Source organism: Globicephala melas, chromosome 7 (assembly GCF_963455315.2).
Source record: "Globicephala melas chromosome 7, mGloMel1.2, whole genome shotgun sequence".
Taxonomy (NCBI): domain Eukaryota; kingdom Metazoa; phylum Chordata; class Mammalia; order Artiodactyla; family Delphinidae; genus Globicephala; species Globicephala melas.
The window spans coordinates 22,058,381-22,346,738 of record NC_083320.1 but is presented as its reverse complement, the minus strand read 5'-3'; the positions used below and the strand labels follow the sequence as shown (position 1 = coordinate 22,346,738).

The following is a 288,358-nucleotide window of genomic DNA, read 5'->3' as shown; positions in this document are numbered from 1 at the left end:
TGAGGTCTGGGAATTATGAATAAGGAATCTCTAGACTTGCTTTGAATGCCAATGAATGTCAAATTCATAACTTACTAATAATAGCACTAACATTTGTGTAATACTTTATAGTTTATGGACACTTTCAAATACATTATCTCATTTGGTTTTCAAAATAACCCTTGGGAAAATCAGAATATGTTTGGTGATATTTAACTGATAGGGAGAGTTTAGGGCAGGCCCAAAGTCACTTAATACCCGTACTGAAATAAGCAAAATCCTCCCTCTGGCTTAACTTCATTTTAGTGGGGAACAAAGCCTCTCATTCCACAAAAGTCCTTAGGTTTAAACTGCAGCTGCCCTGGGAGACTTAACACAGCAATTTACATTGCCATTAAGATGCAAATGACTGATTACAGATCCTTTTCTGTGGGAAGATTTTAGGAAAAGGTGAAAGAGTCTCGGTGTGCTCAGCTCCAGAAAATGTGGACGCCCTTCAGTGAGGAGGTTGCTGGAAGGAAGTAGGAGCCCTTGAAGAGAAACCTGGCCTTTTTTCACAGGTCATCTCAGGCCACCCTGTCCTCACTTTAAGCTCTGCTCGTGAACATCGTGTGTGAAAGTGTATTACTGTTCTTGAAAATGTTCAGCTGTGCTGATTTTTTAAAATAATGAATCGAGACATAGTTTAAACTTGCTAAGTGATGTTTAGACTAAGATGGGAAGAGTGAGTAGGAGTTAGTCAGGTAAGGAGGAAGGAAAAGCAGCAATATTCCAGGCAGAGGAAGTGACACGTGTGAAAGTCAGAGGCAAGAGGTGGCATAGCCCTCTTTACTACTATGTGTCAGAATCATTCATTGAGGAATGAATTTGTTTTGTTTGCACAGCTATAGATGGATCAGAAGCACAAGAATTTTTTCTTCTCCACAAACCTGTCTGTCCCAGTTAGGCTTTTGGTTGAAGGGAGAAGTGGACCTTACCTTGCAGAGTTAAGAAAATTTTGTTTGGTGAAAGAAAATAGTCCAAGAAAGGGGATGGGCTTTGAGGCCTTAGGATCAGGAACTGGACATGACAAAACTGAAAGAGGGTCCTAGGAGGGTGGTGATTAGGGGTCCTGGGAGTAGCAGACCTGCACTAGTCTACCTCTTCAGTGCATCCCAAGGAGGTGTTAGGAGCTTGAAGAATGGCTGGACCCAATCACCAAAGCTCCCAGCCTCTGCAAGGGTCTCAGTGCTCATGTTATCAACGATACCTCTTTACAAAGAAAAGTCCAGGCCTGGACAATAAATTGTGACCTATTTGGGCCAAAGACAAGACCTACTGAATCTGAGGTGGTGGGGGAGTGGGCTGGCAGAGGGAGAGGTGTGTTAGTTTTCTTAGAAGTATGTAATTGCTGTAAATACTCATTTAGGATATGTCGATTGCTTATCTCAGACTCAGAGACCTTCAGACTCAGGTCTGATCCAGGCCTTTGGAATAGGAGTGGCTCATATTTACTCTTGTCTCCAGAGTTTGTGGGGTTTCTGAAGGTCTCGGGATCATCATTTCCAGCACATTCATACATTTAGAATTAGAGATATTCATTTTCACCATGATTTAATAAACTATATTTTACATTTGTCACGGTCACAAAGAACAGAAACCAATATGAATATAGGCCATGCAAAGGTTGAACATTTACCACAGAAAGGTAAAAACAAGAGGAGACACTCATACACACAGCACAAGCTCTTTTCCAAGTACTGTTTTAAGTGAATGAGCTAGATTAAGCTGCATGATACTCTTAACAACCCTATAGACAGGTATTATTTTTATCCCAAGTGTGACTACTGCCATGAGAAGGATGGTGGATGAAGAAATGCAAACACTGACTAGGTAGGACTTTCCATCAGGAGAGAAGATGATATTGAGCACCAATGAAGTAAAGCTAAAGGTAATTCCTGGATCAAAATCAAATACAATCAAAAGAGAAAAATAATCTATTATTTTTACCAACGTTAAAACCAGACACAGAACGACTTTTGCCACATAGAGGATGGATGACGTGACCATGTGAACTTATTTTGCCCCCTCCTTTCTGGGAGTCAGTTGCTTTTTGTATATAAGGCTTTTTGGCATTATCCCTCTTGAGTTTTCATTGAACAATGAAGGCTTACTGTTGGCTGATTTCCAGCATCATCATTAGGAGGGTGCACCACCCTGAATCCAGCCATCATTTCCAGGCATCTAGGGGCTTCCCATTGATTGTAACAAGCCAAAATGCTCTGAAATTGAAAATTTTAGATACTATTGCTCAATAGAATCTACTATGCCATTTATTTTACAGCAAAATCTATCACAAAGCATTGAGTAAATTAATCTGGCTTGACTGCCAGGAGATTCTAATGTTCCAATATTTTTCCCCCAGAGCACCAAGGGGAGTTTGTTCATCTGCCCTTCATATCATTCCCAGTGTTTTATCGTCAGTGACACGGCTGACCCTAGGCAAAATGGCAAAGCAGCCAAAGCACATTTTAAGAGTCCTTCCTGCTTCTCGTGCTTACCCTCTTCATCTTCTTGCGAAAGCATGGATTGTATCTAGTCGCAGGAAGGCTCAGATATCCATCGAAGCTCACTGGATTTATGAAGTGTTTAGACAACCAAAATTTGTCATCAGGATTGAATTGACCTTCCCATTGCTAAATCCACTCATAAATGCTTAGTCCTTATTTGACCTAACTTAGCAGCAGCATTTGATACCTCTTCCTTGCTGTATCATTTTTCTTCGCCCCGTTGGCCTCTCATTTGGACATCCCATTTCCTCGGTTTTCTTCCTATTCCACTGCTAGCTTCTTTTTGATCTCCGTTGTTCCTTCTCTTCCCTCTAGCCTTTTAACATTGGAGGGATGCAGTGCTCAGGCTTTGGTTGTCTTCTCTTTCCCTCTGTATTCACTCTTTTTTAATTTTAATTTTTATTTTATTTATTTATTTATTTAACATCTTTATTGGAGTACAATTGCTTTACACTGGTGTGTTAGTTTCTGCTTTACAACAAAATGAATCAGTTATATATAGACATATGTTCCCATCTCTCTTCCCTCTTGCATCTCCCTCCCTCCCACCCTCCCTATCCCACCCCTCCAGGTGGTCACAAAGCACTGAGCTGATCTCTCTGTGCTATGCGGCTGCTTCCCACTAGCTATCTACCTTACGTTTGGTAGTGTATATATGTCCATGCCTCTCTCTCGCTTTGTCACAGCTTACCCTTCCCCCTCCCCATATCCTCAAGTCCATTCTCTAGGTCTGTGTCTTTATTCCTGTCTTACCCCTAGGTTCTTCATGGCATCTTTTTTTTTTTCTTAAATTCCATATATATGTGTTAGCATACAGTATTTGTCTCTCTCTTTCTGACTTACTTCACTCTGTATGACAGTCTCTAGGTCCATCCACCTCACTACAAATAACTCAGTTTCATTTCTTTCCCTTTTAGAAGGGAACCTGGCCTCCTCTTCTTAATTAATGAGTCATGGGTCTGATAACTGACTCAGATGTGAACACAAGTGATCATGATCTGCTATTGCAATGTCTGACATCAACCATTTGCTTTCCAGCTTTGTTTTTGCTTATACAAATCAAGCAACAATTGTTATTGGTTGCCTACTTATCTAGTTCCAAGGCACACCCTGGTCAATTAACCATCGTCACAGATCCTTGTGGATCAAGTTTCCTTGGTTACCACTACAGTCTTTGCCTGTTATAGAAATAGTTAAGTGATGCCACCTAACCTCTGTTATTCCAGAATCTTTTCATCTCCCTCATCACCGGGAAGCTCAGTTTCATAGCAGTCTCCCCTATTGTCAACCCTGACCTAGAGATGACATCCATCACTTAGTTTTTCAATGATGCCGGCACCCCCTCACTAGTGTATCCTTCGAGTTTTCTTGAAGAGTGCCTGCCCAGGCCCTTCTAGGTAACAGAGTCAGCTAGTGGGTTCCCTGGACTTAAGTAATAAACCCATCCCTTTGAGTATCAGGACCCCTTTCTCAAAATTTTGCTGAGGCAGTGCTGGCATCTCCATCTCCACTGTAGACGTCCTTATCTCCAAGTTCAAGGCGTCATTCTAGCTGTGTACTAAGACCGACTCCAGGCATCCCTGTCAAGGTGTTGCACTCTAAGTCACAGGAGAGCACCCCATATTGATAAACTCTTCCCTAGTGTTAATATTCTGTCCCCACCTTACACCCAGCCCCCATCCAACCCCCTCAAAATTCACATCATACAAACCTCCTGGTTCTTGCTGATATATACTAGCCAGGTTCTGAAGAACTCTGGGGACATTAGCTGTTTCCTACAAAACAGGGACAGTATTTCCCCCATCTGATCCATGCTGAGACCTGACCCCAGTCACTGGTCTAGAAGCCAAGAGGGGAGGTGAAGGCAGATCTTGAGGAGAAGAAACATCATTTTGTGAGGCATCTGCCTCTGGAGAGGTCTTTGCATGAGCCCCAGGCAATGGGAAGCTAGAGGGAAGGAGGTGCTCATGCCATCCAGAGATGCTGGAGGGTTAGTGCCAGTAGTAGCGACCCAACTCTCAACAAATAGCGGAAGGGGCTTGCCTGGGACTCACAACTCAGTGGCACAATTCTGAAGTGTATTCCACAAATTCTCTGAAAAAGTCTGCAGCAAGATTGAGCTCTGGTCACTGACCGTGGTAACCTGCTCATCATAATGTTAAATAACAGATACACAGATGCATAACAGGCCAGGCATCTGTGCTAATCATTTAACAAGAAGTACTCCTATTGTTCTTGTAAGAAAGGGAGGAAAGCCCATACAAAGTGCATTACTATCAGATGTTTGCTCCTAAAAACAGAAAATTAAGATGACTAAAACATGGCTTTTGGATTTATTTGAATTTATTTTTGAAAAAAAAAAATCTCATAATCTTGTTTTTGGTTTTAACTGGAAAGTTTGAGTTAGTCTAGAGCTCCTAAAGGACTGTGTTCTATCAATCCTTGTCCTTGAAGCAGCTAGCCTTACACCTGGTTCATGGTGACATCACCACTGGCCAGAGAAATTAATCATTCTCCAAGATTTGGGAAGGTAACTATTAGGACAAAACCATTTGTTTCAAGTTATATGTGAAATTTTAAAATATTTTAATTGATCACGTTAAAATCCTGTCAAATGAAATAAATTTTATACATGTATGTGGTAGTATTTGAAAAATTATCAATTCAAAAGTATTTATTGAGAACCTACTATTTGTCCCAAAGTGTGCTAGAGACAAGATATTAATTCTCATAATCGCTGTCAGTGGAAGTTTCCAAGGTAGTTAATCCCATTCCTGGTTTTTCTTCTCAGCATCATTCTCATAGGGAAACTGCCCATTCAGTGGATTAAAGAAGGATCCTTCTAGAGAACTGTCACTGGGCTGTGATAGAAGTTCCAGGATGTAGAAAAGAGAATAGTCTGCTGTAAATCTTAGTTTTTCTTGCTGCATGTTTCAGAGCTGTGTTTCATCAGATGGTTGTCCCCTGTGGCACAACACTGAGTTATACAGGAGAGCATTGATATTTCCCACCTCTGTACTCCATGAACAGCATAGAGACTGGCCCTACTCAGCCTCTGTAAAGAGAAAGATATTTTTGTAAACGACTCTATACACTAGCTCCCTTTATTGGTTTGGACTCTGAAAGTTGTACTTTAGCAAGGTAAACATGTCAGTGGCATGATTAAAATCAGTGAATCTGTCCAAAGAAAAGCAAAAAATGTACAAGATTCCTCATCAAATGCTTTAAAAGAAGATCTAGCAATAATTTGTTTCTTGTCCTTGGATGTCCCTGGGGTTGTCCGTTGTGTCCTTACTGTAAAACACCCTGTGGTGTGCTGGAGCTGGTTCTTCCCTGCTCTTGCTGATCATACCCATGTCTTCCCAGCTCTGCACTTGGTGACATCACCACTGGTAGTTTGAAACTAATCGTAAGTAAAATGTATTTACATCATGGAAATCTAGCAAATGCTACAAATCCTGGCCTTTTTTCCCCACGGAGACATTTACCAGCATACCACTGACACCCTTTATTTAACAAGTATATGGTTCCTTGCACCCAAACTCATTGACAAGAATAAAAGTTCAAAGTCATGAAAAGACACGGAGGAACCAAAAATGCTTACTCCTAAGTAAAAGAAGCCAATCTAAAAAGGCTACATACTGTATGATTTCAATTATGTGACATTCTGGAAAAGGTAAAACTATGGAAACAGTGAAAAGATCAGCAGTTATTTGGGGAGGGGGATGTATAGGAGGGCACAGAGGATTTATAGGGCAGTGAAAATGCTCTGTACGATATTGCTGACCTGAAGCAAATACACTGCCAGATACTTCTCCAGCAAAAATGGGATTTATTCAGGACCAGCAGAGAATCGAAATTTGGGGTACACCACTATGATGAGCCATGTGCAAGTTTCCCCATGGCAAGGGAAGGAGAGCACTTTTATAGAGAGAGAAGGATGGTGGGAGGGCTATAGTAAACAAAAAGTCCACAGCTTTTCACTGGCCAAGTCCTCGCCAAGAAAGAAGAGGCAAGTTCATGGGTCCAAGGCACGATGAGGCCATACAAACTGAAACGTCGGAGCTTGGAGCAGAGAAAGGTTTATTGCGGAGCCAAGCAAGGAGAACAGGTGGCTTGTGCTCAAAATTCCCTGAACTCCCTGATGATTTTCAGGGAGAAGTTTTTATAGGCAAAATTTGTGGTGAGGTCTGCAGGGTGATTGACTTTCTTCTGATTGGTTGGTGGTGAGGTAACAGGGTGGTACTCCAGGAATCTCAATCATCAGCCTTCAGATTTTAACCAGTCTGGGGTCTGAGCATGTAGTTACCTTCTTCCACGTGGGTGGGGGTCTTAGTTCTTGCAGAAGAACTCAGAGATACTGTTATGTATGTTCCTTGAGGAGGAACCAGGACCCTGCCCCATCACTGCAGTATTGTCTCTTGACTGCTCTTCCTTTGTTTCTGCATTCCCTCCCTTCCCTGATTAGCAACTGTTTGAATCTGCCCTTTGGTATTCCAGAAGGTCTAGGAGGCTGAAGTCTTTTTCCTGCAAATAAGAAATGGGAGATGGGGGCAATGTGTTTAGGGGGGCAGAATTTGCCACCCCAAAATGTGTCTCTTTGGAATATTATGTTAAGCTGGTTATTTTTTAAGAAACAGCAGACGTGGGAAAAACTCTGAAAACCAAGTAGAAGTTACCTTTTCCTAAGAAACATTTACACTTATAAGGGAAATCTCCCTTTGTAATGGTGTCTCTCTCGCTGTACCAGGAAAAGGAGGATGACCAATTCCCTAGAAACTTATCAAAGGATGGTATTTAAGGTGAGGGCTTCAGCCCTTTTGGTGGATTACTCAGTTTTCCTGGGTCTCTCCCACGTATACGTGTTACTAAACTTTTGTTTGATTTTTTTCCTGTTAATCTGTCTCATGTCAATTTAATTCTTAGACCAGCCGAAAGAACCTAGAAGTGTAGAGGAAAATTTCTTCCTCTCCGACAGGGGTATATGGGAAATCTCCACCTTGCTCTCAGTTTTGCTGTGAACCTAAAACTGCTCTAAAAAATAAAGTCCTTAAAACATATATCAATGGATACCTTAAACAAGAAAAAAAAAAGGAAATCAAATTTCAAGTTACTTTTCACTTGGACAAGTTACTTATTCTCTTTGAAGCCCAGTTTCTCATTCACAAAAATGGAAACTATGATACTGCCTTATTTACAGAAAATAATGATTTTATAAGAACATATTAAAACTACAAGTCATCCTATAAAAACTTGATGAAACAGGGATCAATGGCTGTATTTCAAAGCATTTTATTTCTCCTGGGGTAACTCAAGTGTCTAGCAGACAATTTGTTGCTCTGAGCTACTCCCACAAAAAAACAAAAAAAAAAATAACGCTTCCCATGAAGGTATTAGTAAGAAACATAGGATTTACAAGCAATTTCAGAGGAGAAGCAGAGGAACTTTACTCCATATGTCACTTAGCCAATGATTTAGTAATATCTTCTTAAAATTTTCTCTTTTCCTCTGAAACCTGTTAGGTTGGGCAACATTGTCCTCCTCTTTTTTCCAGAAACTTGCCGCTCCCAGCCCTTATGTCCTCCCCTCCCCCCTCTCCCTTCATATTATTCAAATTACCTTCCTTTTTCAAGAAACATAGGGGCCAACTGGAAGTTTCCTTAAACCCCACTACTGGCATCTCTTCAACAAATCTGTGTCTTTTCCCACAAAGGAATTCTCCTACCAGCTGCAAAGAAAAAGGCGTTTTTCCCCAGGTACTACGTATTCCCCTGAGAAAATATTTCCTCCCTGACAAATCATTTATACAGACTCTGTCCCTTTAGGCTGAATGAACAGAAGAGAAACACAACATTTATATGTGATTCTCAAGCCTTAGGGTTCAGTCACTCGTGCTAGGATGCGCAAGGGTACAGGATACAGGAAATGTTTTCATCTCTTCCGGTAGGGCATCTTCCCCACGCTAGCCCACCTCCCACTCTGGAGAATTCTCCTGTTCTTCACGCAGAAGTGGATTTCATTGGTTCATTACAGGAGCTTGGGGATATAAATTTGCCTGGGAAAGTAGCTGGGAAGCCCACGCTGCGTCCTCAATTACCCCAGAGCCCAGGGCTCATCTCTGGCCTTTCATCCCTGACCCCCACTCCCATTGTCTCTGAGGGCTATACCTGGCTTGTGTCAGCCTCACCTTCAGGCTCCCTGCCTCTGGTGGGAGGAAAGGGGGCTGAGAAGGTAGTAAGTCTAACAAGCTAGAATACCTTCACAAATAACCTAACAAGCTGGACTACATCCCTGCCTTATTTTCTTGTCTCAGTTTCTGGAGGACCAGGGTAAAATTTGCCTCATAGATGTACTCCTTCAAGATGCCTATTCTTCTCAAAATAGAAAAAAAAAAGAAAAAGAAAGCTGATTGTTTCTCTCAACAGAGTTCCCAGCACCCCTCTGTCTTCCTCAGAATGAAACAGGAGGGAAGGGGTCAGAGCACTAACTTTAGAAGAATGACATAGCCATTGATGATATGACATAAACTGGTTAGAACCAGTCAGGCCCAAGATGGCGGAAGATTCCACTTCCAGTGGGCCTTGAGCCTCATTATGTGCTATTATAATACATTAGGATATGCTAAATGACACACCCACAGGTGCCATGACAGTTCGAGGCTGACCATAAAAGTCCAAAAAGTGGGCAGTGGCCCAATTCCTGGAAATCCCCACCCCCTTCCCCAAAAGGGTTGGAATAATCCTCCCATTCACTAGCCTATAAAATTACCCAGCCCATAAAAACTAACCACCCCATATTTTAGGGCCTGCTCTTGCCTTCTGAGATGGACAACATTCTGCCTATGGAATGCATCTCTCTCTAAATAAACTCACTTTCACTTTACTATGGCTCGCTCTTGAATTCTTTCCTGCGCAAAGCCAAGGACCCTCACTTGGCGGCCCGTCCCAGGGACTCACCTGAAACCTGGGACATGACCGTCCTCTCAGGCCCCATTTTTCCTGCAACAGGAATACCAGAGGACTGGTGCTCAGGTGGTCGTGCCTATCCTGTCAGGGAATAGGTAGCCTAAACCACCTGTACATTAGTGGGTGGAGCTTAACCAGGAGCTGAGCTTTCCTGTGCATGCTTCTGTGGAGGACTGGGTTTTCCTCTTTTTGAGAAGTCTTCCTGTGGGGAACTGGACTGGAGCTGGGAGACTGAATCATAACAAGTAACTCTAGTTCCCCAAGTTTGAACTGGGACTTACCTGGGCAAACTCCCTTTTTGGTTTACCTGCAACCTGACAGCAGCCAGATCTCCCCTTTTCTTTCTTCTTCTAAATTATCTCCACCAATTTTGGCAAATTTCTTTCTGACCTTGCCTCTGTCTCTTAGCTGTCTGAGCTCCTTCAGAAAAATCTGACTGTAAATTGTTCCTGTACCTACCCACAGAAATCTTTCTGACTTTGTCCCAGAGCATCTGGTTTAAATTCATATCGACACAGTCTCTCCAGTCCTGGTACAGGGGCTGAGGCCTTGTCTTCTTGTAATTGTATGGTCGGAATCGACCTATTGACGCCGGCCCTGGTAAATCCCTATACTCCTGAATATCTATTGATATATTCCCGGACACCTGTTTTAAGGTCACGAGAGACATTCGAGGCCTTAAACTCCTGAATAATTCTGAATGCCAGGCCCAGAAATTCTAATTTTCATCCCCAAATCCTCCCCTCCAGTTCCTGGCACTGAGTACCTTGAAAATGCTTATATTTTCTAGAAACATGTAGCTCTCACTTGATAGGCACTTGCTACATAGTCCGATGTCAGCTGCTGAAGGATGGAAAAGGACCTGAATTAGTCCATTTCTCATAACTTCAGATTCTGATCTTTCTCCAGGAACACTCCCACTTTCTAAAAAACTTCCATGGAGACCGGGTTAACTATGAATTTCTAGCCTGCTACTTCATGAGCTTGTTTCTTGCACTTAACCAGGACCCATCCACCTGATCCTGCATTTATCTGATTCCCAGTAGGATCCATATAATCTTGAACCTTGTCATCTCCCCAAAGACCAGATTGCCTATGTCATTAGAGTTTCCACATTCTCTTGCAGAATTTCGAAGGGTGTTCCAAGAACTGACAATCTCCTTGAACTCTGTTTTGAAGAGGTCAGGGTTCCACTGGTGAGGGTACACTCCTGGCTCAGTTCCATGAAAATATCAAGACTCTTGGAATAATAGTGGAAAAGAACTCTGTAGCAGACACAGGAACACTCGGTGCCAGCCTTAGCTCCACCACTAATTAAATGGTGTAACTAAAAACAAGTCACTTAACCTTTCGGTGCCTCGTTTCCCTCATATATCAAAAGGGAAATAATAACTAGATTTGTTGTGAGACAAAATTCAATAATGAGAAAGTGCTTTGAAAAATATGAAACTGTACCAGTGTGAGGCAATTTTGTTATTATATAGCCTAAGTTGCTTTGGTCTTCTAATTTTAGTTGAAATGAAACATTTGAACACGAAATATCAATTCTGTAAAGAAAATACAGCAGAATAAACAGTAGTAAAAAGATCAATTTAATCTAGACTTCATGTTTTTATTATGTGAAGTCATTTAAAAAGAAATGGTATTTTTACTTATAACTTTGGTTTAAGAAAGGAAATATATATTGGAGCAATTGCAAAGAATTGGGCTGTAAATTTTATTAGATTTTGACATCCTTTAAACACACTTCAGGTAAAGGTTATATGTTTGTTTCATGCTACCAAAATGGTAAACTCAAATGATAACACCGTATAGGGAAAATTAAAAGGGCTTTTATCTTTTGTGTTAAAAAAAAGAAGGGCTCTTTCTTTAAAAATATTAGTATTGTAAATAGATTTTAATAATTTTTGCCTGTGAATTATTACAAGCCATAAGAACAGCAAGTAATAATTCTTTCACTTATAACTCATTATGATTAAAGATTTTAAGTATAATTTTGCATTTTTATCATTAAAAATTTCAGCAGTTTTTAAACTCTTGTCCCTTCTGGTTTGTTGCTGCTGGTTTACAAGCCTACAGTCAAGGTGATTCAGCAACTCCTCTGCTTGCTTAAAATGATTTGAATTCTATTCACAATCACCAGGGTGGACAATCACAGTGCAAAGAAATCCCTAAACAATCTTGTTTTCAGGCAGCCTCCCCATCTTAATGCCTTGTGTTTCTGGGATCAGAACACCTCCTTGGAGCAGACAGAGCGCACTGTCTGGGCTTTTCCATCAGGCAGGTCTATTTTTCCAAATGGAAATTAAAGTTGTTTCCAGATCTGGTGTCGAGAGCACTGGTCTACACCTACATGAAGGGTGCATGCTGATACATTTTTTACAGATAGGACTGTTGCTCACATATTTGGAGTACACTTGTTTAGAGCACCAGAAAACATTTATTTGATGAATGGTGAAATACCTAGAGATCTACAGTTGAGTTTCGTCTTTTAACAACTTCTAATTTATCTCTTTTTCCCCTTGTCCTCCTGGTTCTTAAAATTCTGAACAATTCAGCTCTGAGTATAACATTCAGCAAAACAGAAGTCCTAGACTTAGATTATTCTACCCAAGTGAAGAATTAGTTCAGGGGCTATATTCCTGCATCTTCGGAATCTCATATACACCTCCAAGTGGCAAAGCAAACTATTTAGTCTCCTCTTTAGGAGTTAGAAGGTAGATATTTGGCATCCTGTTGCTAGTAAAATTTTTTCTATATGTTTACATTTGTAGTTATCCTTGATTTGTAAATACAAGTGTTTGAATTTATACTTTTCTATTGTCAGGAAGGAAAAACTTCCCCTCTACACTCTTAGATACAGTGCTGGGGGTATGCAAATGTAACTGACAAAAGACAGAATAATAGGAGAAAAAGAACAAAATTTATTAATATTTTTATATTCACGGGAGTTCACAGAAAAGAAGTGAAATTCAAAGAAGCAGTTAGACACAGGAGCTTATGTACCCTTTTTAACAAAGGAAAGATGGTTTGACTTCAAGGTATGATAAACTGTGGGGAAGTGATTAAGAAATATATGGGAAAACGAATGGACAATACGGGTCACTTTAGTAAGCTTTTTTTTTTTTTTTTTTTGCGGTACGTGGGCCTCTCACTGTTGTGGCCTCTCCCTTTGTGGAGCACATGCTCCGGACGCGCAGGCTCAGCGGCCATGGCTCACGGGCCCAGCCACTCTGTGGCATGTGGGATCTTCCCAGACTGGGGCACGAACCCGTGTCCCTTGCAACGGCAGGCGGACTCTCAACTACTGTACCACCAGGGAAGCCCTTTAGTAAGCTTTTAAAATGCAGATTCATCTGGTGATAGGGGTCACTCATCCTGGTATAGGATGGGGGGAAACTTATGTCTTGTTTTTAGGCAGATAAAGAGAGGGCAAAGAACTCTTCCTTTATTTGTTGATTCTTAATTGCCTTCAGCTCAAAATAATCTTTATGCCAATGTGGCATATATTGGGGTGTCATATCCAATCCCCTTCACTATCAACATCTCTAGTGAGTCAGCATCTTCAGCCTCTGAGGCAAACACTCGGTCAGATGAGTCATTGTTATTCCCAAACCCTTTCTCCTTTGCCTTCTTCCACATTGGGGTGGTAAAAGCTAAATATTCTTTTCCCAGGTTCCCCTCCAGCTGGGGGTGGTCAATAAGACATACGAGAGATCTCTAGCTTTCTTAATAAGAGGACAGCTATGACTTGCCATCTACTCTACTCATTGTTACTCTCAACATGGCTGTACCATTAGAAGCCGCAGCCAGCATCTTTGCCACCATGAGATGCTAATCTGAAGGAAAGGCTGAGAGAATTGTAGAGGCTTTAAGCCTGACAATCAAGCCACTGGACCGAGAGTCAGCAGTTTCTTTCCCCCAGAATTGTTCTGAGAAAAATATATCCCTCCGTGAGTTGGATTTCTCTATTACTTGAAGCTGAATGCGTTTCTTAACTGTAATAACCTTCCCCTGAACAAGACAACAATAGTTTGCTTTCGGTTACATCCTGCATTCCTTTCTCAGCAGTTCCCATTGTCACATTAGCTTTTCTTAAATGTTGTACGTTGACAAGTCAGATATCTCTGCTTCCTTCTGCTAATTGGATTCTTTTTCTCCTTTTACTGGAGTTTATCCCTAGGAATTCTTTCAGAAAGAACTCATAGATGGTAACTTCTTGAGCCTTGCATGTCTGAAAAATGTCTTTATTTTGCTCTCACACTGAATTGACTGGATATAGAATTCTAGATTTGAGCCAATATTCCCTCAGAACTTTGAAGTGCTTGCCTCACCGCTTTCTAGCTTTTCTTGCTAGCAGTGACAAGCCTGGCCAGGGTGCTGTATTACCAACTGCAGGCAGCGGTCTTATGTGATTGGTCCCTCGGGGGCACAGTGAGAGCTGTTCCCACGGGGGATGTAAATTCCTGGGGGCCCTGACCCTGACACTTATTCAATTTTCATTCCTTCATAGGAATATGTTTTCTTGTTTTCTTTCTGAAAGTCTTGAGATTTTCTCTTTATTCTTAGGGCTCTGAAATACTTGCAGCATGTGTCTGTATGTGGGTCTTTTTACATCAGAGCTTCAGCACATGCGCCTTTCAGCTCTGGTGAATTTCCTCCTTCACCTTCCTTTCTGTTTCCTTCCTTTCCTCTCCCTTCTCCTCTGTTTATAACTTCCTCCCTTTCATTTCCTTTGCTCTCTCTTTTGTACTGCCTGTGGGAACATCTAAATGAATTATCCAGACTTATCTTTTCTGTTGTGCTTTCTGCCTCTTCTCCTGAGCCGCATTCTCAGAAATCTACTTAGCTCCGCTGGCCCCTCACTAAGTCAGCCTTGGTTTGTTCCCAGTCCGTCAATCTACTGACTGTTTTTGGGTAGGGGTCATATTTTTCATTTCTATAATTTCTCCTTGTTCTTTGCATAGTCACTTATTCTTGTTTTTCTATTAAATGGTCTCCTTTGATGTGAATTTTCTGTTGAGTTTGGTGCCTCTATCTCACAGCTTTTTCTTCAGTGTTTGGTAATTTTGTTTTTTTTTTTGTCATGTAACTATTTGAAAATTCTTCTTTCTCTCTTGGTGACTGTAGGTTCTGTTTAGAGCCGCTTGTCCCTGGCAATTACAGGAGGGGGGAGTGCGTGAAGCCAGGGTACATAGGGATGGTTTGGCATCAGGGCATTTGCGTCCTCATGCCTCCCAGAGAACGTATGTCACCAGGGCGCTGGCCGGCCTCCTCTAGCTCAAGCGCCCACTCTGTGTGCCTCCCATATGAGAATTTCGACTTTAGAAAATAATACTCATGGTTCAGGTCAGTCTAGGGATGAGTCAGATTCTCTCTTGCCTTTTCTTCAGTCCTGCTGTTCTTAAGGGGATCTATAGAGAACTCAGAGCCTGCTCTGCATCTCTCCCCAGCCCTAGCACTCATGTCAGGAGAACTTCTAGGCAGACAGCTTCCTAGGTTTAGAAAGCAGTTATCAGGGACTTCCCTGGTGGCGCAGTCGTTAAGAATCTGCCTGCCAATGTAGGGGACATGGGTTCGAGCCCTGGTCGGGGAAGATCCCATGTGCCACAGAGCAACTAAGCCCATGTGCCACAACTACTGAAGCCCACGCGCCTAGAGCCCGTGCTCTGCAACAAGAGAAGCCACCGCAGTGAGAAGTCCATGCACTGCAGCGAAGAGTATCCCCTGCTCACCGCACTGGAGAAAGCCCGCGTGCAGCAACAGACCCAACGCAGCCAAAAATAAATAAGTAAAATAAATAAATTTTTTTTAAAAAGCAGTTATCAAAGTGTTAGCTGGAGAGCAATATCCATGCACCAATATTCATGTTCCAAACACAATTAATTAATACCCTGATGATATTTTGATACCTCTCACTCTCTCTTGTTTCTTTGAGTTTGGGATACAGCTGGACTTTCTCTTATCTCTCCAGTCATTTCCTCTGTGCATCTCCTTCTTTCAGTCTGTTTCTCTGTTGATGTCCTCCTATCTGTTTTCTATCACTTGGGACTTTCTGTTCCACTGATGGCACCCTCGTTTTTTAGCACCATGATGGAAATACCTTCTTAAAGATATGTTTTCTGTTATGTAAAAGAACCCTAGACAGGAAGGTGGGTAGATGTTGTGATTGGTCTTAATTTTTATAGTGTTTTCTGGTTACTACTCATTAATTTGGAAATGCAACTTAAGCCAAAAATAAAAATCACATAACCCCAGTATCTTGAGATAATCAGTATTCATATCTTGATATTTATCTTTTGGGGTATTCTACTGATATTTGTTGAAACAAAAATGGGATCATTGCGAATCTGTTTACCTTTGTGTTTAATGAGTGTCTAATAAGTAGCAGGCACAGGGATGAATGAAAAGATTTAGAGGTGTGATGAGGCCACAAAGGAAAAAAAAATTCTCTGCCTTTAGGTAGCTCCCAATCTAAAGGATACAAAAATATATAAATATTACTACTTTCTCCCAGTTACTCAATCAAACATGAATCTAAGTATTGCTATGAAGGGATTTTTCAGATATAATTAAGATGCTACAGCAGTTGACCTTAAAGTAGTGAGGTTATCTATATATGTCTGGCCTATTCAAATGGATCTTTTAAAAGAAAATTTTCTCCAACATGGTTTGGGAAGAGGAAGCCAGAGATTTGAAGAAGGACAAAGATCAGACACGGAAGGATTGCGGGCTTGCTAGATGTAGGTGTCGACATGTGTAGGAATGCAGTAGGCCTCTAATTGCTGAGGGAAAATCCTGCTGGACAGCCAGTAAGAAAAGCAGGACCTCAATCCTACCACTGCAAGGAACTAAACCCTGCCAACAGTAAGAATGATCTCGGAGGCCTTGGGCTTCCTCAGAGCCTCCAGATGAGAACCTAGCCTGGCTGACACCCTGATTTCAGACTTGTGCTACTCGGAGCAGAAAACCCGGCCACACCACGCTGGACTTCTGAGCAGCAGATCTTTGAGTTAAGAAATGGGTATTGCTGGGCTTCCCTGGTGGCGCAGTGGTTGAGAGTCCGCCTGCCGATGCAGGGGACATGGGTTCGTGCCCTGGTCTGGGAGGATCCCACATGCTGCAGAGCGGCTGGACCCGTGAGCCAGGGCCGCTGAGCCTGTGCGTCTGGAGCCTGTGCTCCGCAACGGGAGAGGCCACAGCAGTGAGAGGCCCGCGTACCGCAAAAAAAAAAAAAAAAAAAAAAAAGAAGTGGGTATTGTTTTAAGCCACTAAGTTGGTAATAATTTGTTTTGCAGCAAATAAAAACTAATACGACCCACACATTGCTATAGGACTTAGCCAAAGTATACTGGCGAATTTGGGGAGCACCCACAGGCCTGGATTCTGAGAGTGCCGGATCAAAGGGAGCAAAACACAGCTGTTTATTGATTTGAGAGCTCTCTTTATCACATTTAATACTTGAAAAAGACCACAGGTTATGGTGTTTTCCCTAGAAGCATGGACAGGGTGGTAACCCACAATAAATGAGGTATTAAATGTCAGAATTGCCACAGCAGACAGTGGAAGAAAGGATTAAAACGACTCAGAGGATTGAACATGCTCTGAAACAGCTCCCCTCTCCAGGCAGTACAGAAACTTAAAACCAACACTGCATCCCAAACAAACAGCAGAGATTAGTGTGACCCTCTAAGAGCTAAAGGATGCAGGGGTGATGCTCCCTTTCGTAGCTCCACTTAGTTCACCAGTTTGGCTCCGGCAGAAACTAGGCAGATTCTGGAGGTTATGATGGTCTACCACAAACTCAACCAAATAGTATTCCCAGTCGCAGCTTCTGCATCAAAGATCTGTGGGATCTTTACTAGAGTGTATGAACATGGCCACAGGTAAATGGTAGATAGCCAATGAGCTGCCACTTGCATTATTTTTCCATCCCTTTCAAAAGCAGGATCAGCAAACTTTTCAGTCACTTAGAACAGACAAATGTATACATTTACAGCTTTGCCCTAGGACTATGGCAACTCTTCTGTCTTCTGTTGTAATATGGTCAGAACAGACCAGGACCGGCTGGATTTTCCACAGAACATCACACTGATTCACTCTCTGGATACCGGCTTGTCAGGTAGGGGGTCTTTGTAAGACACAAGCCATCCAGATGTGGGAAATAAATCTACAATACAAAGATTCTTGGACCAAACACATCAGTACATTTGGTAGAGGTTCAGACATCTGGGGCATCAAAGACACATGATCATATTTTGAACTTCCTATGATGAAGAAGGCAACACAATGCCTGGTGTTTTATTTTTGAGGCAGAAGATTCCACACTTAGGAATACTATTCTACTACTCTAAGCTATAGATCAGGTGACAGAAAGCGGCCCTGCTTCTTTGGCCATACAGCCTTGGGTTTCCTATTGTATTAGAGGTATCGGTGGTAGGAAGAGATGCTCTTTGGCATTTATGTCAAGTCCCGATGGAAGAATCACAACATAGATCCCTAAGGTCCTAGAGCAAAACTACAGCATCTTCAGTGGAGAATTATACACCTTTCAAAAAGGCTCTTGGGCTCTTCTGGATACTAAATGCCTGACCATGTTATATCAGTTAATCATGTAGCCAGAACTGCTCGTCATGAGCTGAGAGCCTCTACACGTGATAAAAATCGGGTAGTGTATCAGATGGAGGTGGCACATTCGGTGTTAAACATGAAAAGACTGGAAGCACATGTATGATGCACAAGCCTAGATATGTTTAACATCCATCACAGTTTCATCAGCACCTCTCCCTCAGTTCACACCTATGACTGCATACTGGTTCCCTGATGACCAGGTAACGGAAGAGAAGAACATTCAATCTTGGTTCATGGATGGGCTGGGTTGTTATATAGATGCAAGCTGATACGGATGGCAGCTATACCAAGGTCCCACTCAGAGGGGGCCTTGAAAGCAAATAGTGAGGCAAATGCTTCTAACGAATGGAACTTTGGATGGCGCACTGAGTCATTACTTTATGTAAAAGGAGACCTATTCTGAAGCTAGAACATACATAAACTCATGCCTTGGCTAACTGGATAGGGACCTGGAAGATCGGCAGTAGAGACGTATGAGTGGATATATGCATGTAGGCACAGTGTGAAAATACTTGTATCACGTGTAATGTACTCAGCAAACATTCAGCAAGGAAGAGGCATTAAACAATCAGGCAGACCAAAAACATCCAGTTGATATCAGCCAGCCTCTTCTTCATCTACAGCAGTGCTGTCTCAATGGGCATATGAATGAACAGCTATGATGGCAAGGTTGGAGGCTACGCATGGACCCAACTGCATAGACTGTCACTTATTAAGACTGATGTAGTTACTGATGTTACCAAATGTCCAATTTTCCTGCAGCAGAAACTAAGGAGTTCCTCAATATGACGCCATCCCTCAAGGAGAACAATCAGTTATTTGATAGCAAGTTGATTACATTAGATCATCTTTACCATGAAAGAAGCAGCTGGTTTTTTGACAGAAAGAGAGAGAGATTTCAGGTATTGATTTACATTTCTTGCCCACAAGGCCTCAGGTTTATATAGTATTTCCTCCATTCATGGCATCCTACATACATTGTGTTAGACTAAGGAACCCATTTGATGACAAAGTGTGGGAGTGAGTACATGACCAATGGATCCACTGGGCATGTCACACTCTACACCACCCAGAAAGCTGACAACACAGCTGAATGGCAGCCCAGAGGCAATACTTTGCAATGATGGCTACCATCCTCCAGTGTATGCCTCCAGTATGTATTTTAATCAGTGCTTCTCAACCAGGGGCAAATTTTCCCCCTGAGAGACCTTTGGCAAAGTCTAGAGACATTTTTGGTTGTCACAATTGGGGGTTGCTACTGGCATCTAGTGGATGGAGGCCAAAGATACTGCTAAACATCTTATATTACACAGGATAGCTCCACAAAAAATTATCCAGCCCCAAACGACAATAGTACCAAGGTTGAGAAATCTTACTTTAAACTGATGACTTTTATAGGGTGCAGTTTCCCTGGAGTTGAATACATTGGTCTGAGACCCATGAGTAGGAAACAGAGTGGCCCATTTACCATCACCTCCACCTCTTCTCTCCAGCCCTTGCAATCTCAAGAACACTCCCCAATAAACCTCTTGCACATAACCTCTATCTCAGTCTTTTTCCTCGGGAACCCCATCTATGCCAGATTATAAACTGAGCCAAGGCAGTTGCAATAGCAATAGAGCCTGCATAGCAATTTGAGAATATTTTAAGGAAAAATAGAGTTCATTGTCAATTGGATGTAAAAGGAAGGGAAGATGGAAGACTTAATTATAATTTCTAGGTTTACTTAGACAACTGGGTAGTCAGTGGTACATTCACCAACATAAGGAATATAGAAATAGGAGAGAATTTGAGGGGGAAAATGACCAATTTTTTCTGGTACATTTTCATCATGTATATAAAGGAAAATGCATCAATATGATATGTATAAAGTTATTAGGTTGAATCATATGAAATTGCCATTTTTATAGGTCACAAACTGTCAAATACTGGCAATTTCAAATAGATCAACCTAATAATTACATATTAGCTTCTACATGGGAAAATTTACTATTTTTATTAAAACTGATATAGGTCATATAAGATTTTAGAAAGGTAATATCTGTCAGATTCAAAAGACAATCTTTTGGGTAATGATATATCATTTACATTTAAGCTTCCAAAGCAAGAATATAAGTCACATATTATTGCTTTAAGGCACATTAGGGGATCTTGATGAAACTGGAAACTGTATTTTATATCAATTTTCTTGTGAGAGTTGAGACATAATTGCTGTAAGCAGAGCCAGGAAAGGTCACAGATAACTTAATTTCCATGCCAAAGCGTTCAAAAACATGCTATCATCTGTCATAAAACAGAATCTAAGACAAATGTAGTATGCTATGGCATTTGATTTCCCTATCAACAGGCTCATTTGCAGAACCCAAAATGCCTACATGCAGTTTTAGGTGAGATCAAATCTGTAAACTTATAGACAAGCTCACATCACTTTTATAGGCTGAAATACACACTCATTATACCAAGTTATACCAAGGTTGTAGCATGTAATGTTGATTGAGTATGGACATCCAAATATTGCTGATATAACTGATTCAAAAAGGTAGGTGAGGGGGTGGAGTCAGAAGAAGGCTGTGTTGCTTCTTATTGTGCTAAGCCTGAGAATTTGGTTTTCATTCCTTCAGTAGAGAAGTAACCCACTGAATCTATACTAAACTGATCAAAGAAAGATAAATATTCATGACTAATATTTTGTTAAACCACTGACCTGGAGACATAGAAAATTAGTACATGCAGAAAGAAAAATAACAACCCTTTTTTAAAATATAAGCATCGGTTCGAGGACAGAGGAGCGACATCGTTCACAGAGGATATAAGCGAGAGATGTGGTGAAAACTATCAATACACACATCAGTTAGAACAGACTAGGTTGTTCTGAAGTTAAAACAAACAAACAAACAATCTGGAAATCTCAATGACTTAAAACCACTAAGTTTATTTCTGGCTCACATTATCTGTCCGCTGCAAGTTGGCTGTGGTCTCTACTCCCCATTGTCCTGACTCCAGGACCCCAGCTGAATAAGAAACCATTGCCTGAAACACTGCCAATCACCCAAAGTGAGCAGAAAGCGTGATGAACTGCACACTGTTTTTTAAAGCTACGTCCAGGGTAATACACATCCTTTTTGCTCACACTTTATTGCCAAAGCAAGTCCAAGGCCACTAATAACTGCAGGGGGATGAGAACGTACAATATTACAGAATACCTGGGAGGAAAAAATAAAAATATTTGGTGAGCAGCACTAATGACAAACGAAGACTGCCACTTTCTTAGTCTGTAGCTGAGACCAAAAAAATGGCAGTGTTGGGAGATGCAGTAGCAGAAGAGATAGGACCTGGCAGACCAAGGAGAGTAATGGTAAAGGCATGAGGCCAGAACATGACTCACTACAGACAGCTTTGAAGTTTCAGGGGGCACATCAGCCTTTCCTGGAGGTGTGAGAGCAACTATTTCTCCCATACACGTGCATAAACCCTAGATTTTGTTATCATCAGTGAGTAGAAGAGACGCTAATATAGGGAAATTAGAGGTTGAAAAGGAAAGTTGTGATGTGAAAGAGTGACTTATGGAATCCTTTCTCCTCTTGGTGACATTCAGTAGCATAAAGTGTGCCACTTTTTGTTCATCTCCCAATACCCTGTATTCAACTTCAAGTCATTGCTTGAGGGCAACATTATTAAGGCAGAATTTTAAAATAGAATAAAAAGTACATGTTTTAATTACTCCCTAAAGTGCTATTTCTGTATTAATTCCACATTTCTACTGGTTTTTCTAGAGTTTATATATTTGATATGATTTATTAAAATAATTATTCATTTACCCAATTATCAGCTGCTGTATTACTTTGTATGGTTTTAATTTATAGGGATAGGAATTGTAACTAAGAAAATTGCATTTGCATGAGTTTAGACAGGCTGTATGTATTGTAAATAATTCTGAGCAAACGGCATCATTCTGCAGACTACCTGCTGCTGCTCAGAAATGTTCACAAAAGAGAGGAAGAGTCCTTTCTATTTTCTTCAGTCTTATGTGTGACTTCATGAATAAGATTTATGCAAAAGCAAAATGATGTGGTTATTAAATCTTACAGTTAGGTTTAAGTATACCTGTAAGACAGATTGTTAAAAATTTGGTTACTGGCAAAAAAAATAAATAAGTAAATTGGTTACTGGCTACGATGACCAACATCTTGTCACAAAACTATACTAAAGAAGCTGCACCAGGTGGTTCTTAAATTGTTTTAATTACTATGGGCCACTTTAATGTTTCCTTCAATATTCAAACAGTAACAACTCCTCCATTTGATCTCGCAGTTACAAAGTCAAATAGTGTCCATGAAGCAGAACAGTAAAGCCACATTTTAAAGTCAGTGGTCATTTTCATCTTCATAGCTAGTATGGAGAACATTTGTTAATGAAAACAAGATGGGAGGGAGAGAGAGAGAAAGAAAGGAAGAGAAAGAGAGAGAGAGGGAGAAGCTTTTTTAGAGGCTCTGAATGTTTCCAGTATCTAGCACAATGTTTTGTACATATGATAAGCTCAATGATTGTCAAAATGAACTGAGTTTAGAGTTAATTATTATATACTGAAAGTTCTTTAACTCCTTTTTGATTGAAGAAGCTGAATTAGGAGGTTTATGTTATTTTATCTTATATTTTCGGTATCAGTGTAATACTGGCTGTATAAAATGAGTTGTTTATGGATATATATATGTCCAATCATATAGGATTAGAAGTACTCCTATCGCCTCTATTTTCTGAAAGAGCTAATCTGAGATTAGGATTATTTCTCCCTTAAATGTTAGGAGGAATTCACTAGTGAGGCCATCAGGGCCTGGAGTTTTCTTTGTGGAAAGATTTTAACTATGGATTCAATTTCTTTAATGGATTTTGGGTCAGTTCTGCTAATATGTATCTTTCCAGGATTTGTTGTTGTTGTTGTTGTTGCTGTTGTTAGTTGGCTGAAACATGGATGAAAAGATGCCCCAGAATGAATGTATTAGAAATGCTTGACCTGCTTCAGTTTATTTTATTATTTTTAAGACTATTTTTTTATACAACAGGTTCTTGTTGGTTATCTATTTTATACATATTAGTGTACATATGTCAATCCCCATCTCCCAATTCATCCCACCCCCTGCCCTCCCCACCGCTTTCCCTCCTTGGTGTCCATAGGTTTGTTCTCTACATCTGTGTCTCTATTTCTGCCTTGCAAGCTGGTTCATCTGCACCATTTTTCTAGATTCCACATATATGTGTTAATATACAATATTTGTTTTTCTCATTCTGACTTACTTCATTCTGTATGACAGTCTCTAGGTCCATCCACGTCTCAAAAAAAGACCAAATTTCCTCCTTTTTATGGCTGAGTAATATTCCACTGTTTATATGTACCACACATTCTTTATCTATTCGTCTGTCGATGGGAATTTAGGTTACTTCCATGAACTGGCTATTGTAAATAGTGCTTCAATGAACATTGGGGTGCATGTGTCTTTCTGAATTATAGTTTTCTCTGGGTATATGCCCAGTAGTGGGATTGCTGAGTTATATGGTAATTCTATATTTAGTGTTTTAAGGAACCTCCATATTGTTCTCCATAGTGGCTGTATTTACGTTCCCATCAACAGTGCAAGAGGGTTCCCTTTTCTCCACACCCCTTCCAGCATTTGTTGTTTGTAGATTTTCTGATGATGGCCATTCTGACCGGTGTGAGGTGATACCTCATTGTAGTTTTGATTTGCATTTCTCTAATAATTAGTGATGATGAGCAGCTTTTCATGTGCCTCTAGGCCATCTGTATGTCTTCTCTGGAGAAATATCTATTTAAGTTTTCTGCCCATTTTTGATTAGGTTTTTTTTTTTTTTTTTTGCGGTACACAGGACTCTCGCTGCTGTGGCCTCTCCCATTGCGGAGCACAGGCTCCGGACGTGCAGGCTCAGCGGACATGGCTCACAGGCCCAGCCGCTCCGCAGCACGTAGGATCTTCCCGGAGTGGGGCACGAACCCGTGTCCCCTGCATCGGCAGGCGGACTCTCAACCACTGCACCACCAGGGAAGCCTAGGTTGTCTTTTTAATATAGAGTTGCATGAACTGTTTATATATTTTGGAGATTAATCCTTTGTCAGTTGCTTCACTTGCAAATATTTTCTCCCATTCTGAGGGTTGTCTTTTCGTCTTGTTTATAGTTTCCTTTGCTGTGCAAAAGCTTTGACGTTTCATTAGGTCCCATTTGTTTATTTTTGTTTTTATTTCCATTACTCTAGGGGGTGGGTCAAAACAAGATCTTGCTGTGATTTATGTCAAAGAATATTCCTCCTATGATTTCCTCTAAGAGTTTTATAGTGTCCGGTCTTACATTTAGGTCTCGAATCCATTTTGAGTTTATTTTTGTGTATGGTGTTAGGGAGTGTTCTAGTTTCATTCTTTTACACGTAGCTGTCCTGTTTTCCCAGCACCACTTATTGAAGAGACTGCTTTTTCTCCATTGTATATCCTTGCCTCCTTTGTCATAGATTAGTTGACCACAGGTGCGTGGGTTTATCTCTGGGCTTTCTATCCTGTTCCATTGATCTGTAGTTCTGTTTTTGTGCCAGTACCATATTGTCTTGATTACTGTAGCTTTGTAGTTTAGTCTGAAGTCAGGGAGCCTGATTCCTCTAGCTCCTTTTTTTTTAAAATTTATTTAATTTATTTATTTTTGAATGCATTGGGTCTTCACTGCTGCACACAGGCTTTCTCTAGTTGCGGTGAGCGGGGTCTACTCTTCCTTGTTGTGAGCAGGCTTCTCATTGAGGTGGCTTCTCTTGTTGCAGAGCACAGGCTCTAGGCACATGGGCTCAGTAGTTGTGGCACGCAGGCTCAGTAGCTGTGGCTCGCGGGCTCTACAGCACAGGCTCAATTGTTGTAGCACATGGGTTTAGTTGCTCTGTGGCATGTGGGATCTTCCCAGGCCAGGGATCGAACCCATGTCCCCTACATTGGTAGGTGGGTTCTTAACCACTGTGCCACCAGGGAAGCCCTCCAGCTCCATTTTTTCCCTCAAGATTGCTTTGTCTATTTGGGGTCTTTTGTGTCTCCATACACATTTAAAGATTTTTTGTTCTAGTTCTGTAAAAAATGCCATTGGCAATTTGATAGGGATTGCATTGAATCTGTAGATTGCTTTGGGTAGTACAGTCTTTTTCACAATATTGATTCTTCAATCCAAGACCATGGTATATCTCTCCATCTGTTTGTGTCATCTTTGATTGCTTTCATCAGTGTCTTACAGTTTTCTGAGTACAGGTATTTTACCTCCTTAGGTAGGTTTATTCCTAGGTATTTTATTCTTTTTGTTACAGTGGCAAATGGGATTGTTTCCTTAATTTCTCTTTCTGATCTTTCATTGTTAGTGTACAGGAATGCAAGAGATTTCTGTGCATTAATTTTGTATCCCACAACTTTACCAGATTCATTGATTAGCTCTAGTAGTTTTCTGGTGGCATATTTAGGTTTATCTATGTATAGTATCATGTCATCTGCAAACAGTGACAGTTTTACTTCCTCTTTTCCAATTTGTATTCCTTTTCTTTTTCTTCTCTGATTGCTGTGGCTAGGACTTCCAAAACTATGTTGAAAAATAGTGGCAAGGGTGGACATCCTTGTCCTGTTCCTGATCTTAGAGGAAATGCTTTCAGCTTTTCACCATTGAGAATGATGTTTGCTGTGGGTTTGTCATATATGGCATTTATTATGTTGAGGTAGGCTCCCTCTATGCCCACTTTCTGGAGAGTTTTTATCGTAAATGGGTGTTGAATTTTGTCAAAACCTTTTTCTGCATCTATTGAGATCATCATAAGTTTTTTACTCTTCAATTTGTTAATATGGTGTATCACATTGATTGATTTGCATATATTGAAGAAGCCTTGCATTCCCTAGGATAAATCTCACTTGATCATGGTGTATGATCCTTTTAATGTGTTGTTGGAGTCTGTTTGCTAGTATTTTGTTGAGGATTCTTATTTCTATATTCATCAGTGATATTGGCCTGTAATTTTCTTTTTTTGTAGTTTCTCTGTCTGGTTTTGGTATCAGGGTGATGGTGGCCTCATAGAATGAGTTTGGGAGTGTTCTTTCCTCTGCAGTTTTTTGGAAGAGTTTGAAAAGGATGGGTGTTAGCTCTTCTTTAAATGTTTGATAGAATTCAGCTGTGAAGCCATCTGGTCCTGGACTTTTGTTTGCTGGAAGATTTTTAATCATAGTTTCAATTTCATTACTTGTGATTGGTCTGTTCATACTTTCTATTTCTTCCTGATTTAGTCTTGGAAGGTTATACCTTTCTAAGAATTTGTCCATTTGTTCCAGGTTGTCCATTTTATTGGCATAGAGTTGCTTGTAGTAATGTCTCATGATCCTCTGTATTTATCTGGTGTCCGTTGTGATTTCTCCTTTTTTATTTCTAGTTGTATTGATTTGAATCCTCTCCCTCTTTTTCTTGATGAGTCTGGCTAAGGGGTTATCAATTTTGTTTATCTTCTCAGAGAACCAGCTTTTAGTTTTATTGATCTTTGCTATCGTTTTCTTTGTTTCTATTTCATTTATTTCTGGTCTGATCTTTCTGATTTCTTTCCTTCTACTAACTTTGGGTTTTGTTTGTTCTTCTTTCTCTAGTTCCTTTAGGTGTAAGGTTAGATTGTTTGAGATATTTCTTGTTTCTGAGGTAGGATTGTACTGCTATAAACTTCCCTCTTACAATGGCTTTTGCTGCATGCCATAGGTTTTGGATCGTCGTTTTTTCACTGTCATTTGTCTCTAGGTATTTTTTGATTTCTTCAGTGATCTCTTGGTTATTTAGTAACGTATTTTTTGGCCTCCATATGTTTGTGTTTTTTACGTTTTTTTCCCTGTAATTCATTTCTAATCTCATAGTGTTGTGGTCAGAAAAGATGCTTGATATGACTCAAATTTTCTTAAATTTAACGAGGCTTGATTTGGGACCCAAGATGTGATCTATCCTGGAGAATATTCCGTGTGCACTTGATAAGAAAGTGTAATCCACTGTTTTTGGATGGAATATCCTATAAATATCAATTAAAACTACCTGGTCTATCGTGTCATTTAAAGCTTGTATATTCTTATTAATTTTCTGTCTGGATGATCTGTCTATTGGTGTAAGTGAGGTGTTAAATCCCCCACTTATATTGTGTTACTGTTGATTTCCTCTTTTATAGCTGTTAGCATTTGCCTTATGTACTGAGGTGCTCCTATGTTGGGTACACATATATTTATAATTGTTATATCTTCCTCTTGGATTGATCCCCTGATCATTATATAGTGTCCTTCTTTGTCTCTTGTAACATTCTTTATTTAAAAGTCTACATTATCTGATACGAACATTGCTACTCCATCTTTCTTTTGATTTCCATTTGCATGGAATATCTTTTTCCACCTCTCACTTTCAGTCTGTATGTGTCCCTAGGTCTGAAGTGGGTCTCTTGTAGACAGCACATAGATGGGTCTTGTTTTTGTATCCATTCAGCGAGCCTGTGTCCTTTGGTTGGGGCATTTAATCCATTCACATTTAAGGTAATTAACAATATGTATGTTCCTATTACCATTTTCTTAATTGTTTTGGGTTTGTTTTTGTAGGTTCTTTTCTTCTCTTGTGTTTCCCACTTAGAGAAGTTCCTTTAGCCATTTTTTGTAGAGCTGGTTTGGTGGTGCTGAATTCTCTTATCTTTTGCTTGTCTGTAAAGTTTTTGATTTCTCTGTTGAATCTGAATGAGATCCTTGCTGGGTAGAGTCATCTTGGTTGTAGGTTCTTCCCTTTCATCACTTTAAATATATCATGACACTCCCTTCTGGCTTGTAGAGTTTCTGCTGAGAAATCAGCTGTTAACCTTATGGGAGTTTCTATGTATGTTATTTGTCGTTTTTCCTTGCTGCCTTTTTTTTTTTTCTGCGGTACGCGGGCCTCTCACTGTTGTGGCCTCTCCCATTGTGGAGCACAGGCTCTGGATGCGCAGGCTTAGTGGCCATGGCTCATGGGCCCAGCCGCTCCGTGGCATGTGGGATCTTCCCGGACCGGGGCACAAACCCGTGTCCCCTGCATCGGCAGGCAGACTCTCAACCACTGCACCACCAGGGAAGCCCCCTTGCTGCTTTTAATAATTTTTCTTTGTCTTTAATTTGTGTCAATTTGATTACTGTGTGTCTCGGTGTGTGTATCCTTGGGTTTATGCTGCCTGGGACTCTCTGCACTTCCTGGACTTGGGTGGCTATTTCCCTTCCCATGTTAGGGAATTTTTCTACTATAATGTCTTCAAATATTTTCTCGGGTCCTTTCTCTCTCTCTTCTCCTTCTGTGACCCCTATAATGGGGATGTTGGTGCGTTTAATGTCATCCCAGAGGTCTCTTAGGCTGTCTTCATTTCTTTTCATTCTTTTTTCTTTATTCTGTTCCACAGCAGTGAATTCCACCATTCTGTCTTCCAGGTCATTTATCCGTTCTTCTGCCTCAGTTATTCTGCTACTGATTCCTTCTAGTGTATTTTTCATTTCAGTTACTGTATTGTTCATCTCTGTTTGTTTGTTCTTTAATTCTTCTAGGTCTTTGTTCTTTAATTCTTCTATGTCTTTGTTAAACATTTCTTGCATCTTTTCCATCTTTGCCTCCATTCTTTTTCCAAGGTCCTGGATCATCTTCACTATCATTATTCTGAATTTTTTCTGGAAGGTTGCCTATCTCCACTTCATTTAATTGTTTTTTCTGGGTTTTTATCTGTTCCTTCATCTGGTACATAGCCTTCTGCCTTTTCATTTTGTCTGCCTTTCTGTGAACGTGGTTTTGGCTCCACAGGCTGCAGGAGTGTAGTTCTTCTTGCTTCTGCTGTCTGCCCTCTGGTGGATGAGGCTATCTAAGAGGCTTGTGCAAGCTTCCTGAGGGGAGGGACTGGTGGTGGGTAGAGTTGGGTGTTGCTCTGGTGGGCAGGGCTCAGTAAAACTTTAATCCACTTCTGTGCTGATGGGTGGGGCTGAGTTCCCTCCCTGTTGGTTGTTTGGCCTGAGGTGACCCAGCACTGGAGCCTACAGGCTCTTTGGTGGGGCTAATGTTCGACTCTGGGAGGGCTCATGCCAAGGAGTACTTCCCAGAACTTCTGCTGCCAGTGTCCTTGTCCCCGCAGTGAACCATAGCCACCCCCTGCCTCTGCAGGAGACCCTCCAACACTAGCAGGTAGGTCTGGTTCAGACTTCTATGGGGTCACTGCTCCTTCCCCGAGTCCTGATGCGCACACTACTTTGTGTGTGCCCTCCAAGAGTGGAGTCTCTGTCTCCCCCAGTCCTGTTGAAGTCCTGCAATCAAATCCCACTAGTCTTCAAAGTCTGATTCTCTGGGAATTCCTCATCCCGTTGCCGGACCCCCAGGTGGGAAGCCTGATGTGGGGCTGAGAACCTTCACTCCAGTGAGTGGACCTCTGTGATATAATTGTTCTCCAGTTTGTGTGTCACCCACCCAGCGGTTATGGGTTTTGATTTTATTGTGATTGCACCCCTCCTAACATCTCATTGCAGCTTCTTCTTTGTCTTTGGAGGTGGGGTATTTCTTTTGGTGAGTTCCAGTGTCTTCTTGTCAATGATTGTTCAGCAGTTAGCTGTGATTCTGGTGATCTCGCAAGAGGGAGTGAGTGCACTTCCTTCTACTCTGCCATCTTGAACCAATCTAGCCTACTTTGGTTTACTGTAGAGGAAGAAATTCAAAGGCTTAGGGAGATTAGAATGTTAGAGTGGATTTGTCATTTAAGACCTATTCACCTACACTGGGAGGGTCCAGAATACACGCTTTCACAGTTACTGTGAGAAAAAAATTTTTGAGCTGAGCCTCGGCATCCTTGAAGGGTTCCGTGATCACTCTTCTCTGTAGACCAGACTTTGCAGTGGGAACTACAGTTGTTGAGTTGAGAAATCTAAATGAACTGGGAGCAAATTGGATCCCAGAGGTGGCAGGGGCCAAATGGCAGCACTCAGCTGCCAAAGGCAAGATAGGCATGGTTGCTGTAACGGAAAGCAGAGTCAAAGCAGCAATCAGAATACTCTAACTCCCACAGACCTACGGTGTTGGCTGCTTGATCTTGGTGTTCCTAGAAGCAGATGGGAAGCCCAGTGAATTCTCACTTGACCTGTATAAGCAGAAATGTTCTAGGTCAAGTGCTATGGACTGAATTTTTATGTCCCCTCAAAATTTATACATTGAAGCCCTAACTCTTAATGTGGTCATATTTGGAGGTGGGGCCTTTGCGAAGTAATTAGATTTAGATGAGGTCATGAAGGTGGTGCCCTCATGATGGGATTAATGTCTTTATAAGAAAAGGAAGAGATGTGAGGCCTCTCCTCCCCTCCCTCTCTCTCTCTCTCTCTATATATATATCTATATCTATATCTATATCTAATACACACACACACACACAAGCACATATCAAGAACAGGGCATGTGGGCACATAGTAAGAAGGTAGCCAGGAAGTGGGCTCTCACCAGGAACCAAATCTGCCAGTATCTTGATCTTGGAATTCCTAGCCTCCAGAATTATGAGAAATAAGTGTCTGTTGTGTAAGCCACCTAGTATATTTTGTGATAGCAGCTCAAGTTGACTACAACAAGTACTGCAGTTGAAGTGGTAGCCATAGCTATAGGAGAGTGCTGCCTGCTACGAGCTGGGTTGTCAGTAGAGAGATGCAGGCTTGGCAAGGCAGGAGGTGAGAATTAATACTCCGAAGTTACCTTCTTCCTGCCTTCCAATCCCTTGCTGGTGGCTCCTATGTGCCAAATCTAACTGGAAGCCAGAAAAGTTTGGTTTATGTAGTTCAGGGGTCAGCAAACTGTGGCCCACAGGCCAAATCCAGCCCATGGTCTTTTTTTGTAAATAAACGTTTATTGCAGTTTTATTCATTTGTTTATGTATTGTTGGTGGAGGCTTTCTTGCAGTAACAGCAAAGTTTATTTGTTGCAACAGGGGCCACATGCCCCTTGAAGCCTAAAATATATATCCTCTGGCCCTTTACAGAAAATGTTTGCTGACCACTGATACAGTTCACATGATTCAATCTCTCAAGGCACAGAGCAGTGTGGAGAAAGATGGAGAATGACTCTGAAGGGGCAAACAAAGACTATTCAGCATAAAAAGTAATTTCATATTCTGTCAGTGCATATTTGCAATAGGTTCCTAGGAGTGGGATTGCTGAGTCAAAGGCTAAATGCCTGTGTAATTTTTCTAGATATCACCAAGTTCTCCTTCATCGGAGTTATATAACATTTTGCATTGTCACTGGCAACATATGACAGGGCCTGTTTCCCCACAGCCTAGTCAGCAGAATATATCAAACTTTTGGATTTTTGCCTATCTGATAGGTAAGAAGTGGCATCACAATGTATTACTTCAGTTTGCAGCTCTGTTATTAAAATTGAACACCTTTTTGAATGTGCGAGGGACACTTTTATTTCTTCTTCTCTAAACTACTATTTGTTTATAGGAGGAATAAGATTTTTTTTTCCATTGAAGAATAGCATACTGTAAAGTGCACTGAATGTATAAGTATATAGCTCAGTGAATCTTTTAAACAAAGTAAATATTCTCACGTAACAACCAACTAGATTAAGTTATAAACATTCTCAGCATCTCTAAAGCTTTCTTCTTGTCCTCTCTCAGTCATTATCCCCACAAAGATAATCACTATTCTGTCCATCATAAATTACTTTGATCTTTAACTTTCTATAAACAAAATTGTATAGCATACGCTCTTTGGTTTCTTTCATTCATCACTGTATCTGAGCTTTATCCATATTGTTGGTGAAGCAGTTCTTTTTTTATTGCAATATGATAATCTATTGTAGAAATATATAATTCATTTATTCATTATATTGTTGATAAGTATTTAAGCATTTCCATTTCTCTGCAATTAAGAACAGTACTGTGGGCTTCCCTGGTGGCGCAGTGGTTGAGAGTCCGCCTGCCGATGCAGGGGACATGGGTTCGTGCCCCGGTCCGGGAAGATCCCACATGCCACGGAGCGGCTAGGCCCGTGAGCCATGGCCACTGAGCCTGTGCGTCCGGAGCCTGTGCTCTGCAACGGGAGAGGCCACAACAGTGAGAGGCCCGCATACTGCAAAAAAAAAAAAAAAAAAAAAAAAGAATACTACTGCCACAAACATTCATGTCCATGTATTTTGGTGCACATATGTATATATTTATGTATGATATATACACAGAAGTGAACTAGAGGGTCATAAGGTATGACTCTGTTCAACTTCAGTAGATAACTGATGAAAGCTTTTCCATAGTGGTTTCATTAATTTTTATTCCCATCAGTAGTATCTTAGAGCTCTAGTTGCTGCATTTTTTTTTTTTGCCAGAACTTGGTATTGTCAGAATTTTAAATTTAGGCCTGTAAATCAGATATCCATGTATAAAAAATATAACTGTAACCTCTAGCTTGCACAATTCACCAAAATTTACTACAGATGGATTTTAAGCCTAAGCATGCTTCAACAACCTTCAGTGAGAAGGGATTTATGGTCCATGCCAGATTAAGTTTTGTCTTTCCTTGTAATTCAGTAAATTATCTACCTATCTATCTACATTTACATCCATATCTATATAATCACTATTTACTTCTACCTATGCCTGAACATGAATTAGTGTCATTTTTATGCTTTTTATTTGCTCCAATTTCTTGTGGTTGCAAGACTGAGGCTCTCAGCTCTTAAAGGTCACCTTCAGTTCCCCACCATGTGGCCTTCTCCATGGGCAGTTCACATCATAACAGCTTACTTCTTCAAGACCAACAGAAGAGTCTCTTTTTTCAGTCTACTAAGACAGGATCAGATAAGGTAACATAATCATGGGAGTAACATCTCATTACCTTTACCAAAAGACATAACTGAATCAAGAGAGTGGCATTCATTACATTTTCCCTATTCTATGAGTCAGAAGCAAGTCACAGGTTCCACTTGCTCTCAAGGGGAGGGGATTATACAAGGTAATGATTCACTGGAGTATGTTCACCACAGTGCAGTTATCACAATGTGTACACAACATGCTTGGAAGTAAGGGAGATGAGAAGCCAAGAAGGGTATTGCTCGAACTGTAAAATTAATATAAATCAAAGATGGGGACTTCCCTGGTAGTGCAGTTGTTAAGAATCCACCTGCCAATGCAGGGGATACGGGTTCGAGCCCTGGTCCAGGAAGATCCCACGTGCTGTGGAACAGCTAAGCCCTTGCACCACAACTACTGAGACTGCGTGCCACAACTACTGAAGCCTGCACACCTAGAGCCCGTACTCCACAACAAGAGAAGCCACTGCAATGAGAAGTCCGCGCACTGCAATGAAGAGTAGACACTGCTCGCCGCAACTAGAGAAAGCCCACGCACAGCAAAGAAGACACACGCAGCCAAAAATAACTAAATAAAATAAATTTTAAAAATATATAAATCAAGGATGAATGATCAGGAAACTGAAGACCACCAACTTAGTAACAAGTTATAAACTCACTTGCAGTTTCTGTACCTGAGTCACTGTCTGACTCTAAACTTATCGATTGAAGAAGGGGGACTCTGTAACAATGGCAATTCATTTCTCAACAGGAATGACAGGCATTTACTTGTATAACAAAATTCTGAAGGAAGAGGAATACACAAATATTTTGAGGAATGTTAGATGTCAGGTCTGAGTCGACATCAATAATAGAGACATAGAGCATCGTCACTGTCCCTATGTTAAAGTGAAGGCATACGGAGGCTAGATAGGTAATAGAATTCTGGCATAAGTCCAATTCACAGTAGTTGGTTCACTGGGTTCACTGACTCCCAAAGTGATTGTTTCCTTGGTCCCAGGATATGTAGTTGGAATGGAGATCCTTGGTAATTAGTGTTCATTAGATTTCAGAATATTCCAGTGTGAAGGCTGGGTGGAAATTTCTAAAACTCCCCCCACCACGCCCCCCCATCCCCACACTTGTGAAATATATTGAGTAAAAAAACCCAATATTGGGCTTCCCTGGTGGCACAGTGGTTGAGAGTCCGCCTGCCGATGCAGGGGACATGGGTTCGTGCCCCGGTCTGGGAGGATCCCATGTGCCGCGGAGTGGCTGGGCCCGTGAGCCATGGCCGCTAAGCCTGCACGTCCGGAGCCTGTGCTCTGCAGCAGGAGAGGCCACAGCAGTGAGAGGCCCGCGTACCGCAAAAAACCCCCCAAAGAAACCCAATATTGCATCTCATGGGGAATAACAGAAGACCTAAAAGATGCAGAGGCCTTGGGTCCATCATATGATGATTTAATTCACTATTTTGGCCCCCTAAAATGTCCAGATGGATCCTGACAATGAAAATAGACTACTGCAAACTCAGCCAAGTAGCAGCACTAATTGCAGTTGCTATTCCAAAAGAGGTATCTTTGTTAGAGCATATCAGCTTCAGGTACGTGGTATTCAGTCACTAATTTGTCTAATTCATTTTTATTTCCTCCTCTGTAAGAAAGAAGGATCAGAAGCAGTTCTGTATTCATGTGGGATAAACGTTTATAAATTTACCCCATTAATAGGTTAATTTTCACACCCTCTGCCATGATATTGTCTAGAGGGACCTGAGTTCAGACATCTGTAGAACATCATTTTGGTCCATGATATTGATGACATATTAATTGGACCACATGAGCAAAAAGTGGCAAGATAAGTGCATTGGAAGCCTCGTTAAGACACATGCTCCAGAGAGTAAGAGATAAACATTGTGAATGTCAAGTACCTGCCACATCAGTTAAATTTTAGAGACTCATTGGTTTGAGGTATCCTGAGACATCCCCTCCAAAATGGTTAAATTATCGTGTCCTCACATTTTCTATCACTAGAAGAAACACAATGCTTCGTGGCTTTGGGGGATTTTAAGGCACTTTTTTTGCACACTTGGAAATAATGCTCAGCTAGCTCTGAGTGGGACTCAGAGAGGGTAAGGTCTGTGCAGTAGGTCCAGATGGAGCAGAATCCAGAGGCACCTGTGATAGGGTAGCTGTGAAGTTAATGACAATAGGATAATCACAATTCCAGTACTTGTGCTTTCACGAGTCCACAGACATAAAGGAATTGGACTCCTGGGGCTGTACTGAAGGAATTACACTCAAGGAGAGACTCATCCACATTTGAACGTGATTTAAATGAGGTGATAGCGGACTTTGATCTGATGCTGTAATGGATTGAGTTTTACAGGGACCTGGAGGTGGCGAGTATATTTTTCATGTGAAAGGGATGAGAATCACCAGGGGCTGGGGGAATATGTGCTTATTAAATGGCTCCCTGTAATTCTCACCTTCTGGTACTCTCCTGTGTAATCCCTTCTCCTTGACTATGGACTGGACCTAATTACTCACTTTTAGAGAACAGGATATAGCAGAAGTAATGGGATGTCACTTCTCAGATCAGGTTATAAGGACTATAACTTCTGTCCTGGACTCTCTCTTTCCCTGGCTCTTATTGCCTGCTTGTTTTGATAAAGCAACTTGCCGTATCATGAGATGCCTAATAAGGAAGCCCGTGTGGAAAGGAACGGATGGCAGCCTTCAACCATTGGCCAGCAAGGACTGAGGTCCATGAAGAGCTGAATAGTGCTAGTAACCATGAGTGAGCTTGGAGACAAATCCAAGTTGATCCTTGGAATGACAGAAACCCAGATGACATCATGATTGTAGCCTGTGAGAAATCCTGAAGCAGAAGACAAACAGTGCTCAGATTCCTGATGCACAGGAACCCGTGAAAGAATGTGTTGTTTCAAGCCACTAAATTTTTGAGTAATTTGTTATAAAACAATAGATAATTAATATAATAGCATGCCATTGCACAGCTTGAAGGTCATCTATTCAAGACCCTCCCTCATTTTATAGCAGAGGAAAATGAACCCCAGTGTAGTTAAACAGGTTCTTTTAACATATTTTTTAAGATAAATAGTTTTTAATCACATCGAGATGTTTTATTTTTCTTTTAAAAAACACCAAATCTTTCAAGATGTTTAAATAGATGAATTACTGAATCATGGAATCATAAAGCTGGAAAGGAATTTAGAGTCAGCTAGTTGTATGCACTCATTTTACAAAGAAAGAGACTAACAATCTACTTTAAAAAATTCCCTTTTATAATTGCCTTCTAAAGTGGTTTACGAGCTACATGAGAAAACCTGGCTCATTACTTTAGCTCACCATATTTCTGAAACCCCAAACAGTAGACCCCAATTTAACCAACTACTTTATTCACTAGTCCTGACTTTTGGCAAACTTTAAAAACTCAAATCCCCTGTCAAAGGATGAAGATTTGCCACTACTGAGGACAGTCAAAGAAATTAGCTTCAGGCTCTGAAAGCAATTTCAGGAGGAGTTCTAAAACTGATTTAAGCAATGGCAGTCCCGCTGCAATAAATGTATATCCTGTCAGGGCAGCTATTTGAACGAGATATAGTAATTTGGATCTGTAATTTCCGCTTTGTTTCTTGAGGAGTAGAAACATTATATACCAAGTGTGCAGAAAACAATAGCCATCCATCTCATAACAACTACAACAAAAAGATTTAAATAAAAGATTTCAAACAGTGCTTCACTCTTCGCTCAACAATCTACACCTATGATCCTGAGTATGACCTCTTCGCATTGTGTAGTTAACAGCTATTTGGGTTTACTATACTCTTTCTAGGAGGTCTGTCATTAACTATTGATTTCTCTAACATTTTCCTTCAATATAGTGTCTAATAGAAGGACTAGATTTATAATTACGTGAACCATCACCCCTCAGTTCCTATCCTTTCATCCTACCATACAGCTCATACTTTCTCTATAGTTACACATCTTGATTGATGCTTAAAATGTAACCATTATGGTTTTATGACATAGATACTGAATTATAAATAGGTTTTTATGTTGCTTGTTCACTTTGTTGAGCTACCAGAATGCCAATATTGAGAAAGCTTCTGTGGCTTCATCTGTTCTCAGTGGGCGAGAATTCCAGGTTTCGTTAAGTCTGCCACGATCAAAGAGGAAAAGCAGCCACATGTATACTGATGACTTTCTTTGGATTACTGCTTTGATTCTTATTGCAATGAAGATATCTCTAGGGTGGATAATGCTTTAATAATTGTCAGCCAGTTAAACCTCAAAAGGAATAAATGTTTCCATTGTGTAGAAGCAGAGAGCACACACAGCTAGTATGTATTGGGAATATGGGATGTCACCATGAGGAAGAATGAAACAGAACTGTTGCAAAGATGATCTATACTTCCATACTTCACAGTGCTTTCAAGTGTATCTTCAATTTAGTATAGTTTCCTCTTTTCACCATTAAGGAAACTGGCAGAAACCCGGAAAAATTCATACTTTCACTTATGCTTTCAGGACATCGAGTTAATCTCAGCTCCATTGTGCTAAGATAGGTTGGAAAAATTCATACTTTCACTTATGCTTTCAGGACATCAAGTTAATCTCAGCTCCATTGTGCTAAGATAGGTTGATTTCCCAAGCTATCATTTGCCTGAAGAAAGGGCAGAATTTATCATGGTTGTACCTGGAAGAACACCTGATGGCAGTATTTTATGATATTCCTGGATATTGAATCAGGAAGCAGTCTTACAGTCCTCTATCCCAGTCACATCTATGGTCAATGCCCAGTGTTTGGATGTGACTCTCCTTTCACCTGTGCTTGGGGCTCAGAGACTGTGAATTTGATGTCAAAACTCCTTTTCTTGCTTGCAGTAATAGCTAGACACAAGAAGGTAAGCAATCAGAAGAGTTTGGGAACAACTCATATAGGCACACTTTGACCCTAAAAACCTGAATCACTTCACGATACTCTAGATTTACCTGGTATTACTCTTATAGCTTCCCTCCTCGTCCCCCACCATGTTCGTCTTTCCTCTCTCCTCTTATTGGTCTATATCTCTCTTCAAATCTCCTATTGATGTTCTTTTCTTTTTCTTACTTTTCTACCTCACTTTGCTGTAGCCATTCAGAACTAAATGGAGTGCCAACCTCTGAACCAATCTATAGTATATTACTGTGACTTGAATCCCATTTTCTCAGTTACCGATAAATTGCAGTTCATTTCTCACAGCTTCCTGACATAACCTCTGACTGGTTCACACTAAACCTTTACTGTATCCCAGAAATCTAACCTGGTCTAGACTCTAGTTCACTTTTACGGTAACTCAACGTCTTTCTAGGAGAATTATCCTAGTTAGCATTATCAAACTTTTTCTTAAAGTTTGAGACAATATTTAAAATCCAGGGAGAAATTATATTAATTATGAACAAATTCTTACAAATCTTTTAAAAATTTTACTGTCATTCCAGCTGGAAGAAATATGACACTTTGTTATAGAATGGCTGAAATTTACTTTTTCTTTTATTTTATTAAGAAAAATGTTGGAAAACACCAAAGTATTCATGTTTTCTCAAGTCAAGGCTTTGCTTTGGTGGCTTGGGAACTTTTCTGAACCCTTTCTATGAGAAATAATTGGAGGTGTGCATAAGATGAATTACAATTCAAACCAGTCACTGCAAGCATAGTGACCGGCTCCCTTGAAAACATAGCAAATTCATTACTGGTGAATTCTCAAAAATCAGTTTGGCAAAGTGAGGAAGAAAAAAATAATTACAGCTTCTCATACCACTGATTATCTAATATATAAATTAGTTTGTATAATTGGGTATTTATCAGTGACACAACTCAATTATGCTTTCTTTAATAGATTGGAGATCTCATACTACTAAATGCTACTTCTCCGCACGGCGACCACTGCCCTGCCACTGCCAATGAGAAACAGCACAGACCGCAACCACATTCCTTAAAAATTCTTTCCAGATAGAGAGCTTACTCTTCATTTTATATAACAATCTTGGATCCCAGATGGAAGATATGCTATGAATTATCTGGGTAGGGAATGGAAAAGAAAAAGATATTGTGAACAGTTTATTCCTATAACATTGAAAGAGAATCTTCATCCCCTTATTAGAAGGAATGATACTGGTTATAGAGAAAAAAGTTTGTACCCATGCATATCTGCTCTCCTAGCAGGACAGTCTTAGTGAATTTACCTGAGGGCTACACAGCACCACTGGAAACTTCCTTGTTAACCAGCTATTTGTTTCTGGCTAGTCTCAATTAACGTGCATTTAAAAATAATTGCATGGTCAGAAAAAGCTTTCCAAAGCCTCCAAAATGGCACTTCTGTCTCTCAAAATATATAGAACATCACTGACCAAAAGGTTGCTTTAGAGTGAAAGGCAAATAACATTCTGCAAGGGCAGGCAGGGTAAGGCAGATAGAAAGCAGGGTCAGTCTTTAAGTGCCTAAGTGATCACATTTCCTAAAGGGCATTTTTGGAGGAGGTCATCAAGAGGACATGACCACCAGTTGACCCAAGAACTGGACCTGAACAATTGGAGACTCCTCCCTGCCTCCCCATGTGCTTGAAATGTACTCTCTCCCCACTGTTCCCACAGCGGGAGTCATTTTCAAGGACGCAGCCTTGATAGAGCAATGTGTTGTTGAGACCATCCAGATGGTACAGGTGACAGAACCCAGTTAAGGCCTTTATATAAAATTTTAAGATTTGGTGGGTGGGTCGGGAAATCTACTCATCTTGCAACTGCCCAAGACAAGCTTGGTAAGTAAGTTCCCTTGTTTATCAATCCTGCCACCTACCAACCTGGAGTGGTCTGCCTCTTTCTTCCGTCTCTCCCTGCCCTCTAAGTATGGAGGTGATTTTAGGTTATACCTGGGCAGCTCCAAGGAAGTTTGTGAACCAACAGGCATATCTCCTTCCATTATATCAACCAAAGAAGAAAGCATAAAAGGCATAGCCTGAGGGCAAATGTCAGGAACAAGAGAGAAATCCTGCAGGGAGAATCAGAAACCGCATGGAGGGTACAGATTATAGGAAAAAATACAATAAAAACAAACTTGAGGGCTTCCCTGGTGGTGCAGTGGTTGAGAGTCCGCCTGCCGATGCAGGGGACATGGGTTCGTGCCCTGGTCCGGGAGGATCCCATATGCCGCAGAGCAGCTGGGCCCGTGAGCCATGGCCGCTGAGCCTGCGCGTCCGGAGCCTGTGCTCCGCAATGCGAGAGGCCACAACAGTGAGAGGCCCACGTACCGCAAAAAAACAAAACAAAACAAAAAACTTGAGAAGTCAAAGCATTGGGCGGTTAGTCCCATAAAAAGTTTTTTAAAAAGGAAGAAAAACTGAAAAGTAAAACAAACTTTTAAGGATTTGCACTAAAAGTAACAGAAGTCTAGTAAAAACGGTTTTATATCTAGACATTCAGCTAGTTGCAGAGGCATATTTCTATGTTACACACAACCGGAAAACAAATATAGATAGAAGCTCTCCTGTAGATGATGGATACCTCAAGTGGTAGAATGAGTTAGGACACTGTGAGAGAAGTAAGGAGAAAAGTTGATTTAGAAGGCAGAAGAAAAGGACCTAACAGAGATCCTTGTGAAAGTCTCTGATTGAACTCTGAAAATGTCAGTAACATACAGCAAGATTTTTCCTTCTTAAGAGAGCTGATGAAATTAACAGATATTCAACTATTCTCACACAAGGAATCTCCTTTCTGAAATACGTGCTGAATATTTACCCCAAGGGAGCATGAGTAACATCTATAACTTTCACTTTAAAGGCCTTTGTTAGAAATTCTCTTTTTTTACCCTTTATTTGCATGCCTCACAGATGAGGAAGAAATGTGTACCTTTTTATTCCCAAACAAGACAAAAGGAAATTGTAATTGGATTTTATGAAACCCACATATTCTTCATGGAGGAAGGCCGTAAAAAAGGGCCAGAATCCCCTCTGTGCTGGAATGAACTCAGGGAATCTTGTGTGGGAGCTTGGATGGAGCATCTCAGTAGAGGCAGATTTACTGTGAGGTCCATGATGACCGAGCTTTAGGGACCCTCACCTGTATGGGCCTCAAACAGAAGTTAATGCTTTGGGTATGATCTGATTTTTTTTGCTCTTGTTTTAATTTTCTTTTTGATGTCAGGATAATTCCTATTAATTTTATTATTTTTCATTCCATTTTTTTTCATACTTTATTACTTATTATCTGAATTTTCTCAGGTCTTTAATATATAAATTTATGTATGACAAAGACAGTGCTATTTATATATTCCATGTTAGTGTTGATAATGTCTCATTTGTTTCATCGAACATCTTTAAAATGATGACAGAATGGGCCTCTGAACAACCACAGTTAGGCCATTACTTGCTGTCTCTCACAACTATTTCTATGTGTGGATTTTATGAAGTCCTAATGCCACCAGTTAGTACCTCTGAGGGTCCAGCCACTAGCAACTCCCTGACTCAATTTCCCGGTTTTACCCCTTGAGACAGATTTAGGGATTGCCTCTCTTACATTAGTTCTAATTAAAAAAAAAAAAAATCTCAGGTGAGTGTAATGTCCATTTTTTAGAGCATTTTGGACATATTTGTTCTGGTAATTTTGTATTCTTTTTCTTAAGGAGGGCCCTCAAATTGTACAAGCTTCAGGACCACAAAGCCTACATTAGCTTCCAGCTGGGTCATACCTCTTGAAGTATAAAGCAGCCCTAGATTAGAGAATCAGAGCAGTTCAGTGATCCATAAGTCTGATGGCTGATCATTGAGGCATCATCTGGACATGTAATGACATCACAATTGATAGGAAATATAGTTATGCTTTGTTGTTGACCCACCCTTTCACATTGTTATAATCCAAAGACTCAGAGTACTGCCTAGACTTAAACAGGGAATTTTCTCAAATATTGGCAGATCTTAAAACATTATGTTATTGCCAGAAGAGTTTGGGCGTGTGGGTCGGGGAGAGGCGTTAGAAGTTCAATGCAGGCTTTATTAACTTGTTATAGAATAAATAATTACATTTATGCTTATTTTAATTCTCAAATCAAATATTTCCCATGAGATGCTCATCAGGTTATTTTCTGTTTAAAATCCCAATTTTAAGAGGCTTAATTGAGCATTGCATATAGTGGAAATACCTAGTATAGGGACCAACGACTACCTGGTTAATGCAACAGTGCTTAACAAAGAATGAAAGGAGGGGGCTTCCCTGGTGGCGCAGTGGTTGAGAGTCTGCCTGCCGATGCAGGGGATGCGGGTTTGTGCCCTGGTCCGGGAGGATCCCACATGCCGCAGAGCGGCTGGGCCCGTGAGCCATGGCCGCTGGGCCTGCGCGTCCAGAGCCTGTGCTCCACGGCGGGAGAGGCCACAGTGGTGAGAGGCCCGCGTGCCGCAAAAAAAAAAAAAAAGAATGAAAGGAGATAGAGTTTCAGAATTAACATACAGTAGTGAAGGTCTCATCTCTAAGTCTTTAAATTTTTTGTAAAGAGAATAATTGGCAAACACTCCAGTCTCCACACTAGAGGGAGATGGCTAAAGTTTAGGAATTAATCATATCTCAGAGTCTCTCTTCAAGAAAAAATTTGGAGTCAATATTAAAGGCTAATGTAATTAATTACTCAGGAAGACCCCCCCCCCCCGGCACACTAATGCTCTAAATGCTACTCAATACAATTATAGGATCCAGGGAAAGATGAAGGGAGCCATGCCTTGATAAAGGCATAGAGAGAAACTACCTCAACATAATAAAAGCCATATATGACAAACCCACAGCAAACATCACTCTCAATGGTGAAAAACTGAAAGCAATTCCTCTAAGATCAGGAATAAGACAAGGATGTCCACTCTCACCACTATTATTCAACATAAGTATTGGAAGTGCTAGCCACAGCAATCAGAGAAGAAAAAGAAATAAAATGAATACAAACTGGAAAAGAAGAAGTAAAGCTGTCACTGTTTGCAGACAACATTATACTATATACATAGATAATCCTAAAGATGCCACCAAAAAACTACTAGAACTAATCAATGAATTTGGTAAGGTTGCAGAATACAAAATTAATGCACAGAAATCTCTTGCATTCCTATACACTAACAACGAGAGATCAGAAAGAGTAATTAAGGAAACAATCCCATTTACCATCGCAACAAAAAGAATACAATACTCAGGAGTAAATGTACCTAAGGAGGCAAAACACCTGTGTTCAGAAAACTATAAAACACTGATGACGGACTTCCATGGTGGGGCAGTGATTAAGAATCTGCCTGCCAATGCAGAGGACACAGGTTCAAGCCCTGGTCTGGGAAGATCCCACATGCCGCGGAGCAGTGAAGCTTATGCACCACAACTACTGAGCCTGTGCCCTAGAGCCCGCAAGCCACAACTATCGAGCCCATGTGCCACAGCTACTGAAGCCCACACATCTAGAGCCAGTGCTCCGCAACAAGAGAAGCCACCTCAATGAGAAGACCATGCACCACAACCAAGAGTAGCCCCCACTCACTGCAACTAGAGAAAGCCCACGCACAGTAACGAAGACCCAACACAGCCAAAAACAAATAAATAAAATAAATAAATTTATTAAAAAAAGAAAAACACTGATGAAAGAAATCAAAGATAACATAAACAGATGGAAGGATATATCATGCTCCTGCATTGGAAGAATCAATATTGTGAAATTGACTGTACTACCCAAAGCAATCTACAGGTTCAATGCAATGCCTATCAAATTACCAATGGCATTTTTCACAGAACAAGAACAAGAAATTTCACAATTTGTATGGAAACAAAAAAGACTCTGAATAGCCAAAGCAATCTTAAGAAAGAAAAATGGAGCTGGAGGAATCAGGCTCAGGTCCCTGACTTCATTCTATACTACAAAGCTACAGTAATCAAGACAGTATGGTACTGGCACAAAAACAGAAAGATAGATCAGTGGAACAGGACAGAAAGCCCAGAGATAAACGCATGCACATATGGTCACCTTATTTTTGATAAAGGAGGCAAGAATATACAATGGAGAAAAGATAGCCTCTTCAATAAGTGGTGCTGGGAAAACTGGACAGCTACATGCAAAAGAATGAAATTAGAACACTCCCTAACACTGCATACAAAAATAAACTCAAATTGGATTAAAGAACTAAGTGTAAGGCCAGACACTATAACACTCTTAGAGGAAAACATAGGAAGAACACTCTATGACATAAATCACAGTGAGATTCTTTTCAACCCTCCTCCTAGAGAAATGGAAGTAAAAACAAAAATAAACAAATGGGACCTAATGAAACTTAAAAGCTTTTGCGCAACAAAGAAAACCATAAACAAGACGAAAACATAACCCTCAGAATGGGAGAAAATATTTGCAAGCGAAGCAACTGACAAAGGAATAATCTACAAAATATACAAGCAGCTCATGCAGCTCAAAATCGCAAAAACAAACAACCCAATCCAAAAATGGGCAGAAGACCTAAATAGACATTTCTCTAAAGAAGACATAGAGATGGCCAACAAATACATGAAAAGATGCTCAACATCACTAATCATAAGAGAAATGCAAATCAAAACTGCAGTGAGGTATCACCTCACACTGGTCAGAATGGTCATCATCAAAAAATCTAGAAACAATAAATGCTGGAGAGGGTGTGGAGAAAAGGGAACCCTCCTGCACTGTTGGTGGGAATGTAAATTGATACAGCCACTATGGAGAACAGTATGGAGGTTCCTTAAAAAACTAAAATTAGAACTACCATATGACCCAGTAATCCCACTACTGGGCATATACCCTCAGAAAACCAAAACTCAAAAATATACATGTACCACAATATTCATTGCAGCTCTATTTACAACAGCCAGAACATGGAAGCAACCTAAATGTCCATCAACAGACGAATGGATAAAGGAAATGTGGCACATATATACAATGGAATATTAGCCATAAAAAGGAATGAAATTGAGTTATCTGTAGTGAGGTGGATGGACCTAGAATCTGTCATACAGAGTGAAGTAAGTCTGAAAGAGAAAAGCATGCATGCTAACGCATATATGTGGAATTTAAAAAAGTGGTACTGATGAACCTAGTGGCAGGGCAGGAATAAAGACACAGACGTAGAGAACGGACATGAGGACACGGGGCGGGGAGGGGAAGCTGGGATGAAGTGAGAAAGTAGCATTGACATATATACACTACCAAATGTGAAATGGATGGTTAGTGGGAAGCTGCTGCATAGCACAAAGAGAGCAACTTGATGCTTTGTGATGACCTAGAGGGATGGGATAGGGAGGGTGGGAGGGAGGCTCAAGAGGGAGAGGATATGGGGATATATGTATATGTATAGCTGATTCACTTTGTTGTACAGCAGAAACTAACACAACATTGTAAAGTATTTATACTCCAATAAAGATGTGGGAATAAAAAGAAAATTATATTTTCAAAATATTTTCATCTGGTGTCCCAAATTCAGTGGATAGATATGTGTTTTGTTTGGCCTCTTCAGTGTTTAAAAATTGGACATTTCACATGTAAATCCACTTCTTTGAATAAAGAGGAGAGAGAGGTGACAGGTCTGTTTAATTCCTGCAAAACAGCCATTTTTAGGAGGTGCATCACAGCCGTGCCCTTTGCAAAGGCATGCAAGCTCATTCTACTTTGTCATAATTCCAATCTTTGCCCATTAATAACACCGAGTCCATTTCACTCATTTATATTACCTGCTTAAAGTCCAAATGCCTCAATTTGTGATTCTTGGATTAAAATGCCCCATTGTCCCTAAATTAATGACTTTTCTTGGATTTGTGCTTCACTTAAATGTTCCTTAATTATGAGGATCTCTCAATTACAGCATACACTGATACAGTATTGAAAAAAAAAAAAATCCAACGAAGAGGCTCCTGCTTCACTATTACCAATGGCTCAGAACCATTCCTCCCTCACCTGTTCTGTGAGGCTGGGTTATCCACCTGCTTCACTGACCATCTCGCTAAACCCTGGGGCTGCTACTCCATTTCAAGCATTTCACCATGTGGGGTGTTTATTTTAGGAGAGGAAAGGTGGTACTGAGCAGAACTCTGTGAGGCCCTGCTGGGTACAAAAGCCCCTCCATGTTCCCCATTTCTTGTTTGTAGAAAAAGGCTTTAGTTTCCTAGGCCTTTCCTGAGTTCCAAAGTGCCGCCTCAAGCACTTGCTAACTAGGGAGGTGAGAAAATACAGAAACAAAGGAAAAGCGGTCAATCAAGAAAAGTAATGGCAGCTTAAACAATAGTTTAATGATAAAACAGAGACCTAGTTCCTCCTCAGGGGATATACATAACAATCCGTGCATATCTCTGAGTTTATCTGCCGGGTCTAAGAACCCTCCACCCCTGCCACCCAGGTAAAGGATGGGGACTACATGCCAAACACAAATACCCCAGACAGGTTGGAACCAAAAGGCTGATGATTAAAATTCCTGAAACATCACCCTGTTACCACACCACCAACCAATTATAAGGAAGTCCATGAGCTGCAACTCTCACCCCAAATGTTGCCTTTAAAAACTCTTTCCTGAAAGCCATTGTGGAGTTGGATCCCTGCAATAAACACTGTACTTTCCTTAATCATAATCTGGTGTCAGTAGACTGGCTTTGCCAATTGGCTTTGCCAAGTTTAGCTCAGGATCAAGGGGATGGATTCAGGAAGAGTTGGAGTGTTCTGTCATGGTGGGTAGAAATTCAGGCCAATAACTAGCCGATAAAGATGTTTGAAGGAAACTTAATCAGTCAAGGAGGGGATGTTACCTGAGGACATGGGAGCTAAAAGAGTTGGGAAAAACCCATGAGGGGAACTCCTTTTCAGGATCCAGTTCTTAGGTGTCTTCACTCTCAGTTCTCAAGTATAACCTTTGTTGTCTATTTTACACTTCTCTTCTGAAATTGCTCTAATCTTTTAGTAAAGAAATTTGCATTTGGCTAAACATCATGTATAGTAGTCTTTAAGAGACTAAGTGATGGGTTAGAAAAAGGAAAGAAGGCTTTCTCATTCCATGAATTTCTGGCACCTGGGAAGAGTGGCAGTTCTGGTTACCTATTGCTGTGTAACAAGCACGTCCAAAACTTAAGCCACAAAGTAGCAACCATATTATTACGCTCACAAATCTGCACACTGGGCAGGTCTTCACATGGCTGAGGGCTGAAGTGGCAGCCATGTGTGCCCTTCTCTTCATGCAGTCTCGGGGATGCTCCACATGGCCTGTTCCTGTAGTTTCTACAGGAAGGTGGCCTCAGGGAGGTCAGAGTTTATACAAACCAGCTGAGAACTTTAAAGAGTAAGTGCAACACTTCCTATATCCTCAACATAGAAATTTTAAAATGTCACTTCTGCAACATCCCATTGCTCAAGTCAATCTCTAAGACCAGCAAAGATTTAAGAGGATAGGAATTAAACTATGCCTCTCAATGGGAGAAGCAGTGAAGAATTTGTGGATATATTTAATCTACCTCGGTGGCCTTATAAGGTTACTGGGTACAGCGTGACACAGATTTCAGGCAGTCACTAGCATTACAGAAGGGAGACTCCATGGTCGGGTTGGGAACTAAGGGGCATGATCCATAACACTACAGGAGAACTCTGCAGGGGAAACCTCTCAGCTGAGATAGCAAGATCAAACCTTTGGATTGCTCCTAAAAAGGGAAACAACACTGACATTGGAAAGGGGAATGGAGGGAGGCAGAATCGTTTTTGTGAGATTGTTGAACAGAAAGCAGTGAATCAGTTGAAATAATGTCAATGTCTCATCACTTATTTTGGTTATCTCAAACATACAATGCAACACTGAAGAAAACTAAAAAGGCTTCAGAGCAGCCAGAATGGTGGTAGAACGTCTAGATGTTAACGTGTATTTACTTATTCGTAAGGGGGTCACTCCAGGCTTGACTCAAGAGCTCCTTTGCTCTTACATGCAACTAGGATAAATGCAGTTTGTGGTATTTTAGCTGGTAATAGATTTTAAGTGGATTGGTGAGGACAGAGATGGGAGGTGCTGCTAGAGGTAAGTTCATTGACAGTAATAAGAAATAACTCAGTGTCTAAGCCTAAATAGCCGCCAGACCCTAGCATCGTCCTTCCCTTTCCCATGCTCTAGTCTGCACCACATTAAAACTCTGGGGCCGTCTGTACAGACTCATCTTCATTCGCAGTTCCCGAGGTCAACAAAAAGTCAAACATTGGAAAAACCTCTTTCTGACGCTTAGTATCGAGTTACCTTTGGTGTGGGTCTGACCCTGAAGTTTTGTGTCTGTTCTAATAACCGGTAATCCTCTCATTCCTGAGCCCCACAATTCTCCTAATTCTTCTAACTGGGCTTCAGTCTAGGTCTTTGTTTTCAGGGTGTTATGCTGATACCTGATGTCCAAATCTCTTTTGGATTAGGGTTCTGCCCTCCTGGGGGTACCATAGCCCATGAATCCCTATTTAGTTAGTAGGGCTCGACCTTTGCAAAGCCAATCCCTACCAGCTGAACTACTAAGTGTCCCTAATCCGAGTCCCCAGAGTCAGATTCTCCTCATGTTAGGATGTCCTAATCTTTCATTGAAAAACTCTATTGCTGACTGTACAGGCCACAGCTGAAGAATTGAGGGGGTGACCAAATCTGACCCTAAGTTTGCCACTCTGGCTGATCCTCCATTGTCAGCATTGTCCCCTGTCTGAGTGGACTTATCTCCCCCTAGTGGCAGGTCCAGTGCTAGATGACGTAGATGTTACTTCTCTCCCGGCCTGCCCCACCATGCTCTAAATGGTTGGCCAAAGACCATGCCCTCTTCATGCCCTAGATATGATCTCAACATCCCCAAATTAAAGGAGGAGAAAGAAAATAGATATCTATAAAGCAAATACAAAATCAAAAGAAAGAGTGTGGGATTATTTTGTGAACAAATAAACACCTCAAGAATAATGAGAACAGTAGACTCACATGTACTGGGCACTTCCTGTGTCAGGCACTCTCCTAAGCCCTTTACATGTATAAACTCACTTCATCCTCACAACAACTTGGTGACGTGTTCTCATTTTGTAGATGAGAACACTAAGGCACTAGTGTGTAAGTAACCAGCCCAGGTTATATGGCTGAGTAAGTGGGGGGTGGGGGGTGAGCGTGGGCAGGGGCTAAGTTTCCAACTCAGTGATCTTGCCCCAGAATTCTCTTACTCATTTTTCTAAATCCTCAAAAGATGTCAGTGTGTCCTAGCCCAGTGTGATAACTCAAGCCCATAATGATGGTCCCGAGTCCTCAAAAATATTCAGTTCTATTTTACAGGGCAGAAAATTGTGTAAAAGATACTTCAAATAATTATCTCAAAATTGATTAAAAGTGATGTCACTTCAAGGGGGCAGCGTCTGTTACCTGGAAAATGAACTCACGAGTTGTTACTGTCTTACAGCCATTCACTTTTTCATCAGGTCTATTTACTACTTGAGACATATCACATCATGAATTTAGACCTAAATCTTCACAGGGCATAGGTACATGCAGTAATGTATTTCTAGAGTTACACCAGAAACAACTTTATTTATGGTGTAACATATTTCAATGCTACCTAATTTTTGGATTACTCAGCTCTTTTCAGAGCTAAGATCAACAATAATCAAAAGTGGTACATTAGAATCACATGTAAAAGACAATCGCCCCAAATGGAAAATAATTGGTCATTCCCCCGTCCCTCCTCCTATCACATTTGTAGAACTTAGATAAGAGCTTTTAATTTCATCTTCCTAAAAGTTTGGCCAAGTGACTAAAAAAAATGCTGTTCCCAACATTATATTTCTTAAAAAATGAATTCCAATTACCTCACAGCCGAGGCACAGTTACAGGTCATGATTTAATTGCATCAATCTAGAGTTTATTGCCAAATTATCTTGTTAGCATCCAGGGCCTCTAGCCCACTGAAAGTCTAACTAAATATTTATGTTGTCATAAATCTTTTCTCAGGAAGGACAGATAGGGGTATTAAAAACACATAAAAATAAAAAAGAAACTGTCCAGGACATTGAATGTTTCTTCTTAAGAAGTGGCCAACATTGGCATTGGTTAAAAGGAAAAGCATCACCCAAGAAGTACAGCAAGGCCTTTTAACAAATACTTGGGTTTAACCCCAGAATGATTAGATCAGGAACTCAGGGAGCAGGCCTTGAATACTGGTGTATTTAAAATTTCCCCAGTTAATTCTAACATGCAGCAAGCTTGAGAACAATGATCTAGGCCAGGGGTTGGCAAACTGTGGCTGTTGGCCTGGCCACTTTGTAAATAAAGTTTTATTGGAACCACAGCAACACCCATTCATGCACATGTTTTCTATGGCTGCTTTGTGGCTGCAAGGGCAGAGCTGAGTAGTTGAGATGGAGACTCCGTGGTTCTAAAAGCCTAAAATATTTACTATGTGGCTCTTTAAGGAATAAGTTTGCCGACCCCTGCTGCATGCTAATGCAATATCACTGTTTTTGAGTGGTGTTATTTAAATGTGTTAAATTTGCTCAAAAGAAGGGAGAATAGGTTTAGAAGTACAGTATGTGTCCTCCTCCCTTAATTATCCCTCCAGAAAGTTACACACACCATTTCTGCTTGCATCCTATTGGTTAGAACTTAGTCACATGGCACTGCCTAGCAGCAAGAGGAGCTGGGAAATGTAGTCCTTATTATCATGGCCTTGCCCAGCTAAAATTCAAGTGTTCTATGACTATAAAGGAAAAAGGGAACAAAGATATTGGGTGACTAAAAGAACTCTCTTCCACATCAGTCAGTTTTCATATTTAAATACTATACCCAAGTCCTGAAACAGAACAGAAAGAAATACTCTTTGGATCAGGAAACAACCAAAGACAGATTAAGAATCCATTTGCCATTATCTGTTATGTTAAAACATTTGAACCTTCAGCTTTTGCATATGATATGCTCACTGGAGAAAAGAATGGAGAACAGAAAATATTTTTCAGTTAGAAATCTCTCTATAATCATAAGGTTTGTGATTGACTCAGATATCCCAAACTAACAGAACAGAGTACCTAACATTTGCTGCCATACCTGATGGCTGGGGTGAATATATAATTTATGTTCCAGCTGGATAGTTGAGAGTGAAAGGGATGTTATTAACAGCTGTTCTTGGACAACAGGTATAATCTGGAAAATTGAGACAATAGTCACCTTAATTTTGATCTGCAATTTGGGTGAGCATTTTCTAATTTAGGATAAATAAAGAGGAGCAAAAGAAAACAATCTCATTGTTGAGCCTGATCTAATCACGACCAATCACTGAGCCAGATGGTTATCATTACTGTAGGGAAAAGTAGTAAATAATATTATTCCTGGCACTGAGGTAAATTCAATGTTATTTTAAATTTCAAGAGATTATATTTTATTACTTAAAATTGTGGTAAGTCTTTTAGTTCACCTAAAATCTGTGGTCTTTGTGGGGGCTAAACATACATTAGACAGTCCACAGATGACAAAAACTTGAGAAACACTCACTGAAAGAATTATTTTGAGAGCATACAGACTTTTAATCACAACGTAAGACAAGTAACAAAAGGCACGGGGACAAGTCTTGGCAATTCTAACTTAATATTTTAAAATCCACTACCTTCTATCAATCCTTTTCATTCCATCTCTAGTGCCATTATTCTAATTGGGTTCCTTGTCTCCGATGTATTTGTCCCCCACATCCATGCACCACGCTGTTCCTAGGGCAATTTTCTAATGCACAAATCTGGTCATGTCATCAACTTCCTTTTAAAATCTTTCCACTATTCCCCATGCTCCTCATCACCCTTCAGGGTCAAGTCTAGACAGGGCTACATAATTTGTAAGGCCCATTACAGAATGAAAATGTAGGGTTCCCTAGTTCAAACAGCAGGGAAAATAATGCCATTAAAAGTCATGGAATATAAAGATTTTTCCTTTATTCTGTGCTGTGCCTTTCAACTTGTCACAGTGTTTTTATTTGCTATATAATGTTGTTCTAAATAAAGATAAAGTCTTAAATTATTAGAACAAATTTTACTGTTCATGTTTATATAGTGCCAGTTTTAAATGTAAAAATAAATGTTTAGGGCTTCCCTGGTGGCGCAGTGGTTGAGAGTCTGCCTGCCGATGCAGGGGACATGGGTTCGTGCCCCGGTCCGGGAAGATCCCACGTGCTGTGGAGCAGCTAGGCCCGTGAGCCATGGCCGCTGAGCCTGCCCGTCCGGAGCCTGTGCTCCGCAACGGGAGACGCCACAACAGTGAGAGGCCCGCGTACCGCAAAAAAATAAATAAATAAATAAATAAATGTTTAACTCAAATATAGAATCACCAAACTGACACAATTTCTTCTTTTTTTTTTTTTGCTCTACGCGGGCCTCTCACTGTTGTGGCCTCTCCCGTTGTGCAGCACAGGCTCCGGACGCTCAGGCTCAGCGGCCATGGCTCACAGGCCCAGCCGCACCGCGGCATGTGGGATCCTCCTGGACCGGGGCATGAACCCGCGTCCCCTGCGTCGGCAGGCGGACTCTCAACCACTGCGCCACCAGGGAAGCCCCACAATTTCCATTTTATAGCTTGTACTTGCACATGTAGAAATGCTACACAAAACCAACTCAACTGTTTGTATTTTACTTCTTGACTCCTTTACTCTCTCACCTTCAGTCTTGGCAAAACATTCCTCCAACCTGCCTCATCACACCTCCACCATAGCACTTGTTACACAAGGCTCTGCATAATAATATGGTTCATTTCTCCTCGCAACTAAACTGGGAGTCCTAGGAAGTCAAAAGAATAGGTTGTTCACCTTTGTTTCTCTAGTGTCTGGCAAATCGTTGATATTCAATACCTGTTTTTTGGTTTAATATGTAAATGACTAATAAATTAATGAATGATGAACCCCATTTCTCAGTTTCCAATTCCCAAATTCCACAGACAGAATTGTCAGTTATGTTTTTCAAAGATTCCCAAGGATAGAAACGCTATAGGTGTTTTCTGTAGATATAGAAATACTTTCTGTAGATACAGATGTACTTTCTAATACTTTACCAACTTGATCATTTTCTCTCACTGTCAAATGGTTAAGTTTTTCTACTTGCTCACTACTCTTTCGTAGACACTGAGCAGGGCTTGTTTTGGCCATGGTTTAGGGCAAAGATTCACACAGACTAGGGTCAAGCCTCTCTCTAAGTCGCTTGTCTAGAATCTTCAGGCGAGTTACTTAATTTGGATTAGCTACCTTCCTCGAGGAGTTACTGCAAGAATTATCTCAGAGTATGAAAACATGATAACTAGTCAAGAGTAGACTTTCAAGAAATGTTATTCTCCTTCCTTCTCCTTCCCAGCCATTTAAATACAGGTATCCCACGCTTTTGGAAAGTTCACTTTACGCCACTGCGATTTTACCAAAGACCTACGTTTTCACTAACAAAAAGAAATTCAAAGAGGATTTTCACTTTATGAAAAAAGGCAGAAAGTGAAAATAGCATTCACTGTTTCAGAGGCAGCTCCCACCGTGAGCAGTGAGAGTGGCACTGCTAAGCTCCTTCCTCGGGAACTAGACTCAGCATCTCAGCATTAAGCCACCAGGGCTTTGAACTGAATCTGTGAGCATCTGTGCTTTATCTCCTTTAACAGTAGTCCCCCCTTACCCTCGGGGTTACGCTCCAAGATCCTCAGCAGATGCCTAACCACGGATAGTACTGAATCCCCCAAATACTATGTTTTTCCCCCATACATACATATGATAGAGATTAATTTATAAATTAGGCACAGTGAGAGATTAGCAACAATAACTAATAATAAATAGAACAATTATAACAATATACTGTAATAAAAATGATATAAATGTGGTCTCTCTCTCAAAATATCTTATTGTACAAATGTAATGCCTTCCCCATCTTAACTAAGCACTAACACACTGTGGCCATAACTTTTGCAGTTTGAGGTGAAACAGCAAAGCTAATAAAAAAATTTCTTTTTCCTTCTTTACAACCTCATGGATAGAAGATTCGTTTTTACCATAGATCTTAGCAACCTCAGCATACAATTGTTTTCTTTCCTTATTCAGTTCAGAACTTTCACCTTTTGACCTACAGGAAGCACTTTACAGCTTCTCTTTGGCATATCTAATTGCCAGCATCACTGCTCTTGTGCTTTGGGATCATTATTAAGTAAATTAAGGGTCACTTGAACATGAGCGCTGCGGTACCTCTACAGTCGACCTGATAAGCGGGACGCCTACTAAGTGACGAAGGGATAGGATTCTCTGGACAAAGGGATGATTCACGTTCTGGCGGGGATGGAGAGAGACAGAGTGAGATTTCCTCACGCTACTCAGAGCAGCTTGAAATTGAAAACTTATAAATTGTTTATTTCTGGAATTCTCCATTTAATATTTTCCGACCAAGGTTGCCTGAGGGTAACAAACCTTAAAAAGCAAAAGCGCTGGTAATGGGGAGTTTACTGTATTTCGTGTGTCCATTAGCAAGATGTGTCCTGAGGTAGTTGCTTCTTTGATTTACAGCTACTGAAGGGTTTCATAGGAATGCTCTACTTTTGGATAGTGGGAGAAACCTGTATCTTTTACATAGTACAGCAATTGTTTTATCTCTGAGATAAATAGCTTTATTTTTTTAAATTAATTTTTATTGAAGTATAGTTGATTTACAATGTTATGTTAGTTTCTGCTGTACAGCAAAGTGAATCAGTTATACATATATCCACTCTATTTTATTTTTTATTATTATTTTATTATTATTATTATTTTTTTTTCAGTACGCGGGCCTCTCACTGTTGTGGCCTCTCCCGTTGCAGACCACAGGCTCCGGACGCGCAGGCTCAGCGGCCATGGCTCACGGGCCCAGACGCTCCGCGGCATGTGGGCTCTTCCCGGACCGGGGCACGAACCCGTGTCCCCTGCATTGGCAGGCGGACTCTCAACCACTGTGCCACCAGGGAAGCCCTATCCACTCTATTTTAGATTCTATTCCCATATAGGTCATTACATAGTATTGAGTAGAGTTTCCTGTGCTATACAGTAGGTTCTTATTAGTTATCTATTTTATATATAATAATGTGTATGTGTCAATCCCAATCTTCCAATTTATCCCTCCCCCTTTTTCCCTTTGGTAACCATAAGTTTGTTTTCTACATCTGTGACTCTACTTCTGTTTTGTACCATTTTTTAAGATTCCACATGTAAGTGATATCATATGATATTTGTCTTTCTCTCTCTTACTTCACTCAACATGACAATCTATAAGGCTGTCCCTGTCGCTGCAATTGACATTATTTCATTCTTTCTTATGGCTGAGTAATATTCCATTGTATGTATGTATGAGACAAATGGCTTTAAATCATTGTATCTTAACTCAAGAGAAGACCATTAGTGGTCCAAGGTAACTTGAACTTTGTCATTTTTTTTCATTTGTTTCTCTGTGTGTGTGATGTTGGTTAGACAATTTAATATATCCACTCAATACACGGAAATTATACACTTAAATATATTGAATTTTATTTTATGTATATCTCAGTATACTGGACAATATAAATAATAATAAAGATATGCTAAAGTCATGTCTCTTTCACTTTCTAATATCTATGTTTCTCTTGATTCAAACTCCCCTATCTTTTCTCCCTCCTGGATCCTTTCATATTCTCCAAAATCCATACTCTCTGTATTGGTTTGCAGACATTCCATAACCAAATACCACAGACTGGGTGGTTTGAACAAGAAAAGTGTATTTTCTCATAGCTCTGAGGGCTCTAAGTACAAGATCAAAGTGTTAGCAGGTTTGGTTTCTCCTAAGGCCTCTCCCCTTGGCCTGCAGATGGCTACCTTTTCACCGTGTCCTGACGTGGCCTTTTCCCTGTTCAGGCTTCCTTGGTATCTCCCTTGTAAGAACAGCAGTCACGTTGAATTAGGGCCCCACCCAATTGGCCTCAGGATCATTTAATCGCTTCTTAGAAGGTGCTACCTCCAAATAAAGGCATATGGGTTGGGGTCCATCCACATGACCTCATTTAAACTTATCACTTCTTCACAGGCCCTATCTCCAAGCACTTTTACATCCTGAGATACCAGGGACTGAGACTGCAACGTATACTTTTGGGTGGGGGGGACACAATACGGCCTACAACACTCTCCTATTAAACTCCCCTAGTTAAAACCTCCCTGCTTTAACTGGAACCTGACTCACTCCAGTAAAATACTTAGCATATCCTTTCCTCCCAACTGGGAAATACTTTTCATCTTATTTTCATTTAGTTAACTCTCATTTATCCTTTAAGTCTTAACCTAAATATCCCAAATATCACTTCCTTAGGAAGGCCACTCCTTAACCCTCAGGTTAGGTCCTCTGGTTCCTGCTCACCATTGCACCCCGTAACCCCTTTTTATTACGTGAAGGTATTTTGGTCAGCTTTACTGAAGTGCAATTTATATGCAGTAAAGCTCACCAATGTTAAGTGTACAGCTCGAGTTTTGACAAAATTATACAGTGGTATAACCACCACCACAAACACGATATAAAACATTTTTATTACCCTAAAAAGACCCCTTGAGCCCATCTGCAATCAGTTCCCTCTACCCACGGGACCTCCCTGGCAGTCCAGTGGTTAAGACTTCGGCTACCAATGCAGCGGGTGCAGGTGTGATCCCTGGTCTGGGAATTAAGATCCCACATGCCTCCGGGCCAAAACACCAAAACATAAAACAGAAGCAATATTGTAACAATTCAATAAAGACTTTAAAAATGGTCCACATCAAAAAAAAAAAAAAAAACTTGAAAAAAAAATTCCCTCTACCCACAAGTAATTACTGGTCTATTTTCAATTGCTATTGGTTTGCCTTTTCTAAAATGTCATATAAATGGAATCATACAGTATGTAGTCTTTTACGACGGCTTCCTTTCATTTATCATAATGCTTTTGAGCTTTGCACATACTAGGCATACCAGGAGTCCATTCCTTTTTATTAGTGGAATTCCATGTATGGATATACCACAATTGGTTTAATCCATTCAAGAGTTGATAAAGATTCTGGTTTTTTTTTTCCCCCCCCCAGTTTTTGACATTTATAAATAGCAAAATTGGGTTGTTTCCAGTTTTGGGCTACTATAAATAGTTACTATTAATATTTACATACAAGTCTATGTTGACAAGTTTTCATTTTCTTGGAAGACTACCTAAGAATGGAATGTCTGGGTCATATGGTAAGTGTATATTTAACCTTTTTAATAAACTCCCAAATGGTTTTTCAAAGTGTTGTACAATCTCACTTTTCCATTTGAGGTGTTTAAGAGTTAACATTTGTTTCATGTCTTCACCAAAACTTAGCATTTTCAGTTATTAATGTTAGTCATTCTAGTGGGTATTTTAAAGGTATTCATTGTGATTTTAATTGGCTTTTTCTTGATGACTATTACTATTGAGTTAATTCTCTCTTAATACCTTTAAGTACTTGCAGAATGTCTATCTAACCCTCCCTGCTAAACTATAAACCTCATGACAGAAGAAATGGTATACTTCTTTTGTCTTTTTAAATTTTGGGACCTCTATGCTCTTTATTCTTTAAAAATGTTTTAACAGAATATTTCAAAGTTACAGAAAAATTGTGAGTAACAAACCCTCGTGTATTCACAACCCATGTGTGAGTATCATCTAGACAACCCCACTGTGTTTAATCTTTTTTTTTTTTTTTTTTTGCGGTACGTGGGCCTCTCACTGTTGTGGCCTCTCCCCTTGCAGAGCACAGGCTCCGGACGCGCAGGCTCAGCGGCCACGGCTCACGGGCCCAGCCGCTCCGCGGCATGTGGGATCTTCCCGAACCGGGGCACGAACCCGTGTCCCCTGCATCGGCAGGCGGACTCTCAACCACTGTGCCACCAGGGAAGCCCTGTGTTTAATCTTTTAACACCCCCAAACCACTCTCCCAACACAAACACAGATTAATTTTTAAACAAATCTGAGACTATATATCTCTCTTGCTGACAGATGTATCTCTAGTGTTTAGAATATGCCCCAAATGGGAGGCACTCAATATTTATTTGAATGACTAGATGCCACTTTTTGTATTTAACTTATTTTATCTTATGGTCTTATCTCAAAGACAGACCATGACTTTGAGTTAGCTGATTAATGGAGTTGAGATTTTTTTGGTAAATTTGAACAGGAATATATCATTAGCCTCCTTCAAAAACTGCACCCATTCTCTTACTGTCAGAGGGATGGTTGAAGTTCAGAAATATCAAAATTTTCTTTAGGCTGAGAAACATCCCTTGATTACTTGCTAAGATTTTTTGGTTGTGAAGCAGTATCTCTGGGTAAATGGAAATGAACTGCTGCTATAGTAGGTTTTAGCTTTCAAAAGCTGTTTTTACTAAAGTCTGTGTTAGGTTGAATACTGAATAGTCCATCATACCAATAATGGGGCGAGAACAGAATAGCTTGACTCTGGTTTGATGCCGCTTTAATACATAAGTTGTAAAACTGGCTGTCAGGACGGAATAAACAATCAGAATAGCCTGTAGCAGAAAAACATTCATAGACTGATGATTGGGCCACAGTAAGGAAGATGTAAGTCAAATTTCTGGAGCCAACTTAATTCTAAGGCATAATTCACAACATAACAATGCTTCAAGAAACATGTTCTTCTATTGGTTAAGAGATAAATAAGACCGCCCAAGAAGTAAGAGAGGTAAATACATCTCCCATATTCCCCTAGTTTGGTCCTACAATGAATCCTGAACCAAAATGCTTCTGAATCTTCCAGTGAGTTTTGAAAAAACAAATGCCTAAAAGGAACTACGTTCTTCCAAAAATCTAAGTTCTGTGTGATAGCCTCAGCTCTGTTGTTCCAAAGAGCAATCGGATGACTCAAAAAGCTTAGTGATGGGCTTCCCTGGTGGCGCAGTGGTTGAGAATCTGCCTGCTAATGCAGGGGACATGGGTTCGAACCCTGGTCTGGGAGGATTCCACATGCCACGGAGCAACTACACCTGTGAGTCACAACTACTGAGCCTGCGCATCTAGAGCCTGTGCTCCGCAACAAGAGAGGCCGCGATAGTGAGAGGCCCCCGCACCGCGATGAAGAGTGGCCCCCGCTTGCCACAACTAGAGAAAGCCCTCGCACAGAAACGAAGACCCAACACAGCAAAAATAAATTAATTAATAAACTCCTACCCCCAACATAAAAAAAAAAAAAGCTTAGTGATAGGTGATTCTGACTGGCTGACAGGTGACTCAGCCAAGGTAAGGTGTGTGTATTAATTGCAACAATTCTCTTAAGCAGTTAGCTTTTTATGCCATGGGTTGTGGAATACGCGACACAAAAGCATCACATTTTAAAGCGGCAGTTTGACGATTTCTGTTAATCCTTCTGTTGTGGTTAGATGCCAATGGCTCCCTGAAGGCTACAGTTTAAAATAGCAATTATTTTAAAGTATGTCTCTTTTGTACACCACTAGTAAATTGGATTATGTTTTCTGAGCCTCCCAAGAGCATTAGCCAAAGCATACCTAAAGCTTTTCCAGTGTTATAAATCACCTTTATAGGCTCACAGATATTTTATAATAAAGGTTGGAATTTCCCTAATCTTTTTAATATGAAATTCATGTTTCCTTCTCTCCATTAATCCTTATCTCATTTCTGCAACTCCACTCACACATTAAATTTATCTAGGCTATCAGCCAAAGTGGAGGGCTTGTTTACTTTCTTGCTAAAGCCGGTTTCTTCATCCAAATCACCCACAGTAGATTAGGACTCTATTCTGACCTTGCTGCAATAAATAGGGGAACTCAGTTATTCTGAATTGTATGTAGGTGGATAGGCTTATAAATTATCCACCTGTTTTGTTGGTATTAACTTATAAGAGGAAGTTCTTTTCAGAAAGGTATGTTAAAGGTTGTGAGAAAAATAAGGAAAGACCTCTTTGTGTATCTGAAACTAACTGAGCTGTAACTCTAGGGCATTATTTTAAAAACTGCTTATCATTGGTAATTTGTAGTTTGCATTGTTAGATGTCTTCCTACACAACTATACAAAATCTTAATTAAAAAAAAACCCTCCCAAATGTCAATGTATTTTAATTCTGAGCTCTATTTATTTGATTTTGTAGAAACTCTTCTCTAACCCCATCCCAAAGTAAAAACAAAAACACAAATAAGTAAAAACCACTCTACAATGAGCTCCAGCCTAATTATCAATGCCATATTTAAGGGGGAAAATGTCATTAGAATCTCAATCTATTTAAATGTGATTTTTAGGGCAAAATCAGAAAAATAATTGCTATTAGAGAGATTTGCTTTAGCTTCAGTAAGAGGCTATAGTAGATAAATGTAATTAGAATGTTAGGTAAATATTATTTGGTAGAGATATAGCTCTGCATTGCATAATAATCATCAAATTTCCTATCAGTTAATGTGGTGATTTTAAAAATTCTTTTGGCTACGAGTAACAGAATATCCAACTTAAATGGCTTATCAAAAGTAGTATAATTATTTCATCATAAAAGAAGTCCAAAGGCTGGGTGCTTTCAGGATTGGTTCAACAGCTTAGTAACATTATGAAGGATTCTGGTCTTTCTGTATTTCAGCTCTCCATCCTCAGAGGATTGTCTTGAAGCTCAGGTTTACTTAAACCTCTTGGATGTAAGAGTGTGGCTGTGGTTTAGGGATCACATATAGAGATGACAGCACCTGCCATAAAAAATGCACAGTTGCCTTGCATATATCTTTTTGTAATAGGAGGGAAACTTTTTCCAGACATTCACTAGCAGACTTTCATTTGGGTCTCTTCTGCTAGGATTGGGTCACATGCCCCGACCTAGCTGCAAGGAAATTTAAGAAAAGTACGTGTGACTTTTTTTTTTTTCATGGAAAGGCATTTTATTTTAAATATAGCAGTGTGTACATGTCAATCCCAAGCTCCCAATTTGAGACTCTGTAGTTGAATGTCATCTGGGCCGGCAGGAAGAAGTGGGGAAAGAGAGAACTATGCCAGTTAGGAATACAATGTCTACCAATAGTTTATATCACATTTTGCCACTGTTTTTGTAAAATTAAGTTACTAAAAATTAAGTGTAATTTAATTTAAACTTTTGGGCTTTTTTTTGCAAATAAACTTGTATCAATACATTACAGATATTTTCCATAAGAGATTCACAGAGTAATTCTAATTAAACCTCTTGAATTTCTTTCAAGTAAATTTTAGAAGTCCCCTTTAAACATACTTGGAAAAAAAAAAGAAACCTTATTGTGATATACTATTCCAAGAAATAAAAAACAATAGGATGTGATGACTTGAGAAACCAAATCACACTCTTCCAATGGAATGTGGCAAAGACCAACTGACTAGTAAAATAATTAGGGAACGAGACCCTAAGCATGCACAAAGGCATAATGGGAAACAATCAGATTAAACAGACATCGGCGCTGTGATTACATTCCACAGCAGACGTAGAACTGAAAACACCAGGACACCTGTTTAGTTCAAACTAAAGCTAGATTTTACAATGTTTGAGAGGCAGAGGGCAACATCCAATCATCTTTCTTCATTTGGCTTGATTCACTGGGGAGGCATCTAGATTTTCCAAGGGTGGGACAATTCCATTCAGGAAAAAAGAAACAACTAAAAAGAATCCAACAATGAAAACAAAACACCGAAACAAAAATGTTTCCTTCTTCTGAGTGCCCCTATTCCAAAATATTTCAAAAGCATATTTCTCTTTTCATAGTTTTCTAGTTTCATCCCAAGTGAATACAAAACAAACAAGCTTTAATGCAAAATATTACTCAAGGACACAGTGTAAGCAAGGATTTATGAATCCTCAAAATGGCTTGCTTTATTGTTTCCCTCTCTTAAGGGAAAAAGAAAGAAAAGAACTCGGAGAGTTGCAAAGGGGGCTTAAAATGACTTGTTCGGTAAGTCCCCGACTAAAGGACCAGAGTCTAAGGTCGCCTATATTTTCACGAAAGACAAAGGAGAGCTTCCAAGTTTCCTCCAAGCACCAAAATGAATACAATTCTGGCTGCATTTAATTTGGGATTAATAGAGAATACAGAAATTACAGCACATTATTAAGGAGCCATTCCACCCCCGAAAGATAAGGTGCTTTTCTGATGAAAACAAGCACAGTACATTGAAATTTTCTTTTAAAAAAAAACAAAAACAGAAACTCATCCTAATGAAAATCGAGAAATACCATTTTATTAATTTTTCAAGAATAAAGGCTTTTTATATTCTTCATTATTCTAAAAGTCAAAATCTCCATTTGAATAGAGGGTTTTTAAGGGGAGATGCAGGGAAGTTCTAATGAATATTTATGTCTATTTCTATCAGGATTTGCTTCGTGACAGGACACAGAACCTTTTCATATACTTTTAAAAATGTGCATGGAACCTCACATGAAAAACAGGATTGTCATCACACTCATAGTGCTGCGACTGGATGTACTTCAACAGGACATTACAAAGGTCTTAAAAGAATTATGCTTTTTCACAGTAACAAATGGCTTTCCCTCCAAGATACAATACAGCAAAACCAGCAGTCGTTTCATTGCAGCCTAATTGAGCCTAAGATAATAGGTTTAAGTCTGGGGAGTATTTGAATCGGCAGCAGCAATTAAAAACCCTGCATCTGATTATTCCTCCTGTCAGTCAATAAGTCAGTAGATAGTTATTGAACACTTAGTGTTTACAGTGATGGATACTGGGGACACAGCAGTGAACGAATCTTAGATTCTGCCCTCAACTTCCAGTCCTCTTTTCCCTCTTTTATCTTTTCCTTTAGGATCTAGGGGAGAATTCTGAAACTTGTTTTTGCAAGATTCTCGAGTGATGCTAAGGGATCCAGAAAAAGATAAACACCCATGTAAATGATATACACACCTTTCAGGTTTCAGCTCAAGCAAAGCTTTATACAGAGAACCTTTCTCGACCCTCCTTCCTTCAAACAACACACAACTTGATCAAATCAGGTCAGACTTTCATGAACTCCAATAGTATGTAAAAATATTTCCTTCCATTTAATTTAGCTTAAATCAAAGGAGAGACAATGGGGCTTCCCTGGTGGCGCAGTGGTTGAGAGTCCGCCTGCCGATGCAGGGGACGCGGGTTCGTGCCCCGGTCCGGGAAGATCCCACATGCCGCGGAGCGGCTAGTCCCATGAACCATGACCGCTGAGCCTGCGCGTCCAGAGCCTGTGCTCCGCAACGGGAGAGGCCACAACAGTGAGAGGCCCGCGTACCGTAAAAAAAAAAAAAAAAGGAGAAACAATGACTGGGAAATTAATACAGTTGGAGGTATAGCTGCAGTGGTCAGTAATATAATCTCTGCATGATCTTGATCGTCGTGCTAGTTACCATCAGTTTAGTTCCCGTTGTTTTTACAAGCAGCCAAATGACCGGAAACAAACAGACCTGAAGCTCTGCTGGAATTTTCTTTTCTTAGAATGAAGATACTTCCCTCAGGAACTTTACATAATGGCATGGGTATGGAGACATATTTCTCTGCTGTATGAGAGACGACAATGCAGGCATGACGATAAATTTGGTCACTTTTCTGACAAATACTTATTAGAGTGTCTGCAATATATCAGGTAGTGTTCTAAGTGTTTGGGGTACTGTGATCTCTGCTCTTTTGGAACTTTAATTCTAGAGTGGAGGTGGAGTCAGAGAATAAACAAGTAAGCAGGTGGGCGTGTAAGTTTATTTCAGAGAATCATAAGCATCATCAAGAAAAGAGAAGAAGGTGAAATGGGGTAGAGTCACCAGGTTCAGGGAATGGGGGAGCTCTTCAGTATGAATGGTCAAAAAAGGCCTCTTGAAGTATTTGACACTAGCCTCAAAGTCAGAAGAAACTCTGAGATGGAGGCAACTTAACAAACTAGAGAAATGCATGTCTCATCTGAGACCAGCAATGCCACTGAACTTGTGCAGACTATTTCCACTTGGCAATGGAGGGATACGGGGCTGGATGGGGGAGACCATGGTGCCAGATATGGCTTTCCAAGAGAAGCCAGAGATTTTGATTTCAAAAGAAAACTGCTTTTCAAAATGTTGGCAAATAATTGCCAACTAACTCTATATTATTGGGAACTAAGTATTGATACATGGGAGGGCTGGATCAGGGTAGAGGGCTGCCAGTACTTGGACTCTCTGCTCTATGTCTTTCTTTTGGTCTAGATTACCTAGGGCTAATCTAATAAAATAATCTGGCAAAAAATGTTACTGGCAGATAATGACGTATCTTCTAGAGATGATATTTACAGTTTAACTGGGACTTTCCATGAAATGTGAATGGTAAGACATGGTTGGAAGGAGACTGCTGATCCAGAGTGGTCTGGCTCACTCTCCGTCAAGTCACAGCTACATACTTCCACCCATTTTCCCCCTTGTAATGCTCCTACTTGTGGATGCAAAAACAATGGGAACTCAACTGTCGGTAATTAGCATGATGATTAAGATCCTTCAGAGAGTTTTTTTTAATGGATCACTGTAGGTATATTTCCAACTGTATTAACTTCTCAGTCATCTCCTCCCTTATGGTTTAAATTAAATCAAAGGAAAGAAAATGAAAATTGGACACAGGTTCCTTGATTTAATAAGGAAATAACTATGTAGATATTGTCAGTAATGCATTATAGAACTAAAAACATATGCTTTATAGCAAGAAGCAAATGACATTTAGCCACAGCGTTTTCAGTTTTGCTCCATTTTAGGCTTACTTGGAGTCATTTTCCATTGTCTCTTTATCTGTCTCCTTCATCATGTCTCAGCATGTCAGAACCTGGCTATGATTCTTGGAAAAATCGTGCCACATAGTGTCAATGCCTCACCATTTTTAAGCAAAGCCTGTACTCTTCCCATCTTGAAGCACAGAAAGCACTGTAAGCAATTTTCTATTATTTCTTTTTTTTTAACTTTATCTTTTTAGAGCGGTTTTAGGTTTACAACAAAATTGAGAGGAAGGTACAGAGATTTCTCATATGTTCCTGGCCCCCCAGATATGCATAGCGCCCCTATCAGCAATATCTCTCACCAGAGTGGTAAACATTTTTTTTTTTTTTTAACCATGGAAAATCCTACATGGACACATCATAATCACCCAAAGTCCGCACTTTACCTTAGGGTTCACTCTTGGTGTTATACATTCTATGGATTTGAACAAAAGTATAATGACATATATTCATCATTATAATACCACACAGAGTATTTTTATTACCCTAAAAATTCTCTGTGCTCTGCCTACTCATCTCTTCTCCTCCTCTACCCGCCTGGCAACCACTGATTTTTTTTTTTTACTGTCTCCATAGTTTTGCCTTTTCCAGAATGTCAGAGTTGGAATCATTCGGCATGTAGCCTTTTTGGATTGGCTTCTTTCATTTAGGAATATGCATTTAAGGTTCCTCTATGTCTTTTCTTAGCTTGATAGCTCATTTCTTTTCAGTGTTGAATAATACTCCATTGTCTGGATGTACCACAGTTCATTTATCCATTCACCTGCAGAAAGACACCTTACTTACAAGTTTTGGCAATTATAAATAAAGCTTCTGTAAACACATGTGCAGGTTTTTTTGTGGTCAGAGTTTTCAACTCTTTTGGGTAAATACTGAAGAGCACAGTTGATAGACAGTGTGGTAAAGTATGTTTGGTTTGGTATCTATTTGCTTTGTAAAGAAAAACAAATCTGACAGTCTTCCATGTGTTTATATAAATAAGTGCAGATTTTCTTCCATTATGTTTGGTTTTACAGCCAGATAATGATTTCTGAGACACCTGACCAAGTTTTATTTTTTTCTTTTAATTCTTAAACATTTCAGATCTACAGAAATTGATGACAATTAATTAGATTCTAAAATATATTAAACAATGTGGTCTTTCTTTGAAAAGAACTATTAAAGTAACTGAGTAAAAACTATCCAGGATAAACTCTTTTGGAAAACAGATTATTTAAATTAGAAATATATTTAAAAATTAAAATAATTACCCCATTTAGATTTTAGTTTATGATGACAAAGAAAGACAAAAAGGAGGGGGAGGAAAAGGAGAAAAGAAAGAAAAGAAGAAAGGAAAAGAGTATCAAAATTTTTTTCGAGGAAACCTTTCTTTTCCCCAAGGATAGATGGCCTTGGTTAAGGGCAATGGGATCCTCCATCACACTAATGACAGCAATGATAATGGTGAAGATGGGAATAAGGATAAAAATCTCCCCCATGGTTAGAAAGCTACCATGTGAACCAATTCATTTTGAATTAAAAATTGGGACCATCTACTAAGAGACTTAAACACAGGTATGGAAATCACACCCAACTCCAAGGTCTTAGTTGCTTTTAGTTTCTTTATTCTAGTTGATTGTTTTTCAGTTTCCTATATTTTCATTGTCATTCTTATGAGCAGGAGAGGAGTTAGCATATTTATACCCTGAATGCAACCACTTCCAAATTAGTATGTTTCTTCTTTTTTCTTTTGAAAGTCTTAGTGAATGTTACGTACTTTGAAGAGGTTAAAACACATTATATTGATCCAGGGAGAAAGTATCCTCTGCATAGACTTTCCTTTCGGAGAAAATTATTTTTGAACAATGCCATTTGACCTCTCTGTTATACTGTCCATTTGGACATATAATAGGCTGCAAACTGTTCTTTCTGCAAAATGAGCTTGTTTTGAAGTTAGACCTTGGTTCAGAGAAGTATTTTGTACCGACTGTTTAGAGAAGCTGGAATCTGGATGGGGAGCTGTGGGTGTGGACTTGCTTGTGGGATGGAGTTGCCAGGCAGGTTTGGATCTCGGCTATGGAAGCAGATATTTGAGGACCTGATCTCTTTCCAGCTTGGCTGCTACAGATGTATTTAATTATTGTTAAGTCACTTCAAGAATGTAAGCAAATAGCTGAGTGAACCCCTTACTCAGCTCCCAGACTTCCTGTGCACAGTTCCTGTAAGCTCTCAGAAAACCCTCCTAAAGTCTCCGTTTTCAAACTACTTACCATTCTATCGCCAAAGAACTACTTATCATTCCATTTCCAGGGCACAACCTTCGGCATAAAATAAAAACTGCTCCAGAACCTGAACTGATGTGCTTCATCCAATGACTAAAACACCCCTTGGGGGCTTCCCTGGTGGCGCAGTGGTTGAGAGTCCGCCTGCCGATGCAGGGGACATGGGTTTGTGCCCCAGTCCAGGAAGATCCCACATGCCACGGAGCGGCTGGGCCCGTGAGCCATGGCCGCTGAGCTTGTGCGTCCGGAGCCTGTGCTCCGCAATGGGGGAGGCCACAACAGTGAGAGGCCCGCGTAACGCAAAAATAAATAAATAAATAAAATAAAATAAAACACCCTTTGGAAGGAAATTCCATTTCCTTCTTTATCCATACATTCGAGTGTTAATACCCTTTTTCTAAGCAACAAGTTCTTATTTCCCAAGCTCAAGCTTTCTGCTTCATCCCTATCACAGTAAATGAACAATGATGTAATGAGCACAAGACCAGCTAATCATTAGCTATCGAGACATAAATATCTGAAAGTATTTTGTTCATTCCAAACTAGGGTGCATTTGATTAATGGTATTTGGCATAATTGATATTTAAATTACATGATATTTTATTGCCCTCTAAATAAACTGTGTAACCATATAATTTTAAAAAGGTTTGAAATAATTTAATATTTTTACAGTCCTCTCAATAAATGACTGACTATGTAACTATGAACAGTTTTGAGAGTGTAAAGAAGCATTATGAGTGACTAAGCTTGGTTCACAGATGTAAACCAGGACTGTCCTGTGCAAAGCAGGATGCATGTTCTCCCTGCTTCCAAAGCACATTCTCAAGCTAAAGAAGAGTTAAGTTTCCTCAGCCAACTTTCTCCCATTTAAAGTTAGAGTTTATATTTGCAAGCAAATGAAATAATCAATTCCCCATTCCTGCAAATAGGGAAACCCTGTCTACTTAAATTTTCAACATCAATAACTTCTCCAATGTGCATGTAACTAAATTATACTACATCACTCCTCCACCGAAACTGAGGAATAATGTAGCGAGAACTTCTTGTTCCACTCTCTCTGCCACTCTCTTCTACTATCTGAAAATATCGCTTTCACTTTTATTTTCCAGTTTCTTTTCTGTCCCCCCCACCTCTCCCCAACCACCATGAGAGCTCCATAGAGGCAAATACTTTTTCTGGTTCATTGCTGTATCCTCACTGCCCAGAACATAGTAGGTGCTCAACAAATATGTACTGAATGAATGAAAGTCCATGTGCAATAAGTATTATTCAATTAAAAGCTGAAAAGGAGATAGACAGGAGGACGATACTCTTGGCAGGGTTTTGTAGGGCCAGAATTTCAAATGTCTCTTAGGGCAGGTAAAGGATGAAATGAACACAGCCAGGGGAAATCCTTATGCTTACCATGCGGGGGCAGTGGGGATCGTGCTCCACTGAAACAGGCAGCTACACACCAGCTCCAGCCAGTTGCTGCTGCGTAAAGGTGGAGAGTCCAGTGATGTCAAACCTTACACGCTTTCAAGACCAGAAATTTGAATTTCAAGCCAATACCTAGGATGTAACATGTTGGCTCTTTAATCTTTTCCATAATATTGTGCAGAGTAAGTGAAACATATCTTGTGTAGAATCTGGTTTTTCAACTGCACATTTGTGACCTCTGGTATATTTCTAATTCCATCAACTGAAAATTCATTAGGATAAATTTTTTCTGATATAAATAATGCTTAGAGTATTAATCTTCCCTCTCATTCTCAATTTCAAAACAATGACTTCTGTTACATCAATACATCTGCAGCTATTACCTTCCAGAAATGAGAGATTTGACTGTGGGATGAAAAGGGACTAACCTATCATATCTGACTTTGAGAGTGGATCTTTTTTTTTTTAATCTCTCTTCTCAATATGACAATCATTTATTTTACATCTCCCTTCTCGATATGACAAAATTATTTTTAAAATAATTATCATGAAATAAAACTAATAGTAGCCACAAAAGCAATGAAAACTGTGAAGATTTATCTTTTATTGAATTTCACATATAGTCATGCCAGTAAAAAACAGAAAATTAATAAACTTAGAGAATAAAATAAATATTATGTTAAACAAAGAAAAAAGTAACAGATTGATACTTTTTAATGATCTTAATACATTTTTTGTTAGAAAAGGGAAAAAACATCTTTTTAGTTATTTGTTTCTAAATGAACACAGTTTGTGTGTCAAGCCTTATCTTCTGCAAATTTGTCAATGCCTTCTTCAAAATAGATTTTTGTGTATTTAAGCTCATTAGCAAGTATAGCCAGCCTGTTTAATCTATCTTCGCTCATAACTCAAAGAACACATTAATTTCAAAATAGTTTTCTCACTCAAAGCAACAATTATATAAATAGTCAGGAAAGCCTTAAAAATAAAAGTTTGGTAGAGATTTACAAAAATTTCATTTCACAATAAATTTAGCTACCCCAATACTCGTCACATCTTTATTTCTTTGGGACTGATACTAGCAGCCTTTAAATATCTACGTAGTCAAAAAATTTTGAACAGGACTTCCCTGGTGGCGCAGTGGTTAAGAATCCACCTGCCAATGCAGGGGACACAGGTTCGAGCCCTGGTCCGGGAAGATCCCACATGCCGTGCAGCAACTGGGCCCTGGGCCCATATGCCACAACGACTGAGCCTGTGCTCTAGTGCCTGCAAGCCACAACTACTGCGTGACCTAGAGCATACTCTGAAACAAGAGAAGCCACCGCAATGAGAGGCCTGTGCACCGCAACAGAGTAGCCCCCTCTCACCACAACTCGAGGAAGCCCACACGCAGCAACGAAGACCCAACACAGCCAAAAATAAATAAAATTAATTAAAAAAATTTTTTGAACATAAATAAAAACTTGAGGAGCCTACACAGAATGACAGAATTGAAGTAACAAGAGCCCTTTCTTCTTTACAATTACAGTGTTATCATTGTTTTTTTAAAACTCGTTTAAATGCTGGAAATTATATATTCCATCATTATATTCTTGCAAATTGTCTTATGTTTACCCTCTGGATCTGATTTCCTATATATGCTAAGGTAAGTCATTGTTTTTATTTAAAGGAGTCACTGAGGATGCTAAAGTAACTGAGCTCTGGTACCCCTCAACTCACTGGAAGTCATTTTAGTCCCCTTTGCTCCCCAGGGGCTTAATTCAGGGCCACCACTGCCTGCTGTTCAACTCGAGTTTCAGCAACCTATTGTTGCCAGATACGCAGCGATCCAAATGCTGAAACACCAACGTCCGCAGCAGAGAAGGGGTTTACTCACCAGGCAGATAAGTGAGAGGATGGGAGAACAAATCTCAAATCCGCCCCTCCAAAGGTGAGGGCCTCGGGATACTTACAGGATAAAGCTGAGGCTGGGAAGCACGGGGAAAGGTAACTGGAGAAAAGGAAAAGGTGAAGGAATCATTGCTCTGCACAGGTACAACTAAGGCACAGATTTCTTCACAGGACGCTGGTCCAGAAAATGGCGGCGCGAATGTGCTCTGAGGGTGGACCTCCTAGTCGCCTGACATCAAAAAGTCCAAGCAGACACTCGCGCATGCCCAGTTGGAAGCCCGTGGTCCTAACCAGTCTTAACCGGCTCGGGCCCAAACTAGACACAGTTGAGTTCAAGCTCCTTCAAATGAACTCGGGCAAATATCTTGTTTGTATGTGATGCTTGGAGGTCTTTTGTAGCAACAATTAAAGCCAGCTGGAGCAGCAAGGCAGGTTCCAGGTGTAATGGATTTAACTGATGATTACCCTCGGTTTCACTCTGGCTCTTATTTCAGCTGTTTCTGATCCGTGAGCCTGTTTATCTTGTTTTCGAAACCAGTCCTGGTTTTATCTTTTGCATTTTATCTACTGTTATTCTATTTTTGTAGTAAAGGTGGGTGCAGCAGAGCTTGGACTCCGAGCTGGCATCTCTGTATTCCACTGGCATGTACATATGCATGCACGTTTGTAAGGTTAATTAAAACTCTTAAAAAGTTCTTGAGTGAAATGCACTAAATTCATCATGGTGCTTATCTCTGGGGAGGTGAGGAGGACGCTCAAATTGGGAGTGGTGTCAAAATCACTTTAATCTTATCTGTAATATTTTAAGTTTTAAGGGAGTCTGTAGAAATATATTAATTCAGTAATTTAAAATTCACTTAAACATTAATGAAATAAAACCTAATGAGAATGAGGGGAAGTATTTCCTAAATACGTGCTGTTTTATTCTTTGTAGTTTTTAACTTAGAAGCATGATTTTATCTCTATTAAGTCTAAGTCCATCTATTTATGTGATGTTACTTTAATGGAGCTTTAAAAATATTAAAAATATATTGTTGCACTTCATGCTTTTATTAAGATATGTTTAAATTTTAAAAATTGAAAAATTATTCACAAAGAACAATTCGCTGAAATATTGTAATGAACCATTTACTCTTCCAGCGCTAAAATCTACAGAGATAAAAGTATATACCTGGGGCCTCCCTGGTGGTACAGTGGTTGAGAGTCCGCCTGCCGATGCAGGGGACGCGGGTTCGTGCCCCGGTCCGGGAGGATCCCACATGCCGCGGAGCGGCTGGGCCCGTGAGCAGTGGCCGCTGAGCCTGTGCATCTGGAGCCTGTGCTCCGCAACGGGAGAGGCCACAACGGTGAGAGGCCCGCGTACCGCCAAAAAAAAAAAAAAAAAAGTATACATCTGTGTCTCCATTTTTCTGAAAGTAATTAATTTACTAAGAAAACTCATTTCTCTGTGGTACTTCTTACTCACTGATACGTAACATAATGCCTTAATGCCTTAACTGGATTGTTAGGTAGGATTTAAATGATTCACATGTGATTCTGCAACAAAGCCCATTCTCTAATAACAGCTCAACATGATTCATGCTCTGTGCTATATTTTAAGAAAACAAGAAAGAATAGAGAAACGACTACAAAAGCAGATGGGACAAATACTTCAGAAGTTGTCTTGGTACCTATAAGTGTTGTAGTACCACCTGGCTAAAAAAGCAAAAGAATGTTCATTAGGAAAATTAGCAGAGTTGTTGGGAAGAGATTCTTTTGGAAAGACCCCAAACTCAGGTGTGTCTTCCTCTTGTACGTGGCAGTTGAGTGCATTTCCGTTTTTTAAAATGTTCCATTAGTTTTAAAATATAATTAAAAAAAAAAAACTAGGGCATAACTTGATTTTTACATCATTTAAAACCACTATTTGAGGCCTCAAAGGGCTCTTCTTTCCAATTCTGATTTTAGGGACATGATTATAATACAAGTTTTCAAGGGGCATTAGTACCTGGGATCTATAGTGCAGCAATACAATTTATAATTCTATCTATGGAACCAAAGACTAATACAAATTTAATAAGACTTTGAGGAGTGATATATCACTTTTGAAGATTTTCAATGATATTAGTTATCCACAGCAGATAGAACCATGGATCTCAACCTCGGTTGCACATTAGAAACACTTGGAGACCTTTTAAGACTCCCAGTGGCTACACCATACCCTGACCAATTATATCAAAATTTCTAGGAAAGGTGAAATTCTGAAATCAGTATAATTTCCCTGGGTAATTTCCTTTTTTTTCTGTAGCATTTTTATTAGAGTATAATTGCTTTATAATGTTGGTTCATTTCTGCTGTATAACAAAGTGAATCAGCTATATGTATACATATATCCCCATATCCCCTCCCTGTTGCGTCTCCCTCCCACCCTCCCTATTTCACCCCTCCAGGTGGTCATAAAACACTGAGCTGATCTCCCCGTGTGATGCAGCTGCTTCCCACTAGCTATTTTACATTTGGTAGTGTATATATGTCAATGCTACTCTCTTACTTCGTCCTAGCTTACCCTTCCCTCATGTCCTCAAGTCCATTTTCTACATCTGCATCTTTATTCCTATCCTGCTGCTAGGTTCATCAGAACAATTTTTTTTTTTTAGATTCCATAAATATGTGTTACCATATGGTATTTCTTTTTCTCTGACTATTTCACTCTGTATGACAGACTCTAGGTCCATCCACCTCACTACAAATAACTCAATTTAGTTTCTTTTTATGGCTGAGTAATATTCCATTGTATATATGTGCCACATCTTCTTTATCCATTCATCTGTTGATGGACACTTAGGTTGCTTCCATGTCCTGGCTATTGTAAATAGTGCTGCAGTGAACACTGTGGTACATAACTTTTTTGAATTATGGTTTTCTCAGGGTATATTCCCAGCAGTCCGATTTCTGGGTTATATGGTAGTTCTATTTTTAGTTTTTTAAGGAACCTCTATATTGTTCTCCGTAGTGGCTGTATCAATTTACATTCCCACCAGCAGTGCAAGAGGGTTCCCTTTTCTCCACACCCTCTCCAGCATTTATTGTTTATAGGTTTTTTGATGATGGCCATTCTGACCAGTGTGAAGTGATACCTCACTGCAGTTTTGATTTGCATTTCTCTAATGATTAGTGATGTTGAGCATCCTTCCATGTGTTTGTTGGCAATCTGTATATCTTCTTTGGAGAAATGTGTATTTAGATCTCTGCCTATTTTTGGATTGGGATGTTTGTTTTTTTGATGTTGAGCTGCATGAGCTGCTTGTATATTTTGGAGATTAATACTTTGTCAGTTGCTTTGCTTGCAAATATGTTCTTCCATTCTGAGGGTTATGTATTCATTTTGTTTATGGTTTCCTTTGCTGTGCAAAAGCTTTTAAGTTTCATTAGGTCTCATTTGTTTATTTTTATTTCCATTACTCTAGGAGGTGGGTCAAAGAGGATCTTGCTGTGATTTATGTCAAAGAGTGTTCTTCCTATGTTTTCCTCTAAGAGTTTTATAGTGTCTGGCCTTACATTTAGGTCTTTACTCCATTTTGAGTTTATTTTTGTGTATGGTGTTAGGATGTGTTCTAATCTCATTCTTTTCCATGTAGCTGTCCAGTTTTCCCAGCACCACATATTCAGAGGCTGTCTTTTCTCCATTGTATATTCTTGCCTCCTTTATCAAAGATAAGGTGACCATATGTGCGTGGGTTTATCTCTGGGCTTTCTATCCTGTTCCATTGATCTATATTTCTGTTTTTGTGCCAGAACCATACTGTCTTGATGACTGTAGCTTTGTAGTATAGTCTGAAGTCAGGGAGCCTGATTCCTCCAGCTCTGTTTTTCTTTCTCAGGATTGCTTTGGTTATTTGGGGTCTTTTGTGTTTCCATACAAATTGTGAATTTTTTTGTTCTAATTCTGTGAAAAGTGCCATTGGTGGTTTGATAGGGATTGCACTGAATCTGTAGATTGCTTTGGGTAATATAGTCATATTCACAATGTTGATTCTTCCAGTCCAAGAACATGGTATATCTCTCCATCTGTTTGTATCATCTTTAATTTCTTTCATCAATATCTTATAGTTTTCTGCATACAGATCTTTTGTTTCCCTAGGTAGGTTTATTCCTAGGTATTTTATTCTTTTTGTTGCAATGGTAAATGGAAGTGTTTCCTTAATTTCTCTTTCAGATTTTTCATCATTAGTGTATTGGAATGCAAGAGAGTTCTGTGCATTAATTTTGTACCCTGCTACTTTACCAAATTCATTAATTAGCTCTAGTAGTTTTCTGGTAGCATCTTTAGGATTCTCTATGTATAGTATCATGTCATCTGTAAACAGTGACAGCTTTACTTCTTCTTATCTCATTTGGATTCCTTTTACTTCTTTTTCTTCTATGATTGCTATTGCTAAAACTTCCAAAACTATGTTGAATAATAGTGGTGAGAGTGGGCATCCTTGTCTTTTTCCTGATTTTAGAGGAAATGGTTTCAGATTTTCAACATTGAGAACGATGTTGCCTGTGGGTTTGTCATATATGGCCTTTATTATGCTGAGGTAGGTTCCCTCTATGCCTAATTTCTGGAGAGTTTTTATCATAAATGGGTATTGAATTTTGTCAAAAGCTTTTTCTGCATCTATTGAGATTATCATATGGTTTTTATCCTTCAGTTTCTTAATAGGTGTATCACATTGATTGATTTGCATATATTGAAGAATCCTTGCATACCTGCGATAAATCCCACTTGATCATGGTGTATGATCCCTTTATTGTGCTGTTGGATTCTGTTTGCTATTATCTTGTTGAGGATTTTTGCATCTATGTTCATCAGTGATATTGGTCTGTAGTTTTCTTTTCTTGTGACATCTCTGTCTGGTTTTGGTATCAGGGCCTCATAAAATGAGTTTGGGAGTGTTCCTCCTTCTGCTATATTTTGGAAGAGTTTGTGAAGGATAGGCATTAGCTCTTCTCTAAATGTTTGATAGAATTTGCCTGTGAAGCCATCTGGTCCTGGGCTTTTGTTTGTTGGAAGATTTTTTTTTTTTTTTTTTTGCAGTATGCGGGCCTCTCACTGTTGTGGCCTCTCCCTTTGCGGAGCACAGGCTCCGGACGTGCAGGCTCAGCGGCCATGGCTCACGGGCCCAGCCGTTCCGCGGCATGTGGGATCTTCCTGGACCGGGGCACGAACCCGTGTCCCCTGGATCAGCAGGCGGACTCTCAACAACTGCACCACCAGGGAAGACCTGTTGGAAGATTTTTAATCACAGTTTCAATTTCAGTGCTTGTGACTGGTCTGTTTACATTTTCTGTTTCTTCCTGGTTCAGTCTCAGAAGGTTGTGTTTTTCTAAGAACTTGTCCATTCCTTTCAGGTTGTCCATTTTATTGGCATATAGTTGCTTGTGGTAATCCCTCGTGATTCTTTGTATTTCTGCAGTGTCAGCTGTTACTTCTCCTTTTTCATTCTAATTCTGTTGATTTGAGTGTTCTCCCTTTTTTTCTTATGAGTGTGGCTAGTGGTTTATCAATTTTTGTTTCTCTTCAAAGAACCAGCTTTTAGTTTTATTGATCTTTGCTATTGTTTCCTTCATTTCTTTTTCATTTATTTCTGATCTGATCTTTAAGATTTCTTTCCTTCTGCTTTGTTTTTTTTGCTGTTGTTGTTGTTCTTCTTCCTCTAACTGCTTTAGGTGTAAGGTTAGGTTGTTTATTTGACATTTTTCTTGTTTCCTGAGGTAGGATTGTACTGCTATAAACTTTCCTCTAAGAACTGCTTTTGCTGCATCCCATAGGTTTTGGATCGTCGTGTTTTCATTGTCATTTGGTTTTAGGTATTTTTTGACTTCCTCTTTGATTTCTTCAGTGACTTATTGATTATTTAGTAGCATATTGTTTAGCCTCTATGTGTTTGCATTTTTTACAGTTTTTTTTTTCCTGTAATTGATATCTAGTCTCAAAACGTTGTGGTCAGAAAAGATACTTGATATGATTTCAATTTTCTTAAATTTACCAAGGCTTGATTTGTGACCCAAGATATGATCTATCCTGGAGAATGTTCCATGAGCACTTGAAAAGAAAGTGTATTCAGCCAGTCTATGTCTTTGGTTGGAGCATTTAATCCATTTACAGTTAAGGTAATTATTGATATGTGTGTTCCTATTACCATTTTCTTAATTGTTTTGGGTTTGTTATTGTAGGTCTTTTCCTTCTGTTGTGTTTCCTTTCTAGAGAAGTTCCTTTAGCATTTGTTGTAAAGTGGGTTTGGTGGTGCTGAATTCTCTAAAGTTTTGCTTGGCTGTAAAGGTTTTAATTTCTCTTTCGAATCTGAATGAGATCCTTGCTGGGTAGAGCAATCTTGGTTGTAGGTTTTTCCCTTTCATCACTTAAAATATGTTCTGCCACTCCCTTCTGGCTTGCTGAGTTTCTGCTGAAAGGTCAGCTGTTAGCCTTATGGGGATTCCCTTGTATGTTATTTGTTGCTTTTCCCTTGCTTTTTTTGTTTTTTTGAATTTTTTTTTTTTTTTTAAGAAGATGTTAGGGTTAGGAGTTTATTAATTAATTAATTTATTTTTGCTGTGTTGAGTCTTCGTTTCTGTGTGAGGGCTTTCTCTAGTTTGGCAAGCGGGGGCCACTCTTCATTGCGGTGCACGGGCCTCCCACTATCGTGGCCTCTATTGTTGAGGAGCACAGGCTCCAGACGCGCAGGCTCAGCAGTTGTGGCTCACAGGCCCAGTTGCTCCGCAGCATGTGGGATCCTCCCAGACCAGGGCTCGAACCCATGTCCCCTGCATTAGCAGGCAGTTTCTAAACCACTGTGCCACTAGGGAAGCCCTCCCTTGCTGCTTTTAATATTTTTTCTTTGTATTTAATTTTTGATAGTTTGATTAATATGTGTCTTGGCATATTTCTCCTTGGATTTATCCTGTATGGGAGTCTCTGTGCTTCCTGGACTTGAGTGACTATTCCCTTTCCCACGTTAGGGAAGTTTTCAACTATAATCTCTTCAAATATTTTCTCAGACCCTTTCTTTTTCTCTTCTTCTTCTGGGAACCCTATAATTCGAATGTTGTTACGTTTAATATTGTTCCAGAGCTCTCTAAGAGTGTCCTCAATTCTTTTCATTCTTTTTTCTTTATTCTGCTCTGTGGTAGTTATTTCCACTATTTTATCTTCCAGGTCACTTATCCGTTCTTGTGCATCAGTTATTCTATTGATTTCTTCTAGAGCAATTTTAATTTCATTTATCATGTTGTTCATCATTGTTTGTTTGCCCTTTAGTTCTTCTAGGTCCTTGTTAAACGTTTCTTGTATTTTCTCCTTTCTATTTCCAAGATTTTGGAATCATCTTTACTATCATTACTCTGAATTCTCTGAATTCTTTTTCAGGTAGACTGCGTATTTCCTCTTCATTTGTTTGGTCTGGTGGGTTTTTACCTTACTCCTTCATCTGCTGTGTATTTCTGTCGTCCCATTTTGCTTAACTTACTGTGTTTGGGGTCTTCTCTTTGCAGGCTGCAGGTTCTTAGTTCCCATTGATTTTGGTGTCTGCCCCTAGTGGCTAAGGTTGGTTCAGTGGTTTGTGTAGGCTTCCTGGTGGAGGGGACTGGTGCCTGTGTTCTGGTGGGTGGGGCTGGATCTTGTCTTTCTGGTGGGCAGGGCTGTGTCCAGTGGTGTGTTTTGGGGTGTCTGCGAACTTAGTATGATTTTAGGCAGCCTCTCTGCTAATGGGTGGTGGTGTTTTCCTGTCTTGCTAGTTGTTTTGCATGGGGCGTCCAGCACTGGAGCTTGCTGGCTATTGGGTGGAGCTGGGTCTTAGCATTGAGATGGAGATCTCTGGAAGAGCTTAGGGCCCGGAGGTCTCTGGTGGTCCAATGTCCTGGAACTCACCAAAAAAGATACCCAACCTCCAAAGACAAAGGAAGCCACAGTGAGATGGTGGGAGGGGCACAAACACAGTAAAATCAAATCCCATAACTGCTGGGTGGGTGACTCACAGACTGGCGAACACTTATACCACAGAAGTCCACCCACTGGAGTGAAGGTTGTGAGCCCCCCGTCAGGCTTCCCAACCTGGGGGTCCAGCAACGGGAGGAGGAATTCCTAGATAATCAGACTTTGAAGCCTAGGGGAAGTTGATTGCAGGACTTCGACAGGACTGCGGGAAACAGAGACTCCACTCTTGGAGGGCACACACAAAGTAGTGTGTGCATCGGGACCCAGGGGAAGGGGCAGTGACCCCGGGGGAGACTGAACCAGACCTACTTGCTGGTGTTGGAGGGTCTCCTGCAGAGGCGGCAGGCGGCTCTGTTTCACTGTGGGGACAAGGACACTGGCAGCAGAAGTTCTGGGAAGTACTCCTTGGCATGAGCCCTCCCAGAGTCTGTCATCAGCCCTACCAAAGAGCCCAGGTAGGCTCCAGTGTTGGGTTGCCCCAGGCCAAACAACCAACAGGGAGGGAACCCAGCCCAACCCATCAGCAGTCAAGTGGATTAAAATTTTACTGTGCTCTGCCCACCAGAGCGACAGTCAACTCTACCCACCACAAGTCCCTTCCAACAGGAAACTTGCACAAGCCTCTTAGGTAGCCTCATCCACCAGAGGTCAGACAGCAGAAGCAAGAAGAACTACAATCCTGTAGCCTGTGGAACAAAAACCACATTCACAGGAAGATAGACAAGGTGAAAGGCTATGAACCAGATGAAGGAACAAGATAAAACCCCAGAAAAACAAATAAATGAAGTGAAGATAGGCAACCTTCCAGAAAAAGAATTCAGAATAATGATAGTGAAGATGATCCAGGACCTCGGAAAAAGAATGGAGGCAAAAATCGAGAAGATGCAAGATAAGTTTAACAAAGACCTAGAAGAATTAAAGAACAAACAAACAGAGATGAACAATACAATAACTAAAATGAAAACTACACTAGAAGCAATCAATAGCAGAAAAACTGAGGGAGAAGAACGGATAAGTGACCTGGAAGACAGAATAGTGGAATTCACTGCTGTGGAACAGAATAAAGAAAAAAGAATGGAAAGAAATGAAGACAGCCTAAGAGACCTCTGGGACAACATTAAATGCACCAACATTCACATTATATGGGTGGCAGAAGGAGAAGAGAGAAAGGACCCGAGAAAATACTTGAAGAGATTATAGTCAAAATTACCCTAACATGGGAAAGGAAATAGCCACCCAAGTCCAGGAAGTGCAGTGAGTCCCATACAGGATAAACCCAAGGAGAAACAGGCCAATACACATAGTAATCAAACTGGCAAAAATTAAAGACAAAGAAAAATTATTGAAAGCAGCAAGGGAAAAATGACAACATACAAGGGAACAGCAGAAGCTCTACAAGCCAGAAGGGAGAGGCATGATATACTTAAAGTGATGAAAGGGAAGAACCTACAACCAAGATTACTCTACCGGCAAGGATCTCATTCGGATTTCATGGAGAAATCAAAAGCTTTACAGACAAGCAAAAGCTAAAAGAATTCAGCACCACCAAACCAGCTCTAAAACAAATGCTAAAGGAACTTCTCTATGTGGGAAACAAAGAGAAGAAAAGGACCTACAAAAACAAACCCAAAACAATTAAGAAAATGGTCATAGGAACATACATATCGATAATTACCTTAAACATGAATGGATTAAATGCTCTAACCAAAAGACACAGGCTTGCTGAATGGATACAAAAACAAGACCCATATATATACTGTCTACAAGAGACCCACTTCAGACCTAGGGACACATACAAACTGAAAGTGAGGGGATGGAAAAAGATATTCCATGCAAATGGAAATCAAAAGAAAGCTGGAGTAGCAATACTCATATCAGATAAAATAGACTTTAAAATAATGTTACAAGAGACAAGGAAGGACTCTACATAATCATCAAGGGATCAATCCAAGGAGAAGATATAACAATTATAAATATATATGCACCCAGTGTAGGAGCACCTCAATACATAAGGCAACTGCTAACAGCTATAAAAGAGGAAATTGACAGTAACACAGTAATAGTGGGGTCTTTAACACCTCACTTACACCAATGGACAGATCATCCAAAATGAAAATAAATAAGGAAGCAGAAATTTTAAATGACACAATAGACTAGATAGATTTAATTTCTGTTTATAGGACTCCATCCAAAAAGAACAGATTACACTTTCTTCTCAAGTGTGCACAGAACATTCTCCAGGATAGCTCACATCTTGGGTCACAAATCAAGCCTCAGTAAATTTAAGAAACCTGAAATCATATCAAGATTCTTTTCTGACCACAACGCTATGAGATTAGAAACGAATTACAGGGAAAAAAACGTAAAAAACACAAACACATGGAGGCTAAACAATACGTTACTAAATAACCAAGAGATCACTGAACAAATCAAAGAGGAAATGAAAAAATACCTAGAGACAAATGACAATGAAAACACGACGATCCAAAACCTATGGGATGCAGCAAAAGCAGTTCTAAGAGGGAAGTTTATACCTATACAAGCCTACCTCAAGAAACAAGAAAAACCTCAAATAAGCAATCTAACCTTACACCTAAAGCAATGAGAGAAAGAAGAACAAACAAAACCCAAAGGTAGCAGAAGGAAAGTAATCATAAAGATCAGAGCAGAAATAAATGAAATAGAAACAAGGAAAACAATAGCAAAGATCAATAAAACTAAAAGTTGGTTCTTTGAGAAGATAAACAAAATTGATAAACCATTAGCCAGACTCATCAAGAAAAAGAGAGAGAGGACTCAAATCAATAAAATTAGAAATGAAAAAGAAGTTACAACAGACACCAAAGAAATACAAAGCATCTTAAGAGACTACTACAAGCAACTCTATGCCAATAAAATGGACAACCTGGAAGAAATGGACAAATTCTTAGAAAGGTATAACCTTCCAAGACTGAACCAGGAAGAAATAGAAAATATGAATAGACCAATCACAAGTAATGAAATTGAAACTGTGATTAAAAATCTTCCAACAAACAAAAGTCCGTGACCAGATGGCTTCACAGGTGAATTCTATCAAACATTTAGAGAAGAGCTAACACCCATCCTTCTCAAACTCTTCCAAAAAATTGCAGAGGAAGGAACACTCCCAAACTCATTCTATGAGGCCAGCATCACCCTGATACCAAAACCAGACAAAGATACTACAAAAAAAGAAAATTACAGACCAATATCACTGATGAATATAGATGCAAAAAACCTCAACAAAATACTAGCAAAGAGAATCCAACAACACATTAGAAGGATCATACACCATGATCAAGTGGGATTTATCCCAGGAATGCAAGGATTCTTCAATATACACAAATCAATCAATGTGATACACCATATTAACAAACTGAAGAATACAAACCATATGATCATCTCAATAGATGCAGAAAAAGGTTTTGACAAAATTCAACACCCATTTATGATAAAAACTCTCCAAAAAGTGGGCATAGAGGGAACCTACCTCAACATAATAAAGGTCATATACGAGAAACCCACAGCAAACATCATTCTCAATGGTGAAAAACTGAAAGCATTTCCTCTAACATCAGGAACAAGACAAGGATGTCCACTCTCACCACTATTATTCAATATAATTTTGGAAGTCCTAGCCACAGCAATCAGAGAAGAGAAAGAAATAAAAGGAATACAAATTGGAAAAGAAGAAGTAAAACTGTCACTGTTTGCAGATGACATGATACTATACATAAAGAATCCTAAAGAATGCCAGCAGAAAACTACTAGAGCTAATCAGTGAATTTGGTAAAGTTACAGGATACAAAATTAATGCACAGAAATGTCTTGCATTCCTGTACACTAATGATGAAAAATCTGAAAGAGAAATTAAGGAAACACTCTCATTTACCACTGCAACAAAAGGAATAAAATACCTAGGAATAAACCTACCTAGGGAAACAAAAGACCTGTATGCAGAAAACTTTAAGACACTGATGAAAGAAAGTAAAGATGATAGCAACAGATGGAGAGATATACCATGTTTTTGGATTGGAAGAATCAATATTTTGAAAATGACTATACTACCCAAAGCATTCTACAGGTTCAATGCAAGTCGTATCAAATTACAAATGGCGTTTTTTACGGAACTAGAAAAAGAAATCTTAAAATTTGTATGGAGACAAAGAAGACCCCGAATAGCCAAAGCAGTCTTCAGGGAAAAAAACAGAGCTGGAGGAATCAGGCTCCCTGACTTCAGACTATACTACAAAGCTACAGTAATCAAGACAATATGGCACTGGCACAAAAACAGAAACATAGATCAATGGAACAAGATAGAAAAGCCCAGAGATAAACCCACGCACCTATGGTCAACTAATCTATGACAAAGGAGGCAAGGATATACAATGGAGAAAAGACAGTCTCTTCAATAAGTGGTGCTGGAAAAACTGGACAGCTACATGTAAAAGAATGATATTAGAACACTCCCTAACACCATACACAAAAATAAATGTAAAATGGATTCAAGACCTAAATGTAAGACTGGACACTATAAAACTCTTAGAGGAAAACATAGGAAGAACACTCTAACATAAATCACAGCAAGATCTTTTTTGATCCACCTCCTAGAATAATGGAAATAAAGACAAAAATAAACAAATGGGACCTAATGAAACTTCAAAGCTTTTGCACAGCAAAGGAAACCATAAACAAGACGAAAAGACAACCCTCAGAATGGGAGAAAATATTTGCAAACGAATCAACGGACAAAGGATTAATCTCCAAAATATATAAACAGCTCGTGCATCTCAGTATTATAAAAAACAAACAACTGAATCCAAAAATGGGCAGAAGACCTAAATAGACATTTCTCCAAAGAAGACATCAGATGGCCAAGAAACACATGAAAAGCTGCTCAACATCACTAATTATTAGAGAAATGCAAATCAAAACTACAGTGAGGTATCACCTCACACCAGTTAGAATGGGCATCATCAGAAAATCTACAAACAACAAATGCTGGAGAGGGTGTGGAGAAAAGGAAACCCTCTTGCACTGTTGGTGGGAATGTAAATTGATACAGCCACTATGGAGGACAGTATGGAGGTTCCTTAAAAAGCTAAAAATAGAATTACCATATGATCCAGAAATCCCACTACTGGGCATATACCCAGAGAAAACCATAATTCAAAAAGACACATGCACCCCAATGTTCATTGCAGCACTGTTTACAATAGCCAGGTCATGGAAGCAACCTAAATGCCCATTGACAGACGAATGCATAAAGAAGATGTGGTACATATATACAATGGAATATTACTCAGCCATAAAACGGAACAAAATTGGGTCATTTGTTGAGACGTGGATGGACCTAGAGACTGTCATACAGAGTGAAGTAAGTCAGAAAAACAAATATCGTATATTAACGAATGTATGTGGAACCTAGAAAAATGGTACAGATGAACCGGTTTGTGGGGCAGAAATTTAGACACAGATGTAGAGAACAAACGTATGGACACCAAGGTGGGAAAGCTGCAGGGGGTGGGGGTGGTGGTCTGATGAACTGGGCGATTGGGATTGACATGTGTACACTGATGTGTGTAAAACTGATGACTAATAAGGACCTGCTATATAAAAAAATAAATAAAATAAAATTCAAAAATTAAAATAAAATAAAACAAAGAAACAGAAAAGATTAATTCAAGGATGATTGACTAATTTTACTGGAGTCATGTGTCAATCTCTAAAGTAATCAAAGTGGTCGCGAGAAATTAGGTACTCTGGTCATCCTGGGTCATCTGCTCACCCTAACTGCTTAGCATCTGTGCTTTATGCAGAAACAACATTTCAATGTAAAATGTCTGGTTATCTGAACATTTTTCCCTAGCAGTTAACATTAAATTATAATAGCTAGTCTTCTAAAGCTAAAACAAACATAACTGCAAAAAATTCAGAGCAAAATTATGAAAATATTTCTACATTGAAACAGACGTTTTGGTGTCTCAATGATTTATTGAGCAAGAATAGTTGGTACTCTGCTGGGTATGGCAGATACAACGATGAAGGAATAACAGGTCACTACTCTTGATCAACTTAGAGTGTAATGGGAAGAGAAAGACGGTATAGAGATGATTATAATCCAGCAGGGAAACACTGCTGCAGAGGCCTGCACGGAATGCTTTTGTAACGAGGATAGAACAATGAACTCTGCCTGAGGCTTTCTGGGAAGATTTCCTTAAAGAAAACGTGAAGAAGAAGAGGAGTTTCTACATAAAAGCTGAGTGGGAACAGGGAGAAGGTCTTTCAAGAGAAAGGAGTGGCACAAGAGCAAAGTGGCACAAGGGTGCGAAAAGATCTGTCATAATAGGAAATAGCAAGCAATTCATTGAAGTTGGGCATAGAGTACATGAGGAAGAGAGGTGGACGTGGTGGGGTGTATTATGAAATATTGATTCTTTGAGGGTCAGTTAAGGAGTCTGCATTTCGTTCTACAGATTATGGAAAACCGGTCTGGGTTGATAAGTAAGGGAGGGATAAGATTAAGTGTCACAAATGATGCCAAAGGAAATAATATCATTCCCTTTTAGCTTGCTGTTATTATACTTAAAATCTTATGTTGATAAGTGTACTTTAATGAAGCAAGCAGGCTCCCAGGCTCCTGTCGAGGTAAGAGCATGCAAGCCTGCTGCATCACCCTCACCCTCACCCAGGAGGGCATTTGCTGTTGTCTAGGGAATTATCATTTCTGAGGAGAAGAATGAATCATTCGGGCAGAGAGCATATTTGGAGAAGGTAGTTGTACATATCATTTTTCCAAATGTTTTAATATTATGAAAATCAGGTTTTATACGTGAGGTGAAGATTGCCACAATCCTCAGAGGTAATTTAGGTAACTCATACGAAAAAGCAGAATCTGTACGCGTTATCCAGAGTGGAGGCAGTCCTCCAAGAACTGGGAATTCTCAAAACATTTTCTCTACTGCAGAGAAGCCCCAAGGGATGTGGGTTCAAATAGTTTTTTATGTACGTTCCTTACTTATATGTAAAAATGCACTGTAAAACTCATACAGTACATCCTCACAGACAAAAAGACAAAGAAGAAATAAATGTGCAGGAATGTACAGAAGCAAAGCATTAGAATTCCATTCCCAAAGAAGGTACCCAAATCCTCCTATTCCAGTGGATACACTGTAATATCTGTATTATGGAACAAAGCGTCATCTTTCCTTTTTCTTCTCCATGAATAAACTACCTCATGGGAAACTTCACTGAATTTCATAGATTTAAACAGAATAAAGATGCCTGGTTTCCATACCAACCATGCCTGCTTCTCTTTTGTTTCTCATTCATTTATTTATTCATCTATTTAACCAACAAATCTTTATTGAGTACCACAAATATTTATCGTGTGTGTAGGTACTGATGGGAAAACTAGGAAGATCAAAGTAGGTCTCCTATCCTCATAGAGCTTCATGTCTAGTGAGGGAGAGAAATACTAAATAAACACTCAAAAGTGCCATCCATGTCATCCAGAGGCCAGCTTGGACTTCCCTGCCTACTGAGAGGTAGATGAGATTGGCTGGAACCTCCCAGATCCACATCCTGGGGGGTCAGAAGCTCCGCTCAGCACATATCCGGACCCCTCCGACTCATGGTCTCGCCTCCCGCCAGGCTTCTCCTGCTCTGGGGTGAAGCAGGCATTGTTCTGTGCCTCTTTCAAAGAAGACAACTCATCCTTTCCTCAATTTCCACTAGACACTCATTCACATAAAGCATTAGTAAGTATGACTGACTTTAACCAAGATTTAGGGGTAGGAGGACAGTCCACAGCATGGCTGCACAGCAAACGAATGTGAAAACATTTGGAAATTCATGGTTTTAAAAGTCCATTCAACCACTCAGTTTCTCAATACTCAGTTTCTCTTCAATACTCAGCCTTCTACCATCTCACTGGTTCCTCCTTTCTCCATTTCCTTTCTCTCCTCCCCCTGTGTTTCTCTTCCTACAACTGCTCAGAAGCAAGCAACCAACCACCACAATAACAAACACAATGAACAATAAACAAATCCCTCTATTCCCTCATGGAGCCTGACCATTTTTTTGCTTGTTTGGACCGCTGAAGACACTCATCCTCTCAGAATTACACTGTCTACTCCAAAAAGCTTATCTATGTATTATATTCAACAAGGATATTTTCTATCTTAAGAGAAATTTTGTTGCCATCTGTTAAGATATATATCGTTAATCTAGATATATTACAAATTACGATGCATGCTCTCACAGAAAATTAGGAAGTACAATAGAGTACAGTTTTAGGACTGGGGGATTGGATTTAAACTGAAGAATTAGGGAAGGAAAGCTTCTTTGAGAAAGAAAAACATTTCTGAAGACTTAGCTAGGCACACACTGTGGGGGAAGGGCATTTCACACAGGGAGACGTATGAAAATACATGCAGAGGTGTGGAGGGAGGAAGGAGTTTGGTGCACTGGCAAAACCAAAAAGAGGCCAGCATGGCTACACCCTAAAGAGGAAGAGGAGAAAGAAAGTGGTGAAGGTGCAGAAGTAAGCAGGGGCCAGGTCCCATGGGAGCTTGTCATCCATGTGACTCCAAGTTTTAAATTCCTGGCTCTTCCCTAACAAATGAAATGACTTCATGAACTGTTTTTACTAAATGTTGATTTTATTGATTTTCAAAACAGATATGCCAAAGCAAACTTATATAGACACATAGACACACACACACACACACACATGTTATGTAAAGCACCTCCCCCAAGGGCCATATAATTTGGCATTATTACGAAGTCTACTCTATAGCCATATATATGCTTCTGGGTCAGTCGGGTAATTAGCTGAAAATTATCTTCATATTCATTTTCCTTCCACAGGAATGTTTCCTTCAGAGAGACCCAGAACATGAACCTTTCTTTAACAGCTTTAAAAAATGTTGTCTGCCAGCAGCACATGAATTCTCTATCATCTTTCAGGATTTGTATCTGTCCAGCTGACACAGCTATTTCCGCCGAAAAGCAAGTAGCTTCTTGCTCTGCTCCGTGCCTTACTATTGGCAAGGCGCTGCAGGAATACGTTTAAGCTCTATTTACCACCAGGGTAAACTGCCCTTCTATAGCATTCTTGTAGAAAGGCATTTCGGGGGGGTCAGTATGTCCCCATGTATTTACAGGTACTGAAGATGACATACACAAACACTCTAGACATTGTGCCCACTCATTACTGCCAATGTTAATCTGGCCCTTGGCACTTTACACATCACAATAGATTCATGTATTCATGATGATGTTCATTCTATTATTTTCTGAAAATAAATTATTTTGTTTGCTCTCCCAATTCTACCTACCCCAAACTACCTTACTTTTCTTCTCCACTCTTTCCTTTCAACTGCTAATAGCCATGCTTTTAAGCTGTCTTTTTATTGAAAGTAATAAATTAAGGCATTCATCTTCAGAGGTTTCACCTTTGCATAAGAGTCAGCAGCTTACACACTAGCATGCTCACAGTGCTGAGTAGACAGAAATTCATTTCAGTAGTAAAAACATTCACTGACCTTAGAAAGAAAACTTTCCATTTATAGTTACTGGCTAGTCTTGCACAATTGTAACTTTCCAATACAGAATAATACTTTAAAATTAAGATATTTTGAGGAATTTGTATCTTCTGTGGCTCCTCAAAATGAAGCCATTGGCATTTGTTGAGACTGAGTTTGCTGGAGGTACTAAGACTACAGCTGGTCATCTTGTGAGTCAGTGCTTACGGTGGAAACTTGGCTACTGGTATCGGCAGCTTCATAGCACTTTTGGTCTTTGGCAAAGTTGATGAAAACCTGATTTTTCAAGGGAAATAAAGCCATTAGTACTTGGTAAACCAAAGGAAGAAATAAGGTGTGTGTGTATGCACAATGGGAGAGCTAATAAGAAGAAAACTAGATGTCATAGGGGCACGCCCAAACACAGAAACAAACTCTCACTAGGAGTCCTTCCTTTAGGTATTGAAATTTATCTGGGGTTTGAAAATAATATCTATATCTACAACTATAAATACATTTATAATCATAATATAAATCTAAAGCTATAATTAAATATCTATAGCCACATATTTGTATCTATTTGATCTGTATCAGTATCTTTCAAGTATCTTTTAACAAGGAGCCCAAACCAAGCCCTTGTCAAATGTTTGGATGATGATGTTGAGAGAAATTTCACTAGTTTCAAGAGGTTCGCTAGTTTCAACAGTTAATGCACTAAAATAAAATTTGTATACAAAGCTCACATTAACATTATGTTCAGTAAGCTTATTATTTAACAGGCAGAACTTTATGACTTTGTTTAAAATTCTATTAGTCATAGATTCATAAAGAAAATATTGAGAGTCTACTTTGTGCCAGACATGATACTGGTAATTGGTTACAAGTCAAAGGATAAATCTTCTGTGTTGGTAAGGCCATAATTGCTTAACTCCCCATAAAAAATTGTCCATGAGATGCAGCATGATTCAGATGCCTCTGTAGCCTCACTTTCAGACCCATTCCAGTGATAGGTCCAATCAAATGTTCTATATATCAGGTTGGTTGAACTGTGTAAAACTAAAACAGTGCAAAGGTGATGAAGGATGTTCCATGATGCCTCGAGTTATCAAATATAAATGTAATTAAGACAGATGATGTGAATGAAACAAAAGAATCCTGCATTTACCACTTTGGTTGCCTGAATCTAGCAGATCTAAAGCTTTGGCACCAAATTCTCACTAGATAACTCCATCCTCCCCTAATCTAGGAAGCCAATCAATAGAAATGTTATTTAAGAAACCTACCAAGGAAAAAGTAAGGAAAGTGTTAACAGCTATTTGTTTTATAGATGAAAATAACTGTTGCTTTATATATACAGATAACTGATAGGTATAGATGTCTTATAGAAGGAAAAAAATCTTTTCTCCATTAAAAATAGTTAACTCTTTTCATATTTTTTCCTAACATCCCCAAATGCACTTAGAAATAAATTAAGCTAACTTTTTCAGGTGCAAGTTTAGATACTGCTTCAATCAAAAACAAACTCAATGTCATTAAAAAGAAATAATCAGAATGTATAATAATTTATGTGACATTGTGCACATGGATCATGGTATCCAGCTTACCTCTTCCAGAGTAGTCTGACTCACTAAGAAATTTGTGATATTTAAAGCAGTCTTGTTGGTTTCCAGCAGATCAAAAATGTTTGCTACTCCTCCTGCAGTGACCGGCACATGATACTCTAGCATGCTGAGGTGCTGATCCTGTGGGAACCAAAGGGAAAAAATGTATTTCTCAATGTCAGGTAATATTGACTTGACTAGACATAACTTGACCAAGAGCTAAGAAACGTACTGAAATTCATTCCTCTGAAAATGATGTTACATTGTAAATAATGGGTATGTTTTGAGATTAACAGCTTTCAAAGATGAGATAAAAAGTTTTACGAATGTCCAAGAGAAAACAAATTTAAAAGCTAATGAAAATTCCAAAATATTCTACATTCATGTGCACTTATAAAGACATTATAGTCTTGCCTAGGAAAAAAAATTGTGGAATGGTATTGCCTATGTCAGATTACGCTTAGCTCACATAAGCGTTTTCAGAGATAACTTTTAGAAATTTCATTTTTTTTTAAATGTTAAAATTGTTCTAAAAGGCTAAGGATTAGCTGTTCAATTTATATTGGCTATAGCTGCCAGATTTCAAAAGCACTGTCTATGAGAAACCTCATTCAAATAATGCTACATTCTTTCTTAACTCACTCTAAAATACTTTTCAGTTTATTTAGTCTGTAGTATCACCATCAATTTAGTAATCTATTCTTATTTCGTTGGAGTATCTTCAACATTTTGCTTTTCTGCATATTTCATCAATTATCATATCTTATTTATTTTTCCTCTAAATAACTCTCAAATGTAACCTTTCCTCTCTATCTGCACCATCAATTTTACTAACTTGCTGCTCATCACTCCACATCTGAGTTATTGCAACAGCCTCTTCAGAAGCTTAGAAACCATATACACTCATATGTTCTGGCACAAAGTAGCTAGGATAATCTTTCCTAAACACTAGTTTGGTCAGGATGTTTTTTTTACTCCATAAACAATCCCTGTAACCTATATTGATCAGATCAAGATTGTATATTGCAGCCTGGTATTCCAGACCTGCGTTACTGGAAACCCCTCTTCTCACTCCTTTGCTCGCTGTCTAGCCCCTCTCATTGATTTGTGTTTACATCATACCTGTCAGTGCAATCAGGCTATCTTATCGATACTTATTTTTACTCCCAAATTGTTGTTTGGTTATTTCCCTTTTAGAGATCTAGAAACCATCACATACTTGTAGAGAATGGTCTGCTTAGGAAGTAATCAAACTTTTATCATCACTGCACTTGTCTTGTACAGCGCTAGTCCCCTGAAGAACAGACCAGGGCAAATGTAATCTCATCACTCAGTGACTAAACACAGATTTCAACCCAGAAGTTCACTGAAAGAAGAAGTATTATGACCAACGTGGTTTGTGCAAAAAAAAAAAAAAAGAAAAAAAAAGTGTCCTTTAATTTTTAAATTTGATTTTAATTTAGATGATAGAAAATGGACTTTGATAAGAATCAGAGGTTGAGGCAAAGGTATTTTGTAGAGATAAAAGAATTGTTTTTAAAAATGAACTCTATTTTGCTCTCCAAAATCACTTCACGTTAATATGGTGCCTGACAGTTTATGAAGCATCTTTGTGGACATTTTATCATTTAGTTCTCACACCAGTCTTGTGAAGTAGATATCAACAGTATTTGTAAAATAGGAATACAAGGCTCAGAGACTTTAAATGTCTTGCTGGAAATCACATAGGCAGAGCTGGACCTCAGCCCAAGTCTTCCAATTTCTGTTCATCATTCCACACCTGACTTCCGTTTAAAAACAATCACTTGCTATAATCATCTTATATATCAATTACCTGCACATCAAAGATGTTACAATGATAATTTTTTTGTCAAGTGCATTTAAATATGTACTATGTGAGATTTATATGTATATATCTGTGTGTGTCCATCCTGTTGATATGTATATGTAAGATGAAATTAATTGAGCAATGTTTCAAGTAGTGTGTGATTTAAGAACTTGATTTCCAAGCAATTTTGCTCAACACTTTGTAGGCTTATCTTTCAAGTGAGGAAAGCAAAGGAGATAATCTCTTCTAGCTGTGACATTCTGGAACTTTGTAATTTTTTTTTTCTTAGAAGAAATGCCCTTGGTCATATGTATCTGTCATTCCTCAATTCCCTAACATATGTAACTAATAATCTAGTTAAGCATACAACCTGAAAAGTAATACAATACGGTCATAAAGCCTTTGTGAGGAAGAAATAAAGGTATGTAAAAGGACTATGTTACTCTTAAGTAGCTACAAAAATATATAACTAATTTGAAGATTTTATCTGTTAATACTAAGTGTGCTTCAGAGTATCTTAAGCATCTTGAACTAATAAATATATATTGATGAATAACAAAGCTATGGTCAGCTTGAAAATGACAAACATCCACTACGATATTAGATTATATCTATCAAAACCAGTCAATCTCTTACTTTTAAGTATGTTTTTGGAAAGTGAAGTTGCATGAACCTTGTGAGGGGCTCCATGCTCACTTTGACATTCTTCACGTGAACCTTGACGGTAAATCCTCGTCCAAACCTAGAAAGAAGTGCAAGATACAGTATGAGTTATGTTTTGCTGAAATAGCTCCTTTGGAATTCTAGATAGTGAAACAGGACCCAAGCTGACCATGATAGCCCCTTTTCCTATATAAAGACTATCATTTTGCTATAAAAGTTCAGGGCCTGTTGCAAACTGGAAATAGTACACTGCTATTACTTTTTATTTATTTCTACCACTATACAAAGTCAGATCCTTTGGACAAAAGTTGCATTAGAAAGAAAATACAAAATCCTGGCTTTCTTTGGCATCCATGAATTGGTAGTTGATGTAAATTCCTGGAGCTACATACTTTCTAATTTAAAGCAAAGAGAATCTTTAAAGGCAAGTTATTGGAGATTTGATGTCAATCGTAAAGATTAAAATCACTGGGGTTTTAAAAATAAATCAATATACTAGCTAACAGTTTGCACCAAAAATAGAGTTTGTAAACAAGTCACAACAGACTCTCTGGGAACAATATATAAGGCCTTTTTCATCCTTTTTTCTTATCTTGGTTAATATTGTCTTATAAGAAAGCCAAGCTGTTGTACAGACAAAGGTATAAAGTAATGTCATGATGTTGGAAGATTAACATGGACATGTATAAATGCATATGCACTATGATAAGCATAAAAATATTAATTTAATTTTAATTTGATAGTATGATATTTATGCACATCTCCCCAGTGTATTTTTGGTGAAAAGGTTTTGAATGTAGTAAAAATGTTAAATAGCTTGCTGAAAGCCTGTTCAAATGGCAAATGAACATTCTAGATAAAAATCGATGCCTTCATGTACTTGTCAAGGTCTAATTTGTTACCAAGATAACTTTTTTTGTGTGTGTGTGTGGGGGGGGGCTTCTCATTGCGTTGGCTTCTCTTGTTGCGGAGTTCGGGCTCTAGGAGCACGGGCTTCAGTATTTGTGGCTCGCCGGCTCCAGAGCACAGGCTCAGTAGTTGTGGCGCACGGGCTTAGGTGCTCCGCGGCATGTGGGATCTTCCTGGACCAGGGCTCGAACCCGTGTCCCCTGCATTGGCAGGCAGATTCTTAACCACTGCGCCACCCGGGAAGTCCTGTCATTCACTTTTTTTTTCTTTGAATTTTTGAATTATATTTTATTTATTTTAGTATACAGCAGATTTTTATTAGTCATCAATTTTATACACATCAGTGTATACATGTCAATCCCAATCGCCCAATTCAGCACACCACCATCCCTGCCCCCATGCGGCTTTCCCCGCTTGGTGTCCATACATTTGTTCTCTACATCTGTGTCTCAACTTCTGCCCTGCAAACTGGTTCATCTGTACCATTTTTCTAGGTTCCACATACATGCGTTAATATACGATATTTGTTTTTCTCTTTCTGACTTATTTCACTCTGTATGACAGTCTCTAGATCCATCCACATCTAAACAAATGACTCAATTTTGTTCCGTTTTATGGCTGAGTAATATTCCATTGTATATATGTACCACATCTTCTTTATGCATTCGTCTGTCAATGGGCATTTAGGTTGCTTCCGTGACCTGGCTATTGTAAATAGTGCTGCAATGAACACTGGGGTGCATGTGTCTTTTTGAATTATGGTTTTCTCTGGGTATATGCCCAGTAGTGGGATTGCTGGATCATATGGTAAGTCTATTTTTAGTTTTCTAAGGAACCTCCACACTGTTCTCCATAGAGTCTGTATCAATTTACATTCCCACCAATAGAGCAAGAGGGTTTCCTTTTCTCCACACCCTCTCCAGCATTTGTTGTTTGTAGATTTTCTGATGATGCCCATTCTAACTGGTGTGAGGTGATACCTCACTGTAGTTTTGCTTTGCATTTCTCTAATAATTAGTGACGCTGAGCAGCTTTTCATGTGCTTCTTGGCCATCTGTATGTCTTCTTTGGAGAAATGTCTATTTAGGTTTTCTGCCCAGTTTTGGATTGGGTTGTTTGTTTCTTTAATATTGAGCTGCATGAGCTGTTTATATACTTTGGAGATTAATCCTTTGTCTGTTGATTCGTTTGCAAATATTTTCTCCCATTCTGAGGGTTGCCTTTTGGCCTTGTTTATGGTTTCCTTTGCTGTGCAAAGGCTTTGAAGTTTCATTAGGTCCCATTTGTTTATTTTTGTTTTTATTTCCATTACTCTAGGAGGTGGATCAAAAAAGATCTTGCTGTGATTTACGTCAAAGAGTGTTCTTTCTATGTTTTCCTCTAAGAGTTTTATAGCGGCCTGTCTTACATTTAGGTCTCGAATCCATTTTGAGTTTATTTTTGTGTATGGTGTTAGGAAGTGTTCTAGTTTCACTCTTTTACATGTAGCTGTCCAGTTTTCCCAGCACCACTTACTGAAGAGACTGTCTTTTCTCCATTGTATATCCTTGCCTCCTTTGTCATAGATTAGTTGACCATAGGTGCGTGGGTTTATCTCTGGGCTTTCTATATTGTTCCATTGATCTATGTTTCTGTTTTTGTGCCAGTGCCATATTGTCTTGATTACTGTAGCTTTGTAGTATAGTCTGAAGTCAGGGAGTCTGATTCCTCCAGCTCCATTTTTTTTCCCTCAAGACTGCTTTGGCTATTCAGGGTCTTTTTTGTCTCCATATAAATTTTAAGATTTTTTGTTCTAGTTCCATAAAAAATGCCATTGTTAATTTGATAGGGATTGCATTGAATCTGTAGATTGCTTTGGGTAGTATAGTCATTTTCACAATATTGATTCTTCCAATCCAAGAACATGGTATATCTCTCCATCTGTTGGTATAATCTTTAATTTCTTTCATCAGTGTCTTATAGTTTTCTGCATACAGGTCTTTTGTCTCCCTAGGTAGGTTTATTCCTAGGTATTTTATTCATTTTGTTGCAATGGTAAATGGGAGTGTTTCCTTAATTTCTCTTTCAGATTTTTCATCATTAGTGTACAGGAATGCAAGACATTTCTGTGCATTAATTTTGTATCCTGCAACTTTACCAAATTCATTGATTAGCTCTGGTAGTTTTCTGCTGGCATCTTTAGGATTCTCTATGTATAGTATCATGTCATCTGCAAACAGTGACAGTTTTACTTCTTCTTTTCCAATTTGTATTCATTTTATTTCTTTTTCTCCTCTGATTGCTGTGGCTAGGACTTCCAAAATTATGTTGAATAATAGTGGTGAGAGTGGACATCCTTGTCTTGTTCCTGATGTTAGAGGAAATGCTTTCAGTTTTTCCCCATTGAGAATGATGTTTGCTGTGGGTTTGTCATATACGGACTTTATTATGTTGAGGTAGGTTCCCTCTATGCCCACCTTCTGGAGAGTTATCATAAATGGGTGTTGAATTTTGTCAAAACCTTTTTCTGCATCTATTGAGATGATCATATGGTTTGTATTCTTCAGTTTGTTAATATGGTGTATCACATTGATTGATTTGCGTATACTAAAGAATCCTTGCATCCCTGGGATAAATCCCACTTGATTATGGTGTATGATCCTTTTAATGTGTTGTTGGATTCTGTTTGCTAGTATTTTGTTGAGGATTTTTGCATCTATATTCATCAGTGATATTGGTCTGTAATTTTCTTTTTTTGTAGTATCTTTGTCTGGTTTTGGTATCAGGGTGATGGTGGCCTTGTAGAGTGAGTTTGGGAGTGTTCCTTCCTCTGCAATTTTTTGGAGGAGTTTGAGAAGGATGGGTGTTAGCTTTTCTCTAAATGTTTGATAGAAGTCACCTGTGAAGAGCTTTTCTCTAAATGTTTGATAGAATTCACCAGTGAAGCCATCTGGTCCTGGACTTTTGTTTGTTGGAAGAGTTTTAATCACAGTTTCAATTTCATTACTTGTGACTGGTCGGTTCATATTTTCTATTTCTTCCTTTTCCAGTCTTGGAAGGTTATGCCTTTCTAAGAATTTGTCCATTTCTTCCAGGTTATTCATATTATTGGATAGAGTTGCTTGTAGTATTCCCTTAGGATGCTTTGGATTTCCACGGTGTCTGTTGTAACTTCTCCTTTTTCATTTCTAAATTTATTGATTTGAGTCCACTCCCTCTTTTTCTTGATGAGTCTGGCTAATAGTTCATCAATTTTGTTTATCTTCTCAAAGAAGCAGCGTTTAGTTTTATTGATCTTTTCTATTGCTTTTCTTTGTTTCTATTTCATTTATTTCTGCTCTGGTCTTTATTTCTTTCCTTCTGCTAACTTTGGATTTTGTTTGTTCTTCTTTCTCTAGTTCTGTTAGGTGTCTGGTTAGATTGTTTATTTGAGATTTTTCTTGTTTCTTGAGGTAGGCTTGTATAGGTATAAACTTCCCTCTTAGAACTGCTTTTGCTGCCTCCCATAGGTTTTGGATCGTCGTGTTTTCATTGTCATTTGTCACTAAGATAACTGTTGAAACTGCTTTCTGAGAGTATTTTGGTTGGGGAATAATAATAATAATAATGATATTATTAGCTTTTAGGCCTTCCAGCTTTTGGGGTTATTAATTAAAAAAAAATTCAATCCTCAGTACTATAATTTAACTTCAAGGTAAATTAATGATTAACTTCTCCATTCCAGTTTCACTACTCATTGTAGGATGGGCTGCCGTGATAATCCTTGAAGGTGAGTATAGCACTGGTAGATTTGATTACCCTTTACCATGTGTTAAAGAATACATTTGTTGCTCACCTGCTCTTAATATGCTGCAATGATCCAATACATTGGAACCTTCCATTCACCATAATGGCCAACCTGGTACAGAGAGCTTCACATTCTTCCATGCTGGAAGACAGAATCATGTCAGTATTCTGGGCACAGAAAATTGGTTTAAGATCATGAGCATAAGCTTAACTTTTTTCATTATGGCACCTTAGAAATACTGTTTGAGTATTTGAGTTCCTTAAAATGTCCTTTCCCTTGAAGAACAAAAATATCTTTTAACATATAAATTAAATGTCTTTATATAGGGTTTATTACTGTTTCTTCTCAAACTTGAGGCCATCTCTCTCACCTGGATAGCCCACTCTATCAAAAACAGTATTTCTTTTAAGCTCTTTCAAACTTTGACTCAAGACCTACATTTCGTAAGAAATGTTCCCAAAATACTACTAAGCTGTTTTCATTATGCCTTATACTCCGTATTCAGTTGGCTTTTATGCTTCTGTGTTTATAACTAGTTAACCTGTACTTGATTATATAATTCTAATTTCATGTACGATGATAACTGGAGGAGATCTTAGGTATCACCCTGTCCACTTAATACAAAAGTTAATGGAGGGCTTCCCTGGTGGCGCAGTGGTTGAGAGTCCGCCTGCCGATGCAGGGGACATGGGTTCGTGCCCCAGTCTGGGAAGATCCCACATGCCGCGGAGCGGCTGGGCCCGTGAGCCATGGCCGCTGAGCCTGCACGTCCGGAGCCTGTGCTCCGCAACGGGAGAGGCCACAACTGTGAGAGGCCCGTGTACCGCAAAAAAAAAAAAAAGTTAATGGAAATCAGGGGAGAATGGATACATGTATATGTATGGTTGAGCCCCTTTGCTGTGCACCTGAATCTATCACAATGTTGTTAATCGGCTATACTCCAATATAAAATAAAAAGTTAAAAAAAAAGTTAATGGAAATTAAATGATTGGCTTCAGAACATATACTGTGCTAGGGCAAGGCTAGTATATAGGATATAAACAAGCCTCTTGATTCTAAACATACCTAGTTCTTTTTCTACTATATGATCATTATAACGAAAGGATGAACTTAATATAAGGCCGACCTTATAAGAAAGCCACAGAGAAAATTCTTTAGTAGCTTTTTTACCTAATTGATTGGAAGGGTCTACTTCATGGAGAAGGCTTGTGAACGAGCTCTTAAAGGACTAGTAAGATTAGAATCTGGAGAGATTTTTTGAAAAGATCAATTCCAGTAGAAGGCACAGCCAAAGAAAGTGTATGTGATAGGAAAGGGCAGTGAGTGTAGAGGGAACCACGAGTCATTCAGATTGACAGATAGGAGAGGGTGTCATAGGAAAAAAAGACTAGAAGTTTAGACGAGGCCAGATAATAAAAGGCCTTGCATACTAAGCCGAAAAATGCTGAATTTTATGTGATAGGCAATAGGGAGGCATAGTTGAATTAAGAGGGCCGCAAGTTATGGGAAATTTGTTTCTTAAAAGATTTCTTAGGCCCTGTCCCACCACAGGAGCTGGAGTCTCACCATGAAACCTTCCGGACTTGCTCCTTTGACTATGAACAGAAAATAATCCAATTGCGGAATTCACTATCAGTATATATTACACGGGATTACCCTTCCCGTCTCTCATCCTAACATCGTGTCATCTCTCAGTTTACCTGTGAGAAGTGAGGATGACGGCACATTTATTCTGTACTTCTTCTGAAATGATCTTCCAGAGGTGCCGTTTTGATTTAGGATCCATCCCAGAGCTTGGCTCATCCTTAATAGAAAGTTACAAGAAGAATTTATCAAATTAATTAAATTTTGATGAGGTTCTTTACATGAATCATTGCATCTCACTTGCCTAGAACAGAAATCACTTTTCCAGGTCATGTGACTAACGTGTTTTATACTTAATAGGCTTCTTTCTGCTGCTGTCAAAAAGCTCAAAATTAATCATTTAAAATTGTCAATGTGTTTTAAAAAGTATCTCAGTGAAGTTGTACTCTTACTTTACACTTGTCTCTCATATTTCTTTGGAAAATATTCTGCTTCAATTACTGACAAAGCAAGAATTTTTACATTTAATACTATATTGTCACATATATATTTGAAGCTACATCAGCAAGACTGCTACCTTGCTCCTGATGGCAGAATTGTGGCTGTGAGTGATAGATAATATGTTATGTGAAGCACAGAGAATTCAGTTTGATTTGTTTTTGTTAATATGATTGAGGTGTACTTTCAGTTTTATGTTATTAATTGAAATTTAATACTCCTTGGGGAAATAAAAGTAAGATTTGCAGAAATTGCCAAATAGAAAGATATAAATTACATTTTAAAGTAAACGATGTTTAGAAAAATTATTCAGACATAAAATTAGAAATGCAGCAATGGAAAACCTAAACAAGCAATAATAAATCCTGACAGATGATTAAAAAACCAAATTGTAGGTCAAGGTTAGGTAAAAATTAAAAACATATGTCTGAAATGGAAAGTATATACATAGGATCATCAGAGGTTTATTTTTATAGTAAGGGGTTAAATTTAAATTTAAAGAAAGAAATGAGTGTTAATTTGGGGAAACAGTAAAGGTTATATTGTCACTGTTCCTATTTTTGAAGACAATGGCATTACAGTAAATATATATAAAAGAAAATATGGTATCTTTCTCTCACAGCCTGATTTTAGTTCAGCTCATTAATACATAATATTTGCATAGAGCTTTTAACAACATTTTAAAGTATTTTACATCTATTATCTCACAGGGGTGCCTAAGGATTGTTTTCTTCAATTTAAGGTACACTTATACAATAGAATTCCATTATGAGCATCGATTGGCAGGGATATAATGCGTTATAAGCTTCCGGTATTATAGAGAGATGGGTTGTGCATTACTCTACTCAGTTTAAATGATTTGATCCTCTATATTACTTAATCTCTGGAATAATGTGATGATTTATAACTGGTGATTTTATTGCATATAGTTAAGCCTCTTCTGGAGTTTGGAAGTCCTTGAATGAAGGGGATCTTCCAAAATAAGGGCAAGCTTATTTCTCTGAAATAAACACTTTTCACAGTGTTTGGCCTGGGGAGCAGAATGCTATGTCACTCCTAGTGTAATTTATATTTCCAGGTGATCAACTTAATTTTTCAGCTCTTAATCAAAATATAAACGTGACATGTATTTCTTGCCTCCAAAAAATTCAGATAAAGTAGAATGGCATATTGTCAAGATTGCATCTCAAGCTAGGTAACTCATATTTTTAAGCAACAAGGAAATAACATTTTAGCACAGCATGTTGTCCTCAAATGTGTATTTCCTTTTTGGTAGAAGTTGGAAAATGTGTTAGTTCACCTGATCAGTTACTAATAGAACTGATTTCTTCAATAACTGGGAATCAAATTCTGTCATAATTTTACTTACTCATTTGAATATCCTGACTTTGTTTCAGCTACTTCCTATTCCCATGTTTCCTCTGAAACCGACTGAGCCATAACTTCAGGCAAAAACATTTTTGACGGCATATTTTTGTGGCAACAAATTATCCAATATAAATTCCTTAGTGAGACAATATATGTAAAGTGTTTTACAAAATAACTAGCATATAGTGAGACCCCAGTAAATGTTTATTGCAATAATAATAATGAACTGTTACACACACTATTGGATATGTGGTTCTAATTAGGTAGTAGCCTTTTTCACAATGATTCTCTTACCAGCAACAGTATGGAAGGTTTCCCTATCAAGGCCAGCGCAGTGGATAATTTTCTTTTTGTGCCGTAACTACACATAGAGGTAGTTTTGTCCTTGTAGGGCTCCAGGTAAAGCCTCCTAAGGAGTTTATGAACAGCCTGTGGGTGGAAAAGAGGACTTAAGTTGATTTTCCCTTGCCAAAACCCTTAAAGCATTAAACAGAAAAAGAGCTACTTGTGAAAAGAAAGTTTTATAATGAAGAAATACATTCCCGAAAAAATTAAAACATTTAAATTCAACATAAATTTTACTTTATTTTCAAAGGTCCACTTAAACATTAATAGTTCAGGGACTTCCCTGGTGGCACAGTGGTTAAGAATCCTCCTGCCAATGCAGGGGACACGGGTTCGAGCCCTGGTCTGGGAAGATCCCACATGCCGCGGAGCAACTAAGCCTGTGCGCCACAACTACTGAGCCTGCGCTCTAGGGGCCCGCGCACCACAACTACTGATCCCAGGTGCTGCAACTACTGAAGCCCGCGCGCCAAGAGCCCATGCTCCACAACAAGAGGAGCCACCGCAATGAGAAGCCCGCGCACCACAACGAAGAATAGCCCCTGCTCACCGCAACTAGAGAAAACCTGCACGCAGCAAAGAAGACTCAATGCAGACAAAAAAAAAAAAAAAATTAAAAAAAAGAAATATAAAAAATCAAATTGGAAGCTATTCTATTTTACTTGGGCATTTTGTAGGTAATTCCATGTTTCAGTACTTATCTGAACACTAAAGGATATACAGGCATCACCAAACATGGCTCAGTCCAGAGCCTAAGGCAAATGTCATTCTTTATTTGATAGTTTTTAAAAGACAACTGAACAAACATGGGCCAAGATGTTTCTAAAGTCGAGTGCATAGGTTCTTTTATGATATACACAATCAAGCTAATACTGCCTCAATTATCACTGTCAGGAGAGAAATGTCATAATTTTCCAGATGTCAACTTGGTCTTGAGGGTGGGTGTGTGGAAAGCAGAAATAATAATGGTTTTCAAATGAACTAGTTTTTCACACTTATACTCACTTCTTTAATATCTTTTTCTGGAATTCCATGTATCCTAGCATAGAAATACAAGTGTTCTTCCACGGTTACCAGGTCATCCAAAGCATCTTCCTGAGGACAGTAGCCAATTAATGAGCTGTCAGAGTCAGCGTGAGCCAGAGACCTGAATTGAAAGAATCAAAAACACTAGTGACTTTCAGAAGATGTTTCCCTCTTAGCCCTCAGATGTTGGGAAGGTAGCTCTATTTGGGTCATCGTGATTGGTGAGTCTGGAAAAAAGAGGTAAAAACAATCCCACCATCATAGTCATACTTAAAGGTTTAAAAATTTCCACTCGAGTAGCTGTTTCTCCTCTAAGGATTTAATAATATAACCACAAAATAACATAAAGAGTTCATTGTAATTATTTTTCTCATTTAATTATATTGTGTTCAGTAATTTGAAGCATTTGTTTTCATACCCAATCTTATTTCTGATCAGAATGTTTCCGCCTGTAGGAATTATGTCTCCAGTCAGCATCTTGAAGATGGTGGTCTTTCCTGCTCCATTCACCCCAAGAAGGCCAAAGCACTGGTTTGAGGGAGAAAAAAAAAAGATGTAAACTTTAATTCAAACCAAAGACATGGTACTATTATATCTTTTTTCTTCTCCTTGGGTGAAATAAATTACCAAGAAAAATAAATCACTCGAATTACTCATGGCTATTGCAGTGCTTTGCTGGCACTGGATAAAACTTTTTCTTTTAAAACAATTAGGTACTTAAGTATCTTTTTTTCCTTTAATCATCTGAACATTTTACATATACATAGGACTTGTTTTACATACTATATTATAGCACACCTCTGTGTGACATGATAGGATACCCAAGTCAGATATGCTAACCTGACAAAGTAATTATATTTATAGATTTCAAATTATTCACACAAAACCACAACTTTACTGAATAAGCTACTGAAGCGATAATCTCTTTATGTGGTAGAATAAACCTGATGCATTTAGTTTGCAGTCAGGCTCGGCAAAAAGGGAAATGTCCGCATTCTTCTCCTCCTTTCAAAGCTGCCTTACTATTGCTTCTGTGAAAACAGCAAGAATGTGAATATGAATGTGAATATGAATATGAAATCACTTCCGACAACTGATTTCTTTATGCTGTCTTTTGAAGAGGCCTGGAAACTAAGAGTTGAAAAGAGCACGCTGCATGGACTTCTTGACTGAAAGTCCACTCAGGGAGGATAGTAACTTGGGAGGGGGCTCAGGATTTGGTGTGTGGTGAGTCCTCCCTGCCAAAACGAAGACTTACAGGGTAAGTAACGCATAGACACATGTAAATTACATATATAGAATCCATCAAAATATTCAGAGGTTGACTTTCAGATTTCTAGAAAAAAATTAAGGAAAGATAAAGATTTTTGTCACTTAACCATGTCAATACAAAGGATAGCTAGAAACAAAACACTGTTCCTTACCTCCCCAGCAGGTATCCCAACGCTGATGTTGTTTACAGCTATAATCTTTTTGTGGATAAGGTGGTAGGTCTTTGTAAGATGATGGAGTTGAACCAGGTCACATTCATTTGCACCATTCTCAACTCTAAACCTCTCAGCCCACACATCTTCATCTTCAACTATTGTCTCAATAACAGGTGGAGAACGAAATTTTTTGAAGAAGCGTCTAAAAAATGGGCCCAATGATTCTGCATCAATGACTCTGAAATGGTACCGCTCAGTTTTGACATATTTTAATAAGTTCTTACTTCATTAAAAGTGTGCTATCACATACTAGGTTTCTTTTAAATTTTTTATGCATTATGGTACTCAAATAACTTAAAGATTAGTACGGATGCTCTTTACAATATTTGTTATAATATTTGGGAAACAGCTTTTGCTTTCCATGACTTAAATGCTTACAGATCCACTATTAAAAGTGAGAATCTTAATTTCAGTAACAAGGAAATTAGTTTGGGTTTGAAAGTTACTGCCTAACAGAGAGACTAGAGTCATTAGTAAGACTCAACATTTTACAAGCCCATGATCAATGATCACCTTTTTAAAATCCTCCCTATTTCTTCTTTTGTCATCACAATATGAATGTTATTCTACAGTCTTTTTACTGTGAATGTCTTATCTAGGATCTAGCCAATATATTAAGGTTATCAGTCCTGAAAACTCACGAAATCTCAAACCCACTTCAGTATCTTGCCTAATGAATACCAAAGCAAAACAAACCAACAAATCAATTCAGGTCTTCCTCCCAATGTCCCGTTTCTTTTAATGATACCCCCAGAGATTCCAATTGTGATGTTTTCTTTGAAAACATCCCCATTCCAAAATCCACTCACGCAGTCAGACTCCTAGCACTGGAAATGCCTTATAACAGCCAGTCATCTATCATTTTCTGTCTTTTTCTATTACCATCACAGGCTTTCATTTTTTTTTCACACAGATTTATCCAAGAACCTCAAACTGGTCCAGCGTCTCTGACTCTTCCCTTACAGTATGCACTGTCTCCACAAAAATCACAGCTCCTAAAGCACCATTTGATCCTGTTGGTGTCTGTTCAAAAACCTTTAATGTGCTACTATTTGTTTCTTGAATAAAGTCCAAGCTATCGCTTTTTAACCAATCAGTAGACTCCATAATTTTCCAACCCCATGCTTTAGCTCCTACTCTTTCATTACATTTAGTCTATGCTCTAGTCAAATTGTATTACTCACTTCTCAAATATGCCTCAAGATTTTTCTATCTTTGCTCTTATCTTTCCTTTCATTATTATTAACTTAAATCTTATTTTTCAATAGGTGATACATGCACTTCATGTATTAAAATTAAAATGGTACTGAAGAATATTTAGTGAAAAGTAAGTCTCCTTCAACCATATACAGTTTTTTAACAGAGGCACTCATAATTAGAAATAATCTATGCATATGTATGCATAAGTAATATATATTCCTTTTTTAAACTCCAATTGTAATATACTTCATTTATAGTTCTGAACTTGCATTTCTCACTTAATAAATATTAGAAGTAATCCCAAACATTACACAGTGAACTGCATCATTCTTTCTAATGGCTGCATAGTGTTTCATTGATAAATTATACATATAATTCATTTAACCAGCTCCCAAATGAAGGACATTTAGGTTGTTTTCATTCTTTTGCTATTAGGAATTCTTTTGCTATGATGAATAACTTTATACATACACAGTTCTGCATATGTGTTAGTATATCTATTGGAAAAATTCCTAGAATTGTTGGGTCAGTGGTATGTGTATTTTTATTTATGATTTTGTCCTCACTTTACTCAATCTTCTTTTCCCAAATCCATTGCTAATATTCTACATACTCAATTCTATTTCCCCACTTCTACTTTCTATCCTTCCAAACACAACTCAAAGACTACATGTTTTGTTTATGTACATATTTTCTCTCTACCACTGAATCTTGATCTCTTGGAGGCTAACAATTGTGCTTATTTAATTTTATTCCCTCACTTTACAATACTTGCAGAGCCACAGTAAGGTTTGATAACTATTTACTGAATTAAGTAGATTGTGAATTATGCTACAATTTTTAAAAGTTTTTTGAGCAAAACATTTCCATATTACTAATTGAAAAGCTTAGACTACTGACCCCTCTCTGAATATTTTGAATTGAGTTTTGTCATGGATGTCAAACACTGTTTTCATCGTATTTACCTGAGTTTATTTATTAGCCACTCATTGATTAAAAGTCGCAAGAAAAAGAACACGGTTCCTTGACAAACCAAAGCCACAAACATTGCACCTAGTTTATCCATCTCAAAGGTTTCACTTGGATACTCCACTCCATATGCTTTTAAGAAGTCTAGGACAGACTGTTGTTGAGAAAGTTCAATCAAACCATAGCCAAAACAGAACTGCGGGAAAATCAGGAAAATGCGCTTGAGGGTTTCAGAAATAAGTTCTAAAGTCTGAAATAAAAGAAATAAAAATAAAGCTCAGTGTTAGCCTTCCAACAAATTGACAAAAAATTGAAACTAGATGTAGATAAATATTGAAACCTGAGAAGCTTATCTAGATTGGCAATTGTTTCACATGCCTACTGAATTTACATATAAACATTTACTATAGCCAAATGGTGGAGATGTATTACTAAAACACAAGCCAAAAAGGATTATATATATATATATATATATATATATATATATATATATTTAAGATGGTCTAAGGTGTCAGGCCAAACCCTGGGGGCAGAATCACTTCTAGACCTGCCTTAGGTCCTAGGAATGTAGTAACAGCCAGGGTGCTAGGGTCTGATAGAGTATCTATGGGTAGGTGCCTGAGTAAAGGAGGGATTTAGTACAGTACAGTTTCAGAACCTAAGGTAATTCCTACTAGAAGAGGGACTAAAATGGTAAAATGATACAGAAGGAGAGACAACGTATCTCAACGAGGAGCATATGGCTCATTTTCACGTTATTCACACTTGGGACCAACCACCTGCACCTCATGGATTTTCTTCTTCCTCCTGGAGTGTGCTTGTCTAGTCCTCACTTCATACTCTTTCTATTCTTTTCCATTCAGGTGTCCAGCACTGAGTGTGCCTGTCTATTCCTCACTTCATTTTCTTTCTATTCTTTTCCATTCAATTTCCCAGCACTTGTAGGGCTTCCCTTGTCACCAATCATGACTGTTAGCTCTGAACGGAAAGTGATGCTTACAATGAAGTAGACTCCAATACATGACTGAAAGGGAATGAATCAGGTTTTTTCTCTATGGGTGCTCAAATGAATCTTAACCCATAGTCATATAACTAAGCCACTGTCCTTGTCCCTACCATACCATAACAATTTGTTAATGAGTAAAACGTTTAGCTGACCGATTGGTTGCATGATTTTTGTAGTGCCATACAAGGTATCTGACTGACTGTATCTCCATTTACCTACTCGAGCCCTATCAAATGTCAATAGTTTTGACACTGCGTAAATATAATCATAGACATTAACCTAGATGGAACCTAAAAAGAATTTTAAAACGCCATAGTTTCCCCTCTACTATATTTAATAGAATCAAATGAAATGCCCCTATTCTATTTAGAGACTGCAAAATACAGAAAATCTTTCCACCTTGGAACATGTTGAAGCATTTGATCCAATAACTGAAGTTTAGCAGACTAATAAAGGACCTTACCGTATCATTAGGCTTTTCCTTGGAAAGGAAGTACACCACCGACAGGGAAACAATGGAATTGATGCCAAGAAAAAGGTTGATGCAGACGTAAGTGATGAAAGCCACTCCTGTTTCACGGAAGAGCCCAGCCAGCAGGTACATCCAAGAAAATGAGGCATACCTTTATGGTAATAACACTAAGAATTAAAATCATGCCGTAATTATTATTTTACTAAATAAATAATTTCGATAGTGTTCCAAAGTGAAAATAAACATTAGAGATCAGTTGTCAAGCCTTGTAGTTAGATCTCTCTTTTATCCCTCTTTTTAACAACAGCCAAAAAAAAAAAAAAAAAGTGAAGCACGCTTTTTAAATGACAGTAAAGGTCTTTTAAGGAATCTTGAGTAGTCATTACAATTACAAATTAATTTTTCCTAGAGATGGTGTTACCCCACCCAGGCAAGACATTTTTTTTGGCTCAGAAATGTGAGTTTAATAGATATATCTTACAATTTAAAGTTGAGGAAAAAACGACATTGTCAGCTAGCTAAGCAGAGAGAGTATGCTTAGAAGCTGCATGTCCTGTTTTGAGCAAATACTTGAGCGACCTTTGGGGTAATGAAGTACAACTAGAGACAGAGAGATCCTTCATCAGCTGCAATTGTTAACTAAATGGATACTACCCATTCATTCAGGGCAGAAAGAACTGCTATGATAAGTATTGGTTGTATCAAACTGTATTAATTACCCTAATTCAGAAACAATATTATGTGTGTTCTTAGGCATCGATAAAAATAAAAATAAATATACATGAATATATTTACTTTTTAATGCCTTATATATTTCTATATACTCACAACTTGTTAATACATAAATTCATACATGTATACACATTTTTCTGATCATTCTAAGGCCTCCATTTTTACGTAAATTAAATTATATATGTAAATTGTTAAGTGTGACAGCACCCAGTAAGTGCTCATTAATGACAGGTATTCTATTAACAACAACAACATTAATTTTCACAAGTATTACACTTTACAAACTATGGACTAGCAGGTGTAATGTATTGTTAATCATTACTCATGGCTAATGAAACCCCAAGACAATTGTAAATTAGCTAATGAGATTTAGGTCCTGTTTGTATCTAGGAGCATTTAATTCTGTTAATTCTTTCACTGCAGCTTACCCAAACAACAGAAGTAGGAGAGATACAGCGCTTAGGTTGTTTTCACTGTAGAAGGCAGGTAACTTGAAAATTGCAATGACACCAACTGAAAATGCTACAGGCACCAAATAGAAGGCCTATGGGAATATGTAAAACTATGTTTAATACATGGCAAATATTTTTTAAAAAAATCAATAGCCCATCTAGTTTAAAACTGTAACAAACTGAACTAGAAACACTTGAAGAAATGAAGTTTTATCTCTGCTCTTGTTGCTTGTAACATTCAGTTCATTTTACATTGATTTCACTCTAGAATTTGTCTCCTGCAATAGGAGGTCAAGCCAGTCTCCATCTTTATAGAGATTCTCAGAGTCCCTGGTGCTCCTCCCTCCAGGCTTTGAGACTTGGGATCATTTGGTGACAAAGGTTCGGTGAGAAAGATAAGACAGCCAGGTATCTTTGTATTCGATTCAGCCCTCCAAGTATTGATTTTATTTTGAGTGCTGGAACTCTCTCAGATGGTTGATTTCTAAGGCTTGGTTATCAGTGTGAGCCACTCTGTGCAAAACAGCAGGGCAGTGGGTACCACACATTCTTAGAATCACAAGGATATGAACAAAGAATTCAGTGTTTCATTGGCAAGCAGACAGAGTAAATGCTGAGGGTTTGCAGCAAGATGCACACAGTGAAAGAGATGGGAATTTAATTAGGGAGGAAAATCTCCTAAAATTGGAACGAGAACCAGAATCTAAGTAGTAAGTAGCCCTTCACAGAAGTGTGTACTTTAAGCTTTCTTGACATATTAAAGCTCCTATTAGGTCCAGAGGAATCATCACCATGTTTTTTTAGATCTGACTTCTACAACAATCGCATTTCAGACCTCACTGGATACATTAACCAAACGGAGAGGCAGTTAATTCCTCTGCAACCCTGCAAGCCAATGACAATTTCACCATAATCTCCAGGCAAATACATACCCATCCTGGGCTTTTGGCCATACTGACACGTTTGGAGTCAAGAAAAACCATCTGAATTTGGAACCACTTTAGGCAAATAAGAGAGTTATCAATTAAATTCACCCTTTATTTTCCCTACTAAGCTCTAATGTGTTATTCAGCAGAGGCTACTACTTCGAATTTTTCACTATTAGTTGATGAAATTTTTATAAGCTTGCTTATGTGGTACCACTGGGCAAGGCTATTCTGCTCCTAAGCTTCCATTTCTCCACAGTAGTGGTTCTCAAACTTCGATGTGCTTAAAATAACTTGGGGGAGCGGTTGTTAAAAATGCATATTCTCCATGCTCCACTCCCAAGATAGGGACCTCTTAAGTCTGGAGTGAGGACCAGCAATCTGGATTCTAACAAATGTCCTGGGGCATCTGATATAGAAGGTCCTCAGACCACAGAGATAAGGGCAAGGCAGGTGGATTTCTCTTTCTTCCGACCGCTGGACGAATATAAGCCTGATGCAATTTTTTTCTTAATTTATTGTCTTTGTGGCAATAATCGGAGCAAACCAGGGCAAATAAATCTCAAATATAAAACTGTCTTCTACCCAAATCGGTCCTGTCTTTCTTGCAAAGACACAAGTTACTCACCATGTCATAAATGAAGTTTGTCACCCAGTAGCATGTGACACCAATGCCTGAAATGTGCTGCAGCTGCTTGGCTTTGTTCTGATGCTCCCGCACGACATAGGTGACAAAGCTGGCAGTGGTGACAGAGTAGCCCAGCAGGATGGAGAGCGCCACTAAAATATCGATTAAGCTGCTCATTCTACATTGAGCAATAGGGAGAGGAGAGCACACATAAGTTTTGGGAACTCTTTTCTTTTCAGAAAGATTCATGGCTAAAGCCATCAACAAAACAGTGCAAGAGTTGGCTGTGACACAAATAAGTCTTCTTGCAAGGCAGCCAGATAATATCTTCTGCATGACTTGGCTGTGACCCTGGGATAAATGTAGCTTGAGTGCATCTGACTTGACTAGGGATATTTGATGGGAAAACCTCAGTCAACAAGGGCTACAGGGTGTATGCAAGAGATATAGTTCTTGAGCATAGAAATCGTACTTAAATGCTATGCAGGGAAGTTGAAATGATGAAACACTTATGCACTTGACTTACAAAAGCAGGAGATTCTGTGAATCTACAGTCAACAAGCTCTACTTGGCAACCTCACTCTACACACTTTCAGAAACCTCCTTTTATCCCAGTGAGTGACTTATATTACCAGCTCTTCTAGATTGACATTCATTCAGATACAACTGTGATTTCCAATTATAGCACTTTATACAAAGGCTCAATAAGCCAAGGAGAAAAGAATCATGCCATATGTGTCTGCTTACGTGGCTTGTTCTTGGTCTTGCACTCCTGGATAAGGATGGCTATACAAGATGATACCTTAAAGAAGAAATGGTTCTTTTCATTAGTACGTATTCAGTTAATCAGGAATACCAAATTTTATGCACACTACTATGTATAAAATAGACAACTAATAAGAACCTGCTGTACAGCACAGGGAACTCTACTCAATACTCTGTAATGGCCTATATGGGAAAAGGATCTAAAAAAAAATGAGAGAGTGGATATATGTATATGTATAACTGATTCACTGTGCTGTACCACTGAAACTAACACAACAAAATCAACTATACTCCAATAAAAATTTTAGGGGGCTTCCTTGGTGGCGCAGTGGTCGACAATCTGCCTGCCAATGCAGGGGACACGGGTTCGAGCCCTGGTCTGGGAAGATCCCACATGCCGCGGAGCAACTGGGCCCGTGAGCCACAATTACTGAGCCTGCGCGTCTGTAGCCTGTCCTCTGCAACAAGAGAGGCTGCGACAGTGAGAGGCCCGTGCACCGCGATGAAGAGTGGCCCCTGCTTGCCGCAACTAGAGAAAGCCCTCGCACAGAAACGAAGACCCAACACAGCCAAAAATAAATAAATAAATTTATTAAAAAATTTTTTTAAAAAAAGGTACCAATTTTTATTTATTTATTTATTTTTAAAACATCTTTATTGGAGTATAATTGCTTTACAATGGTGTGTTAGTTTCTGCTGTATAACAAAGTGAGTCATATGTATATACATATACATATATCTCCATATCTCCTCCCTCTTGCGTCTCCCTCCCACCCTCCCTATCCCACCCCTCTAGGTGGTCACAAAGCACAGAGCTGATCTCCCTGTGCTGTGTGGCTGCTTCCCACTTAAAGAATTTTACTTTGGGGATACTCTTTTAAAGGAAAATGATGCCCCCACCCCCTGCCAGTCTCATCAATGCCATACAATTGATGGTACCCACACACACACAAAAAGCCCAAAACAGTTTTTCACACTGTGCATGGAATTTTGGGGGAAGGGGCAAGAATTTACACTTCTTATATAGCATGTTTCCCCTCTACTACATTTAAGTCATTGTTTTCCAGTTTCTTCTCTCCATCTGGTAATATGGATGTTTGTATTCAGTAGCACTTCAGAAATGCATGACATTTAAAGAAGCACCTCAAAGGGGGACCAATTATATGAGGATCTCCTGAAGAACAGACATTTTCCACCCCCATCCGTCTTCATTGTGCTATTGGCTGTCGTAGGGAAATACTGTAGCCTGAGAGGATCCCTTCTCCTCCTTCACTGCTTCTGAGATGCCTATTGTTCTAGAACTCTACCAAGAGTAGAGCTTGGGAACTTCAGCCACTCTGGAGGGATTTTCACTGAGACATAAAGATCCAAAATGATTCAGAGAAACTAGCTGGCTCCAGAAAAGTAGTCACTTAACTCCAATGCAGTCCTAAATTATCTGTATCTCCAAGGGTTGGTTATACTTTCTGAGTATAAGTGTAAGCAAGGTTCTTTCCTCCCTTTCCTTACAGGACGCTGGTTAGCCAGAGTCAAAATGGGCTGACAAGTTTCGCAAAGGGCCACAGTGTGAAGGCAAAGCCTATACTGTCTGAGTAACTTTGGAAAAGAACTAGGAGTGAGGATATCCCCTAAGTACTTTTTCCTATAAAGTCATAAGCTGAACAAGAACTTTCTCACTACTGCTCACATAGTATATGTTCATTATATTAGGATATTAAGGCCCTTTGATAGCACCCAAATATTATAGATTATTCTAAAGTTGTATTATTTCCATTAACTTAAATTTATAACTTTTATCAAGTAGAGTGTGACATATTTTGAGGTTGAAATCTGCAATTGTTATTTATTGAAGAAAAAATGTAATATATAGTTAAATCAAAACAAAGAAACTACCAGCAACAATAATCAATTTGACTGATAATTTTAATCACATCATTGAGGGAATGCACTTCTCTTATCTTTTGTGTAAATTAATGGGCTCTCTTTTTACTGAGATTCAATTTTCTTTGGGCCCTACTTAAACTTTGTTGCTGGATTATAACATAGGCAAGGAGAAAACATTTCTCTTAGTCCTGATCTGTATTTCAGAATCAAGAAGTACTCTATTTCACCAGAGGAATCTTTACAAATACATTTACTCCAATATGAGAAATGCTGCTAAACCAATTTTTTTTTTACAGATCTTTAGCGGAAACATCAAGTACATATATTAGGGTTTGGAATCTATATCACAATCTTTTCTGTGGGTTCTACAGCATCCAGCATAATGTCTTAAGTACAGCGATTAGTCAATGAATGCTTATTGACTGGAATAAAATCTTACAATTTCAATTATTTCCCCCATATACAATACACATCAAAAAGAACACATTTTCTGTTATTTCTACATGTGTAAACCTAAAATGAGTAACTTCCCATTGACCACTGCTAGTAATGTAATAAGAATAAACATTAGGGTGGAGGGAACAATGTGTCAATATTTTTGGAAAAGAGCCTGGTTGTGTAGCATTTGTTAGTGAACACAAGTAAATCTGTATTCTAGGGGAAGAAAGAACAGAACTTTCATGTTAAATTAACCACTAGAGGGAACCACATGAATATAACAGATACTGACATTGCAAAGGAAAGCTAATTAAAAGATTTTTATTAGCATGTTAAAATTCAAAGAGAATTTTACAGCTAAATTTTACAGCTAAAGCAAAATCTCAATTCATGTAGAATCCAACAAAGGTGGCTTAAAACAGGTAGTGTAGTAGGGAGAGGTGGCAGGAGAAAAATTGAGCTGATTTTTAAAGACAACATTATCATGGCAGATCCCATACATGCATTACAAGACAATAAAAGCATTTTAAGGTGACATGGATTTCTTTTCTGAAAGAAAACAAACTCCTTCCAGAGAAGATGGAAAGCTACCACTTTCATAATAAGCCTATATGAGAAAAGTTAATAAAAAACAGAAGGCACACTAGTACTAATCTCTATATAACTCAAGCTAAGCCTTATTTTTAAATTAAAAACATTTCCTTTTAGGGTCAATATGAAGCTTATGTTCCAGAATTCTTAATTCTTTAGACTATGTAACTTAAAAATACACTTGTAGGGGCCACAACAAGCCTGCTGGGATCCAGAGCGATCCAGACTGCTTTCATCTTGGTAAAGAACACTAATAATAAATGAAACCTCAATATAGGTTTCAAAAGCTGATCCTTCAAAAGTGGCATTGTCTCTTTTTCTTACCTACATACCTTTGCAACGTTTCCTCCTAGTCATTTCTATGGTTCTTATACTTTCATTATCCGTCATGGCAACAAATGTCCTTTGCTCTCAATAAGACATCCTACTGAAAGTCAAGTGTTCAGTAGTGTTTCAAACCAGGCTATACCAGACCCACCTGGCTTTAGTCATCATTTAACTTAATTTACCACTTTTGACTCCACACTTTATTGATGCTCTAGGTCTAAGGACTATCTATCAATCTTTTTATTTTCTTCAGGGCTCCTGCTGCTAGGAAAATGCGAAAGCAGTTGGGGAAAAATACTGTTTTCTCTTAAACGAAGACTCTGAAAGATTCTGTTCCTAGAATAAGTATCTGACTCTACAGTTTACTTCTACGATCACCAGAACGTGCAGCACATGCTATTATGCCCAACAGTAGGGAAATGAAAGAAAAGTAGACAACGGCATTTCTTTGTTTTTAATAGTCTGTTAACCTATTTATTAGGGTAGAAACTGTTGGCCAGCAGATACTTTACTCTATTTTCTCCATCTTTATTATTATTATTTTGGGGGATCAGTACGGGAAAATAATTTAAGCAAGGCTTAAGAAGATGGAATGGTCTGATGAAGAGTAATTGAATTAGAAAACAAATAAGTCTCTTTCAAATTCCAAACCCTTTTTAAAAACTATGTGGAAGCTTCTTGGGAAACCCCACTAAAGTAGACCTTGCTGAGTATAGAGAAGTATTAGGAAAATGAAGAGGCAGGAGCCAGGCACTTCTGATTCCCAGAGAAATAGCAGTAGGAAACAATACTACTCATCCTGAGAGGGAGCTAAGGATTAGCAATGTTTTATACAAAGCAAGTGTCATTACGGTAAGTACTCAGTTAATGGTAGCATTTCTTTCCTGTTAGAACTTCATAGCTTAAAAGTTTTGTTTTCACATTTAGATTTGTGTACAATATTTATTGACATTGTTATTTTAATTTTTAGCCTATGTACAAGTAAATAGTTATAAAATATTTTCCTATGAGATATAACTACTAGGTGTGAGAGCACAAATAAGTGGGAAGTCAGCATTATTATCCTGACTTGATAAATGAGGAAACTAAGTTAACCTGAAGTTAAGGGGCTTATCCAGAATGTTCCATCTGGTGGTAGTTACTACTTCCAAACTCCTTTTAAAGATCTGTGATCTAAATACCATAAAACAGCTGCCACTGGGAGGAAATGGCATCTAGTGCACATTTTCATGTGGACAGTAGCAGAAGCTGCAATACAAGAAACTTCTAAGTAAGTAGCTTTACCATGTCGGGCAGCATCGTCTTTTGACATGTTAACTCGCAGGAGGAAATTATTCAAGCTGTTGAGGTATGCTGGAAGGGAGTGATAGCCTTCCGGATCATACCATACCTGTTAAGATTCCGAAAGAAGGCAAGATCAGTGTGGTGTTGAAATAAATCAGGCAGTCTTTACATCTTACAGCCTATAGAATTTATATTTAAAATAAGGGCACCAATTTCCCAGTAACTTATTTCATCTTGGCAGATTATGAACCATCCACCAGTGTTGACCACAGAACTCTAAGTTTCCAACCTAGAGATGGGCAGACATTGGGAAAACATTTTTTTTTTCCCTGCGTGAGAGCACCAAGTTACTAGTTATTCTAGCTAGACCTTCTCTAAAGTGAAAGCTTGAAATAAACAGAAGCCTTCATTATTATCTTCATTTCTGTGACTGGACTGTAGTGATTCTGAAACTAGAATTAGGGCATTCTGTCTCTCAGTAATAATGATAATAATAATAATTAAAAAGCAACTGGCATATAGGCCAGGCTGTAGAAAGAAATTAAATACATATATAAGCATTGTGCCCTTAGCAACATGATTGATAATCTTGAAATACCCCCACTAACTTTCTATTCCTAGTTGTAACCCACAAGAAAGTGAGTTAGTTCATCCGCTACGTCAAAAGCAGAGGGATTTAAAATACTGGTATACCTCAATTCAAGAAAGCCAGTTGGTAATTCAAAATTACAAATCTGATTTAGAGAGAAATTATTTAATATTAGAACTCCCTTACTCTATATGTGGAGAGAGGGAGAAAAGGAATCAAGCGGGGCTGGGGGTGGGGGTGGACATTCAAGTCCCTAGCACTACTATTTAGTTTCTATATGACCTTATAAAACCCAGCTAAAATAGACTCAATAATATCTATCTCTTAGGGATGTCGTGAGGATGTGTACGTAGTTTGTATAAAAGGTGATACTAGTTCTTGGTTTATAACAGTCACTAAATGAATATTATTTTCTTTACTTCCCCCAAGGTTGTATACATCTCTTACTACCAAATGAGAAATATGTGAAGAACAATTTAAAATTTAAAGACTACTTGTGATCATATGTGTAATCATATGTATCTGATTCTGTGACTCTAGCTTGTTTCAAATTCAAAGCATAGGTACAATCTAGAAGAAAAAAAGTCAACAGGATTATTTATATCCACCAAATTCTAAGTTTCCATGTTCTTTGGAAAGCAAAGCTAAACACATATGACACATGTACAAGGAAAAATGCATAAAACATTAATGTATAGTTTAACAAAAAATTATAAAGGGAGTATACCCATCACTCAGGTTGAGAAACAAAATCGCCAGCATCCAGAACGTCTCCCTGACACTCCGTGTCCTTCCAAACCACAATGTGCTCTCTCTCTCCCCTAGACAATATGGCTGTTTTGCCTACTCTCAAAGTTTATGATACATGCAATTATAGTTGTGTATTCCTTTTTGTTTTTTCTTTTGCTTACTAATAATGTTTGGAAGAGTTAGTCTGCTTGTTGTATGGAAATGAGTTCATTCATTTCCATGGCTGAAAGTTCTGTTAAATGAGTATATAACAATTTGTTTATTTATTCTACTGTGTATGGACATTTGGGGTTGTTTTTTCGGCTAATATGAGAAATATTACCACGCACATTTCTGTATATGTATCTGGGTGTACATACTTGTGTGTACACGTTTCCCTAGGATAAATACACAGGACTGGAACCAGTGTAGTATGGAGTATGCATTATTCCAAAGTGCTTTTCAAATCTACTGACCCATGTCTTGTTTTTACCTCATGAAAATGCTTGAACATTTCAAGTTCACATTCTCATTTGTATGACATCCCAAAAGAAAGATCACAATTTACCTTGGCAAGTGTTCTATTAGCAGGAACTGCTGTTATATCAAAACGAAGGTCTTTAGTCAAAGGCAGCCCAAAACTCCAACCTCCATATCTATATAGAAAAATTGTTTTAATGGAGAAAATATTTATAAATAGATCTAAAATGTTTAACTAAGAGCTCATTTTTTTTTTCTTTCCATCAGGAACACATTTACAGTATGAAATAAATACTGTCTGACAAATGTTTTACAGTTTTATCGATTTCTTTTATCATATTTTAGTCTAAAGCATACATTATAGCTAGAAGTTCATGGACTCTTAAAAATAAAAAGTGGATTAAAAAAATTCAAATAGTAATTTTAAGGATAGATTAGTTTAAATATCCACCAAATTAAGACTGGGTTAACTAAATAATGGTGTAGTTACACTAAAATAATTTTCTTGTAACTGTTATCCTAAATGTGATGCTATACAGCTATATTTTTGACATGGAAAGAACACTATAGCACATTCTTCACTTAAGAAGTAGGTTTTGGAATGGTTTATTTATAATAAACCTCATTTTGTTGAAAATATTTACATGCGTATTCCTGTGTACTTACCAACTATCCCCCGCAGCTTTATTAAGACATAATTGACAAATAAAAAGTGTATATACTTAAGGCATACGAATGCTTTGATATATGTACATCTTGTGAAATCATCCCCACCATCAAGCTAATTAACACAGCCAGTATCTCACATAGTTACCATTTTCTTGTACGTATGTGTTGAGAATTCTTCAGGTCTACCCTCTTAACAAATTTCAAGTAACAATACAGTATTCTTAACTATAGTCACATTGCTGGACTTAGACCTCCAGAACGTATTCACCTTGCATTACGGACACCTTGTACCCCTTGACCAACATCTCCCCATTTCGCCCTTCCCCCCAGACCCTAGAACCCACAACTCTACTCTCTGCTTCTATGAATCTGACTATTTTGGATTTCATATATAAGTGAAACCATGCCATGTTTGTCTATTATTTCACTTGGCATAGTGTCTTCCAGGTCCATCCATGTCATTGCAAATGTAAGCCTGCCACACTTACCTCTGTGGCAAATGTTCAGGTGGCTTAGGAACATGCCTGTGGCTTTGCTATACAAAAAGACATTTTATTCACATGCAGATATCATACTCCAAGTTTTGAGATATTCATATTGGAACTAAGGACAACTGTCACCAAAAGCCACACCTTAAAATTCTGCAAGCTGGCACAATCTAGTCAACAACTCCACTTTCGCCTCGAGAAAAAAATATGTACATGTTTAACAATACATTTTTGAGGCCTAAAACAATGCTTTTCAATGTGCTCAAATAAATCTTAATTTAGAGTCATTAAATTAATTTACTTAAATTTTAATATATAAGGCTGTTTAGATAAAACAGAATTTACCCATATAAATAATCAATAGAAACTTGCATTTATTGTCACAAATTCAAAAGACAGTTACTATTAAAATTAGAAAGCATGATATTCTAAATTAAACATGTTATAAACAGAGTATTTTTACCTTTTTTGCATAAACTTATTGGCAGTTGATATAAGATAGTTTTCCAAGTGCTGGTCAGTGAGGTTATAAATTAGATGGGAAGAATAAGTTCTTCTATGAGGTGGAGAATAGTTAAATTTAGGACACTCCTGAAAAATAAGGTTAAAAAAAGTTCTCTTTGGATAATTCTGTACAAATTAAATAGACAATGTCAAGGAGCTTCAGTTTTATGATCTGTCTATTAGTGCAACTGGTAGAGTGTGAAAAGAGTGTCCTCTGCCTCTAAAGAGCTTTGAAAAGGAAGTCATCTTGCCTATGCCAAAAAATCAGAACAAACATTTATTATTTATACAGAGAATATACATGTGTTTAGGACTTGCTTAAAGCCAAAAAAGAACACAAGTTAATTAATGTTCAATATTTCTTTCACTGTACTGACAAGCTTGATATGTTTGCAGAATAACATTAAATGTTAAGATGACTCAAAATTCCCTCAATAATTCACAGGGAAGAGAAAAATGTTTGCCCCAAATTGAAAAGATAACATTAACAGACATAGGTTCTCAGGGATGAACAGCAGTGGATAAAAAGTTTGTGTTATATTAGTTTTAAGGTACCAACCTAGGTGTCAGAACCCAATTTTTCCCATATCCAAATCCAATCTTTATATATATATGTCTTATATATATGTATATATGTGTCACTTATACATATACAAGTTGCAAAGACAGTACAGAGAGTTCCTGCATGCCTTTCACCCAGATTTCCCCACTGTTAGCATCTTACATTACCATCATACATTTGTCAAAATTAAGTGCCTTGGTACATTACTATTAACCAATCTCAGAGCTTACTTTAAACCACTTATTTATGTGTTCGTAGCTTTCTGCACTTCCTGACTACTAACTTTTCATTGAAGTGTCCCATGCTTCACTGCCATGAACTTTAGTTTGGGAAAAGCCTAGCACTTTGCCAGTTTTTCCTTCCATCTTTCACATGGTGTTCCAGAGCCTGAGGCTAGCACCACATGTGTATCAAGAGCATAATGTTGCAGGTTGCTCTAAAAAATGAAGGCTGAATTTCACCTTGCATCAAGTTGTATCAACTTGAAGATCACATTCTATAATGCCACTGGTTTCATAAACAGAGATATCCTTATGTATGCAACTTAATTTTTAGCTTTAACTTTTTATTGACTTATACATACAGAAAAGCACACATATTATAAGGATACTGCTTGATGAATTTTGACAAACTGAACACACCCTTGAACCAGCAACTGGAACAGAACAATGCTATTACCCCAGAAGCCCCCTCATCACGCTTCCTTCCAATCCTACCACTTCCATAGTAACCAGCACAGAAGAGTTTTTCCCGTTTTTGTATTTTATATAAATGGAATTGTATCATATGTACTCTCTCGTATTTGGCTTTTTTCACTCATCATTTGTTTCTGAGAATATGATGTGTGTAGTGTAGATTATTCTCATCTTGCTGTATATAGAATTTCATTGTGGAAATAGATTACATTTGATTTATCTACTCTACTGTTGCTGGGAATTTGGGTGGCTATTACAAATGGTATTGCTATGAATATTCCAGTATATATCTCTTGGTGAATTTATTCACATTTCTGATGGGTATATAACAGGAGTGGAATTGCTGAGTCCATAGGGTATGTATAACTTCAGCATTAGTAGACACTGTCAATTCTTTTAAAAGCTATTTACACAAATCTGGATTCCCATCAACAGAATATAAGGTTGAAAAAATTTTAATCTACTGGGTTTTTTTAATTAATAAAATTTATCTAAGTTAGTTAGTTAAAATTTATCTAAGTTAGTTAGTTACTAAGTTAGTAGACTTTTACTGTGAACTAAAGAAAATACATGAAGGATTTCAGAAACTAGCTAGGTTAGGTAAGGAATTAGAAAATGCTTTGAGTACTGGGCAAGAATAATATTTATATGTGCAAGGATTTCAAAAAATGCTTGCTTGATCCCAGCTTTTATTGTTAGTAACCGTCTTATGTGAGACCACAAAAATAGGCTGCATTTACTGAAAACATCTTTATTTTAAAATACTGTACCAAGACAGTTTAGGACGTAATCATATGTCACTTTGAAGAAAATATTGCTAGATTCCTCCCCTATTGAGAGGTAAGTTGACAATATAGTGACTCTCAGAAACTAATAGTTACCTCTTTTCTTCAACAATCTTTAATTTCCCCAGTGAATTTGTTTTCCTTAAAGTTTATTGAATTGATAGGCCTAGAAAACTAAGGTGTGTATTTATAGAATACAGACAGGGTGTTGGCTGGAGAATCTTTAATGTTTCTTTCAGGACATGGATTTTTCTTGCATCCTGGAAGTGCTGCTTGGAGACATACAGAGTTCTGTTCTGGACTTACACATTACTAACTTCCCAGATGACCACTATAGTAGCAGTCTCACTGTGTTTTCAAATATGACAGTTATGTGAAACACAGAGCTTTCTGGTTACAACTGAACTGAGACCAAAAACTCATTTTCTGTCAGTTTCCACAAAGACTGTCATAGAATTACCTACCTCGGGAAGTTTGTCCTGAGATGGATTTAAAACAGTGACCTGAAGTTCAGTGTTTTTCAGCTGCCCAGGTCGACATCGCTGAGCTACTAGCCTCCATACAATGAAATGATACCAACTCTTTGGTAACCTAGATAGATCTTTCAAGCTTTGATATTTATTCCTTTCTTTTTTCTACTTCACTGAAAGCGAATTCCATCTTACCTGGATATTTTCTGAGCAGGAACAAACACCAAAATTAGTAATAGGATCTTCACTCCTGTTCCATTTTCCCAGACTGTCTTTCTTTAAACACCTTCTGCAAGTAAAAATGATATTGAAGTGAGGTATGTGTACATTCGCATGTTTATGTATGAGCACATAAGTGAGTATTTGGTATTAGATTCAGGTGTATAGTCCTAAGTTCAGTTTACTGACTTTTCATAACTTGAATATACATGGCACAACCATTTCCAAGTGATCTGACATTTTATGGGAGATTGAGGGAGAGCACTTCAAGATTAAACAGTGAAGAGACCAAAGCTCATTGAATTGTCTTCATGTGGCAGGATGGAACTTTTTGGACCCCTTTATTTTCTTTGCTCTTCTCATCCTCTCCTCTGAAGGGAAGGGGATACTTTAGCAAAATAATGCACAGAGGTCAGGTTTCCACGTGTCATGTACTATCCTGGAAGTTTCAATAAGCAACACTATGTAGTGCAAAAGCATGGGGACTGAGCTCGGAAGATGTGGGTCTCAGCTTTAGCTACACAACCTACTTTCTAGATTTCTTTAGACAAGTATCTTAGTCCACATGAGCCTCAGTTTCTTCATCTTAAAAATAAGATTAATAATTCACAGGGTGGTTGTGACTGTTTAATGAAAATATGTACACAAACGAACCTTACAAGGTATAAAGCACCTCTTTATTATTACAGTATAGCATAACCATGGAATGAACTAAAGGAAGTAGATAAAATCTGTTAAAGCTAGAGTTCAATCAGGGTGCTGACCTCCTCCAGCCAAATCACACACACTCACTTAACCACACTCCCCCACATACATACACACACGCATACACATGCACACATGCAACTGGAATGCTGAAAAAAAAAACCCCACAAGAACCACTTACGGATCACTGATATTCAAACACATGTTGTCAATGCCAGGGAAGCTCCACATTGCTGAGACCAGTTCTTTTGTGCTTGGGTGAGAATTTCTGTAATATTAAAGGATAGAAACAAATTCACGATTCCTCCACTAGTCTCCCATATTAAACTCATGCTCATAAATAATTTGAAGAAATGAAATATGCTGTCTACAGGACTGCTTTCTTAAAAATCTAAGAAAGACTCAGACTCAGAAAAAAAAATGGTCACCAAAAAAATAAGCACGTCTCTATTTGGCTGCCTTATTATTTGTCACATGCATTTAGTGATCACCTACTGTATATATAACATTATATTATACAGAATTCTGACGCTGCTAGTCAATATTCAATAAAAAGCTATTTGCTATATATTACAACAGATTGGGAAGCCATACCTAACCTGGCTTTCCTGATTAAAGTCTCATAATTAAAAATAAAGATGTACTATAACCTTATTTTTAGACAAACACAAAAAGGAGTATCACGCTGCAATAAATCAAACTGTGTATTCCTTTGGCAGGATCAGGTACTGTGGCTACTAGGTTCTTTAGCACTACACGGCATTCACAGGCACAATGTACCTCTGGAGGTATGTGGAAATGTTGTTTTAGTTAAAGGGAAGAAACTTACGCATAGAAGGTTGTCTGTTCAGAGGTACCGTAAAGAGATGGGGAGATCTGGATCTCTGGATAGCTGTCGCTGGAACTTCTTAGCGTACCAAAGCCCATGGCAGTGGTTACAAAGATGATGGGGAGAATAACCTGAGCTATGAAACCTTTCCAGTTCCTGCGGGTGTGGTGGAACCTCTGAATGAGTATAGCCATTACTTTCTTCAGTAACAGTCCAAAACCATCCAATCTCTCTCCTCTGGTCAGGATTTTGTCTGATTAAAAAAAAAAAAAAATTTAATACGGTTCTGGGAAATCCTGCTAAATCCAGAACTAAAGTAACTTCAGAACCTATAGATGAACGGTATATGTGGCATGGTAGGAAAAGCTTATATTCTAAAGATTTGCATTTGAAGTTCAGCTCTTCATTGATCAGCTTTGGGCCCGAGCCTCTCCATCTCATACAGCTTCTGTAAAAGTGCTTTGAAAATTATAAATTACTATACGCAAAATATTCTCTGTCATATACATAGTACTTTTACATGTCAAAGTGAGATATCTAGAATTTTATAAATGAATATTGTTCCCAATCTCTTAAAGTCTCAATGCAGAATCAGTATTATTACTAATTACTAATATTCAAGAGGTAGCTTCTATCAAAAGACTGAATTCAAATAAAATAAATAGAAACCAGAACAGCAGCCTAGTCTAACTCATTCCTATTGTGGGCAACTTAGTGATGGTAAGTGTAATTGGCTCTCATTGTAATGTGAGGTCCAGTGAAGTCACCTCAAACATAGGAAAAGGAAAATGCTCTCCTCCAAAGTATAATTCTCGTTCAAATACTTATTCATTACATTCCTTTTAGAAATCTGGACTGATTATATGGCGTTTCAAAACTATATTTTTACCACGTGAGTCACAAAAAAGAACTCATTGGAAAAAAATGTCTACCCTCTTTCCTCCCAAACCCACCCCACACTGCCCTGAAATGCTCTTCAGGTGCTGAGAAGATATCCGAAGGCTTCTGAGAGTGAGAGCAGCTGTGGAGGCCATAAACTGTTGCTTCCTCAACACTGCTCGTACAACTAATAATTTCAGCAGCCCCTCTAAAAATAGTTTCAAGTATAACATTCCCTCCGAAGGCCTGCCACCAAGTGCTCCTTTACATGTGATAAGATGACAGTATTTGTCAACTCTGTGGATATTTTTAATTCTCCATCACAAATTATGCAGCACAAAAATCATGATCTTCATTTAGCGGATAAGGAAAAATACAAAGCTGCTTAATTTAAAATGAATTCCAATTAAATAGAGTGAACAAGTTTAAATGCAAACTCATATCTCTGCAAAGGGGAACTGCAGAAGGAGCTGAATATTTTAAGTTAATTAGTATGCTTTTCTGTTTCTTGAGAAATTACATGTCGATGACTTACAGGTGTATCAAATGGAGCAAATGTGCTTTCTAAATGATAATGTCAATGAGGGGAACATTCTGACTGAAGAATAGTTTCAAATTATGAGACAAATGCAGAGGCAAATACATAACATTTACTTCCTGAAGCAGATGACCACTCTCTAATCAAAGTCTTCCATTCCATAGTCTCGACAATTATATTCCCAAAAGATGATACCTGAGGAATCTAGCAGAGGACAAATGAGACTCCCAAGTTCCAGAATTACACAAACATTAGAGATTATCTTTTCTGAGTTTTAGAGCCAAGCAAATGTTTAATCAAAAGTTCTATTCCTAGAAATTTTTCCCAATTTAAGCAAACTGTTGAAATGACTACTCCATCGTTTATACATGATTTTACTATATGCTTCCTTAAGTAAATAGTGTTTCCAAAGGCATAAATTAACTGTCAGAAAGATAATAAGACAGGATAAAAGTTATTTTCAAAAGAACCCAATCCCTCAAAGTCATGTCAAGAAACATGATTTTCCAAACATATCTTATGTGAAGAACTGTGGGGAAACCTATTATTATAGATTCTTAACCATCAAGTCCAACTTTACCAATTCAGAGACCCTCTCCCAAAAGCATCTTCTCAGAGCCTGAATTTTCTCAGCATATGAATCACTCAGAGGTGGGGGAAGGTTAGACATGTTTTCCAATGAGGTCCCATAAAGAGGGATGACTCTTTTTTACAAAAAAACTTTTTTTGACTATGACTATCACTTGAACATGTGTAATAGCAATGAGTGAGCTACCTTAGAAGGTAACTTGGCTCACTGTTGGACACCACCAATTACAAGAAGGATTTTAACTCGTTGAACACAACTCTGGAGTTGTAGTAAGTCATATCCTGAAAATGACTTCTGGTGGCTAGAAGAAAAACTAATCACCACCCTAACAAGGAAGTTCTTTCACATTCTTCAAAATGTTTATGAAACAGAGGATTCAATTGGGTTTAATAAATATTTTGTATATAAAAAAGAAAGCTTATATTTCTTTAGTCTTTTTAAATTTAGAAAGAAAATTTAAAGTTGAATTAAAAAAAAAAAATCTGTCCTGTGATTTTTCTCCCTTAGGTCATTTATTGGAATTAAGCAAAATGTGCACATTAGATTTATTATACCATCTCTGTCTGTGAAATTGCTGCTGCTCACAGATAAATCATCATGAGTTGAGATGACACTGGTACTGGAATTTCCAATTTTCTTTTGTGTTAAGTGCTCAAAACTCATATCATTATTTTTCTGTGACCCTTTAGTCAAGTTCAGAAAGACCTAGAAAGAGAAGCCAGAACACTTCATTAGTGTAAAACATGCATGTGTTTTCTAGTTTCTTTTTTTTTTTAACATCTTTATTGGAGTCTAATGCCTTTACAATGGTGTGTTAGTTTCTGCTTTATAACAAAGTGAATCAGTTATACATATACATATATCCCCATATCTCTTCCCTCTTGCGTCTCCCTCCCACCATCCCTATCCCAACCCTCTAGGTGGTCACAAAGCACCGAGCTGATCTCCCTGTGCTATGTGGCTGCTTCTCACTAGCTATCTATTTTACATTTGGTAGTGTATATATATGTACATGCCACTCTCTTACTTTGTCCCAGCTTACCCTTCCCCTCCCCCGTGTCGTCAAGTCCATTCTCTACGTCTGCGTCTTTATTCCTGTCCTGCCCCTAGGTTCTTCATGACCATTTATTTTTTTTCTTTTAAGATTCCATATATATGTGTTAGCATACGGTATTTGTTTTTCTCTTTCTGACTTACTTCACTCTGTATGACAGACTCTAGGTCCATCCACCTCACTACAAATAACTCAATTTTGTTTCTTCTTATGGCTGAGTAATATTCCATTGTATGTATGTGCCACATCTTCTTTATTTGATGGACATTTAGGTTGCTTCCATGTCCTGCCTATTGTAAATAGAGCTGCAGTGAACATTGTGGTACATGACTCTTTTTGAATTATGGTTTTCTCAGGGTATGTGCCCAGTAGTGGGATTGCTGGGTCGTATGGTAGTTCTATTTTTAGTTTTTTAAGGAACCTCCATACTGTTCTCCATAGTGGCTGTATCAATTTACATTCCCACCAACAGTGCAGGAGGGTTCCCTTTTCTCCACACCCTCTCCAGCATTTACTGTTTGTAGATTTTTTTGATGGTGGCCTGTTTTCTAGTTTCTAAGCTCAATTTTGATTTTAAATTTTTACCATATTTATTGAGACAAATAAGTACGACTTTAAGTGAACATTTTTGAGAGGGACTTTAAGTGAACATATTTGTATGTAAAAGATATGTGTTCTCTAAGTGAAGCAACAGGTTTGTTCTCAGAAGTCAGTCTTACATAACAACGGTATTGAGATAATTTTAAGATTTTGATTTTGTAAAATGTTTTTTTTTTATTTTTAAATTTTTTGTAATCAAAAGCATCTTTATTTTTGGTTCCCTTCTTGAAATGTTTATTTATTTATGTTTTAAAATTTATTGATTGATTTTTGGTTGTGTTGGGTCTTCGTTGCTTCATGTGGCTTTCTCTAGTTGCGGGGAGTGGGGGCTACTCTTGGTTGTGGTGCACAGGCTTCTCATTGCGGTGGCTTCTCTTGTTGTGGAGCATGGGCTCTAGGCACGTGGGCTTCAGTAGTTGTGGCCTGTGGGCTCTAGAGCGCAGGCTCAGTAGTTGTGGCTCATGGGCTCTAGAGCGTAGACTCAGTAGTTGTGGTGCACGGGCTTAGTTGCTCTGTGGCATGTGGGATCTTCCCGGACCAGGGCTCAAACCCGTGTCCCCTGCATTGCCAGGCAGATTCTTAACCACTGCACCACCAGGGAAGCCCTGAAATGTTTACTTTTAAATATTTCTTTTCTTTCTAAAAAGAACTGTTCACATTTATTCTAAAGGAACAGCAAGTTAACCAGTTTTAAGCAAAAAGGAAATGTCCAGGTGTACCTCTTCCATGGTGGTATCTGAAATGCCATAACACCCGATGTTGAGGTCACTCAGGCCATTGTCCAGTGTTCTCAGGAGTGAAAGATAGGCCCCTGAGACGTTGGTGCTAAACGGAGGAAGCACATAGACAAGCTCTCCCCCGATGTCCTCCTTGAGGTAGGCTTCAGGGAGATGTGATTGGATCACTGCTGTCACAGCTGTCGTGTCACATACTGCACTTGCATTTACATTTGGACTCTAGAGACGAAAAGAGAAGTTAAAAACTCCCTTGTCTTTACACTGTAGTGCCCAAGGGCCCCAATCAGAGGGTGGCAAGTTCTTTTAGGCCAGTTCAGACCTATGCCACATAGTGATAACACATCACTCCTCTTGTGGCTTCGTGTCCCACTTGGGACCCCTCTACTTGCCTATAAGTCACTTTCTACTGGCTCCCCTCTCTCGCCTCACCCTGTCCCTTCTCCAGCCTCCTTGCTCACCATCCTCTTTTCCCTCTTATGTATGTGCCCCACCCTAGTGACAACAGACTCCTTCTGTCGTCCGACGCTTCAGGCTCAGGCATGCTTCCTCCTCAGGGCCTTTGCAATTGTTCCTTTGCCCCAGATAGTGGCATGGCTCACTCTCTGCCTGGCCTCAACTCTTGGCTCAACTGTCACCTTCTCAGAGACCCCTTCTCTTACTACCCTACTTAAAATGGCACCGCCCAGCACTCCCCATGCCCCTTCCTCTGCTTTATTCTACCCACAGCCTTTATCACCTGCTAATATTCTAAATAATATATTTATCAGTTTTACCACCTGAATTCCCCACACCCCATCAGAATATAAACTCCATGAGGGCAGAGATCTTAATATCATCAGTTCACTGCTGTACCCGCAGCACCTAGAACAGTGTCTTAGGCACATATTAAGACATCGTATGCACCTAATACGTAAGTTTTCGAATGAATTAATGAATATAACAATGAACTACTCTTTTATATTTTGGAAGTCACATCCGGACGATCAGATATAAAATAAATGATAGTGGTCAAAACCTTCCTAATAGCATATACCTCTGGCACAGTGTTGATACCTATGCTATTTTAGGTGGTCCAGGGAGCCTTAGTAAGCACTTTTGTTCTTCCAAGATGTGAAAGCACCACTGGCCTGTCTGAATTAATCTCCACATTGCCATTCAAGGAATACTGATCAGAAAGTGATTACATGACTGCATGTTCTCTTCATTTGCTTTTTATAGAGCGGAAAACCTAATTTTTAGCCTTAGAGGCTGAAATGCTAGGGAAACTAACAGGCTGATCCTCCATCAGTAACCTTAGTACAGACCTTTCTTTCATCGAGCACATTGGTTCTCAGTGTGCAATCCCAGACCAGTAGGAGCAGCAGCACATGGGCTGATGTGGACCTTGGCAGAAATGCAGCAAATTCTGGAGCCTCATACCAGATTTACCGAATCAGAGACTCTTGGGGGTGGAGCCAGAAATTTGGGTTTAACAAAAGACCTTCAGTGGTTCTGATACTCGCTCAGTTTGAGAAACATGACCCTAACAGATTAATTTTAGCAATGAATAAAGTTGGACACATTCTGCTTCTGTTTCATACAAAACTTAATTTACGGTCCCATAATGAGGTATGTTTTCTCTCCTACAAACCTTTTTCTTGGTGAGTGTGAGGTGATACCCGTCCCCAAAGGCTTCCTTGAGATAAAATGGTGACCCGCAGCAGCGCAGCCCACCCTCCTCCAGGAAGGCGATGCGGTCACTCAGCACTTCAGCCTCGTCCAAGTGGTGTGTCGACAGAATGATTGTTCTGGCTTGAAAATACAGAGGAGAACAACCAAGAATGAAAAGTGAAGCTGCAGTTCCCAGGATGTACTGAGTTAGCACAAGTAAATCCTGTGATTTATGAGGAGGAGAGTCACGTTTTATGGGCTAACTGAAAAACTGATCAGAATGAGCTTTCAAACTGAGAAATGCGGACGGGGTATTCCTAAATGTTTTTCTTATAAATTGGCAGCAAATACACATCGCTTATGCTGTAAGGCTGAGTGTCCACACTCTGCAGGGGGGGCAACTCTTCCTAATCCCTTAGTCTGTCCCCTTGGCTTCACTTCCATGCTCTCTCTTTCTTTCTGTCACTTCCCTTCTCTCTCTTTCTTTCTGTCTCTCTCTCTCCCTCCCTCCCTTCACTATGAAAAAGCAGTAATTTTAAAGACTTTTTGAATATTCTTCTCTGATTAAGCCACTCCACTCTGATCGCTCCTTTGCTTCACATCCTGTTAGCACTTATTTAGTGTGTTTTCAGTTTATTTTCATTTGTGTATGTTTGGTATCTCTAATTAGATTCTAAGCTCCTCTAGGCAGAATTTGGAACTTCTATTGGATTTGCATGCTCTCAAAAGGGCCAGTTAAGTGCTCAATTCACAGTGGGCACTACATAGATATTAACTAATTGATCCAGGAATTTAGCTGGGAGAAGAGAAGACCTCACAAAAGGAAGAGCACACCTTAGATCTTTAATGGAGATTATAAACAGAAAAGGCTTTAACTTCTTTGCGTGCATCCCAGAGGGCAAAATTATGACTGTTGCTTGGCGAAGTTGTAAGAAGATACTCATACCAGTTTTGTTCTTGGATATAACATCCCATATACTTCGGCGAGAGCATGGGTCAACTCCAGTGGATGGTTCATCTAAAATTACCACCCTTGATCCTCCAATAAGAGCTATGGATATGGATAACTTCCTCTTCATTCCTCCTGACAATGTTCCAACTCTCTTATGACGATGGCTATATAGTCCAGTATCTTTTAAAGTCCTTAAAAAATGATATATAGTGGTTATTTTTTTACAGACAGAAAATGTGAACAATGGAAAAATACAAAAAGCACCCTAAATGAGAGGTATTCACTAAGCAACTATTATGTGCTCAGCAAGGTAAACTATTGAAGATTCATGATACAGTTTTCTGTTACTTATCATCTAGCTGGCGGTATAAAACTAATACCCAGAAAACCACATAAGGAATACATGGCTCATTATTTTATTCATTCGTTTGACAAATATTTATAGAGTACCTGCCTGTTTTCTGCCAGACTGTGTTTTAGGTGCCGTGGAAAAGCACTGAGCCAATAACATTCCTAACCCATTAGGAGATTATGTTCTAGTAGGTGTGTATATCAGGAGGAACGCTGGGGAAATTCAGTAGATAAACACATTCCCAAGTAAGTTTATAATATGCTATTTCATGATAAGTGTGATTAAAAAAAAATACAGGGTATATGAGATGAGTGCCTGGGATATGCTATTTCAGGCATCTATTCTACACATGGTAGTCCCCTCAGAGAAGCTGACATTTGAGCAGAGACCAGTAAGGTGGAGGAGTAAGTCAAAGGGCTGTCTGGGGAAGGCTGCTCTAAGTAGAGGGTACATGGGAAGTTCTGAGGCTGGAGCAGGCCTAGCATAACTAAGTGTGCACCTGGGTGAGCGTGCCTAGAGCAGAGTGAATGGGGAAAAAGCAGAAGGAAATAAGATCAAAAGGATTGGAAGCAGGTCAGGAAGTGCCTCATAGGCCTTGGTAAGAACATTCCTGAGTTTCACAGAGTGTGGTGAGAAGCCATAAGAGGGTTTTGACAAAGGAGTGACCTGGTCTGATCTGCAGTTTAAAAAGGTCACCTTGTCTGCTCTTTGAATAGACTGTACAAGGGAAAGTAGAAGCCAGGAGTCCAGTTAAGACCAGTATGGTAGGGACTTCCCTAGTGGTCCAGTGGTAAAGAATCCACCTTCCAATGCAGGGGATGCAGGTTCGATCCCTGGTCGGGGAACTAAGATCTCACATGCCGCAGGGCAACGAAGCCCATGTGCCACAACTACTGAGCTTGCGTGCCTCAACGAGAGAGCCTGCATGCTGCAAACTACAGAGCCCACATGCCCGGGAGCCCATGTGCCACAACTAGAGAGAGAAAACCTACACGCCACAACTAGAGAGAAGCCCGTGTGCCACAACTAAGACCCGAGGCAGGCAAGAAAGAAAAAAGACCAGTATGGTAGCCTCAGAGGTTAGAAACAGAGGATTGGGGGTAATATGGGAGTCAGAGATGAAGACAGGTAAACAATTCCAGTATAATAACTGGCCAGTGAGGATAATGCCCTTAAATGTATACGATACTAGAAAAGTAGAAAAACTAAAAACAATTGTTTCCTGAGAAACTGTCTCCTACTGGTATTATTACTAGACCTTGACCTCTTTTTGAGAGGAGTTACCCACGCATGTTCTCATTGCTGTCATATTTGACCTTTTTACTTCCTCGTGCAGCTGCTTTTTAGTCCAGTGAGGAGCTTTGATGGAGCCGTATAAGAGGAGGTGCTCCTTGGTAGTGAGGTGACCGAACAGGACATCATGTTGCATGCAGACCCCCAGGTTCTTCCTCACGGTGTGGAGATCTGTTTTGATATCTTTTCCATAAACCAAGATGGTACCTGCTGAGGCCTCAAACAGCCCAGTCAACAGTGAGCTGGGAATGAAGAAACCATAAATTAGGTGTGAACCAAAACTCTGAGTTAGATTTTAGGACTAAATGTATCTCAGTTGTTAGCAAAAAATGTTACAGTGTATCTTCCCAGGCCAGGTCAATGGGATTAATTGGGAATAAAAATTAAAATTACTTTTATGCCTCCAATAATTTAGAGTGTGATAGAAACACTATGTGATGATGATGATGGTAGTGGTGGGGTGATGGTGGTAGCAATGACAGAAATGGTTGCGCTTTTTAACTGCAAATGCACTCCCTCCTTGAGCAAACTCCTGCACTTCCCTGGCATCAGGTAGTACCCATACGCAATTAAGCCTCAAATTTCTGTTTTCCACGTGAACTTTGGTCATCTTAAGTCCCTTACTCTACCCTGTGACGAAAATATTCTCACCTACAAACTCCTCATATTTCAGATGGTCCGTAAACTGGGAAGTTATTTAATATCCATCTTCTCCACTAAAATGTAAGCTCCATGAGGTCAGGGAAAGGACTTGTTATCTCACCACCCTCAGTACCTAACTAGTGTCTTGCACGTAATAGATCTTAAATGACTATTGTGGATTAAATAGGGAATCAATATAATATGTAATTCTTCCCATAAATACACATTAAAATCAAATAACATATTTCTTTATATTCAGAAAACTGAAATGGGGACTTTCTCAGCTAAAATTATAGCCTCTTCAAAATCCTTCTCCATCACTTTTCTTCATTGTCCTCTTGTTACCTGTTAGAAATCTTACATTTTAAGCATTGTATTCTTACTAGAAAGCCAACTCTGAATTGAAACAGGTCATATAAATGAGAGTAGCTGCATGTTCACTCATTTCATAACTTTCCTTTGTCCCCTTTTATTTACTAAAGATTAATTTGTATATGTTCTGGCAGTCACTGAGCTTACTCATGATGATAGCAAATAGCATATCCAACAACAGACACTTGTTCTCAAATAAGGCCTAAAGCACCAACAGCATCTTAGAGCTGACTCCAAGCTAAGCCTAGTAGAGCACTGGAGGTGAGTCACAGAAAAAAATTCAACAGAATGTCACTTTAAAAACATTTGAATCTTCTCCATTAGGATACAGGAAAATGCTAGTTAACTGAAGAGAGAGAAAGAGCAGCCCATGTACCACTTGTGGCCTTTCTGATCTATATCTGATAGCTGGTGATCCTTTTCTTTCTTCATGAATCAAGGTAAGGGCTCTCTGTAATAGAGTGGCTGGGGCTGAGTGTGTTTATACCAAGGTTTGTGAACCCAAAGTGGTACATGGGCCAGGATAAAAATGCAAAGAAATGAAATAGACTGAATGTATGAGGCAGTAAAGATAGGTGGGGACCAGGGATGAACCAGAAAGTAGATGGCCCCTTTGAGAACAGTCACTAACAAGCCCCAAACAATTGTCTCTACCGAAGCCTGTAGATCCAATGTTGCCAGAACTTCCTATTATCTAAGAGATAGCAGGAATATTTATATGTATTGGCGAACTCTCCCATTTTTAAATGCTGGCACTGAAATTAGAAATTTTAAGAAGTACCAGTGTGCCAATATTAGGTAGAGCAAATAAACCTATCTGGTGGGTCTGATCTGGACTTTGAGCTCACAATTCGGACCTTTGACTTGGACTCCATTTTCCAGGAAACAACTTGAGCTATCTTAATCCATCTGGGAGTTGTAACAACTTTATATTTATGAAAGAAGTGAGGAAACATTAAGTAATATGCTTCCATGACACCTAAGTGTTGAAAAGTAACATACATGGTAGTAGTTTTCCCAGCGCCATTGGGCCCCAGCAATGAAGTAATATGTCCTTCATAAAAGTTCAGACTGAGGTTAGCAACAGCAATTTTTGAGCCATAGTTCTTTGTGACCCCATGCAGGGCAACCCCAACCGTGAGATCTTTAGGTTCAGACTCAGTGTTGGAGGGAAACACGTATTCAGGACCTGGAAAGAAATTAAGAAAAGACTTGTAAGCTCACAAGGAAGATAAATGAAGCTAGAGTTAGACTTTTCATTAATTAAAAATTGAAGACTATAAAAGCACAAGCCTCAAAGTAAAAAATCATTCCAGGAATAAATGATCTACTATAGTCTTCAGCCTTCTCACTTGTTTCAAAAATGAATGAGGGCGTGGAAACACACTCTAAGGTTTATATTGCCCTTCCCTGTCAGAAAAAGGAGTCTCAGAATATAGTATCATAATAATGAATTCTCCTTTATTCCACAGATCTCAAATACTCAAAACACAATTTTAAGGCTTGGTCCTCCAATTGGACAGGATGATATCTACTTACAGAATAAATGTCTACAGTGACAAGGCTCGCTCAGATCTGTGGTTTATAGAATTGGTTCATTAATTACTCTCCACATTTCCTTCAGGCATCACAGAAGGACCACTTATATGGGTCATCCTTACTTTATGAAGCTGACACTGCTCACCCAATGTCAGTAAAACATGAGCCTTAAACTGTGTGTTCAGTGTTGCTGACGGGTTAGGCTAAATTATCCATACTTGTTACTTGGTTACTCCTTATGACTAGTGACAGACGGCTGAGGTGAGGGGTGCAGACTGGCGCCAAGGAACAAAGTTTCTCTCTGTGTGAATCTAACTGGAACACAAAGGGATCTGCAATCTTGGCCTAATTAGCACCATATGCTAACCAACTGGGCTAATGAGCTCAGAAAAAGCCACAATTTAATCTCTCTAAGAGTCCCAACACATATGTGTAGACATATTCATCCATGACTAAAAGGATAATTTTGCCATTTAGAAAAAGATAATTAAAATCACTAGTCATGTAAATTTTATATCACTTCTCTCATAATAATGCATGTTGTTGACCTACTTGTCTTACTGGCAGATGGGATGGTGTTCTGCATCATGATATTAGTAAAGATAAGGCCATTGCTTTTCTCATGCTTCACTTCTGCGCATCCGAACCGCTCCTTCCAATAGGAAGGAAGGAATGGAAAATACCATGGAGCTGCCATACCATATGTACCTGTAACAAAAATGTATTAGGAAAAGTAATTGTATTAGGAAAAGTATTAGGAAAAAGTATTAGGAAAAATTGTATTAGGAAAAGTAATTGTATTAGGAAAAGTAATTAATTGATTGCTAATATTAAGCATCAGAAGCTAAATAACAGAGTACTTACTATACAGCGTTCAGGAAGTATTTTTATTTTTTTGTGGTCTCAGTTTCCAAAGTAAAGTAAAAAGGATAGCCTTTTAAAAAATTCTTTCTTTTTTAAACAGCTTCATTGGGTATAGTTACATACCATAAAATTTAATCATTGTAAGTGCAGAGTGAGACGATTTTTAGTAAATAAAGTTGTGCAACCATAACCACAATCCAAAAATTCCAATAACTCCAAAACTTTCTCCCATGCCCTTTGCAGATAATCCCTACTTTCAACCCAAGTTACAGGCAATCACTGATCTGCTTTGTCTCTATATACCTCTCTTTTACAGAAATTTTATATAACTGGAATAGAATAATAGTCTTTTATTCATTTATAGCATCAAAAACGTACAAATATAAATAAGACTTAGTGGAAAAACTCCTGATCATGTTGAAGTTTTAACCACTTGAGACCTAGGAGGGGAATCCCACCAGTCTTGTTCCATTAGAACCGGATAAGTTCTCCTTAGAATTAGGAGACTTGATTTTTGCCTTATGATATCTTGTTCTCCCACTTGGAAAGACTGGATTCCATGCTCCTTAATTCACGCTATCCTTTAAAGGAACATCAGAGAAAAAACTCAACAGTGCATTATCTCCTCCTGGAAAATTTTGTTTAGTTTTGGGATTTCAGTGTTTCTTTTTGGAGATGATATGTGGCAAAGAAAAATATTAGAAAATATATATTAGCAGATTTATAATAAATATAATTTATTACCATAAAAAAGCATGTATCTATAGGAAGCATGTTTGTACCTGGGAAAACGTTCCTGACATACCAAGCAATAAGGAAATAAATGAAAGAGTCGGCTAGGATTAGACAGCATAGCCAGCCAAACGAAGTGGTGTCATCCTGAACTGGGGAACTGTACATATTTTCCCACTGAAGACCTAAGAAGTGAACACATAGATTTATTCTTTTTGTGAGACATATTGCAGGTGTGAAAGATAAAATCCAGTTGTAAAGGAAGTGAACCTACCAATGCCCTGCTCCTCATATCGTGCAATGTACTGACTTGCATAGCTGAAAGCTGTTGGGGACAGCAGGTTCTGTGAAGAAAATCAATGGCAATGATAGTTCTTGTAGATTTCACACATTTCGCCCAGAGGGATCTTAACATACTTAAAACTTTGGGCACTTATATAGATAAAACTGACGTTAACTCTCTAAGCATATTTAAAATCACAGAGGTCCCTTACCAAGCATGGTACAACTCTGGAAGAATAGGAGAGGAAATAGCAGAAAACAAAAGCAGTAAAATTATAATTTGAAAAATATTTATCAAAAATCCAAAATATATATATCTAAACTTAGTAAATGTTGCTTAGCAATTTATAAAACCACTAATAATATGGTAATGCAATGTTAAGGCTAATATCAAATGAAATGTTAGGGGCCAGAAGATGTTTGTACTTCAGAGATTGACTTCAAGTGATCGAAGTTTTATGCACGAAAATATACTGTCAATTGACTACTAATAATGCAACAAATTAAAAATTTAGATGTTGTTTAAACTCAAGGTGGTCAATGTCAAATGAAAGTTATTTATCACTTTCTATTTCCATAAACAGCAAAGTTTTAACATGGCTCGCAGTCAATGATGAGCTTTACTTCTGCTTTCCAAATTTCAAAGTCAGTAAACTTAATGCTTTTGTTAAAATTCTTAAATTAATTTAGTACTTTAATTGAAAAAGCAGGAAAGAATTCAAAGTTGATTATATGCTCTCAGCGTATTTGTCTTTATGCCTGTATGTTATATTATATGTCATAAAAACCATGAGAATTATTCATTTATGAGAACAATGCCAGCTATAGAGGCTCTAAGATATTTAAGGAATTGGGCCAAAGAGAAGTCAGAATTCTTGATGATCTTCAAAACCTGATGTACTACATTCTAACTGTTCTTTCTTCAGGTACTATCTTATAGTAGCATCACATATTATAGTTTTAGAAACCGTGGAGAAAAAGTTTTCTTTTCATAGTCTTACACTTGTATGGTAGACAATAATGTAACTGACTCTCATCAGGACAGTTACTTATATTTTGCAAACACTGAACTTTTACATTTAGATAAGTATATTCTCAGTTGGAGAGCCAAGACCACCAAAAAAGGTCCACTCCTTTCACACCCTGGCCATTCAGTTGTGACAGCTGACTCACCATGAATACTTTTATTATACAGCTCAACTCATTCTCAATTGTAACCAGAACAATAAATGGAAAAAAGGCAATGATGTAGATGAGGCTTCCAATCAGAGCTGCAATGTTGGTGTTGTTGAAGAAGACACTGATAAGGTAGCTCATGGCAAGAACTGAGAAGCTATAGTCCGAAAAATACAGGAACAAAATGAACCCATTTGTTTTTGGAAGAATATTGCCAAACTTGAGTATAATGATGAGGATGATGATGGTAACCAGTAAAAATGCAACACTCTCTATAATCCAGGCAAAAAAGTGGCTGCAGGAGTTTACACCCATCATCTTCATGTACTGAAAAAAGGAAAAAGTGTTAGCTCCTTCTTAAGCTAATATACACTTAAATAACAATTATTCCTGTATCATTCCAAACTGTCCATGAGACTCTTCATACACATGGAACCAAGCATTTTAATGATTTATCTAAGTCTAGTATTTGTCCATGCTTGCTATGTGAAATTAATACGACCATTTATTCCAATCTATCTTAGATCGTATATTCCCAGAGTGCCCCAATATAATGAATGATTTGGATGGTGAGGTTTGTTTTGTTTATTGACAACTTCATTTTATAACTGGTGTCTAAGTGATGTCTCCAGATTAAACTAGTTTAGAATAGATCATCAAAATTTACGGTATCCCCTGCAGAATTTTACAACATGAATTTGACATTTGTGCAGGCATGAACATTTCAAGCTGGTGAAAACCCATGGTTTACTTCAAATTCAATGTAGGGACTGAGGTAATAAAACTCCATAATATTTTTACTAAACATGAATGAACAACACAATCAGTATTCATATTCCCGAGATAAATAGAATAGACCTGATTCCTAAGAATTTAAAACAAGCAAACTTTGAAGGGGGACTTTCTGCCTTTTGACATAACATTCCCCTCCTTAAAATCCCCAACAGCTTAGGTCAGGTTTGTCATCTTTGTTTTCCAAAAAGATGTCCATGAACCCAAAATGAACTCATGTATCTCAGGTAATCTATACCTCTCTCTCTCTCAGTTGATATTCTTTAGTAACCCAGTGATATCCCTAGAGACCAAGGCATTCCACCAAGGTAGAAAAACAGACCAGCATGTTTGTGCATTAACTCAAAAGGATTCTGAAAGATCTGAAGTCCCTAGGACCTTGGGTGTCTTGAATTTGGTGACTTGAATTTGTACCTGGTTTCTAGTTTTAACAACTCTTAATGTTAAGCTTATGAATGTAAATTCCATTTAAAAAAAGAACAAAAGAAATGTTTCACTAACAGCTTTATAATCCAGTACTTTTTTTGTAAAATCAAGGATTTTCAATGCCCCCCAATTTAAACCTAACTTGTCCAGGAAAAAAAAAAAAGGGAACGTGCCAAATCTTTTGCTCTACAAGCAAAATTGTGAATTTTACTTTTTGCCTTTGCAACTCATTACATTTTGATAACTCTGCTGCTCCAGTTGTTACCATGGAAACAGCTACCTGACTGGCAAGAGTCTAAGCTGTGGGCCTTAAGCTAATCACCACTGTGGAAATCCTGTGACTTTTCCTCCTAACTTTGCCCTTTTCCTCACCCTCTTCTCTCCTACTACTTCTCTCCTCCCAGACCCTGCCACCCTTTGCAGTAAAGACACAATCTATGTTTCCATAGGAATAAATGTGTGGGTCAAAGTAAAAAAAATCAGCATGGAGTGAAGATTGACTATGGAAAGTTTTCTCCAATTGCTATGTATCTATCATTGAAAAGAAAACTACATTTTGGTGTGAAAAAGACCTCACAGATTGGACTTCCCTGGTGGCGCAGCGGTTGAGAGTCTGCCTGCTGATGCAGGGGATGCGGGTTCGTGTCCCGGTCCGGGAAGATCCCACATGCTGCGGAGTGGCTGGGCCCGTGAGCCATGGCCGCTGAGCCTGTGCGTCCGGAGGCTGTGCTCCCCAACGGGAGAGGCCACAACAGTGAGAGGCCCGCATAACGCAAGAAAAAAAAAAAAAGACCTCACAGATCTTATTTTAGCAACTCTTTCCCTGCACCCCACCCCATTTGAGAAATTACTGTGTCATGTTTGATGACTTCATTTCAGAGATATTCACCAGTTTTTTGGTGACTTTCTGGTTATTTGTATTTTGACGTTTTTACTGAGTGTAATGCCTATTTGAATATAATTAAATGGGGAGTTACAGAACCCATATAACTACCCCAAAGCTGATATTCACCACCTAATTTCATGTGACCTACACAAAAACTATTGCCCCCCCCCCACAGCAATGTATGTCAGTAGGAGGCAAGTCACTATATTTTACAAGGTGGATATACAACATCAAGGACTCTATCAAGGACATGAAATACAGCTGACTTCATGTATAAATATGTTTTCCTTCCCTGACAATGGATAGCTTCAGTATAAAACATTTATATATCTAGAAAATTCTACATTCATAGCCTTGTTAAAAAATAATTTAGCAAACCCGAAGACCAGGACTGAAGGTGTTGATCACCATAATTTTGAAATTTTCAAGGCTCAAGATCAGATTTCTATTCCCAAGAGTTGGTAAAAGTTGGAGACTGATCATTGCTTTTTTTTTTTTTTTTTTTGGTACGCGGGCCTCTCACTGTTGTGGCCTCTCCCGTTGCGGAGCACAGGCTCCGGACGCGCAGGCTCAGCGGCCATGGCTCATGGGCCCAGCCGCTCAGAGGCATGTGGGATCTTCCCGGACTGGGGCACGAACCCACATCCCCTGCATCTGCAGGCGGACTCTCAACCACTGCACCACCAGGGAAGCCCCTGATCACTGCTTTTTATCAAAAAAGATCAGCTTAGGTGCTTCCAAAAGTGTTTACTACTTAACATTCTAGATCAAACTTCAGTGTTAAACTTCAGGATTTTATGCCATGAGAACAGCTGTTATTCATAAAGAGAAAAGGCAATGAGACTATGTAAGTCATCCATATATTATTCAGATTCACTGCCAAATTCGAGATAATCAACAAGACCAAACTTGCTAATGGAAGGTCACCCACAGAGAACGGCTGGCATTAGTGTCTCCTCAGGGTGACAGATTCAGGTGTTGGCTCTGTAATCAGAGTCACTTTTCTCAAGCCCCCCAAACCTGCTGAAGCAATTCATCAATATCTGATAACGTGTTACTCAGGAAAACCCCTCTGCACAGTGGTCAAAGTCTGTTCCAGTTCTTGGCAGAAAATAATGACAAGAAAGAGATTCTGTAAGATTGTGGATAAATGTGTCACATTCAAGAGAAGCTTACGCACAGGGACTGACATTAATGCTGTCAGGAAAAGAAATCATAAATATACATATATTTACTTGACAGCAATGTCTTCATTCAATTCAACAAGAATGTCAAGCACTGGTTACTAAGAAATAATAACATTTTCTACCTCAAATTTTATATCCTATTATAGAAATTTCTGTTATTGTTTTTAGTTAAGATATAAAGGATATTGTGATCATTACTTGGAATATTCCAAATTCTCACTAGTATGATGGATAGTGTGTACTGAGAAGATATAAAAAAGAATAAACTAGGCAGAAGGGGAGAGGCAGCATGACCAAAGGAGGGCCTCTGGGGTGTGGAGTTCTGGAGTTTGGAGGAAAACATATCCCCTTTCTCACAGAGCTGAGGTTGAGGAACAGTTGCCTGGCTGCATACAGTGAAAAAGAGAACCTGGGTGGGAAGGTTTCCATGCCACTTACTGTGAAAAAAGTAGAGGCATAAAGAGGCTAAATAATTAGTCAAAAATGAAACAGCCAGGAGACGTTCATGATGGCAGAAGAGTAAGACGTGGAGATCACCTTCCTCCCCACAGATACACCAGAAATACATCTACAGATGGAACAGCTCCTACAGAACACCTGCTGAACGCTGGCAGAAGACCTCAGACCTCCCAAAAGGCAAGCAACTCCCCCACGTACCTGGGTAGGGCAAAAGAAAAAAGAAAAAACAGACACAAAAGAATATGGATGGGACCTGCATCTCTGGGAGGGAGCTGTGAAGGAGGAAAGGTTTCCACACACTAGGAAGCCCCTTCACTGGCAGAGACAGAGGTGGCGGGGGGGAGGCTGCAGAGCCATGGAGGACAGCACAGCAACAGGGGTGCGGAGGGCAAAGTGGAGAGATTCCCACACAGAGGATCGGTGCCGACCAGCACTCAACAGCCCGAGAGGCCTGTCTGCTCACCCGCCAAGGCAGACGGGGGCTGGGAGCTGAGGCTCGGGCTTCAGAGGTCAGATCCCAGGGAGAGGACTGGGGTTGGCTGCCTGAGCACAGCCTGAAGGGGGCTACTGCATCACAGCTAGCTGGGAGGGAGTCTGGGAAAAAGTCTGGAACTGTCTAAGAGGCAAGAGACCATTGTTTCAGGGTGCACAAGGAGACGGGATTCAGACCACCGCCTAAATGAGCTCCAGAGACGGGCATGAGCCGCGGCTATCAGTGCAGACCCCAGAGACGGGCATGAGACGCTAAGGCTGCTGTTGCAGCCACCAAGAAGCCTGTGTACAAGCACAGGTCACTATCCACACCTCCCCTCCTGGGAGCCTGTGCAGCCTGCCACTGCCACAGTCTCATGATCCAGGGACAACTTCCCCAGGAGAACACACGGTGCGCCTCAGGCTGTCGCAACGTCACGCCGGCCTCGGCCACCACAGGCTCACCCCGCACTCTGTGCCTCTCCCTCCCCCCGGCCTGAGTGAGCCAGAGCCCACTAATCAGCTGCTCCTTTAACAACGTCCTGTCTGGGTGGAAACAGACGTCCTCAGGCGACCTACATGCACAGACGGGGCCAAATCCAATGCTGAACCCAAGGAGCCATGTGAACAAAGAAGAGAAAGGGAAATCTCTCCCAGCAGCCTCAGGAGCAGCGGATTAAATCTCCACAATCAACTTGATGTACCCTGCAGCTGTGGAATATCTGAATAGAAAACGAATCAGCCCAAAACTGAGGTGGTGGACTTTGGGAGCAACAATATATATATTTATTTCCATTTTCTCTTTTTGTGAGTATGTATGTGTATGCTTCTGTGTGTGATGTTGTCTGTATAGCTTTCTTTTACCATTTGTCATAGGGTTCCGTTGGTCCGTTGTTTTTTTTTGTTTGTTTGTTTTTAGTATAGTTTTTAGCACTTGTTATCATTGGTGGAATTGTTTTTTTGGTTTGGGTGCTTTCTTCTTTTTAAACTACTTTTTAATTTCTTTTGTTTTTAATAATTATTTTTGATTTTAATAACTTGATTTTATTTTTCTCCCTTTTCTTCTTTTTTTTTTTTTTTTTTGCTGTACACGGGCCTCTCACTGTTGTGGCCTCTCCCGTTGCAGAGCACAGGCTCCAGACGCGCAGGCTCAGCTGCCATGGCTCACGGGTCCAGCTGCTCCGCGGCATGTGGGATCTTCCCGGACCGGGGCACGAACCCGCGTCCACTGCATCAGCAGGCGGACTCTCAACCACTGCACCACCAGGGAAGCCCTCTCCCTTTTCTTCTGAGCCATGTGGCTGACAGGGTCTCGGTGCTCCAGCTGAGTGTCAGGCCTGAACCTCTGAGGTGGGAGAGCCGAGTTCAGGACATTCATCCACCAGAGACCTCCCAGCTCCACGTAATATCAAACGGTGAAAGTTCTCCCAGAGATCTCCATCCAACGCTAAGATCCAGTTCCACTCAACGACCAGCAAACTACAGTACTGGACACCCTATGACACACAATTACCAAGACAGGAACACAGCCCCACCCATTAGCAGGGAGGCTGTCTAAAATTATAATAAGGTCACAGACACCCCAAAACACACTAACAGACGCAGACCTGCCCACCAGAAAGACAAGATCTAGCCTCATCCACCAGAACACAGAGTCCCCTCTACCAGGAAGCCTACACAACTCACTGAACCAACCTTAACCACTGGGGGCAGACACCAAAAACAACAGGAACTACGAACCTGCCTGTGAAAAGGAGACCCCAAACACAGTAAGTTAAGTAAAATGAGAAGACAGAGAAACACACAGCAGATGAAGGAGCAAGGTAAAAACCCACCAGACCAAACAAATGAAGAGGAAATAGGCAGTCTACCTGAAAAAGATTTCAGAATAATGAGAGTAAGGATGATCCAAAATCTTGGAAATAGAATGGAGAAAATACAAGAAACATTTAACAAGGACTTAGAAGAACTAAAGAGCAAACAAACAATGATGAACAACACAATAAATGAAATTGAAAATTCTCTAGAAGGAATCAATGCAGAATAAGTGAGGCAGAAGAAAAGATAAGTGACCTGGAAGATAAAATAGCAGAAATAACTAGTGCAGAGCAGAATAAAGAAAAAGGAATGAAAAGAATTGAGGACAGTCTCAGAGACCTCTGGGACAACATTAAATGCACCAACATTCGAATTATAGGGGTCCCAGAAGAAGAAGAGAAAAAGAAAGGGACTTATAAAATACTTGAAGAGATTATAGTTGAAAACTTCCCTAATATGGGAAAGGAAAAAGTCAATCAAGTCCAGGAAGTGCAGAGAGTCCCATACAGGATAAATCCAAGGAGAAACACGCCAAGACACATATTAATCAAATTATCAAAAGTTAAATACAGTGCTCCCCTGGTGGCACAGGGGTTGAGAGTCCACCTGCCGATGCAGGGGACGCAGGTTCGTGCCCGGTCCGGGAGGATCCCACATGCCGCAGAGCGGCTGGGCCTGTGAGCCATGGCTGCTGAGCCTGCACGTCTGGAGCCTGTGCTCCACAACAGGAGAGGCCACAACAGTGAGAGGCTCACGTACCGCAAAAAAAAAAAAAAAAAAAGTTAAATACAAAGAAAAAATAATAAAAGCAGCAAGGGAAAAGCGACAAATAAGATACAAGGGAATCCCCCTAAGGTTAATAGCTGATCTTTCAGCAGAAGCTCTGCAATCCAAGAGGGAGTGGCAAGACATATTTAAAGTGATGAAAGGGAAAAACCTACCACCAAGATTACTGTGCCCAGCAGGGATATCATTCAGATTCAACAGAGAAACTAAAACCTTTACAGACAAGCAAAAGCTAAGAGAATTCAGCACCACCAAACCACCTTTACAAGAAATGCTAAAGGAACTTCTCTAGGCAGGATACACAAGAGAAAAGGACCTAAAACAACAAACCGAAAACAATTAAGAAAATAGTAATAGGAACATACATATTGATAATTACCTTAAATGTAAATGGAGTAAATGCTCCAACCAAAAGACATAGACTGAATGAATGGATACAAAAACAAGATCCGTATATATGCTGTCTACAAGAGACTAACTTCAGACCTAGGGACACATACCGACTGAAAGTGAGGGGATGGAAAAAGGTATTCCATGAAAATGGAAATCAAAAGAAAGATGGAGTAGCAATTCTCATATCAGACAAAATAGACTTTAAAACAAAGACTAATACAAGACACAAAGAAGGACACTACATAATGATCAAGGGATCAATCCAAGAAGAAGATATAACAATTGTAAATATTTATGCATCCAACATAGGAGCACCTCAATACATAAGGCAAATGCTAACAGCCATAAGAGGGGAAATTGGCAGTAACACAATAATAATAATAATAACACCCCACTTTCACCAGAGGTCAGATCATCCAAAATGAAAATAAATAACGAAACACAAGCTTTAAATGATACATTAAAAAAGATGGAATTAATTGATATTTATAGGATATTCCAGTCAAAAACAACAGAATACACTTTCTTTTCAAGTGCTCATGGAACATTCTCCAGGATAGATCATAGCTTGGGTCACAAATCAAGCCTTGGTAAACTGAAGAAAACTGAAATCATATCAGGTATCTTTTCCGACCACAACGCTATGAGACTAGACATCAATTACAAGAAATACTCTGTACAAAGTACAAACACATGGAGGCGAAACAATACACTACTTAATAACCAAAAGATGACTGAAGAAATCATAGTGGAAATCAAAAAAATCATAGAAACAAATGACAATGAACACACGATGACCCAAAACCTATGGGATGCAGCAAAAGCAGTTCTAAGAGGGAAGTTTATAGCAATACAATCCTACATCAAGAAACAAGAAACATCTCAAAGAAACAACCTAACCTTACACTTAAAGCAATTAGAGAAAGAAGAACAAAAAAACCCCAAAGTTAGCAGAAGGAACGAAATCATAAAGATCAGATCAGAAATAAATGAAAAAGAAATGAAGGGAACAATAGCAAATATCAATAAAACTAAAAGCTGGTTCTTTGAGAAGATAAACAAAATTGATAAACCTTTAGCCAGACTCATCAAGAAGGGAGAACACTCAAATCAACAGAATTAGAAATGAAAAAGGAGATGTAACAACTGGCACTGCAGAAATACAAAGGACATGAGAGATTACTACAAGCAACTCTGTGCCAATAAAATGGAAAACGTGGAAGAAATGGACAAGTTCTTAGAAAAGCAGAACCTTCTGAGACTGAACCAGGAAGAAATAGAAAATATAAACTACCAATCACAAGCACTGAAATTGAGACTGTAATTAAAAATCTTCCAACAAACAAAAGCCCAGGACCAGATGGCTTCACAGGCGAATTCTATCAAACATTTAGAGAAGAGCTAACACCTATCCTTCTCAAACTCTTCCAAAATATAGCAGAGGGAGGAACACTCCCAAACTCATTCTACGAGGCCACCATCACCCTGATACCAAAACCAGACAAAGAGGTCACAAAGAAAGAAAACTACAGGCCAATATCACTGATGAACATTGATGTAAAAATCCTCAACAAAATACTAGCAACAGCACATTAAAAGAACCATACACCATGATCAAGTGGGGTTTATCCTAGGAATGCAAGGATTCTTCAATATACACAAATCAATCAATGTCATACACCATATTAACAAATAGAAGGAGAAAAACCATATGATCACCTCAATAGATGCAGAAAAAGCTTCTGACAAAATTCAACACCGATTTATGATAAAAACCCTCCAGAAAGTAGGCATAGAGGGAAATTACCTAAACATAATAAAGGCCATATATGACAAACCCACAGCCAACATCGTCCTCAATGGTGTAAAACTGAAACCATTTCCAGTAAGATCAGGAACAAGACAAGGTTGCCCACTCTCACCACTATTATTGAACATAGTTTTGGAAGTTTTAGCCACAGCAATCAGAGAAGAAATAGAAATAAAAGGAATCCAAATTGGAAAAGAATAAGTAAAGCTGTCACTGTTTGAAGATGATATGATACTATACATAGAGAATCCTTAAGATGCCACCAGAAAACTTCTAGAGCTAATCAATGAATTTGGTAAAGTAGCAGGATACAAAATTAATGCACAGAAATCTCTTGCATACCTATACACTAATGATGAAAAATCTGAAAGAGAAATTAAGGAAACACTCAAATTTACCACTGCAAGAAAAAGAATAAAATACCTAGGAATAAACCTACCTAAGGAAACAAAAGACCTGTATGCAGAAAACTATAAGACACTGATGAAAGAAATTAGAAATGATACAAACAGATGGAGAGATATAACATGTGCCTGGACTGGAAGAATCAACATTGTGAAAATGACTATACTACACAAAGCAACCTACTGATTCAATGCAATCCCTGTCAAACTACCAATGGCATTTTTCACAGAACTAGAACAAAAAATTTCACAATTTGTATGGAAATACAAAAGACCCCATATAGCTCAAGCAATCTTGAGAAGGAATAACAGAGCTGGAGGAATCAGGCTCCCTGACTTCAGACTATACTACAAAGCTACAGTCATCAAGACAGTATGGTACTGGCACAAAAACAGAAATATAGATCAATGGAACAGGATAGAAAGCCTAGAGATAAACCCATGCACATAGGTCACCTTATCTTTGATAAAGGAGGCAAGAATATACAATGGAGAAAAGACAGCCTCTTCAATAAGTGGTGCTGAAGAAACTGGACAGCTACATGTAAAAGAATGAAATTAGAGCACACCCTAACACCATACACAAAAATGAACTCAAAATGGATTAAAGACCTAAATGTAAGGCCAGACACTATAAAACTCTTAGAGGAAAACATAGGCAGAACACTCTGTGACAGAAATCACAGCAAGATTCTTTTTGAACCACCTCCTAGAGAAATGGAAATAAAAACAAAAATAAACAAATGGGGCATAATGAATCTTAAAAGCTTTTGTACAGCAAAGGAAACCATAAACAAGATGAAAAGACAGCCCCCAGAATGGGAGAAAATATTTGCAAACGAAGCAACTGACAAAGGATTAATCTCCAAAATTTACAAGCAGCTCATGCAGCTCAATATCAAAAAAACAAACAACCCAATCCAAAAATGGGCAGAAGACCTAAACAGACATTTCTCCAAAGAAGATATACAGATTGCCAACAAACACATGAAAGGATGCTCAACATCATTAATCATTAGAGAAATGCAAATCAAAACTACAATGAGGTATCACCTCACACCTGTCAGAATGGCCATAATCGAAAAATCTAGAAACAATAAATGCTGGAGAGGGTGTGGAGAAAAGGGAACCCTCTTGCACTGTTGGCGGGAATGTAAATTGATACAGCCACTCTGGAGACCAGTATGGAGGTTCCTTAAAAAACTAAAATTAGAACTACCATATGACACAGCAATTCCACGAATGGGCATATACCCTGAGAAAACCATAATTCAAAAAGAGTCATGTACCGCAATGTTCACTGCAGCTGTATTTACAATAGCCAGGATATGGAAGCAACCTAAGTGTCCATCGAAAGATGAATGGATAAAGAAGATGTGGCATATATATACAATGGAATATTACTCAGCCATGAAAAGAAACGAAATTGAGTTATTTGTAGTGAGGTGGATGGACCTAGAGTCTGTCATACAAAGTAAGTCAGAAAGAGAAAAAGAAATACTGTATGCTAACACATATATATGGAATCTTAAAAAAATAAAAATGGTTATGAAGAACCTAGTGGCAGGACAAGAATAAAGATGCAGACGTAGAGAATGGACTTGAGGACACGGGGAGGGGGAAGGTTAAGCTGGGATGAAGTGAGAGAGTGGCATGGACTTATATATATTATGAAATGTAAAATAGATAGCTAGTGGGAAGCATCTGCATCGCACGGGGATATCAACTCAGTGCTTTGTGACTACCTAGAGGGGTGGATAGTGATGGTGGGAGGGAGACGCAAGAGGTAGGGGATATGGGGATATATGTATACATACAGCTGATTCACTTTGTTATACAGCAGAAACTAACACAACATTGTAAAGTAATTATACACCAATAAAGATGCTAAAAAAAAAAGAATAAATTAGGATTCAAAAAAAAAGAAGAGGGCTTCCCTGGTGGCGCAGTGGTTGAGCGTCCGACTGCCGATGCAGGGGACACGGGTTCGTGCCCCGGTCAGGGAAGATCCCACATGCCGCGGAGCGGCTAGGCCTGTGAGCCATTGCCACTGAGCCTGCGCGTCCGGAGCCTGTGCTCCGCAACGGGAGAGGCCACAACAGAGAGAGCCCCACATACCGCAAAAAAAAAAGAAAAAAAAAAAGAAGACATAAAAAATTGCCTCAAGTGAAGCACCACAGGACTACAGACTCTTGCATAATTCTTGGTAATCTGTCTGCCGACCACAGATATTTTAGGCTACCTGTCTGAACTGAGAGAGAGGACAACTCCAAAATTTTGTCTCCAAAACAATATAAACAATGAAGTCCCCATAAATGACTTATATTAGAACAAATAGATGAAACCAATCACGAAACTGAGAACATAATGTGAAAAACAACTCTTCGGTGTGATATAAAATCAACTTTTGTACAGATTTAGTATTTTAATTTTAAAAAGCAAGGAATGCAGAATAAAACTCAATTGCAAGACATTTTGAAATAGTTTTGTTTTTTAACTACAGGCTTAATTTTATCAATAAACTTATTGGGCATCAGTATTTGTGCTAAACTTCTTTAATAAGTTACAGGAGTTTACTAGAATCATACGATAACAAGTTCAAAGGTGAATGGCTTCACTGAATTAGCAAGTGACCTGGTTTCTCTGCCTAGCTGTGACAACAATTACAGAAGGAAAAATGTTTTGTTTGTTTCCTTTTTTATTCAGTTGGGAAAAGGAAGACGAGAATGGACAGATATAGATCTTAGTAAATATTAAAATGGTAATATTAAAAAGTGATCTTGAGTCGCTGGTAAACTAAGAGTTTATCCACCATCATCTTCAATAGTTGTTAGGAGTCTAAGCTACTAAAATAAAATTGTGACAGAGAAGGTAGCTATGACATGGAAAATAATTGGTCAGAAGTCCAGACACTTGAGTTTTAGACCCAGATCTACCATTAACTAGCCCATAGTGTTCATCAAGTCACCTCTCACTTTCTGGGCTCAGATTTATCATCTTTAAAAAGGAGGAGGTTAGTTTAGAACTGTTGGCAGAGGAGGGAGGCTGAGCAGGGGCATTAGAAATATTCTACTCATTCCACACCAGCTTCCATCAACGCATCTCACGAACAGACCATATTCCTTTAAATTTAGGACACTGCTAATTTTAAGATGTGTCATTATTTTACATGCCACCAAGAAAGAAAAATCACTGCCAAATAAATTATGACGGCCTATCAAATACATCTCCATTTCAGAGGCTTTAAAATGTGAAAAAAAAATCATTCTTAGAATTGATAAAAAAATGAATAATCGAATACCTCTTCTGTTCTGGCAGTGAGAAAGTACATTCTGGAAATATAATGCTGAATGAAGTCTAGATGACAAGACTCAGAGAGTTTAAGGGACTGGGCCCAAGTGAATATGAACTGGAAGACTCAAAGCCTTATTTTCTGCTTCCAAGTTCAGTGATCTTCCACTATGTAACTTTGACCCCCAAGACCAGCTAGTTAAGTTTTGAAAGTAGATGCCTGCAAAATGAAGACACAGAGCTACCAAACAGAAAATGGTTCATTGTTAAAAATGTCTTTTCATGTCTTCTATTGAGAAAAACTCTTTATTGTGTTTTGATGTTTTCTGATGACATCCACAGATGCATTCAGAGAGTACTATTTATTTATTTATTTATTTTTTGGCCATGCCATGCAGCATGTAGAATCTTAGTTCCCTGACCAGGGATCGAACCCGCTCCCCCCTGCATTGGAAGTACAGAGCTCTAACCACTGGACCACCAGGGAATTCCCCAGAGAGTATACTATTTTCAAACCAAAATAATACAGAATGCATGTATTTTACATATACGTATGTAATATATACATAATAGACATATCACAACACATATATACACACATACATAGTTATATTTACTTATATTTTTAAGGTAGATTATTTATTGTGCTGTAGAAAAGAACTCAGTTTCTATCACAGTTTTCTATTTCAAAGTTTTCCTTTAATTTGTAAAGATTCACTTCTGAGTACCAGGAACCTGACAGAGAAGTATAAGGTAGGAGCTTGCAACCAAAGTTATGGTCCAGGGCATGGATTCGAGTTTCTAAATTGGGGTTAAGAAAACATTGTACACAGTCCTGAAAACAATGGGGCTCAAACCAGTTGATGAGACTTTTACCAAATTATAACTGAAATATAAAAATGCAGCTGAAGATCACCCAGAATTCAAATAGGAAAGGTAAAAAGTGTGGGTTCAAACTCTAGGACAACCCTGGAAGTCTGATGTTGAGCTGACAAAAACATAAAGCAGTAATTTGTACTTTGTAAGGAGAAATAATCAATTGCCTAAAAGCACTGGCAAAGTAAGTCTGAAAAGTACAATTGGGCTAACAGGTTACTCTAACCTCATTGTTTCAGATTGTCAGCCAGGCCTGCAATAATTATTGTCCCTCAGTTTTGAAATGTTTCTGCTATTTTGTCACTTCATGAGTGAGTGTAAAGAATGGGCTCATTACAGGATTAGCAGATAAAATTATTTCTACTGTAATACAATCAAAAAATCACACAATGCTTTTTCATAAATTCTAAAAAGAAGTGAGATATTTTGGATTTGGGGATAATGATGAAGAATATGCTCAAGAAGAGATCATGCTTCACATCCCAGGTCCTGTCTTTCATCGTCATATTATTTACCTAATCAGTAGCATAACATGAAATTCTTAGTCTCTATAAATCACAAGTCAGTGAAAGAGGACTGAAGGAGACAAGGTATACTGGAAAGAGAATTTGCTTCTTGAGAGCTGAAACAAGCCATATGTCTCTGTCCACATCCAAATCTGTATCTATCTATATCTATGTCTATATCTATATATCTATATCTTCATTTGGACTCTTTAGTTACTATGCCAACAATTTTCCTGCCTTAATAGTTATTATTGTTATTATTTAAAATTCTTTTGTTAAATCCTAAGTCCTACAGGTAACTTCTTGGGCAAAAATTACTGTTAGGATCATAAATCGTACTTAGATTTTATTCAGAATTATTCAGATTTCGTTTTTCAGAAGCATTTATAAAATAACTTCTACACAACTTTTTGAGAAGACAGAATATTGCCGTACCAGCTGCCTTAATGTTTCATAATATATTTTTCCATCTAATTCACCAGGTATGGGTCAGGCTTTCTGAGTTTGCATAGGTATGACGAAAATCATGGTAATTAATTATATCCATGTACAACTTATTTAATAACAGATTCTCAACATACCTCATGAAGTCGGAGGTCTTTCTCATAAACAAGTTTTTTCACAAATGCAGCTATAAATATAACCCAGGCAACCATGAGCACGATTGGAAGGGAATAAGAGACACTGGTTAGGAAGCTGTAAGGAAAAACAAAAACAAAAACAAAAATCCAGTGACCAAAATGAATGTCACACTTGCAGATTTTAATATATAAAGAACACACTCCCTTCCTACATTGAAATTATACTCCTGTTCTGAAATTGAGACTAATTATTATTATGACTCTTTCATTTATGAAGTGTGAAGCTGACTTAACAGTAAGTGCATGATTTTCTTGCCATACTGCTGCAAGAGTAAAACAGTTCTGGATTGTTAGATAAAATTGCCAAATCGTTTAAAGGGTGTTTGTGTATGTCCTGTTCAGGAAAATAATTATTATACAGATATAATTGCAAGGCTCTAAGCCCTTCTGTCTAGACTAAATTCTTGTCTAAAAGGCAGATTTAAAATTACATGATGATTGGTTTACCTAGCTAAAAGATATATCTTCTCAAATTACTGTATTTATCTACTCTTTGGAAGCTCATAGTTATTATTAAACCAAATTTCCCAAAACGAAATAGAATGAAACTCAAAATCATTTGATTTAAAATGCAAAGAACTCGGATTCCTCAAAATAATGCTCTAGGGGTTGTTTCATAAACAGTATAAAAATGTTTTTTCTGGTAACTAGAAGGTTGCTGGAAGACTTCATTGGGCCCTAAATAGATTCCTGAATGGCTGGCCCATAGTACCTGAATGTTCAAATGCAGTGTTTCTCAACGTTGAGCAATGCATCGAAATCACCTAAAGGGCTTTTTAAAACAGATTCTGGGCTCCATCCATGAGCTTCTGATTTATTATATCCGAGATGGGGTTTGGAATCTGCATTTTAAACAATTTCCCAGGTGATGCTGATGCTGCTGGTCTGGAGACCACACTCTAAGAACCATGATTGTGACATTAGCCACCAACTATGGGCTAAGGCAAAGGAGTAGTTTTCAATGAGAGAATCTCTGAATTGATCTGTTTTACATATTAGGCTCCACTGAAACTTTCACTTGCAGAAATGTCCCAAGGCCATTTTCTTTTTAATCTATAAGGCCAAGGAATTACCTTCAAATTCTCCATGAAAGATGCAAATATTTATGGAACATGACATCACCAGCATTCATTTTCACTTTAGCATCAGAAGTGTATCACCAACAGAGATATGAAGGATTTTTTAGTGGGGGAGAGGTGAGGGTTGGGGCCACATCCAGTTTTTTTGGTTCCTGGGAAACTGGCAAGGGGGAAGCACTTAAAGAATATTTGTTGAATGAATTTTGTCTTGGATCAGGTCCAGCCTTGATGCTGTTTCTGGCCCTGGAATTAGGCAAAGGCCTTCATTCATTAATAACAAATCCCCGCTAATGTTTCTTCCAAGTGACTGTGTATTTTAGGTTTGGTATAGTATGAAACAGAAAATTCTGGTATTGTAATTAATGGACCAATGCAGTACCAGCTACTCAACTTCAGGCAATTTACTTGGATTTCAATTTTTTCATCTGGAAAGCGTGGCTGATAATATCTGCTCTCACTTTATGAGGTTGTTTGGTGCAACAAATGAAATAATATATGTGAAAGCACTTTGTATGCAACAAAGAGTTTATATGGGTACATTAAGGCATTATGTTCATACTCCCATGAAGAATGCAGAGTACAGTTACTTTACTCTTAAAAGAAACATCCAGGTAACTACCATCCTAGGTATTAAAATTTACAAGGGGAAGAAAGTCAGAAGGAAAATAGATGAGAATTTTCATTTAATTGAAACCACAGGTCTTTACTATTCATGCAAGCCATTTCAGTTCACACATGGTTTAGGCAACAAGGTCCTGACTGGCTTCTACAATAAGTAGCTAACCTTGACAACCTGCTGACGGATCATCACCTGTCTTCTCGTATCACTGCTGCACAAACAGCTACATAACCTAATCTCTACAGCTCTTGAAGCAGTCAAAGGAGACAGAAGTATTGATAGAAACAGAAAAAAAAAAAATCCAGACCCATCTCAATTGTATATAAACTGCAATAACTGGGCTGAACAACAAGCACAATTCATTTAAAGTAATATTCAGCCTCAAGCTTTTGTGTAGAATGAGCTTGAAAAACTTAGCCCACCACCCTTATTTTCTTACTGTGGTCAGAGTGGAAGAACCATTCAGTGCTACACTACTGGCAAATTTCTTGAATATTCAAATTCAATTGTCTAAAAGCATGATCTTTACATTTTTTGTTCATTTAGCAAAACCATTTTAGATAAAGATTCCTACCAAGTGGACTGAGAATACATAAGATAGTTTCAGATAGCACAATATTTATCATAGAGAGTTGATCAATAACGTTTTATTAATTTTTTTCTGTAAAATTGATCCTACACTCACGTATTTCTAATTAAATTTGAGAGTTGGAAGGGATTTTAAGATTGTTTTGTTTAACATCCTTATTTGATTAGAGAAAAGGAAAACCAGTTGAGAGTGGGTAACATCAGAATCATGCAGCAATGCACTCAAGTCTGGAGTCCAGCTCTCTTAATTTGGGGGCCAAAGGACTTGGAAGGCTAAGGATTATATTAAAGAAAACATGGATCATTTAGTAAGAACTTTAGCATCGTTTGGGTAGCGATGGGCAGCTCTAGTGAGCTGTGCCCTATACTGTGGATCTTTCCCTTGAAATAAGCATTTGACAAAGGTTTGGTGAACGTTATTCCTTTCATGTGACACATGTGAATGAATTCTAACAAAAGGGGTTGATTATTTAAAATGCCTGGAAGTGCATGGACTTACTTGTCTTTCATGTAGCAGGGATAAGGAATTGCTTGGACCTGGACTGCTATTTCCTGGGAGTTCCTTCCAGTCTGCAATTCAACGACTGCTCTTTCAATACTATCCTGTAAGTAAATAAAAGCCCTGCCATAGATCTGGTTGTTTGACGGAGAATTGTGTGGCCCTGGGGCCCATATCTTGGCTCTTATGCTTCTTGTGGTCTGTGAGGTCTTGAGACTCATGCGGATGGTATATTTTACAACAGGAGGAAGAGAGACGTTTTCAGAGTCATAGCGTCTGTGCTGGCTGCTATCAGAAGGAAGCTTAAAAATAACACCTAAAAATAAAATGGCAACAACATCAGAAGGTTATTTTATGGTTGACATTATTCATTGTTTGGAGGGTACACATAGGGGGCAGCCAAACAGGCAACTGACTTAGTAATGTGACAGTAAGGTCAGACTTCTAATTTACAGAAAAGATGGCTAACTGAAAGTGACAACCTCAGAGACTCAAAGCAGGAGTTTGAGAAGATAATCACAAACTAAGTGGCCAGATTAAATATATCACTCTAAGCCACTTACTGAAATTAACCACACACACACACACATACATACACACACACACACAAATGAATAAGAATAACCCTGACTGATTATGAGGATGGACTCAACTTCATCCTGTAACTATGTAATCCTTTACAGTTTTAATTTTAACCATACCAACAAAATTACACATATTGAAGGCTCCTCAATCAATACGGTTGGTTGCCTACATGAAAGGTTCTCATTTCTAAGGACATCAGAGGGGACAGTGTCCTCCCTCCACCCCCAACTACTTTTCTGAGTTCTGGATGAAAGAAGTGAGGGAAGAATTTGGCCAATTTTAGTACAGAGAGAAGCTCAAATTCTAGTAGAATAACACTTACTTCCAAAGAGTTCATTGCTTTTGTGGAGTCTTTTAGCCTCTCCTTCCATTTCATCTATGCTTTCTGCTGCCTGAATACGGTCATATAATATACAGGAGGAAATATTTACTGTCAGGGAAGACAGTGTGGTAAGATGATCAATGAGGTCAATGCCGTTCTCTAATTTTAGCCTTAGAATATCTAAAGAGAAAAAAACAGACACAAAGCATATTATAATGTTGTATTATAATGTTGTTTCTAGTAGTAACAGGACAAAATACTGATTTTTTTGGTAAGTAGTAAACCTTAAACTAGATTATAAATAATAAGAACTTGTAGAATTTACTCTAAAAATATCTAGTACTCTATATCTGGGAAAATGTAGCCAGTCGTGCAAATGTTCACTGAGGAGAATGTTGAACTAGTTACAGACACAGTAAACCCAAGTACAAAGAACGGTACAAAGTAATTCAGAAGTATATTCTGCTACAATTTAATTAACCAAAGACTAAAGGTGAATAATTTTTAAAAATCTATCTGCATTAGTTAGGAAGAAAACTATAAACTAGAGGTGAAGCATTTGAATAAACAGAAATTCTTGCTTTGTTAAGGGAACGTAGATGTAAGAATTTAAGCAAGGAAAGTCTATGCAGAGTGTGTAGAACAAATAAATGACATCATTCAGTCAGTTGTGATACAGAATCATTTCTCAGGTGACAATCTATGCCACACAGTTACAACTTTCTAATACTGTTTGACTTAAAACCTTATGTGAGCTATCTCTATTCGTAACTGTATTAATCTAGATAAAATGATCAAGATATTTTTTCAGGTAATTACTCTGGAAGAAAGAGGATTTAATTGCTCTTCAATTTCATGATTCCTTATGAGGAAATCAACTGAGACAAAGGGTAAATATAAAATTGCAAGTTAATAAATCACTTGGCCAATTAAATTTTCACTGACTTGATCACCATGAATACTGAGAAGGTTGTGATATCATAAATCCCTCTTCACTGAACCCAAACATGTCTCTACCATCATCCAACAGAGGACTAAATTTCTCACAGAGGGCAACTTCTTTAATGCACCTCTCATTAGAATTTAAAATGAAATGTTTTGCTTCATATAGACATTGGTGGGGGAGGGGTAAAATTGTGGTTGAACAGTGGCCTCCAGCGGCCACTGGAAATCAACACAACAGCAAAGGATTCTTCAGAAATGCTGGTAGATAGAGCTATGAAGAGTCAGTGCTCCCCAAATCCAAACTATAAAACCTCTTTGATACTAAGTTAAATATACAATTACACAAACAGTAAGTCTCACTGCTGTAGTCATTTTAACCTTCTTTTAAATTCTAAAACTCATCTCCTATATCTAAAGTTAGAAATAAAAAAAAAAACTATATAGGAAATTTGTAGTTTATCCCTGATATTTTGATCAAATGTTTCCTTATCCAAATGATAATTTTAGAGAATAAATCACTAACATCTTTCTTTAATCAAACAGGGTTGACTATCATAAAGTACATAAAATTATACAGAATATAAATGTAGGCATAATTCCTCCCCACTGGTTTACAACCTAAATCACATAAGTCCCAGTAGCACTGGGGAGGAGGAGGGGCATTTGCTCTACTGCGGTCAAATTCTGATGCTTTCAATCCCTTCCTCTTACCCATGGTTGCATAGCAACAGGGAATCAGACACAGACTGAATTAGACATCTTGCATCCCTTAATGTTGAAGGTGGGGATGTGGCAGAGGGAATGCATAAGTTCAGACAGCTTTCTTTGATCCTCTTCTGCCTGTTCCTTTTAAATGATCATGAGAGGAGAAGCCGACCTTGAATAGTGATTTAGGTTTATTTTCGTTTGAGTCTCTGCATTGCTTTTGTTTTGTTTTTGCTAACTCTATAACTTCTTCTGGTTACATTCTGAGTTAGTCAAAGTGATACTAAGGCCAGTGGAGATAAAATTATAAATGTAGCCAGAAATAAACCATTTCATCTTCTTTTGTCCTTAAAGACTTGCTTTTCATCAAGTTATCCCAAAAAAGTGTCCTCCTGTAGCAACCTACCTGTGATTGAAGGACAAGCTGCATTTACACGGAATATACTGCATTATAATTATTGAAACTAACTACAGGCACTAGGTATCAAAATAAGCATTACTACTTGTAACTGTACAACTAACTAGGAAGAAGATGGATAGATATATCCAGGATTTTACTTTTCTTAGGATAACTAGATAGAAACCAAATACAGAAGAAAAGGAAATGAAGATCTTATATGGCACAATGCTTTTCACATTTCTGACATGACAAGTAAATAAAAGTTTTTCTGGACTCACCGAGTTCATCCATCTGTTTCAAGAGTTCAACAGCGTCAAGTCCCACGGAGAATTTTACAAAAACTTGCACAAAGGGGTTTCTTAGAGTATTCTAACAATATAGGGAATCAGTTTCAGTACAAAAAGAAAACATGTTTAATCATTGTCTCTCTAATAACACCACAGTGAAATGAGGTACCACTACTGGGCATTTTCAATGCGCCATTTTGCAAAGGCTCCCAACTGATTTGTATTCTAGTCCTACTACTTCCTAGCTCAGAGGTTTTCAGCAAGCACTCAGCCTCTTCCAGCTTCAGGTTACTTTTCTGTAAAGTGGTATCTAATCAGATTAGTCAAATGTAAATTATTATGGTATTGTTTTATACTGTAATAAGTGCAGCTATGTGAACATGGAAAAATAAACTGATGATAAAACTTTACATGGAGTAACTCATGGAAAGACTGAAAATTAAAAAAAAAAAGTGCTTTAAAAATATAAAGGTGTTTGTAGCTATCTTGCAAATTAGGAGACATAAATTCTACCACTGTAGTTGTCTACTAGGTAATATTTATTGAGATTTTACTAAGTGCTGGGCACTGTCTAATAGAGTTTACCTTACCTTGATTTTCTCACTTAGTTTTCAATAATACCTAGAGGTAAGTACTATTATTATCCCCAGCTAATAGAAGACAAGGCTAGGGCCCAAGAAGCTATGTAAATTTCCCTAAGGATGCACAATTAATAAGGGTCGAAAGGAAAGTTGAAGAGAGAGACTTCACCTTGATTAAAGAAATGTTTATTCATCTTGTGTGTAAATTCATGGCCTAGTTTTTTTGTGACCTAGGCTTAAGTTGTTCTCCCTTTAGAGGACAGTTCAGTACTACTTATTATTCTGTCCTTCTACCAATATCTTGTTTTGTTATCATGGAGATAAATGATTAAGAATAATATGTATTAATAGAGCATATATATAATAGAATTAATTTGCTAAATCTATAGTTGCTGAGGAGTCTAAGAGTAGTTGGTAGCATGAAGGCAGATGGCTATTATGCAGCTATACACTATGATAACCCAAGTTCTTTAAAATCTAACTATTTACCAGGAATTAATTTGCACATTATAGAAAATCTGAATCAGAACGTTACTAATAAGGAAAGCACTGTGTTAGTTGCAATTCAGAGACGATCCATCTAACTCTATTTCCATTCTCTTATCACTCCTCTTATAATCAATCCTGCCTATAATATATATTATTTTCAAATGCTTCCACAATATGATCTTCACAAGTCTGTGAAGTGATTATCAATGGACCCATTTTAGAGTTTCATAAACTGTAGCAAGTATTTTAAGTCATTTGCCTAAGAGTTCACAATGGCAAAGCCAGGTCATGTGTTAAAAGCTTGAAGTTTCAAATTCTGTACACATTTTCAGAAATAAGTTTTCCTCAATAATTGAGAACAGGAACTTATTTTGGTCTAGAACAAAATAAAGATACTCCCATTAGATGATGATCCCTTTATGGACATGGTCATAGCATTTCTTCTTAGCAAATTACTGTACTTTGGAACTGCTATGCACAGATAATGTCCTTTCTTAATTCACTGCTTTAGCCAACAAAACTTTCCTTAATGAAATAATATGTGTAGGATATTTATCTGTTCACAGAAAAAAAGTTTTAGGAGAAAAGAGCAATTTTCCACTGAGGAAAACACATGTGTCAAAGGTATCGTCCATGTAGCCTTTGTTATCTGAGATTCACTAAAAAAGGCCACTTAAAATATCCATTTGTGATTACCAGAGGTAGGGGGTGGGGAGATGGGGAATTGGATAAAGGTGGTCAAAAGGTAGAAACTTCCAGTTATAAGATAAATATGTACTAGGGATGTAATCTACAACATGATAACTATAGTTAACACTGCTGTATGACATAGGAAAGCTGTTAAGAGAGTACGGCCTGAGAGTTTTCATCACAAGAAAATTTTTTTTCCTTTTTTTTTTGTTATCTATATGAGATGATGGATGTTAACTAAACCTACTATGGTCATCATTTCATAATATGTATATATCAAACCATCATGCTATATACCTTAAACTTATACAGTGGTGTATGTTAATTATTTCTCAGTAAAACTGGGGCAGGGTGGGGACTGAGATTTAATCAAGATAGTAATGTGCTCAAGATCAGAGAAGAGTAGAACATTAAAATAAATGGACATGCTTAATATTAGAACTAAATTTAATAGTAAATTGTGGGGAAGATGTTTGATGAAAAGTTTATTTTGTATTAATTGTGTTAAATATCTATTTTAGAAATTAATTTTATCATTTATAACAAAATTCAGGTTGTAATTGTAACTATGCATTAATTGATAGTCAAAACAAAGACTGAGTAAAGCATCTTTTGTGTATAACTTTTCTAACAAAGTTGTATGACACAAATTCTTTGTTCTGTTTAACTTTTTGAGCATGATTATAAAGAAGGGCACTTTTGTTGCTGCAAAAATCTTCTAGGGCTCCATCAATTTTCCAAGGGCCTCTCTCAAGTCTTTGAATACACAAGCCATACTCTCTTGAAGTTCCTAAGTTGGCACCATTCCTGAAATTTTTCTCTTCTCCTATTGATAATGGGTCTAACTCTGCTGCTTGATGTTTAGCTGCCAATAGCTCTCTTTGTGATTGGAACATTTCCCCACACTACTTGCATCCTTTTCAGAAAACCCTGCATCTTTTATGGGAATTGAAGATTATACTTTTCAAGTAGTGTGTATTGGATTTGAGTTGCACTGTCAAATCTTTAACCTAAAATAGAGTGTCAAATGTTTCGACGAAAGAACTCCCTAGATTTAACATTCTTCTTCAGAATATTAGTATTTTAGGAATTTTGGTTCAGTTAAAATAGCAAAACATAACCTAGAGAAATAAAATAAGCATTTTTAAGTAGTTTTTATTGCATTTAATTTTGGAAAATAGATTTACATCACTAGTTATGCCTCAGGATCAACTTGTAAAATGACTTATCTCTGAATTACATACAGAGAAACTGTGGCATAAGAGGTGAGGATGGTTACAGACGTAAGTGACAGATCTGTTATCCTGTCTCAGATCTGCTCTCTGGAGCAGAGGCAATTTTAATCTGTTGAATATGGATTCTAAGTTACTATCTGCCCATTCACATAATGATGGTGATTAAAATCTCAAAGAATTACAATTCGTACAAAAGTGAATAACAGAACCATCTCCTACCTGGAGAATTGGAATCGTCTGGTTTAACAGGTGGAAGGAATTCATGAAAAATGGTGACTTATCCACCCACTCTTGAGATTTTTCTTTTAATTCTGCCAGCTGCCTCAGAGTTACATTAGACTTGAAGAAAAAGAAACAAATCTGGTCCGTCAGTATTTTTCCTATATTTCAAAAAGGTATCTTATGGTTGTTTTGTTACATAATTTCAAGAAACAGTTCTAAAAAGTAGAGTTAGTAGAACATTGTCAGAAATTTCCCATATGGTCAAAAGTTTTTAAGTGGCAGCTTTTATAGGATCGAGATCACTTATAAAAATTCTGGAAAATCTAGGGTTTACTTCATGTCCACAGAAAATTTACAGCCAAAAAGCATGTCTTCTGGAATTCTCACAAGTTACCCATTTTTACCAATGGTACAGTTTACTGCTAAAGAAACATTCTAGTTCAAGGATATAAGAAGAAGAATACTTTCATGAATTGCTGGTGGATGTATATAGTTTTTTGGGGAAAGCAATCTGACAATAGTCATTAAAACAGAATATAATATCCTTCAATCTCTCAATCTTGAATATTCACCTCTGTGAAATAAAAATACCACTGTGTAAAGTCATAGGCACAAAAGTAGTTGTTGCCGCATTGCTTACATGAGCAAAAAAACAAAAGCAAACACTAGAAACAAAAAGAATGTCCAACAATTGAGGATTGGCTGAGTAAGTTCCATAGTATAAAAAAATTTACAATCTTCAAAAAGAATGAATAAACTAAATCTATCGAATAGGAAGAATTTCCACAAGGTATTGCTGTGTGACTAAAGTAATATGCAGAAAAGTGTTATAATGAAACCTCATTTTAATAATGCAAACAATGACCATTCTGCATATGAATGTGCATACAGTATAATAATATATAATGGATTAGAGGAATGCACATAAATTATAGAAAGCCACATCCTTGAATGCTAAAATTCATTAGTTTACATGAAAGGAAGAGTAGGATCAAGCAGGGAGAAAAATAGGTGAGAGTCAAAGCAAAAAGAAAAGAAAAAAAAAAAGACTGCACTTAGAAAATAAGCATTTAATGACTTCTTTTATGCAAAATTATGTAAAAGTGTGTAGTCAATAAAGCAAATAAGGTATTAAAACACAAACAGTGAAAACAAAGATCATTCTAGAAATCAGTGATGACTTCATGTTTATTTTTATATAAACCTAAAACTAATTTATATTTATATAAACTATAGTGTAATGACCAAGTAATGGTAAAAAAGAGTTTTTTTTTTTTTTTTTTTACTTTCACTCTATCATTTTAAAAGCATCAAGTTTATAATTCAAATCACTAAAGCCAACTTTAAAAGTGAGAGAGAAATGCTATTATGGTTATATTAGGTAGGTGATAAGTATAGTTACTATTAATAATGTTTTTCTCAACACCTATCCTCTATATAAGATATTAAGTTGTACAACCAAATATGAAGCCAATAATCTATAGTTTATCAATTGTTTTTGTTCAAACTAGTTATATAATGCCCAATATTGTTTTTTCTAGTGCCATTATTTTTACATACTTTGAAACTTAGATGCTAGTTGTAGAAAAATTTTCTGCTTTTGGAGATAAATTGAAAAATCTGAGCTCTTGCTCCAACTAACTTCATTCTCAAGTGTTAACAAAGTTCATTCCTCTTCAAGGAGCTACCACCCAATCTACATTGTTTACACATATACAGGCAGAAGTTGAGAATTGTTAAGAGTTTCAGAAAGCCAAAGGTAATAGTATATGGGCTATAAAGAAGTCTGAGCCAGCTAGACTAAATCTGGAAGCTGACTACTTTAAAAATCATCTTAATACTCAAGATAGAAACTTCGAGTGATAATGGTCAAACCTTTTCCATTATTGCCTTTGTGATGGGGGTATATGGTGCGTACAAAATCCTTCCCAACAACATGGGTTTCAAGAAAGCCCAAATCACAGGTCCGGCAGGCATATTAATGATGTCTTTATAAAGAGAAAAGCAAAATGGTGCTGGAAAGAAAAAGTGTAATAAAACCATTTAATACATGCATTTAAAATCTATTCATGGTAAACTGACAAATATTATTGTTATAGCACCCCAAAATACATGCCTTATACTTCCTTTGTTATTAACAAATGTGACACATCTGGTATCAAAGTAAGAAAGCATAGTAACAAATCTTTTTTAGGTGTAACAGTTTAATCCAATAAGCAAGTGAATAGCAAGTGATGGCATTTTGCCAAGAGGAGTTAGAAAGGTTGAAAAGCATATTTCAGAATGTCTTCCAACAGATATTCCTCACCAGCCCTTAATTTTTAAAAATATGCAAAAGTTTGCTATTGTACTAGATACATAAGAGCTGTCCAATAAATGTTTCTTGAATGAATAAAAAGATGCATAAATGCATCAATCCAATTGCTACATTAAACATCCCTATATTGTTTGGTAAAGCTCAGCCAATCATATTTTACATCTCAAAACTCACAGATCAAGTAAACAGCTTTGATGTGCCACTGAACATTTATAGTTCTGCTGCATTCATGAAGCTCTTCTGTGTGTGATACAAATTTCTAATTCTAAAAAGTTAAGAAAAAATATTGACCTGAGCAGATTTAAGGCACATCATTTTATCATTTACTGGCAAGGTGTAGTGGTTAAGAGGCTAGACTTTGCAGCAGACTGCCTGGGTTCAAATCATAGCTTTGATACTTTCATGTTGGACAATGGTGTCCAGGTTACTCGATCGCTTTGTGCCTCATTTCCCTTACTAAGATGCAGCTATAGTAGCACCTACCTCATAGGTAAGTGAAGAGTGAATGAGTTGATATGCAGAACATGCTTGATGTGTGGTTAAGTGCTGTATGAGTGCTTTCTTGGGGAAAATTAATGCTTCATTTATTACAAAAAGCTAAGATTACAGCTCAGCATTAAAAAAAACACCCGATTAAAAAATGGGGAGAGACCTGAATAGTCATTTTTCCAAAGAGGAAATGCAGATGGCCAACAGGCACATGAAAAGATGCTCAACATGGCTAATCATCAGGCAAATGCAAATCAAAACCCAATGAGATATTACCTCACGTCTGTCAGAATGGCCATCATCAAAAAGAACAAAAATAACAGATATCGGTGAGGATGTGGAGAAAAGGGAACCCTCGTGCTCTGTTGGTGGGAATGTAAATTGGTGCAGCCACTGTGGAAAACAGTACAGAGTTTTTCTCAAAAAAACTAAAAATAAAACTACCATATGCACTTCCACTCGGGTATATACCCAAAGAAACCAAAAATGCTAATTAGAAAAGACTCATGTACCTCAATCTTCATAGCAGCATTATTTACATTTGCCAAGATATGGAAGCAGCCTAAGTGTCTATCAACAGATGAATGGATAAATAAGATGTGGTGTGTGTATATATATATATAAAATGGAATATTAGTCATAAAAAAGAATGAAATTTTGCCATTTGCAACAACGTGGATGGACTTGGAGGGCACTGATGCTAAGTGAAATAAGTCAGACAAAGACAAATACTGTATATTACTTTTATGTGGAATCTAAAAAATACAACAAACTAGTGAGTATAACAAAAAAGAAACAGAGTCACAGATAGAACAAACTAGTGGTTACCAGTGGGGAAAGGGAAGGAGGGAGGGGCAAGATGGGATAGGGGACTAAGAGGCACAAACTATTATGTATAAAAGAAGCTATAAGGATATATTGTACAATACAGGGAATACAGCCAATTAAAAAAAAAAAGGCCAAGATTTAGCAGACCATGTTGTCAGGAGGCGACATTCCCACACTGATTTTGAAGTATACTCACTGGCATGTAAGGGAATTCCATATTTTGCAGCAATTTGCTCTTTACTTAATTTATAAGTCAAAAAATCCTTGGTGTGGTTGCCTCCCTGCCTCTGAGAAGAGGGCAGCATGGCAACTAAATATTCAGTGGTAATTCCTTGGGAGCACAGTGCTTGGGAAATGGTACTAAATGATCCTTGTGGAGTGTTTAGCCGGTTGTTTCTGTACATTGCCTGTGAGATAAAAATACATGATTTATTAACATTATATGAGCTATAAATGCTATTGAAAACAATATAGAAGAAAACCTGATAATGCTTAGACGATCCTTATAATTCCACAATTCCTTTAAAACATGTATCCCAAATGTACATGTACGACACTAAACTTCTCCAATTTAAGTGGCAAAAACTTTTGCCAGAGTAGAAGAGTTTTTCTGTAAGTGATTTCTGTCAAGGTACTATATTTGTAGCTGAATGTATTATAACTAATCTCAAATAAAAGTTAAGATGACAAAAGGAATTTTCCAGCAGGAATATTACTGGGTGACTTTTCTACCTGTGTTAATGGAAAACTTCTGGACAGGTGCATTTGTTTCAGGGATCTCATTTTGTCTAGCAGCGGTCGTGTGACAGAAGCCATCTGACTGAGAATCTCCTTTAGCCTTATGAAGAGTTCTATCATCTTTTCTACTGGCTTTTGATTTTCCCTAGGGAAAAACACCTGACAGGAACAGCAAAAACAAAAAAAGAAATTATTTTTGTGGAGAAACTGGAACCCTCACACACTGTTGGTGAAAATATTAAAAGGTACAGTCACTTTGGAAAACATTTTGGAAGTTTATTAAATAGTTAAACATAAATTTACCATACAACCAGAAATTGGATTCCTAGGCATTTACCCAAGAGAAATGAAAAAACATGTCTACACAAAGATTTGTATGGGAACGTCTATAGCAGCATTACTCACAATAGCCAACAAGTGGAAACAATCCAAATGAATGGATAAACAAAATTTATATCCTTAAACTGGTATACTATTTGGTAAAAGAAAGAAATTACTTACTGACACATTACAACATGTATGAAACTCAAAACATTATACTAAGTGAAAAAAGCTACACACGAAGACCACATATTGTACGATTCAATTTAAATAAAATGTCTAAAAAGGCAAATCCATAGAGAGAGAAAATAGATTAGAGGGTGCCTGTGCTAGAGGTCAGAATGAGAACTGACTGTAAATGGACACAAGGTTTCTTTTTGGGTTGATAGAAATGTTACAAAATCAGATTGTGGTAACGGTTGCACAGTTCTATAACTTACTAAAAAACCCATTAAATTGTACACTTAAAATGAGTGAATTTTATAACATAAAAAAATACCTCAATAACTTTGCCAAAAATAAATGATTTTAAAAGTCAGAAAGGCAAATGTCAATTACATAATTCTTCATGTACGCCATTATTCAAAAATCATATAATGTGCTCCTTAAAATCAGAAAAGCTCTGTCAAAAAGCTCATGTGGTCTATCAGGTTTAATCATAATCCCCTAACGTATTTCTGTTGCAGGAAGAAACACTGAAAATATTTTTTAAATTAAAATTTTAATTTTATTCTCTCATTCACTCAATTATTCAATAAACGCTAACTGAGTGCCTGTTATGTTCCCAGCACTGGGTGAGGTGATGGGTACGAGGTGATGGGTACAGTGGTACACAAACTGGCATCATCCTTCCACTCAGGGAGTTTTGTAATAATAGGAGAAACAGATATGAAACAAATCAATGAACAAAAAGCTGGGGAATATGAGGAGGTAGGGAGTTTAGCTAAGAAATCAAAAGAAGTCTTTCCAAGATGACATCCCAAAGGGGAGAAAGAACAAACCATAGGAGGAATAGGGAGAGGAAGGTAATAGACAGAGGGGGAAAGATTTGTGAGGTTCATGAAGAGGGAAAGCTCTTGGTGTGTCCAAGGGGGTCAAACACCACTATATGAGGACAAGATTCATTTGGAGAAATATCACAAAGACAGAGCTGTCTCAATAACACAGCTATTAATTGCAATCAGATTTTTCTAAATCAGATTCAACATTTTAATTTTTCTTCCAGTTCTGCCAAAATTCTAGGAATTCTGACACTGATTTGAAATAAACTGACTAATGATGAGAAATGTTTATTATTTTTACTTGCAATACCTGAAAGAATTAGGAATGGTCTTCTGCTTGTAAAATGCACATATTTATTTACTATACTCAACAAGAAATAGTTGGTTTGAGATATGCTCTGCAGAGACATTGTAAGATAAGGATTAAAATTTTAGATAAAAAATTAATAATATCAATTTATATGCATTTTAAGTTATGTAAAATAAATATTCATTTAGTTAATGGTTATTTGCTAAGTTCTTCTATGGGCCAGGCACTGTTCTTGGCATTTGAAATGTTTCAGTGAACAAAAAGGCCCTTGTGGAGCTTACACCAAATAGAGGTAGACAGAAAATAAACAACAAAAGCGAATACTAAATAAAATACATAGTATGCTGGAAGTGTAACAGAAAACAAACAGAGCATCGAAAGGAGGTTTGAGAGGGCTATAGATGAAAGTTGGTTGCATTTTAAATAGGATTGTCGGAGTATCTTATTAAGAAGGTCAATATTGAGTAAAGACACATAGTGCAGCAAATCAGATGAAGGGCATGGCCTGGAGTGGTCCCATGCAGCAGCCCTGGGCCCAAGGAGTAGCCACGTAGGAAATGGGATTTTAGAAATAAGGAGAGGTTGTGCAGGCCCTGGGGCCCCGGCAGGATTTGAGGGTTTGCTGGAATAAAATGAGGAGCCACTGGGGAAGGTGTTGAGCAGAGGAATGACATAATACAATTTAAGTTTTAAAGGGATCACTCTTGCTGCTCAGGGAGCGGTGGGGACAAGTGTGGAGGCAAGGGAGGCCAGTTAGGGGGCCACTGCAGAATATAAGGGTCGGATAATGATGGCTTTGAACAGGATTATTTGTAACTAGTCCTAAAATGCCTTCATCCCCTTTGCTGAAATGCATCAACAACATAAGTCAGCCGTGTTGCTTCTGGTTTTTCTTACTTTAAAGAGAAAAACACTTTTTTTTCAGTGTTTTCAATAACATGTAAATAATTTTGACCTAGTAGAGATCTGGGTGGATATAGGTGTTTAATTTTCCTATGTTTATATTTTTGTTTCAGTTTTTTATTCACTAAGTACTTATAAAGCATCTAGTTATTGCAAGCTGGAGTTACTGCTGACTTTACAGCTCTAATAATGACCACTGTTTTGTTGTACTGGATAAATAATGGTAGCCTCTATCAAAACTTGATGAAGGAAACACAAAAAGTACTTTTTTAAATACCCAAAAAAACCTTGATTCTTTTACTTGAAAATGAAAAACTTCGTTCTAATCTTTATTTTTATCCCACAAAATTAATGTGCATTCACTTTTTAAAAAAGTTATTATAACATTTGTATTTCACACTCTAGTATAGTGTATATTAAATTTAATTCCTGGTCTTGGATATACAAATTGAGAGTTAATAAGGCCATAATATTAATTTCCTCATCTATTAAATATGCAAATTTACAATATATGATCGCTAAGGTCCCACTTAGCTCTAAAATAAAGCTATAATTCCAAAAGCTCTATAAATGGATCACATTCCTTATAGTATCAGGGAGCATACAGGTATAATCAATTTTTTATATTGTACTATAAATATTAAAATATTTCATCAATAGCAACTTGCCTTGTATGTGAAGTTGTAAATGTCTAAGTAGTGCAGAAGAGTGAGTCCAATGAGGTAAGACAGACGGGATCTCTCTGGAAGAGGTATGTTGCAGAATTCCTTCATTGCATCTTCCAATTTGGGACTGGTCACATTAACGTCACAGGAATGCCACCAGAACACACTAGAAATAATCTACAAGTTGGAGGAAGAAAAATATTTTAGCTGTGAATCCTCTGAATCTACCTGTCCATTTTGAGAGGTTTTCTTACACTTTTAGACTTCATTTAAAAATAAGATAAATTATACTCAAAATCATAAAATTTTTTGGTTTAAAGCACTAATTACTATCAACACACCTAGAAAAAGTCCATAGTTCACTGGAAAGCTTAAGAAGTAAAATGGGAAAAGAGACAGAAAAAAATCCATAATGATTCCCATATTTCTTGCTTGAACGACTGGGTGAATGATGACACCAAGAAAGAAAATTGGTTTGGATTGTTTAGGAAAATTACTAGTTTAAGACTTTTGCTCTCTCGGGAATTCCCTGGTGGCGCAGTGGTTAAGAATCCGCCTGTCAATGCAGGGGACACAGGTTTGAGCCCTGGTCTGGGAAAGATCCCACATGCCACGGAACAATGAAGCCCATGCGCCACAACTACTGAGCCTGTGGTCTAGAGCCTGTGAGCCACAACTACTGAAGCCCGCGCGCCTAGAGCCCGTGCTTTGCAACAAGAGAAGCCACCACAATGAGAAGCCCACGCACTGCAACGAAGAGTAGCCCACGCTCACCACAATGAGAGAAAGCCCGTGTGCAGCAACAAAGACCCAACACGGCCAAAAATAAATAAATAAAATAAACAATTTTTTTTAAAAATTGATAAACTTTAAAAAAAAAGACTTTTGCTCTCTTTAAAATTTTACTCTTACTTTATTTAAATTGCATTTCATTTATATAATCATTTGAAGTTATAATCTTGTACAATAAACTCTGGGGTCCAGAGATGAAAGGTGAAGACAAAAAGCCCAGAATCACACAATAATATGAATCAACCATCCTGGAGAGTAATGCTTGTGTGAAAAGTGATGTGTGACTATGGGAAGTAAGATGGCAACTCTATTGCCACTGAGTTGAAATAAAGAAAAAGTTTATGAAATTCAAGATTATAGAAACTTTTCTCTCTTTTCTTTTTAAAGTAATAAGAATGTATGCTCTCTATTTACCTGCTTTTACTTACTAAAATGAACCTGCTCTTCAGAGGCCAAAAATGCGATAGCTGATCTTAGGATCATATAAGTGAAAGGTGAAACCAAAGGGGAAAGAATTAATAAAGAAACATTAATTGCTGGGCTTCCCTTGTGGCAGAGTTAAGAACTGCACCTGCCAATGCAGGGGACAAGGGTTTGAGCCCTGGTCCGGGAAGATCCCACATGCCATGGAGCAACTAAGCCCGTGTGCCACAACTACTGAGCCTGAGCTCCAGAGCCCATGAGCCACAACTACTGAGCCCACGCGCTACAACTACTGAAGCCCGCACACCTAGAGCCCGTGCTCCGCAACAAGAGAAGCCACTGCAATGAGAAGCCCGCGCACCGGGCAACAAAGAGTAGCCCCCGCTCGCCACAACTACAGAAAGCCCGTGAGCAGCAACGAAGACCCAACGCAGCCAAAAATAAATTAAAAAAAAAAAAAGAAAAAGAAAGAAATATTAATTGCTATAACAAGAGGAAGAAATGTGAAGGTAAAGCAGTTTTAATTTTTGTTTGGGAGAACCAATTAAAATGACACAAACATAAATATTCCAAAGTCAGTCTTAAAGGCTTTTAAAAAACTTTATCCCATATTGGAGAATAACTGGGTTGTGTTTAGAAATGACACACTCTGTCACACGTAAGTTTTGAATGGATGAGCTCTTAAGCGCTGAAATACTTTTAGAAAATTTCTGTGACACTTCCAGACAATGAACTTGGAAAAGGGGTAAAAGATAAAACATTTCAAGTGGAAAACTCTATTATCAGCCTATGAGGAAATAACGTTACTCATTTTCACAGCAAAAAATGTTTACTATACCTCCAAACTTACCCAGAGTTCCCTTGACCATATCTATTTTATATAGTCTGTCTTGTCTTGGGGCTTTTAAGAAATAAAAAGAAGTATTTCTTTTAATTTTAGTTTCAACAAATTGTAAATGGTCTTTTTTTCCCCCAATTAGATTACTGAAACTCGACTTTGATATCATCATAATAGAATGTGAAAATTTACCTCAGATAATGTGAATGTGACAATGAATATAAAGAATTACTGATGGCATCACTTATTTAAGAAAAGCATCTAGGGTAAAGAAAAGGAGAGGACAAAGGAGGCAAAGGAAGGGATAGGAAAAGTAGAAGGAAAGGAACAGACAATGATAATGTTCTCGCTTCAGGATTTTTCTTATATTTTCACTTAAGAATTAGGCCTCTAATTTTATCATTTGCATGGAAAATTCACCATATTTGCATGAAGCTTCTCAGTGTTTTACTGGTAAGTGCTCAACAAATACTAAATGCTATTTAAACTTTTAGAAAACTGGATGTAAATACAAATACGTTCCACCCCACCTCAGCTCTGTTGTCAGGGGTGGGAATGGCCAGCAAATTGTCGATACTCCTATTGGACATTCCTGTTGTTCTCCTCAGTTCTTCTTTCAGCTCTTCAACATTTTTAAACATTTCTATTAACTGACCTGAAACAAAACAAAACTCACATGTGGGTTGCAATGTAATTCTTTCTAGTCGTTCGTTCTAACAGAGAAACCTTCTAGATAAAACATATAGTCAACATATATGCCTTGTGTCAGGAACAGATGTCTCTCAGTTTTGGCAAACTTTGCATCTTTAGGTTCTATTTCTATCTGATTTAGACTTATTCCTATTATGATATTATTAACCTAAGGTAACAGATTGCTCTGGATTATAAATTTTCCTTAAATGTCTACAACGAAAGGTTGATTCAGAGAAAATACGGTTTCCTCGCAGACTTTGATCACACAATGTGCTAAATATACATTTCTACATTTGATTTAAAACATCACACAAATTCAAAATGCTTTTTAACCTTGGATCATGTAATATCATCAGCTTAGGACAAGGTTTGCTAAATCTGAAACGTAATGCCACAGAGCACTTTTTCCTTAACTTTGCCCAGCACCTTACAGCTTATAAAGGGTTTTCACAATCATTACTTCAATTTTTAAATAGAATGTGTTTAATTCCAAACTCTTTTAGGACAGTTATTACAATTATTTCATATCTGGGTCATTCAATGAATAGCAAAAAATATTTTGACCTTATTTTAGCAGATTGTGATCTCTATTTTGCAAATGCCTTTCAGTTTCTTTATGAAGTATCTCTCATGCAAATATACCTTCTTTATTTTTGGACTTAGTGCCCTTCCAATTTTGTGGCTGCCTGTTGTCCAAAATTCTGAATGTCTTTCTTTTCAGTATTGAGGTATTACGCAAGAATACATGTACTGCATGATGCGTCATGCTCAGAATACTAATATGAGGCTCTGAATCGATATTTCTGTAGACAGCAGTGCATCTTTATTTTTAAAATCAGATTATTCTCACAGAAGTAAATAAATTTCATCCTTGCTCTTGCAAAAGACTAATGCACTTTAATATATCAGAGAAATAAAAGGTGAATAGTCTAACTAGTTAAATTTTTGAAGACATTTTTCTGTGAAACCAGATTTCGCTGTTTCATTCTCTGCTGGCCTGCTGTGTTGTTTATTTTAGACAAGTAACCATATTTGAAAGCTTCAGATGTCTCATGCATAAGGGCAGATACAAAGTAGGTTTGGTTAGGAACTTCAAAAAAGCCTTTTCTAAACTGCAGCATGAGAATCACATGCATTTTTAATAAGACAACATTTAAAATATGGATGGGGAAACACCTGGCTTTTCCAAGGTGTCTGCACTGTTATTGACATGCAGCATGGCTTGAATCTTCGGCATTAACCGTGTGATATTTTCCAAGTAACTCATTTGTAATGCCTGTTCTAGAAACCTGGAACAAAGCAGAAGAGGAGAAGAAATTGAACTAGGCATATCAATAATTATTTGAGAAGGGATTTCACCAAGGAAGAAGACAATGGAAAAACTTACCGATCCATATCTAAATTAATTTTGCTTGGATCCCCAGAAAGCAAATCCCTCAGTTTTTCAGATAGAATATTGTCATGATACAGTAAGCTGGTGGCTATTTCGGTGCTGAATTCTGCTGCTTTGAGGAGTTGCACATGAAACGCACTCTCTTCACACAGGTTCCCAAAGTCCATGCTAGACAGCTGGCACATTTTCTCTAGTGAACTGAAAGTTTCAGGTTCACAAAGAAGTTTGGTCAAGTTTCCAAGTTGAGACAGCTTTCGAGAGGGGGAGAGATGGGAAACATTAGTTATGTTATTCTAAATGTTTATTAGTTGATAATAAGCAACCAAAATTGATTTACTTCCTAAAAACATTTTGCTTATATGTTTAGTGAGTTGGCATTTGGCAACAGTTTTACCACAAAGCACTATTTTCTATCATTTGAGTTTACTGTTCTCTTAAGAATTTTATAAAACTTTTGGACCTGTTAGACCTCTTGCTCAAATGTAGTCATATCTTGTGGATTCACAGGTTGAAAAGATGTAGTTTAGTTTTATCTCATTTAAATCACAAATACTTAAACTAATTTTATATTTTAGTTTATTTTTTAAATCATGTGTAAGGGCAGATAGCAAAGCAGATTTGGTTTGAAACTTCAAAAAATGTTTTCTTCACACCCACCAGGATGCCTACTATCAAAACAAACAAACATACAAACAAATGAACAAATAAATAAATAAAACCTGAAAATAACAAGTGTTGGCAAGGATATGGAGAAATTAGAACACTTGTGCACTCTTGGTGGGAATATAAAATGATGTAGCTACTGTAAAAAATAGTATGGTGAGTCTTCAAGAAAATTTGAAATAGAATTAACATATGACTCAGCAATTCCACTTCTAGGTATATACTCAAAAGTATTTATTGAAAGCTAGGGTTTGAACAGATATTTGTAGACCCATGTTCACAGCAGCACTATTCACGATAGCCAAGAGGTAGAAGCACCCCATGTCCATTGACAGATGAATGGATAAACACAATGTGGTAAACACATAAAATGGAATATTATTTAGCCTTAAAAAGTAAGGAGATTCTCTCACATATTATGAGGTGGATGAGCCTAGAGGGCATTATGCTAAGTGATATAAGCCAGTCATAAAAAGACAAATACTGTATGATTCCACTTATATGAAGTACCAAGCATAGTCAAATTAATAGCAACAGAAAGTAGAAATGCAGGTGCCAGGGGCTAGGGGGAGAGGGCAATGAGAAATAGGTGTTTCACGGGTAGAGGATTTTTGTTTTGCAAGATTAAGAGTTCTACAATCTGTGTGTATTTAACACAATTGAACTGCACAGTTAAAAATAGTTAAGGTGGTAAATTTTATGTTATGTGTATTTTATCACAAGTTTAAAAAAATTAATTAACCAAAAAAAGACTTTTTAAAACTGTGCATGAGAATCACATATATTTAAAAATATGGATTGGTATATATCTTGTTTTTCAAAAGTGTCTGTACTGTTATTGACATTATCTTCTATCCTCTTACTTACCGAGGGAAACTTTTGTTCTGTGGAGTGCTTAAAAGGGCCTAAAATCCCATACTTAGAGAAAAAGGAGAAAAATGAAAATCAACTACTTTCCTACGCAAGTATATTCCTCCTTGCGGTTCACTATGCTCTGTGTGTTCTGAGGATATATCTCCAAGTCATACTTCCTGGGATAAAAAATTATGCCTCTGGGGAAGTCAGTTCTGTTGTGCTTGGAAGCAACCCTAGAGCTACTCTTTTTAAGAAGTGAAATAATTTGGAGAAACATCTAAAGAAGCAAATATGTGTCATTCATTGCAGCTGAGTTTCTAATCAGAAGTTGCATTTTGACAGAAATGAATTATAATACAGGAAAATGTTCAGGAATATTTCTTTGCCTATGTCAAATGGGAAAGGTACAGTGATGTGTCTTGGATGAGAGACTTATATTAACTACACGTAGGCAGTAGCAATTAAACACCAATCATCTTAGATAGTAAAAATCATTGGTCTGCTTTCCACTGTACTTAATATTCTAATTGACTTCTGGTTTTGAACTATCTAAAATGGTTTCATATGTATTAAAATTCTACTTACTAGTCTTATTACTATGAGAAATTTTCCATTCTGTAATAAACTCAATCATTTTACCAGATGTAACTGTATGTTTGTCACTTGTTCCTTCCTTTGATTTTCCAAATACTAGATATGATTAAACTTCTAATGAATAGAGCCCAACCTCTCTGCCAGTGACTTTTATTTTGGTGATTTCTTAAATAAAAAGATAAATACTGGGAGCCCAATTAATTTTTTTAATTGAGCTTTTAAGGGTGTAGTAAATGTGAATGACTTTACTCAGTAGAGACTGAAATGTATTTTTTAATTGCAAGTTTGACATACATATAACAAGAAACCAATAAAAGTCCATAGAGTATAATCTTGGCTTGATAAAAGATATAGAAGGAGAAATTGGAAATCTAGCCATGTTACTGAAGTAGAACTCTGAAATAAGATTTTAATTCAGGGTTAATAATGTGGCCTGCACTGTGAGGCACATCCGCCGAGGAGCAACGTCATGGTCATTTACGATTTGTCATTATTTACTACTTTCTTCTAAAAGCAATACATGCATTAAACTTTTAGAAACTTCATAGATCATTAGTAATCAACATACATTCAGAGAATTATAATTACCTCTTCAAAAGTATGTGTCAAGCCCAGATTACAGGTTTGTCACAGTCTCATGTATCACGACACTGGTCTACATAGTAAGGGCTCAGGCCTAAACTTGAACAATGACCCATAACTAACTCCACGTCCAGCTGTGACTGAATTCCCTAGTGCCTACAGTTCCTAATGCATCTGAATCAGAATTGTAAGTAACATGATGGCGTAAACTTCAAAATACTGTATGTGTAAAAATACTGAAACTGCAACACTCCTGGGCTCTTAGCAGGTAACTGAAAGGAAACGAGACTTATTTAAAAATGTAAAGGTATTACAATATAAATAATGTCCTATCTGTATTTCTGCTTAATATAGAGAATATCCATTTTATGAGTATTTCCCCAATCAGGAAGTTATCCTTCCCACCAGAGAGACTGGAAATAAAAGAGGAGAAAACAGACGGTGAAGGGAGCAGAAAACTAAAGTTCAGGAAGAGTAGAACGTTCGGGGCTAGAAAAGAAAAAAAGTCACCAATGAATGACAGGCATTTGGCATTTTGGAGGGTCTAAACCTTCTTAGAAATATCATGAATAAAAATGTTAGGGTGGGCCCTAACTCACTGTCACAATCAAGATACCAATTACCAAGGAGGATGAAGCAGGGAAGTAAAAGCATCTCTTCTTACAAAACTCTAGGAGTCTGTCTTCATTCTTTCAATGATATGTGCTGAATATTTTCCATGTGTCAGACTGTGCCAGGTGCTGAGAGTACAGAGTAAAGTGACAGACTTAACCATGTTCCTATGGAGCCTGTAGTCCTGGAATGGACGGGTTCTGTCAATTGCAAATAGCAGCCATGCTTGTTATAAATGACAGTAGATTTCCCACCTAAGGGACGGGACTGTAGTTTATTTCCACTTCTGTGGCTTCTTGAACCTTTTTCATAATGTAACCCACAAGGGAAGCAGTACACTCAAAATGTGGATGCTGTTCTAAGTTATCCTTAGCTCCATTCCCATACCATTATTGTAAATGACTGAGAATGTATTGTTTCCATTTCCCAATGTATATTGTGTGCTGCTCAGTTACTTTGCAAGTTGAGAACTACAATGAGGAATTGCCCAGGTAATATGATTACATCACCAGGGCTCTACTTAAACACCATCATTTGTTCACAAACTCATAAGTCAAGTCTTAAGATACTACTGTGTGCTAGATGTGAGACTTTAGAGATGCAGAAGGCATAATTTCATCAGATTTTACACTCTAGTGAGGGAAATAGACCCTACATATACAATGAGCTATAATGCTAAGTAGTAAATTCCAAAAGCCAGAAATCTCACTGTAATCGGAGACTCCCCTTCCCTATGCCTCACACCTCACTGGCTGCCAAGTTGTGTCAACCCACCTCCTACAATGCTCTGGAAAGTCTTTTCCTTCTATTCTCTGCCACTGACATAGTGCAGGGCCTCACTTTTTGCTTAGGTTACTACAAAAAATCACCTACTTGGCTTTCTTCCAATCTGTCCTCCATAATTCTCCTAGAGAGATCTTTTCCTAAAATGCAGAATTCACCTTCTTCAAATTCACAATTTTCAGGATCAGATTCAAACTGCTTGACTAAATATAAAGAGGCCTTGGGGAGCTGGGTCCCCTTTCCTGCCTCTCTCATAGGCATCTTGTGCTGCAGCTGGACACATAACTCCAGGTAACCTATATCTGTCCTTCAGGTTCACACCTCTGCCTTCTTACCAACGCATGTCTCTATGTCTGGAATGTAGGACTATAACCTAATCCTACACAGCCTGCAAGGACTCAGAGTAAGGAGTATCTCCTCCATGAAATTTCTTCTCTCCACCTTCATGCTCTGCAATCTGAGTCAGATATGCCACCTCCATATACAGAATCCTGTCCATCCACATACCACAACACTTATCTCACTGTGTTATAATCATTGGTCTGCTTTTCCATCTCCTCCACTGGATTGATTATTAAAGATTTTGGGGTTAGAGATTATATCTTTTAAATAAACAGATTAGCATTATGAGAGCACAGATGATGGATGGAATGAATGAATGGGTAAATATTACATGCATACAAAGTCATTATCCTGACTTGGAAACAGTGAGAAAGGAGATACTCTAAGAGTGACATTTAAACTTATCCTTGAAGGATGAGTAGGACTTTTCCAGATGAATGCATAACTTCCTTCTCATTTGCACAAACTAAGATAGTGCTAAATTAAGTACACTAGAAATTTTGATCCATGTAGAAGACTTAAGACTACAATGCAGGTAGTCTAACTAGCATATTTATTTGTAATATACATGGACACATGCTTTGTACGCCTGCTTAGTTAGACCAGGTTGACTATACAGCAAGTCATCCTGCTTGCTCTGCATAAACCAGTTCTAATTTTACTTTATCCCTGGCTACATGAATCCAATTAAACTGCTGTTCTTACTAGGAGAGCTGCTTTCAAAATTTAAAGGGTTATTTAAGAAAGAGAGGGAATTTCATGATAACCTGCGTACTGTATGTATGAGCTAAACAAAGAATAAGAGACAAATACCAACCAATTCAAACTTCAGAGTTAACATTTTTCCCACTGCGTTCCCTCCCTTTCTTCAATATCATACATTCTAATATGATTTACAGTATTAGTTTCTGCTTCTGATGATAATAATACAAATAAGGTGAGTCAACTTCTGAGATTTTTGTACACTGTGAAGTCTAAAACATCAGCTTTTGAAATCAACTTTTATAGTTTTAAAAACTAGGGGGCTTCCCTGCTGGCGCAGTGGTTAAGAATCCGCCTGCCAAGGCAGGGGACATGGGTTTGAGCCCTGGTCCGGGAAGATCCTGCATGCCGCGGAGCAACTAAGTACGTGCACCACAACTACTGAGCCTGCGCTCTAGAGTCCACGAGCCACAACTACTAAGCCCACGTGCCACAACTACTGAAGCCCACACACCTACAGCCCATGCCCCACCACAAGAGAAGCCACCGCAATGAGAAGCCCACGCACCGCAACAAAGAGTAGCCCCCGCTCGCCGCAACTAGAGAAAGACCGCGTGCAGCAATGAAGACACAACGCAGCCAAAAATAAATAAATAAATTAAAAAAAAAAAAACTAGGGACATTTCAAATTAGGAATCAAATTTTTAATGCTTTTTCAAATCGTGTAGCTTAATGAGACAACTACATCAGGAGCTGTTCCTTTACGTATTGCATTCTGTAATTAGTCTCTTATGGGTCATTTCAGACAGAGATATCCACTGATTAAAAACAAAATACAATTATGTAACACCAGAACTCTTGTCACCCTTTTTCTAGCATTAATCTAGACTCAAAATAGAACCAGTATTTTAAAAAATACAGATTTAAAACTTAAATTACAAATATATCTTGCCAGAGAATTACAAGAGGTTTTTGAGGTTTTTGTTTTTTTTTTCTTTTTCTTTCATGGCTTACTTTTGATTTCAAGACTTCAGGAACTGGAGGGAAGTAATCCTCATAGGAACCATTTTGAAGAAAAGATTTTTGAAATCGAATTGTAGAGTGCAGCAGTCTTAAATTTTCTGTAAAGGAGGAGAAAAGAATTACCTTATGTGAACTGCAAGGTCATCTAGGAAACCTATTTGAAAGACACCTTTATCCTAATTTACTACTAAGTTTTTTCTAAGATAATAGCCTATTTCAATCTAAATATAAAATGAGTGAAAATTTAATCTTTCCTTGAACCATGGAGACTATAGAGTTCATTATTTTTAAAATATTCATAGATATTCTGCTTAGAGATAAAAATATTTCCAGCAAAGGTGCTATACAGTTTTGGTTCTTGGTGAACTGAACATGCTTTTATTTTGGATGTACTATTAACTTGAAGTGTTTGAGAGAGAATAGGTTGTATAACACTGTGACACAAATATGCCCTTCCAACCTTGATTAATTCATGTCCGGTAAAGAGAGACCACACTTAAATACCTGTTGTGCTATTTGCTTGCTATTAAGTCTCAAAAAGCTATTTTGGTGTAGGAACAGTGAATGTATATCTCCTACAAAGTGTAAGAAAATAGATGTTTTATCTTTAAAAAAAGGAAAAAGAAATATTTGATTAAATGCAATCTTCATGGTTAAAGTGTGTAAGGATCAGAAGTAAAAATAGTCTGCTACAAAAATGCCTTTCTTTATGTAATTTACATCTGCTTTTGGAAGTCTACATTATCCTTCTTCATTATTTTTTGACAACTAAGATTATTGAGGGCATAGAAAATGTCACGGAGGGTTATGTGAACTCCTAATTCTGGAGACTTGGAAAGTTTATCCAGGTGGCCATTAACACATCTGTTATCTGGCCATTATACATTAAAGTTTGTCCAGGTGGCCAGGTGGCACTAGCAGCAGGGACAGGAGTAATAACATAATAATATGATTAGACAGTCCCTTTATATATCAAACCACTGAAACAGATGCATATGGAAACTAAGATTTTTAAATTTTCTTTCTTTTTTAAGCCAACATCTTATAAGATTTACTATTTTAGAACAAAATTACAAACCATGAGTAGCATTTTGACTCTTAAGAGGAGTATTACCTTTTGATCCCCTGGCCAAATTGTCAGTGACATTTCTCACACATGCCAAGTACGGAATATAAGGACTATCTACTGATATATTTAAGAGGGCATCTTCAAAGTTTTCCAGTATTAGGAGCCTATAGAATTAGAAAAGAATATATAAATTAAGTCATATAAAAATAAAGCAAAGCCATTTTGTTGAGATCATGTGAGTCCCTAGTTGTTTGGCATTGGTTGATTTGAGCATTGAAGCACTGTGAAGTAGGACATCTTCCCCCATCCAGCCCAGCTGCACAATGACAGCACTACTCTGGATTCTCTAAGTATTTACCTTTTCCATGGGCACTATCTCTATATTTAATTATTTTAATATCCAATCATAAGTGATCTTAACATCATTTCTAGGCACATTTACATGAAAGAAAAATCACTGGGCTAGGGTTGCCAGATAAAATACAGGAGTCCCAGTTAAATTTGAATTTCAGGTAAATAATGAACAATTTTTCAGTATTAGTATGTCCCATGAGTCTTGTATGTCTCCTTCCCCTCCCCTCCCCTCCCCTCCCCTCTTCTCCTTCCCTTCCCTTCCCTTCTCTTCTCTTCTCTTTTTTCTTTTCTCTTTCCGCTAAATCTGGCAACCCTCTCTCTGGGCTTCAGTTTCCTCTCTTGTCAAATGATCTGCTAGATCCCTTCCACCTATAATATTCTCTAAATAATTTAAATTCATTTAACTGTGATTAAAAAGAAATGGTAGAATCCAAATGAACAATAGAAGTTCCTTTTCTTTTCTTTAAACAACCAATTCAGAGTTCCCAAATTATCCACTTTCTGGTTTCCTTTCAAACTGACTGGCATGTGAGGACATAGTCTAAGATTTTTGAGGCATACATATGTGAGTGAGTAAACATGTGTATGTTACGCATGCCCTGTCACTTCAGCTGTGAGGCTGCATCTCTACTCATTTTGTAATTTCTTCCCTTAGTGTCTACTATTGAATGTTATGTACAGCAGAGATAGAACAAGTATCAATGGTTTATTTGGGAACCATCTATTTTGAATCAAACTGCACGACAAATTAACTAGTTCTATTGGATATTATTTTAGATTTAAGTCAAATACTAATGGAAGAGACTTATCCTGGCATAGCTAGTAAACATGTAGGACAATGTTTGCATTAACACTAAAGAAGTCTTAGGGTGTTTACATGTGGGTTAATGAGACTGGATATTTGAGGAAGTTTAACAAGAAAAAAAAAATCTATGGCAAGAAAAGTCCCTAACTTGGCAGTCAGAGCCCAGTTAATTGGTCAGATGGCCGACTCTCATTTAAATACAACCCACAGCCTCCATGTTTAAAAAAATTGCACCCATTCCTGAGGCTTCTTGTTTTGTTTAGGCATTTCCTTGACCAGAGACTCTCCTCTCAGTATTATCTCTCTTTCTTTTGTGTTTGTCTTCCTCTTTGTCTTAATCATTATAGCATTGAGCCATTTCCATTCTGGTGCTGTGCTCAGGGGCAAAATACTGGTCTACTTTTCCAGATGAAATGGCACAAGAATGGTGAATGGTAAATTTTCAAGCTTTAAAAAAAGAATGTTGGGCTAAAAGTGACCTTGAAATATCATCTAAGCATTATCTTAGTTCCATAAAGAACATCTGATTGCCAAGATTTTTGAGATTAGATTTAAGATACACCAAAAATTAAGATACATATGTGCCACTGTTTTGGCATAAACATCCAAGTATTCCTTTAAACGATTTAATTTATGTATTCTTTATATAAAAATCTCACCTACTTCTCAAGAATGGTTACAACTAAAGATGAGCTTACGGATGTATGCATGCGTGTGCACGTGCACACACACACACAACACAATAAAAAATAATTAACTTTAGTGCAAAAACAGTGAGAGAGAAGAGCTTTGAGGAAAAGAAAAATTTTGAGCAGCTTTCTTTAGAAAATTCTGGATCATAAACATTTTTATCTCATGCCAAGTACTGCCACTCTATGATTATTTTAAAGTGTGGAGGGAAAGGAAGTCCAAAGATAAGAAATCCCTTAATTGCATCAATCTCAACAAGAGCCATCTTAAAAGTATTGAATTCTTTCTAATAAACTGTAAGCTAGCTGTCAGTAACCAACTACATTTGCTGTGGAATTTTCAGGTCTGAAGCGCTAACATTATCAATGTTACGGATGCCCCAAGGCTCTGATAAAGATACCTGGCTTCAGCAATAAGCATCCAGTTGTCTCAATTCAGAGGTTTTATATATATATATATATATATATATATATATATCTTTATTGGAGTATAATTGCTTTACAATGTTGTGTTAGTTTCTGTTGTACAACAAAGTGAATCAGCTATAAGTATACATATACCCTCTCTCTTGAGCCTCCCTCCCACCCTCCCTATCCCATCCCTCTAGGTCATCACAAAGCATCGAGCTGATCTCCCTGTGCTACAGAGAAGCTTCCCACTAGCTATCTATTTTACATTTGGTAGTGTATATATGTCAGTGCTACTCTCTCATTTTGTCTCAGCTTCCCCTTCCCCACCGTGTCCTCAAGTCCGTTCTCTCCATCTGCGTCTTTATTCCTGCCCTTTCACTAGGTTCATCAGTACTGTTTTCTTAGATTCCATACATGTGCATTAGCATACGGTATTTGTTTTTCTCTTTCTGACTTACTTCATTCAATTCAGAGGTTTTTTAAAAAAATTATTTTTCTGGCTATACAGAGAATGTGTTTAAAAGACTTGATTATTTGGGACATGGAATCCTGTCTGGGGTAAAATTGCCCAGAGCTGTGAGATTGCTCTTGGGAGAAGCATCTGGTTCAGCCACCTTAGAGGAGGAGAGATGTGGGAGCAGAAAGAGGAGGTGGTTATTGATGGAAGGATTTTACCTAGAATTACCCAGAGTTGGGGAACTTCTCATTGAATAATAGAAAGTTTATAAACAATTGCATAGATTTTATTTTAGAAAAAGAAATGAATGGTTAAAAGTAAGTCCTATTATTTGTTTTTACTTGTACACATTTCCATTAGCACAAAAATATATCCTTTGGGACTAAAGTTAAAGAATTTCAATAGTGTAATTTACCAGGCCCAAACAGCCTTTTACATAACAGGCCACCTAGTCTCTAAATTTGCCTTGAACTATGTGCATTTACTTCAGTCAGCTTCTACCATAACTATTACAGTTACTTCAGAGAACTGTTTACATTAATGGTCATTAGAAGCTGAGGTAACTGCTGTTATTTCCACTGCCTATTCCTGAGACAACGTATTTACATGCCCCACAAAGAGTCCAAAATCAAATTACCTATAAACAGTTTTGGCTACCTGAATACTACTGAAGCAAACAAAGTGTGCATTACCTTGAGTGAGCATACAAAATATTTTGATTTTTTAAAACCGAAATAAATAGTAATGTAAAAAACTGGAGACTTCTACATCTTTCATGATGAAAGACCTGAAAAGAGTTGGAAATTGCGCCTCCAGCTAGATTTTCCTCATAGACATAAGGTAACTAATCCAGACAGAACATGTGGGATCTAGTTATACACTCTTAGAGCTGAAAAACAGATCCTCATGTTGCATTATCCGAAAGTATCATTGAATAATACCAAAAAACAAGTTTCAACTTTACTGCACTTCAACTGTATCTTTTTCTTTGGTCAGTCAATGATTGATTTTTCTATTCCATGGCATTAGATGCTGATAAAAGAATTATGTTTATGAATTGTTTTGATTGCTTATTCAGCCAAGTTACTTACCAGTTTAGAAACAAACCAACAAACCAACAAAGACTTACTGTGCAGCCAGGCTGCTTGGGGATAGAGACTGTCCATCTTCCTCACTCCACACATGTGTTGTATTATCAGAGCCACCTAAAGTGATAATATTTATATAGGAGAATATTTAACATTTCTGTAAAGGATTTATTTTTCTAAGCAAAAATCATCCCAGGTCAAATTAATGGGAAAAAAATGCAGGAAGTCTGCAGAATTTTTCTCCAAAGGATTTTACAAGCGATGTCTAAGCTCTTTCAGTTGGAAACATTTAAGATATTTATAGGAAATAGATGCCTACTAATTGAAATAATTCCAATGGTCAAGCATATGCATTTCGAACAAATTATTTCTCTGTGCATCAAACCATTGCACTATTTTATCCTAAAATCTGTGTGCATAGATGACTCTTAAATATCATAATGCAAATTGACTATCCCATGACTTCTTAATCAAACGAAGCCAATTTCAGTCTTATGGGTCACTGGATTTTTTTGTTTGTTTGTCTTCGGTTGTCTAGAATGTAGCCGTAGGAAACATCTACCATCACTAATCTATATTTTCTATCTTTCAAAAAGCAGCCAGTGATTTCAACTGAATGCAGCTGTGAATGCAAATTGGCTAACGTTAACAGAACCATCCTGAGTGGTCTCAAATAATATGAAAGTTTGGAGTGTGGACGTCAATCACTAAGTTGGGTCTAATGGAAACCATATGTGAAGATCTCATGCAACACAGAGAATTGTCCCTAGAAGTTAAACAGGTTCCTTATTCTGCTTGCTGCATAACATTGTATTGTTAAAGAGTAAACGTGCAACAACATTCACATGCAAAATTGAAAATGAAATACTTTAAACAGCTACTACATAAATAAAAACATCAGAAATCCAGTGCTTTCATTCGGCCCCTTTAAGGAAACGGTATTACTTATTTCAGTCTTCCCTGTAGACACTATTAATTCCTTATAAATAATCCAGTAGTTTTAGTGCTGTCATTTTTTAACACTGGTCTAACCATTTTCAATAGGATATTTTATTGCCAGCTTTAAGGCTTCTCCCATTGTCTCTAGTTCGCGTGTTCTAAAGCCTTCTAAGAAGGTCCTAGCACAAAACTAGGAAACCATCTGTACTTTTCTCACGCTGATCATTTTGTTTAAGCATGTGTGTAAAAGACTCACAGAATTAAAGACCGCCTTGCCTACGTCTGTATCAGTCATGTCTGAGGAACGTCTGCTCTGTCCCTAGTATCTGGCAGAGTGACTTTTTCAGTTTTCCTCTCTGGCAGAAGGGAGTTCTCTGCTCTGCTCAGGATGCTGCTAAGTATTATTGCTCTAATGATAGCAATGCATTAGTGAGTGAAAGGACCAAGAAGAAGATACCCAGAATAAATAAACCTAATCAATAATGGTAATACCTATTATTTATTGGCAACCATATAGAGAATAATCCAGGATAGGACTCTGGAGGCTTACGCTTTTGCAGTGTAAAAGTATATAAAACCATTCTCCCAAGATCATATCTTGCTCACTTTGAATTCCTATGTGATGCTGAGCAAGTTCATTAGCATTTGTATTCTATACGGTTATGGAGTGTCTCTTCCTCATCACGCTATTCAAATGAATAACTAATAGAAATTAACTTTATACATATCAATTATAGGCTTGACCTTGCTGTTAAGTATGGACTTCTCCCTCTGGCCACTTTTCATTCTGGACTCTAAGGTGTCTGAGAAGAAATACTGTATTAAATAGGCTTTAATGAAGTGGAAGTTGTTACAGACCTTTAAAAATCAGATGTTACTTTCTTTGTAGAATTAGGCATATATAAAAAAGGGTGCCCAAAGACATAGAAAGAAATCCAGTGCACAGATAGCCTCTTTCACCAGTAAAGATTGCTTTCTGCTTCTAAAGATGTAATTTCATGTAATTTACTATACTTTGCAAAACAGCAAACTTCAATGAGCCAAAAAGGTAATCTTTGCTCTCAAAACTCAGTTTTATAAATGAAAATACTAAACTGTTAAGTAGGGATCCTCAGTGGGGTGGAGCTCAGAATCAGACTCCTTAAAACAGGAAGTTAGGAGACAAGCTTCTTCCCAGGTGTTTATTAGCATCTCCATAGTATCATGGTTGCTGAGGAGGCTTCTGAAAAAACCTTGAACTATGTTCATAACCAGGGTTGAATCAGAACTAGACATGGGGTGGGGAGGTCTGAATTAGAAATAGACATGTGGTGTGGAGAGGAACTGGGCAATGGCTATCAAAAAATGTATCATGTGAGAAGGAATCTGACACAAATAGTCAAACTCCATCAGCGGCTGAAAGTGGAGCCAGTTCTGAGGTTTGGTGGTGGCAGGTACTTGTGTGAGCTATCATAGTGTGTATATGTCCCAGACGGTAAATATGAGTGAGGCCATCTAACAAAGAGCTTGGGGACCTGGCTTTGGGCTTAGACAGATCTAGGCTCTAAATCTCAGTTCAGCCACTTGCTGGATGTATAACACAGGCAAAGTGCCCAGCCTCCCTTTGCCCCAGTTTCTTTGTCTGCAAAATGGAATAATAACTATCTCTTATAGAGTTGTTTTGATGATAGAAGGGACTTAAGATAATAAAATATTTATCACTGACACAAAAAATACTACCCTTTTATTTTTTCTTTGAAAGAAGGAGTGAGACCCTCAAAGCTATCTGAGCCCTGTCATGCATTAGAGAGGACCCAAGCAACTCTGCTTTAAGAAACCATTCCACTCCAGTTTACTGAGTGTAAAGCCAAGGGAAGAAGTATGTTCACAAATACTGCTAAACACCATGGAGATTAAGCATGGGTGGCTTGGGCAACGTGGCAGATATCTGTACTTCAAAACAAGTTTGAGTTTCCTGAAGGATTCCCAGAAATACCTGGAAGGATTTTTCAAAGGCCATGAAATTTCTGCTCAGGCAGGTAGGTAGGGGCTTAGGGTTTAATGACTTAGGAATTGACATTAATGCTACTGTGTTGGTATCCTCAGACTGATAAAGTCACACGTGTAGGAAATTAAAAAACAAACAAATATAAGCACATCTAGTTTAAAAAATAAAAGCACATTTCCTTGATGTATTTCCTTGTCATCCTGACTATCCAATTGCATGGCTTAATACATGCCAAAATCATTAGCATATTCATAGACATGAGACACGGCCATTGTTAAGTATTGAAAATTGAGTTAGTTATACTGTTCAACAGAAAAAAGTGTTCTGCTGCCTCAGTTAATGACAGGTTCTTTTGCTTCTAAGGCACTGAGGAGCTTCTGTCCTTTGTAAAAAAATTTTCAACTTCATCCCTCTACTTTACAATTACAAGGTGTGAGTCTGAAGATGAAAAGGAAAAGAATGGTAAAGAGAACTTGAAGTGCTCAAGTCTTTAAAACGAAAATATAAAAATATACAGAGGAAATAATTAGTGTCTTTTACTATACTGTCTGGTTTTCTGGTCTGGACTTTTTTAAAAGTGCAAAATTTTTTTTTAACCTTAATGTTCGTCAAGACCATTGAATTTAACAGCAATCAATCTTGCAAGCTAGTCATTAATTCTGTAATTGATGATATAAAAAATGTTCTAGACTAACAGAAATTGGTATCTAAGTGTATGTTAGAACCTCCTTCGAGAAGTCTTCAAAGCCTTTCCAAACCTGCTATTCATATGAAAACTAATAAAGACCTTGTAATAAACAATCAGGTTGTGACCTGATGCTCTCAGGACACTTACCAGTAATCCAAAGGTAAAGTCTACATATTTAAAAGCTGACAAACTCAGTTGAGAAAGCCTATTTCTAAATTCATTCAGGAGAGGTAAATGCTAACGAAACATTTTACTTGGGAAGTACGCACTTATTCCTTATAGCCCTTAATGTTTGTCTGTATATGGCTGTGTGTGTGTCTGTGCATTTCCATGTGTGTGGTATATAATGCTATCCTCTATATGCAAAGGTGATTTTTTTTCTGATTCACTAGCAACATGCTATAATTTGTCTTATACCTATAAGTGACAGTAGAGCTATACTGATCTATTCACGCTCTGACGTCCATCATGCATTTTCAAGATGGTTGGTTGAGGGGTATATTTTTACCAAAGACTCATCCTGATTAAAAAGACAAAATTTGAAAATGAGGGCAAAGATACTGCGATTCAGTGTAGGCTTTTGTTCAAAAAGTCGTAGTAGAAATCTACTTGCTGAGGCTTACTCCCTTACTCTGATATTTATTTTTCATACCAACTATAAACATAGCTTTATAATATAGCTAAGAGAGATCATTTTTATCAAAATAAAAATCCTAGAAAGTCAGAGCCTCTTTTCTGGCCATTTCTCCTTGTCTCCACACTTTGGTTACCCTAAGACCCAGATTTAGTTGTAGTTTATGTCTCTACCTAAGAATGATACCATCCATAACTGATTACTTCTCTTTTTTATTTTTAATGGAACTGAATACAGAATTGCAACACAGAATTGAATACAGGAAGATGGTAATATAATACCTTGAGATGGGGAGTCCAGAGTGTAAAGCAGATGTTTAACAGATTTATGGAGAGCTCTGAAACCTTCATTAGTTGTAACCCGTGGATAAACCCTCTGTACGGCCAGCAGCACACTAACAAGTTGAAAAACAATTAAACCAGATTGTATTTCAAGGTTTGCAGACAGAAACAAAAGGTTATTCAAGGAGAAAATAGCTACAGTATAGAAAACTATTCTTATAACATAAGAAACAAGATGCTGCTTTTGTCGTCTAATTACTTGTTTGTCTGTTTATGCACAAAATCCCAACAAAGTGTTCTTGAACCAGACAGAGCACTTCACCGGTTCCAGGATTCTAAAACCTAAAAGGCCTTAAAGTAAGAAGTGAACTTCATGTCAGTTTTTTTTTTTTCTTTGTTAAGACCTAAAAATAAGTGGGTAGAAATAGAAGCTTCCAGTGAAAGGATACTTCTTTTTTGTTTTTAATTAAAGGAAAAAATTAAATATTGGAAATTATTTTCATTAAAAATCAAGCCCAGATAAAAGATCCAGTTTCAAGAATAATTATTAATTAAGCATTTGATAAATATTTATCTTTACAAAGGTAAACAAATGGTAATGTTTTTGAAGAAAAAATGGAGCTTGCCCTAATTAAAGACTGCATTCTATCCCCTAAATGGCCCATAGGCACTGCTCAAGGGGTAGCTCAAAATTAATATCCAGACTAACTGGCACTGTCTTCCTATGAGTTTTACGTTACTAATAAGATGGGCGGTCTACACTGTGGATGAACAATCAGCAAATTCACTTATGCTGGAGTTCATTCCATATTTCCAAAAGACCAACTAGTGACTTAAGAAATGCCTTTTTTTATCCCCTTATTGTCATTAGCACATTTTAAAAATGTTAGCATTGTACAAGTATGTCTGAATTTCACAAATAACTGTGAGGCAATGCTTTAATATACATGAGTAGTAACTTAAAAGGCTTTGTTAAGGATTTGCCACTGTGAAGTTACATGTAATACATACGAGGTGATAGTTTTTCCATATGTATCCTAATCAGCTGAAGGCTCACTCCAGCAACAGCATGTGCATATACTTCCTACCATATTTTTGGAATTTTTAATATTTAAATTAAGGTCATTTTAATTTTAGCTCCCTAGCTATGAATGAAAATATTTAGAGAGCTAAGAGTATCCTCTAGTTTCTAGTAGATATGTGTCTATATATAAACATATATATATTTATAATTTTATTTACTTCTCTAATAGTTCCATAAAGTCATTTTCATTTGTTTTGTTTTATAGACAGGAAAACTAAAGTTCAAAAAGTTAAATAACTTACAGGAGGTTATCCAAATAAATAGAACTGGTTCTGTCTAATTTCAAAGTTCACGTTCTTTCCACGTTATGTCTTACCTCTGGCACTTTGCCCCAACATGGCAGGGAGGAGGACAGAACATTTCTGCACTGAGCCCACAGCATTGTTAGCTTGTTTTTACAGCTGTGCGCTTGGCCATAGGGGCATGGCTGTATTTTTTTCATTTCTGCTCTATATACATAACAGTCAATACCTCAGGCATTTTTATACTTGCCCCCAAGAATCTCCTGGTTCTCAGACTTTGAGTTACTTCTGAACCCTGGTCACCGTGGAGACCAGTTAAATGTTCTGAGGTTGTAGATCTCTGCCAGCCTTCCCCCAGCTTGGCCTTCTGCTTGACTCAGCTAATCTGTTGTCCCAAAGTAACACCTTCAGAGACTGAACACTTGGCAATCTCATTGTAACTGTCAGCATTATTGTTATTAATATAATTAATAAAAATGTCAGAAGACTTAATTCATCTTTTTCTAACAAAACGTGACTTAAAAATGACACCTGACCATTGTCCTCTCTGAAATCCTTTAAATTATTGATCAAAATACTTTTATTTCACTTCACTGATTTTGTTTTTCTGTCCTTTTCATCATATACAAATGGAAGTTATCCAAAACAAGTTTCCTTATATGTAAAGGTAATTTAAAAAGGAGTTTTTGTGATTCATATCTCAGCACAACTTCTTCCTCATAAATGGTGAATATCATGTATGCTTTTTCATATACAATTCTTGACTTTTGAGATTACTCATTTTTGCTAACCTCTGTCATAATCTTAACATTATATAATCTCGTTTTGGTGACTGAACTATATTACAACTTTGTAAAATTGCTGGTGTAAATAACCTCAAAACCTTTTTATGGGGTTTATTTGTCCGTATTACTTGATCAACAAAGAGTAAGATAAACCAATGATTTGATGATAAAATACAGTCATTTGTGAAAAATTTACAGATTTTAGTGATACTGTCAGTTTAATAATAATAGTAGGGCTTCCCTGGTGGCGCAGTGGTTGAGAGTCCGCCTGCCGATGCAGGGGACACGGGTTCGTGCCCCGGTCCGGGAAGATCCCACATGCCACGGAGCAGCTAGGCCCGTGAGCCATGGCCGCTGAGCCTGCGCGTCCGGAGCCTGTGCTCCGCAATGGGAGAGGCCACAACAGTGAGAGGCCCGCGTACCGCAAAAAAACTAAATAAATAAAATAAAAAATAATAAATATAATAATAATAATAGTAAAGAAGATTTAACTTTAAAAAACTAGTGTGTGTTTCCTCTTTTGTAAAATGGGGATATCTGTAGTCTCAATCTCAAAGAACTGTTGTGAGAATCAAATGAAACTAATGCAACAACATGAGGGCTTATTATAAGGTCTTTGAACAAATATAAACTCTTGGAAGCTTATCAGAGAAGATGAGAAAACTCTTGTGGTGCTTCAGACATTAGCGATGGAATCCACTGTGCTCTTAGTGACATATTACAGAGGCAGTCTGGGTTCTGGAGTTAAAAAATCCAGGTTCAAACCCTCCTAGCGGCATGATCATCAAATATTTAATTCTTATAACCTTCTGTTACCTCACTTATAAAATAAATAATAGTTCTGTTGTAAGTTTCAATGTGATATATATAAAGGGTCCAGTAAAGTGTCTGGCATGTAACAGGCAGTCAGTAACTGCTAGTTGTTAATATAGTTGTTGTTGTTTTGTTTAATGCACATTTCCAAATTAGCTGGACAGCCAAAACCTAAGTATGTGTCCATCAAACTCTGAATGCTGGCCATGCTCAGATCTCTTTTATGAGGAATGCAGGCTTTAAAAGGGTTTCTTCTGCAAAATTTTTCAAATCTCTGTGTCATATGTGTCAAATAAAGCCAACCCAATATGCAGGCTTAGGCTGGCTGCACCTGAAGGAGGCTAAACCCCTTGGGGTGGCTTGGTGTAAACTCTAGCCAATGGGGTTGTTTTTTACTGTGTAGTACCAACCAAAACCCAATGAAATATTTTCTTCTTGAACAGTTAAAATACTAGATGCACCGAGCCCTGGTTGTCCCTGAGTGAGCCTGAGTCAGGGTTCCAATCTACCATTGGTCCTGCTCTACCATCTTTCTCAGAAGTTCTGGGATAGCAACTGACACTATAGATGTTATGATTAGTGTTCGTCCTTGTTTCCCCATAAACCTGTCAATAATCCTGATGACCACAATGTGTGTTTCTCCTTTGCTTAACTAATACACTTACTTTCGTTGCCAAAATCTGCAATAAGGTGCTGAAGGATTATTTGCTGTGTTTAAATTACCTACCTACCAGTGATCCTACAGGTAATATTAAAAAAAAAAAAAAAAAAGAAAGACTTCTTTATGAACAGTAATATTCCCCTTAATTCTTACTTTTTCCTACCTGTTTGCACTTCGAAGAACATCAAATAGATTGCTTAGTGTTGTGTCATTCCGGAACACATTTGGAAAACTGGAGAGAAGCTGCCACACGGCTGTCTGCTCTTGCACTTGTGAGAAAAAGGACAGCACTTTGACCATTTCCTGAAACACTGTCTTCTGGTTATTGGGATCTCTTGATAGCTTAAAAAATAAAACCACAAACAGGGTAAAATGAGACTTCAATATGTGTAACCACATGGCTAACTGCCTTTGAAAACATTAAAAGTTTAGATTTTCACATAAGTAATTCTTTCAGATTTTCATTCAGTTTGAAGTCATCTTTTACTTGGAAAAACTATAAACTATTTCAAATGTTCTTACACATAATTAGATTCTTTCCTATAGTTCCAGAAATTAGCATATTTGATGTTTGGTTAACAAAACTGTTTATACAAAATATTTTAAATTGTGTTTGGGAAATTAAAATTAATTTCTTAAAATAATATTAGCTTCAGAGTAATATTTTTGTTTTTCTTTAGGATCTGGTGTAGGATCTGCAGACGTATCTTCTCTATATCCATTAGTAGACCTTAATTATTATTTGCATAGAAAACCCTTAAAAGTTATATATTTTACATTATATGGGTGTGAATATGTATATATACAAACATATGAAAATGTCTACTATTACAATTATACATACTTAACAAAATAAAATATTTCCAAAGTTCTGCTGGAATATAAGGAACTTCAGTTATAATAATGATTTAGAGTGAATATCCTTTGTAATAATCATATCTTGTACTATAAGCAAACAAATAAATGAAAACCATGACCTGTACTTTTGCTCTGAATCACAGGACCCAGCTAATACCTTCATTATATTCCCACCCAAAACAATCTTCTTAATAAGCTCATTCATACTAGTAAAGTCAGGCTTTTGTTCTGTCTTAATTCAAGGTCTTTCACACTGAAAATGTGATTTTGAACAACATATTCTTAACCACACATTCTACATGACTGCTGAGTTTGTTGAGATAGAATTTCAAGTGCTGTACATTGGATTGGGGTTATTATAACAGTGTCTCTAGCTCATTTGGAAAACTCAGACTGCTAAAGAGTAATTTAAGCATTCTGCACTTACTGACAATAAAATTCAGAGAATCAAGGGGAAAAATGTTAGATGTGGACATGTTTCATTTATTCCTGTTTAGAAAATTTTGAGAGAAGTCTGAATATTTTTATGAACTTTCATTGTATGTGAAGTTTCATTAAAAGAAGATTATCGGTAAAAAAAAAAAAAAAAAAAAAAAAAAAAGATTATCAGTGTCTTATTTTCACATCTTAATTTAAAACTAGCATAAAATGGTCATTAGCACTCCATATTATAAAGTTCTTGGTTTTAATGTATAATATTTGGGAAAGAGGGATTATATTATTTCATAAAAAATCAAATTTGTAAATTGGGTTTGACCTTAGAAGAAACATTTTAAAGATTATCCATTATTCTAACTTCTGAGAGTTATAAGGCTCTGATAGTTTAATTATTAAACTTACATTGTATCCTGAGTAATCTCACTTAAATAAAATATCTCAGAGAAAACAGTCAATCTTCATTCACCATAGAGCAAAGTCAAATTTCATCTACAAAGATGTCTCCACATTAACCATAATGCAATATTTTTGGTTCAACATTAACATAATTTCAATCCTGCACATTTAAATAGCAAACAGACATATTACTTAGAATTAGACATTGTATGTGAATCTCTGTGCGAGGAATTCATGCCAAAGGTGAGCCAACATTTCAGTCAGCATTTCCTAGTCCATGTGGGCTATGAATTTGCTCTTTGATTCATTTTGAGTCACTTTGTGTATACGACAATGGAAACAATACACTTCTTTCTACTGTTTATGAGATCTTGATCATGTTAAAATATTTGCACTCACCTGAGAGAACTGGTTTGTTAGTTCTCGGAGAGAAGACTCTAAAAGGGTCATGTTGGACAGGCAAAATATGTTAAAAACATTTTTCCCTAGAGTGGTCCAAGAGAAGGCATAATTGGCAGTATATCTTGGATAGCTCTCACACAGTTCTCTTCGTATATCTTCTGAAGTCGAATTTTGCTGTAAAAGCAATGTGTGTGAGAAGAGTGGTATAATAATGTTAGTAAATATAGATATTAACATATCCTAGTCATCAAGGAAACTGACCTGTCTACATAATAGCCATTTTAAGGTCCTGCATTATAGCAACTATTAAATTAACACTAAAATACATTGGATTTACCCATGAAGAGTCACTGAGAGAATGTGTGAATGTGGTAACTCTTGTCATCTTTATGATTTAAAAGATTTGCATATGATTTTTTAAACTGAACACACTTCCTGTCTCTGACTAGACAACCTAAATGTACTAGATCTTGTCTCACAAAAATCTTCAGGCTTAAAAATCTTAAGCTTTTCCTGGACATTTAACAGCAGACTTAGGTGTCCTAATAATTTGTGACACTTCATGGGAAATTGGCCAGGATCTTTGGAAGAATTCCAAAAAGGAAGAGCTTCAGAGTCTAGTCTCAAGACCAACAGTGTTTGTTTAGAGAAGTGGAAAAACATGGATTATGTTTCATTTGCAAAGCAATTATTTCATTTAAGAATTATGCATATAAAGCAAAAAGAAAACACATATATGAAAATATATACAAGCATATAATTATCAAAGGCAATAATTGGAAAGCATTTTCATAATGGAAGTCCCCCATATATTTCACAGTACAGACCAGTTAACAGATGCAGCACTACTTTCATCTATAATATTGATCACATTCACCATTAAGTTGTTTAGATATTTATAGAGCCAATTACACTTAGTTGCAATATTTAATGCATCCTTCCTAGTAATTAATTACTATAAGCTGTGAGGTGAGGGCTAGCTAACTTCATCCTCCCTTTATATCACAAAATCTACACTCTACCTTCCAGTGATTCAACTTCTAAATGTAATGAAACAAGACAGGCTCCACTTATTCCAGGAGATACTCTAAGTGCCAGGTCTTCTAGTCATTCATCCACATCTCTTTCTTAACATTACATATAAACTCACCCCAGAATGATTTCTCTACTTATTCTTGCAAGGGTTGCAGAAAGCAGTAAACAGAAAGAAAAAGAAAGAAAAAGGAATCAGAGAGATTGCTGACAGAGGCATCAATATGTGATCCTGATTCTTACATCCCTTTTCTGCTCCAACTACTCTGAAAATATGTATCTATACATAGAAAATTCATTTTTGACTTATCTCCATCGGATACATGACTCTGTGCTGCCTCACAAAATTCTGAAATTTTATTCCATATGAGAAAGAGAACCTGGGAGTTTCAATACAATAAAGTGGTATTTTTGAGAATAGCACTGCTATTCTAGCTATTAAAGAATTTAACTTATACAATTCAAGGCTGTTTGCTTCTAGGAACCAATATAGAAGAAACAGAATGGAATAAAATAACTTTCCCTAGTTTGCACCCTAGCATGATTTGTGGAGGCTTTATACTGGAATTATGTGGGCACATGGTGGGGCTTCCTCAGCTACACAGGGTGCTTTAGGTACCTCAACTATTATATAAACTAGACTTTCAAAATCTAGACTGGACTGACCCTGGAAGTCTTATATTTCAACCAGCACTGGCTGAATTGCCTTGATAGGTATGGTGCCTTTTCCTGACATCCATTTTTGGGTTGTTCTTTGGCTTACTGACATAAACAAGTTTATCAAGATGCCTCAGTTATACAGAATGTTAATTCAAGGGGAACTAATAGACACATATTAAGCAGCAGTGGTCACAGGAATATATGAATAGAGACCAGAGTTATGTCCCTATGTTTCAGACGGAAGAAACGTCTACTACATAAGACATGGATATATTATTAAAAATTCTTATGTGTGTGTGTGATAGTTAGAGAAAGAGAGAGAGAGTAGTAGTCTCTCCATGGCAAAATATTAAAAATGGTCTCCTCTTAATTTCTGAAGAGCACGTAAAGCAGGATTTAAATGTCCACCGGCCAGCCAAATAACTTAAATGTATGAATCTGGTTGGATAAAAGACAATAAGGAAAAGTGGGGATTGCAGCTGACAGAAGAGTACCTCTTCTGCCTAAAGGCATTCAAATTCAGTTTCTCAAAAGCCTTGTATATGTGCACACATACACATACAGCTCACAGGTCGCCAGTTTGCACCTCCGACAGAAATGATGTTTATCATCTTGCAATCTGGAATCTTAAAGTGGAAGACTGGTAAACAGACGGAAATCCATAGGTAGGCTTTAAACCACGCTAAGGAAAGGGATTTTATTACTTTGAGGAGATATTTTTTACAGCTCTAAGTTTTCCAAAAGCATTATTAGTATAGATGAGGCAGCAAGTCTGATGGGTGTTAAAGTTTCATCTGCTTTCATACAGCATTTTTTCTTTCCTGCTTCAGGAAATTAAAAGATCACATGTAATGCCACCCTAGTTTTTACTAAATGAAAATCTTAAGTTCAACTAAGGGACTTAACAGGGAAGTAAATAAATATCCAAGACCTTAAGGAATTTAGAATGCCTCAAAATTAAGCTTTTTATGAAAGAGCTCCCAAGAAAAGAATCTCCCGGAGACATTACTCCAAATGGGAATACGCTTCCTATTTGGAAGATTCCTCTATTAATCTAAGAGGCATTTGTTTACCTGCTTTTTATTATGAGTCCATACAAAACTGAGTGAAATTACCTTTTCCAAACTAAGGATCCAGGCAAGCACTTGACTACCATTGAAAGTATATGTTCCATCACTTTCCAAATCAGAACGTGGACTAGGAAATACTGTGGCTGTTGTAAAAGAAAGAAGAGATTAGCATACTACACACACACACACACACACACACACACACACACACACACACACAGGCAGGTTCACATAAGAATCCATAAATATCACTTATGCTCTCATATACTCCACAGCAAGAATATGCTCGAATATGCATCTTCCATGAAAGTTTCATATTGGCAAAATGGCAAAGTCCATCAGTTTTTCCTTTCACATAAAACTGTGATGGTTTTGGTCTGCTTTGGGGTTTTTTCCAATCATTTTTGGATGTCATTTGCTTTCATTCCAGTTTATATCGTTAAACTTTATCACCAATATTATTGCCTAATAAACTGAGTCATTTCTGTTCAGGCCTAGAGGATCTGAGGTGCCTCCACTAGCTCCACAGATCCATCATACCCAGCATCTGTTCAAAGGATCTGCCAATGCACATCTGGTGATAATGTTTTTTTTTTTTTTAATTATTCAATTGGGAGGCTAAAATCTGCTTAGGATCATAAATTCTCTCCTCCCCAAAGTGGTTTTTGAATGGTGTTTCAGATCAAATAAATGGGAGAAAGCAATTAGTCCAGACTACAGTATATGCTAATTAAGTAATTCCCAAAGTGGCCTCATCCAGTACTATTTATAATGTGGCAGAATGTTCCTGGTTAGGAGCATTAGCTGGAAGAGTATGTTCAGATCTATAGCATGGATGTTCATTAAGCCAGTGTGTTCACTTTTATAAATTGTGTACAGAAATACTTTATTATCCTCACAACAAAGAATCTTAATATTCAAAGATACAGTGACCTAACATCAGTGGGGCCTAGGCTTTGTTAAAATGCTCACTGGGCTGAAGAATTTACCGATTCCTCTAGACCAAAGCAATACATTTGTGAGATGACTGGCCAGGCTAAGAAACATAATCTGTGGCTACTGAGCAAAGCAAAGCTTACTGGACCACAACAGTATGATCTTATTTCTACTGTGCTGTAACCACTCAGCCAAACACCCAGAGATCATTGACAACAGCACGTTAACTCCTCAAAACCACTCACTGCCATATTCCTACTTCAATAACAAAGGACTTTTTTTCATTTGGTCCATCAACTTGTATTGGAATGTTAATATCATAGAATCTGAAATATCACATGGCATTTTTAAAGGTATTCCTTTTCTCCCCCATATCACCCATCATATTCTGACATACAGGAATCTTTGTTTTGTTCACTAATGTATCTTCAGTACCTAAGACAGTGCCTACATGATAGCAGGCACCCAATAAATATTTGCCAATGAATACAAAACAGTCCTGCTGTTTTGAGAGTTTACTCTCAATTTGTGGCTTCTAACGAGTGTCTCTCAAGACCATCTGCAGCAAAAGCACCTGGACATAAGGTTCAGGGAGCTCAGCCTGTGGGTATTCTGCACATTACTGTCTCAGGGCCACTGGCCTAGCTGTGAATGAAAGAAGTACACAGCATGCTGAATGACTGTGATGCTGAGTGGGAGAGTGGGAGGAAGAAAACTACAGCTAGAAGAGTCCCATCTTGGCAGCTGCTCCAGTACCAGGTCAGCTGGATGATGGGACAGGGAGGGCGCTTAACCTTGTTGGGCCTCATACTCTTCATCTGTAAAATATAAAGTTTGGACAAATCTCTGAGATTCGATCCAACATTTTTTATTGATGGGCATTCTAACCATCCCAGTGTTATCTCATTGCAGGCAACTGAAGAGTCCCTAGTCAATTCTGGGAAAGCGTGTAATTCTCAACATTATAATAGTACCATTTAGGGTTTTGCTCCTAGAGAGTGCTTCAGTAAGAACTTAATTTCCAATTATTCTCAAGACCTTTGCATAACTGCACCACCACACTCAGGCAACCATAAGGAAATATTTAGATCTCTTAGGGATATTCTAGGCATTCCATCTTTGTTTGAAAAGTTAAAAGTATAACTTTTAAAGATTAGACCTTTACTGGTTGTTCCAAAAGGCCTGTTCTAAACTGGGCAGAAGAGGATAGCTTACCCAGTGATGCGTGCCTTTTTTCTGGAACTTCAGTGCTCTGGAGCGATAAATTGCTGTCCTTCTCCAGGTTGGATGACTTTCTCAGAATTTCACTAGAGAAGAAAAAGCAAGAACTCTATAACTTCACTCACATTAATTTCAGTTAGTTACAGCAATGTATTATATGGTAGATTCCAGGGCTCTCCTAGGACTTTCAAATGTTTAATCTACTTTCTAGGATTTTAATGACAAAACTCACCTAACCATATACCAATGAATATATAAGGCCTCCTACAAGGTAAATTTTTACTCAGAGAAAATGGCCTAGATAAGGTTTAAAATACTTATTTTTTACTTCACTCTTATAGAAAGAAAAAAGGACTTTAGAGCTAAATACTGAAAATATTTATGATATATATCTTTTCTTTTAAAAAGATGGCGGATCCCAAATAGATGGTAGTCAAAGGGTGCTTCAGAGACTGAAATCAAGGTCTGCTTATTTGTCAACCACAAAAGAAAAAGAAGTTTTCTATGTTAAATTATAGATGGCATTTTGAAGACTGTCAAAGATGAATACTTGCAAGACCGATTCAAAGAAGAAGGAGAAGACACATTTATTGAATATCTAGTCTGTGCTAAGCACTGTGGTTGGTGTCATTACAGGTGGCACCAGGTGTTAAAGAAATAATGATGTACTCAGGGTTTTAATTGTACTGAGTGTATCAAGGCTGTAATGATAGCATGTGGTGCCAGCAATCTCTGCACAACATGGTCACACCAGCTTTTGGAAGAAAATATTATTGGACCACTCCACAATTCAGTAACCCTCTTTTAAAAAAATTGCTTCCTGTTTAGTTTATTATTATTAAAATGGAAATAATCATATTTTCTTGAAAACTTGATATTCCTAAAGTAAGTGTCTAAAATAAATATATCTATTTCAAGAGTGAAATAAGTCCAGATGTCTGGAATGAATAATCTGAATTTTGTCTGATTGTTTATAAAAAGCTTGCTTACGGTACATAAGAATGGATATAAAAAGATAACAGTGGAAAAGCAAGAAGTTCTGCTTGCTACTGTGGTTCGATTTGACTTCCCTTTTTAGAAACAAGATCTGAGTCCTGGTTCCAGGATACTTTATGATTTATAATTGGGAAAAAAAAAATCTGTTTTTTTCCCAGCGTGTCCTTTTAATAAAAATGATAAGAAGGGGTGATATTTGTTTCCATTCCCTAGTGTTCTTCCAATATTCTCTATAAAATGTACTGGTTGCTCTAGAAGTTCTGCATTCTTAATGTATATTTGAATTATTCATGACCATGACTGTATTCCCCTAAATCTTCTTACATTCCTTATGCTGACTATTTGGATGGGAAAACTGTTCAGATAAAAATAAGAAATGACCTGAACCTTTTTCCTGCTCTCAAACAGAAGTTTTAGAAAGTTTGAGAAAGTCAAGTGCACTCTTCTTTTTCTCGACATTTTTTTAGTTCAGCTTGAAATACTGTAAGAAACACTACTGAATATCAACACATTTTGAAATAAAGGGAAGAACTGCCTTCATAAAATTTTTAAGGAATAGGGACAGCAACAAAAACCAAAGGGAGAGTGACAAACATCAAAAAGAAGAAAGAAGGAGCAAGAGAAAACAGAGACTTGAAAAATAAATGGGAGTGGGGGAGAAACAAAAAAGAGGTGATGGGAAATTAAGGAAGTGTGAGCTTGGAGAAGCAAAAGCTGCATCAACGCTACAGGGGACACCTTGCCCATTTCCCACGTTCAGATAAGAGCCCGAAAATTATTCCTTCAAATATTCTTTCAATGCCAAAACAAGTTCATCCCCTTCCCAGCAAGCTGCTGGCTCAACAGGTTTGAACTTGCTCAACAGAAAATGGCTCTTCCAGACAAGGAACTCTGGAGGCCTCTTTTCTAACAGGACCCGTCCTTGACCAGGAAGTGCCCACAATTACACGGTTGCCTACAAGTCCCACGTTACAGGAGTGGGGAGGCGGTTCATCTCCTTTTAGGTGGTCCCGGCACGGCCTTTTGTCAGGGAGAGAGCATGGGATCTCACACGTGCTTTGCTGGTCATCTTCCTGCAAATTTTCCCCAGTGTTGCTTTGCATTTACAGTGTGTAGTGTCATGGCATGTGTCCTCTGCCACTGCTCAACGTAACTATTGTTTGTCAACTCTTAAAATGGAAACCACAAAATAAATGTGCAACATCAAGCATTGTGGGTAAAAAGATGAATTAAGGCTCTAAGTTGAAATACAGCTTACCTCCCCCAAGCAAAGGTAATTAGTTCTTTTTGACCCCCTATTAAATTACTAAAGGAGGACAGGAAGGTATCCAGTCTTACTGAATTAAGTGTAATCTCTGAGCTTTCTAATTAGCTTGACCATACTTATAGACAGAGAACTCTATGCTTCTTAGAGTGATGAATGAGAACCAGTATCTTTTCCATCATTTTACACAATTTAAGCATTTTGTACATACTTACTTTATATAAATTTTAAGTGTATTATGTTTGTCTGTGTACCTATTCCTACCACTTTTCCATTTTAGGCCGTGACATCTTTGGAAGTAGGCACCATGATGATGCTCTTTTTATTCAAAACACCTAGCACGGCACTGAACCATAAGATAGGATGGCTGATTAAATAAAAAGAGACAGTGTTGCTGGGATGTAGAAGAAAGAACTTTGGAGCTGTTAGATATCTTTTGAATCCCAGCTCTGCCTCTTCCTAAAAAATTTCAGCCTCATCTGAAAATTAGGAATGATACACCTATCTTGCAAGGCTGTTGTGAGTACTAGGTGAGATGTCCTTAACAAGTGCCTCTCTGGGCCCTGTCATCATAGGCACTCACCAATATTAACTGTCAAAGTGCCCACAAAGAAGATGGTACAAAGACACAGCCTTCACCATCGGTATGGAGCTGAAGCCCCATACTTATGTATCTATATTCCCCACATAATCTTACAATACTAGAACCTTCAAGATCTCTGGACACCAAATGGACGCACCCTTATCATTCATAATCTGGAACCAGTGAGCACTGGCTGGTGAGGTGGGAAGAGGGAAAGTACCTTACCCAGAATTCTGTAACCCTTTCTTCATTTTATTATTTAATTTCTTTATCAGTTTACTCATAAGAGGAATTTTCCATTTGAAGTAATGATCAATTTTCTCCTCAGACTGTAAAATGCTTGTGAAAAGTCTATTTACAGTGCACTGTGGTGGCAGATGGTAGGATGTTTAGCACATGGCAAGCACTGAATAATAGATAATAAGGAATATCACTTGGAAGAACTGACAGCTAAGGAAGCGTCTTTTTTTTTTTTTAAATAGCTTGCCCTGCTTCCACTGTTGCACACCTGGTTCTGCAAAGGTCCTTGGAAGAGGAAACACCAGAGGTGGCACCACAGACACAAACATATAATCAATCTTACACTTTATCCACCATATTCATCCATAAACTCACTAACATTTATTAAATTCCCACGATATGTAATATAATGGGCAAGTCAAATAAAAAAAACAGGGATCATAATACGTTAATGGTAATAGCTAAGTAAGGACATGCCTAGGGAATGATGACAACACATGACTGGGGGTGCTCGATTAGAGTGGTCATTTGTGTTTCTTACAGAGCGAGATCCTAGAATCATAACCTAATTCATGCCTCTTGCTACCTTAAAATCTTTTTCTTCATACTTTCACTAGACTCGTGGTTTTCAACTGGGGGCAATTTTGTGCTCCCTCCCCTGCTCCCAGGGGATATTTGACAATATCTGGAGAAATATTTAGTTGTCACAACTGGACGGGAGTGATGCTACTGGTATCTAGTGGGTAGAGGCCACATTCTACAGTGCACAGCACAACAAAGAATTATCTGATCCCAAGTAGCAATAATGCTGAGATTGAGAAACCCTGCACTAGGCTGTGACAGAGAAGTGGATTTATTCAATGATGACTCTTCCCTAATCCCACTCTCTAGGACCAACTCAGGAGATTTAAAAATCCTATTCAGGAACTCTGAATAGCTCTAAGAAGGTCTCAGAGAATCTCTCTCATACTAGATATCTCTGGGAGGTATATTAAGGCATTATACAATATTTGGATGCCCCTGAATCCAGCATGTAGACTCACCTGAGTCCAGAGAATTCAACCTTCTGGGTGAGGCAAGAAAGCCTGAGTCAAATCTCCAAGTGGCCCATGGCATCACTTTACTGCCTTTTACTGGACCCAGCCACATGTACAGTACCACGGAGATGGCTAAGGGCCTGCCTCTAAGATGCTGAAGAGGTAGAGTCTGCTTCTATGGTATTTATAGTGCTCTACTTTGAAAAGAAATTTAATAAGGGAAACATCTTGGATTCAAAATGTTAAATTTAAGATACCAGGAGGGAAACTAGGCTCAGAGTAGTTTTACTTCTTCTCAGACATGTCTACCAACAGTTACATTGGGGAAATGTCACATTTATAGATATCATTGCAACGGTAGGATTTATGCACTTATATTGAATGTCTCTGTATTTCCTGTGAGTGGGAAAGACTACCTGTGTGGGCGGCATCCATGTGTGCCACGGTAATTCTGTCTTTAAAAGGAACTGCTTCCAGGAAAGACACATATGGCAAAACCTAAAAAGAAAATTCTGACATTCTTTTTTTGTCTTTAAGGATTAAACTTTTTATATTTTTTCCCTTTTTCCCCAGACTTACAATTATACGGTATGTAGTGACACCTGGAAAGAAGGCATGAAATCTGCTCCAGGCCCAGTTCTGATTCCAGCTTCAGATGACATTCATTACCGACTTTTAAGTACAAATAAGAATGTTGTAATGGCATTGAGGCCTCCTCAGTGATTTGATACGCTTGTCCTTCCTGACTCCCCCAAGAAGAAGTCATTTTAATTTTTTTCATTATTTTCTTCCATTTCATTCTGACGTTCATTCCTTCAGGGTCATCTATGCTTCAGATACAACCCCTGCCTGCCCATGTTCAACATACACCTCTCTTCTAGGTAGCTCACTTACCAATCAACAATCTGTATCATTAAGGTGTTAAGATTTAGAAATGCCTTCATATGTTGCTCTGTCCTAGGATTTTTTATACTCTTTGGAGGGACTTTGGAGATATAATGTATATCTGAGCTAATACATTTCTAAAGGCACCATGATGGGCAGATGAGGAAATGCCTTGGGGGTACAGGTGTATCAGAAGCACGTAGAATATAGAGGAGAAGATAACATCACAGTAGCTTTCAGATGACCCTGTACATATTATGTTCTACCTAGCCCTGACACGGGCAGATTAATATGGCAACACTACAAGGGAATTTGTCATTTTGCCATCACAGTCAGCAGCAAAGCTACCTGCCTATTCCTCTAAACTGACTCTACAAGGGCCGCCATTGATTTCTTTCCTTTATTAAGTTCTGAGATTCTTTTTTTATGGCCTATCTCAAATACACCTTCCTCTAGTCTGGTAACCACCACCCTATCTGTCCTTAATGATCTTACTCACACAGGTGTCTGGAGAACTCTTCTGATATCTCCCCACCCAAACCTCTCTCCACTCCAATAATATACCCAACAGTCAGATGCATATTCCTCAGGCAGAAACAATGTCTCAGGGTGTCTGTGTAACTATTCACCATTTGTTGTCTGACGTCCTGGGCACAGTGAGAACTAAACAAATATTCATCACATTTACCACGTCATAGATTAATTTACCTGTTTAGTAGTCTCTATCTCTCTCTCCCACTAGATTTTAAGTTTATATAGGGATATGCCTTAGTCATCTATGTATCCAAAGTGAGTTGCATTGTCTCCAGCAGGTGGTACACATTCAATACATTCTAACTCAATGAATTAACAATTTTGCCTGTGTGGCAGTTAAGACTTCCTTCCACTTTGTTTTTGATAAATGAAATTTTAACCTTTATTTTTATATGAATACTCACTAAAATGGTTACTAGATGGTTAATAATTACTCTGAAATTAATACAGTGTGAGACTTATACATCTCACCTCATCTTTATAGTCAAATGAGGACACATAACTGTTTTACTTCCACTTCCCTTATATTCCCAATAATACCATCAGGTCAGTTTCTAAACACATCCATATTTTTCAGTATTAAACAAAAGTCTTGGCACTTTAAAAATTTCCCTGAATAGAATCTGATTAGCTGAGTTTCAAGTTCTGTAGGAGCCATTCAATAGGAGCAGAGGTATGAATCTGGAAAACACAGGTCATGGATGAGTGTCGACATGACAGAGATAGGGAGTAAATCCATAGAGGCAATACCCCACAGGAGCTGCAGGAATGTTGAACTGCTTCTCCAAATAATGACCCTGTGAGCTCTGCAAGATGATCTTTGCCATTTGCCAGCTGTGTGAGCAATGGCACAGCCAGGGGTTCCCACTGTTCTGATGTATTCTTAGAGGCAGGGCAGGGAGGAAGGACCACAAGGGTATGTCCCATGATGCTGGATCATCCCTTGTGCATTAAGGGCCAAAAAATCATAAATGTAATCATTTCTTCTCTCAGACAGCTAGTTACAGTTGATGCTGAGTATAGTGTTGAATTTTTTTTTAAAGCACCTCATCCTGAAGCTAATGCTTAAGAAAAATATGAATTTAATAACAGAAGGTTGGTGCCAATGCAAAAACGCATGAAAAAACTTGGCGACTGGCCAGCAAGTAGTGACTGAGTGTTTCAAAATAAACATGGTGGGCCTTTTTTTTTTTTTTTTTTGCGGCACGCGGGCTTCTCACTGTTGCGGCCTCTCCCATTGCGGAGCACAGTCTCCGGATGCGCAGGCTCAGCGGCCATGGCTCACGGTCCCAGCCGCTCCTCGGCATGTGGGATCTTCCCAGACCGGGGTACGAACCCGTGTCCCCTGCATCGGCAGGCGGACTCTCAACCACTGCGCCACCAGGGAAGCCCCAGGTGGGCCTCTTTTGATGAAGCCAAAGACGGCATTTTTTTTCCCCTGACTGTTTTGTTCCTTAATGAGGCTATGCTGGTGAATCTTTCTTCACCGAAGGGAAGTAATTTAGTGCAATGGCTTACTTAGCATGGAACGGCTTACCTAGTAACCATGCCCCAGTTTCACTGCATGGCTATAAAGCATAAAAGTTAATAGCATGGTGGGGAATATCATTAATGCAATTTTATTATTGTACATCATTTTCCAAATTAAGTTCCAATTACTTGGTAGTTTAGAGAAAATACTGAATATACAGCAATATAGAGCTTGAGCTCAATAAAATACCTGGAGATTGGAATAAAACTGAAAACAAAGAGACATGATCAGCTATCTGGAGAATAACCGACAGAGGGCAAAATAAACCTGGACTTTAATCCTGGTTCCAAAACCAACTCAATGGCTCATCTCAGGGGACTCCATGGATTTGGTTCTCTATTATATTACATAGAAAAATACTTCTTTGAGCAGAGGTATATTTATGGACTTCTTAGATTTTGTTAACTATTTCCCTCATTGTTACTTAGTTCTTCATGGAAAAAAAAAAAAAGATACAAAGATGAGAGCCCCAGCTGAAGCTGTAATCCAATTTGTAAATAATGGACATTAATTTTCCCCATATCTTCTCTATCACTTGGCTCACGAAATGTCCATCTCAAGTACAACTTTTCCATGAAGATTTACCTGATTATGTCAGCTGAAAGCTCTCTTTCTAAGTATGGAGGTGTCTTGCTTCAGCATCCTTCTGGCACTCTTCATTGCACTATCTCCTACTATCGTTGATTTAATATTTACCTTATCCTGCTAGAACATAGGCATAAACTTTGCCTAATTCATCACTCACATAGGGACATAGAGACCATCTATGAAGTGGTTGAATGAATAAAATATTCATTCACTTTATCTCTACACTGATTACACAAGGGGGCATAGGCTCTAGTCAGCTTTGGGTCTCCTTGCAGAGATACACAACTCAACTAGTTGCTAGCTGAGGTAATGCTTGTATATGTCTAGAATATATTAGTCTCATAGAAAATATGTCATGTCATTTCCCTGCTTAAAAATTTCCAGTGGCTTCTCATTATACTGAAAACAAAAGACAAATCCTTTCCCTTTGCTTACCTGTTTGGTTCTTCAGGCTCTTTGTCTCATGGTTTTTATTGTTTCACCATATCCCCTACCGCTTTCATTATCCCTCACTATGTTCTAGTCATATTAGCCGACTTTCTGTTCCTCTAAATGATCAGGTTTGTCCCCACTTCAGGATCACTGACTATTTCTCTGCCTGGAATTTTATCTTCTAGATGTTCACATGCTGGTGCTGGTTTTTCCCTGTCCTTGTTGGTCTCTACCCGAATGTCACCTTCTAGCAGAGGCCCTTCTTTTGCTACCCTATTAAATTCCCACCTTTCAGTTTCTACCTCTTAACCTGCTCTATTTTCTTGCTAGTACATTTATTATTATCAGTAATTATGCTATTTATTTTATTGCTTTTTTGCTTACTTTTCCATTAGAATGCAAGTAACAAAATGGTAGAGAATTTGTTTGGTTCACAAAACCAATGTGAATTAGCAACACAATAACTGGGTGTCTCAAGTCATTTCCCAGGACAATTCTTGACATGTTGATATTTTATGCTAAGCAGCTTGTAGTTAGTAACTCTCTTAAAGTATCTCCCATATTATCTGATGATCAAAATCACGAAGATAATATTAAAGGAGAAATGGTGCTACATGTCAAGGAATTTAAATTAAAATTTTGTAACCAAATATCTCTGATTATAGATAAATATAATCTTTTCTTGCGAGACACTTAAAAAAATCTCTACCAGGATAATCTCATGGTCAATTCAGATTACAATGTTTTTCTCAGTTCTACAGACAGTTGGGCTCTTGGGTGTCTCTTTAGGTTTAAAATCTCAGGATGGAAAACTGAGGTTGTAAGTGGTCTAGATTCCCTAACTTTATTCTTCAGTTTCTTCTCATACCATACACATTAACTTCATTTAAAGATTGCTGTTTAGTTAAGAATACTTTCAACTTTATTACTTTGATTTCTAGACCCTTAATTTCCTTATTTACATTTCCTGGTTTCTGTTATATCTAGAAGTTCCACATAGAGCTAGATAAATATGTTATTCTTCCAGGAGATAATATCCCTGACATCGCCCTATATCTTATGCTTGTGATCGAGTCTTAGGGCAATGTCACTGACAATTTGAGGTAGGATAGAGAATCTCTGAGGGAAGTTAAGAAGGACTGCCTTGCCAACCCAGGTTTTTTTTTTGTTTTTCTTTTTTTTGATTTTTGTTGGAGTATAGTTGATTTACAATGTTGTGTTAGTTTCAGGTGTACAGCAAAGTGAATCAGTTATACATACACGTATATCCACCCTTTTTTTTTCTTTTAAGATTCTTTTCCCCTGTAGACCATCACAGAGTATTGAGTAGGGTCCCCTGTGATATACAGTAGCTCCTTAATAGTTATCTATTTTATGTGTATAGCAGTGTGTATATGTCCGTCCCAATTTCCCAATTTATCCCCATCCCCATCCTCTGGTAACCGTAAGTAGTTGTTTTTTTTTTTTTCCCCCTAGAAGACCATAGATAGATTTGTACTGTCAGTGGTTGTAAAGTGTTGAGAATGGACTGCTTTCTTTAGATAAGGAGATTTCTTAAATCTGTACTCAGAGTTAAGACAATTGTATTTTCTTTGTGTTTTGAGGCATAGCTTTTCTAGACCTATAATGTCCATCTTTTGGAGGATATTTTATAGGCTGAGCCTATCTATATTTGGAATATTCTGAAAAATAGTCACATTAAAAGTTCTAATTAGTTCAGAAGGGATCTTCCAAACCACCTAGGATATTCTTACTAAACTTTTACAATAAATACTTGTTTAGCCATCTACTCGATGTACAGTGCTGTGCTAGATCCTGGAAAGGTCTGTTTTTTTTTTAACATGTTCTGATTTCATGATTCTTATCCTTGATTTCTGGTTACAGTACCTTACTTGTATTGGATGCTTTTCCTTTTTAAATTGAGGTATGGTTTACATACGATAAAATGCGTAGGTCAAGGTGTGTAGCTCATTGAATTTTTGCCTATGTTTACACTTATGGAACCACTACCCAGTTTGAGATACAGAACATTTCTTTTTTTCTTTTTCTTTTTTTTTTTTTTTTATGATGGCCATTCTGACTGGCATGAGATGATATCTCACTGTAGTTTTTTTTTTTTTTTTTAAACATCTTTATTGGAGTATAATTGCTTTACAATGGTATGTTAGTTTCAGCTTCACAACAAAATGAATCAGTTATATATATACATATGTTCCCATATCTCTTCCCGCTTGCGTCTCCCTCCCTCCCACCCTCCCTATCCCACCCCTCCAGGCGGTCACAAAGCACCGAGCTGATCTCCCTGTGCTATGCGGCTGCTTCCCACTAGCTAACTACCTTACGTTTGGTAGTGTATATATGTCCATGCCTCTTTATCGCTTTGTCACCGTTTACCCTTCCCCCTCCCCATAGCCTCAAGTCCATTCTCTAGTAAGTCTGTGTCTTTATTCCTGTTTCACCCCTAGGTTTTTCATGATTTTTTTTTTTTCTCCTTAAATTCCATATATATGTGTTAGCATACGGTATTTGTCTCTCTCTTTCTGACTTACTTCACTCTGTATGACAGACTCTAGGTCTATCCACCTCATTACAAATAGCTCAATTTCGTCTCTTTTTATGGCTGAGTAATATTCCATTGTATATATGTGCCATATCTTCTTTATCCATTCATCCGATGATGGACACTTAGGTTGTTTCCATCTCTGGGCTATTGTAAATAGAGCTGCAATGAACATTTTGGTACATGACTCTTTTTGAATTATGGTTTTCTCAGGGTATATGCCCAGTAGTGGGATTGCTGGGTCATATGGTAGTTCTATTTGTAGCTTTTTAAGGAACCTCCATACTGTTCCCCACAGTGGCTATATCAATTTACATTCCCACCAAGAGTGTAAGAGGGTTCCCTTTTCTCCACACCCTCTCCAGCATTTATTGTTTCTAGATTTTTTGATGATGGCCATTCTGACTGGTGTGAGATGATATCTCATTGTAGTTTTGATTTTCTCTAATGATTAGTGATGTTGAGCATTCTTTCATGTGTTTGTTGGCACTCTGTATATCTTCTTTGGAGAAATGTCTATTTAGGTCTTCTGCCCATTTTTGGATTGGGTTGTTTGTTTTTTTGTTATTAAGCTGCATGAGCTGCTTATAAATTTTGGAGATTAATCCTTTGTCAGTTGCTTCGTTTGCAAATATTTTCTCCCATTCTGAGGGTTGTCTTTTGGTCTTCTTTATGGTTTCCTTTGCTGCGCAAAAGCTTTTAAGTTTCATTAGGTCCCATTTGTTTACTTTTGTTTTTATTTCCATTTCTCTAGGAGGTGGGTCAAAAAGGACCTTGCTGTGATTTATGTCATAGAGTGTTCTGCCTATGTTTTCCTCTAAGAGTTTGATAGTTTCTGGCCTTACATTTAGGTCTTTAATCCATTTTGAGCTTATTTTTGTGTATGGTGTTAGGGAGTGATCTAATCTCATACTTTTACATGTAGCTGTCCAGTTTTCCCAGCACCACTTATTGAATAGGCTGTCCTTTCTCCACTGTACATTTCTGCCTCCTTTGTCAAAGATAAGGTGACCATATGTGCGTGGGTTTATCTCTGGGCTTTCTATCCTGTTCCATTGATCTGTATTTCTGTTTTTGTGCCAGTACCATACTGTCTTGATTACTGTAGCTTTGTAGTATAGTCTGAAGTCAGGGAGCCTGATTCCTCCAGTTCCTTCTTTCCTTCTCAAGATTGCTTTGGCTATTCGGGGTCTTTTGTGTTTCCATACAAATTGTGAAATTTTTTGTTCTAGTTCTGTGAAAAATGCCAGTGGTAGTTTCATAGGGATTGCATTAAATCTGTAGATTGCTTTGGGTAGTAGAGTCATTTTCACAATGTTGATTCTTCCAATCCAAGAACATGGTATATCTCTCCATCTATTTGTATCATCTTTAATTTCTTTCATCAGTGTCTTATAATTTTCTGCATACAGGTCTTTTGTCTCCTTAGGTAGGTTTATTCCTAGGTATTTTATTCTTTTTGTTGCAATGGTAAATGGGAGTGTTTTCTTGATTTCACTTTCAGATTTTTCATCCTTAGTGTATAGGAATGCCAGAGATTTCTGTGCATTAATTTTGTATCCTGCTACTTTACCAAATTCATTGATTAGCTCTAGTAGTTTTCTGGTAGTATCTTTAGGATTCTCTATGTATAGTATCATGTCATCTGCAAACAGTGACAGCTTTACTACTTCTTTTCCGATTTGGATTCCTTTTATTTCCTTTTCTTCTCTGATTGCTGTGGCTAAAACTTCCAAAACTATGTTGAATAATAGTGGTGAGAGTGGGCAACCTTGTCTTGTTCCTGATCTTAGTGGAAATGCTTTCAGTTTTTCACCATTGAGGTCGATGTTGGCTGTGGGTTTATCATATATGGCCTTTATTATGTTGAGGAAAGTTCCCTCTATGCCTACTTTCTGCAGGGTTTTTATCATAAATGGGTGTTGAATTTTGTCGAAAGCTTTCTCTGCATCTATTGAGATGATCATATGGTTTTTCTCCTTCAATTTGTTAATATGGTGTATCACGTTGATTGATTTGCATATATTGAAGAATCCTTGCATTCCTGGAATAAACCCCACTTGATCATGGTGTATGATCCGTTTAATGTGCTGTTGGATTCTGTTTGCTAGTATTTTGTTGAGGATCTTAGCATCTATGTTCATCAGTGATATTGGCCTGTAGTTTTCTTTCTTTGTGACATCCTTGTCTGGTTTTGGTATCAGGGTGATGGTGGCCTGGTAGAATGAGTTGGGGAGTGTTCCTCCCTCTGCTATATTTTGGAAGAGTATGAGAAGGATAGGTGATAGCTCTTCTCTAAATGTTTGATAGAATTCGCCTGTGAAGCCATCTGGTCCTGGGCTTTTGCTTGTTGGAAGATTTTTAATCACAGTTTCAATATCAGTGCTTGTGATTGGTCTGTTCATATTTTCTATTTCTTCCTGATTCAGTCTTGGCAGGTTGTGCCTTTCTAAGAATTTGTCCATTTCTTCCAGGTTGTCCATTTTATTGGCATAGAGTTGCTTGTAGTAATCTCTCATGATCTTTTGTATTTCTGCAGTGTCAGTTGTTACTTCTCCTTTTTCATTTCTAATTCTATTGATTTGAGTCTTCTCCCTTTTTTTCTTGATGAGTCTGGCTAATGGTTTATCAATTTTGTTTATCCTTTCAAAGAACCAGCTTTTAGTTTTATTGATCTTTGCTATCGTTTCCTTCATTTGTTTTTCATTTATTTCTGATCTGATTTTTATGATTTCTTTCCTCCTGCTAACTTTGGGGTTTTTTTGTTCTTCTTTCTCTAATTGCTTTAGGTGCAAGGTTAGGTTGTTTATTCGAGATGTTTCCTGTTTCTTAAGGTAAGATTGTATTGCTATAAACTTCCCTCTTAGAACTGCTTTTGCTGCATCCCATAGATTTTGAGTCGTCGTGTCTCCATTGTCATTTGTTTCTAGGTATTTTTTGATTTCCTCTTTGATTTCTTCAGTGATCACTTCGTTATTAAGTAGTGTATTGTTTAGCCTCCATGTGTTTGTATTTTTTACAGATCTTCTCCTGTAATTGATATCGAGTCTCATAGCGTTGTGGTCGGAAAAGATACTTGATACAATTTCAATTTTCTTAAATTTACCAAGGCTTGATTTGTGACCCAAGATATGATCCTGGAGAATGTTCCATGAGCAGTTGAGAAAAATGTGTATTCTGTTGTTTTTGGATGGAATGTCCTATAAATATCAATTAACTCCATCTCATTTAATGTATCATTAAAGCTTGTGTTTCCTTATTTCTTTTCATTTTGGATGATCTGTCCATTGGTGAAAGTGGGGTGTTAAAGTCCCCTACTATGAATGTGTTACTGTCGATTTCCCCTTTTATGGTTGTCAGTATTTGCCTTATGTATTGAGGTGCACCTATGTTGGGTGCAAAAATATTTACAATTGTTATATCTTCCTCTTGGATCGATCCCTTGATCATTATGTAGTGTCCTTCTTTGTCTCTTCTAATAGTCTTTGTTTTAAAGTCTATTTTGTCTGATATGAGAATTGCTACTCCAGCTTTCTTTTGGTTTCCATTTGCATGAAATACCTTTTTCCATCCCCTTACTTTCAGTCTGTATGTGTCTCTAGGTCTGAAGTGGGTCTCTTGTAGACAGCAAATATATGGGTCTTGTTTTTGTATCCATTCAGCCAATCTGTGTCTTTTGGTGGGAGCATTTAGTCCATTTACATTTAAGATAATTATCGATATGTGTGTTCCCATTCCCATTTTCTTAATTGTTTTGGGTTTGTTATTGTAGGTCTTTTCCTTCTTTTGTGTTTCTTGCCTAGAGAAGTTCCTTTAGCAGTTGTTGTAGAGCTGGTTTGGTGGTGCTGAACTCTCTCAGCTTTTGCTTGTCTGTAAAGGTTTTAATTTCTCCATCAAATCTGAATGAGATCCTTGCTGGGTAGAGTAATCTTGGTTGCAGGTTTTTCTCCTTCAACACTTTCAATATGTCCTGCCACTCCCTTCTGGCTTGCAGAGTTTCTGCTGAAAGATCAGCTGTTAACCTTATGGGGATTCCCTTGTGTGTTATTTGTTGTTTATCCCTTGCTGCTTTTAATATGTTTTCTTTGTATTTAATTTTTGACAGTTTGATTAATATGTGTCTTGGCATATTTCTCCTTGGATTTATCCTGTATGGGACTCTCTGTGCTTCCTGGACTTGATTAACTATTTCCTTTCCCATATTAGGGAAGTTTTCAACTATAATCTCTTCAAATATTTTCTCAGTCCCTTTCTTTTTCTCTTCTTCTTCTGGAACCCCTATAATTCGAATGTTGGTGCGTTTAATGTTGTCCCAGAGGTCTCTGAGACTGTCCTCAGTTCTTTTCATTCTTTTTTCTTTATTCTGCTCTGCAGTAGTTATTTCCACTATTTTATCTTCCAGGTCACTTATCCGTTCTTCTGCCTCAGTTATTCTGCTATTGATCCCATCTAGAGTACTTTTAATTTCATTTATTGTGTTGTTCATCATTGCTTGTTTCATCTTTAGTTCTTCTAGATCCTTGTTAACTGATTCTTGCATTTTGTCCATTCTATTGTCCACTCTATCTCCAAGATTTTGGATCAACCTTACTATCATTATTCTGAATTCTTTTTCAGGTAGACTGCCTATTTCCTCTTCATTTGTTAGGTCTGGTGGGTTTTTATCTTGCTCCTTCATCTGCTGTGTGTTTTTCTGTCTTTTCATTTTGCTTATCTTACTGTGTTTGGGATCTCCTTTTTTGCAGGCTGAAGGTTCATAGTTCCTGTTGTTTTTTGTGTCTGTCCCCAGTGGCTAAGGTTGGTTCAGTGGGTTGTGTAGGCTTCCTGGTGGAGGGGACTAGTGCCTGTGTTCTGGTGGATGAGGCTGGATCTTGTCTTTCTGGTGGGCAGGTCCACGTCTGGTGGTGTGTTTTGGGGTGTCTGTAGACTTATTATGATTTTGGGCAGCCTCTCTGCTAATGGGTGGGGTTGTGTTCCTGTCTTGCTAGTTGTTTGGCATAGGATGTCCAGCACTGTAGCTTGCTGGTCGTTGAGTGAAGCTGGGTGCTGGCGTTGAGATGGAGATCTCTCGGAGATTTTTGCTGTTTGATACTATGTGCAGCTGGGAGGCCTCTTGTGGACCAGTGTCCTGAAGTTGGCTCTCCCACCTCAGAGGCACAGCACTGACTCCTGGCTGCAGCACCAAGAGCGTTTCATCCACAGGGCTCCTTAACTTGGGATGATTCGTTGTCTATTCAGGTATTCCACAGATGCAGGGTATATCAAGTTGATTGTGGAGCTTTAATCCGCTGCTTCTGAGGCTGCTGGGAGAGATTTCCCTTTCTCTTCTTTGTTCTCACAGTTCCCAGGGGCTCAGCTTTGGATTTGGCCCCGCCTGTGCGTGTAGGTCGCCGGAGGGCGTCTGTTCTTTGCTCAGACAGGACGGGGTTAAAGGAGCCGCTGATTCGGAGGCTCTGGCTCACTCAGGCCGGGGGGTAGGGAGGGTCACCGAGTGTGGGGTGGGCCTGCGGGCGGCAGAGGCCGGCGTGACGTTGCAGCCTGAGGCGCGCCGTGCGTTCTCCCGGGGGAGTTGTCCCTGGATCCCGGGACCCTGGCAGTGGCGGGCTGCACAGGCTCCCCGGAAGGGCGTCTGGCTAGTGACCTGTGTTCGCACACAGGCCTCCTGGTGGCGGCAGCAGCAGCCTTAGCGTCTCATGTCTGTCTCTGGGCTCCGCACTTTTAGCCGCGGCTCGCACCCGTCCCTGGAGCTCTCTCAAGCAGCGTTCTTAATCCCCTCTCCTCGTGCACCAGGAAACAAAGAGGGACGTAAAAGTCTCTTGCCTCTTCGGCAGGTCCAGACTTTTCCCCGGACTCTCTCCCGGCTAGCCGCGGTGCACTAACGCCCTGCAGGCTGTGTTCACGCCGCCAACCTCAGTCCTCTCCCGGCGCTCCGACAAAAGCCGGAGCCTCAGCTCCCAGTCCCGCCCGCCCCGGCGGGCGAGCAGACAAGCCTCTCGGCTGGTGAGTTCCGGTCGGCCCGATCCTCTGCGCTGGAATCTGTCCGCTTTGCCCTCCGCACCCCTGCTGCTGTGCTCTCCTCCGCGGCTCCCAAGCTCCCCCACTCCGCCTCCCGAAGTCTCCACCCGCGAAGGGGCTTCCTAGTGTGTGGACACTTTTCCTCCTTCACAGCTCTCTCCCGCTGGTGCAGGACCTGTCCCTATCCTTTTGTCTCTGTTTAGTTTTTTCTTTTGCCCTAACCAGGTACGTGTGGGGTTCCTTGCCTTTTGGGAGGTCTGAGGTCTTCTGCCAGCGTTCAGTAGGTGCTCCGTAGGAGCTGTTCCACGCGTAGATGTATTTCTGGTGTATCTGTGGTGAGGAAGGTGATCTCCGCGTCTTACTCTTCCGCCATCTTCCCGGAAGTCCTCCGTAAGTAGTTTTAAAAGGCAAAATTTGAGTAATTCATCAAAGTAGATTATGCTTAATCCTACATAAAAATGGTAATTCCAGTTTGTACCCACCTCATTCATTCATATTTAGATCATCACATTTGTAGATAGAGAAAATAAAGTTGTATACCTAACCTAGGAAGGCTTCCTGGAGATCTCATAAGGAAACAAGGTCTGATCTCTCACAGCAACTGAACACACTTGGAAGTGTCCCTACCTGTCTTTAAATTGTGCATCGTCAATTCCTTGCCTACGAAGCAGATCCTGTGGCCCATAGGGTGTGTCTTTGCATTTAGAGTCTGTGTCACAGAGTAGGGTTTGCAGCAATGGGAAGAAGCCAGTACTAGGAAGGTTTCGAGGTGCAAGGTAACCTAAAAGTTAAAAACAAACAAACAAACAATAATTAGATCACTGTGATGTTTGCCTGGGAAGGGAAAGGAGTGCAGTTTTGTGAAATTATCTTCTGCATTATGACTGTTTGGGTCCCCCATGTATCAAAAGACTTTAAAATGCTTGTTGCCCCAAAAACTTCTCTTCCTGGGATTTACTCTAAGGAAGTAGCTGCAAGAATGTTTTCCAGAGTGTTTTAAAAATAAATCACAGTGTACCCATATAATAAAACACAAGGCAGCCAATAAAAATGTTGTCAAATAATATGGAAAATATTTCTAATACACTGCTTATTAAAAAGAGGAGATCAGAAAACAGTATGACCAGAATAGCCATAATTGTAAAAAATATATATAAATATATGTAGTATATTAAAAAATCTGGAGTGGGACTTCCCTGGCAGTCCAGTGGTTAAGAGTCCACACTTCCACTGCAGGGGTCTTGGGTTCGATCTCTTGTCAGGGAACTAAAATCCCACATGCCGCATGGCATGGTCAAGTAAACAATAAATAAATTAAAAAAATAAAAAACCTGGAGGAATTTTTTTCCTTGGTGGTTATTTCAAATGACTTTGTTTACTTTCATTTGACTGTATATTAACTATTTTCTCCAACAATGTACATGTCTTCTTTTGTAATCAAAGTCATTATAAATGCAGCCAATCTTCCAAATATAGGAAATATTTTTGGTGTCCTCAAAATTTAACATAATAGCTAAATTAATTATCCTGGACACACAACATTTTCTTCCTATTTAAAAACCAATAATAATGGTATGAATTAATATGCAGATTTTCCCCAATATTAAAGCCACAAGTATTGTAACAGTTAATGGTTTTGTAACCTTTATTTTAATATTTGCTTTGTAAAATATGATGACGGCACACACATGAGTCAAGATAAAAGGCAATGAACATTGTGGTACATGACTCTTTTTGGATTTTGGTTTTCTCAGGGTATATGCCCAGTAGTGGGATTGCTGGGTCATATGGTAGTTCTATTTGTAGTTTTTTAAGGAACCTCCATACTGTTCTCCATAGTGGCTGTACCAGTGGCACATATATACAATGGAATATTACTCAGCCATAAAAAGAAAAGAAATTGAGATATTTGTAATGAGGTGGATAGACCTAGAGTCTGTCGTACAGAGTGAAGTAAGTCAGAAAGAGAAAGACAAATACTGTATGCTAACACATATATATGGAATTTAAGAGAAAAAAAATGTCACGAAGAACCTAGGGGTAAGGCAGGAATAAAGACACAGACCTACTAGAGAATGGACTTGAGGATATGGGGAGGGGGAAGGGTAAGCTGTGACAAAGCGAAAGAGAGGCATGGACATATATACCCTACCAAATGTAAGGTAGATAGCTAGTGGGAAGCAGCTGCATAGCACAGGGAGATCAGCTCGGTGCTTTGTGACCGCCTGGAGGGGTGGGATAGGGAGGGTGGGAGGGAGGGAGACGCAAGAGGGAAGAGATATGGGAACATATGTATAACTGATTCACTTTGTTATAAAGCAGAAACTAACACATCATTGTAAAGCAATTATACTCCAATAAAGATGTAAAAAAAAAAAAAAAGATAAAAGGCAAGCTGTGAATTACAAATCTTTTCACAATTAGGTTTGATTCTAAAACACTAGCTTCCTCCCTTCGGGGAATACAGAGACAATGAACTTTCAAAAAAGGCAGGTTTACCTCCCAGGAGCCTGTGCAGCCCACAACTGCCAGGGTCCTGTGATCCAGGGACAACTTCCCCCAGAGAACACACGCGCGCCTCAGGCTGTTGCAACGTCGCCCCGGCCTCTGCCACCACAGGCTCACCCCGCACTCCGTGCCCCCTCCCTCCCCCTGGCCTGAGTGAGCCAGAGCCCCCGAATCAGCTGCTCCTTTAACCCCATCCTGTCTGAGCAAAGAACAGACGCCCTCAGGTGACATACATGCAGAGGTGGGGCCAAATCCAAAGCTGAACCGTGGGAACTGTGCGAACAAACAAGAGAAAGGGAAATCTCTCCCAGCAGCCTCAGGAGCAGTGGATTAAATCTCCACAATCAACGTGATGTACCCTGCATCTGTGGAATACCTGAACAGACAACGAATCAGCCCAAATTGAGGAGATGGACTTTGAGAGCAATGATATATATATATTTTTCTCTTTTTCTCTTTTTGTGAGTGTGTATGTGTATGTTTCTGGGTGTGATTTTGTCTGTATAGCTTTGCTTTTGCCATTTGTCCTAGGGTAATGTCTGTCTGTTTTTTGTTCTTTTGTTTTTTGTAGTACAGTTTTTAGTGCTTGTTATCATTGGTGGATTTGTTTTTTGGTTTCAGTGCTCTCTTCTTTCTTTCTTTCTTTTTTTTCTCCCTTTTATCATGAGCCGTGTGGATGACAGGCTCTTGGTGCTGCAGCCAGGAGTCAGTGTTGTGCCTCTGAGATGGGAGAGCCAAGTTCAGGACACTGGTCTACAAGAGACCTCCCAGATCCACATAATATCAAACAGCAAATATCTCCCAGAGATCTCCATCTCAAAGCCAAGACCCAGCTCCACTCAACGACCAGCAAGCTACAGTGCTGGACACCCTATGCCAAACAACTAGCAAGGCAGGACCACAAACCACCCATTAGCAGAGAGGCTGCCCAAAATCATAATAAGGCCACAGACACCCCAAAACACACAACCAGACGTGGACCTGCCCACCAGAAAGACAAGATCCAGCCTCATCCACCAGAACACAGGCATTAGTCCCCTCCACCAGGAAGCCTACACAACTCACTGAACCAACCTTAGCCACTGGAGGCAGACACCAAAAACAACAGGAACTATGAACCTTCAGCCTGCAAAATGGAGACTCCAAACACAGTAACTTAAGCAAACTGAGAAGACAGAGAAACACACAGCAGATGAAGGAGTAAGATAAAAACCTAGACCTAACAAATGAAGAAGAAATAGGCAGTCTACCTGAAAAAGAATTCAGAATAATGATAGTAAAGTTGATCCAGAATCTTGGAAATAGAATGGAGAAAATACAAGAAACATTTAACAAGGACCTAGAAGAACTAAAGAGAAACCAAACAGTGATGAACAATATAATAAATGCAATTACAAGTTCTCTAGATGGGATCAATAGCAGAATAACTGAGGCAGACAAACGGTTAAGTGACCTGGAAGATAAAATAGTGGAAATAACTACTGCAGAGCAGAATAAAGGAAAAAGAATGAAAAGAATTGAGGACAGTCTCAGAGACCTCTGGGACAACATTAAATGCACCAACATTCAAATTATAGGAGTCCCAAAAGAAGAAGAGAAAAAGAAACGGACTGAGAAAATATTTGAACCTATTATAGTTGAAAATTTCCCTAATAAGGGAAAGGAAATGGTTAAGTCTAGGAAGCACAGAGAGTCCCATACAGGATAAACCCAAGGAGAAACATGCCAAGACCATATTAATCAAACTATCAAAAATTAAATACAAAGAAAAAATATTAAAAGCAGCAAGGGTAAAACAACAAATAACATACAAGGGAATCCCCATAAGGCTAACAGCTGATCTTTCAGCAGAAACTCAGCAAGCCAGAAGGGAGTGGTAGGACACCTTTCAAGTGATGAAGGGGAAAAACCTACAACCAAGAATACTCTACTCAGCAAGGATCTCATTCAGATTTGACAGAGAAATTAAAACTTTTACAGACAAGCAAAAGCTAAGAGAATTCAGCACCACCAAACCACCTTTACAACAAATGCTAAAGGAATTTCTCTAGGCAAGAAACACAAGAGGAGGAAAAGACCTACAATGACAAACCCCAAACAATTAAGAAAATGGTAATAGGAACATACATATCGATAATTACCTTAAATGTAAATGGATTAAATGCTCCAACCAAAAGACATAGACTGGCTGAATGGATACAAAAACAAGACCCATATATATGCTGTCTACAACAGACCCACTTCAGACCTAGGGACACACACAGACTGAAAGTGAGGGGATGGAAAAAGATATTCCATGCAAATGGAAATCAAAAGAAAGCTGGAGTAGCAATTCTCATATCAGACAAAATAGACTTTAAAACAAAGACTATTAGAAGAGACAAAGAAGGACACTACATAATGATCAAGGGATCGATCCAAGAGGAAGATATAACAATTGTAAATATTTATGCACCCAATATAGGAGCACCTCAATACATAAGGCAAATGCTAACAGCCATAAAAGGGGAAATCGACTGTAACACAATCATAGTAGAGGACTTTTACACCCCACTTTCACCAAGAGACAGATCATCCAAAATGAAAATAAATAAGGAAACACAAGCTTCAAATGATATATTAAACAAGATGGACTTAATTGATATTTATAGGACATTCCAGCCAAAAACAATAGAATACACTTTCTTCTCAAGTGCTCATGGAACATTCTCCAGGATAGATCATATCTTGGGTCACAAATCAAGCCTTGGTAAATTTAAGAAGATTGAAATCATATCAAGTATCTTTTCCGAGAACAACGCTATGAGACTAGATATCCATTACCGGAAAAAATCTATAAAAAATATAAACATTAAACAATACACTACTTAATAACCAAGAGATCACTGAGGAAATCAAAAAATACCAAGAAACAAATGACAATGAAAACTGATGCCCCAAAACCTATGGGATGCAGCAAAAGCAGTTCTAAGAGGGAAGTTTATAGCAATACAATACTACCTTAAGAAACAAGAAATATCTCAAATAAACAACCTAACCTTACAAAAGCAATTAGAGAAAGAAGAACAAAAAAACCCAAAGTTAACAGCAGGAAAGAAATCATAAAGATCAGATCAGAAATAAATGAAAAAGAAATGAAGGAAACAATAGCAAAGATCAATAAAACTAAAAGTTGGTTCTTTGAGAAGATAAACAAAATTGATAAACCATTAGCAAGATTCATCAGGAAAAAAGGGAGTGACTCAAATCAATAGAATTAGAAGTGAAAAAGGAGAAGTAACAACTGACACTGCAGAATACAAAGGATCATGAGAGATTACTACAAGCAACTATATGCCAATAAAATGGACAACCCGGAAAAAATGGACAAATTCTTAGAAAAGCACAACCTTCCGACCCTGAACCAGGAAGAAATAGAAAATATGAACAGACCAATCACAAGCACTGAAATTGAAACTGTGATTAAAAATTTTCCAACAAACAAAAGCCCAGGACCAGATGGCTTCACAGGCGAATTCTATCAAACATTTAGAGAAGAGCTAACACCTATCCCTCTCAAACTCTTCCAAAATATAGCAGAGGGAGGAACACCCCCAAACTCATTCTGCAAGGCCACCATCACCCTGATACTAAAACCAGACAAAGATGTCACACAAAAAGAAAACTACAGGCCAATATCACTGATGAACATCGATGCAGAAGTCCTCAACAAAACACCAGCAAACAGAATCCAACAGCACATTACAAGGATCATACACCATGATCAAGTGGGATTTATCCCAGGAATGCAAGGATTCTTCAATATATGCAAATCAATCAACGTGATACACCATATTAACAAATTGAAGGAGAAAAACCATATGATCATCTCAATAGATGCAGAGAAAGCTTTCGACAAAATTCAACACCCATTTACGATAAAAACTCTCAAGAGAGTAGGCATAGAGGGAACTTACCTCAACAGAATAAATGCCATATATGACAAACCCACAGCGAACATTGCCCTCAGGGGTAAAAAATGAAAGCATTTCCACTAAGATCAGGAACAAGACAAGGTTGCCCACTCTCACAACTATTATTCAACATAGTTTTGGAAGTTTTAGCCATAGCAATCAGAGACGAAAAAGAAATAAAAGGAGTCCAAATCGGAAATGAAGGAGTAAAACTGTCACTGTTTGCATATGACATGATACTATACATAGAGAATCCTAAAGATGCTAGCAGAAAACTACTAGACCTAATCAATGAATTTGGTAAAATAGCAGGATACAAAGTTAATGCACAGAAATCTCTTGCATTCCTATATCCTAATGATGAAAAATCTGAAAGTGAAATTAAGAAAACATTCCCATTTACCACTGCAACAAAAAGAATAAAATACCTAGGAATAAACCTACCTAAGGAGAAAAAAAGCTGTATGAAGAAAATTATAAGACACTGATGAAAGAAATTAAAGATGATACAAACAGATGGAGAGATATACCATGTTCGTGGATTGGAAGAATCAACATTGTGAAAATGACTCTACTACCCAAAGCAATCTACAGATTCAATGCAATCCCTATCAAACTACCACTGGCATTTTTCACAGAACAAGAACATAAAAATTCACAATTTGTATGGAAACACAAAAGACCCCGAATAGCCAAAGCAGTCTTGAGAAAGAAAACGGAGCTGGTGGAATCAGGCTCCCTGACTTCAGACTATACTACAAAGCTACAGTAATCAAGACAGTATGGTACTGGCACAAAAACAGAAATACAGATCAATGGAACAGGATAGAAAGCCCAGAGATAAACCCACACACATATGGTCACTTTATCTTTGATAAAGGAGGCATGAATATACAGTGGAGAAAAGACTGTCTCTTCAATAAGTGGTGTTGGGAAAGCTGGACAGTTACATGGAAAAGAATGAAATTAGAACACTCCTTAACACCATACACAAAAATAAACTCAAAATGGATTCGAGACCTAAATGTAAGACCGGACACTATTAAACTCTTAAAGGAAAACATAGGCAGAACACTCCATGACATAAATCACAGAAATATCCTTTTTGATCCACCTCCTAGAGAAATGGAAATAAAAACAAAAATAAACAAATGGGACCTAATGAAACTTAAAAGCTTTTGCACAGCAAAGGAAACCATAAACAAGACCAAAAGACAACCCTCAGAATGGGAGAAAATATTTGCAAACGAAGCAACTGACAAAGGATTAATCTCCAAAATTTACAAGCAGCACGTGCAGCTCAGTATCAAAAAAACAAACAGCCCAACCCCAAAATGGGCAGAAGTCCTAAATAGATATTTCTCCAAAGAAGACACACAGATTGTCAACAAACACATGAAAGAATGCTCAACATCATTAATCATTAGAGAAATGCAAATCAAAACTACAATGAGATATCATCTCACACCAGTCAGAACGGCCATCATCAAAAAATCTACAAACAATAAATGCTGGAGAGGGTGTGGAGAAAAGGGAACGCTCTTCCACTGTTGGTGGGAATGTAAATTGATACAGCCACTATGGAGGACAGTATGGAGGTTCCTTAAAAAACTAAAAATAGAACTACCATATGACCCAGTAATCCCACTACTGGGCATATACCCTGAGAAAACCAGAATTCAAAAAGAGTCATGTACCGCAATGTTCACTGCAGCTCTATTTACAATAGCCAGGACATGGAAGCAACCTAAGTGTCCATCAACAGATGAATGGAGAAAGAAGATGTAGCACATATACACAATGGAATATTACTCAGCCATACAAGGAAACAAAACTGAGTTATTTGTGGTGAGGTGGATGGACCCAGAGTCTGTCATATAGAGCGAAGTAAGTCAGAAAGAGAAAAACAAATACGTATGCTAACACATATATATGGAATCTAAAAAACAAACAAACAAAAATGGTCATGAAGAACCTAGGGGCAAGACGGGAATAAATACGCAGACCTACTAGAGAACGGACTTGAGGATACAGGGAGGGGGAAGGGTAAGCTCGGACAAAGTGAGACAGTGGCATGGACATATATACACTACAAAATTTAAAACACATAGCTAGTGGGAAGCAGCTGCATAGCACTGGGAGATCAGCTCCGTGCTTTGTGACCACCTAGAGGGGTGGGATAGGGAGGGTGGTAGGGAGGGAGACGCCAGAGGTAAGAGATATGGGGATATATGTATATATATAACTGATTCACTTTGTTATAAAGCAGAAACTAACATACCATTGTAAAGCAATTTTACTCCAGTAAAGATGTTAAAAACATAAAATAAAATAATACATAAATAAATAAATAAATAAAAATAAAATAAAATAAAAAAGGCAGGTTGAGAAAAAATGAGGGTAATTCCAAACCAAAGACTGCAGAGCAAAACCTTAACTTCCTCATGAATCTGTTAAAAAGATTGTCGGTACAGATATGTTTTTATTATAAAAAGAAAGAAGAAAAAATAGTAAGAGCAACATGGCTAAGTATGCACTATCAGTAGAAAGAATAATAAATAGAAATTCAATCTAAGTAACTGAAATGCAGATCTACATAAAAAAATAAAATTGAAAATAAAAAGGAAGGGGTAATAGGAAAGTTGGCCAGAAAAAAAATTAAAGAGAAAAAAAAAATGAAATGGAGAGAAAGATTAGAAGATGCTATACTGTTGACTTTGAAGACTGAGGAAAGAGCCAAAAGCCAAGGAAAGTGGGCAACCTCTAGAAGCCAGAAAACAGATCCTCCTAGAGCCTTCGGAAGAAATGCAGCCCTGCCAACACATTAATTTTTAACTCACTAAGACTAAATTTTGGGCTTCTGAACTCCAGAACCATAAATTAGTAAGTTGGTGTTGTTTTAAAGTCACAAAGTTTGTGGTAATCTGTTACAGCAGCTGTAGGAAAAACTAACACATATGATAATACCAGTATGAATTGAAGTTTCAAAAATTCAAAATAAATTGGAAAGAACTTAAATCCATCAGACTATTCACTACTACCTTCTAAGATGCTTCTTTTTCTGAAACCAGAAAGACCCATGTCTCTCCTAATATTAAACAAGTGAAAATTGCAGTGAACCTTCAATGTTTTCACTGTGGCGCAATTCCTTGAATAAGCACAGAGCAGCAAATTACGTGTTAGCATTTCACATCACCCCTCTATAACGAAATTTCTGCCACGGTGAACTGCATACAGCAAGACCTTTATAGTTCTGCAGTGGAATTTCACCATTAATGGTAAGTCACCCTTTTACACAGATTCCACCTGGAGCCACTAACTCAGGGTTAGGAAGAATCCTAGTCCATCTCAAAACATGCAGGGGGTCGTTTGAATGGAAGGCAGATAGAAACAGGTGACCCCTTTGCTCTATACCACTCACCAAGCTGATGGCGTGACTAAGCCAGTGCTGAAAACTGGCAGCTCAGGAGAAGCCACATCGCAACAGGAAGAAAGGAAGAGAAGGGAAAAGATGTCACGGGAAGAAGGTCTAGTAAGAGGTGGCACATTACATCCAGTTTTACTTACTCTGGCACTAATTACAATTTGAAGATTATTAAAGAAAAATTTGAAAGAATTTAAACCCACAACATTCTCTGCTATGGTTAACAACAGATATGCTTATTTTACAGGAAAATTCATCAAGGAATTTCTTTAGAAATAAGATCCCATGGTGTTTAAAAAGTATAGACAGTCCACGTTTTGCAGTTTTTTTGATAACTGATATTTAATTTGTTACAATGGGTTCATGAAAAAGAGGAACTTGTTGTGGTATGTACAAGTTTAAGTTAACACAGCATCATGCAGAATCTGAACTGCCTGCATTATTTATTTTACCATCACTTTTTAACCAAGAACCATACACTCATTGAAACAAGAGAGCAACAACAATAGCACTGACTTATCAAGCATCTACTGTATTCCATGTATGTCATTCATCCTTCTTCGATATCCACAGTATACTTTCTCATGCCCATCAACTTGTCACAAAATCTGGAAATCCTCTAGAACTAACAAGTCAGAATGAAATAGATTTAAACTGTATTGTAGCTTTCTTGTGAAAAACATGAAATTTTCAATCTCCTGCCCATCTTAGTTATGTGTACAAGGAAGTAATTACTCAGAGCAATGGTGGAATCCAACCATCCATCCCATGTTGTGAAGAGCTGCTACTTCTAAACTGAACTCATTCTGCTCTGAAGGTGTCTCTGGCACTTTCAGGCTCCAAAATTATGTTTGTCTTTATATTCCTAAACGCTAGGATGCTGGAAAAAGAGTCACATTTCTCTATCCTTCATAGAACTTCTGTGCAGCGAGCAAGGAGCATGCCAAGTTAAAGCTAATCATTGGTGGCCCACGTTCACAGCCAGAGCACAGATTTTAGGATACATGTGGTGGAAGATGATAAATGTGCAAACTATGGCACCACTTGTAGGTGAAAAACCAGATCTAAGGGTCTTGGGATGGAGTGTGAGGCAGAATAAAGTCCTTGGTATCACGAGTCCCCAAAATCTCTCACTCAGGACAACATTCACACCCATCTCCAGGAGCAAAGCTATTGAAGAACTTGCAATTTTGCAGGGAAATTGTAGCCCGGAGACTCCAGCAGGGTCTGGGAGTGAGGTGGGGTGGGTAGTAAGCAAAATTTCAAGCCACTTATGCCAGGCATCGTCAGTGAGGTGGGACGAGCAGCCACCCATGGGTGGGAAGCGGGTGGTCCCATAAGATGGATGCAGTCAACATTATTGACACAGTCCAGTAACACTGACAAGAGTCCAACAGTATTCCAGGGAGTGGATTCAAACCAAACCGTAAAACATTTTTAGCAGTAAACCACCAGTTAACTAAGCTTTTAACGAAATCAAATTTAGTTTTCATCGTTTTAAGAATGAAACTGGCATTACAAAAAGATCCAGTTTAAGAATTTTCAATAAGATACTTTGTAAAGAATTATGATATCAACCTATGCCTCTGTGTTTACCTAGAAGGAGGATCAAGTTTGATTTTCCTTTCCCTTTCTGCACGAATGTCCTTATTCAGTACAACATTAGGGTGACATGATATAAAAATTACAGCAGTAGCTCTCAAAGTGCAGTGCCTGGCTCAACAGCATCAGCGTCACCTGGAAACTTATTAGAAATGAAAATGTGAGATCTACTTCGTAAAAAACGTTGGGGATGGGTTTCAGTAATCTTTATTTTAACAAGTCCTCTAGGTAATTCTGATGCACACTAAAGTTTGAGAACAACAGGATTAGACTGCAAACTTTTCTATAAGAGTTAGATAGTAAATATTTTATGGTGTGGGCCATACTGTCTCCATCACAATTACCCAACCCTGCCATTGTAGCATGAAAGCAACCATAGACAATGTGTACATCAATGCGCCTGCTTGTATTCCAATAAAACTTAATTTATGAAAAAGGCAATGGACTGGCTTTGGTCCACAGGCTGTAGTCTGCTGACCCCCAGGAGGATAACCTCTTACACATGTCCCTCTCCCTCTCCTGCCTCGTTCATTTCTTGTTTACACCTGACCTCCATCCTTCTTTTCCTTTTCCCTTATCTCATCTAATCTACCTACTATTCTCTTTTCTCTTCTTAATCTTTTGTTCTTTCCTTTCCACTTGCCACCTTCTTCTTTCCATTTCTTCTTTTCTCTCCTCCTCCTGAGGCTCCCCTTTCTCTTACCTACCTCTCCATCTCATTACTCACTGATATAGCCAAGAATGCACATTTCTCCCAACATCCTCTCTTATTCTTTTTTTTTCTTTTTCACCACTACAGAAGGATTTTTGCCCACTTCCATAATAACTTCAGGAGCTTTCTGCTCATTGGCACTATCTACAGAAGTACTATTTTCTACTTACTGTATTTTTTTTTTTTTTTGCGTTATGCAGGCCTCTCACTATTGTGGCCTCTCCTGTTGCGGAGCACAGGCTTCCGACGCGCAGGCTCAGCGGCCGTGGCTCACGGGCCCAGCCGCTCCGCGGCATGTGGGATCTTCCCGGACCGGGGCACGAACCCCGCGTCCCCTGCATCGGCAGGCAGACTCTCAACCACTGCGCCACCAGGGAAGCCCCTTACTGTATTTTTAAAGAAAGAACTGTCACAGTCTTTTTGGTAATGAAGCCACTTCCATTTGACATCATTAGGCTCAGAAAGCATTCTGTAGGCTGCCTTGGTGACATCTGTAAGTATTATAATAATGGTAGAATCGGAGAACTTCCACTGTGTTTCTTTGTGTTTTTCTCGAAGCAGGTCAGAACCCAACCTAGGTGGTATTTTTGTGTTTCCAGGTGAAAGGAATTTGTTCTTTCCCCCTAGTGAAGAGGTGAATGATAAATCTTGGAAGAAAATTCTGACTTTTTAAAATATGGAGTTATTCATTCGAGGAGTTATATTTTTCTTAACTTTTTGGATATAGGGTCACATCTGCAGAAAGAGTATCAGGCCTTCTAATCAGGCAAATGATAAGTCGCCTTGTGAAACACCATGGCATGAATCTGTCACCAAGACAAGCACGCAAAATGAGACAAGTATATCTGGAAATATTACCTGCAAACAATCAGATAACCAGATATGAATAAAGAAAGTATGGGAAAGGAAATGAATCTCAAAGTGTATCTGTAATAATTTATTAAAGTAAGTCTTTTCATTCTTCTAATTTTTGAGCAAATTTCCTTCTCAATTACATTTTTAAAGACATAATTAAAATTATGAATGGCATAAACCTGACCTTTCAAATTATCATGAACCACAGGACTGTCCTTGTTCTCGTACAAATGCACTTTCCATTTGGAAGATCAGGCTGTTCCCTGAGGAGAGCTGTCTTGTTCCCCTGCCCATCACGAGGTAAAATCAAATACACTAGCTCTTCCTGACTTTACTCCCTCTGAAAAACGGCTTTTTTTTTAACCTTTGCAGCCCAGAGAGACCTTAGTTTAGGATTAAATACTGATATGACTGTGAATCTTCAGACAGAGACATTAGCTCAATAAAACTGCACTTTTTGAGAGACTAAAGAATAAGCTAGGGCTTCCCTGGTGGCGCAGAGGTCGAGAGTCCGCCTGCCGATGCAGGGGATGCGGGTTCGTGCCCCGGTCCGAAAGGATCCCACATGCTGCGGAGCGGCTGGGCCCGTGAGCCATGGCCGCTGAGCCTGTGCGTCCGGGGCCTGTGCTCCGCAACGGGAGAGGCCACAGCAGTGAGAGGGCCGCGTACCGCAAAAAAAAAAAAAAAAAAAAAAAGAATAAGCTATTTGAAAGAAAGAAAAATTCTTACATATTTTTTAGCACAATGCTTGACACATTGTAAGCAATAATTAATTATATTAATAAATGAATCAATGAATAGATGAAACCCTGAGGGTCACAGTGAGACAGCATGATTTAGGATTTTAACATAATATACATCTTTATCTTTATTATTTGTAAGACAAAGTTTCAAATTTTATCCCTAAATTATAGTAAGTTCAATGGATAACAATGGATATAGTAAGTTCAATGGATAATAAGTACAAAGGATAACATTGCATTATATTCATGTTCCTTATAAAAGTGGAGAGATTGATGCTGATTAATGAAATCAATAACATTTATCATTACAGGCTCTTAGTTCTTGGCTTCTCTGAAAACCTAGCTGGTACACACTGACATGTAAAACACCAACCACTGAGTTTATTATCCACAAAGTGAATCCATACATCATCTATTCAATAAATATTTACTGAACAGATATTGCGTGTCTGTGGTGCTAAGTAAGGTTCATTCTTCTATTAAATCTTCTTTCATTTAAACATTTTTAAAATGTAACTCTGGGTTATTAGTGTGTGTGTGTGTGTGTGTGTGTGTGTGTGTGTCTGTGTGTGACTGTGTTTGAGAGAGATAAAGCAAGTGAGTGCCTGCTTTCAAACCTCATCATACTTTTATTAAACAAAATGCATATAGAAATCATTTGTTTTCATGAGTCGTCAGAAATTTTATGTATAAAATATAATTTAAAATAAATAGTAAAACACTGGCTTAAAAAAACTTCATATTTTGAGAGAATTAAACAATTATAATTTCATGTGAACCCATGACAGTCCTATAGGATAGGCAGGGCAAGTGTACACCTATTTTGCAGGTAACTGCAGAAAGATCAAACAATTTGCTCAAGGTTACATGAAAACCAAAATGCCAGGGATGGATCTAGAACAACCATGATATATGACAATAATGAAAACAACATTTTTTTCAGCTAAGTTTCAGTATATCTTGGAGTGAACAGACTGAGAATTTGAAAAACAGATACCACTTCTGGTTTTGCTGTTGATTCACTGAATCACCAGGGGTAAATTAACCTCTTTATATCTCTATTTCCACATCTACCTAATTGAGGATAAAAGACCTTGCCACCTCACAGGGTAACAAGAAAGATTAATTAACGCTTGTGTAAGGTGCTTTAGCCCTTGTGTAAGGGCTAAAGTGAAACTGGGTATACATGGTATGACTGTGCTGATTGGTCATATCAAAATTGAAGCATTGAAGAGGAAAGACCACACAGAATCATGAGTTACTACCATTGCTCGCCAGACTGCTGTTGCAACATCTGTCTAATTCACACGCAATGGCTGGGGCTCTGCTGCTCTATGTGATCTCCCATCTCTGTGCCTTAAACCAATGAATGGCTAGGATGATTGCATGACATGTTTCTCTTCCTAGTAATTCATAATGTGTACCTGTATCAACTGGTGAAGTGCTTCAATTACTGCGTGCTCAGTGGGTGTGGTGCCATGACACATTCTCCCTCATTCTCCCCAGGCAAGTCTTGCTTCATAGCATAGGTGCTTTTCCAAGTTCAAACCCATTGGCAAAATGAAGACAGTTTCTGGCAGTGAGGTCTGTGGCACAATGACTACTCCTTAAAGCGGTGGGTAAGGAGGTCCTGTATACTCAAAAGGTTGGCATCTGTATATGTTTAATGGCTAGAGCCACAGAGAACAAGAACAAACTTTGGGTCATTGAGATGGTGTTCTTCATGCTGGGATCCTTCCCATGTCTCCCACATCCCTTGGAGTTGCTTCCAAGTATCACAGTCAACAAATTTTGAAAGGTGCAAAAAGTGTCCCTGTGGGGATAATTTTGGGCTCTGGTTATGACACTGCAGGTGTGAGAGGAAGTGGGGAAAGATTCCTGCCTGCTTTATGTCTTCGGCTTATTACTATTATTATTTTTTAAAATTTTATTTATTTTTGGCTGCATTGCGTCTTTGTTGCTGCACACGGGCTTCCTCTAGTTGGGATGAGTGGGGGCTACTCTTTGTTGCAGTGCGCGGGCTTCCCATTGTGGTGGCTTCTCTTGTTGCGGAGCACGGGCTCTAGGCGTTCGGGTTTCAGTAGCTGCAGCATGCTGGCTCAGTAGTTGTAGCTCGTGGGCTTTAGAGAGCAGGTTCAGTAGTTGTGGTGCACGGGCTTATTTGCTCTGTGGCATGTGGGATCTTCCCAGACCAAGGATCGGACCTGTGTCCCCTGCACTGGCAGGCTGCACCACCAGGGAAGTCCCCTATTATTATTATTTTAACATCTTTATTGGAGTATAATTCCTTTACAATGGTGTGTTAGTTTGTGCTTTATAACAAAGTGAATCAGCTGTACGTATACATATATCCCCATATCTCCTCCCTCTTGCGTCTCCCTCCTACCCTATTTTTTAAGATAGGAGGGTGAGGCAGTTTGGAATTGGGACATTGCTATCTCTTTGGATGTTATCTCTTTGATCCTAAAGTACACACTTGAATCTATGGTCACCCCAAACGGCTCCATAATCCACCTTACTAAGTTTCTGGAACAGACTGTGCTGTTCTCCTTTCTGAATATTAAGGAGACTCTGCTGGGTGATGAGTTCCAAAGGGCATGGTCCAATCTATTCAAATTGTAAACAAAATGGTTTGATTCAAGGCTAGGAGACATAACAGGAACACATACATGCTAGATAATAAACTGCCACATGGACTGAATCTGGAGAAATTAAAAAGCAGGAATCTCCACTAATACTACTCAAAATATTCCCACTTGGCAAAGAATGTTGAGTTCTACAGCTCATCTTGGGGTCTGTTCATCCTGTTAGACAGGGCCTAACGGTAACCAATATTTTGCTTTTCTGACGCTTGTTTTTTAGGAAGAGAGATTCACAATCGCGTTTTAAAAATCTCCCTGCCACGGCCATTCAGAAACAGAATCTTGGCAACTGTTTTATTTCCTTCTAAATTAGAGTTAAAAGAAAAATGAATCCTACATCCTCATTTCATTGCAGGACATTCTTCCTATAAAACTTAATTTCCTAATTCTCCCTGCATGTGGCTGACCAGGAGGGGACCCTCTGGCCTCTGGGGCAGGGCTAAAGTGAAACTGGGTACACATGGTATGACTGTGCTGATTGGTCATATCAAAAAGACTTGGTACCGGTGGGTTGAGAGCCACTGTGCTGAGCCCCATCCATTGCAGCCCCTCCTCTGAGACAATTCCCCCTCCCACAGATCCAGCAACATCAGTTAACCTGTAGCAAAATGAGGGAGTACTCTGGATGAGTGATACTTCCTCCAGTGCCACCACATCTGTTCTGATTTGTGCAAGAAGTGCTATGCTAATTGTTAACTACATTGCATATCAACCAGGTGTTTACGTAGTTAACTCACAAAGCCTGCACTGGGAGAAGGAACTGAGGAATTAATCCCTCTCCCATTACAGAGGGTCTCCAATGTGATGTTGCGGATTGGGAGAGCAGGTAGTGGGGGGAATATCAGGAGTTCCATAAACCAGACTCTGGGGCCAAATGAGTTTAGGAAACTAAATTCTATCTCCTGTTCTGGGAAAGCCAGAATATATTTGCATATTAAAGACTCTGAGAAGTTTTTTAGTAAAAAACCTGAATAACTTTGGTTAATTCCACATTTCCACATATGTGCACACAGAATTTTTTTCCTTTCTTCCTCTTCCTGTTTCTTAAGGTAGCACTGGATCATATCCTGAGGATCAATATCCCATGGGGCAAACTTTGGGAAGCAGTGCCTTAACCCATTGTCTCATGTATTCCCAACTGAAAAGGGACCTGGAACTGGAAAGATTCCTCCCTGCAACCCTTTCCAGGAGGGAACTTTTTAATAAGAAAATATCTTGGCTTTGAGTCTTATTGTACTAAAACTTACTTGTAAGCATTCTCTTCACTAAGTTGGCTTAGATATAGTAATTCAGCAAGCACCTTAGCATTTATTTATGGGAGTCCATTACAACTGTGGCAGTCCTTCAGCAAAATCTAAGCCATTGCTTGGAGAAGGGAATTTCATTCCAGAAGGATTTGGGGAGGTTTTTTAAAGTACACAGTCTGGGACTTCCTTGGTAGCGCAGTGGTTAAGAATCCGCCTGCTAATGCAGGGGACACAGGTTCGACCCCTGGCCCGGGAAGATCCCACATGCCGCAGAGCAACTAAGCCTGTGCACCACAACTACTGAGCTTGCGCTCTAGAGTCTACAAGCCACAACTACTGAAGTCCACGTGCCACAACTACTGAAGCCCACGCACCCAGAGCCCGTGCTCTGCAACAAGAGACGCCATGGCAATGAGAAGGACACGCACCGCAACGAAGAGTAGCCCCTGCTCCCCACAACTAGAGAAAGCCCACGCACAGCAACGAAGACCCAATGCAGCCATAAATTTTTTTTAAAAAAGTATCCTTTTTAATCCTAGCTTTGCAAATGATTTATTACATAACCATGACCTCTACAATGAGCCAATCCCTCACTTATGCAGGAAAAATAAATCCGGACTACCCATTCATCATAGCTATTACAAGTAGAAGAATCTCCTATAAAGGAGATTAGCCATGTTGAAGTATTAAGCACTTAATATAAGATGAAAATTATGTTTGAAAATTAAAATGTGATCTTAGTAACCCATTAAGAATTATGATATGGAGAAAAGAATTTCAGTAGTCATCCCTATAGAGGTATGTTACTATTTTTTCTCATTCAGAAATCGGATTCAGTTATGATCACAGAGAACTTTGTGCATTACAGTATAAGAATAAAAGTCAGTGAAATACATTGCTAGGATCATTGTATAGAAAATAATAGGTCCGGGCTTCCCTGGTGGCGCAGAGGTTGAGATTCCGCCTGCCGATGCAGGGGACACGGGTTCGTGCCCCGGTCCGGGAAGATCCCACATGCCACGGAGCGGCTGGGCCCGTGAGCCATGGCCGCTGAGCCTGCACGTCCGGAGCCTGTGCTCCACAACAGGAGAGGCCACAACTGTGAGAGGCCCGCGTACCAGAAAAAAAATAAATAAAAAATAATAATAATAGGTCCTATAAAGGCAGAAGCTTAGTAACTTCTCTGATTCAACAAATGCTCTATTCGCTTGGGAAGAACAGGGTCTGGTTGCGGATCTGATCACTCCTCAACAGCTTGTGTCATATTTAGATCTCGGGTATTCATATTACATCGATTTACAAATGATTGATGTGACAACCTGCCAGTGGAAAATGTACGTCACAACCTTTTCTTTTAAGCAGGGCTGCTGACAAGTAGCAGCCTCATCTTCTTGTCAAACTTGACTTTCTCCTAAGCCAACGATTCTCTTACCAGGACTTCTGCCAATCCGAAAGAGACAATTTAAGTGAACTGTGGCTCGCTTTGTAACCCACAACATATTTACTGGCCTTCCTCCTCCCTCTCTATGGAGTTTTATCAAAGCCACTGTCTCATTCGGAAAAAATCATGAGAGAAAAATTCCCCAGTGGCATTTTCTTAAGTTGTAGAGTCAAAAAAATACTAATACAGCAATTAGTATTTCCTAATTTTTCTAAGAAAAAAGTTTTTTTCTGAAAAGAACATACCTCAGAAAAATACAATTGAAATCATGAAATTCCATTTTACACCTATCAGATAGGCCAAAGTTTAAAAAGTCTGACAATACCAAGTATTGGAGAGGATACGCAGCAGTGGGAACTCTCATCCCACGGTGGGGAAAAATAAATTAGTAAAGCTACACTGTGGAAAGCACTTGGTCACATTCAACAGAGTTTAAAATATACATAGTTCTAGGTATATATGCTAGACCACATGTGCACACGTGCACACAGAGACATATATATAAAGAATATCCATCACAATACCATTGGAAATAAATTAAAGAACTGAGATCATCAAAGACCACGGATAAACAGACTGTAATATATCTATGCATGGAGTACACGATCAAAATGAATGCACCACAGTTGCATAAATCTACAGAAGTAAACACATAAAATACAATGCTGAGCAAAACATAATGTCCAGCTTGAAAAGTATGATGTTAAAGGATGCTGGAGTGGGGTACCATTTACATAATGTTTAAAAATCCTGTGGTCAAAAGGTACAGACTTCCAGTTATAAGATAAACAAGTCCTAGGAATGTAATATATAGCATGGAGACTATAGTTAACAATATTCTATTGTACATCTGAAAGTTTCTAAGTGAGTAGATCTTAAAAGTCCTCATCACAAGAAGAACAATTTGTAACCATGTGAGGCAATCGATGTTAACTAAACTTCTTGTGGTGATCACTTTACAATATATATATATATTGTATCACTATGTTGTATACCTGAAACTAATATATTATTATATGTCAATTATATCTCAATAAAACTGGGAAAAACACTTACGGTTATGCCAGGAGACATATAAAATAAAGGTTCAGGCTGCACTGTTCATAATAGAAGAAGAAGAAGAAAAAAAAGAACCACTTAATATACTAGCAAGGAAATTAGCAGAGACACACTTCTGCAAAGAATCATAGAACTGTTCCTGATTCCTGACAATGCCCAATTCAGAGCAAAGCTCTGCTTCCTAGGACCTGCCTCAGTTATCACCCAAAGTCTAAATCCTACAATAACACCCTCTCACTGAGACGCACCACAGTGTGTGCACTCCTCATGTTGTGCACTCTCCCTATTTCCAAGGGGTAATAAACTCAACCTTTCCAACAACAACAAAATTAAATGAAGTCCAGAAATCATGAAAAAATTTTTAAAAAGTAGCAAAGTAATGTTATGTAATGTAGTCAGGTATATAAATATGTAGTAAAAAATATAATACAAGCATGGGAATGTTAAACCCTGAATTAATGATAATGGTTTCCTTTAGGAAGGGAAGGAGGGAAGCAGGAAGGAAGGGAGAGAAACCAATCTGGGTGGTTTACACAGGGTCCTCAATGGTACATTAATGTTTGATTTCTTTTAAACAACAACCAAAAAATTCTGGAAAATATGACATAAAAATGTTAGGGTTTGATAAAGTTAGGAAGTGGATATGTGAATGTCTGTGGCACTTTTATGCTTGCCAGTGTGTTTGAAATGCTTCCCACTTTTCTTTTTAATGATAATATGCTGGAATTACATTAGAGTTAAACTAGGAGGTTTTAGTTGCTGAAGTACCAGAGAAAACTCATTATAATGCAATCTTACCCACAAGCCAGTTTCAGAATAGCTTTAGAGCAATGCTCTTTTGAGTTGATAAATGCCATCCATTTTTTGCAAATGTTATGAGTAACTCATTGACCTAGGTTTTTTTTGCCCACTGTCCTCCTTGCCCTGTTTATTATGATACTAGTTGGAAATCTCTCTTCCTGAATGGCATGGCTAATTCAGAACTCATTAAATGTATGACTCTAAACTGTTCATTATATATTACCTCCATCTCGTCTCCATTGTGTTTACTCCATTACCGAGCTTAATTAAGTCCTTCAAGAGTTTCTTATAATCCTCCAAACATAAGTTTGGCAAATATGTACCATTTGTTTGCATTGCTTCTGAATTATTAATAAATATGTTTTAAAATTGTTTCTATGTTTCTAAAAGTCACCTCACTCTTCAAACTGATTGCCATGCTCTCTCTTTACGATTCTGCTTACCTCAACTGCTTTTTGGAACTGTCCTGGGATCTAACCTTTTATCTACTATTAAGTTATACCTCAACTTATTTAAAGGACCCTACACTCTGAGCCTTGTGAGAAGATCACAACAGAGTGCCAACCACTGGCTTTCCTAACTGCAAATATTCAGTTAATTCTCAAGGAATTGTAGCAGGTTAGAAAGACATAATTTATTAAAACCATACCAAGTGAGCTGCTTGGGAAGTCATTTCTTTTTCTTGCTAAAGGAAAAATGTGCTCACACCTAATGTGAATTGCTCCCAGGATCTCTCTCCTCACATTTTAAAAACAGGTTAGCCATTAGCCAGCTGGCGGCTCTTTAAAGATATTCTCACAATTAATGGTAAATGATACAACGTTATTAGTGGGTCAATTTCATTCTGCAGTCTCTTCAGATTTTTTAAAATGATAACCAAGTTAAGCAATGCCATTGCAATTCCCCAGACTCCTACAGCTTTCACTACCACTCAGGTCGGTGGTCTCCACCATCATGCAGACAAGGGTAATGCAAGATCATGAAGCATGGTGTTTAGCCTCGACTGTCTGAAAGAGAATTGATCTAATAGACTCCTTTGATTTACCACATGGATGCTATCACGGAATTCCTGTTACTCTTTTAAATTGTGGGAAATTTTGTCTTTAAATCCCTTCTTAAGTTTATGCAGCCCCAGATGATAAGTTTCTTCTTTGTTGTCCATTCTTGGGTAATATTGTTCCAATATGTGTTTCTACATCAGCAATGCAACATCGTTATTCACTCAATCAATCTGCAAACGGCCATCAAACACCTTGTACGTACATAACGTGGAAATGTTATTGGTGGACAAGAGAACTATAACTGTCTCTACCCTTAGGGACACTAATGAGAGACAGGAAGAAACAGAGAGTTCATCACGTTAGCAAAACAAACTCTGGTCACCCCCATCTTTATTTTTGACCTTTAATACCTGAGAATTATATCCAATTAACTCAATAACCTCCAGGCAATTATCCCCCTTTTTCTATCTTGGAATTGCCCTTCCAGGATTAGATTTCTCTGAGGCAACAATGAAACTAAATCCTTCCCATAAATCCAATAATTAAAATAAACTGGGATGTGAATCAGTACATGAACTAGGTGAGTAGTATAATGCATTTTGTTTCTTCCTCCTTGCCCCTTTTTATGTATATTTAGTGAATTTTGTAGCAGCCCTTTTTGTGTCTGAGGCAAGCAGATGCTTTCACTGTCTTAGCCTAATGATGTGGAGAAAAACAGAAGCATGTGAAAAGTCTTCAAGTGCTTCGTCCTCAGAGATAATAAATAACGAAAATTGCATTCCTCACACCATCCTCTCTTCCCAATTCAATTTCTGGAAAAGGTGAAAGAAGCATAATGCAGTGCTGTAACACACAAGAAAATCCTTCTGTAGACAGTGGTGGGTTTCTTTCCAGAAAAAGGTGACCAACTATATGCAACTGAAGGATTAGAACTTCAAAATCACAGCACTTTCTTTCTGGCTCTGAGACAATAAAGTGTAAATGAGGGGGCCTTACTAAATATTCAATATCAGTTCCTCAGTGTTGGCCCTGGAGAATATTGATAAATAATAGAAATGAAACATGGAAGATATCTGAAAGCTCAAAATGATCTCCAATTTTCAAATATCAAAATTGATGTGATTTCACTATTTACTATACTCAAAGGAACAGTTAATTTATTCCAATTCAACGTTAGCTTTTCCTGATCATTGCCCCTCTTGTTTGTATCATTCAAGTCAACAAAATGAGTTTGCAGTTTTTGCTTATTGCTACTAGGCACGCACCAATTTCCCCATATGCACCAGACTCTTTTTAATTACTCCTTTTGGTAACATTGCACAGATCTTATTTTGTGTTACTTAATAAAATGTTTGGGAAAAAACTGATAGAAACTTTAATTTCCAAGCAAGTGACTGCCAACATTTTAAGAAGTTATGCAATCAGGTGCAATAAAGAAAATTGTGAAGAAATAAAAGTTAGATATACCAATAGGATTAATATCAAAATACTGATTGGGGCAGGATTCCCCAATGGATAAATGGATGACTACCATTTATTGTACTCCTAATATGTATTCCTTTATGTGACATATATTGTTTCTAATTCTTATAACAGCCCTGCTAGGTGGAGACTTTCTTCCCCATTACATATAGTAACTGGGACGGACTGTCTTGCATGTATTTGGAAGGTCTGTTTTGCATGTTCCGTCCCACATCATTTTTCCTGATTGTTTATGGTAAAATGAGGTCTATTATTAGTAACTTCTAGTGTGGGTCTTAAAAATTCATTAAAAAAAGTGGAAACTCCTCCTTAAGATGTAACTAAAAGAGTCAGAAATGTAAAAGGATTTATCATAGAACTAAGATATATTCCTAATTAAGTATCAAGATGCTTTAAAAACATGTATTTACAAATCTAAGAAACAACTGCCCTAGGCTATTTAAAAGAGAAAAATTAAGAAAAGAAAGACACTGCTGGAGTAAATGACACGCCAGAGGCAGCCCAGTCAGTGGCCTTAAGTAACATGCATTCCTTCCCATGTCCAGTGGGATGCTCTACTGGGAAGTCAGGATTGCATCTTAAGTGCCATATTCCACTCAATGCTCCATCTTCCTGCTTTTGCTACAGTAACTGGGGTTTCATATAGACAATACTAGAAGTACCTGGTAACCATTCAATGGAGTTTAAGTCAAGCTTTTCTTTCCTTCCCCCTCAGAGCTATATTATTTTTAGTCTTTTCTGGACCAGTTCTGGTCTAGAACTATTAGTTAACTGAAGAATGAGAATTAGCTTACTGACCTTGAGAATCATCTGGCTTATTAATTTTTGCCTCCTACACCAAGTTTGGTTTTATGGTGGCAATTTCTGGCCAGGAAAAGGAAGCTATCAATTACCCTGTCTAAATTTTATGTTGTGCATATTTGTATTCAAAAGCTCCAGTTAAAAATTATCTTAATTGGGCTTCCCTGGTGGCGCAGTGGTTGAGAGTCTGCCTGCCGATGCAGGGGACGCGGGTTCGTGCCCCGGTCCGGGAGGATCCCACATGCCGCGGAGTGGCTGGGCTCGTGGGCCATGGCCGCTGAGCCTGCGCGTCTGGAGCCTGTGCTCCACAACGGGAGAGGCCACAACAGTGAGACGCCCGCGTACAGAAAAAAAAAAAAAAAAAAAAAAAAAAAATTATCTTAATTGGTTCTCTTTAGTCTACCTCCCTTCACTTCTCGACAAAACAAACAAAAATTTGGGAGGGAAGGATTTAGGTTTAGTTTCACTCTAAATAAAGGTGAACTTTAAACACTGGGCTGCTTTGACACACACTGCTTACTTTATAATTCATCAGAGAGCTAATGTTTAAAAGTATACATTTAAGTGTATGTGTATATTTTATTATATATTATATAGTATTTTGAAAATATGTTTGTGTGTTTACATGTACATATACACACACAATACACGTGTCTTTAGGAAAGCTCAAGAGAATGCAAGAGGGGACACTGAGACAGGGAACAGAGGAGTGTTTAGGAAGAAGAGATTCAGAATGGAGTTCTGATCCTCTATGAAATCAGTAGAGGATCTTGAAGTTTCTAACACTTCAATGTTAGAAGTTTAAAAAGCCAGTGTTAAGAAGCCCGTGGATAATTTTTTGTCCTTATTGGAATTGCCTTATTATGAGTGTTATACAAGTTGTGTAGACCTCAGATAAAGGTGAGAATCTCTCTTCACCGTAATATGTTTAAGTAACATTTTAATGCCTTGTTTTCTGAGCAGCCTTCCTGCCTTCAGGATAAAGTCCAAACTTCAGCATCGAGTAAAACTCCTACCAACCTCCACCCTCTACTAACTTCCAACCACAGGATGTCTCTCCCACCAACTACGATGAATCACTTCGTTTATATTTTTCAATAAGACTTTATAGTTGTGCCACAGAGTTCACAGGAATATAGCCCCAAGGAAGTAAATATTCCTTGTTCGAGCACTTGCCTTCTTTCTCCTCACTGCATCCATCCTGACAGTCTTAAGGCTGAGCTGAGGGAAAAGAAGGATCAGTGGCCCGTGAAGAGTCAAGAAGAGGCTGGTGTATAAACACCAAGTCTGTGTGTTCCACACACAAGCCCCTTACTAACCACCATTCTTCTTGCAGTTCTTAGAATACGTATAACCCGTTATGTCTCCTTGAAGAGTTGGCTCAACAGGGTGTCTTTTTCAGTTACTATTATAATAATATATGCAACTATCTGTAACTCTAACTTGTTTTTTTTATTATTAATTTTTATTGGAGTATGGTTGCTTTACAATGTCGTGTTAGCCTCCACTGCACAACAAAATGAATCAGCCACACACATACAGATATCCCCTCCCTTTTGGACTTCCCTCCCATTTTGGTTACCCAGTGCACTAGGTAGAGTTCCCTGTGTTATACAGTATGTTCCCATGCTCTTTAGCTTTAAAAGTACATTAGAGCCTCACTCACGTAACCATGGACGCTAAACATCATTTCCCCTTTTATGGACTGGGTAATGAAAGCTCAGTGACATTTGTAAGTAAACAAGTTTGGAATTTTAAACCAACAGCTGTGATTTCAAATCCCATACGCTTTCTTCCATATCATTTACATTGTGTGATCTGAAAGCTGATGGATGTATAGAAGTCTCCCTCCCACCCCGCCCCTAATTAAATCTTCTTCCCTACCTTGGCATTGAGATAGGCATTTCCATATAGTAATGGCTCTCAAGAGATGTGTGCTTTTAAACCAGATTAATGGATTATGTTACTGAGGTGTGTGAGACAGTGGGTATCTGACATACCCACAGGAATTACTGCCTGTTAGTCATTAACATGTAGAGTCACCTAGCAGAGAAGAGGTGTCTGTGGCAATGAAGAGTGGAAAGTGAAAGTCTGATGGACTGTGTTCAATACAAAAGTGTCAATACAAAAGTGTCAGAGAGGGCTGGGATGATTCATGGGAGCCAAAGAGAAAGGCTGGGAGTGTCCCATGGTCTGAAAATTGCCTTTGGGCATCATAAGAGATTATATGTCGAAGTCCCTTTACCTTGGACAGCCAGAAAGAATTTGCAAGAAGAGAGGAAAAAACTAGCCACACTCAGTTGTCCTTTGGGTGTTATACTGTCTTTCATTATTTCTCTAGAGTATGCTAAGTAGAAGTCCTATATACTTTACCATCATGGTGCTCTCTTGCGGACAATGCAGTTGAAACCCACAGGTCACATGGGTACACTGAGGCAGAGTAGTTCACATGACATGTCAAGTGGCTTATAATATGTATTCAATCCAGTGAGTATGGTATATGGTATTCCGTACTGCGTTCCTTAGCTTTAACTGCAATGTATATTTTCCCCTTAAACCATCATTTCAAAATGGAAATACTTTTGGTATGGCTTGGTCTTTTATGATTTTCATGTTTATCATTATGAGGTTTCTCTTTCTACCTTTAACCTTTCTTATAAAGAATATTGTCAGTCTGTACCGGAAACATCAATATGTAACTTACATGTGAATCACAACTTATGCTTATAGACAGCATTATTTCAGACACCATAAAATGCAATGACCCTTTATTTATCAAATGTCAATCTGAGTCACAACAGTAGTTTATTGTCTTATTACTGAAACAAAATGGTTGCCTTTGTCTTCCTGTAATTCTTTAAAATCAAATGCTAAGGTCAAAAACAGTCTTCTACTGACCTGAAATGTCTGTAAGATTAAAGGTTTTCAACTACCAAGGCTGAATTAAAATCTTTAACCCTCAAAAGAGGGAGCTTGGCCAGAAGCTTTTCATAACTATTATTCCAACTGCATAAAGAGCAATGTGCTAATTTGATCCCAGGAACCCACTGACGGTTACAATTCTCCATGAAGGTCAATTTGCCTTACTGGCAAGGTTTTATGTGTATATCATGCCATATATAGATAGGATGGTTGGAGTAGGAGCTCAAAAAATATAGTTGAATGGACAAATAAACAACAGAGTGTTTGCTGCCTAAAGAAGAAGCTAACGCTCTAACATCCACATTTCAATTACAATGAGTTCCCCATGCTTCAGATGTGCTAGACTTTCACTGTTGTAAATATTAGTTGAAATTAAGTGAACCAGATCAAGATTTCTAAATACGTTTGGCAACAGGTTATAATAAGGATTTGTATGATGGTAGCTCCAGCTTCACCACTGCATGACTTTAGCCAATTGATTTCACCTCCTCTTTTCTTTAGGGACAAAAAGGAGACAACAGCATCTACCTCGAGTGATACTGTAAATATTAAATGAGATGTTGTATGTAAAAGATTTACCACAGTCCTGGGCACAATAAATGTTAATTCCTCATACATAAATATTTTTATAATGGGATTTACTTCAATAAGACCTGGCCTAAATTAATTTGTTTTTATACGTAGCAATTCTGTCTTCTTCATTTTAACATTATATACACAAGGATGAGTTTCTCCCTTCTTTAAGTTTCTCCCTTCTTTGGCTATTCATCCTATAGACATTTTAGCACTTCATATGTGTAAGTAACTGTGCTGGGCACGGTTACTAGGGAGGGGAAAGTAGAAGGGAGGAGGAAGGGGAGAAATGTTTAACAAAGCATCATTCTGCTTCCACAAGGAAATTAAGCACGTAGGCACTTGGAGAATTAACAAATATGTAACTGACAGACCCCAAGTGTAGTGAAAAGACCATTATATAATTTTAATAGAAAACATAAAAGGTAGTAATGGTGGCAGAAGAACCAGAACACCAGGATTGAAGACAGGACTACTGACAGCAAAACAGGGAGAGTAAGGAAAGGGAAATATTTGTTATGAAAGGAGTGTGTTTGTTCAGCTATAACCAATCCTTCTGCCTAGAATCTGCTGCTGTCAGCAGCACTCAGAGTGCACCATTTTTAGGAGGGGGCTGGCAGAAACCACTGTGTCTGATCAAAGGATCCAAGAGTGAATTGATATTATATAGTCTATATTTTTAAATACATGAGGATACAGTAGGTTAAGTGTGTTCATTAAGTTTAACCTAGCAGGACTTCCCTAGTGGCGCGGTGATTAAGAATCCACCTGTCAATGCAGGGGACAGGGGTTCGAGCCCTGGTCCGGGAAGATCCCACATGCCTTGGAACAACTAAGCCCGTGCGCCACAACTCCTGAGCCCGTGTGCCACAACTACTGAAGCCCACGCACCTAGAGCCCGTGCTCCGCAACAAGAGAAGCCACCACAATGAGAAGCCCGCGCACCGCAACGAAGAGCAGCCCCGGCTCGCCACAACTAGAGAAAGCCCATGTGCAGCAACACAGTCAAAAATAAAATAAATTAATAATAAAAAAATTAACCTAGCAACTATCTAACTTTTGAAGTTAATTCAAATCTAAAATCCAGAGGCTATTAGTTAACTTTTGAAGTTCCCAACTCAGGAATACACAGTCCTGGGATAGTTAAATCTAAATGAGAAACTCTAGGAGGACCCGAGCCAGGGTGGCATTTTGCAGAGGCAATGCTTCTCCTGTTTTTACTTCAGTCAGCCTTGGAATGTGTTAGGTAGCATAAGGGGTGTTAGAAGTACGTTTTCATTAATGAAATGAATGCTGTTCAAGTTAATGTGGCTTGGCTAGAAATATTGAAAATGCACTTCCACCTTTACGTGAACAGGGTCTAAGAATCAGCAGACCTGTAGACTAGCATTTCCTTTCAGCCCTGGGCTCCGACACCCACTAGATGATTCCGGGGCTAATGCCCACTGCTACTAAATGGAGTGCTGCACATGCCTGCAAGGTCCTTGTTAGAGTGCCTGCAAGGACAAAGAGCTGCGACTTCACTGAGCTTCACGAACAGTTTCGTGTGACCTCTTTCGTGCATGCTTGCTGATAAATGTTTTTATGGATGGCAAACCACAAGACTTGTTTTCACTACAAATACACCAACTGCCAGCAAGGTGGTGGGGGAGGAACCCCACGGTGCTCATTTATCTCAAGCTAGCAGACAATTATTAATGCCTACCAAGAAGATCCTAACCACCAGGAATGGCCAAACTGCCTTAGAATATTCTTAACAGATTGGAAAACACAAAGTAGCAAATATTTATTCAAATGGTTTACTACAAATCCAGATATTCTGGTTCCATTCAGACCACAAATTTATTCTTTGTGCTTGCCACTGGGCTGGGTGTTAGAAGCAAATATAGATATGGAAAATAAAATTCTTACGCTAAACGGGCATACAAACTTTATCAGTGTGTGCTCACACAAGTGCACGTGTGTGTGTTGTGTGTTGAGGGGTTCAGGAAGATAAAAGAAAAGAGACAGGCATGTGTCTGAACAATTACAACTGGCATAATGTTTGCTATGATGATGGGGTCATGCCCTGCACGTGCTGCTGAAGTATGAAATTTGGTCTCCTACTACCATTTGTAGGCAGAAGGTAATGTGGACAGGAGGGGGTTAGTTAGAGAAGTGGTAGCTGCCAAGAGTTCTGAAGGACAAGTTGGAGCGAGCCGAGAGAATGACAGGGAAGGGAGAGGATAATATATGCAAAGGCATAAAGGTAAGAAAGCCCTTGAGGAGTCTGAGTACAATACAATCCCATGATAATGCAATAACTTGAATTCAGATGTAAAGCGTAGGCTCACCAGGTCATTTCATTATCCCTGCAAAACAGGCTCTTGCATTTTACATGATTGAATGTTCTGGACCCCTTATACGATGCTATGGCAGCATTTATTTTAGTTCACTGAAAGTGGCTAGAGTGTGAAGTACGTGGCTGTGAGTGATGGGGAGAGGCTCACGGCCAGAGATGGCACTGAAGAGTTAGGTCAGGGTGTGATCATAAAAGGACTTAGGGGGCATGCGATAGTATGGATATTAACTTGAAAGTAATGTTGAGTCAGAAGGATATAAAGCAAGGAAGAGGCGTGAACAGATACGTGTTTAGAAAAATAATTGGCATCAGTATAAATGATAGACTGACTGAAGGGGCTAGGTCAGGGAGATGGAAACTAGATAAAAAGCTATTGCAGTCAGAGCAAAGGAATAGGATAAAGATCTAAACTAAGGCAGTGACAGTGGCAGTGGAGACAGAAGACATTTGTTAAAAGACATCTGGAAGGAAAAATTGAGAGGACTCGGCGACTAAAAGCATGTGTAGATCCATTCCCCACATCATGAAATGGTCAGCCTGAAAGAAGAGGAAGGTAAGGAGTGCAGTAACAGATTTGTTGAACAATTGTAACAACCCACATTTCTTAATTATCTTTCTTTAGGTATTGCAATTGGGTTAGTCTAACATGATGAGAACCATTACATTTCAATAGCTAGAACTGAATGGGATTAGATTCATTTATCATGAGTTGACTGGAAGATTTGCAAATGAAACTGTCAGAGGCTTAGTTTGGGGTTACTTGCCATCAGACCAAACTAGAATTTTAATAAATGGGAGGAGGCAGATTGTATTTCATTAAGGAAAAGGCAATGAGAATGAAGACAGGTGTTCTTGGAAAAAAGCCTGTTAACTCCTAGTCATGATCGTGCATTTGTCATCAGTCGTGCTGAATGATGCTGGTGATGTGACACAGTGGCTCTCAAATGAGGGAACGGGGATTTGATGCTTTGGGGGAAACTTCAATGATGCACTGATCTAGTCATTCCATAAAGCATTCATATATCCATCAATCCAATAAATATTTATTGAACGTCTGCTAAGAGCCATGCACACTGAAAGAGTTAAGAGAGCTGAGAATTTTAAAAGAAACGGATCAAATCTTGGTCAGAACACTCAAAGAAGGTTTGGTACTTCAGACCTCCATTGTACAATTAAGGAATCCAGAGATATGATAAGAATAATTACAGTGAATTAACATCTTCTCTGGTTTGACTGGATTGTTTTTAGCTATGGCTCAAGTTTTTTTGTTTTTCTCAAGACTTACTTATGCTCATATAGGTGCCTTATAAACTATATAATCTTTTCTTGCTTATTGTTTCATGATATTCATGTTCCTTCTTCTGAGAATGGGAAAAGAGCATGTCAAAATGAAAAGAGTGACTGTTACTCTAAAACTATTAGGAACCCCTAAGTTCAAGAAAACCAAGACAAATACTAGCAAGGATGTGACAGTAAAACAAAGACTCCCTTTTACAAATTAGCGTGCAGGCCATAAAGCCTCTGAATATTTCTGCTCTCAGAAAACATCTTCTCATCAATTTACCTCTCCTGTGTGATTGCTATCTAGGGTCTACTGGAGGGAGTAGAATTCTTTCAAATGTTGGTTCTATTAAAATGTACTTGGCTTCACAACTATAAATAGTTTATGTAGCAATCTTTATTGCCTTCAGTTCTCAAGTGCAGACTCACAAAGAGAAACAAGTTCCATTCACAGTGGTTGCCGCTAAAGATGACAGGGCTAATTGGCATTAAGAGGATTTTTATCCAGTGTGTTGCTCTTGGCACAATTTCACATATAGGATCCAGCACATAAGTTTACAAACCAAAGCACAATTTATTTCCTTTCTCAAATCTTAGGATAATTTAGAACAGCAGAACTAAGATAAGAACCACTGATTTCTTTTTTGTCTCAAACACCGGACCAGTGATTCTTAAAGCATGGACTGTAATAAATAAATAGGTCCTTGTGGGTAGTAAACGACCGATATTTTCGTAGCTCTATCCCTGTGCCTTAATTTTTTTTTCCTAGTAGCAACATGACATCCATAACAAATGCATCACAAGATCTGGGTTCAAGTTTGAAGCTCTTCCACTTAATAGCTGTTTAATCTTGGGCAAGTCATCTAATCATAATAATGTTTTCTAGAGCACTTACCGTATACTTCTACAGACTACAGACATCTTTATATTATCACAAACTATCTTATGACATGCTATCATATTAGATGTGTTACTTTAACTCCCCCCAAGATGCTAGGGGGTAGATACTTTGATTATGCACATTTTACAGATGAAGAAACAGGCTCAGAGAAGTTAAGTGACTTCTCAAGGTCAAACTGGGACTTGAACTGAGCACCCTGAACGAAGGTCCATGGGTTTGGTCATCAGGCTCTACTTGCCTCTCTGAGAGCTTCGATTTTCTCATCTGCAAACTAGAAATCACAGTCATGAATCTCTCAGGATTTTTACAAGAAGTTAAAGGCAATATTACTTAAAAGGGATCCTTGTTATAGTTGTTGTTCTATTCTCCCAATCTCTACTATATCCTACTGGCTCTCTCTTCCCAACATTTTTAAGACTTATTCATTCTTCTCCATTTCTGTTTCTCCAATTGTGTTAGACACTTTTTATAATTTTGGTAACTGTGCAGTTCTCTTTCTTGCTCCAGCCTTCCTCACTCTGATCTTCTCACACTATCTGATTAATATACACAAAGCACCATATTCCTATTACCATGTGTCACTCTTTATTGCATAGCAGTTAAAGACATCCCAATATCGTCACTCTGGTATTTGAAACTCTGGGTCCCTTGGTCTTTTAGTACACATTCAAAATCGCTTCTCAGTAGAATCTAATGGAATTGGGAGGGGACATTTCTTTATCTATTGAGTGTCTGTTACGTGTGAGGCATTGCTCTTGTTTGGCGGAAAAGACAGGCTTAGGCATAGGCCACAGGAAAGGGAGACCAGGATCCAAACACCAAATAAAAACATACACAGTAAATTACAATGATAAAGGAAGGGTGGTATGGGGGTGAAAACTAACCTAGTGTAGAGGTTCGGGGAAGTTTCCCTGAGGCAAAATAAGACCATTCATCTTATATCTCCCACCACCATGGACTTAGTTCTTGTCTTCCTTCCCTTGAAAAACTTCCCATTCTTTCCATGCAAATCCAACTATCCTATTTGTCTTCCTCAGGATGCAATTTAAGTCCTACTTACAACATTAAGCTTTGCTAAGTTCTCCAGCCCGCAAAGATTGTAATTTTTAACAAATCTTAATGCATTTGTGGTTTTTCATTCCTGCCATCAAAGTTGATAATGCAACAGATTATGGGTTTTAGGGTTAGGTATGGTCCCCACAACTTGATTATTGATGTTTTTATCTAAAAATCCCATGTTCTCCTTTAGATTCCACATAGCATTATAATAAATGAGGCTTTGTTTAACGAATGGCTGAGTGTTCAAGGGTTGTGCACAGCTAGATGTCTAGAAACCTATGTAACAAAAGTAGGCACTAGAACCATGGCTCTAATACCCTAAGTAACCTTCCTAATGTTTGAGATTAACCTAAACCCACTCTTGTTCATTTGCTTTAGGTTTAATTTGAGCTTAAACTTGATACTCTTTGCATTAACATTGCAGAAAAACTGTTTATTGTTCTGAAGGTTTGGCTATAGTACCTAATGCTAACACAGAATTCATAATAACCCCAAAACTAAGCCTGCCTATGAAATTCACTGGTCCCTATATTTACCCTCCAGATTATATATTTAATGCTAAATTCCTGCATAAAACTAAAGATGATTCAACAAAATAAAGACCTTAAATTTCAGCCCTTGGCATGCTGCTGAAAGGAATGTAATCTACATAACAAAGTTCTGTGTGTTTGGTTTTTGTTTATGTTTGTTTGTTTTTGTTTTTTTTCTGGTTTCCAGAGCTCTGCTTAGCATGCAATCTTATAAACAGCTAATTAAAGCTAACAGGATTCAGTGGAGGTGGGTGAAGTTTTTCAGTGCAGATTAGGTTCAATTTTGGTACAAAATTTTGCCAGAGTAAACAGTGTTAGAGTTGTGTGGAGAGGTGTGTGACAGCTTAGGTATGCCATGCTGTTCTCGAATTCATTTGTTTCCCTTTGTCTGTGGGTTAAATATCAAAGCATAATGCTATTCACATGAGAGGAATTCCAGTTGAACGACACTTATTCCTCCCCTCTAATCCACTCCCACTCTTAAAAAGACTGTATCCAAAACAATGGCACACAGAGCACCCAGCTGAGCTCCCTGTGCTATACAGCAGGTGGAATGGGGGGTGGGGGGTGGGAGGGAGGTCTAAGAGGGAGGGGATACGTATACATATAGCTGATTCGCTTTGTTGTACAGCAGAAACTAACACAACGTTGTAAAGCAATTATTAATTAATTTTACAAAACAATGGCACAATGATACAAAGTTCATTCCACACAGAATCCTATGCAGAGTCATCATATCATAAACTTCTCAAATCACAGGAGCTCCACATTCCTATATTTTTTGTATCTAACTTCTATACATTAGACACGATGTCCTTTCAATGAATATGATAAAATAATAACCTGTGAAAGAAGCAAGCATTCTGGTCTGTATTCCCCAGTTTTCCATTGACTTGCCAGTAAATCTGAACAGATTTCTTCATATCTCAGGTCTTCATGTATTGTTGCACTAAATTTGTTCATTTGTTTAACAAACATTTCTTGAGTGACTACTAAATGCCAGGTAATATTCCAGAGAGTGGTTCTGTTAGCTATGCCAATAGCAAGTGAGCATTTCTAATAGAGATGAGTGATTCTGTTTGACAGATAGCATGGTGAGTAGAAAGAGAATTTGGGTAGTAAGACCAAATTAAATCTTGGCTTCAACACTTACTTAGTGAGATCTGTCACTAAAATCTCTGAAAATAAATATCTTCATCTACAAAATAGCAATACTTCAAAAAATATTTAATGATGCTTCCATGTGCAGGCACCTGTGCCAGGTGCAAGGAATGCAGTAAGGCCTCAAACAGATAAGGACTCTGCTGTGATGGGGCTGGATATTTCAAGCATGTTTCATGTACACTATTATTGTATCACTGGCTCTTGTTAGTCCATGGGATGGTTTTAAAAATGTGTCCACAGAATCTTTGACACTTTTTCCTTTGAAAGGCAGAGCTTAATTCCCTTGCCCTTGACTATGTGTCAGGCTTAGTGACTTATTTCTAATGAACAGAACATGATAGAAATGATGCTCTGAGGCTTCCGAGGGTAGGTGATAAAAAGGATAACTTCCATCTGACTGTCTTTTGTATTGCTTGGTCTGGCGAAGCAGCTGCCAGGTCATGAGGACACTGAAGCAACCTACAGAAAGGAACTGAGGGTCCTCACCAATTGAGGCCTAATTGAATTGGTACCAACTCATTAGTCATATAAGCAATCCACCTTGAAAACAGATCTTCCGGCCCTAGTCAAGATGTCATATGAAGGCAACCCTAGCCAAAATCCTTGACTGCAATCTCATAACAGACTCGAAGCTAAAACTCACAGATAAGCCACTATCAAATTTCTGACCCATAGGAACTGGAAGATAATAAATGTTTACTGTTGTTGCCACTAAGTTTTGGCAACTTGTTATAGAGCCATAGATAACTAATATAGCCTGTGATAGAAACATCTGGATGAAGGTAAACAATTATGGAAGAAAATCTTTCAAACTTCCTTTAGTTTAGCTTCCATATCAGAAAAAGAAAAATTAAATACCTCCTCACAATGCTTCTATTACTACAGGAGAAAATCCAAACATCTAGGTCTAGTATTAAAAACCCTACATGATCAAACCCCACCCAACCTGATCTCCTCTACTCTTTAGCACACTCGACTTTGGCCAAACCAATCTACCTACCCTCACCCAGTTTTTAATCCTGACCTTTCTAACTCTTGAAGGGCACATAGCTTCTTGTTGCATAGGCATCATATTAATCTTTTTTCCTTCCAAGCTCAAGTACTGGGGTGATTCTTGACTATGCTAATTCATAGCAATCTCTTCCTTTTTTAAAATTCCAGTAGTTTTTGTCACCAATGCTGCTTATTTAATACTACTTATTTTCCTAAGTACTTATATTATTATTACATGTCGCTATTAAATAATCAAATGTCTGAGCTTCTGATATGTGCAAAGCACTGTGCTAAGAGTTATATCTAACACTTTTACTTTAGTTATACTTTTTCATCTATTGTGGCATGTAAATTTTTATGTGTGTGTTTCTTCCCCCCACAATTAGATTGTAAGCACCTTAAGGGCAGAGAGCAGGCCTATTTGTTACAGCTCTAGGCATGTCTTGTAGAATATGAATCTCCAGAAGCATCTTTGTATCATCTCCACAGAGGGCAGCAATTTCAAAACAATGAAGTGATTTTTTGGACATTTTCTCATTCTCCTAATATTTACGAAACTAGCAGCACAGTGATGCAATGTTAGAGTGTGAAACACTTGTTTCAGTGGAACTGGGTTCCCCAGGCCATGTAACTTAACCATGAAATCATCTTGGAGAAACATCTGTGCAGAAAAATTCAGGGAATTATGAACACTTCTTTCCTTAGTCACCAATCTGATGGTACTCTTTGAGAGAAGGCATTCTCCTCAACTGTCCTGAAAATGTTGTCTTCAACATAAGACATGAAAAATGGTGAATCTTTGGACATCCTTAGGATTACAGCAAAAGATTCAGTGCTAAAATGAGGCAAAGAATGCTGGCAATGGCTGCAAGGTAACAGGGTGAAAGCAAATTCTTCCATGAAATAACTCAAAGAATTAAATTCATTCAATAGTAGGGAGCTAGTAGAAAATGCAACTGACTTCAAATAAGAAAATAATTAAAAAGAAAGAAAAAGATAGCTCTCAAACATTAGGTTGCATAAGAATCATCTAAGGAGTTCTTTAAACTCCACCCCACTCACTACCCTCAGCACCTCATCACCTCAGCATCTCATCACCACCTTCTCCATCACCATCACCAGGTGACAATGCAGAAAGCCTACAGTACTAGTGGGAAGCAGCCGCATAGCACAGGGAGATCACCTTGGTGCTTTGTGGCCACCTAGAGGGGTGGGATAGGGAGAGTGGGAGGGAGACGCAAGAGGGAGGGGATATGGGGATATATGTATATGTATAGCTGATTCACTTTGTTATAAAGCAGAAACTAACACACTATTGTAAAGCAATTATACTCCAATAAAGATGTTAAAAAAAAGAAAGCCTACAGCAAAACCCTGGAATCTATGTCTTTCAACAGGTGTATTTAGATGATTTTGATTAAGGTCGAGTGGTTAAGTGTATCTGTTTGTAAATCATGAAGATAGAGAAAAGATAAGGAGAAAAAGCACTGTTAATATTGTGATTCCTGTATTACTTTCTCTTTAGTTAGCTGCAATTCCACTCCCAGATTTGTCCTAAATTGTGTTAATCTCATTTGGACAGTATGAAATTAGAGGGTTATAGCTAGTTGTGCATGGAAGACCTCCATATTATAAAGAGTAATTATTCTTTAAAGAAATCTGGATTTGAAAATCTGGAAAGAAAATGAAGAATTGAAGGAGGCAGTGTTAAAAAAAATTCTGGGGAAATCACCAGCTGTGATAGAAAAGTCTACAGACATTTTAGCCCCCTAGCATTTCCAGGGTAATCAAGAGATAGTGAAAATGAAAACTGAAGTGCGAGTCTTAAAACCAGAACTCTGTGCCCAAGCCAGTCACCAGTTCCTACTAAACCCTCTTTCATTCTGCTGTAGGAACTCTTTCTAAAATGTTATCTGATCCCGATGTTCGAATTTTAGTTGTGTGTATGTGTGTGTGTGTGTGTGTGCGTGTGTGTTATATGCAGAGAAAAAAGTCTGAGAAAATGTACACTGAAATGTTAACGATGGTTATCTTCAGAAGGCAAGATTATGTTACTTATATTACTTTAGAAGGCAAGGAGACTTCTCCTTTTTGCAACATGAATACTTGTATTAAATTACTTAATTTTTAAAAAATGAGCATGTATTTCTATGGTCAGAAAAAGAGATAAATATTTTAAAACAAAATTAATTTACTCAGAAGTTCCAATGTCTTCTCATCCTCTTCAAAATAAAGTCCAATACTTTTGCTACTGACCAAACAGCCTCATCTCCCAACACTCACAATAAACATTCTCCTTTTTCAGACAAAGCAAACTCCAAATTCCTGGCACATCTAACTCTTTCATGTCCTATGTCTTCACTCATGTTGATTGCTCTCTGTTAGGAATGCAAAGACACTAGTTGTCTAGCTGACAAACTCCTACTCATTCTTTAAGAATCATGCTAAGACACAGAACTTCCTTGTGAAACCTTTCCTGATATCCCAGGTAGTGCTATATGAGCCACACCGGAGCCCAAGGCAAAAGAAAAAGCAGTAACACTGATCTTGACTTTATTTAAAATGTTGGTATTTTGTATATTGAATTTTAAAATTAATTTTTATATTTTAGAATATTGTATTGAAATATGATTGATCTTGATTACTGAGTTTTTGTTAACCCCTCAAATTTTGCCTTGTATCTGCCTCCCCATGGCCCTAGCCCTGATTCCAGGTAAAACTGCTTGGATTCCATCTTTTCTGCTGCTTCTGCTCTTGGTCCGACCTCCACTGGGGAATTTATTGCACTGCGTACTTATTTTAGTTCCTGATACATAGTCTGTTATAGACTTGATTGCTCTGGGTCCTCATGACGTTCTTGATCAGCACAGACATGAGATACCTTTTAAATATGTGACAATGGCAAGAATAAATGTGAAACCTTAATCAAGTGTCTTAAATTTTCTGAGCCTGTTTTCTTATCCGTCAAATAATGACAGCCTAGATGATTTCAATGATACTCAATTATTGATATTATACTCTGTACGTATTATTATATCATATATAATATAAAAAATAATATCCAACACTAATGTAGCTCTTATTATGTGCCAGGTACTTTTCTAAGTATTTAACAAGTATTAATTCATCTAATTCTCACCACTCTATGAGGTAGGTGCTATTATTAACTTCAATATACAGATATGGAAAGTGAGGCTCCAAGAATCCAGGAGCTTTATCCTGGGCTTATGTGTGAATACAGGCAGCTTGCATCTCTAGTCTGTGCTCTAAGCCCCTACATTGCCTCTCACGATGGTAATGATTTTATAAATAAGCATAAGTACATAAATATATAACCAAAACAAAGATCTTATTTTTTAATGTGAAAATACTATAGGTCATTCTAATTCTAACCCACAATGAAATTCTAACTGACCTGAGACAAGCCAATATTGTATGCTGTGGCATTTCTTCCATGAGAGATACTTTCACTCTAAAAATACACTGGTTCATTTATCTAAGCAGAGGACATGATATGACCTGATCAAAGAGAATGAGAAAACCTGAATAGCGAGAGTAGCATAAAATGCCTAAGGTCTGGTAGGCCAGCTTTCCTGGGTGGTGCTTAGAGGAAGGTTTAATAAAACAGTCACTCAGGAAAACACACAGCCAACCATGAAGCCAGACCCTCACCTGTGAGCCTGTGTGTGGGCTCTATGTTCTCTGACAAGTGAAAAGGAATTGGCTGAAATTACTTTGTTAAATCAGCCTCTTAGCTCCAAGGGTATATTGGAAACATCAACTGATAGTGGTACCTCAGCAAATGACATTACTATACTTGTGAGAATTTTATAAGCAATCATTTATTTATCTGTATTTATCAGACAGGCTTGGATATTAGAGGTTCCTATCTGACAGTAACAGGAATTCCTCTGCTCTTTATAAAGGGAAGAAAAGGGAAAGGGAGTAAAAAAAGAGAAGGCATGTGACTCCCAGAGCCACTTTCAGTGAGGCAGTCACCTGTGGGAAGCTTGTAAGGTAGATCATCAAAAGTAGGGATGAAGCAAAAGGAGCAGAAAAACAAAATCCTCCACTGGGCAATCAACAGCTATTCTTTACGCTTTATCTTTCTGCTTGTTAAATTGTTATTGTACTTCAAGGTATTTCCCGTTCTCTGATGCAACTCTGTGCACTAAGCCTAAGAGGGAATTAGTTGATAAATCCTTTTGTCATGTTATGTGGCATTAGGGTGTGCCCATCTGCACTGAGTGAAAGAATGGCAGAATTCCAAGTCAGGGAGATGGGCAACTACCAGCAGGAACTGTGGCCGTCCCTGTGCACAAGTGTAGCGGGGCCGTATTCACGTCCCCTTTCCTCCTGCTCCATTCAAGTCTGCCCGGAGCGCTGGAGCAGGCAATCACCATCTAATCCCAGTCCTCGGCTTCTATGAGTTTCACAGAATTTACCTCTGGGTTGTCATCTAAAGGGTCAGTAATGTTCCCCAAAACAGTTAACTACTGACTTACTGATGGAAGAAGTAAATGATAGGACTCTGGCTTTGACATTCAAAAGCTGTTCCATGCAATGCGACTGCTTCCCACTAGCTATCATCTATTTTATATTTGGTAGTGTATCGCACGGGAAGATCAGCTCGGTGCTTTGTGACCACCTATGCAATGCGACTGCTTCCCACTAGCTATCTATTTTATATTTGGTAGTGCATCGCACAGGAAGATCAGCTCGGTGCTTTGTGACCACCTATGCAATGCGACTGCTTCCCACTAGCTATCATCTATTTTATATCTGGTAGTGCATCGCACGGGAAGATCAGCTCGGTGCTTTGTGACCACCTAGAGGGGTGGGATACGGAGGGTGGGAGGGAGACACAAGCGGGAGGGAATATGGGGATATATGAATACATATAGCTGATTAACTTCGTTATACAGCAGAAGCTAATACAACATTGTAGAGCAATTATACTCCAATAAAGGTGTTTAAAAAAAAAAAAACCTGTTCCAACATTTCTGGAACTTAAACAAGAAGCAGACTGTAAGTCTCTCCCACACAAAAATCTTTCATATGCGTTCACAAGAATTTATTAATTTGTGAGGGAAATTCCCAAGTAAATCTACCTGGGGAGGAGTGAGGGAGATTTATATCCATTTTCTTTTCCTAATATTACCATTATAGACATTTTTGATAGCACAGTCATGTTTACCTGGGTAAGAGAAGTAAAAATCAAACCCTAAACAAGCTAACTTGTTGTCCTTCACCCACCTGACTTACACTGATTTTTTTATTATCCATCTCTGGATGAATTTTGTAATCTAATAATCCATATCAATTTTTCAAACTGTATCGAATTCTGACCAACACATAGCATTCCTATTTTGTTCCCTATGTTAGGAATTACGCTGTATCTGACAAGAGTGTGATCAGAGTGTGATGTTATGATGTGATTTCTGCTATTAATGTGCTATCTGTCCATGAGTGAGTCCAGATTAAAGCATAAAGCGGTCAAAGACCACTCATTAGTAGCCAATATATCCACAAGAAAGATATAAAGGAGAAATAATTGGAGTTTGAATGACCAGGGAAGGCGAAAGGGTAAGCTTGTCTTTTAATAGACAATGGTGGGGGGAGCCATGAGCATGGGATGTGTGGAAGACTTTCAGAAACAGTTTCTTTAGGCACAGGCATCATACTTCAGAACAGAAAGTTGGATGAATCCTAATTACGAAGGTCCTGAAAGTGAGGCAAAGAGGAGTTGAAATCTGATTGACCCAAAGAGTATTTTAGGGGATTATCTGATGATAAAATGTGGGAAGAGTTAGAGGCAGGGCTTCCAGAAACCAAAAACAAAAAAAACACAAATAAAAAACAAATAGACAAATAAAAATACACCTCTTGAAGAAATCCAGGCATGAAACCGAGATCTTGAACCAAACGGTGGCAGGAAGTATGGAAGGGAAGGGATAACTCCAGGACGCATTTCGCAAGATGGATTCTGATTTGAAGGATAGTGGTTTGGGAGGTGAAGCAAAGGGAGGAGTCAAGATGACTCAGATGTCTCTAACCTGAGAGATTACCTAGAGTTGCTGGCACACCTGAGAATGGAGAAATCGGATGGGGCAATCCCGAGCAGAAGATGAGTGATGATGAGTTCTGATCTTCACAGAACAAAGCCTACATTAATTTTAGCCAATCAACATACAAAAGGATATTATTTACCATGGGTCTCTCAACTAATACTATTAAATCATGAGTGTTCTGGAGAGCATGGTGCACCCCGGAATTCTATCCTTGTGCACTTGCCTTCACTTTCATAAAAACACATCACACAGGGCTTCCCTGGTGGCGCAGTGGTTGAGAGTCTGCCTGCCGATGCAGGGGACACAGGTTCGTGCCCCGGTCCAGGAAGATCCCACATGCCGTGGAGCGGCTGGGCGCGTGAGCCTGCGCTTCCGGAGCCTGTGCTCCACAACGGGAGAGGCCACAACAGTGAGAGGCCCGCGTACCGCAAAAAAACAAAACAAAACAAAACAAAACAAACAAACAAAAAACACACCACACAAAAAGTCAGAGCAAGAGCAGGGCCAGAACAAACCTCATTCCTCTGGCTTTCAAAGCCTTCACCAGTGAGGGGCCTCATAGGCTCTTTCCCACTAACAATTCAGATACCGTAGGTATAACAACACCCATGGATCCCACAAGCCACCAAGTAATCAATAATTTCAATCCTTCTTCTCACATTTTTTCCTAGAGCTGCTGACAAATAGAAAAACCAACTGCGTTCACTTTTACAACCATCTTTGATCTCCGACAGTACTAACAGGTGGTACGAGGAAGACACTGGAGAGGTTGTAAACTCAAATGAGCCTTAGGATTGCCATTGTTGGCATTTGTGACCTGGAAAAACTCACTGTATGGGTTGGGGGAGGGGAGGGAACTGTGGTTAAAATCCAGGCTCAAGGACATAGTAATTATGTGAACGTTAGTAAATTACTTAACATTTCTATGCCTCAGTTTTGTTACCTTTAAAATAGGAATAGTCATATTACATAGTTCAAAGAGATGATGTAAGTCTTAACTCAGGAAATATAAGCAAAGTACTTAGCACAGTGCCTGCCGATGGTCAAGCTGTCAATAAATGTTTACTACTGTTATTATTTTTATTGCATCCATGAAGACAAAATGTATGCTTTGGAAGCAAAGACGTGTCAGGAATGATGACCTTGGATTTACCAAAGCTGCTGAGTCACACGTGGATGGGTGGAATTCAGTTTAACCCTGTGATAACACAAATTTAGGTATCATTCAGTTAGCAGTTTCCCTTGCCTTCCAACAGTCCCTGTTTTCAGCTGTGGGATTGGCTGAATTTCTTATTTTCTGAGGGGGCAGGGGTATTAGAAAGTGACAGCCTCGAGACAGCTGGAGTTTAATTCAGCACATGATCATATATGTACAGTACAATTTCCATTTCAGTGATATTTTCAACCACTTAAAAAACATTGTTTCTCATTAACTTCATAAAAATGTGACTTCTCGTTGGCAATACTACATGTTTGGGAGGCCACTTATTTCATTGTGGGCGGGTCTTGTAAAGTAATCATCACTGAGGAACTGCTTGCCTGCACTTTCATGGGTATGTACGTGTTGAAAGGAGACAGAAGCAACTCTCTGCACATTATAGCTTGGCTTAGCCTCAATGTGATTTGGGAGTTTGGGTTGCTTTTGTTTGCTTTTGCTCCTAAGCATAATATTTTGGCTTTTAAAGCTTGCCTCTTGACAAGCCACTGCCTGTAGAGATTACAAGCGGTTGGAACTATTTCAGACCTGGCGCGTAGGCCCATTTCTTCTCCCTGTGAACAAGAAGTATCTGGGCCTGTCTGCCAGCCTTTGGAAAGCTTTCTTTACCTGGGACTTATTATTTGCAGGGGCAAGTTAACCTAAGCTGTTGGTGGCAACACAAAAGGGAGTAAATGAAGGCAGATGATGCCAAAAGTAAGCATTTTGCTTCCGACTGGTGCTCACCATGGCAGGGACTGCAGCAGCTTCCTTACTCACCAAAAATCCAGCCTTCTCCAGGGCCCAACAGAAGGACTATGGAGGGAGTCCTTTGAGTTGCTGATTATATTTGCTCTGAATGATTTACCAGTCCTACATACCTGCCTGGCTAATCTGGGAGCAGAATGTACCCACGGGATGACAACTCCCATTCTCACCATAGCTGAGTTTCAGCTGGGGTGTAGTCTGGAGTTTCATCTTCATTTCTCTATTGCCCAACTAGTACTGAAGAAGTCACTGAAGTCCAAAAAGGATTTTTACTCTGTTAAGCAGGATCTGATTTCTGTGATACTAGAACTACAATGATGCATGCAGAATTTGTCAAACAGGGGCAGCATTCCACATTAAAAAATAATATTTAGGATAAGTCTGATACCTACATCAGAATCCACTTCTTCCCCATATTTTTTTATTTCATGATAGAGACAGGGAAGGAGTTTATATTCCTAATTTCTAATTTTTAGTCTACTTTTGCAAAACCTAAATAATGAAACATGAAAAATTAGTGCTGACTACTGGATGTAAGAAATGTGAGCCTATGAGCTTAAAACCAGATTCTGGAGCCAGACTGTCTGGGTTCAAATACTGACACCACCACTTATTAACTGTGCAACCTTGAATGAGTTACTTAACCTCTCTGTGCCTTGGTTTTCTTGACGGTGAAATAAGGAACACAGCCATTACATAGTATGAGATCAAGAAATATTTATCATGATTATTATCAGCTCATTTGAATCTTCCAGTATAATAGATGTGGGAAACAAAGAAAAACAACAATCTAAAAAAACAGAATTAAAAAACCTAAATCCAAACTATCATTTTGAAGTTATTCTCTCTCTACCACAAGAAAGAAAAAAAAAGTAACTGCATCTATACTAGTTTTAGATTCTCTACATTACTCTACAGAATAGTACCTCCAATTATAAAATTACATTTTGTACTCTACTGATTATAGGATGAGTTAAAATCTTGGACATACTTTGTATTTGGCTCTATGTGTAAGAGGGTAAGATATGACACAAATCTCATGGACAAAGAATAAATAAAGGTGGTTTCCAATACCTTTCTCTCTTATCCCACATGATTGAATTTTGGCAAATTAAAATCTCCTTGGGTCCCAGTGTTCTCATCTGTAAAGTGAGAGGGTCCCTTTCAGTTCTAATAACAAACCAATAAACTATTTTCTAGACTGAGTCTTACACGGTCTGAGAGACTAGCAAAAATACTTTCAATGTTTGAACTTTTCTATAATTTTGTTCCCTCCTACCCACAAACATAATATATTCTAAGCTAATTATTACTAGAGTATGATAATAGGTTCACAGTAAAAAATGGTTATTCATTTCCTTTTGGATAGTGTGTTTTGCAGAGCCTTTTATTTGGTCTGTGAAGCACTTGTCACATGGCTTTTCCAAGTTTTTCTTTATAATTTAGTGGGATTATAAGAGTTCTCCATGATTTTCCCCATGAATCTCTAAATCCTACAGGGTAACATCAATTGGTTTAAGACTACTCACTCACACACCTTATATTTTTCTCTTAGAAGTTTTAGAAAAGGAACTTTATATAACTGAAAAATCCTTAAGAACAAGAAATTGGTGAAAATAAGTTGTTGAAAGGAGCTAACAAACTCCTATTACTATCGCTAGCAAATTGATAATTAGCATCTTTAACTAGAGTAGTTCAAAGAGTATTTGTCCTTATGTGCTGAATGCATTATTTCTGAAGTCCATGTTATTTAAGATATACAATAATACATAAATTCCAACAGTATACAATGGAATTAATCTGTTATAATAAAGAACTAATATACACACAATATGAAGAGAACAAAATTATGCTGTTTTTATAAACAACCTAATAAAATCTCATCAATAACTCTACATAATCACTTGTGCAAAAGTCCTTTAGAAACGATAAGGTGCAATTCAAATGTAAGGAATTATTTGTTCTAGCACCAAGAGTTTAAATGCTTCACACTAACTGAATTGATACTTTCTTTTGAATTATCATATTGTGTGTAATTCAAGTAGATTCCACCATGGCTCTCACCTTACTTCTTAGGGCTGGGTGATTGAAAAGCACTGTGCTTACTTTAAAATGTCACTAGCTCATTATTCTCTTTACAAATAATTCGGCATAGTGCTCTTTTATTTGGTGGATTACCATAATTTATCTGAAATACAATTTGAGTTTTCAGAAATCTGATTTACAGGAAGCTTTTTAGGAGATGGCTGCTTTGTGAAACATGAAACATCTGACCTGACTTTACTCCTCTCCTAAGAAAACTGACTCCGAAGTTTAAAAACAAAAGCAAAAACAACACTGGTCACATCATTGGGGTTAAAAGGCTCATCCTGCTCAGTTTTGAAGACTTTTCTGAGTCTCTTCTGCATTTCCATCCTGGATCCAAAAGAAATCACGAACTGAGTGGGCATTGTGCCCATTTTATAACTTGGTAATGACTAAATGTAACTGAAACAACACTAATTGGAAAATAATCTTCTTTTAAACTAAATGTTTTGATACATTGCACCATTCATGAATTAGCCCTGAAGAAAGATGAGATTTTTATAGTACTCTGGATTTCATTTGTTCAGTTGATCAAATTCCACTCTATGGCTTCTGCTATGATACAAGAGAAAAGGATGATCTAAGTTTGAGATGGCTGCTTGTTTGCGGTGTACACACTATGGTGGGATTTATGAGATGAACACTAAATGAGTTAAAATTTTATAGTTAAAGATTAAAATATATTCTTGCTCCTACATACTTTATATTTTTCTAGATAAATATTACAGGCTCAACTTCTTACTGATTCAAAAGACTGGGGAAAAGACATACTAAGCATTTATACAAACACTTCCAAGTGGGAACGCTACTCAGAAAAATAAATTTTACAATAAAACACTGAAGTGGTAGCAAAATAAATTTTAACTAGAATCCAAAAGTTAGGGAAATAAACAAATCTCATTTACTTACAAGTTGCCTTTGGCTTTGGAGGAAATTTGGTCCGGGTAACAGCCAAAATTAAGAAAATAGTAACTGGCCATAAAATCAAGACAAGTGTCCAAAGCTGCAAAGTAATGATAGAAAAAAAAATGTTAATTATATTGCTAAACCAAAACACCTGACAAGAAGTACATTATACTATAAAATTCCAACACAAGCCAGACATTTGCCTGAAAATATTATTAATAAGAAAGGAATGAGAGAGTTTTAAAAATGCAAGAAACCCTGAAATAAACACAAGAAGGATTTTTCCAGGTTTAAAATCTTAAAATAACCTTCTGAAGCCCCCTGTCCAGTCACCTTTCATGACTGTCCCAAGAAGGATGCTCTTCAGATTCAAGTATGATCAGGAACTTCCTAACTTGAAAATCTTTTAGAGCTTCCCAGTTGTTTGTTGGATAAGGCTCAACATGCTAAACAGGGCATATAAAACCCAACCTAATTTCAACCAAGATGTATCTTACCACTTCCAATATTAGCATTCTACGCTCAGGCATAAAGATTAGTGTGTGACATTGGCTAATGGCTCAATAAACATTGTTGAACAAATGAATGAATGAATGGTTGAGTCAACAAGTAAAAGAGTAAACAGAAACTTAAAGTTCTATGCAACCCCCTCCAAACCACTATAAATAGTATCTTGTGTCTGCTTCTATTATAGGACTTATACTCTTTTTGTCAATATATCTTTTTTTTGGCTTGGCTCATGAAATAAACTGGTAATTCTTTTATGGCAAGAACAGTGTCTAATTCATCCCTGAATTTCCACTGGTATAGAATAGAGGTTCGATAAATGTATACTATATTGAAATTTCTATTAGAGAATTTCACTGTAAGACACTTCAGGAGTGGCTTTCCTCCCCATGTAAACATGATGCAGTTCATAAGACACTATCTGCTTCATATTTTACATACCTATAAAATTGGTTCCATAGCAGTGAAAAACATGTATTCACAAGAACATTAACTGTGCCTATAGTTAAACTATGTTTCTATCTGATTATGCAGTCAGACTTGTTCTCATTCTTCCCCCATTTTGCAGAGACGATTTGCTTCTGCCAAATCTCAAACTACTGCCTGGGGCTCTTCAATTCTCCAAAACAATCTAGACCCATTCAACTATTGATCCTTAAGTAACTCCCAACCTAAATTTTCCATGAAAATCTCCATGTGTCTCTATCAGCACTGATCTCCTTGCTGGCAGATCTGTCACGAAATTCTTAGAACTTTGGGTTTAAGGGCAAGTTTTAGAAAATGGAGGAAGCTGACTGTCGATCTGGGGAATCCTAAGGTACTCAGTTTAACCACAGCTTAAAAGCTCCCAGACAGGCTCAACAGCCTAATCTATAGAAGCACTTCTCAAGCATTAATGTGCGTACCACATCACCTAAGGATCTTGTAAGCACATAGATTCAGATTCAGTAGACCTGTGGCTGGCTGGAGGTACTGTATCTCTTTCTAACAAGCTCCAGGTAGGTGAGCTGATGCTTCTGTCCATGGTCCACACATGGAATAGAGGAATTCTAAATGCACACCACCCTACCTAACTAGCAGGACTGTTTACAGTCTTGGAATATTTTTGTTGGAAATTTCCTTTGAGATCATCTAATGCACAGAATTCTGGGCATTTCTAAACTTGGACAGGAAAAAAAGATCACATTTTTATTTTCTCCAGCTTATGACTCTTTGGTATTTCCATTAATGATGAATATAGGCTAGGAACCACAATGGTATTAGAAGTACCTGTGACTTTGTCACCAATAGAAACCACAGATATTTTCAAATCATATTAGTGTCGTTGCAGATACCTCAAAGTGCTGTTTATACTCATCACAGCATTAAAATTATAGTAGTCATGGATTCACCTTTATTTATTTATTTAATGATAGAATAAACATGCATTACCGTATCATAAACTTGCTTTTCGATACCTTAATAACTGAATTTCAATATAATTCGTTTTATTTGTAATTGTATTTATTTCACTGATTTAAGAACATTATTCTTAGAAGGGCCATAAGCTTCACCAGGCTGTCAAAGACATCCAGAGCACAGAAGAGGCTAAGAAGCCTTGATCTGATCCAACTCCCTTTTTTATTCTCTCGGTTGCAGAGAGTTAGCATAACTTATCCAAAGTTACATACCCAGTTGGAAAGCAGAGCAGGGGACAAGGATGTGAACACCAAGATACTAAGATAGCATTAAAAAAAATCATGCTGCTCCGAGGAATACGAAAGTATTACAGAAAGTGTATTGGAAAAACATGCATGTTATGAAAATATAAGATGTGTTATTATTCTAGCCTAATGTCTGATATATTTGAAAATTAGAGTCTATTCTTCGAAGATCCTATATACAAGGTACAATTTTTATTCTATGTGACTCATTTGAAATGTAGACTATAAGGAATTAAGGTTAAAAATATTTAATGTTTGTGGATTTATTGGTTTTATATTTGAAGCCATAGTTATCCTTTTAAAAATGTATTCATCTGAGTAGGTTCAGTGCCCCATAGCTACTTTTAGGAACATCTATTCATTTTCCATAGCAACCTCATGAGAATTCAGCGAGCAACTGAGATCAGTTACACCAACACAAATGTACATTTGCATTCAAATAAAGAACATATGTCATGGGATATCTTTAAGTTATCTTTTGGTTGATATAATTTTATGGTTTCATGCGGATGTTTTGGTAATTTTGAAATTAGTTTTAGACGTGATTTAGATCCAAACAAAAGTGCAGTATCAGAGTAGTTTAAGGCACCTTGTTTTAGGTAAAATCCACCGCAAGCCCATAAACAATCTATTATCACAAGATTTCCCCCAGGATTTTAGGTCAAAGAGGTTTGGAGAACATTTCTGCATGCAGCACTTTAGAAGGATAATAAATCCAAAGCCCTCCACACTGTGATCTCAGGAACGTTAAGGTTGACAAGTTAATCACAAAAGCAAGAAATAACATTTAAATTTTCATAGCAGCAGGATTGCTCTCAACACCATTCTAAATATTATCATAAACAACCTAGAAGCGAATGCAATGTCAAGGATCCAAATATTAAACCGATGAGCCATGACTTTTTTTGTCTGTTTGGAGAAAAGGCTAAAATATTGATTCTATATATACAGACGTTGGGGGCTACTTGAAAACTTTGGGAAAAATAGTTTTTAAGAGTTTCATATTTTTGCTAATATTTTAATTATCTCAACGTGCCTCTATACCTCACTTGCATTCCATACTCCCTGAATTCTTGACATCTAAGGGCATATGCACACTGAGTAATTTACAATTCCTTAGTGGGCCATGGCCTTTGTCTCTTTTTATTTCTCCAGAGTTTATTTGCTATTGAGATGTCCCCTTCTGTTCACTTTCTCTTCACTTTCCCCTTTCTGAAAAATTCAGTGCCCAAAATCCCTTAGGTGGGGCAGCAAGGTAAGTTCACATTAGGACTCGGGGCACCACAGTGACACAGTGAGGGAGGTGGGTCCTTAGCAAGGTGAAGAGGATATCCACAGTGCAGCAGCCAGACATGGGGTGTCAGGACCCAAGTCGGGTAAGGAGGCTGTCTGTGCAGGGCAAGGAGCAGGTGATTGGTTTCATATGGGAAGGTTGATTAAAAGTAAACATATCCTACGTTGGAGGAGCCTGGCTTTTCACTATCCATCAGAGAAATTATAAACATGATAAAGGGCGAAACTAGAATGAACCCCGTAGTGTTGGGTTACAATTAAAGATATGGCTCTGAACTGCTGGTTCATGAAATACAGCGATAAATGTGTGTGTATAACTTCTTTCTTTCTTTCCAGTCCCACAAGTTGTTTCTGCCTCATTGTGTACTTTCTCTGTCCCAGCCCTGAAAATACCCATTTTTTTCAAGAAACACTAGCTTCTTTTAGTGGATGAGAGCTAAGTGTGCTTGTTGCTATTAGGGGATTGCCATGTCCAAGCTTGAACAGAGCTATAGAATATATGTAGAATGTATGCAGACACAGAGATAGTTAGATACATACATACATACATACATAGAAAGAAATAGGTAGGTAGGTAGACCAACAGACAGAAGAGCACTAGATATACTGCTCAGAGAATCTCAGAGAATGATGGGGACACATCAGTAAAACACAGATACCTGCAAATGACCATAACTGAGCATCAAATCTGACCCACTGGCCAAAATTAACCATTAAAGACATTATGTTAATAAAAGAGTATATCTAACTGAATAAATTAGGAACCCATGAGTCTATGTAAATATAAATAAATGTATAAGGAAACAGATAAATTGAAAGTTTAATGAGGAATGGAATACGTAGTTGGTCTCAAAATATTTCCCCATAAAATGAGACAAACTGACATCATGCACCACCTGATGTGATGCAATATGAAGAACAGAGAATCACTTCTGTGGTCTTCCTTCCAGAGGTAAATAACCTGAGTCTCTACTAAATGAATATGCTACAAAACAACAGATACCCTACAAAACAACTGGTCTTGAATGTTCAAAATGTGTCAGGGTCATTAAAGTCAAGGAAAGACTACCAAACTGTTACAGACTGAAGGAAACTAAAGACATAAAAACTAGATACAGAACATGACTGGACTATTTTTCTGTAAGGACATGATTGGGAGAACTGGTGAATATTGAATTGGATCTAAGGATTTGATGGTGCTATTGGGTTATATTGGAGGATTTCCTTGTTTGTGAAATATGCACACTAAAGTATCTGAGGTAATGGGGCACCAATCTCAACTAGCTCTAGAAAAATATATATTTGTACTGTTCATGCAACTTCTTAAATTTGAAATTATTTTAAAATTAAAAATTTTTAAATTATTTTAAAAGTAATTCTTTTTGAAAATCCAGAACCAATTTTTAAAAGACAGCAAAAGAGGGGCTTCCCTGGTGGCGCAGTGGTTAAGAATCCACCTGCCAATGCAGGGGACACAGGTTCGAGCCCTGGTCCGGGAAGATCCCACATGCCACGGAGCAACTAAGCCTGTGTGCCACAACTACTGAGCCTGAGCTCTAGAGCCCGCAAGCCACAACCACTGAGCCCACATGCCACAACTACTGAAGCTTGCGTGCCTAGAGCCCGTGCTCCGCAACAAGAGAAGCCACGACAATGAGAAGCCCGCGCACCACAACGAAGAGTAGCCCCCGCTCACTGCAACTAGAGAAAGCCAGTGCACAGCAACGAAGACCCAACCCAGCCAAAAAATAATTAATTAATTAATTAAATCTATTTAAAAATAAAAATAAATAAAAGACAGCAAAAGAGAAGAGGACCAAGAAAAGAGATTTAAAGAAAAAAAAACCATGCTTTCTATCTAGGAACTCTATCCTGTTGCACAACGCAGGTGATAAGTTTTGGAGAATTAATGATGATGACAGGACACACTTCAGTGGCCTTGAAGTCAGTGAGGTCATCCACTCAAAATTCTAGGTTTAAATCTTAAGAAATTCCTTGAATGAAACAAATGTAAATTCACTCCAAAATTTCCATTCACTACAAGATCTGTAGTACTTTTTAACTCAGTTGAATTACCTAGTAACATTTGCCTCTGCATTTGCTGAGAACTGTTGTTTCAAATCTCTCAAAACCTTTCAAATCTAATTTTCTGAAAAATCTTGGCAGAGCACATAATTTCAACTTTAAGTCATTCACACTTCATTACTTTGTTAGAACCCTTTATTCTAATTATTGTTAGTACACCTGATTCCAGTTGTGGCCATCATTTTTATTATGTTCTTATTTTCATTGAAAGTAAATAAGAAAATAAGATACAGGTGAACTTTAAATCAATGTATTACTATATATTTAAAAATTTGAGAAACTACTACTATTTGAATGCCTGTAAGTAGGATATTCACTCTCTAGTCTTAATCATAAATGTCCTCATTTCCTACCATCTATGCTTGTCCCATTTCACACAGTTACATTGCCTGTCTTGCCCTTACAGATATTTGAGTTTGTATCCCTTGCACTACAGTGGTTAGAAGTTAGTTATGTCTGAAATGAATAATACTGAATATCAGTACAATTTCCAGATTTCAATGGGGATTCTTCTCCTTAACTCTGAAAATAAATAAAAGTAAAATGTTTAGGATGAAGATTCTCCATTTCCCTCCATGAAACCACAGTCTTGGAGAGTCTTAAGGAAACTTACAGTTTAACATACACTATAGTAATCATTCATATAAGGCTTATACATTCATTAACACAATAAAAAATTATTGAGCACCTACTGTGCACCTGGCCCTGAGGATAGAGCAATTAAAATTTTCAGTCTTTTGAGGAAGGGAAACATGAAAAAAAATTATCACCAAATGTAATAGATAATGCTAAGATACAGGAAGTCAAGAGCGTGAAAGGAAGATAAAGCAAGGGGAGCTGAATCTAAAGCTAAAAGATGAACAACGGTCAGGCAGAAGAAAGGATATGTGTGTTGGACAGAATATGAGAAAGAAGTGGGAGTCTTTCAAGCCGGGGAAACATATGGGTGAAGACCCACAAATGGGAAAGAGGGTGGAATATTCCAGGAAAAGAAATAAGTCCAGAATGACTGGTACATGAAAAGTTAGGGAAAACATCTCTGCAATATGGTTATGCAGCCTGTACTTGAATGTTTCTGGTGACTAGAAGTTCAATATTTCACGAGACTTCTTCATTATTGGACAACTCACATTGTCCGATTTTTTTGCTCATATCAAGGTGATATCTTCCTTCCCATGACTAACATTTATTTGTCTTAGTTTGGCTTCCCCTCCGGCAGGAGAATTCTACAAGTATTCGAATAGAGATAAAATCCTCTCCTCTTGGGTACCAATGCCAGTTCCTTCACCAATTCCCTGTTAAATATGATTTCAAAATATCTTCCCCAGGGTGAATTCTTGTTGTCAAGTGGTCTTCTTAAAATTAATGTCAAAATTCAATAAAGTTCTCCAAATAATAGCTAATATATGACTGCTGAGAATGTGCAAGATGCTACGTTAAACACTTAACATGCACTATCTCATTTAATATAATCACCTCATTTCCTCTTGCAGATGGGAAGTTAGAATATTAAAGAGACTAAATAAGCCTTCATTCCATAAGCCACTAAACGCTAGAGCTGATATTTGTACCCAGGGAGCCTGACTTCAGCACCTGCACAGTTAACCACTAAGTTTTGTAGCCAAACCCCTACAGAATAGATTACTAGCTCTCTTTGATTGCAATACCACACTTTTCTTAGTTCAGCCTATGACAGCATTGAAAGTCATTTAAATGTTGAGCTGTAACCTAGAATCATAACTTTTTATTACAAACCTGAAAATAAAAATCGCCCAGACTTTCCTATATACAGTCTTTTTCTTCCTCTTCTATTCCTTCCTTTTTGCATTGTCTGTTAAGTCAAAGGTGACTGTTACTTGGTGTTAACAAGTAACAAGGTTCATATTCAGAAGTAAGAGTGTGATACTTTAGATGTGAAATAAACCTTAGTTTCACCCCCAAAACAAGGAAACAAAAGTGGCACAAGAGTTCTGTTAATTGGGCTTTCTGCTAGTGAACACTGCCGTCTACGTAAATAACCCATCTAAAAACTGGGATCAAGACAATGTTCTGAAATCCATATTTATAGATTATAATACAATTTGAAGATTGGTAAACCTTCTTTGATGTTTATGAAAATAACACATTTTTATTGGGCTTTAAGCTAATTATTTCTCTATTGCTTCCACTTCCAAAACATCTTTACCTCATTTACTTTTTGCTTGACTAGACTAATAAAATGTGCATGTCTGCTATGTGTCAGGCACCGTAATGAACAAGTAGATACAAATTTTTTGAACAATTAAAAGGGCTTAAGGGAGTAAATAGTACAGATCCAGAAGAGGTAAAAGGGCCTGGAACATTTGACCATGTAGTTGAGTGACTTGTGCAACACTGAATTCATTTTAATCTGATTTAGAATTAAATTTGAAATTCGAGTTTAATTCTAAATTGTTTTAATCAAAAAATTATTTTAATGCATGGACCAACCTGTCCCAAAATTTTCAAGTTAAGTCTTCCTTTTTCTTTAGCCATTGTGGGGGAAAATTAAATGAGCAAGGTGAGGATTGGGGAGGAAGTGTCAAATTCGATCCAGTTTTAGAAGTTGATCAAGTTGTAGGAATATCTATGATAGGAAAACTAGGTCTATCATCAACTGAGCTAAAGTGTGATCCACCAGCTAAATAGTTACAACAGAAAATAAATAGATGAAGTTAATTTTCCTTCTTTAGGTCATAAGTCTGGAATTAGATTCCACTTCTATAGAGACCTGTAGTCACTTCTTGATATGCCTATTTAGAATCCATCTTCTTAATGAAAGATAAATTCTTATCTTGCACTATCTAGTCTTTAAGCCTTCAGTGCCTTTGCTGTCCCAGGACTCTGTTTCCTGTCATTAACTAGCATCTCATTAGGTGAGCCTCCCTGTTGCTAACCATCTCCGGTGGAATGTATGCTCATTTTTCCATTATATTTTAGAGTTAAATTACAAGACCAGCAGGGTAGCAACTGCATCTAATTGACTTTCTCTATTGCCTAACATTTCTGTTGGTGCCTAATGTATTTTTTTCACACTCCTCTAGTATTCATTTTTTGCAATATAATTGAGAATTGGTATTACCACTAATACTGAAAAACAGCAATATCTAAGGCCTCCTTAGCGAATATGATCTCTTTGTTGATGGGCTGAACTCTGAGCAGGGATTAGAGAATATTGGGAAAGGAAACTCAACTTAGGAGCAATAGAGAAGCAGGAGGAGGTAATGGAAAGAAGAGATCCAGTTTTGGTAGAATATAACTGTGTTTTTAAACTCACTATGTGACTCTGGACAAGTACCTTGAGTTCTCAGGGGCCCTGTTAAATCAAGGCAGTTAGATAATCTCAAAGAGTTCAGAATTCTGACATTTGATTTTACAAAAAAGAGAGAAACATTAGCTCTAAGAACCATTTTGAGGAAAGTCACCTCAAAAATTAAAAATCTTGGGCTTCCCTGGTGGCGCAGTGGTTGGGGGTCCGCCTGCTGATGCAGGGGGACTGCGGGTTCGTGCCCCGGTCCGGGAGGATCCCACGTGCCGTGGAGCAGCTGGGCCCGTGGGCCATGGCCGCTGAGCCTGCGTGTCCGGAGCCTGTGCTCCGCGGCGGGAGGGGCCGCAGCGGTGGGAGGCCCGCATACGGCAAAAAAATAAAAATCCTGCCTTCCCTTTTTTGCAGCCAAGTCAACATGTAGCTTATTCCATTGTTATTTTACTTCTTAGACAGCATAGTTGTTTAAAATAGTTTTTTCACTGTCTAGTCTAGTATATACTTTTATAATAAACTTCCTCAGTAATCCCCACTCAACTTTAATAATTTTACTATATTTTTTTCTTGTTTTGCGTCTCCATTTATAGATTCCTAACTTCTTCCTCTACACACTATCCTTCCTACTGCCTTGCTCTGTGATTGACTCTCTTGAAAACAAAATGGAAGAGGATGGCATGGAGGTGATACTAGCATTTTTCCTCAACATTCACTAATGACTATACATTTCCAGTGTCACACAACTTAATTTCTATTTTCCTGGGTATAAAAGTATATTTTTAAAGTGCCATATTCAGAACAATTACAAAGATAGAGATAAAAATACCTGCATTTTAAATACCTGCTTGATGGATGCCAAAGTCCAGTTCCTGTACAAAGACTCTGTCCTCTCCTCCAATTTATATACCCCTTCTTTACGTGTTCTGTCTTCTAATTTGTCTATATTTTCTCTTTTCACATTTTAAAAACATTTATCTCCTTTTAGATTTTTTAATCCTAACTTTCCAACCTCTTGATTTTCTCATTCTTCCCTCTTAAGTAACACTGGCACACATATATCCCTTCCACCTGTGTCCTCAAGTCCTCTCTTCCAGTACCAAGACATAGGATTGGCTCTAGGCAAAACTATGAGGAAATACACCTTTCTTTGCCCTCTACCTCTCCACTTAAAATTGTCTTTCCTTCTCCTTTTGGCATCACCGTTTTCTAAAGGTCTCTTCTGTCCCTCTGGTTACTCATAATGGATTCCGGTGGGCCTTCTGTAGTGCCCCAAATTCCGGACTTTTAATGATCTCACTTCCTGCAACCAAGACTGTGCTAGGTCCCATTCTCTCAAGGTGCTCTTAAGATCTGAATCATTGATGTCCCAAAATGAACTAAGAGTTCATGTATTCTCTTTCCCTAGGCAAAAGTATTATTATCAGGGGCTTTCAGGGATTTTGGTTACTTAGGAATAATATAAGTTATCATAGTGAAAACATTTTAGCATGCCTGACTTTCAGCTTCTTTAAATATGCCATGTCCAGCAGAAATTGACTAAAATGGAGAAAAACTCTAAGGTAGAAAATTGATATGCCAGCTACTTTACAGATGAGGAAGGAACTTATTAAAGTTTCTAAAGATAAAATTTCTTAATGAAAAAATTTATTCACCTGAGGGTTTATTTTTAATTTTTAGGTAAAATGGAATTGTAAGGAAAATATACCACCCTAGCATTCAGCTTATCAGCAACAGATATACGTTTTCAGTTCCTTTATTCTTTTATTTTTAACTATTGAGTTTTCAGCACTTAGGAACTTTACTGTATATAAATTTCTTTCTTTCTCCCTTCCCCTGCATTTTCTTTCACCATTACTTTGAATAAAATACGACACAGACATTGCCCCAAATCCCTCTATAGTCTATTTGCCAAGTGTTTCACCATTTATAAAGCACTTTGAAATACATTAGCACATTTGGTTCTTACCACCCTATGAGACAGATATGGTAGACCAGATGCCCATTTTACAAATGGGAAAACCAGTGCTCAGAGAAATTGTGATATGCTCTTTAAGTCATGTAGCTAGTGAGGAATAGAACCAAGAAGCCAATTCTTGTCTTCTAACCACCTCCACCTACCCAGACTCTTTCTCTGCTGAATTCCACACAGAACCTACTGTGGGAAAATTATGGAAAGTTTCACTTTTGTGTTGTTTCCGATGTGTTGCTTCCGACAATGAAGTAAAAATATTAATGATTTAAAATTTTATATACACACCCACACCCGTGTAATCACATAATGCCTTGTGATTTTAAATCCTATCCACCAAATTCACAAAGGCAAATCAACTTCTCCCTCATACTATATACATCAGAACACTTGTAAGGTGTAAGTAAGTAAGGCGTCAGGCACTGCAAGCAAACCTAGAGAGGGAGATAAGGTGTATAGATAAACTTTGGTTTCTATGATGCATATTATTTGCAAATACTTATATTATTAATTTTAGGCTGGGAATTACCTTCTAAAATGAAGTATATCGAATGTCTTTTTGGATTTCTCCAGTTTTCAAACATTCTTCTGAATATGCAACAACTCACAGAAGCCAGTTCCTTTCACAATCTCCCTGCACCCTATCTGGTGAGGATGTAATAGCTGGCTATGTAATTTAAAAAGCAAACATGAGTGTAAGAGCACACATAGAAAAAGATGTTGCAACAAGCTGAGTAGACAGATTGTAGCAGTAAAGTGACTCAATAATACTCTTGAAGCATCACACACATATTAACCTCTGTTTGGCATTTCTAGTAAATACTTTTTCTTATCAACCAACCTTTCTATTGGTTTTGGTTTTTAAGTACATTTCTCCCCCATTTATTGTACCTTTCATCTGAAACTTTTCCTCATCTCATTTTTAACAGAATTCATTAGGAAAATTTCTGAAAGCATTCTGGCCCAAAATCTAGAATTCAACACAAGTTCCAATTCAACCAGTAACAAGGTGTACCCTTTTCTTGCCCGGGCCATGTCCTGGTTTATTCTTTTAATTTCCTGAAATCAAAAGGCAGCTTTGGGGGCATGTTTAGACTCACCCCATTTAGCTGTAGGACAGATGCAGGGATGATTTCGAAATATCTCATTCCTGCTTTAGAAAATGATTTAAAACTCTTCTCCTTCTCTTTTTACCTGTCATGAACACTACATTTTAAAATTGTCTGGAGCCTTTCCCCCAGGACCCCTTCCCTTGTTTTACTCACCGGCTGCCTTTTGACGCCTAGCCAATTTTTCCAGACCAAGACGTGAAGCTGATGAAATGGAGAAGCCATCCTTCAAACGCCACGAACAAGAGAATTCCTCTCTTTTCCTCCAAACCTCAAAAGAAGAATTGGTTCCCCGTCCAACTTGCTGCGTGTCAATGGGTCAGAAGCCTTTTCATGGCATAGCCTTCCTGCGGGCTGGGGTAAGAAACCCACAGATCTTCTCTCCCTCTTGGATTTTTCCCTTGGGTTAATCCTGACCAAGGAACACTTCTCAACCAACTCTTTCTCTCAAACAAGGACCCAGACCAGGATCTTTTGGTGGCTTTTGCTTATTTTAAAATAACATCCAGTTGCTGCTTGTTGCATAAAGTTTAGACTCAAGAGAGAATGAATATCCTTCAGATACTGCCTCACGGAAAGAAAAAAAAAAAAAAGCTGAGCCCACACCTCCTACTCTCCATAAAATTAACTGCCTATCCACACCTTTGACCAGGTGTCACGTGGCCTGGACACGTCATGAGGAGTTAGGTGGGACCCTTGCCAGGCCAGTAGGACTTGTCCTATATTCTCTCGCTTTCTTCAGTACATAGTGCCTGCTCTAGCAGAGGCAGGGCACAGAGAGTGTGTTACAGACTCTGGGCCTAATGACTCTCATAACAAAGTGTCATTAAGATGTTTTAAGTCAATGAGGCCAGAGCTCAGCTGAAACACTTTGAACCTCAGCCCACCACTAGGTATACTAGAGAAGGTCTCAATATTTAGCTTAAAGTGAAGCTGAATGCTTTGATTTAGCAGGAGGTGACTATGCTTGCTTCTATCACAATTTAGATTACAAAAAATGCAGAAAATAAAAGGTAGGCTGTGACAGAAATGATATACAATGGATACCCTCATTTGGGGTCCAGGGATTCATGTGTCTATTACATGACACGTTGTTTCACACATTACATGTGTCTATTACAGCCATGTTGTTTCAGGCTTTTATGGTTAAAGGAGACATAGGTTGACCCAGGATATTTCTGAGTATATGATATAACAGAGTTCTACTGCACTTGAAATCTCTAAATCAGCAGAAGAAATCTATTGTAGATTAAGGAAAAAGAAAAAGGCTTATGCCTTGAATTATTCAAGGTACTTTATAATTAATTTTAATTGTGATTTAAGGGTATACATGATCCAGCAAGTCTGGAATAAAGGCTTTTAGGAATAACCTTGCTTAAACACCTTAATGACAACCCATTCCCTCTGATTTTCAATGCCTACACAGTCTAGCTCCAGCCAATTTTCCAGTCTCATCAACAGTCTATCATAAATGTGCGGCCACCTGCCGAACTGGCATGTATTACAATATGCGATGTAACCTCTGCTTCCTGGCCCCTGGCTTGCTTATGCTAACTCCTCTACCTTGAATACATGCCTCCCTCTCAAAGCACCTACCTCTCAAAACTGTCCCCAAATTGACATCTTCCATGAAGCCTTTTTAGATATACCCCTGTGTGTGTGTGTGTGTGTGTGTGTGTGTGTGTGTGTATATATATATATATCTCCCATTTCCTGTCTTTGAATCCAGTATAGTTTTTTGTTTATATTTCTGTCAAGGAACTTGCATTTTTGCCTTATTGTGCCCCACTCCTGACTGTAGATTGGGATGTTATTGACAGATACCTTAGGATTTCCCCTTGAGGGAAGAAAGAAAAATTTGGCAACCAGAAATATGCTGCACCCAGGACATAGAGTTGATGAAAAATAAATTTTTAAGCAAAAACTAAACTGAGCAGCAAATAAAGAGAGTCAGAGTTAGAACAATACAATCCATGAAGGAACACATTTACCAGTAAGCTGTTTACAGATGTTATTCTTATAGTTGTACCGAGAAGTTAAATCACTCCATTTGGCAGGACTACAGTGATCTGCCACGGGACGCGGCTGTTCCACTGCTTCTGCCTGAGGCCAGCACGCCCAGGTTGTCTTTAGGAATGATTTTCAATTCTCAGTCCACAATATCTGCCTCTGACCCCTTTCTCTGCTGTCGGTGACTCTACATCTTTGAGACTGACAGGTGCATCCCTTTATCAAGTAAGGAGTCATCACATCTACCAGAACATAGGCAGTGCTTACTTTTGTACATTCACTTCACCAGCAGTAAAAATAAAAATATAGCTTTATCATGGAATAGCCTGCGCAAAATTAGTATTCCAAGGATTCTAGACTTCTGCTTTCCAGAGCACTTGTAATCGCAAGTTTTGGAGAACAGTTCAAACAGCACAAATTTGACTTAAGCCATACTAAGAATTAGATTTGAGCATGCATAGTTATCCTCCTGAGGCTGGTCTCACCTACTAAACCTAGTTAGGATAAGAGCTCTGATAAAGCTACACAACCGTGTTACTGGTGGGCTCCATAAACGTTGGATGTGGCAATTCTTGTCAGTCAACCAGTCAAGTAACACACCCCGGGAGCAGGACAAGAGGGAACTGGTCCAACCACAGGTAAGATATTGATGTGGCTGAAACACATTAATTTGTTTTAATAGTATTTATTAAAGATCTACATTAATAATAACAATAGTAATAATAATAAATACTAGATCACAAAGCCCATGTCTATTTAACTCATCACTGAATAATCCGAATCTAGCACAGGTCTCATCCTGTAGTAGGCGGTCAATTAATGCTTATTGAATAATTGAGTAGGAAACATTGGTTAAGAATTTATTGAATCATTATAAAAGGCCTATCATATAGAAATTGGCATTATCCCCATTTTCAGAGGAAGAAAGTGACATTCATAGAGATGCTGTAACTTTCCTAAGTTCACCCAGTTAGAAGTGGGGACAGTGGAAACAGCAGAGAGGGAACTCAAACTCTAGGTACATACTTTACACCTCTGTGTCATGATACCTTCAATCCTATGTGCTGCACTGCATGGGAGGAGCTGAGAAGAAGAGGAAAGAACTTCATGGTTTTTCCTGGTTCTCTAGGGGCCTATAAATCACTTATATTAAAAAAATGTTTTAATGTCAAAAACAAGTGCACAAAGAATAATTACACCAGGAATTCAGGAAAAGGAATGCTGCTCGTTTTAGATTTATTGGTAGAGCAGCAAAGAACTTCCCAGCCTGGCCCTTGCCAGCCTCATCAGGTGTGTCTCTCCAGTCTCAGCCATCCCTCCTGCCATCTGCTGTAGTGCCTTGGATGAGGACCATCTATTTTCAGGCTTTGGTCATGCGGCTCCCTCTGCCCAAAATAAAATCATGTTCATTCCTAAAGGACTGACAAAAGTGCTACTTCCTCTCGGAAGTGTTTCCTAGCCCTTCCACCCACCACAGCCCCACTCCCAGCTGAATTTAATCACCCCTTCACCTGTTTTACCATAGACCTCCGTTCATAAAGATAGTCAACTCCTTATTGGCCTTCGCCAGACAGTTGGTCTCTTCATCTATACTCCGAGCCCCTTGAAGACAGGGACTATGCCTTATCAAACACGAAGGGCTGGAGATTAATTCTTTATCCCTGGAGAATGGTGAGAACTCTGGCCTGATTAGATCTAAGAGCTGGTTTGAAGTGGTAGATGATAAAGTCTGGAGAGTGAGGGACCTTAATGCTAAAGATCAGAGGATGCCATGTTGAGGATTTAGAATGGGAAGTTCCTGGCAACTCTTCGAAAGAGACAGAGCATGATAAAATTGATGCTGTGGGAAGATGAAAATGTTAGTAGGATAAGAGATTCAGGTTAAGACCTGAAACCTCTATTTTGAATGAGCTAATGATGAAGTGAAATAATTTAAGAATTTTGATGGGAACCATATGCATAATTTTAGTCCTTGACTTCCAAATCTGTTTTTGCTCATAGCAACAGTGACAACTTACTTTTTTTCACACCATTTAACTGACTTTTACGGTAAGATGCTATGGGATGCTCATCACACACAGGATCCAATCTTTATAATAAACCTGTGATGTCAGTTTATAACATCTGCTCTATAGATAAGGAAGCATAGGTCAAGTAGCTTTTCTGTGTTACATAGCTAATGAGCGTAAGGACAGTGATTTGAACCCACGTCTCTGTGTCTTCAAAGCCTGTTCTCCAATAGGCCTTCATAAAGCAAGCATGGATCAGAACACATGGCAAGCGTGTGCATTTAACCCAGGTGGAAATGTGAAATAAGTTGGAAAATTGAAGCCAACTCATGGCAAAAATAACAGCATCCTCCTTTTATGAGAAGGGTGGGGTTCCACCAGAAGCTTAAGGTAATGGGGCACCAACTGCTAATACCTCATTACCTTAGATACACTGTGATATAAGGTGGTGATAGCCAATGCTATGAAACAGGTAGATGTGAGGAAGTTCTCAGATTCAGGATTTTCAGGTTCTTTATCAGTAATGAGACACTCCAATGATGATGTGGTTAGATCTGTTTCAGGAAGCAACTGGTAAAAATCTGATCCACAAAACCAGAAAGATAAACATATTTTAAATGGACTTAAATAAGACTCACTCCAAGCTAAGTTATAAGGCAGCTTCTCCTTCAAGATGATACAATGGTACAAAATGACCCATCACAAATAACATGGTCTTGTAAGGAGAGCCATTTTGATAAACTAAGGATTATCTTACTTACCACTGAGCCTGGGAATTTCCACCTGTGACTCTGGGAGTTTCAGGATGATTTACAATCTTGCAAAGAATTACTCACCCACTCACCCAGGATGAGTAATAATTTCCTTGTTTAAACTGGTGAAGTATGTTGAATTAATTTTACTATGTATGTTGCTATAATCTTGTGGGGATAAGAAGTAAGAACTAATTGGTCCCTTTTTAGCCAACCTATTAAAACTTAAGGAAAGATTTGATGTAGGAGATCAGTCCTCCCTTTTTGCAGTACAAGTTTTCGTCAATTCACTTTAGAGGAAAAGATGAAAATGAAAAATACTATTATTGTTTTCTCCTTCTCAACTTATGTCTTTCCCCACAAAAAAAAACCTAACACAGCTTAAAAGACAAATCTGTGTTTTTATCTAGTATTACTTCTTTTTTTCAAAAAAATACAACAAACCAACTTCTGCATGTGTTTTAGTCTTTGGTAACTGGCCTGTTCATGGAAAAATTGTAAAAAGAATATCACAAATATTAAAGGTTCCTGTATGTATGTGGCAGCATGTGTTCTCTTGAATACAACAGAAACTTAGAAAAATTTATTTTTTCTTGAACAAGCTAGAAAGTTATAATGTCTTGCATTTTAAAATTCCAAACCTACAGTATAGAAAAAAACAAGTCACCCAGTTATCTGTCCCCTCAATCCTGAGCAACACTCAATTTTTCCATATATTTTCTATGTGTATTACTACTAGATTACTTTGAAAAATCAGGACTGGGGTAGAAGGGGCTTGGTCAATGATTTCAATTTAAATCAATAATAAAATATTTTTGTTTAAAAGTCTCTGATTCAAGCACTATTTGGCTAGTCCGCAGAGAACTGAGGTCTTTGTTTTCATGCCCCTTCATGTGGCTCCTTTAATAGCACTTCCCTTTCATCAGCTGCCCCGCAAGCAATATTTTGAAACAAAGGAGAAGAAAAGAAACCAGGAGAAATGGAAGGGACTAATTAGTTGTCATGTGTGCTGGTATCTAATAGTTTGACTTCTGAACAAGAGAATATATTTTTTAAATAGGGTAGAATCAATTCACAGGTCCATACTCAAAAAAATCCATTTCTGTATGTGTGTATATAGATATAAAAACATGCCCGTATAGATTTTACAGACATAGAGACAGAAACACAAAACATATGCATAAGTATGTAAAGAAATATTCACAAAATTTTAGCCATTATATAAGCAAACATGAATTGTAAATGTGAAGAAAATGGTGTATAATAAAAATGAAACATCTGGCCCTTCAGATATGAATTTTAATGAGTGCCTTAATGATAGCATGTGACAAATGGAGCATATGGCATGATATCAGTAAACTTTTGCTACAAAGAACTGGACAGATTTTTTGAACCAAATTTTGTAGCACCTAGATTTATCCGCAGTATTTTTCTAAACATACAAATTCAAAACTATTTTAAATTAAATAACTTCACATTCATTAACTTTTTATTAAGTTTATACATTAACTTTCTTCTTAGGAGGAAGCATTTACATGTAACACAAAATGAATATATCTCAATCTAAAATGACAATTTCAATGACTGCAATGAAGCTAATCTTGCCCATTCTGCTATTACTCAGGCTTTCTCTCTGGACCATGGAACTGTCCTGAAAGCCGGTTATGATCTGTATAGGGGCCATAATAAAGACAAAACTTGTTCAAAACTCTTCAAAAGGGCTTGCACAAACTTTCCTACCACTACGGGAAACGTAATCCCATTGTCACCTAGAGCTTGACCCTCAAATCTTCAGTCTTCCTTCAATAATGAAAGTTCATCGTTTAGAGCAAACAGCAAGCATTTTGTGTAGCACCAGGAGCCCCTGAAATGAACTCCTGTTGACACTGTGGTTCTGCAGCCTCAGGAGGTCATCGGCAAGATGCCACTTTGATATAGCAACTTCATTCCCTAGGGGCCACGTGAGAAATGTCAAATCACGTTGCAAGAGAAGGCACTGGCTTGCTGTAAAGGGAGAGAACACTACAAGAGCTTATTTTAAAAGAAATTTGTCTTGACTGACAAGGAAGTAGGGCGTTTGAGGGGAAAGAGCAGAGGGAACCTAGTGAGGAGACATATATTGGGGCCACTTTTCCTCTTCCCAGCTAGGTTGATTCTGGAGGCTCCAATGCTCTATCTAGAAAGTAGGGTAATAGTTATGTTTAGTCCACAGATTTGTTGGGGAATTAATTAAAGGATCAAACAAATGTAAACAACTAGATAGTACCTAAGTCCTCGCTGCCCCCCAGTTCCTACATCTGCGTATGTGGCTTGAAATAACACTCTATATAACCCAGATAGAAATTCAACCCATTGGTGATGTGTATAGGAAAATCAAACAAACCAACATACAAAAAACCTTCACACAAATTGTTTGCTGAGTTTAGTCCCCTTATTGGAGATGAGTGGCTCACAAAATGTAGAGTGTGTGACCTCTCACCTTCACCAATGCACCCCCTCTCCTCTCTCCCTCCCATCTCCTTGTTTTCTTCACTCCTTTCTTCCTCCTCCCGTTCTGGGACTATTAAATTCCTCTCCTTTTCTCTTGTTGAGTAGTTTTGCTTCCTTCTCTGAAGCTTGGATGCCTCCTTCTCTCCAGATTCTAGAGGGATGCATTTACATCCCAGCTTACCAGTCACTAGAATAAGGGCTCTTTTCTCACCATAAGAAACTCTGATAGCAGCTTCTGAAGAAGAAAAATTTCACAAACCCCTTGCAGTTAATTCCTATTATTACTGGCTAAAATAATGCTTGATCACTTGGAACCCCCAGAACAATGACAATCAAGGAATACAATGAGATTAATTCCATAGCAATTACTTCAAACTCAAAGCAATATTCAATTACATATCAGGACATATAAAATACTGTCATTTTCTATTTTTCCTATACCCAAGGCAGTTTGAGTAGAAGTGTAGACCCCTCTGGGATCTGTGACGTATTCTCAGGGGCCCATGAATTCTTTTGAAGATTAATATTTTGGGTCTTTTATGTTTATGATACTCTGAAAAATTCAAGTCTATTCTACTTCATCTGGATGACCAAATTATGAACAATTAAGTGGCAAGTGATCATTTATAAGAGAAATGTTCAACCTTTCAGTGACTTGATAAACTTATCTAGATCCTCTATTCTAATGTGAAAACGACAAATTGTAACTCAAACTCAAAAGAATCTTTAAGTTCCCGTACAAATTATAAAAGTAATACTTCCCTGTGGCAATGATATTTCATAACTGAATTTTTTCTTATTTTTAATATATATTAAGGCTTTGATTTGCCATCATTAAAATGATGTAGTGAAGCAAAGAAAAGACTAATTGCAGTGAGTCAGTGAGAAAAGGTGGAAGTAGATTTAATGCTGAAATTATACTTTCATGATAATATTGAACAAATACATTCAAATGTTTTTTTAAAAGTGTAGTTTCAGCACAGAGGAAAAACTTAGCAGGAAATGACTTGTTCATGACATTCTATAAACCAAGATTTCTTGGTTATACTTTAAATTCAGAGAAGATTGTTCTTTGGAAGGTTTTGATTAAATACGAAGTCTGAGCTAGCAAACAAAGTTTTAAAATAATTGATCCCGCCATGTATGATTTGTATGTACATGCATTTCCTACATTTAGAATATACTGACTATATTGCCTATTTGTTGGTTAGAATCGATCCACTTAAATATCAAAAAATAGCAGGTAAACATGGACATAACCCCTATTATTAGAGGTATGAAGGACAGAAAATTAGATCATAAGCAACACTGAGAAACTCCAGGGACAAACATTTTGGGACCTGAGATGATCTATAGATGTGTCACTTGGCTAGGCTTAGTTTCCAGTTATTCATTCAAAGGCTAATCTAGGTGTTGCTGTGAAGGTATTTTGTAGATATGATTAAAGCCCATAAACAGTTAACTTTAAGTAAAAGTATGACAGATAATCTGGGTGGGTCTGCTTCAATGGCTGAGAGGCTTTAAGAGCGAAACTGAGGCTTCCCTGATAAAGAAGAGACTTAGCCTGTGGATGGAAGCTTCAGCCAGAGTTTCAGCCCGTCCTTCCTGGCATCCTGCACTACAGACTTCAGACTTGCCTGGCCAACCCCCCTCAACTGCATAGCCAATTTTATACAATAAATCTCTTAATAAAGATCTCCTGCTGGTTCTGCTTTTCTGGTGGAACCCTGAGGGATACAGGGCCTCAGCAATCTGATGCCATGCAGATGTTCAGCAATCATAAGGAATCAATATGAAATAAGAATTTAAATCCAAAAGAACTTGGTAGTTATTGAAAAACTAACCTCTCAAATGTTCTCTTTTTTAAACTCTTGATTTTTAAAAAGTTTCTGAAACAGTTATGCCTATATCCAAATACTTGAAGGGAGAAAAAGAAAGAACTTGCTTTCAATAATTTTTTTTAAATGGTATCTATTACATATTAAATTCCAAAGCCAGCAGGTAGAAGTCTGGGAAATAGGGCAAGTTTGTCCTCAATCTCCCCTTACTTGTTTCACATTCAAGGGGAATCTTTTCAATCCACTTTGGTTTTACATTTCAGTCTGTCCTCATAAAACTTCCCAATCCTGGCTTTCTCTGCTCCCATCACCACGCACCCCATTTCCTCCAAATCAAAATTCCTTTTCCTGGTTTTGGATTTCTCAAGATTTTCTGATAAGCTAAATAAAAGCGTGACACAAAAACAACAACAAAAAAATGCTATCTACTTCTTATGAAGAAATATTATTTATCATAAAACTGGGAAAGTTTCAAACAATTGCTGTAAACTACATTGGATGAACAACAAAGAGACTGCAGTGCAGGGATACTTCAACACTAGACAGATAGTTTTAGCAAATGGCCATTAGTGGTAGGCACCAGCATGATGTCCCAAACCCTTGGAGAGAACTGTCTCAGGGGTTACAAGTTCAGGGAACAGACAAGATCTATCACTCCAGTAGAAACCAATAAGGATCCAGAACAAATGTGGATCTGTGAGCCTCCCATTTCCCAAACCTCACCATCACCTTAGCTCCTGATACTTTAAGACCATAAAACCAGCCCTCAGTAAACCCCCTCATCATCTTGAAGAGGATCGCAAGGAATAAGAAATACAAAAGACTGAAAATTTATCTCAAACACATCAAGCCATCATAAAGAGGTTATGTAAACTGGAAAGGACTGTTAAACTGTATATTAGCAAGTTTGTAGATTTTTTTTCCCTCCATGTTATCCAGTGGACTAAAATATTATAAAGATGACCTAATCTATTAGAGAAAATAAAGAAGCTGCAATTTAGTTACACATTTAAGAGCAGCATGAGTAAATTTTCAACCTCTTTTATTGAAATAACTGGGATTGCGGTACTAACCAGTGTCAAATGATTTTCCAAAGCCTGCTCCCTGAATGGTGTTCAGGAATATACTTAAAGGGTTTTTTGTTTGTTTCAAAGCTGTGAGAAGAGGGATTATTTTATTTAAGGATGAGTTAGAATAGAAAGGCAATGGAATGAAATGTGTAACATCTATTTCTTTTCAGATAATTTGGACTAAATTTGAATCACTGAGGTTATACGGTTGAGAACCAAAAACTGATGGAAATGTTCACAAAATATTTTGTGAAATTCTGAGTACAAGCAGAATTTCTTTGCTGCCCAGGTGATAAAATGTAGCATAAAATTAAAAGAATGAGACTGGTTTTCCTGTCAAACAAATGTTGAGCCATTTATAATCAGGAATTAAGACCCTGAATCCCTTTCAGACATCAAACCTTCTGGCACAGAGCAAGCTTGGAGGGAGAAAAAGGCTAAGGGACGCCAACCAATTCAGACTGACCCCCTAAGACAGCTAGAGTCTTTTAAGAGTTAGCAGTAGTTCTTTAATAAGGAGGAAATGGAGCTTCATGTCAAATTCACTAAGGCCTTTTGTGGTGGAACTGTCCTGAAGTGTGGCTTTAGTCTCATTATTTGACCAAAATAATGAGACAGCCTCCCCACAGTCTCAGCCACTGTAAGATGAAGCACTGAAGGCCATTTCAGACATCCCTGAACCTGTGTGATTAATGGTTGTATCATCACATATGTTACCACTGTACCTAACCAGAATTTCATGGTCAGTAATAAGTAAATGTCATTTGGTTGTATTATTATTATCTTAATTGTTCTTTTTAAATATTGGTAAAACTTCTATATATAATTTCAAATAAAAATTTGTTTATGTGCTGGTTATATGGAAATTCTGTGCCAATTAACACATATATTTATTAAAGTAAGAGTAAAATGTTGCTACAATGGTGTGCTTTGAAAGCTATTAATTCAATGTACAAAACAATTATTAAGAACCTTGAAGTCTTTAAGTAACTAGGAAAATAGATTGATAGTTAATATGAATGTTAAGAGAGAATGCACAAGCTTGTACGTTTACATAGACTGTTGTAGTAACAAGCCTCCAAGATGACACCCAGTGGGCCTCATAACCTGGTGTTCATGCCCTTGCGTAGTACCTTCCCGTATTGAACAGAACTGACCTTTGCAGGAGATCAATCAAGATGGCAGAGTGGGGGGCTTCCCTGTTGGTGCAGTGGTTGGGAGTCCGCCTGCCGATGCAGGGGACGCGGGTTCGTGCCCTAGACCAGGAGGATCCCACATGCCACGGAGCGTCTGGGCCCGTGGGCCGTGGCCGCTGGGCCTGCGCGTCCGGAGCCTGTGCTCCGCAGCGGGAGGGGCCGCAGCAGTGGGAAGCCCGCGCACAGCAAAAAAAAAAAAAAAAAAAGATGGCGGAGTGGGAAGATGTGGAACTCACTTTCTACCACAAACACATCAAAAATACATCTACATATGGAACAGTTCTTACTGAAGACTAATTGGAAACTGGCAGAGAGACTATTGTACAAACAAGGCTATACGAAAGATCCACATGGAATTGGGTAGGAAGGGAAGAGAAGCAATCAGGGTGGAACCTGTGCCCCTGAGAGGGGACTCAGAGGCAAAGGGAGAACACATGAGCAGAGATCCACTCTGAGGAGAGTGGTATGAACCACACATTAGGCGCTCCAGTCCTGGGGTCCTACACAGGGAAGAGAGCACCCTTAATTGGTTGGAGGGCTGCAGGGGCTAAGAGGAGGGCTGGGTGAAGCCTGGGCTCCACTTGTGAGGGATGCATGAGCGCTGGCTTGCTCCTGATGCAGGGTGGAGAGGGCAGACTGAAGACTGCTCCAGTGGCTGCCTGGTTTCCTGAAACCACCCTAGCATGCACCCCAGCCAGAGACGAACAAACGTTCCAGCCCCGCCTACTTCACCCTGCAGCTCCACACTAGAGCGAGGCTGCTATGCCGGACTGGGGAGAGAGCTCAGACATGGGACACAGAGGTGACTTGGACCTCAGGCTGTGTCTGCAAGTGGCAGGGGCAGCCAAAGCTGGCGTTTACACAGGCAGTGCATTAGGGATGGTCCCGATCTCTGACGGCAGCCAGACTGCCACAGCCGATGCCCAATAAACGCCAAGAGCCTACATGGGCCCCACCTGCCCTGCAGCATGGCTCACAACAGCCTGGTGCAGGCAGAGGCTGGTGGGAGTGATCAGCTATAATGAACAAGGAAGAGTCAGATACAGCAGGGGCTGCCATTGCTGGTACAGGCAGCACACTGGAAGCTACCTCGACCTGTATGGCTGGCCTGCCATAGCCCATGACTGGTCACAAGCCTAGAGTCTGCATGAGCCCCCTTTGCTCCAGCACTCCCCTCTGGGGTAAGGGTGTCAGTGCTGGGAAAGGGGAGAGCACATATTTAAGGCAACAGAGCCAGCTTGAACCCAACCCTCAGAGCTTCTGCTCCATCAACCTGGGATCTGCCCCTGCCCCTGATAAGGCAGTGACAGCCACTAAGCAGAGGGAAAGCTCCACCTCACATGGCTCCAGCTCTAGACCCTTCATCTCCAGCCTCACTCCCTACCAAGGTGATAGCTGCCAGCACACCATGAGGAAAGATGTGACTTCTCTTCATGTCAAATCCAAATCTCCCACCAAAGGTACACAGACTATATAGGGATGCTCCCACGTAAGGACACACTTTCAAGAGTGCAATAGGTAACTTTCAACCTAAATTCATAAAGGCAGAGAAAGTTAAGCAAAATGTAAAGACAGAGGAACAGTTCTCAATTGAAGGAGCAAGAGGAAACCCCTGAAAAATAAATAATGAAACAGAAATAAACAATTTACCAGATAAAGAATTCAAAGCATTAGTAATAAGAATGTTAAATGAATTAGGGGCTTCCCTGGTGGCGCAGTGGTTGAGAGTCCACCTGCCGATGCAGGGGACACGGGTTCGTGCCCCGGTCCGGGAAGATCCCACATGCCGCGGAGCGGCTAGGCCCGTGATGCATGGCTGTTGAGCCTGCGTGTCCGGAGCCTGTGCTCTGCAACGGGAGAGGCCGCAGCAGTGAGAGGCCCAAGTACCGCAAAAAAAAAAAAAAAAAAAGAATTAGGAAAAAGCATAGATGAACACAGTGAGAATTTTAACAAGGAACTAGAAAATATAAAAAAGGCCCAATCAGAAATGAAAAATTCAATAGCTGAAATTAAAAAATGCACTGGAAGGGATGAGTAGAAGACTACTGAAGAATGCATAAGTGATCTGGAAGATAGAATAATGCGTAAATGATCGCATGAGTGATCTGGAAGATAGAATAATGAAAATCACCCAATCAGAACAGCAAAAAGAAAAACAAATGAAAAAAGTAAAAAAAAAAAAACAGTCTAAGAGATCTCTGGGATAACATTAAGCATATCAACATTTGCATTATAGGGGTCCCAGAAGAAGAGAGAGAGAATGGGATTGAAAATGTATTTGAGGAAATTATGGCTGAAAACTTCCCAAACCTGAAGAAGGAAACAGATATCCAGGTACAGGAAGTACAGAGGGTCCCAAACAATATGAACCCAAACAGACCTACACCAAGACATATAATTAAAATGGCAAAAGTTAAAGATAAAGAGAGAATCCTAAAGGCAGCAAAAGAAAAAGCAAAGAGTCATATACAACAGGATCCCCATAAGGCTGATTTTTCTGCAGAAACTTTGCAGGCCAGAGGGCGTGGCATGATACATTCAAAGTGCTGAAAGGGAAAAACCTGCAACCTAGGATACTCTAACCCAGCTATACTACAAAGCTAAAGGATTCAAAACACATGATACTAGTACAAAAACAAACATATAGATCAATGGAACAGAATAGAGAGCCCAGAAATAAATCGATGCATCTACAGTCCATTAATCTATGATAAAGGAGGCAAGAGTATACAGTGGAGAAAAAAAGTCTCTTCAATAAGTGGTACTGGGAAAATTACACAGCCACATGTAAAACAATGAGATTAGAACATTCTCTCACACCATATGCAAAAATAAACTCAAAATGGTTTAAAGATCTAAATATAAGACCTGAAACCATAAAACTCCTAGAAGAGGAGAGGCCATAACAGTGAGAGGCCC

At 38.3% G+C, this 288,358-nt stretch overlaps 1 protein-coding gene across 1 annotated transcript; it reads right to left on the bottom strand.

Moving 5' to 3' along the window:
- Positions 1-88,015: 88,015 nt before the first annotated feature.
- ABCA12 (ATP binding cassette subfamily A member 12) lies at positions 88,016-274,299 on the bottom strand. The gene is made up of 54 exons (XM_060301454.1): positions 274,231-274,299; positions 262,132-262,225; positions 215,696-215,849; positions 198,398-198,489; positions 196,292-196,389; positions 195,159-195,167; positions 193,482-193,658; positions 191,554-191,732; positions 187,806-187,918; positions 183,318-183,393; positions 179,518-179,636; positions 178,395-178,501; positions 172,242-172,498; positions 172,031-172,143; positions 170,692-170,816; positions 168,112-168,285; positions 164,903-165,067; positions 164,367-164,577; positions 162,412-162,551; positions 160,534-160,653; positions 157,311-157,401; positions 154,983-155,162; positions 154,076-154,391; positions 151,231-151,345; positions 136,542-136,871; positions 135,361-135,430; positions 135,137-135,271; positions 134,052-134,198; positions 132,954-133,140; positions 130,961-131,179; positions 129,287-129,483; positions 128,321-128,481; positions 126,673-126,909; positions 124,854-125,004; positions 122,294-122,546; positions 121,646-121,732; positions 120,736-120,829; positions 117,988-118,115; positions 116,456-116,543; positions 114,570-114,675; positions 110,028-110,082; positions 109,281-109,458; positions 107,703-107,818; positions 106,534-106,693; positions 105,061-105,314; positions 102,833-103,037; positions 101,827-101,936; positions 101,388-101,529; positions 100,332-100,466; positions 98,288-98,391; positions 96,636-96,728; positions 91,886-91,991; positions 89,425-89,562; positions 88,016-88,117 (listed from the first exon to the last, which is right to left on the bottom strand). Exons 1-54 carry the CDS (start codon positions 274,297-274,299, stop codon positions 88,016-88,018), a joined length of 7,782 nt encoding a protein of 2,593 aa, XP_060157437.1.
- Between the last annotated feature and the right edge of the window lie 14,059 nt (positions 274,300-288,358).

What these genes read in the sequence shown, in the direction of transcription:
- ABCA12 (XM_060301454.1), bottom strand. Translation starts at nt 274,299, where the DNA reads ATGGCTTCTCCATTTCATCAGCTTCACGTCTTGGTCTGGAAAAATTGG. An exon ending in TAACAAACCAGTTCTCTCAG is followed by an intron (nt 191,733 to 193,481) that starts GTGAGTGCAAAT and finishes TTATTTTTTAAG; the next exon opens with CTATCAAGAGATCCCAATAA. An exon ending in CAATTTCACAGACAGAGATG is followed by an intron (nt 122,547 to 124,853) that starts GTATAATAAATC and finishes TTTTTTAATCAG; the next exon opens with ACAAAATCCTGACCAGAGGA.